The sequence below is a fragment of the Coregonus clupeaformis genome, chromosome 27, assembly GCF_020615455.1.
Source record: "Coregonus clupeaformis isolate EN_2021a chromosome 27, ASM2061545v1, whole genome shotgun sequence".
Classification (NCBI taxonomy): Eukaryota; Metazoa; Chordata; class Actinopteri; order Salmoniformes; family Salmonidae; genus Coregonus; species Coregonus clupeaformis.
The window spans coordinates 4,560,238-4,848,595 of NC_059218.1; the positions used below are offsets into that span (position 1 = coordinate 4,560,238).

At 43.4% G+C, this 288,358-nt stretch overlaps 4 protein-coding genes across 8 annotated transcripts; 3 read left to right on the forward strand and 1 right to left on the reverse strand.

Moving 5' to 3' along the window:
* The first annotated feature begins 2,914 nt into the window (after positions 1 to 2,914).
* On the forward strand, positions 2,915 to 18,896 carry LOC121541416 (TBC1 domain family member 13). The gene is made up of 12 exons (XM_041850406.1): positions 2,915 to 3,040; positions 4,994 to 5,067; positions 5,153 to 5,193; positions 8,318 to 8,379; positions 9,216 to 9,315; positions 11,024 to 11,106; positions 11,361 to 11,520; positions 13,974 to 14,184; positions 16,137 to 16,300; positions 16,549 to 16,709; positions 16,933 to 16,990; positions 17,102 to 18,896. Exons 1-12 carry the CDS (start codon positions 3,018 to 3,020, stop codon positions 17,165 to 17,167), a joined length of 1,203 nt encoding a protein of 400 aa, XP_041706340.1. The 5' UTR covers positions 2,915 to 3,017; the 3' UTR covers positions 17,168 to 18,896.
* A 24,281-nt stretch (positions 18,897 to 43,177) lies between these two features.
* LOC121541417 (ral guanine nucleotide dissociation stimulator-like) lies at positions 43,178 to 167,740 on the forward strand. Of its 3 annotated transcripts, none has more exons than XM_041850409.2 (17): positions 43,178 to 44,902; positions 137,669 to 138,009; positions 138,245 to 138,319; positions 141,110 to 141,303; positions 141,705 to 141,817; positions 144,542 to 144,757; positions 145,022 to 145,210; positions 152,313 to 152,390; positions 155,452 to 155,538; positions 155,652 to 155,684; positions 155,778 to 155,899; positions 156,118 to 156,210; positions 163,967 to 164,192; positions 164,518 to 164,592; positions 165,236 to 165,493; positions 165,610 to 165,724; positions 166,031 to 167,740. In XM_041850409.2, the coding sequence occupies exons 1-17, from the start codon at positions 44,882 to 44,884 to the stop codon at positions 166,204 to 166,206; spliced, it is 2,412 nt and encodes an 803-aa protein (XP_041706343.1). In that variant the 5' UTR covers positions 43,178 to 44,881; the 3' UTR covers positions 166,207 to 167,740. The 3 variants fall into 3 exon arrangements, with proteins under 3 accessions (XP_041706343.1, XP_041706341.1, XP_041706342.1); XM_041850407.2 differs by lacking the exon at positions 43,178 to 44,902 and adding an exon at positions 93,453 to 93,810; XM_041850408.2 differs by lacking the exon at positions 43,178 to 44,902 and adding an exon at positions 93,453 to 93,810 and having other exon boundaries at positions 141,110 to 141,297.
* A 34,536-nt stretch (positions 167,741 to 202,276) lies between these two features.
* On the forward strand, positions 202,277 to 217,032 carry LOC121541418 (SWI/SNF-related matrix-associated actin-dependent regulator of chromatin subfamily B member 1). 3 transcript variants are annotated; one of them, XR_005995753.1, is made up of 11 exons: positions 202,277 to 202,433; positions 204,207 to 204,318; positions 204,451 to 204,559; positions 204,952 to 205,089; positions 210,056 to 210,183; positions 210,580 to 210,746; positions 210,908 to 211,098; positions 213,832 to 213,843; positions 214,881 to 215,012; positions 215,672 to 215,835; positions 215,983 to 217,032. XR_005995753.1 is itself a non-coding variant. In XM_041850410.1 (10 exons), the coding sequence occupies exons 1-10, from the start codon at positions 202,350 to 202,352 to the stop codon at positions 215,709 to 215,711; spliced, it is 1,113 nt and encodes a 370-aa protein (XP_041706344.1). In that variant the 5' UTR covers positions 202,277 to 202,349; the 3' UTR covers positions 215,712 to 215,921. The 3 variants fall into 3 exon arrangements, 2 of the variants coding, with proteins under 2 accessions (XP_041706344.1, XP_041706345.1); XM_041850410.1 differs by lacking the exon at positions 215,983 to 217,032 and having other exon boundaries at positions 215,672 to 215,921; XM_041850411.1 differs by lacking the exons at positions 213,832 to 213,843; positions 215,983 to 217,032 and having other exon boundaries at positions 215,672 to 215,921.
* A 10,999-nt stretch (positions 217,033 to 228,031) lies between these two features.
* Positions 228,032 to 284,374, reverse strand: LOC121541419 (stromelysin-3-like). Its single transcript, XM_045208004.1, has 8 exons — positions 284,062 to 284,374; positions 251,180 to 251,484; positions 241,064 to 241,207; positions 235,098 to 235,231; positions 234,429 to 234,643; positions 233,780 to 233,984; positions 232,462 to 232,722; positions 228,032 to 230,051 (listed from the first exon to the last, which is right to left on the reverse strand). The coding sequence occupies exons 1-8, from the start codon at positions 284,287 to 284,289 to the stop codon at positions 229,867 to 229,869; spliced, it is 1,677 nt and encodes a 558-aa protein (XP_045063939.1). The 5' UTR covers positions 284,290 to 284,374; the 3' UTR covers positions 228,032 to 229,866.
* Between the last annotated feature and the right edge of the window lie 3,984 nt (positions 284,375 to 288,358).

Sequence of the window (288,358 nt, forward strand, 5' to 3'; positions counted from 1 at the left end):
TGCCAGTGTTGCGCTACTACGACATCACGAAGCCTGTCACAATCCAGAGCGACTCTAGCCAAAGGGGGACTTGGATGCTGCCTTATGCAGGAAGGCCAGCCCGTTGCGTTTGCCTCGAGAGCGCTCACCCCCACCGAACAAAACTATGCACAAATTGAGAAAGAGTGCCTCAGCATCGTCTTCTCCTGCCAGCGATTCCATCACTACTTATATGGTCGAGAGCTGGTCACCGCTGAAACTGACCACAAACCACTCATTGCCATATTCAGTAAACCTCTCCTCAACGCGCCCAAGAGGCTTCAAAGTATGCTCCTGACTCTGCAAAACTACAGCCTGAAGGTCATTTACAAGCCAGGACCTGAGATGTACATCAGCGACACACTGAGCAGGGCAACAGCACAATGTACAGGTAGAGGCACTGCCTATCAGCGGCAGGCCATCTGCTCGCTACAGCAGGAACAACAAGATGTTCAACAGATCAATCAGGCAGACTACTTAAACGTGACAGATCACCGCCTAGCCCAGATCAGGCAACATACTGACAAGGACGAACACCTACAGTCACTGAAGTCCATGGCTCTAGCAGGTTGGCCATATCTGAAAGAGGAGACACCTTTCACAGTGAGAGAATACTGGACCTTTCGAGATGAGATCAGTGTGCAAAATGGCGTCTTGTTCAGAGGTCAGAAGGTCATTATTCCCAAATCACTACGTCCAGAGATGCTTACCCGCATACACTCCAGTCACGTCGGAGGTGACGCATGCTACCGCCAGGCTCGTGAAACATTATACTGGCCAAACATGCAAGCAGAAATTAAAGACTTTGTCAGCAACTGTACCACATGCAACGAGTACGCTCATGAACAGCAAAAGGAAACCATGATGTCACACGAACTGCCCACAAGGGCCTGGCAAATCATCAGCATGGACTTATTCAGCCACAGACAAAAGGACTATCTTCTCCTCGTTGATCATTACTCTGACTTTTGGGAAATTGAACTGCTCCCTGACTTGTCCGCAGAGACGGTCATAAAGCGCTGCAAGGCGCAGTTTGCAAGGCAAGGTCAGCCTGACAAGGTAATCACGGACAATGGCCCACAATTCACTGCACAGTTCAAGCGTTTCGCCTCAGAATGGGAGTTTGACCACGTGACCTCCTCTCCAAGACACCCAAAAGCAAATGGCAAGGCAGAATCAGCTGTCAAGATTGCAAAAAACCTGTTAAGCAGGGCCTTGCGCGACAGCAACGACCCATGGAAAGCGATCTTACAGTGGAGGAACACACCCACCGAAAACATGGACAGCAGCCCAGCACAACGCCTTCTGTCCAGACGTCTGAAGACTACTATCCCCGTAGCTAACAAGCTACTTGAGCCCTGCGTCATGGTTGGCGTCACGGACAAACTGCGTCACAGAAAGCAGCTCGCTAAGTGCTTCTACGACCGGACTGCTCGAGACCTACCAGAGCTGGAGGTGGGTGAAACTATAAGGATGAAACCGCTGCCGGGGAGACCACACAGGACTTTGGAGGCTGGGCACATGCCTACAGAGAGTTGCACCACGTTCTTACCTGGTGGATGTTGGTGGCTCCCTCTATCGTCGCAATCGGGTGGATCTGCGCGTAGCAGAGCAGACAAACCAGAACATGCCATACACTCACTTAGATGAGCTGGATCACAGTCCAGGCCTAAGGGTAAGGGGTGCAGAATTGAGACATGAGCCAACTGAAGGTGAAGCTTCTACCCCACCAAACTCTCCAGCTCGTGGCCCTAATCCTACCCCTGTCAGAGCCAATACTTACTCACGGGTGGGTCGGCTGTGCAAGCCACCGGACAGGCTTACTCTGTAAGCAAGAGACTTAACTTGTTGTCTGTTAATTTAAAAAGGAAGATGACAGCTGAAGTAAAAAGAAAATGTCATGCTTTTCAATTGTTATGACTTGACTGTTAAGAACGCAATGTTATGCCGTTATGTTTGCACTTTCTATTGAAAAGGATGATGTTACGGAGTCTAGTTGATAGGTAATCGACTAGTTGGACTGTTCCCCAGACTCCACGCGTAGGGATTTGTACAAGGCTTAACAAGGCTATTGAACTGAACATTGGTGTCTGTCTTTATTCCTTAATCCAACATATCATACAGAAACAGTACCGTCTGGACTTTCCACCGTGGTTGCACCTTCGGAAACACCTAGACACCTACCCTCACACTCTTGCGTGAGAGACTGATCAACAACCACAGGAAGCATTTGGTGGCACAACCAGTTATTGAGTGTAAGGGGGCAATTACTTTTTCACACAGGGGAATTGGGTGTTGCATAACTTTGTTTATGAAATAAATGAAATAAATATGTAATTATTGTGTTATTTGTTCACTTATGTTCCCTTTATCTAATATTAGGTTTTGGTTGAAGATCTGTTAACATTCAGTATCACAAACATGCAAAAGTAGAGAAAATTAGAAAGGTGGCAAATACTTTTTCATAGCACTGTATGTTTCAGTAAGATTGGGTTTTTAGCGTTTATAGCAATGGTTATTAATTGTTCTGCAGGGATGGAACGCAAATCGAAGAAAATTGAGGTTGTGGTGGCAGCTGCAGAGAGATATTTGGGTGTGCGAGACCTGACAGCAGAAGAGTTACAGGGAGTGTTAAGTAGTGATGTCCCATCATTTCAGGTTGAGGGCGTGAGGTAGGAGTGAGTATATTTAAATAGTGGAGAAGGGTGGGGTTAATTATTATTAGTAGGTTTGTAGTTGTGAGTGTAGTGTTAGATGGTAGGATATTTATTTGCTTTGTTTTATTTTATTTTTCAAGAATAGATAAGGGAGTTGTACTCCAGTATAGTAGGTGGCGGTAATGCAACAAATTGGATGCCAACCGCCGTTAAACCTCATTGAAGAAAAAGATCTGAACACAAACAGCAAAGTAATCTTTCCCAAGTGTCGTCGTGGATGTTTCACCATCGGAGTATTTTTCTTGTGGCACGCAGCAGGTCTTGCTTTTGGATTCTTCCAACATGTCGAGCTCGTACCGAAGCAGGTGAGATGTAGATTTTATTTATAAATGGACAGTAGGCCATACTACCACATTCGATTACGTGTCATATAGCTATGTTTGTCTATCGTAAATCTCATGTGGTGCGTTCACTGTAATTGATCGTGGATTATGTGGTGGGACTCTGAAAGCCCTGTAGGCTAACGTTATTAACTAGCTAGCTCTGCCGGGTTGCGTTGTCTCGAGGAAATGGGAAAACATCTGCTAGCAACATCGATGACAATGCCCGCTTCTTTGTACTGTACTACACTGCAGACAATGTTTTTAAATTCCAGTCTGCTTGAATGGAAAACATTTTTCCTAACTGTCTATCTGCTGTAGCTAGCTAGCTCATAGGCTCTCAAGCTGTCCACCGACACAACTATCTTATGTCTTTCCAGGTACTGTAACGTTTAAATTTAAACATTTAAACTGAATGACTCCCTAAAGGACCATTTAATTCGAGGTTTTAATGAACTAGGTAGTGGCAAACATTAGGAAGGACTGGGTAAGGAAGGACTGGGCTAGCTACCTAATTCGTCAAATACAATTATGCAACTAAGCAAGGTTGCTAACATCATGCACACATTCTCCACTGATCAAATTATCAAAACAAAATTGAGACCCTTTTAAACGAGACAGTCAAACCTGTGCGTTGTATTTGACTTCATGTTAGTTATAAGCCCCAAAGACAGGGAGAAGTACAAGCTAATCTACTCAAGATGCAATGTTGGTATATAGCCTATTGCATAACATTTGGCCTATGCAATGCACATACTAACAGGACATCCTTTTAAATTCTTGTGAGACAAGGGCAGTTCAAAGCAGGACACAATAATTCACTTGATTTAAATCTATTTACACTCCCGCTATTTGGCAGTATCAAAGAGTAGCCAAGAAAATACAGACTCTTTGTAAATAAAACGGTTCAAATGCCTACTACAGTAACCTATTTTCTTTGATGGCTGAAATTTTGCTGCAAGGCTTAGTTGCAAGAAAAGTTGAAGGTTTCTCATTATTAAGCTTCCCTAGCGTTTAGGCTACTATTCACTCTTGCTTCTAGACTTAATTGTTCCAGGAAAATAATGGATCCAATGTTATGAAGGGCAATCAAAGTTAGGGTTTAACTGTGACAGCAAAGCACTTTTGCCTGGTGTTCGTTAATGATCTGAGGTCAGGGCTGGTGTCTCGTGAGCACTGGTGCTTGATAAAAAACAGATGAACTGTTTTCCCTTTGAATAGCCCCAAGCCGAGTAACTTTGCTGATCATCTGCAGTTTTCGATAGATCCATGACAAACAGGATCTAGCCGCTGGTGAAGTCAAGGAAAGAGAAGAGGAAAGAGAGAAATTGCTATTACAGGAAAAAGGCATACTAGATTGAAATCAAATAACTTTTTCTTTGGTTCTGTTCAGTATGTTAGAAAAAAATCAGAATATCACAGATATAGTTTATGAAAAATGGATGTTGAATAGCTGAATAGGCCCTCCTGTAGCTCAGTTGGTAGAGCATGGCGCTTGCAACGCCAGGGTTGTGGGTTCGATTCCCACGGGGGGCCATTATGAAAGATGTATGCATTCACTAACTGTAAGTCGCTCTGGATAAGAGCGTCTGCTAAATGACTAAAATGTAAATGTAAAATGTAATAGCCAATCATGTTAGTTCTACACACACTTCTTTCTATAAGACTGAGCATCCAGTCTCTCTGCTGCATGTGTATAATCTGAATGAGGCGTTATAGGAATGTAACATTTACATTTTAGTCATTTAGCAGACGCTCTTATCCAGAGCGACTTACAGTTAGTGAGTGCATAAATTTTTTCATACTACCTTCCTCTTTCTTGATGCGAGGCATTAAGACGTGCTTATTTTATGATCTACATGAATGCAACAAACAATATGCCTCTAACAACACAACCTACTTTGAGATGTTATTTCTTCCTTTCTTGTGCAAATTAAGGATCCAGGATTTCAAGGTGGCCTTGAGTGAAGAGAAGCTAGACTTAAAGGCGCTTCGGGAACTTTGCTTCAGCGGTAAGAATTTTACTTTCACCACCAAAAATGTATTTTCCCCCCATATTTTATTAACACATTTTCATGTTTCCTATCTCTCTCTCAGGTATCCCATTTGAAGGAGGCATCCGTGCACTTTGCTGGAAAGTGAGTTGCTCCAGCCCTTTAATAGACATACAGTGCATTTGGAAAGTATTCAGACCCCTTGACTTTATCCACATTTTGTTACGTTACAGTCTTATTCTAAAATTGATTAAATAGTTTTCATCCCCTCATCAATCTACAAACAATACCCCATAATGACAAAGCAAAAACAGGTTTTTAGAAATACCACTTTTTTATTTTTGTTTATTTAACCTTTATTTAACTAGACAAGTCAGTTAAGAACAAATTCTTATTTACAATGACGGCCTACCCCGGCCAAACCCGGACGACGCTGGGCCAATTCTGTGCCGCCCTATGGGACTCCCAATCACGGCCGGATTGTGATACAGCCTGGTATCGAACCAGGGTCTATAGTGACGCCTCTAAAACTGAGATGCAGTGCATTAGACCGTTGCGCCACTCGGGAGCACATTTACAGTGCCTTGCAAAAGCATTCATCCCCCTTGGCGTTTTTCCTATTTTGTTGCATTATAACCTGTAATTTAAATAGATTTTTATTTGGATTTCATGTAATAGACATACACAAAATAGTCCAAATTGTTGAAGTGAAATGAAAAAAATAACTTGTTTCAAAGTATTAAAAAAAAATTAATAATGGAAAAGTGGTGCGTGCATATGTATTCTCCCCCTTTGCTATGAAGCCCCTAAATAAGATCTGGTGCAACCAATTACCTTCAGAAATCACATAATTAGTTAAATAAAGTCCACCTGTGTGCAATCTAAGTGTCACATGATCCTGTAGCTCAGTCGGTAGAGCATGGTGCTTGCAACGCCAGGGTTGTGGGTTCGATTCCCATGGGGGGCCAGTATGAAAAATGTATGCACTCACTAACTGTAAGTCGCTCTGGATAAGAGCGTCTGCTAAATGACTAAAATCTAAAATGTATATATACACCTGTTCTGAAAGGCCTCAGAGTCTGCAACACCACTAAGCAAGGGGCACCACCAACCAAGCGGTACCATGAAGACCAAGGAGCTCTCCAAACAGGTCAGGGACAAAGTTGTGGAGAAGTACAGATCAGGGTTGGGTTATAAAAAAATATCAGAAACTTTGAACATTCCACGGAGCACCATTAAATCCATTATTAAAAAATTGAAAGAATATGTACATAAGTATTCAGACCCTTTACACAGTACTTTATTGAAGCACCTTTGGAAGTGATTACAGCCTTGAGTCTACTTGGGTAATATGCTACAAGCTTGGCACACCTGTATTTGGGGAGTTTCTCTGGGCTCTGGCTGGACCACTCAAGGACATTCAGAGACTTGTCCCGAAGCCACTCCTTTGTTGTCTTGGCTGTGTGCTTAGGGTCGTTGTCCTGTTGGAAGGTGAACCTTCGCCCAAGTCCGTGGTCCTGAGCACACTGGAGCAGGTTTTCATCAAGGATCTCTGTACTTTGCTCCGTTCATCTTTCCCTCGATCCTGACTAGTCTCCCAGTCCCTGCCGCTGAAAAACATCCCCACAGCAGGATGATGCCATCACCATGCATTACCGTAGGGATGGTGCCAGGTTTCCTCCAGACGTGACGCTTGGCATTCAGCCCAAATAGTTCAATCTTGGTTTCATCAGACCAAATAATCTTGTTTCTCATGGTCTGAGAGTCCTTTAGTTGCCTTTTGTCAAACTCCAAGCAGATCTATGTAGCCTACAGGATGCTGTATATAGCATTTTACCATATTAAAACAAATGAAGAGATAAATCATATTTGTCCAGCCTTTGCTGCTATGCTTGCAGATGTGCATAATATGCTGCCACCCTAATCGACAAGTATGTAATAACTCCATATAACAAAAACGTAGTTAGGCTGTTGTAACATTTAAACTTAAAACATGTTTTAAAATCTTGAGACACATCCTCCGAGAGCAACTTCTCCCAACCATCCAAGAACAGTTTGGTGACGACCAGTGCAAGAACAGTTTGGTGACGACCAATGCCTTTTCCAGCATGATGGAGCACCTTGCCATAAGGCAAAAGTGATAACTAAGTGGCTCGGGGAACAAAACATCGACATTTTGGGTCTATGGCCAGGAAACTCCCCAGACCTTAATCCCATTGAGAACCACGATCCTCAAGAGGTGGGTGGACAAACAAAAACCCACAAATTCTGACAAACTCCAAGCATTGATTATGCAAGAATGGACTGCCATCAGTCAGGATGTGGCCCTGAAGTTAATTGACAGCATGCCAGGGCGGATTGCAGAGGTCTTGAAAAAGAAGGGTCAACACTGCAAATATTGACTCTTTGCATAAACTTAATGTCATTGTCAATAAACGCCTTTGACACTTATGGAATGGTTGTAATTATACTTCAGTATACCATAGTAACATCTGACCAAAAATATCTCATAACACTGAAGCAGCGAACTTTGTGAAGACCAATACTTGTGTCATTCTCAAAACCTTTGACCACGACTGTACATGTTTCTCCTTTGCATGGTGTTTTGTTGCAAGTTTAGTTTTTTGGTTATTCATTGTCAAGCTTTAAAAACCAATGCCAGACTGCAACATTTTAGTAGCCTAGGACTGTGGCATGTGTCTGTACGGTGTATGTACACTTTCCCTCCGCTGCACGCTGTAAACGGGACACACGAAAGTAGCGCAATTGACATTGAATTCACTGATGCGAGCTCATCAGGCTGTAATTTCATAAAGTAGATGACTCAACTGTTGACTCATTTATACTCGCTTGTGTGGCCTATTGTCCTTTAGTAGTAAGTTATACCTGCGTGTGAATTCTTTATTTTATAACTTTTTTTAGGTCAGTGCCATTAGTGGTGATATGATACAGTGCACTGGCTTGTGTGTGGATCTGGGATGAGGAGTGTCTGTGGCAATGCACTGCCTTTTGGCGTGCAGCACGTTGGCAGTGCAGCGCATCGGGGTTGGTATGGAGGTGGGCCAAAATGAATTGACAACCCAAATCATTGCGCGGGCCGGATAGAATTGTCACGGGCCGGATTCGGCCCGCGGGCCTTGTGTTTGACACGTGATCTACAGTATGTATAATTAGCCTTAGTTTTAGTATTACATTAAGCCTGTTGTTCTAATCTTATCTGTGAATGATTGGGATTCTTATTTCTGATAACTTCCTTCCATGTTTCCAGGTCCTGCTCAATTACCTGCCTCTGGACCAGATGATATGGGACTCCTTCCTCAAAAAGCAGAGGTAAAAACGTCTCCAACAGTGCTGGTGGACATCAATTCTTTATCAACAGGAGGAGATTTAATGGACATTTTCAGAATAAGAAATGTGTGCACTTGCAAGGAGGGTTTGATTGTTTAAAATGAAATTGAAGCCATCTCTAAATGTATTCATTTTTAACTCAGCCCTATTTTGGACACTCAGTATATAGTGCATGAAAACATCTACTGCTCAAGACTTAGCCACTACGTGTATCCTTCCATCTCTGCCTGAGTTATACCTTGGTAACTAACCAGTTCTTAGTCAAGTATATCCCTCCTGTCCCACTGGAGTTTACTTTGGAATCCTTCAGATTTTACCAAGCGTTTCTAGACAAACAGCTGAGTCATAATGGAACCTGACCTATTAAAATCTCACACTAAAACACAACACACCCAGCACAGGACAGCTATATCGGGTCTGCTCGGCCCGGGAGACAGTGATGGTGATGATGATGATGAGTCATGCTTGTCTGCTGCTTCTATTGGCTCTCTCCTCACATTATTGAAATCCTTCAAATCCTTCAAGTGTTTGATTGATCCTGCCTGAAGTGCCTTGAATGACCCTGTCAATAAACAATGCCTCGCCCCTAGTCAATTCATGTAAACCAGAGAGAATTGGGTCAGTATAAGAAATATGTTGGTATCTCCATGATGTCATGGCTGTATCTTTGAGGGCATTTCCCCCTTAGTGAAAATCAAGTCAAATGTAACTCCTTAAAGTAAACTACTAGGCGTAGCTGACCTAAGATGGTCCCTGTCTCTTGCGGTTACCCACAGGCATAGAGATACAATAATGTTGTATTTGTTTGTGGCCCACAGGGAGGTGTATTCCCAGTTCCTAAAGGAGATGATCATCCAGCCAGGCATCATTAAGGCCAATCTGGGACTTTCCAGAGAGGATGTGACGATGGAGGACCACGTGAGTTCCCCCTCTCTTCTCCCTATTTTTTTACCCACAAAATAGAAACATTTCCTACTCTGATACACACTGCTGGACTGTCTCAGCTAATGCATACAGTGGGGAGAACAAGTATTTGATACACTGCCGATTTTGCAGGTTTTCCTACTTACACAGCATGTAGAGGTCTGTCATCTTTATCATAGGTACACTTCAGCTGTGAGAGACGGAATCTAAAACAAAAATCCAGAAAATCACATTGTATGATTTTTAAGTAATTAATTTGCATTTTATTGCATGACATAAGTATTTGATCACCTACCAACCAGTAAGAACTCCGGCTCTCACAGACCTGTTAGTTTTTCTTTAAGAAGCCCTCCTGTTCTCCACTCATTACCTGTATTAACTGCACCTGTTTGAACTCGTTACCTGTATAAAAGACACCTGTCCACACACTCAATCAAACAGACTCCAACCTCTCCACAATGGCCAAGACCAGAGAGCTGTTTAAGGACATCAGGGATAAAATTGTAGACCTGCACAAGGCTGGGATGGGCTACAGGACAATAGGCAAGCAGCTTGGTGAGAAGGCAACAACTGTTGGCGCAAATATGAGAAAATGGAAGAAGTTCGAGATGACGGTCAATCACTATCGGTCTGGGGCTCCATGCAAGATCTCACCTCGTGGGTCATCAATGATCATGAGGAAGGTGAGGGATCAGCCCAGAACTACACGGCAGGACCTGGTCAATGACCTGAAGAGAGCTGGGACCACAGTCTCAAAGAAAACCATTAGTAACACACTACGCCGTCATGGATTAAAATCCTGCAGCGCACGCAAGGTCCCCCTGCTCAAGCCAGCGCATGTCCAGGCCCGTCTGAAGTTTGCCAATGACCATCTGGATGATCCAGAGGAGGAATGGGAGAAGGTCATGTGGTCTGATGAGACAAAAATAGAGCTTTTTGTTCTAAACTCCACTCGCCGTGTTTGGAGGAAGAAGAAGGATGAGTACAACCCCAAGAACACCATCCCAACCATGAAGCTTTTCTGCAAAGGGGACAGGACGACTGCACCGTATTGAGGGGAGGATGGATGGGGCCATGTATCGCAAGATCTTGGCCAACAACCTCCTTCCCTTAGTAAGAGCATTGAAGATGGGTCGTGGCTGGGTCTTCCAGCATGATAACGACCCGAAACACACAGCCAGGGCAACTAAGGAGTGGCTCCGTAAGAAGCATCTCAAGGTCCTGGAGTGGCCTAGCCAGTCTCCAGACCTGAACCCAATAGAAAATCTTTGGAGGGAGCTGAAAGTCCGTATTGCCCAGCGACAGCCCCGAATCATGAAGGATCTGGAGACGGTCTGTATGGAGGAGTGGGCCAAAATCCCTGCTGCAGTGTGTGCAAACCTGGTCAAGACCTACAGGAAACGTATGATCTCTGTAATTGCAAACAAAGGTTTCTGTACCAAATATTAAGTTCTGCTTTTCTGATGTATCAAATACTTATGTCATGCAATAAAATGCAAATTAATTACTTTAAAATTATACAATGTGATTTTCTTGATTTTTGTTTTAGATTCCGTCTCTCACAGTTGAAGTGTACCTATGATTAAAAAAAAACCCTGCAAAATCGGCAGTGTATCAAATACTTGTTCTCCCCACTGTATATGATTTCTCTTTCTTTCTCCCATATATTCATTTTCACGGCCTCTTTCTTTCTCTCTCTCAGCCTCTCAACCCCAACCCAGACAGCAAGTGGAACAACTACTTCAGAGACAACGAGGTGCTGCTGCAGATTGATAAAGATGTCCGGTAGGTCTGACTGCCTGGGCAACAAGCTAGGTACTTCTTTGGCTGACTGTGAAGTGCATCTCCATGCATTTTAAGTCACTCATCCTTTAGTGGGGCGAGCAACTTGACTGAATAATAAAGACTATTAATGTATTCCAGTAGCCGGTCATGTAATACCATCTCCAAAAAGGCTGAAAATTGACAACAGTGGCTCTCTCGTGGAAGCCTTATGTTCCACATAGGAATACACTAACTAGTGTATTTTATGATGGCAGGCGCTTGTACCCCGACATGGCGTTCTTCCAGTGGCCCACAGACTATCCCTGCCAGCTGATCCTGGATCCCCAGAACGACTACGAGACACTCAGGCGCCGCGTGGAACAGACCACCCTCAAGGCCCAGACTGTGGACCGCAACCGCAGCGGGGTCACCAATGTGAGAGAGAGCGAGAGAGAGAGAGAGAGAGGGGGAGAGGAGGGGGGGTCGTGTGTGTTTGTTGTTTATGTGTAAAAACAGACATTGGTCTGTCAATGTGAATGCCTCCACTTCCGGAGGCAGCAGGGCGACCTTCTTTCGGTAATGCTAGGGGAAACACTATTCAGATCTGCTGACTCTACCACCCTGTGTTATGTTCAATCCCCCTCCCCCTTTCCTGCTTTAAGCAATGCAGTCATTATGTGCACACAGTGGTGAGTATGTACTGTAAGGTCCAGGCGAGTGTATTGGCTTAATGGTGATGGGTCGATAACCTTATTTGACTTATGGGTGTTTTCAGTTTGTGTCCATTTCCATCCCATAACGATTGACTTGATGCCCCTCTCCAATGGTCTTCTATGGCCGAGAGCTGTAATGCTTCAACTACTTTAAGAACTCTCGAGTGGCTTAAATCTGTTTTGTCACCCTAAGCAATATGGTAATAGATCCACGTTGCCCTCTGATTAGCCTCTGCTGAGTCCCCAACAACCGGATATTAAGTTTTTCATGCGAAATGGAAAGAGAGCCTGTGACACGACATCCGCTTTTGGACTTTAACAAAGCGACACTCCATCTTAACTCCTCCTCTACGTTTACTGGGTTGGTTGAACAGTGCAGAAGAGAACCTCCCCCGACCAGTATGTAGGGGATCTAGTTTCAGGCGTTTATTTTAGAAATTGGTAGAAATTTGGCCATATTGTGTACAGTGAGGGGGAAAAAAGTATTTGATCCCCTGCTGATTTTGTACGTTTGCCCACTGACAAAGAAATGATCAGTCTATAATTTTAATGGTAGGTTTATTTGAACAGTGAGAGACAGAATAACAACAACAAAATCCAGAAAAAGGCATGTCAAAAATGTTATAAATTGATTTGCATTTTAATGAGGGAAATAAGTATTTGACCCCCTCTCAATCAGAAAGATTTCTGGCTCCCAGGTGTCTTTTTATACAGGTAACGAGCTGAGATTAGGAGCACACTCTTAAAGGGAGTGCTCCTAATCTCAGTTTGTTACCTGTATAAAAGACACCTGTCCACAGAAGCAATCAATCAATCAGATTCCAAACTCTCCACCATGGCCAATACCAAAGAGCTCTCCAAGGATGTCAGGGACAAGATTGTAGACCTACACAAGGCTGGAATGGGCTACAAGACCATCACCAAGCAGCTTGGTGAGAAGGTGACAACAATTGGTGCGATTATTCGCAAATGGAAGAAACACAAAAGAACTGTCAATCTCCCTCGGCCTGGGGCTCCATGCAAGATCTCACCTCGTGGAGTTGCAATGATCATGAGAACGGTGAGGAATCAGCCCAGAACTACACGGGAGGATCTTGTCAATGATCTCAAGGCAGCTGGGACCATAGTCACCAAGAAAACAATTGGTAACACACTACGCCGTGAAGGACTGAAATCCTGCAGCGCCCGCAAGGTCCCCCTGCTCAAGAAAGCACATATACATGTCCGTCTGAAGTTTGCCAATGAACATCTGAATGATTCAGAGGAGAACTGGGTGAAAGTGTTGTGGTCAGATGAGACCAAAATCGAGCTCTTTGGCATCAACTCAACTCGCCGTGTTTGGAGGAGGAGGAATGCTGCCTATGACCCCAAGAACACCATCCCCACCGTCAAACATGGAAGTGGAAACATTACGCTTTGGGGGTGTTTTTCTGCTAAGGGGACAGGACAACTTCACCGCATCAAAGGGACAATGGACGGGCCATGTACCGTCAAATCTTGGGTGAGAACCTCCTTCCCTCAGCCAGGGCATTGAAAATGGGTCGTAGATGGGTATTCCAGCATGACAATGACCCAAAACACACGGCCAAGGCAACAAAGGAGTGTCTCAAGAAGAAGCACATTAAGGTCCTGGAGTGGCCTAGCCAGTCTCCAGACCTTAATCCCATAGAAAATCTGTGGAGGGAGCTGAAGGTTCGAGTTGCCAAACGTCAGCCTCGAAACCTTAATGACTTGGAGAAGATCTGCAAAGAGGAGTGGAACAAAATCCCTCCTGAGATGTGTGCAAACCTGGTGGCCAACTACAAGAAACGTCTGACCTCTGTGATTGCCAACAAGGGTTTTTGCCACCAAGTACTAAGTCATGTTTTGCAGATGGATCAAATACTTATTTCCCTCATTAAAATGCAAATCAATTTATAACATTTTTGACATGCGTTTTTCTGGATTTATTTGTTGTTATTCTGTCTCTCACTGTTCAAATAAACCTACCGTTAAAATTATAGACTGATCATTTCTTTGTCAGTGGGCAAACGTACAAAATCAGCAGGGGATCAAATACATTTTTCCCTCACTGTATACCTATCCAATCCTTTCAGATCTACACAAGCACATAACTAGGGGTTGTTTCTCATCCGGTCCTAATTCTTTGCTCTCTCCTCCGCTCCCCATCTCCAGGTGAGCTCCCCGGGCAAGGCCCTTAACCTCTACCCGTCCAACGAGTACGAGGTGCTGCCCAGCGGCTGCGAGGCCCACTGGGAGGTGGTGGAGCGCATCCTGTTCATCTACGCCAAGCTCAACCCGGGCATTGCCTACGTGCAGGGCATGAACGAGGTGGTGGGCCCCATTTACTACACCTTTGCCATCGACCCCAACAACGAGTGGAAAGGTGGGTGCAGGAGGGGACGTACACTACCGTTCAAAAGAAAAGCAAATTTTTTTGTCCATTGAAATAACATCAAATTGATCAGAAATACAGTGTAGACATTGTTAATGTTGTAAATGGCTATTGTAGCTGGAAACGGCTGATATTTAATGGAATATCTATATAGGTGTACAGAGGCCCATTATCAGCAACCATCAGTCCTGTGTTCCAATGGCACGTTGTGTTTGCTAATCCAGGTTTTTCATTTTAAAAGGCTAATTGATCATTAGAAAACCCTTTTGCAATTATGTTAGCACAGCTGAAAACGGTTGTGCTGATTAAATAAGCAATAAAACTGGCCTTCTTGAGACTAGTTGAGTATCTGGAGCATCAGCAATTATGGGTTCAATTACAGGCTCAAATGGCCAGAAACAAATAACTTTCTTCTGAAACTCGTCAGTCTATTCTTGTTCTGAGAAATTAAGGCTATTCCATGTGAGAAATCGCCATGAACCTGAAGATCTCGTACAACGCTGTGTACTACTCCCTTCACAGAACAGCGCAAACTGGCTCTAACCAGAATAGAAAGAGGAGTGGGAGGCCCCGGTGCACAACTGAGCAAGAGGACAAATACATTAGGTGTCTAGTTTGAGAAACCGACGCCTCACAGGTCCTCAACTGGCAGCTTCATTAAATAGATACCCGTAAAACACCAGTCTCAACGTCAATAGTGAAGAGGCGACTCCGGGATGCTGACCTTCTAGGCAGAGTTGCAAAGGAAAAGCCATATCTCAGACTGGCCAATAAAAAGAAAAGATTAAGATGGGCAGTCTGAGATATGGCTTTTTCTTTGCAACTCTGAACGGTAGTGTATGTGTGTGCATGCATGTTTTGGGAGCATAGCAGAAGACACATTTTCGTCTCTAGTGTAGATGGACAAATAAAGTACTATTCTATTGTATTAATCGCAAACATCAGCTCATTCTGCTGCTGCCTGCTGCTACTTTCCACTGGTCTCTGCATCAGAGTGCTAATGTTCTGTGATGGAATGGATCAAGCTGAGTCAGCACTGCCACCTAGAGGAGAAATTAGGGATGACCCACATTTCATATTCTTCCATCTCATCTTCAGATTTTTATTGTGCCACCTCTAAAGAAGTATTTTACTAGCTAGGTTTCCATCCAATTTGCGACATATTTTCATGCAAATATTATAAAAAAAGGCTGTGCGTGATGACATATAGCACATAAAAACCAATTTTGCGCTAAAGTTCTCATGCCACGAATAAAAAACATCCGTTCAATGTGTTTCCATTGCATTTTCCACTCTTATCTATGGTTTTGTCACTCAAACTGTTGTGATAAATGGCAAACTTGCCCAATCTTCTCTCTAGACAACAGTTCGCTGATAAAGTGGACAGGTTAGGTTGTATGATGAGATGGATAAGATCATTCTTATTTGTTAATTGGCAGCTAAGCACTGATCACCATGTCACCAACATACAAATTAAGACCCTCGATATTTATTGGAAAGGAGCATCAATCTCATCACTGTGCACTTTCACCGCCCTATGAAGTTTATTTAATCTGTAGCCTAATAAACGGTGCATTCTTTTTCAAGTCGTAGTTGGACCACCACACAACATAGCATCGCGTGACTGCAAATCTACCTCGACATGATAGTTATTCAATCAACAATTGCGCAAGAAATCGTTTCCACCCCAATAATTCATTTTACCGACACAAAAAGATCCCACCATGTCTTACGAACAAATTGTCTGTCAACATTTTTGAAATTGTACTGACACTTTCTATTTCCATCACAGCTGTCTTGATTTGTTTTTATATGGTAACATGGTTACTGTTTATAATATATTGATTGACTGGCAGTCGTTGAACAGACAGACAGACACAATTGACACTAGGGAGGGCACGATTGATCGACTGATTGATTGATTTGCCTGTCCAACCAATCAGAGCACGCCGAGGCGGACACCTTCTTCTGTTTCACCAACCTGATGTCAGAGAACCGGGACATGTTCATCAAGAGCCTGGACGACTCGCAGTGCGGCATCACCTACAAGATGGAGAGCGTCTACTCCATGCTCAAAGAGAAGGACATGGACCTCTATATGAAATTGGTGAGCAAAGGCCTCCTGGGCCCAGTCCCAAAGCCATCCCTAGGCCCTTGTTGACTCCCCTTCACGGCTCTGAAAGGATAGAAGTTTGTAGGGGTAGTGGAGGGGGGTGGGTTTGGTAGGAGTACACATCATGCAATTACAAAAATTGTGTTGGATTTAGTGGGCTAATGTTATGTTTGTAGTAATGATGGAGGCTAGTTCAATCTTTCAACTTCTCTCACTTTCCCTCCCTCCCTTCTCTCTAACAGCAGGAGCAGAACATCAAGCCGCAGTACTTCACCTTCCGCTGGCTGACCCTGCTGCTGTCCCAGGAGTTCCTCCTGCCCGACGTCATCCGCATCTGGGACACACTCTTCTCCGACCAGGACCGCTTCGACTTCCTCATCCTGGTCTGCTGCGCCATGCTCGTGTGAGTTCCCCCTTCTGTCCTGCCCAGAAATGAAGCACAACCCCCTGGACGAACCAGCGTCCATAACCCCAGATTGACCCCATAGCCAATTCCCCAAGTCTGTAGATTATTTTAGGAATGCAATGCAATTCCTGAATTGACTTGAATTTGGATGGAATTGGATATGATTTGGATCTTACCATATAATGTTTTATGTTTGTTATTTCTATTTGTGTGGTTTCAGACTGATTCGAGATCAGTTGCTGGCAGGAGACTTCACGGTCAACATGAGACTGCTGCAGGTAAGACCATCTAAAAGGGTCTATCCAAATAGTGGGGCCAATGTAGGTCATGCTTGGGCAACTAAGGTGGTTTTATTTGACATTTGACTGATTGTCCATGTTCTTCTTCAGGACTACCCCATCTCAGATGTCCACACCATCCTGGCCAAAGCCAAGGAGCTTCAAGATGGCTCATAGCCACCCCTCCCCCTTCTATCTCCCTCTCCTGGTTGGGGGGGAGGCACCAATGAAACTGGTAACCCTAGGTGACAATGAGTCCCCATTGCACCCTGGAAGGAAGAGGAAGCCACCTGGTGCCAGGGTGGTACACAAGGGTGGTGCACAGTTTGTCGAAGAAACCAAACTCAATACTTAGACTTCTCGTCTCACTCTCACGGCCTGACAGTATTTCCACTCTCTCAGAGAGGGGTGTGTGGGCTCAAGCTATTTATTTTTGCACTGAACACTTGAGAAAACGACAATCTACATGTATGAAGCAGAGAAACCACTTACCCATACAGCAGCGTCATTATAAAGTTTGTCAGTGCTATTATAACACTCCTAGGTTTTTTAAATACTACAGGTTTTTTTTTCAATTTTTTTAGTGTGGTGGGAATTACCTTTTTTTACTTTATAAGTGAACATGGTTATTTTTTATTGTGGAGCTCATACGAAAGACGACATATAATACTGCTGTGGAAAGTCTATCCACAACAAAAAATGTCCAGAGCCAAAAATGCTGCCACACAGAGCGCATAGGATTTAGTTTAAGAGTATAGATTGTTACTAGGATCATATGCCTTTGGTAATGGGCCCTTTGAAATGTGAAGGTCCTCTCTCTGTTTGTATAAACTGGCCAGTTTATAGCCAGCCAGTTGTAACCTCTCTCTTGAATCTCCAATATTAATGTATGTTTGCAAATGTTGCTATGAAACCAATGGGGTGTGAAACCTGTACCTTACTCACTAACATATAGTGCATTCTTATACGTTAGCCCAAATGCTAGTGACGCAACAGGCAGGCAGGAAGGAAACGGTAAATTAACCCTTGATTGTCTTAATTTCAGCCTTAGGGGGAAATTGATACAGTGATGATTATAAGGTCTATTTTGATGTAAGGGCATTACTTTTCAAACAAAACCATCAAATTGAATTGGGCATTCAGGTTTTTAATAATATATTTTGAGTCATATCTTAATATATTTTGAGTTATTTCTGGTCGCATTAAAAAAAGTGGTTCACATGTAAAGCATAAGTTTTAAGTGAAGCATAACACAATTTTTGCTCTGCATACTGTTAGACTATTACAGAGAACAAATTATTGACAATCATAACTAAATATGCATCATGGATAATTTAATGACATTGAAATGCTATGATGATAACATTTCTGTACTCAGATAATGGAATTGACAGATAACAGAGTTGATGACTGAAAATCACTATGATTGAATGTTATAGATTTTTTATCTCAAAAGCGCTAACAGTTACCACAAAGTTAATACACCATTGAAATGTACCTTTTCAAACTGTAGGATCTATATAATAATGTGATACTTCATTAAGTACACAGAGAATGGCTTGCTTTGTATTGATAATTTAATCATTATTGTGAGAATGATACAGCTCACAAAACAGTTACCTTTTTGCGTTTCAGTTTTATTGGGACTCCCTAGAACTTCCAGGTATCGCCGTCCATGTCTGTCTACATTCTAACACTATTTCAGGGGCAAGATGGTATCCTCCAACTGACAAATTGGAGGATACCTTGGCAGGAATTTGTACAAATTGACAGTCTGTGACTAGCTATGGTTCAATGTAGCATTATTGTACTAAAGTGAGGTACTAACGGATACTACATTACCAAAAGTATGTGGACACCTGGTCGTCGAACATCTCATTCCAAAATCATGGGCATTAATATGGAGTTGGTCCCCCCTTTGCTGCTATAACAGCCTCCACTCTTCTGGGAAGGCTTTCCACTAGATGTTGGAACATTGCTACGGGGACTTGCTTCCATTCAGCCACGAGCATTAGTGAGGCAATTAGGCCTGGCTCGCAGTCGGCGTTCCAATTAATCCCAAAGGTGTTCGATGGGGTTGGACCTCGCTTTGTGCACGGGGGCATTGTCATGCTGAAACAGGAAATGACCTTCCCCAAACTGTTGCCACAAAGTTGGAAACACAGAATCGTCTAGAATGTCATTGTATGCTGTAGCGTTAAGATTTCCCTTCACTTAAACTATGGGGCCTAGCCCGAACCATGATAAACAGCCCCAGACCATTATTCCTCCTCCACCAAACTTTACAGTTGGCACTATGCATTGGGGAAGGTAGCATTCTACTGGCATCCGTCAAACCCAGATTTGTCCGTCGGATGCGTTTCCACTGCTCCAGAGTACAATGGCGGCGAACTTTACACCACTCCAGCCAACGCTTGGCATTGCGTATGGTAATCTTAAGCTTGTGTGTGGCTGCTCGGCCATGGAAACCCATTTCATGAAGCTCCTTAGTTTGCTGACGTTGCTTCCGGAGGCAGTTTGGATCTCGGTAGTGAGTGTTGCAACCGAGGACAGACAATTTGTACGTGCTTCAGCACTCGGCGGTCCCATTCTGTGAGCTTGTGTTGCATACGACTTCACGGCTGAGCCGTTGTTGCTCCTAGACATTTCCACTTCACAATAACAGCACTTATAGTTGACCAGGGCAGAAATTTGACGAGTTGACTTGTTGTAATGGTGGTATCCCATGATGGTGCCACGTTGAATGTCACAGCTCTTCAGTAAAGACACTCTAATGCCAATGTTTATCTATGGAGATTGCATGGCTGTGTGCTCAATTTTATACACCTGTCAGCAACGGGTGTGGCTGAAATAGCCGAATCCACTAATTTGAAAGGGTGTCCACATACTTTTGTATATATCGTGTATGTTGAGTATTTGAACACACTGAATGAAATGGGAGCACTCCTAGTTAAAACAACTTGGATTGGTCGATCAGTGTGACTATTATCATGTCTTGATCATAATGTGTGCCTTCGGAAAGTATTCACACCCCATGACTCTTTCCACATTTTGTTGTGTTACGAAGTGGAATTAAAATGGATTTAATTGTAATTTTTGGTCAACGATCTAAACAAAATACTCAGTCAAAGTAGAAGAAAAATGCTAACATTTATAAAAACATTAATGAAGGCAATACATGTTAGAAACTCCTTTGGCAGGGATTACATATGTGAGTCTTTTTCAGTAAGTCTCTCAGAACTTTGCACACCTGGATTGTACAATATTTGCCCTTTTTTCTTTTTTAAGCTCTGTCAAATTGGTTGTTGATCATTGCTAAAAAGCCATTTTCAAGTCTTGCCACAGATTTTCAAGCCGATTTTAAGTCAACTGTAACTAGGCCACTCAGGAACATTCAATGTCGTGTTGGTACGCAACTCCAGTGTAGATTTGGCCTTGTGTTTTAGGTTATTGTCCTGCTGAAAGGTGAATTAATCTCCCAGTGGAAAGCAGACTGAACCATGTTTTCCTCTAGGATTTGGCCTGTGCTTAGCTCTATTCTGTATCTTTTTATCCTAAAAAACTCCCTAGTCCTTGCCGATGACAAGCATATCCATAACATGATGCAGCCACCACCATGCTTGAAAATAGGAAGAGTGGTATTCATTGATGTTGGATTTGCCTCTTTGTATTCAGAACAAAAAGTTAATTTCTTTGCCATATTTATTGCAGTATTATTCAAGTGCCTTGTTGCAAACAGGATGCATGTTTTGGAATATTTTTATTCTGTACAGGCTTCGTTCTTTTCACTCTGTCTATTAGGTTAGTATTGTTGAGTAACTAAAATTTTGTTGATCCATCCTCAGTTTTCTCCTATCACAACCATTAAACTCTGTAACTGTTTTAAAATCACAATTGGCCTCATGGTGAAGTCCCTGAGCCGTTTCCTTCCTCTCCGGCAACTGAGTTAGGAAGGACGCCTGTATCTTTGTAGTGACTGGGTGTATTGATACACCATCCAAAGCTTAATTAATAACTTCACCATGCTCAAAGGGAAATTCAGCATCTGTTTATTTATTTTTTCTAACAATCGGAGCCCTTCTTTGCGAGGCATTGAAAAACCTCCCCGGTCTCTGTGCTTGAATCTGTGCTTGAAATTCACTACTCGATTGAGGGACCTTACAGGCAATTGTGTGTGTGTGGGGGGTACAGAGATGGGGTAGTCATTCAAAAATCACGTTAACCACTATTATTGAACACAGAATGAGTCCATGCTACTTATTATGTGATTTGTTAAGCACATTATTACTCCTGAACTTAATTAGGCTTGACTCAAGACATTTCAGCTTTTCATTTTCTATTAATTTCTAAAATGTTCTATTAACAAATTCCAGTTTGAAATTATGCGTTATTGTGTGTAGATCAGTAACAAATCTAAATTTAATCCATTTTAGATTCAGGCTGTAACACAACAAAATGTGGAAAAAGTAAAGGGGTGTGAATACTTTCTGAAGGCATTGTATATAAACAGTGACACATTCCCTCTTGGAGGTTCACCAATGACAACAAAGGATAGTCTCGTCTTCCTGTGATTCACAAATGGCTGTTGTCAACGATGAATGATTTATCGTTCTCCATCTTTTTCTCATTGTTATCTTGCGCCATTGTGATTTTTTCCTTTCCTTTTTTCCCCCTTCTTTCTTCATTCCCTTGGCTCTCACCTTTCTCCCACCTCTTCCCCCCTTCCTTGACCTGTGATATTGAGGTCTTGTCCAGGATAGGGCTAGCAGTAAGCCCCATGCCATAGTCATCCTGCCAACTGCAATGCACTACCATCCAGCAGACATTCCATTTTAGGACTACAAACAATCAGTTTTATAGCAATATGAAGACTGTTTCAGAAAGCAGCTCGCGGCCTCTGGTCTCATCTCTGCCAACTATTTGATGGGAGCCAGTATAGCCTATATGTTTAAAAAAGTTACTATAATTGTGGAATTAGAGGAGAGTACGCATAGTCGATACAAAGTATAATAATATATTTTGTAACCCTGTATGTCGACAGCCTTTTCTGTAATGCTTTTCCTCCTTTGAGTTTAACATGGCAGAACAGTCTTTTGTCTTCATCTGGTAGTTTTTTGTTACTTGCATCACAATGACCTTGGTGTCAGGCGAATGTTTGCCATGACACTGCTACACAGGGCAACAATGTAAATTGTACTGTCTTGTTGTGCTCTGATTTGACCAACCCAATCCTCCATTGTCTTAAAAATCCATAACGTCTGTGACTATAGGGAAGGACAATAGCATTGTTACTGTTGGCGATTATACACTGCTCAAAAAAATAAAGGGAACACTTAAACAACACAATGTAACTCCAAGTCAATCACACTTCTGTGAAATCAAACTGTCCACTTAGGAAGCAACACTGATTGACAATACATTTCACATGCTGTTGTGCAAATGGAATAGACAACAGGTGGAAATTATAGGCAATTAGCAAGACACCCCCCAATAAAGGACTGGTTTTGCAGGTGGTGACCACAGACCACTTCTCAGTTCCTATGCTTCCTGGCTGATGTTTTGGTCACTTTTGAATGCTGGTGGTGCTTTCACTCTAGTGGTAGCATGAGACAGAGTTTACAACCCACACAAGTGGCTCAGGTAGTGCAGCTCATCCAGGATGGCACATCAATGCGAGCTGTGGCAAGAAGGTTTGCTGTGTCTGTCAGCGTAGTGTCCAGAGCATGGAGGCGCTACCAGGAGACAGGCCAGTACATCAGGAGACGTGGAGGAGGCCGTAGGAGGGCAACAACCCAGCAGCAGGACTGCTACCTCCGCCTTTGTGCAAGGAGCAGGAGGAGCACTGCCAGAGCCCTGCAAAATGACCTCCAGCAGGCCACAAATGTGCATGTGTCTGCTCAAACGGTCAGAAATGAGGGTGGTATGAGGGCCCGACGTCCACAGGTGGGGGTTGTGCTTACAGCCCAACACCGTGCAGGACGTTTGGCATTTGCCAGAGAACACCAAGATTGGCAAATTCGCCACTGGCGCCCTGTGCTCTTCACAGATGAAAGCAGGTTCACACTGAGCACATGTGACAGATGTGACAGAGTCTGGAGACGCCGTGGAGAACGTTCTGCTGCCTGCAACATCCTCCAGCATGACCGGTTTGGCGGTGGGTCAGTCATGGTGTGGGGTGGCATTTTTTTGGGGGGCCGCACAGCCCTCCATGTGCTCGCCAGAGGTAGCCTGACTGCCATTAGGTACCGAGATGAGATCCTCAGACCCCTTGTGAGACCATATGCTGGTGCGGTTGGCCCTGGGTTCCTCCTAATGCAAGACAATGCTAGACCTCATGTGGCTGGAGTGTCAGCACATCTGGGACATCATGTCTCGCTCCATCCACCAATGCCACGTTGCACCACAGACTGTCAGGAGCATGCCCAGCCGTTGTAGGGAGGTCATACAGGCACGTGGAGGCCACACACACTACTGAGCCTCATTTTGACTTGTTTTAAGGACATTACATCAAAGTTGGATCAGCCTGTAGTGTGGTTTTCCACTTTAATTTTGAGGGTGACTCCAAATCCAGACCTCCATGGGTTGATAAATTTGATTTCCATTGATCATTTTTGTGTGATTGTGTTGTCAGCACATTCAACTATGTAAAGAAAAAAGTATTTAATAAGATTATTTCATTCATTCAGATCTAGGATGTGTTATTTTACTGTTCCCTTAATTTTTTTGAGCAGTGTATAAGTCTGTATACGTGTAGCTGTATTCTCTTTAAGGGTTCGTCTTTGTGTATTTTCAGGCAATTCAAATAGACGCCAAGGGCACAACAAATACAGTTTTCTCTTTTCACCCTGTCCCCATTGCTTTCTTCATCTTACAATTGTCTTCCTCCTCTCTTTCACCCTCTTTCACCTTCTGTCCAGCTCTCTCTCCCTCCCTCCTTCCCTCTCATCTCCACTCTCACGTCCCCCCCCAGTACTGTTGCGTAATGTAAGGCCACAGAGCCCCAGCAGTGTGTGATTAGTAACACATGGGGGTGTACACGGTGTACCATGTGTTTCCTACATCCGTATTGGTTTAGTGAGGTGGCCTTGCATCTGATGAAAAGGGAGCGCAAGCGCACTGGCAGTAGAAACGTGTGGGGGCGTGGAGCAGCATAGGATGGGAGAGAATGGGACATGGGCTCTTCGCTTCAGAGCTCTAAAGTCTGTAGGCTAGGCCAGGAAGAAAAACAATGTTTTGAAAAGCATTAAAAGATGTATGAGGTTTACAGTATATCGGCTACGCCCACCACAAAGATGGTGTCGTTGTTTAGCAGACAAGTGGGTTAGGTAAAGCAGAACAATAGTGGTTAAACCATTTTCGAAGTTGGTTTTGCTTTTGGAAGTAATTTGCTTTGACAATGAATGAATAAATAAACAAATAAAAAAAGCCATGTGAACTTGGTAATGGGCATCATAACTTCATGACATTATTGGCCATTTGCAGACAACTGACAGCAACTGACAGGTCAGAGAAAGTCCATCTGCTCTCCTGCTAACTTTTAAATCCTTTACATGAGAGAAGTGCTACCAGACAAAAGGGTGTCCAGTGAAAAACTGTAGAAACCTTATTTTTGTTTACAGTCATGATAATTCTGATTGGTTGACTGACTGGGTGATGCAGACAAAATGGCCACTCCTCTCGCCCAACAACCAGATTTACCAGAGTGCATTGTGGGTAGTTGGTGACCATGGTGGAAAGCAGCATGGCGTTGTGTCATGTGTCCACTTGCCTGGCACAACAATGTTTCTGTACCAATGTTTCTGATACGAACGGCATCCTCCCACTCCTTCCGTTTAATAGCTTGTGAAATAGGAGAGACGGGAGAAGAGAGAGACGTCATGTTTAGATTGATCATTTGTGCTTGAAGTGCTCTTAGCTAAGGGAGACTTAATCCCAGCTGCGTCTTCCCTGGCGAACTGGAGGGAATGGCTTGGTTCCAATGTGTTTAAATCCCTTCCTTGCCATGTGATGTCTCCTTTCCTTATAATGATTGGTGAACATACCGGATAGGTTTCCACACTATTGCTTCCTTCTAAGAAGTCCTCTCATCAGTGTGCATGAAGGAAATGAGATAAAGAAAGGAAGCAACTGAATAAAGGTAGCGGTTTAAGACCCTCAAATTGTCGTAGAGGAATTTATTGAAGGGCAAAGCAAGTCAAGTCATTACGTTTGGTTCAGCATTGTTTTTTTCCTGTCCTTAGCTCCTACCTCATCTGTGTTCACAGAGCTGAAGAACAAAACCATGCATTTCAATTCACTCAATTCAAAAACATATGAAGGATCTTGTAAACTTGTAGCGGTACTTTTTTGTTGCTTCTTTTTTGGGGGGCGCTCATCTCACATGTGCCTGAACAAAAAGTGCGAGAGAATCAGAGAGTGGGCATATTATTGTGGCCCTGGTGGCACAAAATAATCAAAGGTCTGACTGCACAGAGATGCTTGGGAAAAATGGTTACATCGGGGGACCAGAGTGTTTGTGTCTCAGGGGAAGAGGGTGGATCTGATCTCCATCACGTAGGACTTGACATAGGTTAATCAAATCTCAAATTCTTGTCAATTTCTGCTCAATCTTGCATGCTTTCTCAAACAGCTGTAACTGTATATGCATTCGTAAATCAGATCCTTGAGTTGGGCTCTGGGATGTAACATCCGTTGAGCATCTGAGCTTATGGTTGATTGTGGAGGAAAGGAGTTGAGTGTGTTAGAGTATGTGTGTGTGTGTTTACAGATGTGTATCCCACATCTCTTGCAAGGGGGTAAGGATGTTAGGGAGAATATAGGATGAACCACAATAATTGTTTGCTAAAGTAATAATTGCTTGACAAAAATGTAATGTAATACAATGGCAATCCGGGTTATAGGTAACAATCCTTTGCATGAACTGCCGACATTATTACGCATATTAATTGATAATGATGGAAATTAAGATATGCAAGATATTTGAATAGATATTTTTAATAGCTGTATATATATTGAGGTGAAAGCATTGGAAATGCTTTTGGCGGTTGACCTGCTTCTGTTTTGTGGGTGGCACTGTGTGCTGTTTTCGAAGGATGGGTCCTGGCCTCTCGAGGGGCCTAGGGAGGTATGCTGAACACTGGGATGACAACCCAACTTGGGATGGGGAGGGTCTTTAGTGGGGGGAATAGTGGAGAACAATTGGAGGGTTACTTAGTAGCAATGCAAATATCATGGTACAGCTGTATGGACACTCAATCACTATGGTATTTTTTATTGGTAAATTTACAAACATATATTATGATAAATAGATTTGAAACTTGTATCTCATTATGGTAAGTGGTGAAATAAGTATAGCCAGTTATTATTGTAATGGCTTAGCAGATAATAACAAAAGAAGAACAATATTTACATGGCTCAAAGAGAAGGAATATAATATCTATTGTTTACAGGAAACTTATTCAACAATTGTAGATGAAGTTGTGTGGAAAAAGGACTGGGGGGCCAAATATACTTCTTCCATGGGCAAAGAAACTCAAAAGGGGTGATGATATTAATTAACAGTAATTTCGATCTGAATGTGCAAATTGTCCAAACAGATCCGCAAGGTACAGTGAGGGAAAAAAGTATTTGATCCCCTGCTGATTTTGTACGTTTGCCCACTGACAAAGACATGATCAGTCTATAATTTTAATGGTAGGTTTATTTGAACAGTGAGAGACAGAATAACAACAAAAAAATCCAGAAAAACGCATGTCAAAAATTTTATAAATTGAATTGCATTTTAATGAAGGAAATAAGTATTTGACCCCTCTGCAAAACATGACTTAGTACTTGGTGGCAAAACCCTTGTTGGCAATCACAGAGGTCAGATGTTTCTTGTAGTTGGCCACCAGGTTTGAACACATCTCAGGAGGGATTTTGTCCCACTCCTCTTGGCAGATCTTCTCCAAGTCATTAAGGTTTCGAGCCTGACGTTTGGCAACTCGAACCTTCAGCTCCCTCCACAGATTTTCTATGGGATTAAGGTCTGGAGACTGGCTATGCCACTCCAGGACCTTAATGTGCTTCTTCTTGAGCCATTCCTTTGTTGCCTTGGCCGTGTGTTTTGGGTCATTGTCATGCTGGAATACCCATCCACGACCAATTTCCAATGCCCTGGTTGAGGGAAGGAGGTTCTCACCCAAGATTTGACGGTACATGGCCCCGTCCATCGTCCCTTTGATGCTGTGAAGTTGTCCTGTCCCCTTAGCAGAAAAACACCCCCAAAGCATAATGTTTCCACCTCCATGTTTGACAGTGGGGATGGTGTTCTTGGGGTCATAGGCAGCATTCCTCCTCCTCCAAACACGGCGAGTTGAGTTGATGCCAAAGAGCTCGATTTTGGTCTCATCTAACCACAACACTTTCACCCAGTTCTCCTCTGAATCATTCAGATGTTCATTGGCAAACTTCAGACGGGCCTGTATATGTGCTTTCTTGAGCAAGGGGGACCTTGCGGGCGCTGCAGGATTTCAGTCCTTCACAGCGTAGTGTGTTACCAATTGTTTTCTTGGTGACTATGGTCCCAGCTGCCTTGAGATCATTGACAAGATCCTCCCGTGTAGTTCTGGGCTGATTACTCACCGTTCTCATGATCATTGCAACTCCACGAGGTGAGATCTTGCATGGAGCCCCAGGCCGAGGGAGATTGACAGTTCTTTTGTGTTTCTTCCATTTGCGAATAATCGCACCAACTGTTGTCACCTTCTCACCAAGGTGCTTGGCGATGGTCTTGTAGCCCATTCCAGCCTTGTGTAGGTCTACAATCTTGTCCCTGACATCCTTGGAGAGCTCTTTGATCTTGGCCATGGTGGAGAGTTTGGAATCTGATTGATTGATTGCTTCTGTGGACAGGTGTCTTTTATACAGGTAACAAACTGAGATTAGGAGCACTCCCTTTAAGAGTGTGCTCCTAATCTCAGCTCGTTACCTGTATAAAAGACACCTTGGAGCCAGAAATCTTTCTGATTGAGAGGGGGTCAAATACTTATTTCCCTCATTAAAATGCAAATCGATTTATAACATTTTTGACATGCGTATTTCTTGATTTTTTTGTTGTTATTCTGTCTCTCACTGTTCAAATAAACCTACCATTAAAATGATAAACTGATCATTTCTTTGTCAGTGGGCAAACTTACAAAATCAGCAGGGGATCAAATACTTTTTTCCCTCACTGTAGATGGATGATTTTAAATATGTTATTGGACCATAAACAGATATGGCTCATTAACCTTTACGGACCAAATAATGATGATCCACACTTCTTTGACAATATATATAATAAATGATCAACCCTGCAAGCAATACAAGACTCTATTATTATGGTGGGAGATTATAATACTGTTAGAAATAGCTCAATGGACCGTAAAGGAAATCACACTACAAACTATCTCCCTCATGCTCTTAAGGAAATCATGAATGTCATGGATACATTAGAACTAGTAGATACAGTGGGGAAAAAAAGTATTTAGTCAGCCACCAATTGTGCAAGTTCTCCCACTTAAAAAGATGAGAGAGGCCTGTAATTTTCATCATAGGTACACGTCAACTATGACAGACAAATTGAGGAAAAAAAATCCAGAAAATCACATTGTAGGATTTTTAATGAATTTATTTGCAAATGATGGTGGAAAATAAGTATTTGGTCACCTACAAACAAGCAAGATTTCTGGCTCTCACAGACCTGTAACTTCTTCTTTAAGAGGCTCCTCTGTCCTCCACTCATTACCTGTATTAATGGCACCTGTTTGAACTTGTTATCAGTATAAAAGACACCTGTCCACAACCTCAAACAGTCACACTCCAAACTCCACTATGGCCAAGACCAAAGAGCTGTGAAAGGACACCAGAAACAAAATTGTAGACCTGCACCAGGCTGGGAAGACTGAATCTGCAATAGGTAAGCAGCTTGGTTTGAAGAAATCAACTGTGGGAGCAATTATTAGGAAATGGAAGACATACAAGACCACTGATAATCTCCCTCGATCTGGGGCTCCATGCAAGATCTCACCCCGTGGGGTCAAAATGATCACAAGAACGGTGAGCAAAAATCCCAGAACCACACGGGGGGACCTAGTGAATGACCTGCAGAGAGCTGGGACCAAAGTAACAAAGCCTACCATCAGTAACACACTACGCCGCCAGGGACTCAAATCATGCAGTGCCAGACGTGTCCCCCTGCTTAAGCCAGTACATGTCCAGGCCCGTTTGAAGTTTGCTAGAGTGCATTTGGATGATCCAGAAGAGGATTGGGAGAATGTCATATGGTCAGATGAAACCAAAATAGAACTTTTTGGTAAAAACTCAACTCTTCGTGTTTGGAGGACAAAGAATGCTGAGTTGCATCCAAAGAACACCATACCTACTGTGAAGCATGGGGGTGGAAACATCATGCTTTGGGGCTGTTTTTCTGCAAAGGGACCAGGACGACTGATCCGTGTAAAGGAAAGAATGAATGGGGCCATGTATCATGAGATTTTGAGTGAAAACCTCCTTCCATCAGCAAGGGCATTGAAGATGAAACGTGTCTGGGTCTTTCAGCATGACAATGATCCCAAACACACCGCCCGGGCAACGAAGGAGTGGCTTCGTAATAAGCATTTCAAGGTCCTGGAGTGGCCTAGCCAGTCTCCACATCTCAACCCCATAGAAAATCTTTGGAGGGAGTTGAAAGTCCGTGTTGCCCAGCGACAGCCCCAAAACATCACTGCTCTAGAGGAGATCTGCATGGAGGAATGGGTCAAAATACCAGCAACAGTGTGTGAAAACCTTGTGAACACTTACAGAAAATGTTTGACCTGTGTCATTGCCAACAAAGGGTATATAACAAAGTATTGAGAAACTTTTGTTATTGACCAAATACTTATTTTCCACCATAATTTGCAAATAAATTCATTAAAAATCCTACAATGTGATTTTCTGGATTTTTTTTTCTCATTTTGTCTGTCATAGTTGACATGTACCTATGATGAAAATTACAGGCCTCTCTCATCTTTTTAAGTGGTAGAACTTGCACAATTGGTGGCTGACTAAATACTTTTTTTCCCCACTGTATATGGAGGCTTAAATATCCTGACCTAGTGAGATATACAGTGGGGGAAAAAAGTATTTAGTCAGCCACCAATTGTGCAAGGTCTCCCACTTAAAAAGATGAGAGAGGCCTGTAATTTTCATCATAGGTACACGTCAACTATGACAGACAAAATGAAGAAAAAAAATTCCAGAAAATCAAATTGTAGGATTTTTTTATGAATTTATTTGCAATTTCAATTTAATCCTCCAGAAACGATAGAACAAATAATGCAACAAATATTGTGGTTAAACTAAAATATAGTAATTGATAAAAATAAAAATAAAAATTGATTTTTTTTAAATAAAAGGTATAATATTCGTAAATTATATCATAGGTAGGACTGGTGGAGTTATGTCGCACATGCAGCCAAAAAAAACATATGGAAATGTCTGCTCTACTCAAAATTACAACCAAATAATTGCAGCATTACCACAAAAATGGAAGAGGAAATTGTAAGGGGGAAAAAGTAAGGAACTTGTCTGTCGGCCCTGCATTAAAGAACATAATTGGTTAAAGAAAATTGTGATAAGTAAAAAAGTATACCAGTTTCATTTAAGGACCAAAGGATTGACAGCCGTCCCATATAGATTGCAAAATAGTTGGGAAGAGATTTTTGACGTACCGATTCCATGGCATAGTGTTTATGAACTGATACGCAAAACGACGCCGGATTCAAAATGTTGGATTTTTCCATTCACATTATTATACAAAATTCTTGCTACCAATAGAATGTTATTTATATGGGGGATACAATCTTCCCTGCTCTGCAGATTTTGCTGCAAAGAGACAGAATCATTAGATCACTTGTTTTGGTACTGTCCATTTGTAGCTTGTTTTTGGTCACAGGTCCAGGAATGGCTGAAGGATTGCAATATTTACCTGGAGCTAACCCTGCAGATAGCACTACTGGGTGATCTGAAAGGTCATAGTCAATCGATCAATAATATAATAATACTTTTAGCAAAAATCTTTATTTTCAATTTACAATCTGTAGAAACAATGAGAATAGAAGGGTTCAGAACTTTTGTGAAACATCACAGTACAGTTGAGAAATATATGGCAAATAGAAATCCAATATGGATGGTGTTAAGAGATAGGTGGGAGGTGTTGAATGGAGCTGAAGGATGGGACTAATAACAACTAACAACAACAAGATAACTAATGTAAAGCATACTGTGTCCATAATAAGTATATAGGTTATAGGTTGAGAGCTTTTGTGAAAGAGCACAGTTAGAAAGATATGGCATATAGAAGGAGTAAAAACAAACGAAATATAATTATTGTAAAATTGACTGTGTCCATAAAATGTACAGTTGAAGTCGGAAGTTTACACTTAGGTTGGAGTCATTAAAACTTGTTTTTCAACCACTGCACAAGTTTCTTGTTAACAAACTATAGTTTTGGCAAGTCGTTTAGGACATCTACTTTGTGCATGACACAAGTAATTTTTCCAACAATTGTTGACAGACAGATTATTTCACTTATAATTCACTGGATCACAATTCCAGTGGGTCAGAAGTTTACATACACTAAGTTGACTGTGCCTTTAAACAGCTTGGAAAATTCCAGAAAATCATGGCTTTAGAAGCTTCTGATAGGCTAAATGACATCATTTGAGTCAATTGGAGGTGTACCTGTGGATGTATTTAAAGGCCTACCTTCGAACTCAGTGCCTCTTTACTTGACATCATGGGAAAATCAAAAGAAATCAGCCAAGACCTCAGAAAAAAAGTAAAACGAGACCTATATTGACATAACCTGAAAGGCCTCTCAGCAAGGAAGAAGCCACTGCTCCAAAACCGCCATAAAAAAGCCAGACTACGGTTTGCAACTGCACATGGGGACGAAGATCGTACTTTTTGGAGAAATGTCCTCTGGTCTGATGAAACAATAATAGAACTGTTTGGTCATAATGACCATCGTTATGTTTGGAGGAGAAAGGGGGTTCTTGCAAGCCAAAGAACACCATCCCAACCGTGAAGCACGGTGGTGGCAGCATCATGCTGTTGGGGTGCTTTGCTGCAGGAGGGACTTGTGCACTTCACAAAATAGATGGCATCATGAGGAAGGAAAATGATGTGGATATATTGAAGCAACATCTCAAGACATCAGTCAGGAAGTTAAAGCTTGGTCGCCAATGGGTCTTCCAAATGGACAATGACCCCAAGCATACTTCCAAAGTTGTGGCAAAATGGCTTAAGGACAACAAAGTCAAGGAATTGGAGTGGCCATCACAAAGCCCTGACCTCAATCCTGTAGAACATTTGTGGGCAGAACTGAAAAAGCGTGTACGAGCAAGGAGGCCTACAAACCTGCTCAGTTACACCAGCTCTGTCAGGAGGAATGGGCCAAAATTCACCCAACGTATTGTGGGAAGCTTGTGGAAGGCTACCCGAAACGTTTGACCCAAGTTAAACAATTTAAAGGCAATGCTACCAAATACTAATTGAGTGTATGTAAACTTCTGACCCACTGGGAAGGTGATGAAAGAAATAAAAGCTGAAATAAATCATTCTCTCTACTATTATTCTGACATTTCACATTCTTAAAATAAAGTGGTAATCCTAACTGACCTAAAACAGGGAATTTTTACTAGGATTAAATGTCAGGAATTGTGAAAAACTGAGTTTAAATGTACAGTGGGGAAAAAAAGTATTTAGTCAGTCACCAATTGTGCAAGTTCTCCCACTTAAAAAGATGAGAGAGGCCTGTAATTTTCATCATAGGTACACGTCAACTATGACAGACAAAATGAGGAAAAAAAATCCAGAAAATCACATTGTAGGATTTTTTATGAATTTATTTGCAAATTATGGTGGAAAATAAGTATTTGGTCAATAATAAAAGTTTCTCAATACTTTGTTATATACCCTTTGTTGGCAATGACACAGGTCAAACGTTTTCTGTAAGTCTTCACAAGGTTTTCACACACTGTTGCTGGTATTTTGGCCCATTCCTCCGTGCAGATCTCCTCTAGAGCAGTGATGTTTTAGGGCTGTCGCTGGGCAACACGGACTTTCAACTCCCTCCAAAGATTTTCTATGGGGTTGAGATCTGGAGACTGGCTAGGCCACTCCAGGACCTTGAAATGCTTCTTACGAAGCCACTCCTTCGTTGCCCGGGTGGTGTGTTTGGGATCACTGTTATGCTGAAAGACCCAGCCACGTTTCATCTTCAATGCCCTTGCTGATGGAAGGAGGTTTTCACTCAAAATCTCACGATACATTGCCCTATTCATTCTTTCCTTAACACGGATCAGTTGTCCTGGTCCCTTTGCAGAAAAAACAGCCCCAAAGCATTATGTTTCCACCCCCATGCTTCACAGTAGGTATGGTGTTCTTTGGATGCAACTCAGCATTCTTTGTCCTCCAAACACGACGAGTTGAGTTTTTACCAAAAAGTTATATTTTGGTTTCATCTGACCATATGACATTCTCCCAATCCTCTTCTGGATCATCCAAATGCACTCTAGCAAACTTCAGACGGGCCTGGACATGTACTGGCTTAAGCAGGGGGACTCGTCTTGCACTGCAGGATTTGAGTCCCTGGCGGCGTAGTGTGTTACTGATGGTAGGCTTTGTAACTTTGGTCCCAGCTCTCTGCAGGTCATTCACTAGGTCCCCCCGTGTGGTTCTGGGATTTTTGCTCACCGTTCTTGTGATCATTTTGACCCCACGGGGTGAGATCTTGCGTGGAGCCCCAGATCGAGGGAGATTATCAGTGGTCTTGTATGTCTTCCATTTCCTAATAATTGCTCCCACAGTTGATTTCTTCAAACCAAGCTGCTTACCTATTGCAGATTCAGTCTTCCCAGCCTGGTGCAGGTCTACAATTTTGTTTCTGGTGTCCTTTGACAGCTCTTTGGTCTTGGCCATAGTGGAGTTTGGAGTGTGACTGTTTGAGGTTGTGGACAGGTGTCTTTTATACTGATAACAAGTTCAAACAGGTGCCATTAATACAGGTAACGAGTGGAGGACAGAGGAGCCTCTTAAAGAAGAAGTTACAGGTCTGTGAGAGACAGAAATCTTGCTTGTTTGTAGGTGACCAAATACTTATTTTCCACCATAATTTGCAAATAAATTCATTAAAAATCCTACAATGTGATTTTCTGGATTTTTTTTTCTCAATTTGTCTGTCATAGTTGACGTGTACCTATGATGAAAATGACAGGCCTCTCTCATCTTTTTAAGTGGGAGAACTTGCACAATTGGTGGCTGACTAAATACTTTTTTTCCCCACTGTATTTGGCTAAGGTGTATGTAAACTTCCACCTTCAACTGTGTATAGTATGTATAAGATGGAGGTAGAGGCCTAAGCATTGTTGTTCACTAGTTTATTCAAATTGGGGAAGGGGTTGTGGGGTTGAAAAGTAATAAAGGGAAATATATATTTTTAAAGGATATGTATGTGTATGTGTATGTGTGTGTATATGTGTATATATACACTGCTCAAAAAAATAAAGGGAACACTAAAATAACACATCCTAGATCTGAATGAATGAAATAATCTTATTAAATATTTTTTTCTTTACATAGTTGAATGTGCTGACAACAAAATCACACAAAAATTATCAATGGAAATCAAATGTATCAACCCATGGAGGTCTGGATTTGGAGTCACCCTCAAAATTAAAGTGGAAAACCACACTACAGGCTGATCCAACTTTGATGTAATGTCCTTAAAACAAGTCAAAATGAGGCTCAGTAGTGTGTGTGGCCTCCACGTGCCTGTATGACCTCCCTACAACGCCTGGGCATGCTCCTGATGAGGTGGCGGATGGTCTCCTGAGGGATCTCCTCCCAGACCTGGACTAAAGCATCCGCCAACTCCTGGACAGTCTGTGGTGCAACGTGGCGTTGGTGGATGGAGCGAGACATGATGTCCCAGATGTGCTCAATTGGATTCAGATCTGGGGAACGGGCGGGCCAGTCCATAGCATCAATGCCTTCCTCTTGCAGGAACTGCTGACACACTCCAGCCACATGAGGTCTAGCATTGTCTTGCATTAGGAGGAACCCAGGGCCAACCGCACCAGCATATGGTCTCACAAGGGGTCTGAGGATCTCATCTCGGTACCTAATGGCAGTCAGGCTACCTCTGGCGAGCACATGGAGGGCTGTGCGGCCCCCCAAAGAAATGCCACCCCACACCATGACTGACCCACCGCCAAACCGGTCATGCTGGAGGATGTTGCAGGCAGCAGAACGTTCCAGGCATCTCCAGACTCTGTCACATGTGCTCAGTGTGAACCTGCTTTCATCTGTGAAGAGCACAGGGCGCCAGTGGCGAATTTGCCAATCTTGGTGTTCTCTGGCAAATGCCAAACGTCCTGCACGGTGTTGGGCTGTAAGCACAACCCCCACCTGTGGACGTCGGGCCCTCATACCACCCTCATGGAGTCTGTTTCTGACCGTTTGAGCAGACACATGCACATTTGTGGCCTGCTGGAGGTCATTTTGCAGGGCTCTGGCAGTGCTCCTCCTGCTCCTTCTTGCACAAAGGCGGAGGTAGCGGTCCTGCTGCTGGGTTGTTGCCCTCCTACGGCCTCCTCCATGTCTCCTGATGTACTGGCCTGTCTCCTGGTAGCGCCTCCATGCTCTGGACACTACACTGACAGACACAGCAAACCTTCTTGCCACAGCTCACATTGATGTGCCATCCTGGATGAGCTGCACTACCTGAGCCACTTGTGTGGGTTGTAGACTCCGTCTCATGCTACCACTAGAGTGAAAGCACCGCCAGCATTCAAAAGTGACCAAAACATCAGCCAGGAAGCATAGGAACTGAGAAGTGGTCTGTGGTCACCACCTGCAAAACCATTTGGAAGACACATTTGCGACCAAGCTTTAAGTTCCTGTCTGATGTCTTGAGATGTTGCTTCAATATATCCACATAATTTTCCTTCCTCATGATGCCATCTATTTTGTGAAGTGCACCAGTACCTCCAGCAGCAAAGCACCCCCACAGCATGATGCTGCCACCCCCGTGCTTCACGGTTGGGATGTTCTTTGACTTGCAAGCACCCCCTTTTTCCTCCAAACATAATGATGGTCATTATGGCCAAACAGTTCTATTTTTGTTTCATCAGACCAGAGGACATTTCTCCAAAAAGTACAATCTTCGGCCCCATGTGCAGTTGCAAACCGTAGTCTGGCTTTTTTATGGCAGTTTTAGAGCAGGTCCTTTGCTGTTGTTCTGGGATTGATTTGCACTTTTCGCACCAAAGTACGTTCATCTCTAGGAGACAGAACACGTCTCCTTCCTGAGAAAAACCACAGCTTTCTGTCCCGAGCTCACTGGCGCAGGAACCTCTGAGAGCCCGGAATAGGTTGATACTGTCACGACTTCCTCCGAAGCTGCCTCCTCTCCTTGTTCGGGCAGGCTTCGGCGTTCGTCGTCACCGTCCTTCTAGCCACTGCCACTCCTCATCTCATCATTCATTTTGTTTTGTCTTGTTTATTACACACACCTGGTTCATATCCCCTCATCAGTACCTGTATAAGTGTTCCCTCTGCCCCCTTGTGATTGTGTGTGATTGTTTATTGTGGAGGTTAGTTTAGCTCGGTGGAGCTCCTTGTATTTTGTGTCACCGGGATATTTCCCTGTGTGCCTTGTTGTTTCCCCGTGCGCCTGTTTTACGCACTGGAGTATTTTACGCATTGCTGCGTACCGCTGTGTCTTCGGAATAAACCCTTTTATTCTGTGATTTACCCTCCTGTGCCTGACTCCTTCAAAATCACTCACCACAGAATCACACACCAAGACATGGAGTCAGCAGGAGAAGAGCACATGCCTGGAGTCGTGGCGAGGGTCCGGGAGCATTCTACGATGCTAGCCAGCTTGGGAGAAGCGTTGGATCGGGTTCTCCAGGTCGTCCAACGCCTGGAGAGGAGAGGACCCGACTCTTCGGGACCAGCTGAGCGACCGGACCCAGCCACCCACTCCCCAGCACCCAGAGAGATTCATCTATCCCGACCTAGGGATTCCTTCTGCAACTGGACCTATACTTCTCTACCATCAGCCCGGCTCCATCGGAGTGGGAGAATGTGTCCGCCCTCGTCTCCTGCCTCTCGGGGAAAGCCCTGGAATGGGCCAACGCGGTCTGGAGTGAAGGAGGAGCCGCGTTGGACAACTACGGGAAGTTTGTCCGCCTCTTCCGGGCCGTCTTCGATCACCCGCCCAAAGGTAGAGAGGCGGGCGAGCGGCTGGTCCACCTGAGGCAGGGGACAAGGACCACGCAGGACTTTGCCCTGGAGTTTCATACTCTAGCGGCTGGGTACGGGTGGAACGAGCGGGCCCTCATCGACAACTTCCGGTGCACCTGCGAGAGGACGTCCGAAGGGAGCTAGCCTTCCGGGATATCATGTTGACTTTCGGCCAGCTGGTGGACATGGCCATCTGGTTGGACAACCTGCTAGCTGCAAGAGGACGTCCTGGAAGGGGCCTACACGTTTCGGCTCCCCTCAACCCAGATTCAGTTCCGATGGAGCTGGGTGGTGCAGCGATCCGGAGGAACGGAGGATGACAGCTCCAGTGTCACTCTTGTGGCAGGAGAGGACATTCTGCTGCATGCTGTCGTCAGGGTTCTTCCGGGTCTGGAGGCGGCAGGCAGGGCACTCTCGCATCACCCCAGGTAGCACAAACCCACACTCATTCAGAGCCCTCTGCTGCGCACTGCACCATATATGTCACCTTCCCTGATTACACAGTAGTTTCCCAGTGTAAGGCGCTGGTCCATTCAAGCGAAGCTGGGAACTTTATGGACAGGTCATTAGCTGATAGTCTAGGTATTACTTTGGTTCCCCTATCCATTCCACTACCCATCAAAGCACTTGACAGTCGACCATTAGGGTCCGGGTTCGTTAGGGAAGTTATAGCACCAGTCACAATGGTTACACACGAGACCCATAGAGAGCAAGTCACCTTCTTTATTATTGAGTCTCCTGATTTCCCTGTTGTGTTGGGTCTTCCCTGGTTAGCACTACACAACCCCACCTTTTCATGGCCGCAGAGGGTTCTCACGGGGTGGTTGTGAGAGTGTCAGGGTAGGTGTCTGGCTGTTTCCGTTGGTGCAACCACAGTGGAAAGTCCAGACACTACCTCCACCGTGCGCATTCCCCCCGTATACCTCGATTTGGCGCACGCGTTTTCCAAAACTTAGGGGACCAAATTACCACCTCATCGGGCGGGGGATTGTGCGATAAACCTCCGGGTAGACGCTGTGCCTCCCAGGAGTCATGTATATACCCTGTCGCAGGCTGAAACGGAGGCGATGGAGACATGTCCGAGACCCTGTGCCAGGGGTTCATACGTCCCTCCACTTCACCCACCTCCTCGAGTTTCTTTTTTGTGAAGAAGAAAGACGGAGGTCTGCGCTCTTGCATTGATTACTGTGCACTGAACAAGGGGACAATAAGTTATAGTTATTCTCTACCCCTCATTCCATCTGTAATCGAGTCAATATATGGGGCACGCTTCTTCACAAAATTAGATCTCTGGAGTGCATACAACCTGGTGCGTGTCCGAGAAGGGGACGAATGGAAGACCGCATTCAGCACAACCACGGGGCATTACGTATACCTGGTGATGCCATACAGTTTGATTAATGCTCCATCCGTCTTCCAGTCCTTTGTGAACGAGGTGTTTCGGGACATGCTTGGTCGCGGCGTAGTGGTCTACATCAATGACATTCTGGGTTATTCCGCTACGCGCGCCGATCATGTGTCCCTGGTTTGCAGAGTGCTGGGCCGACTGTTGGAACATGACCTTTATGCCAAGGCAGAGAAGTGTCTGTTTTCCCTACAGTCCGTCTCCTTCCTCGGATACCGCATTACCACCTCAGGTGTGGAGATGGAGGGAGATCGCATTTCAGCCAATGCGTAATTGGCCGACTCCAAACACGGTAAAGGAGGTGCAGCGCTTTATTGGCTTTGCCAACTACTATCGGAGGTTTATCCAGGGCTTTGGCAAGGTCGCAGCTCCCATCACCTCTCTGTTGAAGGGTGGGCTGTCCCGGCTCCGCTGGTCTGCTGAGGCTGACAGGGCCTTCAGTAACCTGAGGGTTCTGTTAACCTCATCCCCGGTACTGGCCCATCCCGATCCATCAATACCATTTTGTAGTGGAGGTGGATGCGTCCGAGGTAGGGATAGACGCTGTCCTATCTCAACGCTCGGGCACGCCACCCACGCTCTGCCCCTGTGCCTTCTTCTCCAAGAAGCTCATCCCGGCGGACCAGAACTACGACGTTGGTGATCAGGAGCTGTTGGCTGTTGTCAGAGCCCTAATCGTGTGGAGGCACTGGCTCGAAGGGGCGAAACATCCTTTCCTAATCTGGACGGACCACCGTAACCTGGAGTACATCCGGGCAGCGAGGAGGCTGAACCCTCGCCAGGCCAGGTGGGCCCTATTCTTCACCCAGTTTGATTTTACACTGTCTTATATCCCGAGTACGAAGAATGTGAAGGCAGATTTACTGTCACGGCTGTACGACACAGAGGAGAGGCCAATAGACAACACCCCCATACTCCCGGCCTCCTGCATTGTGGCGCCGGTGGTGTGGGCGATGGACGCGGACATAGAGCGGGCGTTACGCACAGAGCCCTCTCCACCTCAGTGCCCAGCTGGGCTGCAGTACGTGCCGTCTCTTGTCCGTGACCGTCTGATCTATTGGGCACACATGTCCCCCTCCTCTGGTCACCCAGGTATCGGCTGTACAGTGCGCTGCCTGACCGGGAAGTACTGGTGGTCTACCTTGGCTAAGGATGTGAGGGTGTGTGTCTCCTCCTGCTCAGTGTGCGCCCAGAGTAAGGCACCTAGGCACCACCCAGCGGGTTAGTTACATCCCTTACCAGTTCCACAACGGCCATGGTCCCACTTGTGTATTGGCTTTCTTACTGATCTTCCCCTCTCCAAGGGTAACACCAACATCCTGGTCGTTGTGGAACGGGGGGGGGGTACTGTCACGACTTCCTCTGAAGCTGCCTCCTTTCCTTGTTCGGGTAGGCTTCGGCGTTCGTCCTCCCCCGGCCTTCTCCTTGTTCGGGTAGGCTTCGGCGTTCGTCCTCCCCCGGCCTTCAAGCCATTGTCTCTCATCATCTCATCATTCCATTTGTTTTGTCTTGTTTATTACACACACCTTGTTCATATCCCCTCATCAGTACCTGTATAAGTGTTCCCTCTGCCCCCTTGTGATTGTGTGTGATTGTTTATTGTGGAGGTTAGTTTAGCTCAGTGGAGCTCCTTGTATTTTGTATCGTGGGGATATTTCCCTGTGTGCCTGTTTTACACACTGGAGTATTTGATGCATTGCTGCGTACCGCTGTGTCTTCGGAATAAACCCTTTTATTCTGTGATTTACCCTCCTGCGCCTGACTCCTTCAAAATCACTCACCACAGATTCAATGTTGCAAGTTTGCTAAATACAGCTTCAGGCTGGACCAAGTGATGATTTGATAGAATGTTGCACTTCAGTAGCAATAGCTCAAGTCGAGACAGATAGAAAGTGAGGCAGACAGGCAGAGTAGAGGGATTAATGTGATTGAAAGAACCCTTATTTTCATCACGATATGTTTTTATTTGTCGGCTTTAGGCCTATGTATTTTACTTAGTTGACAATGGAAGTTATAGGCCTACTGCTGCATCTCTGAGTTCTATGCTCTTATTTATTTCGCTGCCAATGGATCACAGTGGATTAATTTGTCCATTTGGCAGAGGCTAGTGCTGTTGCCATAGTTGAATTTTAACTTTTAGATTTCTATCATTTTACATCAGATTTTTATGATTAACCACGTGACAATGATTTTGAGAAACAAAAACGTTATTATTGAAATTAAACTGTTCCACGACAATGCGCATATAAAAACAATAATAACTGGCACGTAGAAAGGTAGAAATGGTCGGATAAATTGTAAGCTTCCTTAAACTTGAAACTCACGAGCTGCCTATGATCTTTAGGCTACTATTACAGCCATTAAAACTATTGTGAACTGGGCTAGCACATGCACACATAGGAGGTCCCGTGAAAAAACGTGCCCCCCTTTGGAAATCAAAGGCCTGTCCAACTGATTCGTTTTGGCGCGGTGTCTGAACCCCTCCCTCACTTGCACCATAGCAGGAGAGGAAGAGAAGAAGCGAGAGGATAACGGCCCCAAAATCTGTCTTCTCCAGCAGGTGGTTTTTTTCACTTACCAAGCGAGGAGTTTTTGTATGGAGGTCAATCAGTGTCGAATTTGGTTATCATGTAATGCCTTATTTGCTACGTGTGGCTTATTTGATCAAATAGAAGTTTCGCAATGATTAGGTTGTTACGAGTGTACTAATATAAGTATGACACGTGACATCCCGGCAACTTTGAGAAAAAACACTAAATCGGAGTTGTGCCTGGTCTTCACTAGCTAGCCACAAAGTCATAAACCCTGCCTATTTTTACAGTTTATCTTCTTAAAATTTGATTTGAAACCGGGTGTATGTGGTGAGTTAACCCTAACCTTAAATTAAAACCAAAAATAACATTTTTGTTTTCATTCATTGTTTTACTATATAGCCAATGTTGACTTTGTGGCTGTGATAACTAGCCCGCTCATTGGCTAGAATGGTCCCACCTGATCTTGCCTCCTCCCGACTGCCAGCGCCTTTTATTTTTGAAGCCACTAGAGTATCTGGTCAATATAATGGTTAATATGTTACCTTATGCTGTGTTTAAAACAACTGGGCACTCTGAAAAAATATGAGGTCAAATCATGACGTCAGTGATCTTCAGGTCGGAAAGTCTGAGCTCTAGGAAGATGCCCGAGTTCCGGAGTTGGAATTCCGAGTTGGATGACCGTTCAAATCGAGTTTTCCTAGTCTGAGTTTTTTTTTTTCGGTCATCCAACTCGGAATTTGAACGGTCATCCAACTCGGAATTCCAAGTTTGAAACTCTGGCATCTTTCTAGAGCTCCTCCGACTTTCCTAAGATCACTGACATCATGATTTGACTAGTTTTTTCCCGAGTTCCCAATTATCTTGAAAGCACCATAAGTGCTGCTCCAGGTCAAATCCAGTACATTTTTACGTTCTGGAACGTTAATTTGAACGGAAACTATGTTGTACTGAATGACCAGTTGAAAAACGGGAAGGGGGTGGGTTGTGGAACGATGTCAGCATGGCCACTGCCCATTAAAAACGTCACTCATTGCTCCAATAACACCTCGCCACACTCACCAAACGGGAACAAACGTACCTAAAAGTGTGTTCAAGGACGTACAAGTATGTTTTGGGGAAACGTGTCGTTCAGTAGGCTACAAACCGTTCCGCAATGTAGCAAACGTTCAAGCGAACTGAGTGCACCTCAGGAGTAGGCCCATGTTGAATTTGATCTTTTTGTAAAATTGGTAATCTTATGTTTTGACTTGGGCAAGCAGAAGTCTTAGTGTGTTACGAGAAATCGTGTCGCATCTACGAGAGGAGGCGTCACTGGAACTGCGCGCGCAATGGGCGCATCTGTCACCTTTCCCAAAGCGCGGGGACTCCTGATTTCCACCCAGGTGTATAGGTATAAAGCGCACCAATTATCCTGCCGTTGCTGCGCCTCCAGACCTACAAACCTACATCTAGCCTAACGATGCACCTCTGAGGACGTGTGTCAATGATAGTAAAGCCCTGTGTGAGCTGAATGTGAAATTAGGCTAGTCTTTCCACCTTTGCTACACTGCCCAGCGTGCCCATTCCAGAGCCTATTATACACGTCTCACGCACGACCGAACAGCTCTAAAGAGAGGAATACCAAAATGTCTAATTTCCCTAAAATGAATTCGTTATTTTGACTATGGTTCAATGTGTGGCTCAGTGTGTTATTTTACTAAATAGGCTACGTTTGATCTACAATACAATTACCAGTCCAGCCGATCAAGGCCTTATAATTACTAGGCTATGTGATCACATTTGTTTTTAATACCGGCTTTGAGCTTTTGGTGACAGCTACAGTAGACTAAACCAGGCACCCAATATAGATTATATTCATGTCTGTAATGTAGCAATTTCACATTGAGGTTAACTCTGCACTGGCTCGCTGCGCACGCAGAATTCAGCCCGAGCGCGTCGTGTGGTCTGGCGGTATTCCCTCTCTTCTTCACCTCCTCGGTAACCGGCTGGTGAGAGCGACTGATTATGGTTTATGCCCCGACCGGGAATACACCAAGGAACAACACGGGGACATCTTTGAGAATGAATGGATTATATGCCTGTTTCCGGGTAAGAAATGACCATCTGCTCGCGGAGGTGCGCGCTGTAGGTTCAGGTTCAGGTTCAGGTTGATGTAGACTAAAGCTTAAAGCACTGGCATCCCAGCCTCGTCAATATCAGCTCGTCCGTATGGAAGCATTCCAATTTCATTTTCTAACATCGTGCATTGAGGATATCAGTTATTTTTGTCGTTTATTTGGACATTTGCCCCCTTCTTGTTCTGCATTTAAATGCGTCCATTTAAATGCGTCGGCTGGGACAGGACTCGCTTCATGCTATTTATGGGATTTGTATTTTATTCTCCACGTAACGACCAACAGCTCAGAGGCATATGAAAGAGACGTGACACGGATTCCACACACCCCGAAGGAGAAGCTGCTCAGAGAAGAATATGAAAAAGCAAGAAATTGGAGAGACCATCCATTTTGTGGCTAGAGAAGATGTTGAGGAAGGGGACACTGGGATAGGCATAATTATAGAAACAGGAGCCTCTGAATATACATTCATCGACATGGGAGAACCCAGCTGTGAAAAAACATGTTGGGCCTATTAATTCTATGATTACAATGACTAGGCCTATAGGATAATGGTTGGATCATATCCAATAAAACATCATTACATTTGATGCCATCTTGTCGGGAAAAACACAATAGGAAAAGATGACCCAGAAATCGTGAAGGCACTGTCATCCATCAGTGCCTTCAGCATCATGTTATGATGTGGAGTGGCTACGAGAGAATATAAACGGAATTGTACATGAATATCGCTGATTTGTAGGCCTATGCGATTTTTTTCATAGCGTAGGCCTATTTCATAATGTAACAACCTCCTTTTACATATTTCTTTCAAGGCAAACGTTTAATTTTTGTCTATTGGGAGCGAATCCACACCACTTGGTCTCCAAGTTTCAAATGAAATGAATATTGACATTGGAATTTAACATTTAAAGGGAGCAACCTCGATATAATCGAGACTCATGTTTCGAACCAAAGAAACATCCCATGGCACACAGAAAATACGTAGACCTATATCTGTCATACGAATATATGGCCTCTCCATGCTAAAGTGAAGTGATGGTCTGTTGTTTTGTATTCTAGTATTTGGCCACTGTGATCAATTTGTCTTTATTCTCAATGTTATTTGTCCACCCTCCTCCACTAATTTCTGGATTCAAAATGTATTACCCTGAATGGAAACCATATGTGGCACACTTGATTTGAAACAAGTGTTTGTTTTTTCATTGCTGAGCATGTTTTTCTAACGCGGACAATAGTCTTACTGTCAAGTGCGAGAAGCTTTTTTGATGCTTACAGTCTGATTTTTTGTGAGCGACATAAACAGAGGTGGAATTGATGACACAGAACTGGACACCGCTGTTGTACTCCGAGGATATTGCACTGTACAAGCCAGGAGCACTACTAGAGTCACTGGAAATTCGACACGCTTCAAGTGCAAGTTCATGTTTTTGGCAGTTTCGCTCAAAATGTGAAGAGTTTTATTGTAGGAGTGCCTCACGACGGAAAAAGAACAGGAAAGGGATATGAATCCGAGAAGGTGATGATGATGCTGGATACACAGGTAACAAAATAATTATAGTTTGCATTACGTTATTGATGACAAAGGTGATTGTGTTTTCATCTGCAGATCTAGGCTACCTGGCCAGACATTAAACAAAAAATAGCATTTGTCACCAAAACACATCAATGTATGGTCCGATTTGCTATTGAATCATTATTTAGTTTATCATGGTAAATGCAAAAATTGCATTCAGAGTACAAACGAAGATAAACAACCTGGATGTAGTTGCTAGAATGTTTTGGAATGGATTACCATAACAATTCACTATTCAAATAACTGCCCCAGGCGGGGGGATCATCTTTGTATATAAATGGTCATTTATGGATATTAACTGAAAAAATGATCATATGTAGTTTCTTGCAATAACCCTCTCTGTGACTTTAAATAATATTTATCCCAAAACTGTGATTCCTAAAAGATGTGTCTGGAGATTTGGCCAACTCCATCATGGTCAGCTATACCATAAGGACTCCTTGTTCATGTCCTCACGACATGTAGTGCAACAAGACCAGGGGTTGGAAGCAAAATAATTTCCCAATCAGTATGCTGCTACTCTCTGTTTATTATCTATGCATAGTCACTTTAACTCTGCCTACATGTACATATTACCTCAATTACCTCGACTAACCGGTGCAGCCGCACATTGACTCAGTACCGGTACCCCCTGTATATCGCCTCCCTATTGTTCTTTTTACTGCTGCTCTTTAATTATTTGTAACTTTTATTTCGTATTATTTTATATTGTATTTTTTTGTGTGATCTTTTTTTTTTTTTTGGGGGGGGGTTATTCTTTCTTAAAACTGCATTGTTAGTTAAGGGCTTGTAAGTAAGCATTTCACTGTAAGGTCTACACCTGTTGTATACGGCGCATGTGACAAATACATTTGATTTGATTTGATGCCAGTGAAACTGAATTACATGTACTCAGAAATGTCATTCCTCTGCTGGAGGTGTAAAACACAGAACGGGAACATTTGCATATGTTATGGTCTTGTGAAGGCTGGCTGAATTCTGGCAAAGAGCATGTTCTTTTATCTCAGCCGCTAAGAAATTATTTATAGCGGCTAAGAAATTCATTGCCATTAATTGAAGGAAAACGCCGCACACTTCTGCTCATGCTCCCAGGTGATATCCATTTATAACAACGTTTCGACCCTTAGGTCTTCATCAGGCTGGATGTCAAGTTATGTATCACTAGATTTGATTTATTACAAGATTAAGGGTATACTGGGCAACATTCATAAGGTCTGGATGCCTTATATGGAATACAGTACGACTAAAGGAGTCTCTATTGAAAACATGCCCACGTCAGAGAGATCCCTATTTAGTCAATCCCTAGCTGCTGGGCTGCTCAGTCCTGGCCCTGGGGGTCTGTTGTCCTGTGGGTTGTCACTCAGGCCTTGGCCTAACATACCCAAAACCAATAAATGAATGTTTCACTAAGATACTAAAGCTGAGTGGGGTGTGTTGGGTTGGGGACCTGCAGGGTGGTGGACCCCTAGGGACAGGACGGGGCGACCCAGCTACAGTGAGGGAAAAAAGTATTTGATCCCCTGCTGATTTTGTACGTTTGCTCACTGACAAAGAAATGATCAGTCTATAATTTTAATGGTAGGTGTCATAGGGTGCTGAAGGTGTGTGTGGTGTGTGAATCAGGCGCAGGACGCAGAGGCTCAGTCCAAAGGCTTTAGTGCAATATCCACACAAAACAAAAGCACAATAAGCCTGAAGGCGAATACAAGGCGCACACAGGCGACAAAATAAACGGTGCACAAAACATGTGCAAAGTAACCACTCCAAAACACTGGAGGGAAATAGTAGCTCCAACACGTAACAGAAGCGCAATCACACACAAACACAGACACACACAACGAGAACTAAATATAACACTAACGAGGACTAACTAGACACAGGTGTACAACATTAAGACCAAACCAAACGAACATGAAACATAGATCGGTGGCAGCTAGTACTCCGGGGGACGACGACCGCCGAAGCCTGCCCGAACCAGGAGGAGGAGCAGCCTCGGCCGAAACCGTGACAGTACCCCCCCTTGACGCGCGGCTCCAGCCGTGCGCCGACCCCGGCCTCGGGACGACCAGGAGGACGCGGAGCAGGGGCGCGCGGGATGGTCCCGGTGGAACTCCGACAGGAGAGATGGGTCTAGGATGTCCCTCCGCGGCACCCAGCACCGCTCCTCCGGGCCGTACCCCTCCCACTCCACGAGATACTGGAGACCCCCCATCCGGTGTCTGGAGTCCAAGATGGACCGAACGGTGTACGCCGGAGCCCCCTCGATGTCCAATGGGGGCGGAGGAGTCTCTCCTATCTCATTGTCCTGGAGTGGACCAGCTACCACCGGCCTGAGAAGAGACACATGGAACAAGGGGTTAATATTCTTATATTCAACAGGTAGATGTAACTTATAACACACCTCGTTCAATCTTCTCAGGACTTTAAAGGGCCCCATAAACCGCCGACCCAGGTCCGGCAGGGCAGGCGGAGGGGTAGGTTTCTGGTAGAGAGCCAGACTCGATCTCCAGGTGCGTACACCGGCCCCTCACTGCGGTGGAGATCGGCGCTCGCCTTGTGACGACGGACGGCCCGCTGCAGGTGGACGTGGGCAGCGTTCCACGTCTCTTCCGAGCGCCTCATCCAATCATCCACCGCAGGGGCCTCGATCTGGCTCTGCTGCCACGGTGCCAGAACCGGCTGGTAACCTAATACACATTGGAAAGGGGTTAGGTTGGTAGAGGAGTGGCGGAGAGAATTCTGGGCCATCTCGGCCCAGGGAATGTAACGCGCCCACTCCTCAGGCCGGTCCTGGCAATACGACCTCAGAAACCTACCCACATCCTGGTTGACACGTTCTACCTGCCCGTTACTCTCCGGGTGGTACCCCGAGGTAAGGCTAACCGAGACCCCCAAACGCTCCATAAACGCTCTCCACACCCGAGAGGTAAACTGGGGGCCTCGATCAGACACTATATCCTCGGGGACCCCGTAATGCCGGAAGACGTGGGTAAATAGGGCCTCAGCAGTCTGTAGGGCAGTAGGAAGACCCGACATAGGGAGAAGACGACAGGCCTTAGAGAACCGGTCCACAACGACCAGGATGGTGGTATTCCCCTGAGAGAGGGGAAGGTCTGTTACAAAATCCACCGAGAGGTGGGACCATGGTCGTTGTGGAACGGGTAGGGGCTGTAACTTACCCCTGGGCAGATGTCGGGGCGCCTTACACTGGGCGCACACCGAGCAGGAGGAGACATAAACCCTCACATCCCTAGCCAAAGTGGGCCACCAGTATTTAGTGCTAAGGCAATGCACTGTCCGGCCGATACCCGGATGTCCAGAGGAGGGTGACGTGTGAGCCCAGTAAATGAGTCGATCCCGAATCTCGAGCGGAACATACCTCCGACCCTCAGGACACTGTGGAGGGCTGGGGTCGGTACGCAACGCTCGCTCGATTTCGGCATCGACCTCCCACACCACCGGTGCCACAAGGAAAGACTCCGGTAGTATGGGAGTGGGCTCAACGGACCTCTCCTCAGTGTCATACCGCCGGGACAGCGCATCTGCCTTACCATTCTGGGACCCAGGGATGTACGTGATTTTAAATACGAACCTGGTGAGAAACATACTCCATCGAGCCTGGTGAGGGTTCAGTCTCCTCGCTGCCCGGATGTACTCCAGGTTCCGATGGTCAGTCAAAATGAGGAAAGGGTGTTGAGCCCCCTCAAGCCAATGCCTCCACACCTTAAGGGCTTGAACTACAGCTAACAGCTCCCTGTCCCCAACGTCATAGTTACGCTCCGCCGGGCTGAGCTTCTTAGAGTAAAAAGCACAGGGGCGGAGTTTAGGTGGCGTGCCGGACCGTTGAGAGAGAACGGCCCCTATACCAGCCTCAGACGCGTCTACCTCAACCTGAAAGGGTAATGCGGGATCCGGATGCGCCAGCACCGGAGCCGATGTAAACAGGTCCTTCAGTCTCCTAAAGGCCCTGTCCGCATCGGCTGACCACTGCAGTCGCACCGGACCCCCTTTCAGAAGGGACGTGATGGGAGCTGCCACCTGTCCAAAACCCCGGATAAACCTCCGGTAGTAATTCGCAAAGCCCAAAAACTGCTGCACCTCTTTTACAGTAGTTGGGGTTTGCCAATTACGCACAGCGGACACACGATCCACCTCCATTCTCACCCCTGACGCGGACAACCGATAACCCAAAAAGGAGACCGACTCCTGGAAAAACAGACATTTCTCTGTCTTGACATATAGGTCGTGTTCCAACAGCCTCCTCAATACACGACGCACCAGGGTTATATGCTCGGCTCGGGTAGACGAGTACACCAGAATGTCATCAATGTACACGACCACCCCTTGTCCCTGCATATCCCGGAAAATGTCATCTACGAAGGATTGGAAGACTGATGGAGCATTCATCAACCCATATGGCATGACGAGATATTCGAAATGACCTGACGTGGTACTAAACGCTGTCTTCCATTCTTCACCCTCCCTAATGCGCACCAAGTTATACGCGCTCCTGAGATCCAGTTTTGTGAAAAACCGCGCTCCATGCAATGACTCCGTCATGGTCGCAATCAGAGGGAGTGGATAACTGTATTTCACAGTAATCTGATTGAGACCACGGTAATCAATGCACGGGCGCAACCCTCCATCTTTCTTTTTCACAAAAAAGAAGCTCGAGGAGGCGGGAGAAGTGGAGGGCCGAATGTATCCCTGTCTCAAAGATTCGGCTATGTAAGTCTCCATAGCTTTTCTCTCCTCTTGAGACAAAGGATACACATGGCTCCGTGGGAGCGCTGCTCCTGCCTGGAGATCAATCGCACAATCCCCCTGTCTATGAGGAGGCAACTGCGTCGCCCTAGTTTTGCTAAACACGAGAGCTAAATCCCCATATTCAGGCGGAATGTGCAGTGCGGGCACTTGGTTTGGACTCTCCACCGAAGTCGCCCCCCACGGAAACACCCAGACATCGCCCCTCGCACTGAGCAGACCACCCATCGAGAGCCCTCTGTTGCCACGAAATAGCAGGGTTGTGGGTGCTTAACCAGGGAATCCCCAGCACCACTGGGTACGCAGGAGAGTCGATCAGATACAGCTGTATAGTCTCCTCATGACCCCCCTGCGCACACATCCGAAGTGGCGCTGTGATCTCCCCTGATCAACCCCCGACCCCAACAGGCGGCTATCTAAGGCATGAACGGGAAAAGGTTTGTCAACAGGTAGGAGAGGGATCCCTAACTCAAAACAAAACTTCCGATCAACAAAATTCCCAGCTGCGCCTGAATCTACGAGCGCCTTATGCTGGGAATGAGGTGCAACCTGTGGAAAACAAACAGGTATACAAAAGTGCGCAACAGAAAGCTCTGGGTAAGTGGGACGTCTACTCACCTGGGAGGCCCCCCCAGTGCGTGGCCTGTTGTCTTCTCCCCCGGAGAACCCTCCCCAGCACCTGGCCGCAGTGTGCCCTCCACGACCGCACTTGGTGCAGGAGACAGGCCCCCTCGGGCTCCTCCTACTCCGTTCTCTAGCGCCGGCACCCCCGAGCTCCATAGGGCTCGGCTCGGAGGCGCCGGAGGGCGGAATGGACGGACTCCCCTCGGGACGTCCACGGGTGGCCAGCAGGGTGTCCAGACGGATGGACATATCGACCAACTGGTCGAAGGTAAGATGGGTATCCCTGCAGGCCAACTCACGTTGAACGTCCTCTCGTAGGCTACATCGAAAATGGTCGATGAGAGCCCGTTCATTCCACCCTGCATCCGCCGCTAGAGTCCGGTACTCTAGAGCGAACGCCTGCGCGCTCCTCCTCCCCTGTCTCAAATGGACTAGACGCTCCCCCGCCGCTTTGCCCTCAGGTGGATGGTCGAACACGGGCTTGAAGCGGCGGGAGAACTCTGCGTAGGTAATGGTGTTGGCGTCCATTCTCCTCCACTCGGCGTTAGCCCACTCCAACGCCTTGCCCGTGAGACAGGAGATGAGGGCGGAAACGCTCTCGTGTCCCGAGGGCACCGGGTGTACAGTGGCCAGGTAGAGCTCCACCTGCAGGAGGAACCCCTGACACCCGGCAGCTGTTCCGTCATACGCCCTCGGGAGCGAGAGCCGAATCCCCCTGGGTTCCGAACCTAGGACTGGTGGACCGATCGATGGGGTGGGTTTGATTTGATGGTACATGGCGACGTCCATCGTCCCTTTGATGCGGTGAAGTTGTCCTGTCCCCTTAGCAGAAAAACACCCCCAAAGCATAATGTTTCCACCTCCATGTTTGACGGTGGGGATGGTGTTCTTGGGATCATAGGCAGCATTCCTCCTCCTCCAAACACGGCGAGTTGAGTTGATGCCAAAGATCTCGATTTTGGTCTCATCTGACCACAACACTTTCACCCAGTTCTCCTCTGAATCATTCAGATGTTCATTGGCAAACTTCAGACGGGCCTAATATATGTGCTTTCTTGAGCAGGGGGACCTTGCGGGCGCTGCAGGATTTCAGTCCTTCACGGCGTAGTGTGTTACCAATTGTTTTCTTGGTGACTATGGACCCAGCTGCCTTGAGATCATTGACAAGATCCTCCCATGTAGTTCTGGGCTGATTCCTCACCGATCTCATGATCATTGCAACTCCACGAGGTGAGATCTTGCATGGAGCCCCAGGCCGAGGGAGATTGACAGTTATTTTGTGTTTCTTCCATTTGCGAATAATCGCACCAACTGTTGTCACCTTCTCACCAAGCTGCTTGGCGATGGTCTTGTAGCCCATTCCAGCCTTGTGTAGGTCTACAATCTTGTCCCTGACATCCTTGGAGAGCTCTTTGGTTTTGGCCATGGTGGAGAGTTCCTTGCTTGGACCTTGCAGGGTGTCCCCGTGAAACTGTGGTACGCCACTGGCCAGAAAGGCTTGTTATACAATAGCCTACAGTACTGTGTGTGTGTGTGTGTCTGAGAGTGAGAGAGAGAGCGAGAGTGAGCGAGAGAGAGAGAGTGTGTGTTTCCCTCACATACTATGTCCTAAAAAAACATTTAAAACTGAGATGCTCTAAAACGTTGATGTGGTCTTTTCCTGTGCTTCACCAGAATTCATCCTGTTGCAGGCAGTTGGCATCTTAACAAAAGCCAATGAGTGAGGTATTGAGGGTATTAAGGATATCCACCACTTTCCCTCTACACTGACAAAGAACCAATAGAAAGGGCCACCAAGCCAAGACCCTCTGCTATTGAAATTACACCCTGTCATGATGGCATCCCACAAAACATTTACAAGAATGACTCAATCCAATGGCAACTCATGTAGGAGATGAGGAGAGGAAGTCACATAAGAGCATTGGGACCATTCTCATCCCCATCCTCTCTTACTCCATCCATGTCATGTGACCTGTTGGTCACAAAGCCGTCCTGTTCCATTTCTCCTAAATCCTTTGAGATTCCGCCTCCGGAAGCTCCGTTTGTTGCACGTGTTTGAGGGCCGAAGGGGTGAGCACTGGGGGGACATGGGGGACAGTTGTTGTTTGTTGGTTTGTTTGTCCAACTCTGGAGGTCGCAGAAGGAGTGGGTGGTTGTGCTGTTCCCCTGGGTCTTGCCTCTACTGCAGAGTTCTCTAACTCCAGTCCTGGAGAGCTACTGCCAGTCCTGGAGAGCTACTACCGCACCAGTTTGACCGGTTTGGTGATATGTAACTGTAACAACATTTACCTACAATGTATTTTTTTTAGTTGCACTACCAACCTATGTAATTACTGTATTATCAAGTAAATACAAGGTTTTGGTCCATAATATAAAGTTATATCCATCTCTTCATAAGAGATTTTGTTCCTGTGAGATTGTCAGCATATTCTTTTTTTTTTTTTTTACTGCCGGTAGTAGACTTTGGACTCACTGAACTCTCCCAGGTCTCACTCTCACTTACTCACTCCCTCTCTCTCTGTTTCGCCTAGTTACAGTGTATCCCTCTATTAGTTATTTACTATTCTTAATGCATTAAACATTGGTCCGATTACTTTGGAGATCCTCAAATGCATTTTGCTCCGAGCTTCCTTTCACTTTTATCTGGAAGACTTGTAGTTTATGGTCACAAGACATTAGCGGGTGCAGCACTGTGACATTGGATATACCCACATCTTGAGGCCTCAGTCAGTATGGTCAGGTGCATGTGTCTCCATAGCAAGACCCTTAATCTTAGCTTATGGTGCTAATGCTAGGCTAACATAGTGTGGGAACTGGGAAGCAATTTCAGTTTAGGTCTCTTTCTCTGGCAGTCTGAAATAGAGTGGATGGTCTGGAGAGAGATGGAGATGAGAGATTGTGAAGTTTTACTGGGCTTGAGCCAGGTCAATAAATAATAGATAAGAGAGTAGAGAGACAGATGCCAGGTTGGAATGTATCCTGGAGAGATCGATAGACATACACGTTATACATTTTTTGAAACTTCATGTCCTCGATTAGCTACACTTCCAATCTCTGTTTCTCACTGTTCTTTTGGTCTTTAAAGTCACACTCTACAAGTCTCCTATGACAACAAAAACATAAATGCAGTAATAGTGTAGGTCCTTCGTTTTTTGAATATGATACAATAAGACAGCTATACTAATCAGATTATTAAGGTATTTAGAAGTCATATTCTTCCAAATCAAGGGGTGTATTTAATTAGTTTAAATGAGTGGAAAACGTACAGACTGTGGCTCTTCCTGTTTCTCTTCCCTTTAATATGATTTGTCTGATTGGAGATCAGTCTTATTGGGCGACCAAGCATGCCCATCTGCCGAAGCCAGATCAGTCTCCCTCTGTGCAGCAAAAGTATTGTTGTGTGAGTGTGTGCGTGTGTTTGTGTGTGCGTATGTGTATTTGTGTGTGTTACAGGAAGCACTGAAGGACCACCACTTATAATGTGCTTGTAATTTGACACAGGAAATGGAGATGACCCTGATGTTTGTGACCCTTTGTAAACTTTTGGTCATGAGAATAAGTGTTCTCACAAATAGATACAGTATGTATGTTTGTATTTGTTAGTGTTTCTCTGATGTACAGTACCAGTCAAATGTTTGGACACACCTACTCATTCAAGGGTTTTTCTTTATTTTGACTATTTTCTACATTGTAGAATAATAGTGAAGACATCAAAACTATGAAATAACACATATGGAATCATGTAGTAACCAAGAAAGTGTTAAACAAATCAAAATATATTTTAGATTTTAGATTCTTCAAAGTAGCCACCCTTTGCCTTGATGACAGCTTTGCACACTCTTGGCATTCTCTCAACCAGCTTTATGAGGAATGCTTTTCCAACAGTCTTGAAAGAGTTCCCACAAATGCTGAGCACTTGTTGGCTGCTTTTCCTTCACTCTGCGGTCCAACTCATCCCAAGCCATCTCAATTGGGTTGAGGTCGGGTGATTGTGGAGGCCAGGTCATCTGATGCAGCACTCCATCACTCTCCTTCTTGGTCAAATAGCCCTTACACAGCCTGGAGTAGTGTTGGGTCATTGTCCTGTTGTAAAACAAATGATAGTCCAACTAAGTGCAAACCAGATGGGATGGTGTATCACTGCAGAATGCCATGCTGGTTAAGTGTGCCTTGAATTCTAAATAAATCACTGACAGTGTCACCAGCAAAGCACCCCCACACCATCACACCTCCTCCTCCATGCTTCACGGTGGGAACCACACATGCAGAGATCAATTTCTGAGGCTGGTAACGCTAATGAACTTATCCTCTGCAGCAGAGGTAACTCTGGGTCTTCCTTTCCTTTGGTGGTCCTCATGAGAGCCAGTTTCATCATAGCGCTTGATGGTTTTTGCGACTGCACTTGAAGAAACTTTCAAAGTTCTTGAAATGTTCTGGTTTGACTGACCTTCATGTCTTAAAGTAATGATGGACTGTTGTTTCTCTTTGCTTATTTGAGCTGTTCTTGCCATAATATGGACTTGGTCTTTTACCAAATAGGGCTATCTTCTGCATACCACCCCTACCTTGTCAAAACACTGATTGGCTCAAAAGCATTAAGAAGGAAATAAATTCCACAAATTAACCTTTAACAAGGCACACCTGTTAATTGAAATGCATTCCAGGTGACTACCTCATGAAGCTGGTTGAGAGAATGCCAAGAGTGTGCAAAGCTGTCGTCAAGGCAAAGGGTGGCTACTTTGAAGAATCTCAAATATAAAATGTATTTTGATTTGTTTAACACTTTTTGGTTATTACATGATTCCATATGTGTGATTTCATAAACTCAGCAAAAAAAGAAACGTCCACTGTCAACTGCATTTATTTTCAGCAAACTTAACATGTGTAAATATTTGTATGAACATAATAAGATTCAACAACTGAGACATAAACTGAACAAGTTCCACAGACATGTGACTAACAGAAATTGAATAATGTGTCCCTGAACAAAGGGGGGGTCAAAATCAAAAGTAACAGTCAGTATCTGGTGTGGCCACCAGCTGCATTAAGTACTGCAGTGCATCTCCTCCTCATGGACTGCACCAGATTTGCCAGTTCTTGCTGTGAGATGTTACCCCACTCTTCCACCAAGGCACCTGCAAGTTCCTGGACATTTCTGGGGGGGAATGGCCCTAGCCCTCACCCTCCGATCCAACAGGTCCCAGACGTGCTCAATGGGATTGAGATCCAGGCTCTTCGCTGGCCATGGCAGAACACTGTCTTGCAGGAAATCACGTACAGACGAGCAGTATGGCTGGTGGCATTGCCTAGCGTCTGTAAGCTGTTAGTGTCTTAACGACCGTTCCACAGGTGCATGTTCATTAATTGTTTATGGTTCATTGAACAAGCAATGTTTAAACCCTTAACTTCACAGATCTTCATTGTCATTTGGATTTTTACAAATTATATTTGAAAGACAGGGTCCTGAAAAAGGGACCTTTCTTTTTTTTGCTGAGTTTAATTTGATGTCTTCACTATTATTCTACAATGTAGAAAATAGTAAAAATAAAGAAAAACCCTTGAATGAGGAGGTGTGTCCAAACTTTTGACTGGTACTGTATATATGGGTCTATCCCTAAAAGAGCGTTCAGCTGACTTTCGGAATGGCAGCCTATATACCGTATAGTGTGACCATAAACTTTAGAGTAGCCACTATAAAACAGATCACACTCATCTCTGTGTCCTCTTTGGCCCCCTTGCGAGAGCGTTGCTATGCTAACAGGTTAGACAGCCAAGCCTGTGGACCTAAGCCTCCATTGGCAAACAGCCCAGCTCGGACCCCTGTGGGAAAATGGGGAGTCCTCCAATTCACTTAGCTAGAACTCTACTCCCTGCCACTGCACTGCTCATACTAGTTCTTTATAGGAGAAGACCTGAATTGAGAGCAAAAACCGTCACCAACAGCTATAGGGTGGCAGGTAGCCTAGTGGTTAGAACATTGGGCCAGCAACCAAAAGGTTGCTGTTTCAAATACCCGAGCTGTCGACCTGCCATTGCTTCAGAGTTGCCATACTACTATGGCTGACCCTGTAAAACAACCCATTTCACTGCACCTATCCGGTGTACGTGACAATAAAACACATATATAATATATACTGAACAAAAATATATAATTACAACAATTTCAAAGATTTTACTGAGCTATGGTTCATATAAGGAAATCAGTCAATTGAAATAAATTCATTAGGCCCTAATCTATGGATTTCACATGACTGGGAATACAGATATGCATTTGACTGGGAATACAGATATGCATTTGTTGGTCAAAAATAAAAATAAGTAGGGGCGTGGATCAGAAAAACAGTCAGTACCTGGTGTGACCACCATTTGCCTCATGCAGCGCGACACATCTCGTTCGCACAGAATTGATCAGATTGTTGATTGTGGCCTGTGGAATGTTGTCCCACTCCTCTTCAAAGGCTGTGCAAAGTTGCTGGATATTGGCAGGAACTGGAACACGCTGTCGTACACAACGATCCAGTGGATCCCAAACATGCTCAATGGGTGACATGTCTGGTCAGTATGCAGGCCATGGAAGAACTGGGACATTTTCAACTTCCAGGAATTGTGTACAGATCCTTGCGACATGAGGCTGTGCATTATCATGCTGAAACATGAGGTGATGGCCGTGGATGAATGGCACGACAATGGGCCTCAGGATCTCGTCACATTATCTCTGTGCATTCAAACTGCCATCGATAAAATACAATTGTGTTCGTTGTCCGTAGCTTAAGCCTGCCCATACCATAAAGCCACCGTCACCATGGGGCACTCTGTTCACAACGTTGACATCAGCAAACCGCTCGCCCACATGACACCATACACGTGGTCTGCAGTTGTGAGGCCGGTTGGACGTACTGCCAAATTCTCTAAAACAATGTTGGAGGCGGCTTATGGTAGAGAAATTAACATTAAATTATATGGGAACAGCTCTGGTGGACATTCCTGTAGTCAGCATGCCAATTGCATCTGTGGCATTGTGTTGTGTGAGAAAACTGCACATTTTAGAGTGGCCTTTTATTGTCCTCAGCACAAGGTGCACCTATGTAATGATCATGCCGTTTAATCAGCTTCTTTATATGCCACACCTGTCAGGTGGATGGATTATCTTGGCAAAGCAGAAATTCTCACTAACAGGGATGTAAACAAATTGAGAGAAATAAGCTTTTTGTGCTTGTGGAACATTTCTGGGATCTTTTATTTCAGCTTATGAAACATGGGACCAACATGAGTTTATATTTTTGTTCAGTATATGTTTTTATATAGCATTCTTAGGGTTTCACAAATGTCGTTTTTAGTTTGTAGGTTATGTGAACATCACAACTTAGATAGGTCCTAAGCATAATTTCTAGAAGTTAACCATATCCATATTTTCTATTGTGTTGGTATACATGAGGAAGAAGATGCTTCAGGTGAAAATGTATGCACTAACTGTAAGTCGCTCTGGATAAGAGCGTCTGCTAAATGACTAAAATTGAAATGTAAATGTTTTGTGAGTTGGACAATGCATTGGAACCAGCTGAGATAGAGATCTGTGTTACCCAACGTGTCCAGTAGGTGTCTCTGTCACTCCTGTGAATTGTTGGCCGGCCCAGCTGTTTACAGTGCGAGCAGGTCATTTCCAGATGTTTTTGCTCTCTGCGCTGGGCCTTGTATTCAGGGTTCTGTTGAAAGCTCTGGAAAGGAACGTTACAGATGTAGGATCTTAATTTGATCACCCTGTTGCAGGAGAACTTTCCTGCAATGCAGGAAATTTAAAACTTCTAGTGTATTTGAGGTTTAAAAAGGCTTCTGAAGTTAGTAATTTCCACCTTTAAATTTCAGACTTGATTTTCATTTACCAAAAATGTATCAACCCCTACAAAAATGTCCATTAATTATAATCCACGTAATATTTCACATTTCCTTTTGCTGCAGGATAATTTTCCTGCTGTAGCTTACTCAAATGAAGGTCCTACCTCTGTACATAAAGGCTGAAAAAAAGTTGAATTCCTTTTTTTGTGCAATGCCATGTGTTCACAGGACATGAAACCTCTACATTTCTGCATTCCCTTGCAATGGTCACAGAGAACACACCACATTTTCAATTCTAACGCATAGAAAACAGCTTATTTGATCAATGTGCACCCAATTGTTATACGCATCAATTAACCAAACATTCCAAAGGGAACAGCCAATATGGCCACCAAACCACCAGGTAAATGCCACTTCCTTTTGCAAGGGGACAATATGAGGGGTTGAATGGAGTCTCTCTCTCTCAGTTTGGCTCTGGCCTCTGGTCACCAGACTAAGGTCACTCTGTCATAATGTGAGGGGACACTAGTCTTTGTTTGTGCCTGGGTGTTGTGCCTGGTGTGTGAGGGACAGAAGGTGTTGTGTCATCACCGTATAGGCTAGTAGCGAGAGCAGCCTAAAGCTGAAATGGTTGTTGTTTTGTAGCCCTCCATAGAGGTAAGGCTAGTTTTGGCCTAGTCAATATCAATGTCATAATGGGCTAATGAACAAATGCAAACATTAGTAGAGAGAGAATTTCCCTGTTGAGATCCCCACTTCAGATCTGTGAGCTGTGAAGCTTCACATCTCTTACTATTACTTCCTGCCATTAACCCAAACCTTTATCCCACTAAGTGTTTCATTTTACTTCCTGTTCTCAAGCCCCTAACCTTGGTTCACCTGGTCTTGTCGTTCTTCAGTTTACCTGACCTAACATAAGACTATTTAGTTAGTAGTTAGTACTTCATTTGAGGTGACTATACCTGCAGTGCTAGAGCCCACTTCTCACACCAACTGTTACGTTATTAGATATATGGAAGAGGCAAAGAGACGGGAGTCAAGATAACATGTTTACTGAGAAGATAATGTGCCAACTACAGCTTACTATTACTATCCAAGATAGTAAGCCCCTCATCCCATTCTCTAAGAACATGTACATTGAGTTCATTGAAACGCCTCTAGCCATAAAGACAGATTCGTCCTGATAGATCTATCATCAAAGATGCACCGGAGATTGGTGAGACTGTGCCAAACCTGGCAATAAGGCTCAAGTCTTTGAGCACGAACCAGAGTCAAGTATCAAGCATTTGAGGATGAGTCAGAGTCAAGCCTCAAGTCATCGAGCACGACTCTGAGTTGAGTCTCAAGTCATTGAGCATGAATCAAGTCAAGTCTCAAGTCTTTGAAGATGAGTCAAGTCTCAAGTCTTTGAGGACAAGTCCGAGTCGGCTCTCAAGTCTCATCATCTTTGTTGCTACAAGCTGTCCGTTCGGCCTCTGTTATGACCCCAGACCTTTGGCCTCCACAGTGCTGGGACAGCTTGTTAGAATGTTCTGGAGTCAGTGGGGATCAGGTAGCTGAGGAGATATTTAGCTGCTGACAGTTGTTTTTCACTCTGCCAATCAGACGTGCCGCTCGTTATTACTGAAAGCCTCTCAACGGGGATGAGATTTTGTGCTTAGGCGGCTGGGAGAACAGCCGAGTTGGCTTCCCTGAGACAAAACACATGAATGCGTGTCATATAGGCCCAGAAATATTCCTACCGTGTCTTAAGAGGTCTTCAAAAGTGTAAAGAGTTCAGTGTAGCATCACATCTAGTTTTTTTGACCAAGTGAAAGGGCACTTCCTGTTTTTACGGAGGGGGGGGGGGGCAGAAAATGGTCACTGTGTTGCCATGGCAGCTGGCCAGTCAGGGACAGTATGTAAACAAAGGAGGTGGTGTGTGTAGCCTGTCGCTTGATCTGTGTCATCGTAGGACCCTGGTTTAGCTGCTCTTTGACACAGTAACCCGTTCCTCCTTCCCGTTGAGTAGACTGGGTCAAACCTCTCTGTCGTCTGTCAGAGAGAGGAAGGAGGCTGCTCCCTCCCTCCATCATCTGGGCTTCCCTGGAGGAAGCTGCTGTCTCACTGTGATGATGTACATTTGGATTGAGTTGTGAAGCATATAGCATGTCCTCGTGATTAAATATGATCACCTCCTGGCCACTGGCCAGCACACCTAGGAAGTGAAATTAAGATACATATGATGATGGATATGTGACTGACCACCATCATCATCACACCTCCATATGTGTAGGTGGAGCCAAAGAGCTTCAGATAATTATGGAACCAAGCATCTCCGCCTTGGCATATGACCCAAAGGAAGTGGAGTTGACTTATCATCCAGTGAACAGACCCCAGATCCTCCACACTTCCTGTTGCATGACATGGGAGCCCAAACACTTTGGTTTTCCTGGCCCTTGGTACTGGTTTTACTGTAGACTTACGTTATATGCCAGAATGTTAGTTGTGCTACAGGTTATAGAGGTAAAAAAACTGTTCTCAGCGTTTGTTTTTGGTTCCCTTGACTCTCCAGGAGCATTTTCTTTTGGTCCAGTGAGCATTTCCTCCTAGTCAGGTTCAAAATGTTCAAGACAAGAGGGGTGGCTACCTGCCTGAAAGGTTTTGGACATGTTTTAAAGCAGGATTAGACATTTACCGTTTTGAACGTGTCCGTCTTGAAGGAGTGCCTTGGTGTCTTGGCTGGCTGTCAGAACTCACACGGGCAGGAGCGGTAGTGCGCAGGAGTGCTCGGCTGTCTCCATAGCAACGGAAGCTCCACAGCGTCAGCTGAGTTTGGCTTCTGCATCTTTAATATGGGTTCTTCTGCTGCTTCCTCAAATACCAGGTGCTCAGATTCAGTCTTACCCCCAAGCTCTTTGTTTCTACCCTTGGTTTGTAATTAGTTTATCTGCGTTCCCGTCCATCCTTTGTGTGCACTTTATTTACTGTCAGTTTAGGCATATCACCTCCAGTGTCTGATCACTTCCACATATATCCCCCCTTCCCTATCTCTCTATTGTCCACCCATGACTATTTCTGTCCATATTCACTTAATTCTTTAACCTTTTCATCTCAACTATCCATTTACTTCACTCACACCATCATAATTGCAGTTTTTCTCTTGACCCCATGCTCCTTGGCACGGACTCTCTGATGTAAAACCTTGTTTTGCTTCGTACTGCCACCTTACGCTCTGATGAAAGGTGATAAACTCAAACCCTGACAATCAGCTTTTCATCGGATTTGATAGTTATCATACAGCGAGTAAATCTGACATTTGTTGTGTGACAAGAAAGCGCGTGTGGTCTCTGTGTGATACCGCATCCACCTTAATGCTGTAATTACCCCCCAAAGCAGGATATCAGACTGATAATCATTAGAAGCGTCTGGCAGAGGCACATTTTCAAAAGAGCAAAGCGTTTAGATGGAGCTTCCTTTATTATCAGGTTCCATGGTAAATCTGTGAGACATAGCTTGAATAGCACAATGTGGAGTTAGCTGCTAGTTCCCACCCCTGTACATTTTCTGTAATACATGTCCTGGATCGACATCCCGGATGAACTCCCATATTTCGTTCTACCCTGGACGAGCCCCCATATTTTACAAGATTTCTCATTGTTGTGGCTCTGTTATGCTTTTGTACCATTCAAAATCAAAGCATATACAAATGTTTTAAGAGCAGGTGAAACGTGTATCCATGTACTTATTTGGGAATTTCCGCGGCATTTTGTCTTGTATTATTATCACATCCTATATGATAGCACCATTTTGATCGCAAACAGTGACTTCCGAATTCAGTGGCTGTGTGGTTTTATGGTTCAGGCATGTCATCATGCAACTACATTTTAACCTTAAATGTGAGATAGACTGGCATGAGATGGGAAAAACAGCTAAAGAATGGTTTTCAGCCGTGTTAGAGTGCTCTTTTTGTGCTATGGGCATGTGCAGTGGAAAGAGCCTGCCGACCTATATTCCATGCTCATGCATACATTGAGCAATGCAGTGCTCTTAAACGGGTCAGCCATGGCCCTCAGCACTGTAAATAGACACGAACACACGATTGCTGCCCTATGTACATAGTCATGAAACACTGGTCACTTTAATAATGGAACGCTGGTCACTTTAAATAATGTTTACATACTGTTTTACCCACTTCATATGTATGTACTGTATTATAGTCAAGGACTAACCTAGTTAACTATTGCTGTACATATACAGCTGAAGTCGGAAGTTTACATACACTTAGGTTGGAGTCATTAAAACTTGTTTTTCAACCACTCCACAAATGTCTTGTTAACAAACTATAGTTTTGGCAAGTCGGTTAGGACATCTACTTTGTGCATGACACAAGTAATTTTTCCAACAATTGTTTACAAACAGATTATTTCACTTGTAATTCACTGTATCACAATTCCAGTGGGTCAGAAGTTTACATACACTAAGTTGACTGTGCCTTTACACAGCTTGGAAAATTGCAGAAAATGATGTCATGGCTTTAGAAGCTTCTGATAGAGCTTCTAATTGACATAATTTGAGTCAATTGGAGGTGTAGCTGTGAATGTATTTGAAGGCCTACCTTCAAACTCAGTGACTCTTTGCTTGACATCATGGGAAAATCAAAAGAAATCAGCCAAGACCTCAGAAAAAGAATTGTAGACCTCCACAAGTCTGGTTCATCCTTGGGAGAAATTTCCAAATGCCTGAAGGTACCACGTTCATCTGTACAAACAATAGTACGCAAGTATAAACACCATGGGACCATGCAGCCATCATACCGCTCAGGAAGGAGACGCGTTCTATCTCCTAGAGATTAACGTACTTTCGTGCGAAAAGTGCAAATCAATCCCAGAACAACAGCAAAGGACTTTGTGAAGATGCTGGAGGAAACAGGTACAAAAGTATCTATATCCGCAGTAAAACGAGTCCTATATCGACATAACCTGAAAGGCCGCTCAGCAAGGAAGAAGCCACTGCTCCAAAACCGCCATAAAAAAGCCAGACTACGGTTTGCAACTGCACATGGGGACAAAGATCATTACTTTTTGGAGAAATGTCCTCTGGTCTGATGAAACAAAAATAGAACTGTTTGGCCATAATGACCATCGTTATATTTGGAGGAAAAAGGGGGTTCTTGCAAGCCGAAGAACACCATCCCAACCGTGAAGCACGGGGGTGGCAGCATCGTGCTGTGGGGGTGCTTTGCTGCAGGAGGGACTTGTGCACTTCACAAAATAGATGGCATCATGAGGAAAGAAAATTATGTGCATATATTGATATACATCTCAAGACATCAGTCAGGAAGTTAAAGCTTGGTCGCAAATGGGTCTTCCAAATGTACAATTACCCCAAGCATACTTCCAAAGTTGTGGCAAAATGGCTTAAGGACAACAAAGTCAAGGAATTGGAGTGGCCATCACAAAGCCCTGACCTCAATCCTATAAGAAATGTGTGGGCAGAACTGAAAGAGCGTGTGCGAGCAAGGAGGCCTACAAACCTGACTCAGTTACACCAGCTCTGTCAGGAGGAATGGGCCAAAATTCACCCAACTTATTGTGGGAAGCTTGTGGAAGGCTACCCAAAACGTTTGACCCAAGTTAAACAATTTAAAGGCAATGCTACCAAATACTAATTGAGTGTATGTAAACTTCTGACCCACTGGGAATGTGATGAAAGAAATAAAAGCTGAAATAAATCATTCTCTCTACTATTATTCTGACATTTCACATTCTTAAAATAAAGTGGTGATCCTAACTGACCTAAGACAGGGAATTTTTACTAGGATTAAATGTCAGGAATTGTGAAAAACAGAGTTTAAATGTATTTGGCTAAGGTGTATGTAAACTTCCGACTTCAACTGTACTATTCTTCAGAAATACTACATATTCTATCCATATACTGTCCATATTGTCTATACATCCCGTCACATACAGTGCCTTCGGAAAGTATGTAGACCCCTTGACTTAATTTTTGTTACGTTACAGCCTTATTCTAAAATGGATTAAATTGTTTTTTTTCCCCTCACCAATCTAAACACAATACCCCATAATGACAACGTTTTTAGGACATTTTTGCAAATGTATTACAAATAAAAAACTGAAATGGTACATTTACATAAGTATTCAGACCCTTTACTCAGTACTTTGTTGAAGCACCTTTGTCAGCGATTACAGCCTCGAGTCTTCTTGGGTATGACGTACAAGCTTGGCACACCTGTATTTGGGGAGTTTCTCCCATTCTTCTCTGTAGATCCCCTCAAGCTTTGTCGGGTTGGATGGGGAGCGTCGCTGCACAGCTATTTTCAGGTCTCTCCAGAGATGTTCGATCGGGTTCAAGTCCGGGCTCTGGCTGGAAGGTTCTCCCATCTCCACAGAAGAACTCTGGAGCTCTATCAGAGTGACCATCGGGTTCTTGGTCACCTCCCTGACCAAGGCCCTTCTCCCCCGATTGCTCAGTTTGGCCGGGCGGCCAGCTCTAGGAAGAGGCTTGGTGTTTGCAAACTTCTTCCATTTAAGAACGATGGAGGTCACTGTGTTCTTGGGGACCTTCAATGCTGCAGAAATTTTTTGGTACCCTGATCCTCGACACAATCCTGTCTCGGTGCTCTACAGAAAATCCTTCGACCTCATGACTTGGTTTTTGCTCTGACATGCACTGTCAACTGTGTGACCTTATGTAGACAGGTGTGTGCCTTTCCCAATCATTCCCAATCAATTGAATTTACCACAGGTGGACTCCAATCAAGTTGTAGAAACATCTCAAGGATGATCAATGGAACCAAGATGCACCTGAGCTCAATTTCGAATCTCATAGCAAAGGGTCTGAATACTTATGTAAATAAGGTATTTCTGTTTTAGTTTTTTTAAATAAATTTGCCAAAATGTATAAATATCTGTTTTCGCTTTCTCATTATAGGGTATTGTGTGTAGACTGATGAGGGGAAAAAATAGTTTAATCCATTTTAGAATAAGGCTGAAACGTAACAGAATGTGGAAAAAGAGAAGGGGTCTGAATACTTTCCGAATGCACTGTATCTGTTTTCTAAATGTATATAGTATTTACATTTGTTTTCCTAGGCATTACTAATCAAGCTCCACACAAACAGATATCAATGGAGCACACAGATGATCATATCACATTCACGTGAATTATTAGAATTTGACTTTTCTGTATTAATATCAGTGATGTAATGGTAAAAAAGGGTGGGTAGTGTTTAGTACTAGTATTTATTGAGATCCCCAATTAGCTGCTGCCAATGGGTAATGGGTAAACTATAAACTCCGGCTTTAGAAGTACTCCCTGAACTTACTGTATGTTTCTTTGGAATGGAAATTTTATCATGGCCACCTCTCCCATCATCTGATGATCACCAGTGCTCTTAGCTACAGATTGTTACACCAGATATTGTGATTTAACCAAAGATTTTTGGTATCCATTACTGGGAGTTACAGGATAGGTACTGTTTGGTGTAACACAGAGAATTTTCGACCAACCTTAGCAATGCCGTCTTCGTCCTCGATTCGGGGAAACAGGAGTTTCATAAAATGTCAGTGTCCAGTTGCAGGGGGTCAGTTTACATTTAGAAAATGCTCCGTTATTAAAATAAATAATTTTTTTTGCTCCATAAAGTAATCCAACAATATGTGCGCCGCCATCGTGACTATTTCAAGTCTTCTCACTTATTGATGTCATCATGGCATGCAGCACTTTGGGGTGGACACCCACCTGTCTCTATCAATGCAATTTAAATATACAAGATGTCAGCAAAAATCTTTGGGTAAATCACATTATCTGGTGTAAATCTGTAGCTACAGACACATTTCGAAGATTGATTGAAAATATCCATATTTATTTTAGGGTGGTTCTACATCAGGGCTCTCCAACCCTGTTCCTGGAGAGTTACCGTCCTGTAGGTTTTCACTCCAACCCTAATCTAGCACACCTGATTCTAAAAATTAGCTGGTTGATAATCTGCACCAGGTTAGTTACAACTGGGGTTGGAGCGAAAACCTACAGGAGGGTAGCTCTCCAGGAACAGGGTTGGAGACCACTGTTCTACATGGTCTTATGCTGGGCCACAGTGGCTGCGTTTACATAGGCAGCCCAATTCTGTAATTTCTTCCACTAATTGGTCTTAATCACATCAGATCCTTTTCAGAACTGATCTGATTGGTCAAAATTATTGAAAAAATAATCTGAATTGGGCTGCCTGTGTAAACGCAGCCTTAGTCCTTTATCCAGTTTCAGTACACTGGCAATGTTGTTCGGCATGGTGGGCTGGGGAAGCTGAGACTCTTTGTGCTTATGGCAATGGGCTTGTCCTGTCTGCGGTGCACGGCCAGCTGGATAAGACTGCCGAAAGTGGTGTAGGGCTTCTTAACCACCAAGTGTTTGGTCCTCTTGCAGAAGATCTGCTGGTACTGCACGTGTCCTGGAAAGACATGGTTGTGGTGTTAGCATTTTACACTTTTTGTGGAAGGGACGAAGGGCAACACGCCTTTGTTGGTAAAAGTGTCAACTGAATGGGACCGGCTAGCATATTGTTTAGGGATCAATGAGGGGACATTGGGAGCTGCTTTTGAGAGGAAAGATCAGTCAACAATGTGAATGGGCTGGGGGGCTAAAGTAGGTGTGAAAGGTCTTAGGAAGGCAGTTCTTACACAGTGTGAATTGTTGTGAATGGGAGATTGAGGAGAAATGTCACCTAAATCACTCTCATACACAACAATACATTTACTGTCTAAGCACAACCCTACACAACCAAACCCCCTTCCTCATCTCAAAGTACAGTCTGTAAACCTCCCCCAGCCCATTGACTTTGACAGATCATTCTTGTAAAGTAGCCCTTTGCAGGGGAATTTTGTAGACATGTCTTTGTTGTGTTTTGAGAATATGCAGAGGGAAGAATGAGGTGGTTGTGTCTTGATTTTATACCTTTCAGTGTCTGTTACTGGTTTCTGTCCCACAATCTTGTCGTGCTCCATAAACGCAAGGTGTGTCGCTCCCTCATGCTTGTGTACCCATAATTGCCTCGCTTTGGGGTATTTTTCAGGGTATTTTTCAGCAGGGCACTGTGGAATGACTCCAGATAACCTGAGTTTTACAAAGAGAAAAGGTAAAAAGAGAAGAGGGGAGGACTAAATTGATGACATGGTCTGGAAGGTTCTCTGTGGTCCTCAGGCTACATCTAACCACATGTAACCCCATTACACAAACAATACAAACACTACCCAATTCATGTTTCTACCATACTTACTGTAAATTGAGCTATCTTAGCCGTCAGCATGTACATATTTTGGCCAACTTACCTTCGCCTTGTGCAGAGCTAGGGGTTGGAATCAGATTCTGTACCACCTACAACAAAATACACAGATATACACAATTTAACCACCCCACTAATTGTATTGATCTCCATTAGACTGGCTAACTAAGCATACCTAACATGAACATTTCAATATTGTCAAATTGCTGTTAGATAACTAGTGTCACTAAATTGGCAGCAAGATTGCTAGCCAGCTGAGACTAGCAGAGAACCAGCTAACCAACCATAGATGATTTATACATATTCATCATTCCTACCAACACACACACAGAGTTAGTTTGCTATATCGACAATTCTCATTTTAGTAACTGAGTGTTTTCCATACAAGGGTGGAATAGATAGCTACCAAATGGAGATACTCTTATTTGGTAACATTAGTTAGCTTACGTTAGATAATGTCATTCAAAGATAGAACGAACAAACAAACATGTTTGCTCTGATAAAGGTACCTAGCTACCAGTCTAGCAGTGACTACCATGACATAAGTGAAATTGATTGACTCAGGTATGCAACAAGTCAAAAGTTTGGACACACCTACTCAGGACAACCCTCTCTGCAGCACTCCACCAATCAGGCCTTTATGGTAGAGTGGCCAGACGGAAGCCACTCCTCCGTAAAAGGCACTTGCCAAAAGGCACCTAAAGGACTCTCAGACCATGAGAAACAAGATTGTCTGGTCTGATAAAACCAAGATTTAACTATTTGGTCTGAATGCCAAGCGTCACATCTGTAGGAAACCTGGCACCATCCCTACGGTGAAGCATGGTGGTGGCAGCATCATGATGTGGGGATGTTTCTCAGTGGCACGGACTGGGAGACTAGTCAGGATCGAGGGAAAGATGAACGGACAGATCCTTGATGAAAACCTGCTCCAGAGCGCTCAGGACCTCAGACTGGGGTGAAGGTTCACCTTCCAACGGGACAACGACCCTAAACATGAAGCCAAGACAACACAGGAGTGGCTTAGGGACAAGTCTCAATGTCCTTGATAGGGCCAGCCAGAGCCCAGACTTGAACCTGATCGAACATCTCTGGAGAGACCTGAAAATAGCTGTGCAGCGACGCTCCCCATCCAACCTGACAGAGCTTGAGAGGATCTGCAGAGAAGAATGGGAGAAACTCCCCAAATACAGGTGTGCCAAGCTTGTAGCGTCATACCCAAGAAGACTCGAGGCTGTAATCGCTGCCAAAGGTGCTTCAACAAAGTACTGAGTAAAGGGTCTGAATACTTATGTAAATGTGATATTTCCGGGGGGGTTAAATATAAATTTGCAAAAATCTTTACAAAAACTGTTTTTGATTCTTGATTATTGGGTATTGTGTGTAGATTGATGAGGAAAAAAACAGATTAAGGCTGTAACGTAACAAATGTGGAAAATGACATGTGGTCTGAATACTTTCCGAATGCACTGTATGTGGTGCCTTCAGAAAGTATTCATAGACTTGACTTATTCCACATTTTGTTGTGTTACAGACTGAATTCAAAATAATGAAATATACTTTTTTTTCACCTATAATGAAAAAGTGAAAACTAGTCTTTAGACATTTTTGCCAATTTATTGAAAATGAAATGCATAAATATCTTATTTACATAAGAATTCACACCCCTGAGTCAATACTTTATAGAAGCACCTTTTCCAGCGATTACGGCTTTGAGTCTTTTTGGGTAAGCTTTCCACACCTGGATTGTGCAACATTTGCCCATTATTCTTTTCAAAATCCTTCAAGCTCTGTCAAATTGGTTGTTGATCATTGCTTGACAACCATTTTCAGGTCTTGCCATAGATTTCCAAGTAGATTTATGTCAAAACTGTAACTCGGCCACTCAGAAACATTCACTGTCTTCTTGGTAAGCAACACCAGTGTAGATTTGGCCTTGTGTTTTAGGTTATTGTCCTGCTGAAAGGTCAATTCATCTCCAAGTGTCTGGTGGAAAGCAGACTGAACATTTACATTTACATTTTAGTCATTTAGCAGACGCTCTTATCCAGAGTGACTTACAGTTAGTGAGTACATACATTTTCATACCAGGTTTTCCTCTAGGATTTTGCCTGTGCTTAGCTCCATTACGTTTATTTTTTATCCTGTAAAACTCCCCAGTCCTTAACGGTTACAAGCATACCCATAACATGATGCAGCCATCACTATGCTTGAAAATATGGAGAGTCATACTCAGTAATGTGTTGTATTGGATTTGCCCCAAACATAGCACTTGGTATTCAGGACAAAAGGTGAATTGCTTTGCCACATTGTTTGCAGTATTACTTTAGTGCCTTGTTGCAAACTAGATGCATATTTTTGAATTTTTGTATATTCTGTACAAGCTTCCTTCTTTTCACTCTGTCAATTAGGTTAGTATTGTGGAGTAATAACAATTATGTTGATCCATCCTCAGTTTTCTCCTATCACAGCCATTAAACTATGTAACTGTTTTAAAGTCACCTTTGGCCTCATGATGTAATCCCTGAGCGGTTTCCTTCCTCTCCGGCAACAGAGTTAGTAAGGATACCTGTATCTTTGTAGTGACTGGGTGTATATCCAAAGTGTAGTCAATAACTACCCCTAAAAAATATATATTAAAAATGTTTTACTTCACCATGCTCAATGGAATATTCAATGTCTGCTTTTCTTTTTAGCCCATCTACCAATGCAAGGCATTGGAAAACCTCCCTGTTTTTTGTGGTTGAATCTGTGTTTGAAATTCACTGCTCAGCTAAGGGACCTTACAGATAATTGTATGTGTGGGGTACAGAGATGAGGTAGTCATTCAAAAATCATGTTAAACACTATTATTGCACACAGAGTGAGTCCATGCACCTTATTATGTGACTTTTTAAGCACAGTTTTACTCCTGAACTTATTTAGGCTTGCCATAACAAAAGGGTTGAATACTTATTGACTCACAACATTCCATCTTTTCATTTTTTAATAATTTGTATACATTTCGACAAACATAATTCTACTTTGACATTATGGGGTATTGTGTGTAGGCCAGTGACAAAAAAACGTAATTGAATCCATTTTAAATTCAGGCTGTAACACAACTAAATGTGGAAAAAGTCAAGGGGTGTGAATACTTTCTGAAGGCCCTACTATATATATATATATATGTTACTTGAACTCTGTGAAGCATTTATTTGGCTTGTAACTCTAATGAACTTATCCTCTGCAGCAGAGGTAACTCTGGCTCTTCTATTCCTGTGGCGGTCCTCATGAGAGCCAGTTTCATCATAGCGCTTGATGGTTTTTGCAACTGCGCTTGAAGAAAATGTCAAAGTTCTTGAAATGTTCTGTATTGACTGACCTTTATGTCTTAAAGTAATGATGGACTGATTGGCTCAAACGTATTATGAAGGAAAGAAATTCCACAAATTAACTTTTAAGAAGGCACACCTGTTAATTGAAATGCATTCCAGGTGACTACCTCATGAAGCTAGTTGAGAGAATGCCAAGAGTGTGCAAAGCTGTCATCAAGGCAAAGGGTGGCTATTTGAAGAATCTCAAATATAAAATATTTTTTGATTTGTTTAACACTTTTTTGGTTACTACATGATTCCATATGTGTTATTTCATAGTTTTGATGTCTTCACTATTATTCTACAATGTAGAAAATAGTAAAAATAAAGAAAAACCCTTGAATGAGTATGTGTTCTAAAACTTTCGACCGGTAGTGTATATATGATATATTTATAATTATTCAAATTTTTATTTTTGTATTTGTATTTTTTATTAGAAAACATTACGAGGTCCAGACCTCAGTGTCCTTATGTGTAGGTATTGGTAAGGAAAAAATTGCTATTTTGTATGTGTGTGTGTGTGTGACCCCTTACAGCTTTCTGTAATATAATGCACTGTATTAGGGTCAGCCACCCCCTTCACACACATACAGTTGAAGTTGGAAGTTTACATACACTTAGGTTGGAGTCATTAAAACTCGTTTTTCAACCACTCCACACATTTCTTGTTAACAAACTATAGTTTTGGCAAGTCGGTTAGGACATCTACTTTGTGCATGACACAAGTAATTTTTCCAACAATTGTTTACAGACAGATTATTTCAGTTATAATTCACTGCATCACAATTCCAGTGGGTCAGAAGTTTACATACACTAAGTTGACTGTGCCTTTAAACAGCTTGGAAAATTGCAGAAAATGATGTCATGGCTTTAGAAGCTTCTGATAGGCTAATTTACATCATTTGAGTCAATTGGAGGTGTACCTGTGGATTTATTTCAAGGCCTACCTTCAAACTCAGTTCCTCTTTGCTTGACATCATGGGAAAATCAAAAGAAATCAGCCAAGACCTCAGAACAGAAAAAACATTGTAGACATCCACAAGTTGTGGTTCATCCTTGGGAGCAATTTCCAAATGCCTGAAGGTACCACGTTCATCTCTACAAACAATAGTACGCAAGTATAAACACCATGGGACGACGCAGCCGTCATACCGCTCAGGAAGGAGACGCGTTCTGTCTCCTAGAGATGAACGTACTTTTGTGCGAAAAGTGCAAATCAATCCCAGAACAACAGCAAAGGACCTTGTGAAGATGCTGGAGGAAACAGGTACAAAAGTATCTATATCCACAGTAAAACGAGTCCTATATCGACATAACCTGAAAGGCCGCTCTGCAAGGAAGAAGCCACTGCTCCAAAACCGCCATAAAAAAAAGCCAGACTACGGTTTGCAACTGCACATGGGGACAAAGATCTTACTTTTTGGAGAAATGTCCTCTGCTCTGACGAAACAAAAATAGAACTGTTTGGCCATAATGACCATCGTTATGTTTGGAGGAAAAAGGGGGAACTTGCAAGCCAAAGAACACCATCCCAACCGTGAACCACAGGGGTGGCAGCATCATGCTGTGGGGGTACTTTGCTGTAGGAGGGACTGGTGCACTTCACAAAATAGATGGCATCATGAGGAAGGAAAATTATGTGGATATATTGAAGCAACATCTCAAGACATCAGTCAGGAAGTTAAAGCTTGGTCGCAAATGGGTCTTCCAAATGAACAATGACCCCAAGCATACTTCCAAAGTTGTGGCAAAATGGCTTAAGGACAACAAAGTCAAGGAATTGGAGTGGCCATCACAAAGCCCTGACCTCAATCCTATATAAAATGTGTGGGCATAACTGAAAAATAGTGTGCGAGCAAGGAGGCCTACAAACCTGACACAGTTACACCAGCTCTGTCAGGAGGAATGGGCCAAAATTCACCCAACTTATTGTGGGAAGCTTGTGGAAGTCTACCCGAAACGTTTGACCCAAGTTAAACAATTTAAAGGCAATGCTACTAAATACTAATTGAGTGTATGTAAACTTCAGACCCACTGGGAATGTGATGAAAGAAATAAAAGCTGAAATAAATAATTCTCTCTACTATTATTCTGACATTTCACATTCTTAAAATAAAGTGGTGATCCTAACTGACCTAAGACAGGGAATTTTTACTAGGATTAAATGTCAGGAATTGTGAAAAACAGAGTTTAAATGTATTTGGCTAAGGTGTATGTAAACTTCCGACTTCAACTGTACACACACACATACACATTACACACACTGCACATTGACCTGACCTATCATCACATGACTAAGTCATCGTTGGGTATTCTAGAAGTCACATGACTTTCTAGCAACGACTTCATATGCTCTTCAGCATATCATGGGATGTGTGTGTGCATGTGTGCCCAAGTCCTACCACTATGCCTTCATGTACAGTAATAACCTGTATACCCCAGTGCTGTGAAAATGGTTAACACAGCAATGTATCAATGATTGGGTGTCTTTTTATAGGCAGATCAAGAGATCCGTCCCTCTTTTTCCACTATCACTTTCACTTTTAACTTGGTATTTCTGATTTGACGCAACACTCATTTTACCAAAAGTTCGGGAAATCACTAGACCATTTCCCATCTTATTTTGGCTAATTTTCCAGTAGTTACTTTTTTCTCAGAAAAACAGGCTTTTGCCAGAATTCCTCTGCATTTCCTAGTCCAAAAGCCCCTCCGGCTCAGCTAAAGTACCAGCCAGGCTCTGTTCCTGGATGTGGTGTCCCAGAGATAAGAGGTTGGAATGGTGGTCTGGATTGTTGTCTTCCCAGTGTGGAGTCCTTATCAGCTCCAGTGTCATTACTCTGAAGTCTGTAGTCTATCTCCAGTATCTCCTTTACTGATCAGCACCTTTCTAATGAGGACTTATTTATACTTCTACTCAACCGGGAGGAGGGGAGAGAGGGAGTGGAGGGGGATGTCTGCCACATCTTTAATGAAGACCTCTGCTTTTCTGTAGGTTCTTGCTTTGAACGCTCAGATATTGGTGTGTGTGTGTGTGTGAGAGAGAGAGAGTGAGAGTGAGAGAGAGAAATAGAGGGGAAAAGAGGGAAATCGAAAGAGAGGGATGCATGTATTGGATGCACCTGTGTGACTTAGTGAGCGTATTTTACAGTGTTGAACTTGAGTTCCAAAAGATCATGAGTTTTTGTGTATGTGAATAAGGATGTTGTAATGAATGTGTGTGAGATGGTGTATGTGTGTGGGACTGTGAGGATGTGTCTTTGTCCTCACACGGAGAGATATAGCCTACATTAGATATACTGTACTGTGGCATACAATTACGCTAAAAACAGAACTCTCAAGACACCCCATCAATTGAAGTCCGGAGTGCAGAGCCGCATTTCTGTCATGACTCATTTCAAGCCTATTACTGTAGCAACTCCACTTTATGTTATACAACAGTGAAGAATATTACTGTACCTCTGTCCCTATGCTTCAAAGTGTAGCCTAGATCTAATTTGATAATTATAGAGGCAATGCATCTGATTGTATCTACAAAGGGACTGGTGAATATGAGGGTCGCCTGGTAAATTGGCTGTCCTGTATTACCTTGTTTGACCTGTATTTATATGAGTTATTATCGTCCATCCTGTTAAGAGAGAGAGCAAGGGAGAGAGAGCGAGAGAGAGAGAGAGAGGTAAATGGCAGTGGACATGGGGTGGTTTGGGCACCTACACTCTTAGAAAAAGGGGTTCTTTGGCTGTCTCAATAGGAGAACCCTTTTTAGTTCCAGGGAGAACCCTTTTTGGATCCACGTAAAACCCCTTTGGGTTCCTTGTAGAACCCTCTGTGGAAAGGGTCCTACATGGAACCCAAAAGGGTTCTCCCTGCAACTAAAAAGGGTTCTTCAAAGGTTTCTCATATGGGAACAGCTGAAGAACCCTTTTAGGTTCTAAATAGCACCTTTCTTTCTAAGAGAGTACAATAGTGGGGAAGGGAACAGTTTAGGCCAGTGCATGAAGCAGGCTGAATGCTTTGCATTTCAAAACGTGAACTATGCCTGGATTCCGTTCTATTTGAGTAGCTGTGTAGTAATTAGAAAAGAGACATGACACGGGGAAAAATGCTCTTCCACTACCATTTCCTACACTATACAACTATGTCTGTACTCTTTGGTAAGGTTTCCCGGATGAAAATGAAGAATCTCCATTGAAAGTGCTTTTTAGTTCAGGAATTGGCTTAATCTGCATCCAGGAATCCGTTTTTTTTCAAATCAATTTCGCTCATCTGTAAACGCAACACTGATGTCTGACGAGCAAAAAATAAGAAGAAATCTCTGCAGTGCTTTGTCCATCGGTGATGACAGAGGTTGATAGCCCCCGGCCCACACTACTATATAACATGCTTGAGAATCTTTGGTTAAAAGCTACCCTGAAGTAGCACACAAGCTACTTCTGCTCCAATGAGAATTGTATATTCTGGGATCACAAAAAAGCCAGGCCAACTAATAAAATGGCATCCCATAATTATTTTTTGAACCTCATCTGCAGGTTACCGTCAATACTGCCGAACGGGTCAAAATATAGCCCATAATAAGCCTCCACAGAGCAACAGCGAAGAGCCTCTATGCTCTGTCATTACAGTTACATAATGACAGGATTGAGAACAACACTGGTGTTAAAGCATAATCATGGGCCATGGCCACGATCACCCCCCATTGCAGTGCTACAGGGGCTGATTGCTAACAGTGTGTGAAAGGCTAGCCAATCAGAGCGCATGTTGTTTTAATGTGAGCGGCCTTGTCTGACACTAAGCCCTCCAAGGGATGGATGGGAAGAGTCTACTTAGTAGCAGATTACTTTTTGAACTTCAATCGGAAATTGGATAGTGGAAGAACCTATCATAGTTTAAGCTGAAGATGTGCTGAAGACGTGTATACCATTAAAGAGTGAGCCACCAACAGAAAAGTACAGCACCAGTCGAAAGTTTTAGAACACCTACTCATTCAAGGGTTTTTCTTTATTTGTACTATTTTCTAAATTGTAGAATTTCGAAGATTTTACTGAGTTACAGTTCATATGAGGAAATCAGTCAATTGAAATAAATTAATTACGCCCTAATCTATGGATTTCACATGACTGGGAATACAGATATGCATCTGTTGGTCACAGATACAGTACCAGTCAAAAGTTTGGACACACCTACTCATTCAAGGGTTTTTCTTTATTTTTACTATTTTCTACATTGTAGAATAATAGTGAAGACATCATAAATATGAAATAACACATATGGAATCATGTAGTAACCAAAAAAGTGTTAAACAAATCAAAATATATTTTAGGTTTCAGATTCTTCAAAGTAGCCACCCTTTGCATTGATGACAGATTTGCACACTCTTGGCATAGTAAAGGAGGAGTGATGTGATACTAAGCTGATGAGGTTACATTATGACACTACCCTATAAATACCTGCTATGCTGACGAGGTAACATTATAACCACTACCATATAAATATACTATGATGGTACGTAGAACCCAACCACACAACTACTTTTATGATTTCTTCATTGGCAAGAATAGCAAACATAGGCATGACATGCCAGCAACAAACGCTGACACTACACATCCAAGTACAGTGGGGAGAACAAGTATTTGATACACAACCGATTTTGCAGGTTTTCCTACTTACAAAGCATGTAGAGGTCTGTAATTTTTATCATAGGTACACTTCAACTGTGAGAGACGGAATCTAAAACAAAAATCCAGAAAATCACATTGTATGATTTTTAAGTAATTAATTTGCATTTAATTGCATGACATAAGTATTTGATCACCTACCAACCAGTAAGAATTCCGGCTCTCACAGACCTGTTAGTTTTTCTTTAAGAAGCCCTCCTGTTCTCTACTCATTACCTGTATTAACTGCACCTGTTTGAACTCGTTACCTGTATAAAAGACACCTGTCCACACACTCAATCAAACAGACTCCAACCTCTCCACAATGGCCAAGACCAGAGAGCTGTGTAAGGACATCAGGGATAAAATTGTAGACCTGCACAATGCTGGGATGGGCTACAGGACAATAGGCAAGCAGCTTGGTGAGAAGGCAACAACTGTTGGCACAATTATTAGAAAATGGAAGAAGTTCAAGATGACGGTCAATCACCCTCGGTCTGGGGCTCCATGCAAGATCTCACCTCGTGGGGCATCAATGATCATGAGGAAGGTGAGGGATCAGCCCAGAACTACACGGCAGGACCTGGTCAATGACCTGAAGAGAGATGGGACCACAGTCTCAAAGAAAACCATTAGTAACACACTACGCCGTCATGGATTAAAATCCTGCAGCGCACGCAAGGTCCCCCTGCTCAAGCCAGCGCATGTCCAGGCCTGTCTGAAGTTTGCCAATGACCATCTGGATGATCCAGAGGAGGAATGGGAGAAGGTCATGTGGTCTGATGAGACAAAAATAGAGCTTTTTGGTCTAAACTCCACTCGCCGTGTTTGGAGGAGGAAGAAGGATGAGTACAACCCCAAGAACACCATCCCAACCATGAAGCATGGAGGTGGAAACATCATTCTTTGGGGATGCTTTTCTGCAAAGGGGACAGGTCGACTGCACCGTATTGAGGGGAGGATGGATGGGGCCATGTATTGCTAGATCTTGGCCAACAACCTCCTTCCCTCAGTAAGAGCATTGAAGATGGCTGGGTCTTCCAGCATGACAACGACCCGAAAAACACAGCCAGGGCAACTAAGGAGTGGCTCCGTAAGAAGCATCTCAAGGTCCTGGAGTGGCCTAGCCAGTCTCCAGACCTGAACCCAATAGAAAATCTTTGGAGGGAGCTGAAAGTTCGTATTGCCCAGCGACAGCCCCGAAACCTGAAGGATCTGGAGAAGGTCTGTATGGAGGAGTGGGCCGAAATCCCTGCTGCAGTATGTGCAAACCTGGTCAAGACCTACAGGAAACGTATGAACTCTGTAATTGCAAACAAAGGTTTCTGTACCAAATATTAAGTTCTGCTTTTCTGATGTATCAAATACGTATGTCATGCAATAAAATGCAAATTAATTACTTAAAAATCATACAATGTGATTTTCTGCATTTTTGTTTTAGATTCCGTCTCTCACAGTTGAAGTGTACCTATGTTAAAAATTACAGACCTCTACATGCTTTGTAAGTAGGAAAACCCGCAAAATTGGCAGTGTATCAAATACTTGTTCTCCCCACTGTATATCTGACCAAATTATGAAAGACAAGCATTGTAATTTTGAATTCCGTAAAGTAAGTGTGGAAGAGGTGAAAAAAGTATTGTTGTCTACAGACTTTCAGCACACTTATAGGGAAGGACATTTAACAATCACAGCACTTACACAAATTACTGATGATTGGCTGAGAGAAATTGATGATAAAACGATTGTGGGGGTTGTTTTGTTAGTCTTCAATGCAGCTTTTGACATTATCGATCATAGTCTATTGCTGGAAAAACGTATGTGTTATGGCTTTACACCCCCTGCTATATTGTGGATAAAGAGCTACCTGTCTAACAGAACACAGAGGATGTTCTTAAATGGAAGCCTCTCCAACAAAATCCAGGTAGAATCAGGAATTCCGCAGGGCAGCTGTCTAGGCCCCTTACTTTTTTCAATCTTTACTAATGACATACTAACGACAGGCTTTGAGTAAAGCCAGTGTGTCCATGTATGCGGATGACTCAACACTATACACGTCAGCTACAACAGTGACTGAAATGACACCAACACTTAACAAAGAGCTGCAGTTCGTTTCAGAATGGGTGGCAAGGAATAAGTTAGTCCTAAATATTTCTAAAACTAAAAGCATTGTACAGTGGGGGAAAAAAGTATTTAGTCAGCCACCAATTGTGCAAGTTCTCCCACTTAAAAAGATGAGAGAGGCCTGTAATTTTCATCATAGGTACACGTCAACTATGACAGACAAAATGAGGAAAAAAAATCCAGAAAATCACATTGTAGGATTTTTTATGAATTTATTTGCAAATTATGGTGGAAAATAAGTATTTGGTCAATAACAAAAGTTTCTCAATACTTTGTTATATACCCTTTGTTGGCAATGACACAGGTCAAACGTTTTCTGTAAGTCTTCACAAGGTTTTCACACACTGTTGCTGGTATTTTGGCCCATTCCTCCATGCAGATCTCCTCTAGAGCAGTGATGTTTTGGGGCTGTCGCTGGGCAACACGGACTTTCAACTCCCTCCAAAGATTTTCTATGGGGTTGAGATCTGGAGACTGGCTAGGCCACTCCAGGACCTTGAAATGCTTCTTACGAAGCCACTCCTTCGTTGCCCGGGCGGTGTGTTTGGGATCATTGTCATGCTGAAAGACCCAGCCACGTTTCATCTTCAATGCCCTTGCTGATGGAAGGAGGTTTTCACTCAAAATCTCACGATACATGGCCCCATTCATTCTTTCCTTTACACGGATCAGTCGTCCTGGTCCCTTTGCAGAAAAACAGCCCCAAAGTATGATGTTTCCACCCCCATGCTTCCCAGTAGGTATGGTGTTCTTTGGATGCAACTCAGCAGTCTTTGTCCTCCAAACACGACGAGTTGAGTTTTTACCAAAAAGTTCTATTTTGATTTCATCTGACCATATGACATTCTCCCAATCCTCTTCTGGATCATCCATATGCACTCTAGCAAACTTCAGACGGGCCTGGTCATGTACTGGCTTAAGCAGGGGGACACGTCTGGCACTGCAGGATTTGAGACCCTGGCGGCGTAGTGTGTTACTGATGGTAGGCTTTGTTACTTTGGTCCCAGCTCTCTGCAGGTCATTCACTAGGTCCCCCCATATGGTTCTGGGATTTTTGCTCACCGTTCTTGTGATCATTTTGACCCCACGGGGTGAGATCTTGCGTGGAGCCCCAGATCGAGGGAGATTATCAGTGGTCTTGTATGTCTTCCATTTCCTAATAATTGCTCCCACAGTTGATTTCTTCAAACCAAGCTGCTTACCTATTGCAGATTCAGTCTTCCCAGCCTGGTGCAGGTCTACAATTTTGTTTCTGGTGTCCTTTGACAGCTCTTTGGTCTTGGCCATAGTGGAGTTTGGAGTGTGACTGTTTGAGGTTGTGGACAGGTGTCTTTTATACTGATAACAAGTTCAAACAGGTGCCATTAATACAGGTAACGAGTGGAGGACAGAGGAGCCTCTTAAAGAAGAAGTTACAGGTCTGTGAGAGCCAGAAATCTTGCTTGTTTGTAGGTGACCAAATACTTATTTTCCACCATAATTTGCAAATAAATTCATAAAAAATCCTACAATGTGATTTTCTGGATTTTTTTCTCTCTCAATTTGTCTGTCATAGTTGACGTGTACCTATGATGGAAATTACAGGCCTCTCTCATATTTTTAAGTGGGAGAACTTGCACAATTGGTGGCTGACTGAATAGTTTTTTTCTCCACTGTATTTAGGACAAATCATTCATTAAACCCTAAACCTCAACGAAATATTCTAATGAATAATGTGGAAATTAAGCAAGTTGAGGAGACTAAACTGCTTGAAGTAACCCTGGATTGTAAACTGTCATGGTCAAAACATATTGATACAACATTAGCTAGGATGGGAAGAAGTTTGTCTATAATAAAGCACTGCTCTGCATTCTTAACAGCACTATCAACAAGGCAGGTCCAACAGGCACTAGTTTTGTCGCACCTGGACTACTGTTCAGTCGTGTGGTCAGGTGCCACAAAGAGGGATTTAGGAAAATTGCAATTGGCTCAGAACAGGGCAGCACGGCTGGCCCTTGGATGTACACAGAGAGGTAACAATGAAATGCATGTCAATCTCTCCTGGCTCCTGAGTGGTGCAGCGGTCTAAGGCACTGCATCTCAGTGCTTGAGGTGTCACTACAGACCCCTGGTTCGATTCCAGGCTGTATCACAACCGGCCGTGATTGGGAGTCCCATAGGGCAGCGCACAATTGGCCCAGCGTCGTCCGGGTTTGGCCGGTGTAGGCCGTCGTTGTAAATAAGAATTTGTTCTTAACTGACTTGCCTAGTTAAATAAAGGTTCAATAAAAATAAAAAATAAAAAAGAGATTGACTTCATCACTACTTGTATTTGTGAGAGGTATTGACATGTTGAATGCACCGAGCTGTCTGTTTGTACTGCTGGCACACAGCTCAGACACCCATGCATACCCCACAAGACATGCCACCAGAGGTCTCTTCACAGTCCCCAAATCCAGAACAGGCTATGGGAGGCGCACAGTACTACATAGAGCCATGACTACATGGAACTCTATTCCACATCAAGTAACTTGTGCTAGCAGTAAAACTTGATTTAAAAAACAAATAAAAATACACCTTATGGAACAGCGGGGACTGTGAAGCAACACAAACATAGACACATGCATGAAAACACACAATAATGTACACATGGATTTTGTGTTATAGATAAGTGGTAGTAGAGTAGAGGCCTGAGGGCACACACTTAATATGTTGTGAAATATGTTATGAATGTATTGAAATGTTTTAAAAATGTATAACTGCCTTAATTTTGCTGGACCCTTGGCAGCAGCAAATGGGGATCCATAATAAATACAAATACATGCTGTAATGCGATTTGTATAAATACCTGCTATGCTGATGAGTGAGATAGGAAGCGATGTTAATTATATGAGTTTACTAAATGAATGAAAAGTGACGATCCCATTCAGACCAGCCTTACTGATTTAACTTTCGTAAACTACATTTAAATCGAGTACAGGCTTAACTGAATGACAACAGAGACAGAATACAAAATTGAATTTTATGGAATTGTTTGGGGTCGGCCTCGTCTCTGAGGAGTCAGATGCTGATGACAAGTTGCCCTATGCTGGGCAGCTGGCATCGAAACCCCCCCAATATAAATAAGTTACTCACCAGGGAGAAGAGACACAGCAGAGCAATGGTTGGATCTAAAGTAAATACAAGATAAAAAATATGTAAAAGAGATGCATGCGAAGAATGGAACAAAAGTAGTTGAAATGAGACGTCTGTGTGTACGTCTACCCAGCCACACATGCTGTAAGAGATATGCATGATACATGAAACGCTAGCCGAGCGTTAGACCCAACAGTGCACGCCTAAATGCGGGAAGATACGGGCACCTGCCCAAGGCCCAATGCTGACCTGCTGAATAGCTAGCATCGTTACGCTCGTGTGTTTAGAAGACATGTTAGGTATGATGGTACGTAAACCCAACGACACATGCTGTAATGTGATTTGTAAAATATGAGAAGTGTGCGGCTTCGAACCCAGTTGTGCATGCGGTAAACGAGCGATAGGGACACATGCCAAAGAGTGTCTGACCCAAAAGACGGGTGTAATATGAATGACCGCCACATGCATGCCTCATTAGAAAATCGCCAACTAAAGTAGCTATTGATAGCTATGGTAAGGAGCCAGAGAAGATGTCAAATAGATTGGGCCTAACGTGAGGTGTAGTAGGGCATAACCAGCGACCTAGTTGCTGGAGAGCATTGGTGGAATTATACCTAATGTAGCTGCGGTGGTTACTGCTCCAGTTCTGAACAAAAGACCAGTGTAGCGTAGAGGGGAAAGATAGCACCTTTATATTACTTGAGAAAGAGAAGAGGAGTGAAACAGCGGAGGGTTGAAGAGGAGGGATGAAAAGAGAATGATGAGGAGCAGAGCCTGAATAAATTAATCCTACAGACAAAGAACCATATATGTCCATATTTCCCATTTTCAGATAATTAACTATTTGTATTTTTTGGACTGTATACACTGAGTGTACAAAACATTAAAACACCTTCCTAATATTGAGTTGCACGCTGGATGTCCTTTGAGTGGTGGACCATTATTGATATACATTGGAAACTGTTGAGTGTGAAAAACCCAGCAGTGTTGCAGTTCTTGACACAAACCGGTGTGCCTGGCTAGGGCTGTTACATGACCATATTACCGCCACACCCGTGGTCACGAGTCATGATGGCAGTCAAATTCCACTTGAACGTTTAGTCACGGTAATTAGGCTTCTCCAAGCTCTGATGCTGCTGATACTAGCCTACCAAACATGCTAACTGCCTGGTACTCAGCACTCTATTGTCCCTCTAATCACTCTAGCGTCAATACAAATGTGAAAAAAATTACAAAATCTAATCAAACATTTAATGAGAGCCCATGAGCTCATGTTCTGCAACAATTCTATAGGTAGGCTATGCAATTGCGTGAGAAAACAGAGTTTTGATGGCCTTTATTAAAAAGAGGAAGATCCCATCAGCTTTCTATAGGCTAGGCCTACTATATTTATTTATCAACTGTCCTAATATTAAGCACATTGCTTCACTTTACAACAGGAGTATAGCCGACCTGGCTGGCATGAAAATTAACCACGGGAAAAGTGTCCTCCATAAGCTATTTATGTCTTTTTTGTCTCCCATGCCCCTGTTCCGAGACAGGTGCATGATAACGGTCCATTCTAAATCATAACTAATTTCACAAACATATTATTTAGTATATGTAAAGACAACATTAAATTAAGGGGTCTGATTGGTGACAGTATTAACCTATCACTTGTGAATTATGTATTATCACGTGTGAATGATGCCCAGCTTGTGCAGAAAGGCAAGAAACAGCTTGCCTTTTTTTTGCGACTTTTTCAAATCATAGTCGCACACCTCATGTAGCCTAGCCCATAGGCCTATATGTTTTGATAATTAAGCGGCCAAATAACTTCTTAAAATTAAGCACCTTAGTCCGCTTTATAACCGGTGTAGAGCCTAACTGGCATACATAGGGTGTGCGTGAGTTTCAAGTTTGGGGAAGATAAAATGCACCTTTATAATAAATCATTAAATGCATAATCACATTTGTCTTTACTTTTGAGAACAGAGCAAAAGCAATCGAAAATCACATCAAACACATAATCAAAACAGCCTATCATACTTTTAAAACCCACCTCACTGTGATGATCGATTTGAAGAAAGAAGTTCAACAGTAGGTTGAAACAGTGTAAATGAAATGGACAGCACTTTCTAAGGTGATGATTAATTCAAAACACCTTCATATGCATATTAACGTTTATGCATATTAAAAAACCTTAATTTAAATGATGATTGTGCCATTATACAATACATAGCCTACCGCATATTACGCATGGCAGAAAAACACAAAACAAAACTGATTTAAGATGTCTTTGATACATAATTGGTCTAGCATTTGAGTGTGGACTATTATTATGCATACTGGATGGACTTATGCTTCGCTCCAAAATGTATATCCATGAGTCTGGGAGAGAACGTACAGCCCCAGGCGATGCTGTTGGTTCATTGATTGTGCAGGGCAGCTTACAGTTAGCCTGCAATTAGTGAATTTGTATTTGATTTTTAAATGTAGATGTTCCAAAGGCTCACATCAGCGGCTTGTATGTGTGGAGGCCTACAGATGCTAAACGTGTTTATGTTAATTGACGGTCAATTACTGTGAGACCAGCAGGCTTTTGCATGACAATAACCGGCTGACAAAATGTCATAACCGCCACAGCCCTACGCCTGACACCTACTACCATACCCCATTCAAAGGCACTTCAATATTTTGTCTTGCCCATTCACCCTCTGAATGGCACACATACACAATTCTCTCAAAGCTTGAAAATTCTTCTTTAGCCTGTCTCCTCCCCTTCAGCTACACTAATTGAAGTGGATTTAACAAGTGACATCAATAAGGATCATAGATTTCACCTGGATTGACCTGGTCAGTCTGTCATGGAAAGAGCAGGTGTCCTTAATGTTTTGTACACTCAGTGTATATCACATAAGTATATATTTTTCTGCAAGATACACTAAATATACTTCTCTATTCTACTTTTTCTTTTTTTATGCTGTTGTGTTTCTTATTTCTATGGCAATTTCAATTCATGGAATGTGGAAGAACAGTATATTGTCTGGTGACCATTGGAATTTGTGGAAGAACAGTACAGTCGTGGTCAAAAGTTTTGAGAATGACACAAATATTACTTTTCACGAAGTCTGCTGCCTCAGTTTTTATGATGGCAATTTGCATATACTCCAGAATGTTATGAAGAGTGATCAGATGAATTGCAATTAATTGCAAAGTCCCTCTTTGCAATGAAAATGAACTTAATCCCCCAAAAAACATTTCCACTGCATTTCAGCCCTGCCACAAAAGGACCAGCTGACATCATGTCAGTGATTCTCTCGTTAACACAGGTGAGAGTGTTGACGAGGACAAGGCTGGAGATCAATCTGTCATGCTGATTGAGTTAGAATAACAGACTGGAAGCTTTAAAAGGAGGGTGGTGCTTGAAATCATTGTTCTTCCTCTGTTAACCATGGTTACGTGCAAGGAAACACGTGCCGTCATCATTGCTTTGCACAAAAAGGGCTTCACAGGCAAGGATATTGCTGCTAGTAAGATTGCACCTAAATCAACCATTTATCGGATCATCAAGAACTTCAAAGAGAGAGGTTCAATTGTTGTGAAGAAGGCTTCAGGGCGCCCAAGAAAGTCCAGCAAGCGCCAGGACCATCTCCTAAAGTTAAATTTCAGCTGCGGGATCGGGGCACCACCAGTGCAGAGCTTGCTCAGGAATGGCTGCAGGCAGGTGTGAGTGCATCTGCACGCACAGTGAGGCAAAGACTTTTGGAGGATGGCCTGGTGTCAAGAAGGGCAGCGAGGAAGCCACTTCTCTCCAGGAAAAACATCAGGGACAGACTGATATTCTGCAAAAGGTACAGGGATTGGACTGCTGAGGACTGGGGTAAAGTCATTTTCTCTGATGAATCCCCTTTCCGATTGTTTGGGGCATCATGAAAAAAGCATGTCCGGACAAGACAAGGTGAGTCCTGTGTCATGCCAACGGTAAAGCATCCTGAGACCATTAATGTGTGTGGTTGCTTCTCAGCCAAGGGAGTGGGCTCACTCACAATTTTGCCTAAGAACACAGCCATGAATAAAGACTGGTACCAACACATCCTCCGAGAACAACTTCTCCCAACCATCCAAGAACAGTTTGGTGACGAACAATGCCATTTCCAGCATGATGGAGCACCTTGCCATAAGGCAAAAGCGATAACTAAGTGGCTCGGGGAACAAAACATCGAAATCTTGGGTCCATGGCCAGGAAACTCCCCATTGAGAACTTGTGGTCAATCCTCAAGAGGCGGGTGGACAAACAAAAACCCACAAATTCTGACAAACTCCAAGCATTGATTATGCAAGAATGGGCTGCCATCAGTCAGGATGTGGCCCAGAAGTTAATTGACATAATGCCAGGGCGGATTGCAGAGGTCTTGAAAAAGGTCAACACTGCAAATATTGACTCTTTGCATAAACTTTATGTAATTGTCAATAAAAGCCTTTGACACTTATGGAATGCTTGTAATTATACTTCAGTATACCATAGTAACATCTGACAAAAATATCTCATAACACTGAAGCAGCAAACTTTGTGAAGACCAATACTTGTGTCATTCTCAAAACTTTTGACCACGACTATATATGTCCCATACAGTAGAGCAGTTTTAAAGTTTTACATTCTGAGCCCCATTATGCTTCCTAAAATGATTTGTGTATCAGTTATAAAAATTAAGTACTTTTCATTACATTTTGACAGTAATTACATACAATTATTCAGTAATAGATTCTACAATAACACTTGGGTATTATCTGCCATATTGTATCGCTTCAATGTATCTTGGAATTAGGGACAAATTAGGGTAGAAACAAACAGTATCACAATCTGTAAGGGTTGGTGTGAGGTGTGACCCAGGTGCGGTGCAGGATAGACCGTAGGCAGTAAGAAAGGATGGTGAAACAAGGATCTTTACTAGTGGTCCCAAAACCAGGATACATAATAACGGTCTCCAAAAACCGGCTGTCAGCAAACATACGAAATTCTAACCACGACTGAAAACAACAATGAAACAGGGAGAACACTTCTCAAGTACCTGCACATACAGTTGAAGTCGGAAGTTTACATACACCTTAGCCAAATACATTTAAACTCCGTTTTTTACAATTCCTGACATTTAATCCTAGTAAAAATTCCCTGTTTTAGGTCAGTTAGGATCACCACTTTATTTTAAGAATGTGAAATGTCAGAACAATAGAATGATTTATTTCAGCTTTTATTTCTTTCATCACATTCCCAGTGGGTCAGAAGTTTACATACACTCAATTAGTATTTGGTAGCATTGCCTTTAAATTGCTCCCAAAGATTAACCAGACTTGTGGAGATCTACAATATTTTTTCTGAGGTCTTGGCTGATTTCTTTTGATATTCCCATGATGTCAAGCAAAGAGGCACTGAGTTTGAAGGTAGGCCTTGAAATACATCCACAGGTACACCTCCAATTGACTAAAATTATGTCAATTAGAAGCTCTATCAGAAGCTTCTAAAGCCATGGCATCATTTTCTGGAATTTTCCAAGCTGTTTAAAGGCACAGTCAACTTAGTGTATGTAAACTTCTGAGCCACTGGAATTGTGATACAGTGAATTATAAGTGAAATAATCTGTCTGTAAACAATTGTTGGAAAAATTACTTGTGTCATGCACAAAGTAGATGTCCTAACAGACTTGCCAAAACTATAGTTTGTTAACAAGAAATGTGTGGAGTGGTTGAAAAACGAGTTTTAATGACTCCAACCTAAGTGTATGTAAACTTCCGACTTCGACTGTAAAAACTCCCCTAGATTCATGCCCATTGGTTGAAAGAAAGGAAAGTGATTATTGCATGAGTGAGTCCATAGGTTAATCAGCAACCATGGTGGAATTTAATAGGTGAATGACATTCCGCACGCTTGCTAATAGTAAAGGAGGAGGAGAAACGTGACGTTAAGTGATGAGGTAACATTATGACACTAACATACAGTACCTGTCAAAAGTTTGGACACACCTACTCATTCCAGGGTTTTTCTTTATTTGTACTATTTTCTACATTGTAGAATAATAGTGAAGACATCAAAACTATGAAATAACACATATGGAATCATGTAGTAACCAAAAAAGATATTTGAGATTCTTCAAAGTAGCCACCCTTTGCCTTGATGACAGCTTTGCACACTCTTGGCATTCCCTCAACCAGCTTCATGAGGTAGTCACGTGGAATGCATTTCAATTAACAGGTGTGCCTTGATAAATGTTAATTTGTGGAATTTCTTTCCTTCTTAATGCGTTTGAGCCAATCAGTTGTGTTGTGACAAGGTCAGGGTGGTATACAGAATATAGCCCTATTTGGTAAAAGACCAAGTCCATATTATGGCAAGAACAGCTCAAATAGGCAAAGAGAAGTGACAGTCCATCATTACTTTAAGACATGAAGGTCAGTCAATCCGTAAGAGTTCAAGAACTTTGAAAGTTTCTTCAAGTGCAGTCGCAAAAACCATCAAGCGCTATGATGAAACTGGCTCTCATGAGGACCGCCACAGGAAAGGAAGACCCAGAGTTACCTCTGCTGCAGAGGATAAGAGTTAACTGCACCTCAGATTGCAGCCCAAATAAATGCTTCACAGAGTTCAAGTAACAGACACATCTCAACATCAACTGTTCAGAGGAGACTGCGTGAATCAGGCCTTCATGGTTGAATTGCTGCAAAGAAACCACTACTAAAGGACACCAATAATAAGAAGAGACCTGCTTGGGCCAAGAAACACAAGCAATTTACATTAGACCGGTGGAAATCTGTCCTTTGGTCTGATTAGTCCAAATTTGAGATTGTTGGTTCCAACCGCCGTGTCTTTTTGAGACGCAGAGTAGGTGAACGGATGATCTCCGCATGTGTGGTTCCCACCGTGAAGCATGGAGGAGGAGGTGTGATGGTGTGTGGGTGCTTTGCTGGTGACACTGTCTGTGATTCTTTTTCTAAGAATATCCACTGTTCCATGCACTCCACACATAAGCACAGCAGCGTATAGCCTAGGCTACTAAGCAAAGACTAGTAACATAATAAAATGTAAAATATGCTATTCGGTTTTAGCGCCATTATTCTTCTTAAGTCTTGCCAAAACAAGATTATAATGGATTTCTTCTATGGATTTAACACTTGAATTGCATTGTTTTAGTCGTTTTTAATTTTTACAGATAGCCTACAGTAACTAATGAAAATGCTATTCTTTGAAATATATATTTTTTCGTATTGTAATGTTACCCAAGACCTTCATAAACACAACCAAGGATTGTTTTTGCAATAGCATATATGACATTTATTCAAACTCTAAGAATGTTGTCTCAGAACGGGATGGCTCGAGGCCAGGCTTTTCTAGTGTTAATCCACACATAAAAGGGGAAACCTAGTTAGTTTTTAGTTAGTTAATCTCTCCTCGTTCATCTTTCAAGCACCCACGTGGGTTTGTATGCTCGTGATTACCAATTAGTAAATGGGAGAGGCGGGACTTGCAGCACATCGAGCAACTCAAATAGAATCAAGTTCTATTTTAGCGCTCGGCTACGCAGACGCGCGCAAGTGTAACGGGGATCAGTGTGCTTCTTAAAAGCTACGCTTCCTCCACTATCCAACTGCCCCCCATACTGGGCTCGAACAAGTGATCCTATTATTTCATAATTTGAAATGACTGGAAATCATGCAGATTGTGCCTTTAAAGCAAAAATGAACAAGATGCCAGACATGTTGGCCATAGATGCTGTGCTTGATCTTGTACAGTCAATAAGAAAATGGCCTGAGAGACATAATTTGTAGCTTTCTTAGAAGGCTGCCTTGTGGTTTGGGACTGCTGACACTCTATTTCTGCATCTCTGATTAGTCGACTCTCTTGAACGTCCCTCAGCGTTGGTCTCTTTCTGAAGATTCAGTGATATATGGGTCCTTCTTCGCTCTGTCTGCCCCATCTCTTCCCTCCGGTGGTGGAAAAAGTACCCAATTGTCATACTTGAGTAAAAGTAAAGATACCTTAATAACAAATGACTCAAGTAAAAGTGAAAGTCACCCAGTAAAATACTACTTGAGTAAAAGTCTAAAAGTATTTGGTTTTAAATATACTGAAGTATCAAAAGTAAATGTAATTGCTAAAATATACTTATGTATCAAAAGAAAAACGTAAAACAACCAATCATTTCAAATTCCTTATATTAAGCAAACCAGATGGCACCATTTTCTTGTTTTTTTTTAATTTACGGAAAGCCAGGGGCACGTTCCAACACTCAGACATAATTTACAAACGAAGCATGTGTGTTTAGTGAGTCCGCCAGATCAGAGGCAGTATGCATGACCAGGGATGTTCTCTTGATAAGTGCCAGAATTGGACCCTTTTCCTGTCCTGCTGAGCATTCAAAATGTAACGAGTACTTTTGGGTATCAGGGAAGATGTATGGAGTAAAAAGTACATTATTTTCTTTAGGAATGTTTTACTTAAGTACTTTGCTTCCCTCCCCTCGTTTTCATCTCTCTGTCTGGCCTCTCTCTTCGTCCCCTAGTTTTCGGTCCATTTGACCAATGATCAAAGGTTGGCCGGTGTTATGGGGAACCATCCCGAGAAACAAAACAAGGAAGTTATATACTGGATACTGGGTTGGCACTTAGTGCAGTGGCTGAGTTGACATGACTTAAGGGATCGGAAGGGCAGTGTGCCATCGCACCACTTATCACTCATGTAAGGGGGCAGGGGGCTGTGGGCTACACACCTGTGATTTGATGATATTAAAGTCATCACCCTGCCAATAGCAAACTTAAGTCTACAGCAAAAAATGTCTACAGTGATTACCTATTGGAATAAGCAGGGAAACAACAAAAGGAGTGTAAACGCTTTTTCCCAGGCGTGTGTGCACATACGCACACACACACACACACACACACACACACACACACACACACACACACACACACACAGACACTCACAAACACACACAAACACACACACACTCACAAACACACAATAAATACATACAGTGCATTCGGAAAGTATTCAGACCCCTTGACTTTTCCCACATTTTGTTACGTTACAGCAGGGGCGCAACTTTAGTTTTAGAAGTGGGGGGGACATAGTTATTATAATAATACTTTTTTTCAGTCGGATAAACACTCCAAACAGCCTACCCGACCGCTCGGAGGCATCCGCATGGTCCAAAAGCACACCGTTGCCTCGTTTTCTATCACATTCCAATGATAAAACTGAGGGGGACAAAAATGCAATTTCAGAATGACACATGTCCCCCGTCCCCGTCCCCCCCGTCCCCAGTAGGAGTTGCGCCCCTGCTTTACAGCCTTATTCTAAAATGGATAAAAAAAATAAAAACGTCAATATCACATTTGCATAAGTAATCAGACCCTTTGCTATGAGACTCAAAATTGAGCTTAGGTGCATCCTGTTTCCATTGATCATCCTTGAGATGTTTCTACAACTTGATTGGAGTCCACCTGTTGTAAATTCAATTGATTGGACATGATTTGGAAAGGCATACACCACAGTTGACAGTGCATGTCAGAGCAAAAACCAAGCCTTGAGGTCAAAGGAATTGTCCGTATTACATGTTTCATTACAATAAGATATTCACATTTCTGCAAAAGTACAATCTCATACTCACTTCGAAACCCACCCATGACCTCAGTTTATCACTGTAGACAGCAGGACCCCAACATCGTCAGTCACCAAACCCTCTTTCCCCCTCTGTTCTTCTCCCTTCTCTCTCGTCGCATTCCTCAGCCTCTCTAAATTTATTTTCAGCAGTGTTGGGAAGCTACTCTGAAAAGATAGTTTACCAAGCTACCAATTACTTCACACTGAAAGAAGTTAACCTACACTAAAGCTACCCTTACGAAAAATATAGTTTACTTAACTAAAGTTACTTTGAAAATGTAGTTCACTACATCCAAACTACTTAGTGAAGAATTATAATAAGTAAATCTGAAATGTCATATTCTACAAATTGCAAGAACAGATCACTTTGGGGTTAAATGTTAACAGAATGTGTAATTTAGCCTAGTAAACACAAAAATGATGTTTAAAGTGAAATTAGGCAGGTCTGATTCTGTAATAGAAAGGAAAATATAGCCTACTTCACCCATATTTTCTGTTATTTTTGCAAAAACGTAGTGTGTACTTCCAGTAATTAGCTACACCGCTACATGGCAAAAAAAGTAATTAACTACTGAAAACACTGCCTAGATTTGAATTTAGTTCAATTACCACCAAGCTTCTGCAAAATTTAGTTAAATTACTAGTTGAACTACATATAGTTCATTACTCCCCAACCCTGGTTTTCAGCCTGTGCTTACTGGCAGTGTCGGCCTGCTCAGTCCACGCATAACGCAAAACAGATGTAGAAAGTGGAGCAGCCAAGATGTTGCTATGGATATGTGTGGGGGCAGCTCAGACTACCTTTTTACTACCCTGTACTGTACTCAATAAAACAAATGAGTTTGTTTCTGTCTCCGTTTTGTATTTCACTTTCGCAGCGTAATTCTAGACTGTGAAAGACGGTTTTTTCAAACATTGCCTTTAAGCAGGCCCAGATTAAATATGCTTCAATGCTATAGAAGGGTTGGTTGTTTAGCAACAAAACCGATGGTTGCACAACTATGGGGCAAAACAGACGGGGTTGGCTTAGATTGTTGATAACTTGTAAACTATATTTCTCCATTGTTTATTGAAAACAAGTAAAGTTGCACAATGAACACTCAAATACATTGTTACAATTGTTGGTTAGCTAGCTCGCTTGCACATTTTTTGCCATATTTGCATAGACGTGACATCAGTCAAAACACCTCAAAACAAGACATGCTATCAAGAACGAGCCACTTACGGTTCCCCACATGGCAGTTTCTTGTCATTGTTGCTAGCTATCTGGCCATACAGAACCATAACAACATACGTCATTCTACCCCTTTGAAGCCTGCACATCGTGTTCGTGACGTTGTCAGCTAACCTGTCTATAATGTAATACAATATTATGTCCGTTTTTATATCACTTTAAGGTGGAAGACAGTGACAATTTAGGCTATAATGTAGGCCTAATAGATTTGTTAGAAAATAGAATTAACAGATCGTTTTGGGAAGAGCACCACCCTTACAAATCCCAATTTATTCTCTGGCATGCATACTGTACAGTAGAGCTATAGACACTATTATAAACTGGGTGGTTCGAGCCCTGAATGCTGATAAAATCAAATCAAATCAAATTGTATTTGTCACATGCGCGAATATATGACTGTAAGTCGCTTTGGATAAAAGTGTCTGCTAAATGGCATATTATTATTATTATACAACAGGTGTAGACCTTACAGTGAAATGCTTACTTACAAGCCCTTAACCAACAATGCAGTTTTAAGAAAGATAAGTGTTAAGTAAACAATAGATAAGTAAAAAATAAAAGCAGTAATTGGTTGACTTCCATGGTATATCAGACCATATACCACGGGTATGACATGAGACATTTTGCCCAGTTGTTTACATTTATTTTGGTGGCCACCTTATGCCTATCTTCTTGAAGTGCATGAATACAGCATTGGATAGTTAACATGAGGGTGTGAATCGTGGTAAGAGCAGTATAGTTTACTACCTATGTCCTACAGAACGACTTTCTCCCCTCATCACTTTGCTGCGAAAATGACATCAGCTTCTCAAGAGGGGGCAGGCGTTTCTGCGTCCGGGGAGGATCTGTGGAGGACCTTTCCAAGCTAACCCCGTCCCCGCTTCCCGGTGCAGACATACTGTACGCACACACAAATCGGTCAGTAGCCTACATTCACCCGAGTCTTCTGCTTGCTTTTGTGAGAAAAAAGACCGTGTCGCCGTTTTTAACCGCATGACATGGGGGAAGACTACCGCGGTGTTGGCTTCGTATGACATTGTTGCTGTTGTAGCGATACAGACGGACGACGCCAATGGTTTATCTGACGGTAGCTCAGTGCGAGGGGCGCAGCATCAAGCTGGGTTCCTCTGATGTGATGTTCGATGCCAGCACCTGGAGGATTCGCAACATCTGGGACGGGGTGAAACTAGAGGTCGCCGGGGATGTGAGCCCCGTTGTCCTGCATAGCTTCACCCAATTGGACCCCGACCTTCCGCAGTTGGAGGTAAGGAAATCACCAGTAATTTCTTCACTGAGCACTGGGCGCACTGTACTACACTCTAGCCATTTGTGCGGTTCATTCAATGCGTCTGGTGACTGGTTTGCTGTCGAAGCTGCGACACCTGATCGATAAGCAAGAATAGCCTGTGATTTTTAGAGGATAAAATGTGTGTTCTGTTGTGTTTTGTTGTTTCCTTCTGCCTTAGTGTCAATGACACAGTTACTCAAGTCCAATACATTTAAGTGCGCATGTCCTTTTGAAACTCAGCAACATAGTTTTAGTAGCCCATTTCTTTCCAAAATGTTTAAACACACGTTGTGAAATCTATATGCTTTATTGCTGAAGAATAAACATGAAACCAGTTTCATAATATAGGCAGTTTGTATTTTATTTTACTTTTACTTTTGCAGTGAGTCAACATTGAGACACAGGTCCCTTTTGCAAGTGAGCCCTGCAAACAACATGTTGGACAAGTAATGTTTTAGTACAAGTAATTTGATGAAACTATAATAGTCCATGATAGATAGACACTCAACAAGAAAACTGTTATAATCACTGCAAATAACATTACTAAAATATGCTCAACAAGTGAATGCTATGATTAATAAATTGCATTAACCAGTCATAATAATCATCCATGGACAAGGTGACATGGTGACATGAGTTTGAGCCATCATCAATTTGATTTGAATAAAACAATTATTATAATAATTTGACATTATTTATTATATGGAACAGACACCAGTCACTATTTATTTTCCCCTCCAAATGGCACGAGACAGCTTTTAAAACTGAGCCAGTGAACCAGTAGCAGTAATTGATTCAATTGGATTCCAATGGGTCACGGTGTTGACCGCTGTCCAAGCAGTGTGTGTTCTACTTACCAAATAACACACTACCTCATTGGAGATGCCATAGGTTATAGGCTATGTCATAGGGTATCTTTGGTCCTGAGACTTTGTCTGTCTCTGTTTGAGAAAGTGACAAGGGTTCCTTCTGTCTCGTCTATTACAGCCAGTAGACACAAGATTTTTTGGGGTCAGTATCAACTCATCTTTATTTATGTTTGTTGCTGCCATGTGTGGGGATAATAGTTTTAGTGTCAAATCAAATGAAATCAAATTGTATTTGTCACATGCGCAGAATACAACAGGTGTACACTTATTTACCTTCCGGAGACATTTGAAACCCCACCTCTTTAAGGAATACCTGGGATAGGATAAAGTAATCCTTCTACCCCCCCAAAAAAAAATAATAAATAAATAAATAAATAAATAAATTGTAAAGTGGTTATCCCACTGGCTATAGGGTGAATGCATCAATTTGTGAGTCGCTCTGGACTAGAGCGTCTGCTAAATGACGTAAATGTGCCCTTGAGCAAGGCACTTAACCCTAATTGCTCCTGTAAGTCGCTCTGGATAAGAGCGTCTGCTAAATGACTAAAATGTAAATGTAAATATATTTACAAGCCCTTAACCAACAATGCAGTTTTAAGAAAAATAAGTGTTAAGTAGAAAATAGATAACTAAAAAATACAACTAAAAAATAATTAAAGAACAGCAGTAAAATAACAGTAGTGTGGCTATATACAGGGGGTACCGGTACAGAGTCAATGTGCGGGGGTACAGGTTAGTCGTGGTAATTGAGGGAAATGTGTGACACATTTTGTGTGAGTTTTTAAGTGTGTTAGGCTTGTGTGTATTGTAGTGGGCATATGAAGGTTTGTGAATGTCATGGGTACCCACATGAAAAAATACTATAGTATACTATGGTATAAATACTGTAGTATTACTATATTTATATACTATAGTATTCACTGTAGTATTCACTGTAGTGTTTTTGCGGTCATGACTGTAGCATACTGTAGTATTTATTGTAGTGTTTTTGCAGATATTACTGTAGTATTTACTATAGTGTTTTTGTTTTATTATCTTTGACATAGAAGTGGGGGCTTTGTCCTTGAGGAAACCTACTAGACAAATATTAAAACAGCACATTTTCCGTAACCTGTAAGTGGGTAGGACTGGGGTCTGAAGGGATATCAGACCTCCTCCCCTGTTCTATAAACTGTAGTAAGTGAAGTAACAGAGATAACCTGTAGGGGACACAATAACGTATATGGTCTATACTTTTCACTCATGGGTGCCACCTCTGGTCTCTTGGCCCTCCCACCCCTACGGGAGGGCAGCTCCCTCTCAGCCCAGTCCAAGCTCTTCTCTGACCTGGCACCCCAATGGTGGAACCAGCTTCCCCCTGAAGCTAGGACAAAGAGTATATTAAATAATCTCACAGCACCCTTTTCCTGAACTAGCACTCGCACTTTACTTTCTTTTTCTTACTAGCTCTGACCTGCTGATAGCTACTTTATTGAGGATAATGTACTTACTATGACTTTGATATGTGGTTGTCCCACCTAGCTATCTTAAGATGAATGCACTAACTGTAAGTTGCTCTGGATAAGAGTGTCTGCAAAATGACTAAAATGTACATGTAAATTATATGGAGGAGGGGAATAGGCCGGGTGTATGCAAATCTAAATATTAGCATATCAATCCAGTGTGTACAGTCGTGGTCAAAAGTTTTGAGAATGACACAAATATTAATTTTCACGAAGTCTGCTGCCTCAGTTTTGATGATGGCAATTAGCATATACTCCAGAATGTCATGAAGAGTGATCAGATTAATTGCAATTAATTGCAATGTCCCTCTTTGCCATGAAAATGAACTTAATCCCCCCAAAAAACATTTCCACTGCATTTCAGCCCTGCCACAAAAGGTCCAGCTGCCATCATGTCAGTGATTCTCTCGTTAACACAGGTGAGAGTGTTGACGAGGACAAGGCTGGAGATCACTCTGTCATGCTGATTGAGTTAGAATAAAAGAGCTTTAAAAGGAGGGTGGTGCTTGAAATCATTGTTCTTCCTCTGTTAACCATGGTTACGTGCAAGGAAACACGTGCCGTCATCATTGCTTTGCACAAAAAGGGCTTCACAGGCAAGGATATTGCTGCTAGTAAGATTACACCTAAATCAACCATTTATCGGACAATCAAGAACTTCAAGGATAGAGGTTCAATTGTTGTGAAGAAGGCGTCAGGGCGCCCAAGAAAGTCCAGCAAGCGCCAGGACCATCTCCTAAAGTTGATTCAGCTGCGGGATCGGGGCACCACCAGTGCAGAGCTTGCTCAGGAATGGCAGCAGGCAGGTGTGAGTGCATTTACACGCACAGTGAAGCAAATACTTTTGGAGGATGGCCTGGTGTCAAGAAGGGCAGCAAAGAAGCCACTTCTCTCCAGGAAAAACATCAGGGACAGACTGATATTCTGCAAAAGGTACAGGGATTGGACTGCTGAGGACTGGGGTAAAGTCATTTTCTCTGATGAATCCCCTTTCCAATTGTTTGGGGCATCCGGAAAACACCTTGTCCGTAGAAGACAAGGTGAGCGTTACCATCAGTCCTGTGTCATGCCAACAGTAAAGCATCCTGAGACCATTCATGTGTGGGGTTGCTTCTCAGCCAAGGGAGTGGGCTCACTCACAATTTTGCCTAAGAACACAGCCATGAATAAAGAATGGTACCAACACATCCTCCGAGAGCAACTTCTCCCAACCATCCAAGAACAGTTTGGTGACGACCAATGTCTTTTCCAGCATGATGGAGCACCTTGTCATAAGGCAAAAGCGATAACTAAGTGGCTCGGGGAACAAAACATCGAAATTTTGGGTCCATGGCCAGGAAACTCCCCAGACCTTAATCCCATTGAGAACTTGTGGTCGATACTCAAGAGGCGGGCGGACAAACAAAAACCCACAAATTCTGACAAACTCCATGCATTGATTATGCAAGAATGGGCTGCCATCAATAAGGATGTGGCCCAGAAGTTAATTGACAGCATGCCAGGGCGGATTGCAGAGGACTTGAAAAAGAATGGTCAACACTGCAAATATGGACTCTTTGCATAAACTTAATGTAATTGTCAATAAAAGCCTTTGACACTTTTGGAATGCTTGTAATTATACTTCAGTATACCGTAGTAACATCTGACAAAAATATCTCATAACACTGAAGCAGCGAACTTTGTGAAGACCAATACTTGTGTCATTCTCAAAACGTTTGACCACGACTGTAGTATAGTATTCTACAGTACACTACAGTTTACTAACGTGTACTATAAAATTATATACAGTGAGGGAAAAAAGTATTTGATTCCCTGCTGATTTTGTACGTTTGCCCACTGACAAAGAAATGATCAGTCTATAATTTTAATGGTAGGTTTATTTGAACAGTGAGAAACAGAATAACAACAAAAAAATCCAGAAAAATGCCAAGACCAAAGAGCTCTCCAAGGATGTCAGGGACAAGATTGTAGACCTACACAAGGCTGGAATGGGCTACAAGACCATCGCCAAGCAGCTTGGTGAGAAGGTGACAACAGTTGATGCGATTATTCACAAATGGAAGAAACACAAAAGAACTGTCAATCTCCCTCGGCCTGGGGCTCCATGCAAGATCTCACCTCGTGGAGTTGTAATGATCATGAGAACGGTCAGGAATCAGCCCAGAACTACACGGGAGGATCTTGTCAATGATCTCAAGGCAGCTGGGACCATAGTCACCAAGAAAACAATTGGTAACACACTATGCCGTGAAGGACTGAAATCCTACAGCGCCCGCAAGGTCCCCCTGCTCAAGAAAGCACATATACAGGGCCGTCTGAAGTTTGCCAATGAACATCTGAATGATTCAGAGGAGAATTGGGTGAAAGTGTTGTGGTCAGATGAGACCAAAATTGAGCTCTTTGGCATCAACTCAACTCGCCGTGTTTGGAGGAGGAGAAATGCTGCCTATGACCCCAAGCACACCATCCCCACCGACAAACATGGAGGTGGAAACATTATGCTTTGGGGGTGTTTTTCTGCTAAGGGGACAGGACAACTTCACCGCATCAAAGGGACAATGGACGGGGCCATGTAACGTCAAATCTTGTGTGAGAAACCTCCTTCCCTCAGCCAGGGCATTGAAAATGGGTCGTGGATGGGTATTCCAGCATGACAATGACCCAAAACACACGGCCAAGGCAACAAAGGAGTGGCTCAAGAAGAAGCACATTAAGGTCCTGGAGTGGCCTAGCCAGTCTCCAGACCTTATCCCACAGAAAATCTGTGGAGGGAGCTGAAGGTTCGAGTTGCCAAACGTCAGCCTCGAAACCTTTTTTTATTTATTTTTTTTATTTATTTTTATTTCACCTTTATTTAACCAGGTAAGCCAGTTGAGAACAGGTTCTCATTTACAACTGCGACCTGGCCAAGATAAAGCAAAGTAGTGCAATAAAAACAACACAGAGTTACATATGGGGTAAAAAAAACATAAAGTCAGAAATACAACAGAAAATATATATACAGTGTGTGCAAATGTAGCAAGTTATGGAGGTAAGGCAATAAATAGGCTATAGTGCAGAATAATTACAATAGTATTAACACTGGAATGCTAGATGTGCAAGAGATGATGTGCAAATAGAGATACTGGGGTGCAAAAGAGCAAAATAAATAACAATATAGGGATGAGGTAGTTGGGTGGGCTAATTTCAGATGGGCTGTGTACAGGTGCAGTGATCGGTAAGGTGCTCTGACAACTGATGCTTAAAGTTATTGAGGGAGATAAGAGTCTCCAGCTTCAGAGATTTTTGCAATTCGTTCCAGTCATTGGCAGCAGAGAACTAGAAGGAATGGCGGCCAAAGGAGGTGTTGGCTTTGGGAATGACCAGTGAGATATACCTGCTGGAGCGCAGACTACGGGTGGGTGCTGCTATGGTGACCAATGAGCTAAGATAAGGCGGGGATTTGCCTAGCAGTGATTTATAGATGGCCTGGAGCCAGTGGGTTTGACGACGAACACGTACAGGTCACAGTGGTGGGTAGTGTATGGGGCTTTGGAGACAAAACGGATGGCACTGTGATAGACTACATCCAATTTGCTGAGTAGAGTGTTGGAGGCTATTTTGTAAATGACATCGCCGAAGTCAAGGATCGGTAGGATAGTCAGTTTTACGAGGGCATGTTTGGCAACATGAGTGAAGGAGGCTTTGTTGCGAAATAGGAAGCCGATTCTAGATTTAACTTTGGATTGGAGATTCTTTATGTGAGTCTGGAAGTTGAGTTTACAGTCTAACCAGACACCTAGATATTTGTAGTTGTCCACATACTCTAGGTCAGACCCGTCGAGAGTGGTGATTCTAGTCGGGTGGGCGGGTGCTAGCAGCGTTCGATTGAAAAGCATGCATTTAGTTTTACTAGTGTTTAAGAGCAGTTGAAGGCTACTGAAGGATTGTTGTATGGCATTGAAGCTCGTTTGGAGGTTTGTTAACACAGTGTCCAATGAAGGGCCAGATATATACAAACCTTAATGACTTGGAGAAGATCTGCAAAGAGGAGTGGGACAAAATCCCTCCTGAGATGTGTGCAAACCTGGTGGCCAACTACAATAAACGTCTGACCTCTGTGATTGCCAACAAGGGTTTTGCCACCAAGTACTAAGTCATGTTTTGCAGAGGGGTCAAATACTTATTTCCCTCATTAAAATGCAAATCAATTTATAACATTTTTGACATGTGTTTTTCTGGATTTTGTTGTTGTTATTCTGTCTCTCACTGTTCAAATAAACCTACCATAAAAATTATAGACTGATCATGTCTTTGTCAGTGGGCAAACGTACAAAATCAGCAGGAGATCAAATACTTTTTTCCTTCACTGTAGTAAGTACTGTAGTATTCTATAGTAAACTATAGTATTTTTTCATGTGGGTTTGAGGGTATTAACCATGATTTCTTCCATAAATAAAATGTTCTTATTCATGGCATGATTTCAAACTTTCCACCATGATACATTAAATGTTTCAATGGCTACATATTTACAGTACAACATATTAATTATGTACATGATTGTCATTGCACAGTAGAGTAATATGGATAAACAAATGACATTATTTACAAAGCTATCATAGTACATTTATTTGTTGGCCTACCATAGTACGCACCACAGTATACTATGGTAAACTATAGTACGTACTATAGTACACTATGGTACAATGTCTTATGGGACAGTCTTTTGCAATGTAGTACAAAATTCTATAGTAAGTGCTTTTAAAGTTTTTCTCAATCGCGTACAAGCATTTTTTTGGAACAATGTTGTCGATTTACAAAATAGGGTCTACAAGATAAAGAACTCTGTGCAAAACAGTAAATGTGTTTTCAAAAATACATTCATCAAAAATATATTATACTGTCAAAATTGCAAATACATTCATCAAAAGAACACAACTGCCTGCAAAAAGATTAACACAACCATACTCTCTTGAGTCCAAGCAGACAAAACAGAAAGTAAGTCTGTGTTTAAAAAATCCAAGTAGATCAACACATTTTCTTTGCAGTCAATAAATCATGATGATCAAAATCGGAAGTACAACTATCCAAAGGTGCAGCATTATGGGCAATGACTGCTTTTATGCATATTTCACCAAACAATTTCATACACATTAAATCAAATATTATTCCTGATAAATAAAATTAGAAAATAAGCACATTGTGTGCAGGTTTCATTCATTCATCGGTATCATCACAATCCAATTCCATGTATTCAATACAAAGGTTGATTTGCTCATAGTTTTGTAGACTTTGCATTGGCGCAGAGAAATACAATCCACAATAGAAATAAGGAAAGCTGAATACAATGGAGGAACACTAATATGAATGTATAGGCCTAAATCCACACCAAAGCAAAGCTCTTTAATGGAAGGTCACAATGTTGGAGATGATGACTTAGGAGTAACCCAAAGTTACGTAGAAGTAACCCAACTTCATTCTCTGCATGTCCGCAATATTGTAACAATTAGACAATCTCCATTGCCTAGATTGTTCCATATATTGTACATGGTATGACACTGATGGGATGATTTAGAATTTTGTGCAGTAGTATTTACTGATTGCCGGAAACAGTGAACACAATTGCACACATTTCTCTTCTGATGAAAACAATGTGTTAATATTCTGTGAACAAAATACTTAACAGTGATTTTTTCATTTAATGTTTTGCAAAAGGTGGTCTTAGATATGCAAGGTAATAAGGCAAGACAATAATCAGAAGTTCTGTAAATGTATTTGAGTATTTGATCATTGCTGTTCTGCTATAAATACTGTACGTTTCAACACAAATCCGAAAATTGCTTGCACGTGATTGAGAAAAGCTGTAATGACTGAAAGGTACTACAGTGTCTAGTGTATTCTACAGTATACTACAACATTATATAGCAAGTATTACACGATTGAGGGATACAACAGTGTGTAGTAAAACATTCTATACTATACTACAAAATTATATAGTAAGCCCTACACGATCAAGGAATAACCCAGCAAACGGGACGTCCTGAGGACATTTGGCAACGTTCCCATTAGGTCACTTAACCCTTTGACACGTACCAACAAATGGGTGTGATCATTCTACAGTGGTTGCTGCAGTGCACACTCAAACCGGTGTGATTAGAACGCTTATTTGGAACATCCAGTTTCGATTGACACAACAGTCAGCGTTTGAGCTGGCCACACTGTTTTCTCACAGAAACATTTTGCACAAACACAGTCCTTACAAAGTTATGTCCTGAAAGTGACCAGTTTATATTTAGATGCAATGTTCAGACATTCACAGAAATAGCAACAGCATAACACAATCATCCAAACCAGAAAATGTAGGCTACATTAGTCCTAGCACTAACTGAGGAAAGATTGACATAACATAAGCGGTCATATTTAGCTAACTCTCGGCTGATAGAAACCACAATATGAATTAGCTAATAGCAATTACCATTTACAATTCATCACATCATGGGATAGCTCACCATTGATCGAAATAATTGAGTAAAACACTTTCTAAAAATCAAAAGTAATCCAACGATGGGTAGTTTGTGCACGCCACCCTGTTTGTTTTTTCGCATCAACCAAAGATAATAAGAGGAGACAAGATGAGTTTGGTCTGTTTGCAGTATGCATGTTGAAGGGGGTGTGTCATCTATGATCATTCACTTCCCTTCATTAACTTCCGGAAGTTTACTCGTAGGTTGAGTGAACCATTCCTTCACCTCATTTTGTTATAGCATCTTTGGTCTGACAGACGTTTACGTGACACCCAGAATGCATTGTATAATGTGAACATACATGGCGCCACACATAGCTGGAAAATTACTTAGCATTAGCTCATCATAATCAGTACAACCTTCAAAAAAGTATTTTACACACATCATATGTGTCCATTACAATCTATGCAATAATCGGAATTCATGATTTGTCACCAGTACTTGAAAATGTTAATAAAACTGTTAATACATTATGCTCCATCCATACATCCATAAATCCATACATACATACATGTAATGGCACGATGTGTTTCCAAGTTTATCATTTTAAAAGGCTAATTGATCATTAGAAAACCCTTTTGCAATTATGTTAGCACAGCTGAAAACTGATGAAGCAATAAAACTGGCCTTCTTGAGACTAGTTGATTATCTGGAGCATCAGCAATTGTAGGTTCGATTACAGGCTCAAAATGGCCAGAAACAAAGAACTTTCTTCTGAAACTCGTCAGTCTATTCTTGTTCTGAGAAATGAAGGCTATTCCATGCGAGAAATTGCCAAGTAACTGAAGATCTCGTACAACGCTGTGTACTAATCCCTTCACAGAACAGCGCAAACTGGCTCTAACCAGAATAGAAAGAGGAGTGGGAGGCCCCGGTGCACAACTGAGCAAGAGGACAAATACATTAGAGTGTCTAGTTTGAGAGACAGGTCCTCAACTGGCAGCTTCATTAAATAGTACCCGCAAAACACAAGTCTCAACGTCAACAGTGAAGAGGCGACTCCGGGATGCTGACCTTCTAGGCAGAGTTGCAAAGAAAAAGCCATATCTCAGACTGGCCAATAAAAAGAAAAGATTAAGATGGGCAGTCTGAGATATGGCTTTTTCTTTTCAACTCTGTCTAGAAGGTCAGCATCCCGGAGTTGCCTCTTCACTTTTCTTTCGAAAACAAGGACATTTCTAAGTGATCCCAAACTTTTGAACGGAAGTGTATTTCCTGAGCTTTCTTATATCTCCTAGATATAGGACAGACACTTCAAAACCTTATTCCTTATGATTTATTTTTTGACTGTCTTTTTTGCCATTTATGAATGTGTTATTCAATGTTTTTCTATGGGCTATAGTAGTAAAGGCCAAATTAAATATTTTTTGGGCATACCTAAAGGAGTCCTAAAGTTCTAAATCAAATAGCTAAATGATCCATGGTATGATCTTCTTAAAACAATTCCGTATGTCAGCTTAGAACCCCCCCGTACACTAAATACCTTTTGTGAGTGGAGGGTGACTGTGAAGCGTTTCATCCATCCATGAATCTTCGACATCTTTGTTAGAATATTTTTTTTAATTCAATGATTTTCCCTCATGTAGTTCTGGAGGGAGGAGAAGTGTTGGCTTACTGGCTAACTCAAAACAGCTTAATTTCACATCTGCTGTTTCATTAAGCAACTCTGCTTTCTTCCACCCATACTGTACTGTACAAAAGCAGAGGAGGCTTGAGCGAGAGCAACTGGTGTCCATTTCTAGCCAGGCACTTAGATATAGTGTGCAGGAATAAGGAAAGAGGGCATATTGTGGTTATTGACACACTTTCCATATCTTATGGCCATAAATCACTAGCAAAACTTGGTAAAAGAGAAGAATTTAAAGCAACCTGTGCTGTCTACGCTCTGCTTTTAGTCTGCGCATTGCGAAGCGAATGGAAGTAGTTTTAACTGAATATTACCTAAATGATAGGGACAAGCCTAGTAGGGGCTGAATTAAATTGTAACTTGCTTACAGTATTTATTCAGTAGTAGTTACGCAGTAGTGAGCAGTAGATATGAACATACAGTTGTTTTCCATGGTCAGATAAACTCACAGAACGGTTTTGAGTACTCTAAATTCCACATGGACTCCCCTAACAAACATTTCAGAATTGCTCAAGAATACGACAGGTGTGTTTGTGCTGCGGCTATTGTAAACAAAGATACTAAATACACATTGCTAATGCAGATTGTATTGGATTTGATTGTAGTTTCCACTATAGAATAATAATAGTATAATATTATTATATAGATCATAGAGATCTTCACAGTAGAATCCAGCATTTTCCCACATGGACAGTGGGACGTATGCCACAGTCTCAACCAGCTGACACATTCTTTCCATGGCCAACTTTCCCTCCAATAAACGTAAATAGACCCAAACGAGACGGAAATATAATTGACCAGCCAGTCACTCTACTTTAGCTATATATCTTTTAAACCTACTTTTCAGTGCTTCTCAGTCTGCAAGAGATATAGGCCTAGACTGTATTGTATACATTGTTTGCTTCTGCCTATCAAGTACATTTTACTAGTGCATTGAAGATAAAGTGTTAACGCACATCCAGTGCTGGACAAACAACAACATCCATGTCTGTCAGGTGCTAGCTGTATACCATTATAGGGCTCAATTCCCGTTCAACACCAGTCAGTTAAAGACAGAAATCCAATACGTCAGTTGAAGATTGTCCATTTTGCTATGAGGATTGGCATTGACCCCAACTTCCTACAGACTCAGCTAACCTGACACAAAGGCGTTAACATCTGACCAACACACAGTCCTCCCTTTGTGAATCTCGGGACAAGCTTGGTCAACAATAGCTATTTATAGCCCAACCAGTAAACCGTAATTTGCTTATCCAGAGCGACTTACAGTTAGTGAGTACATACATTTTCATACTGGCTCCCCGTGGGAAACGAACCCACAACCCTGGCGTTGCAAGCGCCATGCTCTACCAACTGAGCTACAGGGGACCTGGCTTAAAGCCAGGTTCTGAAGCATGGAAATCTGCTCTGATCAGGTGGATTCATACTGTGAAGGCTGCTTCCCGTTTTTTCCCAGCAGCATCATAGAATATTATCTGCCAATTTTGTATAAGGCCATGGGAAGGAGTGGAACATCTCTTGCATTAGGCCCTTCGGCCAAAACAAGGGAGCAATTGATCTCCCCTGCGGATGACCAGATAGTTAAAGATCCGTGTTGCCAGAATTTGACGAGACACCTTTTGTTGGCCATGGTCCTGTTACTCATTAACTGAGCACTGCTGCTACAGGATGCTGGTTTCACTGGAGTTGTTGCATAAGACCATGTAATAGCTAATTATGTGTCCTAACTTGTTTTGAAAACGGCAAGTTGTAATGCTCAAATTATTTTAGGGTCATTTCGTAAAGGGACTGCCCACTGTCAACTGTATCACACATAGAAGAGGTCCTTGAGCCCTTGACGTTATTTTGAGAATAAATAATATAATTTTAGCCATGGCTGGGTCCCTTTTCCTTAAATACCCCACTTACAGTAAACATAAAGTGCCTTCGGAAAGTATTCAGACCCCTTGACTTTTTCCAAGTTTTGTTACGTTACAGCCTTATTCTAAAATGAATTAAATAAAACAATTCCTCAGCAATCTACACACAATACCCCATAATGACAAAGCGAAAACAGGTTTGTAGACATTTTTGCACATAAAAAAACGGAAATACCTTATTTCTTTGAGGCTCAAAATTGAGCTCAGGTGCATCCTGTTTTCATTGATCATCCTTGAGATGTTTCTACAACTTGATTGGAGTCCACCTGTGGTAAATTAATCTTCCTAGAGCTGGCTGCCCGACCAAACTGAGCAATCGGGGGAGAAGGGCCTTGGACAGGCACCTAAAGACTCTCAGACCATGAGAAACAAGATTCTATGGTCTGATGAAACCAATATTGAACTCTTTGGCCTGAATGCCAAGCGTCACATCTGGAGGAAACCTGGCACCATCCCTATGGGGAAGCGTGGTGGTGGCAGCATCATGCTGTGGGGATGTCCCCGATCGAGGGAAAGATGAACGGAGCAAAGTACAGAGAGATTCTTGATGAAAACCTGCTCCAGAGCGCTCAGGACCTCAGACTGGGGCGAAGGTTCACCTTCCAACAGAACAACGACCCTAAGCACACAGCCAAGACAAGGCAGGAGTGGCTTCGGGACAAGTCTCTTAATGTCCTTGAGTGGCCCAGCCAGAGCCCGGACTTGAACCCGATCGAACATCTCTGGAGAGACCTGAAAATAGCTGTGCAGCAACGCTCCCCATCCAACCTGACAGAGCTTGAGAGGATCTGCAGAGAAGAATGGGAGAAACTCCCCAAATACAGGTGTGCCAAGCTTGTAGCGTTATACCCAAGAAGACTCGAGGCTGTAATCGCTGCGAAAGGTGCTTCAACAAAGTACTGAGTAAAGGGTCTGATTACTTATGTAAATGTAATATTTCCGGGTTTTTTTTCTAGTTTTTGCTTTGTCATTATGGGTATTGTGTGTAGATTGATGAGGTAAAAAAACTATTTAATCAATTTTAGAAAGTAACAAAATGTGGAAAAAGTTAAGGGGTCTGAATACTTTCCGAATGCACTGTACATCTTCATCTAAATGCGCTGGATGCCACGAGGCTATCGAACAAGCGTGGTGTTTGTCTCATGGTTCCAGTTGATCACAGCACAGAGTGGCACATTTTCCCCAAAAAGCGCCTTTTTGTGAATCTGCGTGTGTATCGCCAATGCTGGTCACGAGCCTAGAGAGTGGCGGTACTGTGTCTCCATCTAATCCTCCCACTCTTAATCCTGTTAGTTGATTAGGCTAATCGTTCTTCTCACTCAAGGGCTCTCGCCACATACACACGCCCCTGCAAACCAACTCCATCAATAACCATTAAGGTTCTTCTGGGTGGCTTTTTGATGTTAGTATTTTATTAAATGTTTTGGTCATGCGAATTGACTGTGAGCTTGAGGCCAGAATTGCAGGCCGTTCATCTAATTTCTGTAAAATAGAGCAGACATTTTCAAAGAACGGTTTTTATCTTGACGCATGCCTGTTTTATTTTTTGTTTGGTCCCCTAAAAAGCGCAGAATGTTACATTATGGCATTTCTGTCATATTTAATGTCTCCCAACACCCACTTTATAGACCCTACTCTGCCTTTTCACTAGACGTGTCAATCCGTTCTGTGACCTCTGACCTGCAGTGAAAGCGAAGGCCCTCCTGTTCCTTCCTATCAAATATAGACACACACACTCTCTCTGCCTTTCCTGAGGCCATAGAAGCAGATGGTGTTCAAATTCGGACCCAGTTGTACCCCTGGAGACGTATAGATCCTCGACTATGTATCCAGTGTCTCCTGGAAACTCAATACCTTCCTTCTTCCATCTGATAGTGTGTGGGGGGTTGTATAATGGTTGGATATCGAGCTGGTCTGTGTCTGAAAGATGCTTCCCCAACATCCTGTAAACAAACTGTCTCCATGCGTCAGTTTCGTTCTACCAACATTCACCTTCTATCCCTGTTCTTTCTCTTTCTTCCCTCTCTTTCCCCATCTCCCTCCCTCTTCCTGCCCTTCCTTTAGCTTTCCACTATGAAATTCAATTAAGATGCTTCCAGATGCTTCCAGTTAAGGCTATCATATCAATTCCACTCGTTTACAGTTGATGATGTCATGCATCCAGCACTACCTCTTAATTCCTTGTTATCCTCTGGCCATAAACTATATCGTCATGTTCTTCTCTTCTCTTCACACACATACAGCTTATGTAGCTAGATTTTCTGTAAAACTGACACCATATAATACACATCATAGATTGCTTCAGCTGGATAAAAGTATGTCTTTGGTAGTTGAAGAAGTCTACATATTGTGAAGTATAGGGAGAGAGAGATGCTCACACACATACAGTTTATGCCGCTAGGTCTACTACTGTACAACTCACACACATATCATGCATATCAATGTATTTAGGCATGATCATTGGTCATACTGACCTGAAGTATTGGTTAGCATCTTTTTTTTGCACATCACAGTCACTGAAAAGATAAAGGGACAGGGTAGGCTAGGCTCAGTTCATTTGATCTTGTTCCTCTACATCACACGTGTCAAAGTCATTCCACGGAGGGCCGAGTGTCTGCGGGTTTCCGCTCCTCCCTTGTACTTGATTGATGAATTAAGGTCACTAACTAGTAAGGAACTCCCCTCACCTGATTGTCTAGGGCTTAATTGAAAGGAAAAACCAGAACCCGCAGACACTCTTGATCTAAACGCAAATCATTCATCGCAGTGATTGACAGTATACAGGTATTATTGCATGTTGACTAACCAATCGCAGTGAAGTCATGATCAGTTTCATATATTTCATTCTGGGTAAGTTTAGTAGATTGGCTTAATAGCTGCATTGACGTTGTTGGTTGGCCAGCAAGCAAAACCTGACGTTACACATCGTTCCAAAACTGGTCCAGCCACTTAGTAGCTAGCTATCATTAGTTCAAATAAAGCAAAATGATGTACTACTATGAAAATGCAATTGTAAACTATAAAGTATAAACCCACCATAGTGATGTCGATGAAGAAGTTGTGAGGTCCCAGGTGGAGGGTTCTCGGTTGAACGTGGATGCGCATTGGACAGTCATTGTACTTTGAAACTCACACCCATCGTGATGTATAGAAATGGCGTGAAAAGAGTGTGTCCAATTTTGTCAATGAAGCCCATTTATCTACTTCCTCAGAGTCAGATGAACTCATGGATATCATTTTTATGTCTCTGCATCCAGTATGAAGGAAGTTAGAGGTAGTTTCGCAAGCCAATGCTAACTAGCATTAGGGCAATGACTGGAAGTCTATGGTAACAGCTAGCATTTGCGCTAACACTAGTTAGCATCTTCTTTCAAACTGCACGCAGAGACATTCAAATGGTATCAAAGAGTTCATCTGACTCTGGGGAAGTAGATAAAGGGCTTCATTGCCAAAATACCAAAGTATCCCTTTAACTGTTCAAAACAAAACACAGGCTGAGATTAGTCTGCTGTTGGGTTAGAACAGTTCAAAAAGGTTTTGAATACCTCAAAGTAGTTTAGGATTTAGCTTCAGAAATATTCAAATAGTTTTTGAATGACTTTCAAGGTTCTGCTTTTGTTTTCGATTGACGTAGCATTTTTTTATGGTCAGGTCAGCTTGTTGTCATTTCTGTCTTGTTTTGGTCTTTTTAATTTGAAGCTCCTCCGTTAGCTCTTGCAGATTAGTTAAATAACACTGTTGTTAAGCCTGTTCTAGTATGTTCTAATGGTCATGCTACAGTATAAGAACCCAAACAGCTGAATGTAGTTGATACCTTAAACTTATGCCTTAAACAAGTAATAGGAACCAGGTTTTATTGGATTGCATAACACAACACATGTTGACAGGACTACATATTGTTCTAGGTCATATAAAGGAAGGAAAACAGAGAGGGTTGTCTTTAATTTCTGCCAAACATTTCTCCAAGGCTGACTTTTTCTGTTTTCCTTCTTCCTATCGTTCTCTGTTACACAATGGTGGGCTCATCTCTTGTTCATTAATTTGGCTTTGTGTGTATTCATTGTTGAACTCTCCGGTCAGAAGCCAAGAGTTCAGCCATAACAAACCAAAGCAAAGGCACAGAGGCAGATAGAGACAGGACTCCTTTTGTTGTCGTCACATCCATTGCTGTTATTATCGATTGAGAGAACACTGAACAGCAGAGGATGACAAAAAGGGGTTGACAATAGAAGGGACAGTGATTTGGAGTTGAGAGAGAGAAAGAGAGAGGGGGGCGGATTGATCTAGGGCAGTGAAAGGGAGTGAAAAGGAGAGCTGTGGTAGAAGAGAGGAGATAAGAGAGAGGAGGCTTGAAAGAGGCACAGAATAGCGGAGGGAATTGGATGGAGGCCATTTTGTGGTGACATGCCTCTCTAAAGGAAGACTGGGGCCTGAGCAGTACAGTACTACAGCTACACACCTGGACCCCATCAGGCCTACCTCTTTATTTCCCTATTTTCCCACAAAGCTCTGGCAGCCAGAGCTAGGTATTGATATAGGGCCACTGAGAGAAGATAATCATTTCAAAAACAAGTTTACTTTACGTTACGTTCGTTCTGATTATCGGACGGCAAAAGATTACAGTTAAGTCTGGGGGTATTTACAGAACAGGGACGAAAGATATGCTAGCAATATTAAAATTAAAATAAAGATTGGTCTCAGAATTCACCCTTGTGGTCAAATCAAATCAAATCAGGTGCTTCCAGTCCTCATTTCTCTCCTCCATGTTTTCATAGCAAAGCGCAAGGGTGTTATTCTTTCGGATTCCTGCACACAGGAGGCAGATTGAGAGAAACAGACCAAAAAGTCTGCAGTGAATTAACAAGGAAGAGAAGCGTGAATGCGGCCCCTCCCCTCTCCCCCTCGCTGTGTGTGACCCAAAACAGAGGACGCAGGCTATCACGTAGTGTTGTCACCAGTATTATCCTATTATCTTACACGTTCCGAGTCATAGCCACAGCAATGAACGATCTTGACCTTCTTCACTACAACCAAACAAAGGAGGGTGTAACACGAGGACACAACCTTGGACTTGCTCCGGTTAGATATTCTATGGCCACTTCGTGTTGCTTTGTAGGGAGTTCACTACTAGTGATAGCGTTACTCCTCTATGCTTACGCGGGGTAAATACATTGTTTTTGCGTGGGTGTCTTTCAGACAGACTCACTCCTTTGGTCAGCTACAGATTGACAGTATCAATCCTTTTAATCCTAACTCCCACCTCTAAGACAACTGATAATGCCTTTTGGCATGAAATAAATATTGAGAGGATATTCTCAGACAGCCCAACTTTTCATTGCTCTGCAAGCACATGGGCACTAACACCCTCTTTCATTTAGATAGCCAGTATAGGAGTTTTGGGTGCCAAATCATTTTACGTAGCCTACACTTCCCCACAGCAGGATATAAATTAAGACAACACAAGAATTGTCATAATACCACTCAAATTGAATAAGCCCAGGTCAGCTTTGCTTTGCTCAGTCCGCTTGCACTCTTCCCTCCCACTTTTGGTTTGCGTAGGTGTCCGCCTGATGTTTCATGTGCTGACTCTCACCACTCTATTAAAACAAGCAGCACGGTGCCAGAACAGACCAGGCCAAATATCCTGCTCCAACTCGGACCAAAGCACACATTTATTTCATCGGAGGGTATTCATTTCCAAAGGAGATGAAGGGCTAGTTTGTGAGATGGAAAATGAAAAGAAAGTTCAACCTTGTGATCCTTTGTTACCGTAGTACAGGATACAGGGGCTCAGTATGTTCTCTCACAAAATAACCATTTATAATTGTGTTAGGGGAAGTCGAAAGCATACAGGACAGGAGGTTTAATATGGTATTGAAGGACAAAAGGAAATGGGATTCGATGATCTTCAGTTTCAAAAGGATACACCAGGATGTGCATGTGTGTGGCTCATTTGGATGTGTGTGTGTGTGCATGCGTGTGTGTATATTTGAAAGCTAAATCAACCCATAACACTCCATGGAACACTCCGTGGTGAAACTGATCCAACTGCTTCGCTGGGGCACCAGGCGGGCTTCCTCACTCTCTCCCCTCGGCCCCAGACTGTTATGCTTGTCCCTGGGGACAGCCCAGAGAGGGCAGTGAGGCTTCTGTCAGCCAGCAGCATCCTGCCTTGGTGGTTGTGGCACAGTGGGACCAGAGAGTATGCACACGGAGCCTGCCGGGGATCGATGACTGACTCACTGGCTCGTGAGGGAGGGAGGGAGGACAGAGTGGGGACGTTAAAGCTATTAGCCTAGCGTCCTCACGGCAGTTCAGACCACTTTAGAGAATATCACGGCAGACGTCACCAGCATTAGCCCTTTGCCAAATAACTTCCCCTCTCTTTCTTTGTCTTTACTCTCTCTCTCTGGGCTTCTCCTCCACCTTGTCTGTATGTCTATCCTCTGTAGCTTACTCTAAAACCAAAAATGTATTCCATTAAAGAGATTCTCCAGTACTGTTGTATACTTTTTAGCCAGTAGTTCTGAAAGTAGTAGTGCTCACGAGCCAAAAGTGGTCCCCGAAAATGGTGCACTACATCACATATGTGCAGATATGGGCACCACATCATTGCTGTCTCTCTCGCTCTGTTGTGTGTGCATGAATGAACAACACATTGACACATCCAGACCAAAATGGTAGGTAAAAAAAATACAAAGTTCCGGAGCATGTCTTTAATGATACTTTGCACACACAATACTGTACATGCTACACCTACCTGGATGGATAGTGCAAGGAGTTTCCTTATTATAGCCACATATTATAGCAACCATGAAAGTCAGCCTGAGAGACGTGACTGAAGTAGAAGGAGAGGAGAGAGAAGGAGAGAGAGAAGGAGGGATGAGGGAGTGAGGAAATGTGGCAGCAGTGGAGGGACTAAAAGTGAGATGTAAACAATTGGCCCGGACCGGAGATCTAAGTCGCACATGATCTTATCGCTTCAAGGGCCATCGTTGTTTTGCGGAATGGTAAGGGGTGGAGGAGGGGGATAGAGAGTGATTGTTGCCCGCCTAGACATCACTCAAGTCAAATGTTATTCGTCACATGCTTTGTAAACAACAGGTGTAGACTAACAGTGAAATGCTTACTTATGGGCCCTTCCCAACAATGCAGAGAGAAAGAAAATAGAGAAATAATAAAAAAGTTATAAAACGTAATAATAAAAGTAATAATAAATGCACAACGATAACTTGGCTATATACACAAGGTACCAGTACCGAGTCGTTATGCAGGGGTACAAGGTAATTCAGGTAGATACAGTATGTACATATAACTAGGAATAAAGTGACTAGGCAACAGGATAAATAATAAACAGCAGCAGCATCAAATGTGATGAGTCAAAAAAAGTTAGTGCAAAAAAGGTCAGTGCAGATAGTCCGGGTAGCTATTTGGTTAACTATTCAACAAACTATTTAGCAGTCTTATGGCTTGGGGGTAGAAGCTGTTCAGGGTCCTGTTGGTTCCAGACTTGGTGGATCGGTACCGTTTGCAGTTAGCAGAGAGAACAGTCTATGACTTGGGTGGCTGGAGTCTTTGACAATTTTTAGGGCCTTTCTCTGACACCACTTGGTATAGAGGTCCTGGATGGCAGGGAGCTGCTGGGCCGTACGCACTACCCTCTGTAGCGCCTTGCGGTCGGATGCCAAGAAGTTGCCATACCAAGCGGTGATGCAGCCAGTCAGGATGCTCTCAATGGTGCAGCTGTAGAACTTTTGAAGATCTGAGGGTCCATGCCAAATCTTTTCAGCCTCTTGAGGGGAAAGAGGTATGGTTGTGCCCTCTTCACAACTGTGTTGGTGTGTGTGGACCATTATAAATACTTAGTAACGTGGACACCAAGGAACTTGAAGCTCTCGACCCGCTCCACTACAGCCCCATCGATGTTAATGGTGGCGTGCTCTGCCCTCAGTTTCCTGTAGTCTACGATCAGCTCGTTTGTCTTGCTGACGTTGAGGGAGAGGTTGTCCTGGCACCACACTGACAGGTCTCTGACCTCCTCCCTATAGGTTAGCTCATTGTCGTCTGTGATCAGGCCTACCACCATTGTGTCGTTAGCAAACGTAATGATGGTGTTGGAGTCTGCATGGCTACACAGTCGTGAGTGAACAGGGATTGCAGGAGGGGACTAAGCATGCACCCCTGAGGGGCCCCCGTGTTGAGGGTCAGCATGGCGGATGAGTTGTTGCCTACCCTTACATTTACATTTTAGTCATTTAGCAGACGCTCTTATCCAAAGCGACTTACAGTTAGTGAGTGCATACATTTTCATACTGACCCCCGTGGTAAACGAACCCTCAACCCTGGCGTTGCAAGCGCCATGCTCTACCAACTGAGCTACAGGGGACCTCTTACCACCTGGGGGCGGCCCATCAGGAAGCTGAGGATCCAGTTGCAGAGGGAGGTGTTCAGTCCCAGGGTCCTTAGCTTAGTGATGAGCTTGGAGGGCACTATGGTGTTGAATGCTGAGCTGTAGTCAATGAACAGCATTCTCACATAGGTGTTCCTCTTGTCCAGGTGGGAGAGGGCAGTGTGGAGTGCAATAGAGATAGCATCATCTGTGGATCTGTAGGGGCGGTATGTGAATTGGAGTGGGTCTAGGGTGTCTGGGATGATGGTGTTGATGTGAGTCATGACCAGCCTTTCAAATCATTTAATGGCTACAGATGTGAGTGCTGTGGGGCGATAGTCATTTAGACAGGTTACCTTGGTGTTCTTGGGCACAGGGATGGTCTGCTTGAAACATGTATGTATTACAGACTGGGTCAGGGAAAGGTTGAAAATGTCAGTGAAGACTGTCTGCCCTGCGGCCTTGTGAATGTTAACCTGTTTAAAGGTCTTACTCACATCGGCTACGGAGAGTGTGATCACACAGTCATCCAGAACAGCTGGTGCTCTCATGCATGGTTCAGTGTTGCTTGACTCAAAGTAAGCATAGAAGGCGTTTAGCTTGTCTGGTATGCTCACTTCACTGGGCAGCTCATGGCTGGGTTTCCCTTTGTAATCTGTGAGATAAGGAAGACGTGAGAAAATGCCAGAGATGTTAAGAGTGAGAGAGGTGAAGAGACGTTCACTAGTTCATTCTTAACCTCTCCACTGCCTCTTGCTTACCCTTGTAGAGTAGTGTGTCCAATTATTACTATAAATTGTTAAATCAGGGCACCAGTCCGTTATTGGACAAAATTGGTCTTATAAGAAGAACAATAACTACATTATAGACAGGTTAGCTGACAAAGTCACGGAAATTATGCACGTGCTACAAAGGGGCAGTTGTTATGGTTCTGTATGGCCAGATAGCTAGCAACAATGACAAGAAACTGCCATGTGGTGAATCGTAAGTGGCTCGTTTCAGCTCGTTTGATCTTGTTCTTGATACCATGTCTTGTTTTGAGGTGTTTTGACTAATGTCACGTCTCTGCTAATATGGCTCAAATTTGCTAGCCAGCTAGCTAACCAACAACTGTAACAATGTATTTGAGTGACAAATGTTTTCAATAAACATTGGAGACGAAATATACAGTAGCAGTCAAAAGTTTGGGCACACCTACTCATTCAAGGGTCTTTCTTTATTTTTACATTAAAGAATAATAGTGAAGACATCACAACTATGAAATAACACATATGGAATCATGTAGTAACCAAAAAAGTGCTAAACAAATCAAAATATATTTTATATTTGAGATTCTTCAAATAGCCACCCTTTGCCTTGATGACAGCTTTGCATTCTCTCAACCAACTTCATGAGGTAGTCACCTGGAATTCATTTCAATTAATAGGTGTGTCTTCTAAAAAGTTAATTTGTGGAATTTCTTAATGCATTTGAGCCAATCAGTTGTGTTGTGACAAGGTAGGTGGGGTATACAGAAGATAGCCCTATTTGGTAAAATACCAAGTCCATATTATGGCAAGAACAACTAAAATAAGCAAAGAGAAATGACAGCCCATCATTACTTTAAGACGTGAAGGTCAGTCAATACGGAACATTTCAAGAACTTTGAAAGCTTCTTCAAGTGCAGTCGCAAAAACCATCATGCGCTATGATGATACTGGCTCTCATGAGGACCGCCACAGGAATGGAAGACCCAGAGTTACCTCTGCTGCAGAGGATAAGTTCATTACAGTTACCAGCCTCAGAAATTGCAGCCCAAATAAATGCTTCACAGAGTTCAAGTCACAGACGCATCTCAACGTCAACTGTTCAGAGGGGACTGTGTGAATCTTCATGGTTGAATTGCTGCGAAGAAACCACTACTAAAGGACACCAATAAGAAGAAGAGACTTGCTTGGGCCAAGAAACACGAGCAATGGACATTAGACCGGTGGAAACTCGTCCTTTGGTCTGGAGTCCAAATTGGAGATTTTTGGTTCCAACCACCGTGTCTTTGTGAGGCGCGGTGTGGGTGAATGGATGATCTCTGCATGTGTAGTTCCCACCATAAAGCATGGAGGAGGAGGTGTGATGGTGTGGGGGTGCTTTGCTGGTGACACTGTCAGTGATTTATGTAAAAAAAAAAAAAATATATATATATATATACACATATACATACATACATACATACACACACACACATACATACACAAAAATAAAAATAAAATATCACAGCATACTATCCCTTCCCTCCCACACTCTCTCATATCCCCTGTTGGCCAAAATTCTTACTCCTATTGATCATTTTTTACATTTACATTTTAGTCATTTAGCAGACGCTCTTATCCAGAGCGACTTACAGTTAGTGAATACATATTTTTTTATACTGGCCCCCCGTGGGAATCGAACCCACAACCCTGGCGTTGCAAACGCCATGCTCTATCAACTGAGCTACATCCCTGCCGGCCATTCCCTCCCCTACCCTGGACGACGCTGGGCCAATTGTGCGCCGCCCATGAGTCTCCCGGTCGCGGCCGGCTGCAACAGAGCCTGGATTCGAACCAGGATCTAGTGGCACAGTTAGCACTGCGATGCAGTGCCTTAGACCACTGCGCCACTCAGGAGTCAATGTAGAGCGATCAGAAGGCAACTGTTCAAAAAAGGAAATTAAAGGCTACCATCTCAAAAAAACGTTATCGGTACAACCTCTCAAAGTGTATTAAATTTTTTCTAAGTGTAGAAAAGACATCTTTCAACCAGGCTGATACAGTGGGAGGTTTGGAGGATTTCAAATTAAGCAAGATCTGCCGGTGGGCTATGAGGGAAGCAAACACTACACCGTTTGCTTTACTTTTAGTGAGACTAGGTAGCAAAGATGGAACTCCAAATATAGCTATCAAAGGACAAGGCTGCAGGTTAATATCCAGAATTTTAGAAAGAGTATTAAAGAAGGATGACCAATACTCAGTCAGCTTAGAACATTAATAAAACATATGGGTGTGGTCTGCCGGAGTGATTGAACATCTATCACTTGTCATTTATGTCTGGGAGGAATTTACTAAGTTTGTCTTTGGTGTAGTGAATTCTGTGTAAGACCTGGAACTGAATTAAACTTAACCGAGCACATGAGCATGTGGAGTTAACCCTAAGAAGGGCCTCCTCCCACCAGTCATCTGTAAGGTCAAGTTCAAGTTCACTACCCCAGTCGGTCTTGATTTAGTTTATTGGAGAGGGTTCAGAGGAAAGCATAATGTCATACGATCTAGAACGGCAGGGACAAAATCTCTTCTAGGACATCTTGGGAGGTAGTTGAGGAAAGGTGGGAAAATGAGAGCGAACAAAGTTACGGGCTTGAAAATAGCGGAAAATATTAGAATGAGCCAGATTACATTTAGCTACGAGATCATTAAAACTGGCAAACTTCCCATCTAAAAATAAATCTTTGTAACATACCAAACCTCTCTCTCACCACAAAACAAAAGCCTGGTCGAGTTTGGAGGGTAAAAATAGGTTGTTGTTACAAATAGGGCTTAGAAGAGAATGGGCAGAAAGTCTACAATGTTGAAGAAATTGTCTCCAGATCTTCAATGTAGAGCGCACAATGGGGTTTCCAGTACAGTGCCTTGCAAAAGTATTCATCCCCCTTGGCATTTTCCCTATTTTGTTGCATTACAACTTGTCATTTAAATTGATTTGTATTTGTATTTCATGTAATGGACATACAGAAAATAGTCAATTGGTGAAGTGAAATGAAAACAATAACTTTTTTCAAATAATTATACAAAAAAAATAACGGAAAAGTGGTGCGTATTCACCCCCTTTGCTATGAAGCCCCTAAATTAGATCTGGTGCAACCAATTATCTTCAGAAGTCACATAATTAGTTAAATAAAGTCCATCTGTGTGCAATCTAAGTGTCAACATGATCTGCCACATGATCTCAGTATATATATACCTGTTCTGAAAAGCCCCAGAGTCTGCAACACCCCTAAGCAAGGGGCACCACCAAGCAAGCGGCACCATGAAGACCAAAGAGCTCTCCAAACAGGTCAGGGACAAAGTTGTGGAGAAGTACAGATCAGGATTGGGTTATAAAAAAATATCAGAAACTTTGAACATCCCACTGAGCACCATTAAATCCATTATTAAAAAATTTAAAGAATATGGCACCACAACAAACCTGCCAAGAGAGGGCCGCCCACCAGGCAAGGAGGGCATTAATCATAGAGGCAACAAAGAGACCAAAGATAACCGTGAAGGAGCTGCAAAGTTCAATAGCAGAGATTGAAGTATCTGTCCATAGGACCACTTTAAGCCGTACACTCCACAGAGCTGGGCTTTACGGAAGAATGGCCAGAAAAAAAGCTGTTGCTTAAAGAAAAAAGTAAGCAAACACGTTTGGTGTTTGCCAAAAGCCATGTGGGAGACTCCCCAAACATATGGAAGAAGGTACTCTTGTCAGATGAGACTAAAATTGAGCTTTTTGGCCATCAAGGAAAACGCTATGTCTGGCGCAAACCGAACACCTCTCATAACCCCAAGAACACCATCCCCACAGTGAAGCATGGTGGTGGCAGCATCATGCTGTGGGGATGTTTTTCATCGGGACTGGGAAACTGGTCAGAATTGAAGGAATGATGGATGGCGCTAAATACAGGGAAATTCTTGAGGGAAACCTGTTTCAGTATTCCAGAGATTTGAGACTGGGACGGAGGTTCACCTTCCAGCAGGACAATGACCCTAAGCATACTGCTAAAGCAACACTCGAGTGGTTTAAGGGGAAACATTTAAATGTCTTGGAATGGCCTAGTCAAAGCCCAGACCTCAATCCAATTGAGAATCTGTGGTATGACTTAAAGATTGCTGTACACCAGCGGAACCCATCCAACCTGAAGGAGCTGGTGCAGTTTTGCCTTGAAGAATGGGCAACAATCCCAGTGGCTAGATGTGCCAAGCTTATAAATCAAATCAAATCAAATCAAATTTTATTGGTCACATGCGCCGAATACAACAGGTGCAGACATTACAGTGAAATGCTTACTTACAGCCCTTAACCAACAGTGCATTTATTTTAAACAAAAAAAGTAAGAATAAAACAACAACAAAAAAAGTGTTGAGAAAAAAAGAGCAGAAGTAAAATAAAGTGACAGTAGGGAGGCTATATATACAGGGGGGTACCGTTGCAGAGTCAATGTGCGGGGGCACCGGCTAGTTGAGGTAGTTGAGCGGCGGTCTGTGTATATTTGTAAACAACAGCTGGTGCACAAAATCAAATACTAAGGAAGTCTCGTGGTTTTGCTCGCCTGAGGTAGAGTATCTTATGATAAGCTGTAGACCACACTATTTACCAAGATAGTTTTCATCTATATTTTTTCATAGCTGTCTATTTACCACCACAAACCAATGCTGGCATTAAGATTGCTCTGAATGAGTTGTACAAGGCCATTAATCAACAGGAAAACGCTCATCCAGATGCAGCGCTCCTAGTGGCCGGGGACTTTAATGCAGGGAAACTTAAATCCGTTCTACCTAATTTCTACCAGCATGTTAAATGTGCAACCAGAGGGAAAAAAACTCTAGACCACCTTTACTCCACACACAGAGACGCATACAAAGCTCTCCCTCGCCCTCCATTTGGCAAATCTGACCATAACTCTATCCTCCTGATTCCTGCTTATAAGCAAAAACTGAAGCAGGAAGCACCAGTGATTCGGTTAATAAAAAAGTGGTCAGATGACGCAGATGCTAAGCTACAGGACTGTTTTGCTAGCACAGACTGGAACATGTTCCGGGATTCTTCAGACAGCATTGAGGAGTACACCACATCAGTCACTGGCTTCATCAATAAGTGCATCGATGATGTCGTCCCCCACAGTGACCGTACGTACATACCCCAACCAGAAGCCATGGATTACAGGAAACATCCGCACTGAGCTAAAGGGTAGAGCTGCCGCTTTCAAGGAACGGGACTCTAACCCGGACGCTTATAAGAAATCCCGCTATGACCTCCGACGAACCATCAAACAGGCAAAGAGTCAATACAGGTCTAAGATTGAATCATACTACACTGGCTCTGACGCTCGTCGGATGTGGCAGGGCTTGAAAACTATTACAGACTACAAAGGGAAGCACAGCCGCGAGCTGCCCAGTGACACAAGCCTACCAGACGAGCTAAACCACTTCTATGCTCGCTCGAGGCAAGCAACACTGAAGCATGCATGAGAGCACCAGCTGTTCCGGATGACTATGTGATCACGCTCTCCGTAGCCGATGTGAGTAAGACTTTTAAGCAGGTCAACATTCACAAGGCCGCAGGGCCAGACGGATTACCAGGACGTGTACTCCGAGCATGTGCTGACCAACTGGCAAGTGTCTTCACTGACATTTTCAACATGTCCCTGACTGAGTCTGTAATACCAACATGTTTCAAGCAGACCACCATAGTCCCCGTGCCCAAGAACTCTAAGATAACCTGCCTAAATGACTACCGACCCGTAGCACTGACGTCTGTAGCCATGAAGTGCTTTGAAAGACTGGTCATGGCTCACATCAACAGCATAATCCCAGAAACCCTAGACCCACTCCAATTTGCACACCGCCCCAACAGATCCACAGATAATGCAATCTCTATTGCACTCCACACTGCCCTTTCCCACCTGGACAAGAGGAACACCTACGTGAGAATGCTATTCATTGACTACAGCTCAGCATTCAACACCATAGTGCCCTCTAAGCTCATCACTAAGCTAAGGATCCTGGGACTAAACACTTCCCTCTGCAACTGGATCCTGGACTTCCTGACGGGCCGCCCCCAGGTGGTAAGGGTAGGTAACAACATCAACACGGGGGCCTCTCAGGGGTGCGTGCTCAGTCCCCTCCTGTACTCTCTGTTCACCCATGACTGCATGGCCAGGCACGACTCCAACACCATCATTAAGTTTGCCGACGACACAACAGTGGTAGGCCTGATCACCGACAACGATGAGACAGCCTATAGGGAGGAGGTCAGAGATCTGGCCGTGTGGTGCCAGGACAACAACCTCTCCCTCAACGTGACCAAGACAAAGGAGATGATTGTGGACTACAGGAAAAAAAAGAGGACTGAGCACGCCCCCATTCTCATCGACGGGGCTGTAGTGGAACAGGTTGAGAGCTTCAAGTTCCTTGGTGTCCACATCACCAACGAACTATCATGGTCCAAACACACCAAGACAGTCGTGAAGAGGGCACGACAAAGCCTATTCCCCCTCAGGAGACTAAAAAGATTTGGCATGGGTCCTCAGATCCTCAAAAAATTCTACAGCTGCACCATCGAGAGCATCCTGACTGGTTGCATCACCGCCTGGTATGGCAACTGCTTGGCCTCTGACCGCAAGGCACTACAGAGGGTAGTGCGTACGGCCCAGTACATCACTGGGGCAAAGCTCCCTGCCATTCAGGACCTCTATACCAGGCGGTGTCAGAGGAAGGCCCTCAAAATTGTCAAAGACTCCAGCCACCCTAGTCATAGACTGTTCTCTCTGCTACCGCACGGCAAGTCCCGTTCCTTGAAAGCGGCAGCTCTACCCTTTAGCTCAGTGCGGATGTTTCCTGTAATCCATGGCTTCTGGTTGGGGTATGTACGTACGGTCACTGTGGGGACGACATCATCGATGCACTTATTGATGAAGCCAGTGACTGATGTGGTGTACTCCTCAATGCTGTCTGAAGAATCCCGGAACATGTTCCAGTCTGTGCTAGCAAAACAGTCCTGTAGCTTAGCATCTGCGTCATCTGACCACTTTTTTATTAACCGAGTCACTGGTGCTTCCTGCTTTAGTTTTTGCTTATAAGCAGGAATCAGGAGGATAGAGTTATGGTCAGATTTGCCAAATGGAGGGCGAGGGAGAGCTTTGTATGCGTCTCTGTGTGTGGAGTAAAGGTGGTCACTAGGAGCGCTGCATCTGGATGAGCGTTTTCCTGTTGATTAATGGCCTTGTACAACTCATTCAGTGCAATCTTAATGCCAGCATTGGTTTGTGGTGGTAAATAGACAGCTATGAAAAATATAGATGAAAACTCTCTTGGTAAATAGTGTGGTCTACAGCTTATCATAAAATACTCTACCTCAGGTGAGCAAAACCTCGAGACTTCCTTAGTATTTGATTTTGTGCACCAGCTGTTGTTTACAAATATACACAGACCGCCACAGACCGCCACCCCTTGTCTTACCGGAGTCAGCCGTTCTGTCCTGCCGATGTAGCGTATAGCCTGCTAGCTGAATGTTATCATTGTTGTCGTTCAGCCACGACTCCGTGAAACATAAGATATTACAGTTTTTAATGTCCCGTTGGTAGGATAACCGTAATCTTAAATCGTCCATTTTATTTTCAAAAGATTGAACGTTGGCTAATAGGATTGATGGAAGAGGCAGTTTACTCAGCTCGCCGTCGGATCCTTACAAGGCACCCCGATCTGCGTCCCGCGATATCTCCGTCTCTTCCTCACGCGAATGACGGGGATTTGGGCCTTGTCGGGTGTCTGTATGATATCCTTCGCGGCCGCCTCGTTGAAGAAAAAATCTTCGTCCAATACGAGGTGAGTAATCGCTGTCCTGATATCCAGAAGCTCTTTTTGGTTATAAGAGACGATGGCAGAAACATTATGTACAAAATAAATTACAAATAACGCGGAAAAACACACATAATAGTACAATTGGTTAGAGGGCTGTAAAACTGTAGCCATCTTCTCCGGCGCTGTTCTTATGTTATAGAGACATACCCCAAGAGAACTGCAGCTGTAATTGCTGCAAAAGGTGGCTGCAAAAGGTGGCTCTACAAAGTATTGACTTTGGGGGGGGTTGAATAGTTATGCAGCTCAAGTTTTCTGGTTTTTTTTGTCTTATTTCTTGTGGGGCACAAGTAAGGGCAGAAAGGGAGGATGATTGTCAGGAGTGTGCTTCTATTGAGCACCAGTTGGTACTTGGAGCATTACACCAGACCATAATCTTTTGAATATTGGCTGCCCATTAGTAAAGCAGTAAATTTGGAAGTGCCAATCCTCCATCTTGTCTCCTTTTTTGAAGTATTGCTCTACGTATCCTAGGTGATTTGCCTGCCCAGATAAAATGACTGATGAGCCTATCCAACATGTTAAAAAATGATTTCGGCAGAAAGATCGGAAGACATTGAAAAAGGTATAGTCGTCTCAAATAAAACTGTGAAGGACCTCGGCGTTACTCTTGACCCTGATCTCTCTTTTGACGAACATATCAAGACTGTTTCAAGGACAGCTTTTTTCCATCTACGTAACATTGCAAAAATCAGAAATTTTCTGTCCAAAATGATGGCAGAAAAATTAATCCATGCATTTGTTACTTCTAGGTTAGACTACTGCAATGCTCTACTTTCCGGCTACCGGATAAAGCACTAAATAAACTTCAGTTAGTGCTAAATACGGCTGCTAGAATCCTGACTAGAACCAAGAAATTTGATCATATTACTCCAGTGCTAGCTTCCCTACACTGGCTTCCTGTTAAGGCAAGGGCTGATTTCAAGGTTTTACTGTTAACCTATAAAGCGTTACATGGGCTTGCTCCTACCTATCTTTCCGAGTTGGTCCTGCCGTACATACCAATACGTACGCTACGGTCACAAGACGCATGGCCTCCTAATTGTCCCTAGAATTTCTAAGCAAACAGCGGGAGGCAGGGCTTTCTCCTATAGATCTCCATTTTTATGGAACAGTTTGCCTACCCATGTGAGAGACGCAGACTCGGTCTCAACCTTTAAGTCTTTACTGAAGACTTATCTCTTCAGTAGGTCATATGATTGAGTGTAGTCTGGCCCAGGAGTGTGAAGGTGAACGGAAAGGCTCTGGAGCAACGAACAGCCCTTGCTGTCTCTGCCAGGCCGGTTCCCCTCTCTCCACTGGGGTTCTCTGCCTCTAACCCTGTTACAGGGGCTGAGTCACTGGCTTGCTGGTGCTCTTTCATGCCGTCCCTAGGAGGGGTGCGTCACTTGAGTGGGTTGAGTTACTGACGTGATCTTCCTGTCTGGGTTGGCGCCCCCCTTGGTTTGTGCTGTGGTGGAGACCTCTGTGGGCTATACTCGGCCTTGTCTCAGGATTGTAAGTTGGTGGTTGAGGATATCCCTCTGGTGGTGCGGGGGCTGTGCTTTGGCAGAGTGGGTGGGGTTATATCCTTCCTGTTTGGCCCTGTCCGGGGTTTCTTCGGATGGGGCCACAGTGTCTCCGGACCGCTCCTGTCTCAGCCTCCAGTATTTATGCTGCAGTAGTTTATGTGTCGGGGGGCTGGGGTTAGTTGGTTATACCTGGAGTACTTCTCCTGTCTTATCCAGTGTCCTGTGTGAATTTAAGTATGCTCTCTCTAATTCTCTCGTTCTCTCTTTCTCTCTGAGAACCTGAGCCCCTAGGACCATACGTCAGGACTACCGGGCATGCTGACACCTTGCTGTCCCCAGTCCGCCTGGCCTTGCTGCTATTCCAGTTTCAACTGTTCTGCCTGCGGTTACGAAACCCCTACCTGTCCCAGACCTGCTGTTTTCAACTCTTAATGATCGGCTATGAAAAGCCAACTGAGAGACCTGAGCCCTAGGACCATACGTCGGGACTACCGGCCGTGGTGACTCCTTGCTGTCCCCAGTCCGCCTGGCCTTGCTGCTATTCAAGTTTCAACTGTTCTGCCTGCGGTTATGGAACCCCTACCTGTCCCAGACCTGCTGTTTTCAACTCTTAATGATCGGCTATGAAAAGCCAACTGAGATTTATTCCTGATTATTATTTGACCATGCTTGTCACTTATGAACATTTTTGAACATCTTGGCATGGTTCTGTTATAATCTCCACCCGGCACAGCCAGAAGAGGACTGGCCACCCCTCATAGCCTGGTTCCTCTCTAGGTTTCTTCCTAGGTTTTGGCCTTTCTAGGGAGTTTTTCCTAGCCACCGTGCTTCTACACCTGCATTACTAGCTGTTTGGGGTTTTAGGCTGGGTTTCTGTACAGCACTTCGAGATATTAGCTGATGTAAGAAGGGCTATATAAAATAAAATTGATTGATTGATATAGAAACCTAGGCAAAATGTTCATTTTAACAGATTGGATTCTGCCAGCTAAGGAGAGAAGCAGACTATCCCAGCATTGTATATCTGCTTTAACTCGTGTGACTAGACTTGCAAAGTTAGTTTTATGGAGGGTAGCCAGAGAATGTGTTATATTCACACCTAAATAGGGAAAACCAGAGGGCGACAGACGGAATGGCAGGGCTCCAGGTGGAATTTGCTTGGCAGCGGGGTTGATCGGAAAACATTCACTTTTCTGAATGTTCAATTTGTAACCTGAGAATGATCCAAATGTGGTTAAAATATGCAGTATGTTATCGACAGAGTTCACAGGGTTAGTGATATATAATAGTAGATAATCTGCATACAATGACACTTTGTGTTCTACACCAGCTCGGTGGATTCCAGTGAATGATGATGATAATTTTAAGGCCAAGGAAAGTGGTTCTATCACAAGTGCAAAAAGGAGCGGAGACATAGGGCACCCTTTACGGGTCCCTCTGGAGAGGGGGAAGTATTTTTAATGTTGAGAGTTGGTGTGTAAGCTAGCCGTAGGAGCAGAATAGAGCAGATGTATCCATGAGATGAAATTGGACCCAAAACCAAATCTTCACAAAATCTTAAATAAATAATCCCACTCCACCCAGTCGAAAGCCTTCTCCGCATCAAGAGAAACAACAATTTCGGAGTTTGGAGAGACAGAAGGAGAGAGAATAATGTTCAAAAGACGGCGTACATTGGAAAACAGTTGTCGCCGTTTGATGAAACCCGTTTGATCATCAGATATGACATCATGAAGGCAGGGTTCCAACCGGCATGCTAGAACCTTAGCTAATAGTTTAACATCAGCGTTCAAAAGTGAAATGGGCCAATATCCACCACATTCTGCTGGATCTTTATCTTTCTTGAGTATAAGTGAGATGGAGGCTTGAGTTTGCGTCGGGGGGAGAGAGCCCTGTGATAACGAGTCAGGGAACATATCTAATAGTAGTGGGGCGAGTTGATCTGAGAATATTTTATACAAATCGACGGGGAAGCCATCAGGGCCTGGGGCCTTGCCACTTTGCATTAACTTTAGACCCTTTGTAATCTCATCTAGATGCAGAGGGTTGGCCAGAACGTTAGTCATGTCCATATCAATGAATGGAATATCCAAGTTATCTAAAAAGTTGTCCATTTGTAGCTTGTTTTTGGACACAGGTCCAGGAATGGCTAAAGGATTGCAATATTTACCTGGAGCTAACCCTGCAGATAGCACTACTGGGTGATCTGAAAAGTCATAGTCAATTGATCAATAATATAATAATACTTTTAGCAAAAATGTTTATTTTCAATTTACGATCTGTAGAAACAATGAGAATAGAAAGGTTCAGAACTTTTGTAAAACATCACAGTACATTTGAAAAATACAGTGGGGAGAACAAGTATTTGATACACTGCCGATTTTGCAGGTTTTCCTACTTACAAAGCATGTAGAGGTCTGTAATTTTTATCATAGGTACACTTCAACTGTGAGAGATGGAATCTAAAACAAAAATCCAGAAAATCACATTGTATGATTTTTAAGTAATTCATTTGCATTTTATTGTATGACATAAGTATTTGATACATCAGAAAAGCAGAACTTAATATTTGGTACAGAAACCTTTGTTTGCAATTACAGAGATCATACGTTTCCTGTAGGTCTTGACCAGGTTTGCACACACTGCAGCAGGGATTTCGGCCCACTCCTCCATACAGATCTTCTCCAGATCCTTCAGGTTTCGGGGCTGTCGCTGGGCAATACGGACTTTCAGGTCCCTCCAAAGATTTTCTATTGGGTTCAGGTCTGGAGACTGGCTAGGCCACTCCAGGACCTTGAGATGCTTCTTACGGAGCCACTCCTTAGTTGCCCTGGCTGTGTGTTTCAGGTCGTTGTCATGCTGGAAGACCCAGCCACGACCCATCTTCAATGCTCTTACTGAGGGAAGGAGGTTGTTGGCCAAGATCTTTGTTAGACAATAGGGCCGTGTTATATCTCCAATTCAACAGTTTTTTTGCGTTCAGAGTAAAAGCTAAGTCCTGAATGTGGGGGGGAATGGTCCGAAATTACTATAGCAGAATATTCTGTAGTTTTAACTGATGGGAGAAGGGCTCTATCTAAAAATAAAAATAAAAGTAGTCTATGCGCGAGTAGGCTTGATGAACATGAGAAAAGTAGGATAAGTCCTTTGTGACCGGGTGGAGGAAGCGCCATGGATCAACACAACCCATTTGGGTCATGAATGTAGAAAGAGCTTTTGCCATCCCGGAAGGAGTAAGTGTTCTGGGATTAGGCCGGTCGAGTCTTGGTTCAATAACACAGTTAAGGTCCCTGCCGAAGATGAGGCGGTGAGTGTCAAGATTAGGGAGAGAGGCTAAAAGATATGTCATAAATCTAGTGTCATCCCAGTTAGGGGCGTAAACATTCGCAAGTACTACAGGGGTCTGGAAGAGGGTGCCACTAACTATTGTATAACGACCTACAGGATCTGAAATGATCGGTGAGGGCGAAAACTGTAAATCACTATTGCTGTTCCCCTGGCTTTGCCGTTAGAATTAGAACTAAAAACCTGTCCAACCCATGCTTTACGCAATCTAGTATGGTCGTTAACAAGTAGGTGCGTTTCTTGAAGAAATGCGATATCAGTAGTCAGGCTCTTCAGATGTGAAAATACTCTGGAGCGCTTAATTTGCCCCCCACAACCGCGAATGTTCCATGTCACCAGTCTGACTGGAAGCCCCAAAATACCATCCTAACTTGTTGTTGAACTAGACATTAATCCTTATAAGAGGAGAAGTCAAATGAAAAAGAGAGGAAAAGAGAGCAGCAGCATGAAAGTAACATCTGAAAAAAATAATATCTAAACCTTTAGAGAAACAGAGCACAATAATTATTGGATAATTCCAACATAACCCCCCAACATACACAAAAATAAAATAAAAGTGATAGTACAATGCCATTCAAAGAAAATCAAAGGAAAAAATAAAAATCCTGAACTCGTCATTATGAACGAGCAGCAGGAATTCTCTCTTACTCAGCATCAGTTGATTAAACCGACACAGGAAAGAAGTTACATACAACTTTGAATTAAAAAATAAATTAAAAAATATGGTAGTAGGCAAGTGCACAATTTGAGTTTCGGTCACACTTTAAACAAAGTGTATAACCTTCAGCTTCAGTTATTAAAATGTTTTAACAGCCGTCGGTGGCATTTCAATGGCCATAATATGAATGTAGTCCACTAGGTGTCGCCACAGAGCTGAGTAATGAGAAATATTCTAAATTAACCAGTAGCCTGTGAAAAGGGTCACTCCTGTCTTGGTAAATTGTTACAAACGTCCTTAGGGGGAAACAATTAAATAACAGTATACAAACGGACAACTAGCATTTTGGATATGTACAATTAAGCAAACGAACAGTGTGTCTAAACTCTTCAGCTAGTGGAACAATTAAACAAGAGTAAAATTGGAAAAGAAGAGTGATAGCGCCAGAGGGAGGGAATAGGAGTAAGCGTGACAGTACCCCGCCCCTGATGCACGGCTCCAGCCGCAAGACGACCCTGGCCAGAAGGCGGCCCTGAGGGCGAAGAGCGGGTCGGTCCGGACGGCGGAGATGGAAATCCCGGTTGATGTTGGGGTCCAGAATGTCCGCCACCGGGATCAAAGAGTGCTCCTAAGAACTGTACCGCTCCCAGTCCACTAGGTACTGGAGCCAACCCCCACGACGTCGGGAGTCCAGGAGGGACCTAACAGCATAGGCGGGGGTCCTCTCGATGTCCAGGGGAGGCGGAGGGGTGTCATGGGGACCTGGAACCACTGGCCTGAGGAGGGAAACATGAAAGGAGGGTGAGATCCGGTAGTTGGTGGGGAGTTTGAGATGATAGGTTACCTCATTGACCCTCTGGAGGACCTTGAAGGGCCCCACAAACCGGGGGCTCAGCTTCCGGCAGGGCAGGCGGAGCGGGAGGTTCCTGGTGGAGAGCCAGACAAGATCACCAGGATGGAACGCGGTCCGCCTGATCCTTCTGACGGCGGACGGCACCACTTGTCCACTGCAGGAGCCTTGGTCTGGCTCGGAGTCCACGGAGCCAGGGCAGGCTGATATCCCAGGATGCACTGGAAGGGAGTCAGCCCAGTGGAGGAGTGTCGAAGTGAGTTCTGGGCGTATTCCGCCCATGGAAGGAACCGGACCCACTCCCCCTGCCAGTCCTGGCAGTGGCTCCTAAGGAACCTCCCCAGCTCCCTCTCCACCTGCCCGTTGGACTGAGGCCGGTACCCGGATGTGAGGCTGACCGCGACCCCCAGCTTCTCCATAAAGGCTTTCCAGACCTGCGTCGTGAACTGGGGACCACGGCCGGAAACGATGTCCTCCGGAAGGCCATAGTGCCTCAGCAAACTGCAGAGTGGTAGGTAGACCAGAGAGAGGGATTAAACAGCAGGATTTAGAGAATCTGTCAACAACAACCATAATAGTGGTAAAACCATCAGAAAGGGGGAGATCAGTTACAAAGCCTATGGACAGATGTGACCAAGGCCGCTGAGGCAAGGGAAGGGGAATTAGTTTCCCTGCTGGAGCATGCTGGCATCCTGGTCCCCAGGACATTTCTGCAGCATTGAAAGTCCCCAAGAATCTTAAATGGAAGTTTGGAACCACCAAGACTGAGCAATCGGGGGAGAAGGGCCTTGGTCAGGGAGGTGACCAAGAACCCGATGGTCACTCTGACAGAGCTCTAGAGTTCATCTGTGGAGATGGGAGAACCTTTCAGAAGGACAACCATCTCTACAGCAGTTCACCAATCAGGCCTTTATGGTAGAGTGGCCAGATGGAAGCCACTCGTCAGTGAAAGGCACATGACAGCCCGCTTGGAGTTTGCCAAAAGTCACCCAAAGGACTCTCAGAGCATGAGAAACAAGATTCTCTGGTCTGATGAAACCAAGATTGAACTCTTTGGCCTGAATGCCAAGCGTCACGTCTGGAGGAAACCTGGCACCATCCCTACGGTGAAGCATGGTGGTGGCAGCATCATACTGTGGGAAATGTTTTTCAGTGGCAGGGACTGGGCGACTAGTCAAGATCGAGGGAAAGATGAACGGAGCAAAATACAAAGAGATCCTTGATGAAAACCTGCTCCAGAGCGCTCAGAACCTCAGACTAGGGCGAAGGTTCACCTTCCAACAGGACAACGACCCTAAGCACACAGCCAAGACAACGCAGGGGTGGCTTCGGGTCAAGTCTCTTAATGTCCTTGAGTGTCCCAGCCAGAGCCCGGACTTGAACCCGATCGAACATCTCTGGAGAGACCTGGAAATAGCTGTGCAGCGACGCGCCCATCCAACCTGACAGAGCTTGAGATGATCTGCAGAGAAGAATTGGAGAAACTCCCCAAATATAGGTGTGCCAAGCTTGTAGCATCATACCCAAGAAGACTCGAGGCTGTAATCGCTGCCAAAGGTGCTTCAACAAAGTACTGAGTAAAGGGTCTGAATACTTATGTAAATGTGATATTTCTGTTTTTATTTGTAATACATTTGCAAAAATGTCTATAAAACCTGTTTTGTCATTATGGGGTATTGTGTGTAGATTGATGAGGGAAAAAAACAATTTAATACATTTTTGAATAAGGCTGTAACGTAAAAAAAATGTGTCTGAATACTTTCCGAATGCACTGTATGTTTATCACAGTTTCGTTCCGTTTGCTTCCGTTTAAGAAACGTTTTTTAACAGAATCGGCGGAATGAATACACCCCTGATCACCCACAAACAGTTCACTTTCATAGCATGATCACTTTGCTCGTTGTATAATTCCTTCTCGCATCTACGCGCTTTCCTCCTCTCAACTTTTCCGTTAGCTTGTGGACTTCAGTGCACAACACAACAGCTATCTGTGACCAGGCGAAAAAACCTTTCCAAGCCAAACCTTCATACCATAACCGCTACACACAGCCTACATCATTGTCACCATATTAGCTACCGTCATAGTCAACATAGCTACTAGGACGAACCTGTTAGTAAACCTGTTACAATCATGCAGTACAGTGTACAGCAAGCAGTTTAGCAGTTACACCGGCAGGCCCCAGTTACAATAAATTAATAAAACCAAAAGCTTACCGTGACTTGGAAGAGTTCCAGTGTTGGATAGCCATAGCAAACTAGCTAACATAGTATCCTTCTCTGTTTGAGCTGAGATAATAGTTGAACAGTTTTGAAAAAAATTATTTCTTCAAAAACGGAGAAGCAAGAGAGAGAGCTAGCTATATTTTGTTGTTATTTTCACTTTCACTTACTTAGCTAGTGAATGCAGCTCGCTAGTTTATCCTACTCAAACACAAGGAGAGTGATGGAGTGCTGCATCAGATGACCTGGCCTCCACAATCACCCGACTTCAACCCAATTGAGATGGTTTGGGATGAGTTGGACCGCAGAGTGAAGGAAAAGCAGCCAACGAGCGCTCAGCATATGTGGGAACTCCTTCAAGAGTGTTGGAAAAGCATTCCTCATTAAGCTGGTTGAGAGAATGCCAAGAGTGTGCATGGCCAGGAAACTCCCCAGACCTTAATCCCATTGAGAACTTGTGGTCGATACTCAAAAGGCCGGGGGACAAACAAAAACCCACAAATTCTGACAAACTCCAAGCATTGATTATGCAAGAGTGGGCTGCCATCAGTCAGGATGTGGCCCAGAAGTTAATTGACAGCATACCAGGGCGGATTGCAGAGGTCAGAAAAAGAAGGGTCAACACTGCAAATATTGACTCTTTGCATAAACTTAATGTAATTGTCAATAAAAGCCTTTGACACTTATGGAATGCTTGTAATTATACTTCAGTATACCATAGTAACATCTGAAAAATATCTCATAACACTGAAGCAGCAAACTTTGTGAAGACCAATACTAGTGTCATTCTCAAAACTTTTGACCACGACTGTAGGTGTGTCCAAACTTTTGACTGGTACTGTATAGTGTAGCTCACAGAGTCCAAAGGTTTGATTATGTGAGTGGGCTTGCTTATTCCATAGCACATTGTGGCACTACTAAGCATCAACATAACCACCTCTTTGTACTTTGTAATTTGTAATTTGTACAGTTGAAGTCTGAAGTTTACATACACTTAGGTCAGAGTCATTAAAACTAGTGTTTAACCAATCCACACGTTTCTTGTTAACAAACTATAGTTTTGGCAAGTCGGTTAGGACATCTACTTTGTGCATGACACAAGTAATTTTTCCAACAATTGTTTACAGACAGATTATTTCACTTATATTTCACTGTATCACAATTTCAGTGGGTCAGAAGTTTACATACACTAAGTTGACTGTGCCTTTAAACAGCTTGGAAAATTCCAGAAAATGATGTCTTTAGAAGCTTCTGATAGGCTAATTTACATAATTTGAGTCAATTGGAGGTGTACCTGTGGATGTATTTCAAGGCCTACCTTCAAACTCAGTGCCTCTTTGCTTGAGATCATGGGAAAATCAAAAGAAATCAGCCAAGACCTCAGACAGAAAATGGTAGACCTCCACAAGTCTGGTTCATCCTTGGGAGCAATTTCCAAACACCTGAAGGTACCACGTTCATCTGTACAAACAATAGTACGCAAGTATAAACACCATGGGTCCACGCAGCCGTCATACCGCTCAGGTAGGAGATGCGTTCTGTCTCCTAGAGATGAACGTACTTTGGCGCGAAAACTGCAAATCAATACCAGAACAACAGCAAAGGACCTTGTGAAGATGCTGGAGGAAACAGGTACAAAAGTATCTATATCCACAATAAAACGAGTCCTACAGTGGGGAGAACAAGTATTTGATACACTGCCGATTTTGCAGGTTTTCCTACTTACAAAGCATGTAGAAGTCTGTAATTTTTATCATAGGTACACTTCAACTGTGAGAGACGGAATCTAAAACAAAAATCCAGAAAATCACATTGTATGATTTTTAAGTAATTCATTTGCATTTTATTGCATGACATAAGTATTTGATCACCTACCAACCAGTAAGAATTCCGGCTCTCACAGACCTGTTAGTTCTTCATTAAGAAGTCCTCCTGTTCTCCACCGATTCCCTGTATTAACTGCACCTGTTTGAACTCGTTACCTGTATAAAAGACACCTGTCCACACACTCAATCAAACAGACTCCAACCTCTCCACAATGGCCAAGACCAGAGAACTGTGTAAGGACATCAGGGATAAAATTGTAGACCTGCACAAGGCTGGGATGGGCTACAGGTAATAGGCAAGCAGCTTGGTGAGAAGGCAACAACTGTTGGCGCAATTATTAGAAAATGGAAGAAGTTCAAGATGACGGTCAATCACCCTCGGTCTGGGGCTCCATGCAAGATCTCACCTCGTGGGGCATCAATGATCATGAGGAAGGTGAGGGATCAGCCCAGAACTACACGGCAGGACCTGGTCAATGACCTGAAGAGAGCTGGGACCACAGTCTCAAAGAAAACCATTAGTAACACACTACGCCGTCATGGATTAAAATCCTACAGCGCTCGCAAGGTCCCCCTGCTCAAGCCAGCGCATGTCCAGGCCCGTCTGAAGTTTGCCAATGACCATCTGGATGATCCAGAGGAGGAATGGGAGAAGGTCATGTGGTCTGATTCCAGAGGAAGGATGTCATACCTTTCTCTTGTCCAATAAAGGACACACACACACACACAGTTGTCTAGGAAGTGTCTGTCAGTATGTCCTTTTCCTATTTTAGTAACTGCCTTTTCTCTATTTTCCCTAGGAAGAACTAGTAGTTAGTTCAATGTCCCACACACACACAAACCCACCACTTGGCAGTGCTGCGCCATGTGTATGTCAGACGAAGTAGACAAATACAGGCAGACATAAGTGCTCCTCATAACTAGAGCCAGGAGTGTACGTGCAGTGTGTATGTGTGAGGTCCCTTCTTCTCATCTTCCCATCTCCCTTCCATCTCCTCCCCCTCTCTCCACCGAGAGGAGAGAAGTGCCCAAACTTCAAGGCTCCTCTTGTAACCCCCCTCTGAAGTCTATGACTAAGCGTCCGTGTGCTGTGTGTTTGAAGTTTTCCCAGAATAGGCCACAATAACCCCTCTCACAGCAGCACGGCTTTGTCTTAGTACCACACACACACACACACACACACACCGAACACGCACACACACATGAACACACACACACAGACACACATACACACTGATTATACACATGCACAAACGTCCCTCTCCCCCTCACTTTCTTTCTCTCCTTTTGTCTCTCTCTTTCTTTCTTTCTGTCATCCCTCTTTCCTTTTTATCTTCTATGTCTGAATCTCCCCCCCGTCTCTCAATCGATGGCGGCAGGGTGAGAGTGCCTGTGGAGCGCCAGTGGAATGTCTGTAATAATTATAATATTGAGAGGAACCACACAAAAGAGAGAGCTAGAGGGAGAGATGGAGAAAGGTAGAGATGAGGGGAAGCCGAGGAATTTAAGCTTGTGGTAGTCAGAGCGCCTGCCAGAAGGGGGACAGGGATGTGTGTGTGTGTGACAGGATTTTAAGACCCTGAGTCACTTCGAGGGGAAACTGAACCGGACCTGGCTGGACTGACACTTTAAGATTGTCAAAGTAATCCAAAGGCTTTCAGTGCTCTCAGTTTGTTGTACATACTATGAAAAGTCAGTTGGTCATTGTGAATGGTGCTGGGTTCTGTGTGTGTGTGCGAATATGTGTGCCTGTGATTTTGTGTGTGTGCGCATGTGGGTGCGTAAGCCAACTGTGGGGTCCTAGCTATCTGGTGACTCACCAATTGGAGCCTGTTGATTGACAACCCCTTCCTAATGTGCCTTTCAGCACATCTAGTGTGTGTGTGTGCGTGTGCGTCCGTGTGTGTGATCTCCCTCCCGTTGTCATAGCAACACCATAAACAGACCATACATGTGTCTATTTTAGTGTAACTGTACCTAGCTGTAGGTATATCCTCACTACATAAATGCTACTATATTAAAAGCAGACATTTTGGGGAGTTCTATAGCAGTTGAAACTCTTGACATACACACTCTCACGAATACTCACACACAGGGTCAGATCTGATGTACTGTACACACACTGCACGCACGCGTGTGCACACACACACACACACACACAGTACACACATACAATACAAACAAACTGGAACTGACATAACTCTCTTTGGAGCCATGGTTATCTGGAGTGTGTTGGATGACATACCAGAACAGCCAGACAATGCCGGAGCCAGACTAAAAGGCAGATAGATTGACAGACAGACAGACAGGCAGGCAGGCAGGCAGGCAGGCAGGCAGGCAGGCAGGCAGGCAGGCAGGCAGGCAGGCAGGCAGGCAGGCAGGCAGGCAGAAAAAACAACAACAATGCAGCATCTGTGTCCGCTCTCCTTGAGCGATTACATTCCCTCACCCTGCCAAACCCTTCTATGTTTTCTTCTTATCCCCCTCATGTAGAAGAGGCGCTCTCTCTCTCTTTTTCGTTCTTGAAGTTAGCTAAAACATATACTGTTCGTATACTGTATGTGCGTTCTGGATGTAGGTGCAGGCCTTCGTTCCAACCAAGCACTAACACATCCGATTCTCCTAATGAAAGTCTTGAATGAAAACTATGAGTAGTTTATTAGTAGAATTCACCATGTTACTGGTAGGCCAGAACAAAAGATTGCTGTAGCATGTACAATATATTCTGACCTATAATAGCTTAACGAACGTATCAGTCATGAGACTGAGTGTTTATATAGTCGTAAACATCACAGCATAACTGTTCTCAGATTAGCTTTCTTGGCACAGACTGACACTGATACTGCATATGCGACACTGCACATGCTCACGTTCAGTCCAGCTCAAAACTTCCTCAGCACGTCACAGAAAGGCTGTCTGCCTTCAACGTTGACCCATCTGATGCATGGGTGTCCCCTATCTACGGTTTAACTTGGCAGTGGCATTCGACATTGTGGTCAAAACTTTGCATTGTGAATCAATCAATGCAATCCCAGATAGATGCAATCACAACAAATTGTTTTATTCCAAACCTTTTTGAAACAAGTGCAGTGCTAAAAAGCCTAAAGCAATAGCAGTTGCTTTAAAAACTGGGGGGGGGTTGTATTTATTTTATACCGTCAACATATCGCCCAATGTGTCTGCATGCAAGCCTGAGCCCATAATATCCATCCTCTACCACCACAGCTGTTCAGTCCTCACTCTATTTATGAACATCCGCTTCTGCTATCAGCCCTTATCCACATCCTGTATGCCAACTGATAAGAAGGCATGCTCTGTGCTGGACCCTGTTCTGTACCCTTTTCTGTACCCTGTTCTGTACCCTGTTCTGTACCCTGTTCTGTGCCCTGTTCTGTGCCCTGTTCTGTGTCGTTCCCTGTGCTGTGTCGTGCTGGTGAGCAGCTGGCTGGGGAACCAAAAACTACAGGGAACAGCTTGTGGCAAAACATCGAGTCGAGTGCCATAATTGGTTTTGGCCCGAGGCTAGGGGTTAGTTCAATTGTGAGGTATTGAGTTGGACTCTGATAGAACAATAATCCATATTGAACAAATGGTCACAGGATGGTGGAGTGAATATTGTTTGGCCAGAGTGATATGAGTGTTAGCCCAACAAATCAACAGAGGGAGAGAGGCCAAAAGCGTTGTGATGTCTGTCACTGGATAATGGGACTATAGCCTAGACCAGAGGCAAATAAAATCACTTCCTTCTAAAATTGTCACGCAATAATACCAATAATGTGTGAAAGGGAATACTCCAATAATTTATTTCACAGCAATATACATGTAGTCTATTAATCAATGGTTATATGTAATGCATGGTTCGATGTGTAACTAATGAAAAACCAGCACTTACCTCAGGCTTCATTTTGTTTTCACATGTGTGTTATAATAAAAAAGAAAGAAGATCTAAACCTTTCTCTAACTCTCACTTTTTCCCTCTGTCTTCCAGAATGCGACCCAGGAGATTGGCGAGGAGGTGGAGGACGGGGCGGTATACACCATCACCCTGCGGAAGGTGCAGATGCTCCACCACCACCACCACCCTGGCCACCACGGTGGCGGCAGCGGGGCCATTAAGGGCCAACGCTGGCTAGGTGTGGAGACAGACGCAGCCCTCAGCCTGTACGAGACGTGCAAGGTGCGCACCATCAAGGCAGGCACGCTGGAGAAGCTGGTGGAGTACATGGTGGCGGCGTTCCGGGGCAACGACTCCACCTACGTTACCATCTTCCTCTGCACCTACCGCTCCTTCGCCTCCACCAAGCAGGTCCTGGACCTACTGCTCAACAGGTGAGTAGAGGGGGAGAGAGGGAGGGATACATTGGTGCATAAATGGATGAATTTACGGATGTATGCATGGGTGGATCCATCGGTTGATTGGTGGAAGAATTATAGATGGAAGGAAAAGGTGGGTGGATGGAGTGATGCATGATGAATAGAGGGTGGAGGAATGAATGTCTTGATACAGGAATGGATATATGAATGGATGGATAGACGACTAACAAACTGATGAATCTGTGTTCAGGTATGCCAAGCTCCAGCACCTGCCTGGCTCAGAGGGCCACATACTGACTCACGATGATCGCACAGAGCTGAGGAAGTAAGTCTCTGTCTGATTCAGACACACATTGTAGCCTCCTTTTCAACACATACTGTACAGTGACAGAAAATAGAGACACTTGCATAATTTTCAGATTTTGTTGCAAGGAATGTGTAATATTTACACCTATAAGACATTCTTCTAAGACATAAAAAAGGAAGCCACTTAATCCGTCCTACAAGCTAGTATAGATGTAGGATCACGTGGTCCCGTGTAGCTCAGTTGGTAGAGCATGGCGTTTGCAACGCCAGGGTTGTGGGTTCGTTTCCCACGGGGGACCAGTATGAAAAAATAATAATTATGCACTCACTAACTGTAAGTCGCTCTGGATAAGTGCGTCTGCTAAATGACTAAAATGTCAAATGGATCTTAATTTAATCACAATTTTGTTGCAGATAATTTTTCTGCGCCGCAGGAAATGCAGATGAGCTTCGTGATTTACATGAACTCACCAAAAACCTGCACTAACACACGGTTATATTAACAGTATTCCACTTTTCATGTAGCCTCAATTTGACCAGCTAATAGCCTACCCAATGATCAAGCAACATTATGGACTAAACACAGGTCAAATTAAAATCCTACATCTGTGTACCTCTTTTTTCTCCTTGCCACCAGCGCTATTCTGCTGGCGTACGCAGTTTTGCCATTATGAACATTGGATATGTTTCTATTGTGTTCATATAGGTGTTGGACCACGGTTACAAATATTGTCATCATTGTCCTATATTTTGTGATACATATCCTCATGGCAATTTGTTTTATATATACACTACCAGTCAAAAGTTTGGACACATTGTCACGCCCTGACTCAGGGGACTCTTATATGTTGAGTCAGGATGTGGTGTTCTATGTTGTGTTTTCTATGTTGTCATTCTAGTATGTGTAGATCTATGTTGGCCGGGTGTGATTCCCAATCAGAGGCAGCTGTCGCTCGTTGTCTCTGATTGGGGATCATACTTAGGCAGCCTGTTGGCACTAGTTAGTTGTGGGATCTTGTTCCGTGAGTAGGCTTGTTTTGTGTGTAGCCTTAGGACTTCACGTTTCGTTGGTTTGTTGTTTTGTCGTGTGTTTATCATTTAAATAAACATGTACGCATTTCACGCTGCGCCTTTGTCTGACCCGTCCTTGAACGAACGTGACACACATCTACTCATTCAAGGGTTTTTCTTTATTTTTACTATTTTATTTACATTGGAGAATAATAGTGAAGACATCAAAACTATGAAATAACACATATGGAATCATGTAGTAACCAAAAAACTGTTAAACAAATCAAAATATATTTTATATTTGAGATTCTTCAAATAGCCACCCTTTGCCTTGATGACAGCTTTGCACACTCTTGGCATTCTCTCAACCAGCTTCATGAGGTAGTCACCTGGAATGCATTTCAATTAACAGGTGTGCCTTCTTAAAAGTTCATTTGTGGTTTTCTTTCCTTCTTAATGCGTTTCAGCCAATCAGTTGTGTGGTGACAAGGTAGGGGGGGTATACAGAAGATAGCCCTATTTGGTAAAAGTCCATATTATGGCAAGAACAACTCAAATAAGCAAAGAGAAACGACAGTCCATCATTATTTTAAGACAGGAAGGTCAGTCAATACGGACAATTTCAAGAACTTTGAACGTTTCTTCAAGTGCAGTCGCAAAAACCATCAAGCGCTATGATGAAACTGGCTCTCATGAGGACCACCACAGGAATGGAAGACCCAGAGTTACCTCTGCTGCAGAGGATAAGTTCATTAGAGTTACCAGCCTCAGAAATTGCAGACCAAATAAATGCTTCACAGAGTTCAAGCCACAGACACATCTCAACATCAACTGTTCATAGGGGACTGTGTGAATCAGGCCTTCATGGTCGAATTGCTGCAAAGAAACCACTACTAAAGGACACCAATAATAAGAAGAGACCTGCTTGGGCCAAGAAACACGAGCAATGGACATTAGACCTTTGGAAATGTGTCCTTTGGTCTGAAGTCCAAATTTGAGATTTTTGGTTCCAACTGCCGTGTCTTTGTGAGACGCGGTGTGGGTGAACGGATGATCTCTGTATGTATATTTCCCACCGTAAAGCATGGAGGAGGAGATGTTATGGTGTGGGGGTGCTTTGCTGGTGACACTGTCTGTGATTTATGTAGAATTCAAGGCACACTTTACCAGCATGGCTACCACAGCATTCTGCAGTGATACGCCATTCCATCTGGTTTGGGCTTAGTGGGACTATCATTTGTTTTACAACAGGACAATGACCCAACATACCTTCAGGCTGTGCAAGGGCTATTTTACCAAGAAGGAGAGTGATGATGGAGTGCTGCATCAGATAACCTGGCCAGATGGTTTAGGATGAGTCGAACGGCAGAGTGAAGGAAAAGCAGCCGTTTGTTTAACGCTGTTTTGGTTACTACATGATTCCATATGTGTTATTTCATAGTTTTGATGTCTTCACTATTATTCAACAATGTAGAAAATAGTAAAAATAAAGAAAAACCCTTGAATGAGTAGTTGTCCAAACTTTTGACTGGTACTGTATATCTCTTTCCTGTCCTGTGACTTTAATGTAGCTAGTCCCTTTATTTTTCCACTCTCCCTTCCTTATCCTTAACTTGATACACCCCTCTCTCTATGTACTTTATCTTTCCTATCTCTCCACTCCATTTCCCTCTCTTTTTTTATCATTATTAAAGGTAGACTCAGCTATTTGCTTTCTCTCTCTCTCGCTCTCTCTCTCTCTCTCTCTCTCTCTCTCTCTCTCTCTCTCTCTCTCTCTCTCTCTCTCTCTCTCTCTCAGCACGATATCCTCAATCTTGGGGGCATGGCTTGACCACTACTCTGAGGACTTCTGGAAGCCTCCGGAGTACAGCTGCCTGCGACGGCTCATTTCCTACCTGCATCTCAACTTCTCGGGATCGGACCTGGAACGCCGTGCCTGCAACCTCCTGGCCCACTTCCACCGCCGGCAGCTCCAAGAGCCCGAGCGTGAGTGTAAGACACTCACTTAACCCCCAACTAAACTTATGCACTTTGAACCCTGACCCCAGCTCCTAAAGATAGTCATGGAGAGTCCATATAATTAGTATTAGTGGAAGGCCAGAGATGTTTTGGGTGGTATTCCAAATAAGAGAACACTGTTGTTTGTGAATCCCTTGTTGTGTGACGTGGTCGTGGGTGTCATGCAGTAAAGTAGGACCAGCACAGTCAGATGCACTATTAGTCTAACACACACCTGTATTAGCTTACAACATTTCGATCCACATCTTCAACGAAAGTTATATCTGAGTGTGGTAGCCCTCACTTCACTACATTAAGGACTTTACTAACCCCAGCCGCTCATCAAATGTGGTGAAAGTGTGTTTGACGTAATGAGTTGTGATGTCATCCCTCAGTGCTGGACCATCCTTTCACCTTATTGGAGGAGAATGGCTACGAGGTTGACCGACTGGACTTCCTGAACTTTGACCCGGTGGTGGTGGCCGAGCAGTTCACCCTCATGGACGCGGTAAGATGCCAAAACATCACTAAAACTCAGAACACTTTGATCCGATTCCCAACAGCACATACATTGCCTTACAAAAGTATTCATCCCCCTTGGCGTTTGTGCTATTTTATTGCATTACAACCTGTAATTTAAATGGATTTTTATGTGGATTATAAAAAAATATTAGAAACTTTGAACATCCCATGGAGCACCATTAAATCCATTATTCAAAAATGGAAAGAATATGGCACCACAACAAACCTGCCAAGAGAGGGCTGCACACCAAAACTCACGGACCAGGCAAGGAGGGCATCAGTCAGAGGCAACAAAGAGACCAAAGATAACCCTGAAGGAGCTGCAAAGCTCCACAGCGGAGATTGGAGTATCTGTCCATAGGAGCTGGGCTTTACGGAAGAGTGGCCAGAAAAAAGCCATTGCTTAAAGAAAAAAATATGGAAGAAGGTACTCTGGTCAGATGAGACTAAAATTGAGCTTTTTGGCCATCAAGAAAAGCGCTATGTCTGGCACAAACCCAACACCTCTCATCGCCCCGAGAACACCATCCCCACAGTGAAGCATGGTGGTGGCAGCATCATGCTGTGGGGATGTTTTTCATCGGCAAGGACTGGGAATCTGGTCAGAATTGAAGGAATGATGGATGGCGCTAAATACAGGGAAATTCTTGAGGGAAACCTGTTTCAGTCTTCCAGAGATTTGAGACTGGGACGGAGGTTCACCTTCCAGCAGGACAATGACCCTAAGCATACTGCTAAAGCAACACTCGAGTGGTTTAAGGGGAAACATTTAAATGTCTTGGAATGGCCTAGTCAAAGCCCAGACCTCAATCCAATTGAGAGTCTGTGGTATGACTTAAAGATTGCTGTACACCAGCGGAACCCATCCAATTTGAAGGACCTGGTGCAGTTTTGCCTTGAAGAATGGGCAAAAATCCCAGTGGCTAGATGTGCCAAGCTTATAGAGACATTCCCCAAGAGACTTGCAGCTGTAATTGCTGCAAAAGGTGGCTCTACAAACATTTTAGTCATTTAGCAGACGCTCTTATCCAGAGCGACTTACATGAGCAATTAGGGTTAAGTGCCTTGCTCAAGGGCACATCTTTCACCTAGTCGGCTCGGGGATTAGAACCAGCGACCTTTCGGTTACTGGCACAACGCTCTTAACCACTACGCTACCTGCCGCCCTAAGTATTGACTCTGGGTGGGTGAATAGTTATGCACGCTCAAGTTCTGTTTTCTTGTCTTATTTCTTGTATGTTTCACCCCAAAAAATGTTTTGCATCTTCAAAGTGGTAGGCATGTTGTGTAAATCAAATGATACAAACTCCCCAAAAATCGTATCCTCTTGCGAGCATTGGAGCCGAGGTAGAGTCCTGCACGGGCCAGTTTTTTGGAGCCGCACCTGCCCCACTCCAGCCACATCAATTCTGAGCCCCACCTGATAATAAACAGGACAATTTATTTAATAGTTTTTATGACTCCAAAGTAGTAGGCTTTTAGGCTATTCCCATTCTCATGAATTAACTTGTTTGGATAAAAGGAAAACATGCCTATCTTCTCATTTTTACAATGCGATGCGGCATATTGACAACTTCTTCTTCCTCTTACCTAATGAAAGCCTAATAGCCGACATAACAAAACAATACCTTTACAATCAATATCGTTTAGATAATCAAATAGTTTAATTGAAACTTAAATAAACAGTTCCAAGAATCAAATAGGCTATATGCTGCAAAAATTGCCTGGGCTACATTTATTTAGGAGGCTATTGGCTACTCAAACTTTTACCAGCCTCACAGGTTTAAACTTTATATGGCCTGTGTATGGTCTAAATGAACGAAATCCTGAATTAAAATAATAATTAACTAAATTATTGTAAACAAATACCTGCTTGCACTTTTGCATCCATCCACTCGCGCAGCACGTTTCCATGATGGTGTAGCCATCATAACCTTTCTTTTTATTTCTCCTGTTACGTTAGCCATTTTCGCGTGAGCTAGGAGTCAGGGAAATAAACTTGGCAACATATTGTCGCGTGGCGGAAGGCAATATATAAGCTCTGCACGTGGACAAATTAGGAATGTTTCAGCACCACACAAATAATGGACAGTTCCCTGCTCCACTCTCTCGCTGCATGGCTGGTAACCTAGGTCTAGGCTATGTCTGCCTCACCGCTCACCTAGCCTAATGGAATTCACAACACAATTCCTCACAACAAGCTCCTGTGTTTGTAAAAAATATATTATCTTGATTTAAAACGTTTTCGAGAATGATTTCAATCCACCCACCAGCTGATTTTTTTGCGGGTCAACTTCAGGGAACCATGGGTATGCGACCCAATGCAGGACTATAAGCCAAGGGGCTTCCTTGGCTGGTCTTCAGGTCCTGTTAGTTAACTCAGGAAGTGAGGAGAGACAGAAAAAGTGAGGAGAGACAGAAGACACAGAGGGCTTTATGCCCACTCCGCTGTTGAGTTACCACTCATAAACAAATGTCACTCCAAAGGCTTTCCTACCGACGTTTTTTAGGAGACTGGAGTGCAGCAGACACCTTGAAGCCTTCTAAAGTATCTGCTTGCCTCTCTTTTCTCTCTCTCTTCTCCATGGGAGTGAAAACATGTTAAACTCATCTAAAATACATCACTGGTTGTGACAAGAGACCAAGCCTCCATTTTGTTTTCTTGTTTTTCTCTAAACCCTCTCTTTCTTACTCCCCTTTTTCCTCATAGGAGCTCTTTAAGAAGGTGGTCCCCTACCACTGTCTAGGGAGTATCTGGTCGCAACGGGACAAGAAGGGCAAGGAGCATCTGGCACCCACCATTCGTGCCACTGTCACGCAGTTCAACTGCGTCACCAACTGTGTCATCGCCACCTGCCTGAGCGAGCGTTCACTCAAACCCATCCAGCGCGCCAAGCTGGTGGAGCGCTGGATCGAAGTGGCCAGGGTGAGGAGCTGTTGTTAGCAGGAGTTCTTGTTGTTGTTGTTGGCATGGGATTCTGAGGTGTCCTCAGCTTCAGTCCTGCAGAGGCACAGTGTGTGTTGTGTAGCATGATGACTACAGTACCCATAATGCTATGTTCAAAAGACTTGGTTTTCTTTTAGTAAAAAAAGTTCTGAAGCTTCCGTCTCCTTAATAATACATTGGATTGATTTGCCCCCGGCGCTTAATTGAGTTCATTAATATTCATACTGTCTTTTTTCCCTTCAGGAGTGTCGAATCCTGAAGAACTTTTCTTCGCTGCGGGCCATCCTTTCTGCTCTGCAGTGCAACCCGGTCCACCGGCTGAAGAGGACATGGGACGAGGTGTCCAGGGAGAACTTCCGCATCTTCCACGAGTTGTCAGAAATCTTCTCAGACGAAAATAACCATTCGCTCAGCAGAGAGCTGCTCATCAAGGTAGGATATGTGTGTGTGTGTGTGTGTGTGTATACGTCAGGGTTTCCGTTAGCCTGTGTTACAGGAGTGGGTCGCTGTTCCGGAGCGACCCACTAGGTGTCATCCTCCGACAACCATAGGCACCTCCTCACTCACAGTCGGTACTAATTATCTGCCTATTGGTGTCACCTGTGGCTATCTGATTCACCTGTGTATTTATGCCCTCACTTCCCTGTGTTCCCTTGCTCAGTTTTCTGTGCTAGTTCCTTGATGTCAAGCAGTACATATCAGTGTCGGATCACGTGACGGAGTTACAGGTACTCGAGAAGTGTTCTTCTTGTGTCATTGTGTTTTTCCAGTCAGAGTTAGTATTTCGTATTGTCTGTTGTCAGCCTGTTTTTTTTTTAGACCTATGTGCTCCTCATTTGTTTTCGTGTGTAGTCCGTTGTTTTGTATCCTGGTTTTGGGACCACCAGTAAAGATCCTTGTTTCACCATCCTTGCCTACTGCCTACTGTCTATCCTGCACCGCACCTGGGTCACACCTCACACCAACCCTTACAGAAAACTGAGCCAATATGGACCCAGCGGAGGCAGCACAGTATCATAGCGCATTGGCAGCGCAGGGAGCCATGCTGGAGCTCTTTGTTAAGTGTTGCAGTCATTTCAGTCGCTGTGGTAGCTGACGTGTATATTGTTGAGTCATCCGCATACATACATTTACATTTTAGTCATTTAGCAGACGCTCTTATCCAGAGCGACTTACAGTTAGTGAATACATTATTTATTTTTTATACTGGCCCCCCGTGGGAATCGAACCCACAACCCTGGCATTGCAAACGCCATGCTCTATCAACTGAGCTACATCCCTGCCAGCCATTCCCTCCCCTACCCTGGACGACGCTGGGCCAATTGTGCACCGCCCATGAGTCTCCCGGTCGCGGCCGGCTGCGACAGAGCCTGGATTCGAACCAGGATCTCTAGTGGCACAGTTAGCACTACATAGACACACTGGCTTTACTCAAAGCCAGTGGCATGTTGTTAGTAAAGATTGAAAAAAGTAAGGGGCCTAGACAGCTGCCCTGGGGAATTCCTGATTCTATCTGGATTTTGTTGAAGAGGCTTCCATTAAAGAACACCCTCTGTGTTCTGTTAGACAGGTAACTCTTTATCCAGAAAGCCATAACACATACGTTTTTCCAGCAATAGACTATGATCAATAATGTCAAAAGCCGCACTGAAGTCTAACAAAACAGCCCCAACAATCTTTTTATCATCGATTTCTCTCAGCCAATTATCAGTCATTTGTGTAAGTGCTGTGCTTGTTGAATGTCCTTCCCTATAAGTGTGCTGAAAGTCTTGTCAATTCGTTTACTGTAAAATAACATTGTATCTGGTCAAACACAATTGTTTCCAAAAGTTTACAAAGGGTTGGTAACAGGCTGATTGGTCAGCTATTTGAGCCAGTAAAGGGGGCTTTACTATACTTAGGTAGGGGAATAACTTTTGCTTCCCTCCAGGCCTGAGGGCACACACTTTCTAGTAGGCTTAAATTGAAGATATGGCAAATAGGAGTGGCAATATCATCCGCTATTATCCTCAGTAATTTTCCATCCAAGTTGTCAGACCCCGGTGGCTTGTCATTGTTGATAGACAACAATAATATTTTCACCTCTTCCACACTTACTTTACGGAATTCAAAATTACAATGCTTATCTTTCATAATTTTGTCAGATGTACTTGGATGTGTAGTGTCAGGGTTTGTTGCTGGCATGTCATGCCTAAGTTTGCTAATCTTGCCAATGAAAAAATGATGATTGTGGACTACAGGAAAAAAAAGTGGACTGAGCACACCCCCATTCTAATCGACGGGGCTGTAGTGGAACAGGTTGAGAGCTTCAAGTTCCTTGGTGTCCACATCACCAACGAACTATCATGGTCCAAACACACCAAGACAGTCGTGAAGAGGGCACGACAAAGCCTATTCCCGCTCAGGAGACTGAAAAGATTTGGCATGGGTCCTCAGATCCTCAAAAGGTTCTACAGCTGCACCATCGAGAGCATCCTGACTGGTTGCATCACCACCTGGTATGGCAACTGCTCGGCCTCCGACCGCAAGGCACTACAGAGGGTAGTGCATACGGCCCAGTACATCACTGGGGCCAAGCTTCCTACCATCCAGGACCTCTATACCAGGCAGAGGAAGGCCCTCAAAATTGTCAAAGACTCCAGCCACCCTAGTCATAGACTGTTCTCTCTGCTACGGCACGGCAAGCGGTACCAGAGCGCCAAGTCTAGCTCCAAAAAGGCTTCTCAACAGCTTCTACCCCCAAGCCATAAGACTCCTGAACAGCTAATCATGGCTACCCGGACTACTTGCACTGCCCCCCCACTCCCACCCCATCTTTTTACGCTGCTGCTACTCTGTTAATTATTTATGCATAGTCACTTTAACTCTACCCACATGTACATATTACCTAAACTACCTCAACTAGCCGGTACCCCCCCTGTATATAGCCTCCCTACTGTTATTTTATTTTACTTCTGCTCTTTTTTTCTCAACACTTTTTTGTTGTTGTTGTTTTATTTTACTTTTTTATTAAATAATAAATGCATTGTTGGTTAAGGGCTGTAAGTAAGCATTTCACGGTAATGTCTACACCTGTTGTATTCCTTGCATGTGGCAAATAACATTTGATTTGATTTGATTTGAATGAGCCATCTGATTCAATGAATGATGGAGTGGAGTTTGCCCTTTTTCCCAATATTTCATTTAAGGTGCTGCAAAGCTTTTTACTATCATTCTTTATGTCATTTATCTTTGTTTCATAGTGTTGTTTCTTTTTTTTTTCTTCAGTTTCATCACATGATTTCTCAATTTGCAGTACGTTTGCCAATCGGTTGTACAGCCAGACAATTTTTCAATTCCTCATCAGTTTTTCAGTAACAGTTTACAGTCATTTTCTTAAATGGGTGCATGCTTATTAGTAACTGGGATAAGCTATTTCATAAATGTGTCAAGTGCAGCATCTGGTTGCTCCTCATTACACACCATAGACCAACAAATATTCTTTACATCAACAACATAGGAATCGCTACAAAACTTATTGTATGACCTCTTATACACTATATTAGGCCCAGCCTTTGAAACTTTGGTTTTCCTAGATATGGCTAATACATTGTGATCACTACATCCAATGGATTTGGATACTGCTTTGTAAGGGTTGGTGTGAGGTGTGACCCAGGTGCGGTGCAGGATAGACAGTAGGCAGTAGGCAGATATGGTGCAAGGATCTTTACTGGTGGTCCCGAAGCCAGGATACAAAACAACGGACTTAACACGATAAAAGAAAGGTGGAGCAAATAAGTCCCAAAAAACAGGCTTACAGCCAAAATACGAAATAGTAACTATGACTGAAATAATAAAGAAACCGGTTGAACACTTCTCCGATCAGACACTGATTAGTACTGCTGAGCATAGAGAAACTAGCAGAGAAAGCTGAGCAAGGGAACACAGAGACGTGAGGGCATAAATACACAGGTGAACAGGTAGACACAGGTGACACCAATAGCACAATGATTAGTCCAGACTGTGAGTGAGGAGGTGCCTAAGGTTGTCGGAGGATGACACCTAGTGGGTCGCTCCGGAACTGCGACCCCCTCCTGTAACACTGCTTGAAAGCACATTTCTGCAGCATTAGTAAAGATGTGATCAATACATGTTGATGATTTCATTCCTATGCTGTTTGTAACTACCCTGGTAGGTTGATTGATAACCTGAACCAGGTTGCAGGCACTAGTTACAGTTTGAAGCTTTCTCTTGAGTGAGCAGCCTGATGAAAGCCAGTCAATATTTAAAATACCCAGAAAATATACCTCTCTATTGATATCACATACATTATCAAGCATTTTACACGTTATCCAGATACTGACTGTTAGCACTTGGTGGTCTACAGAGCCTATTCTGAGGATACAGAGCCTATTTTGAGTGGGATTTCTCCGGCAGCTCCTCAGCTGGTTGATGCTGGAGTAAAACATGTGCTTTTATAAGCACATTCATTGCCCAACAATTCTAAATGCAATCGCCTGTTAAAAACTGTTTCTATGCATGCTCAGGCGTGCACTCCCTCAACATTATCAGGACAGAGAAACCATACACATGCTCATTGCTCACATGGAAAAACTCCTAACAAAAGACAAATGACAAATCTCGTAAATGATGGTTGTTTAATCAACCAAAACGTGTTTCTCACAAGTGTAGCAGCTTGTGAACTCTGCAAAAAACGTTTCCACTCCAAGAATGAGAATGGTAAATTACTGTAATTAATACATGCATTAACAGAAATTAATGTATCCAAATGACCGGGATTAACGGAACATTTACTACTGGTGACATGTGTAATGGGGAATACATTTGTTTTCATCAAAGGGCAAACAATTCACAAAATGAAACAATGAATGCGCAAGAATTGGAGGGAGACAGTTCAGCCATTCTGGAGAGCGACTCGCCTATATCGCCACACATCCCTCCCCTTCTTGTCTCAACATTTTAAATTGCACTCAAGACACATTATCTTCACACATATTTTAGATGCTTTTCACTGATAGCCGCAACTCAATAATCAGCTAGGCCTATTGTCACGCACGCTGCCCAAATTGTGGGCTTCCCAAATAGGCATAGGCCTACAGCTATTTTTTTAAAGAAGTGAATGATCCTTGATTCCTCTGTGGCTAAGTAATGCTTCTGGTGAAGTATTTTGAATGATTTTATGTATAGACACGATTCTATGTATAGACAGGAGTAATTATATAATTTTGCCAAATGTATTTCCATTTACTTCCCTATTGGACCCACCGCTATCCCATTTCTCTCCTGTTCTATTGGTTTTCATATCAACTTTCTTTTGTTGTCCAGAAGCCAAAGGAACAATCCCAGTCATATTAGCAACCCATTCTAGTTGTTGCATCTTTAGATTCCCCCTCTTTCTAAGTTTCTAACAGAGATTCTTATCTGTGCAAAGCTGTCATCAAAGCAAAGGGTGGCTATTTGAAGAATCTCAAATATAAAATATATTTTGATTTGTTTAACACTTTTTTGGTTACTACATGATTCCATATGTGTTATTTCATATTGTTGATGTCTTCACTGTTATTCTACAATGTAGGAAATAGTACAAATAAAGAAAAACCCTTGAATGAGTTGGTGTTCTAAAACTTTTGACCGGTAGTGTACAACTCATGTAATGAAGCAGCCAATAAAATTTGCCATATGGCAATTCACGGGAAAATACCATTCTAAACAGCGCACCTGGTCCTTGCACACTCTTGGCAATCCAGAAAAACGCATGTCAAAAATGTTATAAATTGATTTGCATTTTAATGACGGAAATAAGTATTTGACCCCCTCTCAATCAGAAAGATTTCTGGCTCCCAGGTGTCTTTTATACAGGTAACGAGCTGAGATTAGGAGCACACTCTTAAAGGGAGTGCTCCTAATCTCAGTTTGTTACCTTTATAAAAGACACCTGTCCACAGAAGCAATCAATCATATTCCAAAGTCTTCACCATGGCCAAGACCAAAGAGCTCTCCAAGGATGTCAGGGACAAGATTGTAGACCTACACAAGGCTGGAATGGGCTACAAGACCATCGCCAAGCAGCTTGGTGAGAAGGTGACAACAGTTGGTGCGATTATTCGCAAATGGAAGAAACACAAAATAACTGTCAATCTCCTGCAGCGCCCGCAAGGTCCCCCTGCTCAAGAAAGCACATATACAGGCCCGTCTGAAGTTTGCCAATGAACATCTGAATGATTCAGAGGAGAATTGGGTGAAAGTGTTGTGGTCAGATGAGACCAAAATGGAGCTCTTTGGCATCAACTCAACTCGCCGTGTTTGGAGGAGGAGGAATGCTGCCTATGACCCCAAGAACACCATCCCCACCGTCAAACATGGAGGTGGAAACATTATGCTTTGGGGGTGTTTTTCTGCTAAGGGGACAGGACAACTTCACCGCATCAAAGGGACGATGGACGGGGCCATGTACCATCAAATCTTGGGTGAGAACCTCCTTCCCTCAGCCAGGGCATTGAAAATGGGTCGTGGATGGGGTATTCCAGCATGACAATGACCCAAAACACACGTCCAAGGCAACAAAGGAGTGGCTCAAGAAGAAGCACATTAAGGTCCAGGAGTGGCCTAGCCAGTCTCCAGACCTTAATCCCATAGAAAATCTGTGGAGGGAGCTGAAGGTTCGAGTTGCCAAACGTCAGCCTCGAAACCTTAATGACTTGGAGAAGATCTGCAAAGAGGAGTGGGACAAAATCTCTCCTGAGATGTGTGCAAACCTGGTGGCCAACTACAAGAAACGTCTGACCTCTGTGATTGCCAACAAGGGTTTTGCCACCAAGTACTAAGTCATGTTTTGCAGAGGGGTCAAATACTTATTTCCCTCATTAAAAAGCAAATCAATTTATAACATTTCTGACATGCGTTTTTCTGGATTTTTTTGTTGTTATTCTGTCTCTCACTGTTCAAATAAACCTACCATTAAAATTATAGACTGATCATGTCTTTGTCAGTGGGCAAACGTACAAAATCAGCAGGGGCTCAAATAATTTTTTCCCTCACTGTAAAGGGCTGGTCATGGGTGGTTGGTCTTTACTTGGACGTGGGGGTGTGTTGGTTTGGAGGGATAGCAACTAAGCCCTCTTATGCACACATAGACCTCAAACCCTAACATTCCCCAAATTCCAGAGCACACACACACAGACATTAGGGCATCTAGAGGTAGCCGTTATGTGTGAATTATGGATAGGTAGGTGTGTTTTTGGGGGGTGGGTGAAGGGGAATCCCCCAGTGACATCATAGCATGGTGGTAGGCTGTGCCATTTGGGGATATCCCTACTCTGCCTGTTCCTCTACAGTAGAATGTGGGGGTCTGTATGTTTGCCTTTTGATAGCTTGATAAAGGACAGGACGCATTCCAGGAAAAAGTGTGTATTTTTTCATTTAATGAACCATGTTTTATCAAACAAAAACAGAAACCGGTGTTATTTGATCTCTGAAATAGGGGCTTAGGCCTTTGATCTCACTGTGTTTTTGTTGTCTGTTCTTCTCTGTCTAGGAGGGCACGTCCAAATTTGCCACCTTGGAAATAAACCCCAAACGAGCCCAGAAGAGACAGCAGCAACCCCGAGACCTGGTAAGGACATTAAGAGACAGGGAATGCAATAAAGGAGGGGGAGATGGACTGGGCAGAGAGAGAGATAAAGGACTAAAAAGATTGATGAGGAAGATAGAAAAAGTGGCTTTAGGGAAATGGAGGATGACATAAAAAGCAGGGAGGGAGCGAAGAGAGAAATTAAATGACCTGGTAGACAGATTTAAAGAGAGAAGAGGGCAGGAGGAGAGATAAAGTGAAAGCGTGACAGTCAGAGAGATAAAGAGAGAGAGGGATGGACAGAGAGGGAAAGAGAGAAGGGAGAGAGATAGAGAGATAGAGAAATACGTTTCAAGAGACGGATGGGGAGAGAGAGGAGGTGACAGATGTAATGAAAGCGCTCCCATCTTTTTTTTAAGCCGTGTCAAGAAGCGCTCCAGCGGGTAAGACACCATCGAACAGAAAAAAAGCAGCCCCTCTCTCTGTCCTCGCTGAACTCTGCAGACACATTCACTTTAACACACACACACAGACACACAGCGTACTATCACACAAATATATAGGTGTGCATAGTCATTCAGAGACACACACATACAGTGGCTTGTGAAAGTATTCACCTCCCTTGGCATTTTTCCTATTTTGTTGCTTAACAACCTGGAATTAACATGGATTTTGGGGGGGTTTGTATCATTTCATTTACCCAACATGCTTACCACTTTGAAGATGCAAAATATTTTTTGGGGTGAAACAAACAAGAAATAAGACAAAAAAAACAGACAACTTGAGTATGCATAACTATTCACCCCCCCAGAGTCAATACTTTGTAGAGCCACCTTTTGCAGCAATTACAGCTGCAAGTCTCTTGGGGAATGTCTCTATAAGCTTGGCACATCTAGCCACTGGGATATTTGCCCATTCTTCAAGGCAAAACTGCTCCAGCTCCTTCAAGTTGGATGGTTCAAGTTGGATGGTTCCGCTGGTGTACAGCAATCTTTAAGTCATACCACAGATTCTCATTTGGATTGAGGTCTGGGCTTTGTTTCCCCTTAAACCACTCAAGTGTTGCTTTAGCAGTATGCTTAGGGTCATTGTCCTGCTGGAAGGTGAACCTCTGTCCCAGTCTCAAATCTCTGGAAGACTGAAACAGGTTTCCCTCAAGAATTTCCCTGTATTTAGCGCCATCCATCATTCCTTCAATTCTGACCAGTTTCCCAGTCCCTGCCGATGGAAAAACATCAACACAGCATGATGCTGCCACCACCATGCTTCACTGTGGTATGGTCTTCTCGGGGTGATGAGAGCTGTTGGGTTTGCGCCAGACATAGCGTTTTCCTTGATGGCCAAAAAGCTCAATTTTTGTCTCATCTGACAAGAGTACCTTCTTCCATATGTTTGGGGAGTCTCCCACATGCCTTTTGGCGAACACCAAACATGTTTGCTTATTTTTTTCTTTAAGCAATGGCTTTTTTCTGGCCACTCTTCTGTAAAGCCCAGCTCTGTGGAGTGTACTGCTTAAAGTGGTCCTATGGACAGATACTCCAATCTCCGCTGTGGAGCGTTGCAGCTCCTTCAGGGTTATCTTTGGTCTCTTTGTTGCCTCTCTGATTAATATCCTCCTTGCCTGGTCCGTGAGATTTGGTGGGCGGCCCTCTCTTGGCAGGTTTGTTATGGTGCCATATTCTTTCCATTTTTTAATAATGGATTTAATGGTGCTCTGTGGGATGTTCAAAGTTTCTGATATTTTTTTATAACCCAACCCTGATCTGTACTTCTCCACAACTTTGTCCCTGACCTGTTTGGAGAGCTCCTTGGTCTTCATGGTGCCGCTTGCTTGGTGGTGCCCCTTGCTTAGTGGTGTTGCAGACTCTGGGGCCTTTCAGAACAGGTGTATATATACTGAGATCATGTGACAGATAATATGACACTTAAATAAAGTCCACCTGTGTGCAATCTAACTAATTATGTGACTTCTGAAGGTAATTGGTTGCACCAGATTTTATTTAGGGGCTTCATAGCAAAGGAGGTGAATACATATGCACGCATCACTTTTCTGTTATTTTTTTTTTTTTGAAACAAGTAGTTTTTTTCATTTCACTTCACCAATTTGTACTATTTTGTGTATGTCCATTACATGAAATCCAAATAAAAATCAATTTAAATGACAGGTTGTAATGCAACAAAATAGGAAAAACACCACGGGGGATGAATACTTTTGCAAGGCACTGTACACACAAACAAAACTCTTTCCCTTTGCCCTTTCACTCTCACTCGTCTTCTCCACTTTAAAATCGCTGTCTTTGAAATTGGCCCACTTTGTAGCAAATGACTATCATGAATGCATCTAATGTAAATAGTTTAGAGGAGCAGTATTTTGCTTTTCAAAATCAAGGGGTTCATAGTTCATTGTTCTCTCTCTGTGGTGGATAGAAGGGACACACACCACTCTAGTGGTTATTTATGGGATCACTCTGACTCGCAAAATGCTCACAGCTCACTCTAGTGGTTATTTATGGAATCACTCTGACTCGTAAAATGCTCACAGCTCACTCTAGTGGTTATTTATGGAATCACTCTGACTCGCAAAATGCTCACAGCTCACTCTAGTGGTTATTTATGGAATCACTCTGACTCGCAAAATGCTCACAGCTCACTCTAGTGGTTATTTATGGAATCACTCTGACTCGCAAAATGCTCACAGCTCACTCTAGTGGTTATTTATGGAATCACTCTGACTCGCAAAATGCTCACAGCTCACTCTAGTGGTTATTTATGGAATCACTCTGACTCGCAAAATGCTCACAGCTCACTCTAGTAGTGATATGCAACTTTACAGTTTCATTTAACTGTAATTACAGTGTAATCATATGATAATTTGTGCAATTATTAAACTGGCAATAACAGCCAACTGTAGATAGATCATTAATATAATCATTGTACACAGAGGGAGATGCAGATTGTTTTTATTTTGGTTTTCATCTACATGTGTCCTCAGCGGGGAAAAAGTCTGTAATGCATTATTTCATCACTAGCAAAGTCACACATGCTCGCACACACACACACACACTAACCCCAGTCTCTGTCTGCCTGTGTGTGTGTATTTCAGAGTGTGATGCAGGGGACCATTCCCTACCTGGGTACTTTCCTCACAGACCTAGTCATGATGGATACTGCCATGAAGGACTACCTGGACGTGAGAGTCACACACACACACACACACACACGCATGAACACACACCTTCTTTCCTCAAAATTACACACTAAACAATTTCTGTTCTAAAGAACATTATATTGTCTTGCTTACAGGGAGGGCTGATACATTTTGAGAAGAGGAGGAAGGTAAGAAATGCAACATGTATGTAATATGTGATGATGATGAAGATGAAGATGTGACACTGCATACTTACCCTCATCTTTCCTCTGGTCTTATAGGAGTTTGAGGTGATTGCCCAGATCAAGCTTCTGCAGCTGGCCTGCAACAATTATAACTTCACCCGCAACAAGCGTTTCCGAGAGTGGTTCTCCAGTGTGGACAAACTCACTGAGGCTGAGAGGTAAGAGAGGGAACAGAGAGTATTCTGTTAGAAATACATGAAAGAGTATTTTCATATTACACCAGAAATAGATTGTGACGAACAGTAGGTATTAGAATGGAAGGGCGGGAGAGAGGAGAGGATTATGAGAGGGACAGTGGAAGAGAGGGAAGGGGAGGACTAGAGACTTGACAAGACAGGAACACACACACATACTCTTCTTTGTGTGTTTTCCACAGCTACAGTCAGTCGTGTGAGATCGAGCCGCTGTCGGAGTCAGCCTCCAATACTCTGAAAAAGAAGAACACAGGAATCATCAAACGCTGGAGCGAGTGAGTCAAGAAATAAATCCTCCCAAAATTATTGTAGAAAGTATTTCCATTCAACAGGTGCAATATGGGTCCGATTCAGACTCAGGAAATGTAGCCTTTTAGACTTACCTTATTCAGTCGCGTAACGTGCTCCTGCAGGTGTGGCTACCTTGCGCGCTCTGAATAAATGTTATTAAACTGCTGAAAACCCTCCCACTTGTTGGCCGACAGATTTTCTCGTGGAGTTTTCATACAATAGGGTTTTCAGTACATTTACAGTATCATAAGCCATCCCTTTAAATACGGTGTACCTATTTAGTTAGAATTTTGTCAACAGACTCACTAGAATATATCGAGAGAACAGGTTCACAATATTAGGGATCAATTAAAGAAAGCCATCTAAATATATGCATATTCGTCTCTGTTTCAGCACCAATTGGTAGATTTAAAAAGACTCTGATCTTGTAGATTATTTAGGTTTAGGAAAGTATTTATGAATCATAGAAAACAGATTTGGAGAGCCTTTATGGACAAAATAAAAATTAATTCTGAAAATTGCCACATTCGGTTCTTCAACCCATTGTAATGTTGGAAGATTAGTGTACATATATTTATAATAGGGAGAATAGTGTACCATAGTAGGCTATACCCTCGTCTATTGCCTGCACTAACTATGGAACTGTGTGATGACACGGCCAAGTATTGCGCCATGCGTTGGGTTCAAACTGTTACGGCTTGGTCTGTGCTCCATAATGATTTAATTAGTTTTTTTATTTTTATGATCAACTGTTACTAATGATCCTCAGCAACAACCACACGGCCGTGACAGTGTTTACAAAGGAGGCAAATGAAGGTAAAGGAAACAATGTAATTAAATGATAATGTAGGCTATACCAACTGAAGGGAACTAACAGTAAATTTGCAGTTGAATATGTGTGGTTATTAGGCCTACTGATGTTCGATACTGATAGTGGCTAATATTTAACATGATAGAAATAGTAAACAGAGAATGTCGGGGTAGCCTATAATTAAGACATTCGAGAGTGCCCACTTTACTGTGGGAAAGTTGATATGTTGATATGCTTCAGTTTGTTGCCATATGACTGGTTTCACATTTGTCTCCAGTGATTATAAGGTAAAATAGATCTAAAACAAGTGTCATTTATATTTGCAATTCCCTTATCCAAACGGATTACTCAGTTACTTAGCTCTTATCAATAGCTCTTGTAAGTTGTTATTTCTATTGAAAAAAATAAAGTAGATGCTTTTCCCACTTGGAACCAGCAGGTTCTCTCGACCTTATTCATGGTTCCGTCGAGCGTAAAGGTGGTGGAATTGTTAGGGAATTAGTCAAGGTCAGAATACGGTGTATCTGTAGACACACCTCCGCCACACCTTCATGTTTCCAAGTTTTAATGTCACATGCACAAGTACAGTGAAATGCCTTTCTTGCAAACTCAAAACCCAACAATGCAATAATCAATAACAATGTATTACTAGAAGAAGAAAAAAAACACACAAGAAATAAGAATAAGAAATATTAAATACACAATAAAGTAATTAAGTAAGCATACTATATACAGGAAATATAATACCATATTTACAATGTGCAGGGATACTGGAGTGATGGAGCTAGATAAGTATAGGGGTAAAGGGACAAGGCAACAGGATATAAGATAAACAGAGTGCCAGCAGTTTGTATGTGAGTGGGTGTGCGGGTGTGTAGAGTCAGTATAAATGTATGTGCATATTATGTGTGAGTGAGCAAATGATGGAGTGAGTGTTTGTGTGTGTGTTCATTTATTCGATCTCCACCTCAACCCAATAGCCGGTGAATAGCATGCTATTCTCATGCTTAAGTTCAAGGTCAGAATACGTTTAGAGAGAAATGTGCATAAAAAGGGAATTACTGTCAGAAGAACCGATGTGGATGTGGTGGAGGAGTCAAGCGCAGGACACAGAGGTTTCGTCCAACAGACTTTACTAGTCCAAAGTGCAAAAGTACAATACACGACCTCGAACAAAAACAGAGGCGAGGGAATTACGCAAAACATGCGTAAACACTAAACAAAACAAACAGAGCGCAAACACGCAGCTCCGAACGACACGCAGACAACAACACACAATCTAACCAATACAAAACAGGGAACTTATAGGACACGTAATCAGAACACAAACAGACACAGGTGTACAAGACAGACCAAAGCAATCACACCACGAAACATTCAACGGTGGCAGCTAGTACTCCGGGGACGGCGAACGCCGAAGCCTGCCCGAACCAGGAGGAGGAGCAGTCTCGGCCGAAACCGTGACAGTACCCCCCCCCCTTGACGCGCGGCTCCAGCTGTGCGCCGACCCCGGCCTCGGGGGCGGCCAGGAGGACGCGGACCCGGGCGCGTGGGATGCCCACGGTGGAACTCAGTCAGGAGGGATGGATCGAGGATGTCCCTCCTAGGCACCCAGCACCGTTCCCCTGGACCGTACCCCTCCCACTCCACGAGATACTGGAGACCACTCATCCAGCGCCTCGAGTCCAAGATGGTCCGGACCCTGTACGCCGGGGCCCCCTCGATGTCCAAAGGGGGCGGAGGGGTCTCTCCTATCTCATCTTCTTGGAGTGGGCCAGCTACCACCGGCCTGAGAAGAGACACATGGAACGAGGGGTTAATATTTTTGAACTCAATAGGCAGTTGTAACCTGTAACACACCTCGTTCAATCTTCTCAGGACTTTGAAGGGCCCCACAAACCGCCGACCCAGCTTCCGGCAGGGCAGGCGGAGGGGCAGGTTTCGAGTCGAGAGCCAGACTCGATCTCCCGGTGCGTACACCGGTCCCTCACTGCGGTGGCGATCGGCGCTCGCCTTTTGTTGGCGGATGGCCCGCTGCAGATGGACATGGGCAGCGTCCCACGTCTCCTCCGAGCGCCAAATCCACTCGTCCACCGCAGGGGCCTCGATCTGGCTCTCGTGCCACGGTGCCAGGACCGGCTGATACCCTAAAACACACTAGAAAGGTGTTAAATTGGTGGAGGAGTGGCGGAGAGAGTTCTGGGCCATCTCTGCCCAGGGGATATACCTAGACCACTCCTCTGGCCGGTCCCGGCAATAGGACCTCAGAAACCTACCCACATCCTGGTTGACTCGTTCAACCTGCCCATTGCTCTCTGGGTGGTACCCCGAGGTAAGGCTCACCGAGACCCCCAAGCGTTCCATGAACGCCCCCAGACTCTGGAGGTGAACTGGGGACCTCGGTCAGACACAATATCCTCGGGGACCCCATAGTGCCGGAACACGTGGGTAAATAGGGCCTCGGCGGTCTGTAGGGCAGTAGGGAGACCCGGCATTGGGAGGAGACGACAGGCCTTGGAAAACCGATCCACAACGACCAAAATGGTGGTATTCCCCTGGGAAGGGGGTAGGTCGGTCACAAAATCCACCGAGAGGTGGGACCATGGTCGTTGTGGAACGGGTAGGGGATGTAACTTACCCCTGGGCAAATGTCTAGGCGCCTTACACTGGGCGCACACCGAGCAGGAGGAGACATAAACCCTCACATCCTTAGCTAACGTTGGCCACCAGTATTTCACGCTAAGGCAGTGCACTGTCCGGCCAATACCTGGATGTCCAGAGGAGGGTGATGTATGAGCCCAATAAATAAGATGATCACGAACCTCGAGCGGAACGTACGTCCGCCCCACAGGACACTCGGGGGGAGTAGGGTCGGTACGCAGTGCCCGCTCGATTTCCGTATCGACCTCCCATACCACCGGAGCCACCAGACAAAACTCCGGCAGTATGGAAGTAGGCTCAATGGACCTCTCCTCTGTGTCATACCGCCGGGACAGGGCTTCTGTCTTACCGTTCTGGGACCCTGGGATGTATGTGATCTTAAAAACAAACCGGGTCAGGAACATGTTCCACCTAGCCTGACGAGGGTTCAATCTCCTAGCTGCCCGGATGTACTCCAGGTTACAGTGATCAGTCAGAATGAGGAAAGGGTGTTGAGCCCCCACAAGCCAGTGCCTCCACACCTTTAGGGCCTGGACTACAGCTAACAGCTCCCTGTCCCCAACGTCATAATTGCGCTCCGCCGAGCTGAGCTTCTTGGAGTAGAACGCACAGGGGCGGAGCTTAGGTGGCGTGCCGGACCGTTGTGACAGGACCGCCCCAATACCGGTCTCGGACGCGTCTACCTCAACTTGGAATGGTAAAGAGGGATCCGGATGCGCCAGCACCGGGGCCGAGGTGAACAGGTTCTTCAGTTTGACAAATGCCCTGTCCGCCTCAGCTGACCACTGCAAACGAACCGGACCCCCCTTTAGTAGGGACGTAATGGGAGCTGCAACCTGTCCAAAGCCCCGGATAAACCTCCGGTAGTAATTAGCAAAACCCAAGAACTGCTGCACCTCTTTTACAGTGGTTGGAGTTTGCCAATTACGCACGGCCGACACACGGTCTACCTCTATCTCCACACCAGACGCGGACAACCGATAACCCAAAAAGGAGACGGACTCCTGGAAGAACAGGCATTTCTCTGCCTTGACATACAAGTCATGCTCCAACAGTCTTCTCAACACTCGGCGCACCAGGGCTACATGCTCGGCTCGTGTAGAAGAGTACACTAGGATGTCATCGATGTACACTACCACACCCTGCCCATGCATGTCCCGGAAAATCTCGTCAACAAAGGATTGGAAGACTGAAGGAGCATTCATTAGCCCGTATGGCATGACGAGATACTCGTAATGACCCGAGGTGGTGCTAAATGCTGTCTTCCATTCATCCCCCTCCCTAGAGGAAGGCCCTCAAAATTGTCAAAGACTCCAGTCACCCTAGTCATAGACTGTTCTCTCTGCTACCGCACGGCAAGCGGTACCGGAGTGCCAAGTCTAGGTCCAAAAGACTTCTCAACAGCTTTCTACCCCCAAGCCATAAGACTCCTGAACAGCTAATCATGGCTACCCGGACTATTTGCACTGCCCCCCCACCCCATACTTTTTACGCTGCTGCTACTCTGTTAAGTATTTATGCATAGTCACTTTAACTCTACCCACATGTACATATTACCTCAACTACCTCAACTAGCCGGTGCCCCCGCACATTGACTATGCAACGGTACCCCCTGTATATATAGCCTCCCTACTGTCACTTTATTCTATTATAGCCCCCTACTGTCACTTTATTTTTACTTCTGCTCTTTTTTTCTCAACACTTTTTTGTTGTTGTTTTATTCTTACTTTTTTTGTTTAAAATAAATGCACTGTTGGTTAAGGGCTGTAAGTAAGCATTTCACTGTAATGTCTGCACCTGTTGTATTCGGCGCATGTGACCAATAAAATTTGATTTGATTTGATTTGATAATGCGCACCAGATTGTACGCGCTCCTGAGATCCAACCTTGTGAAGAACTGCGCTCCGCGTAATGATTCCGTCATAGTCGCAATCAGTGGAAGCGGGTAACTATACTTAACCGTGATCTGATTGAGACTACGGTAATCAATACACGGGCGCAAACCCCCGTCCTTCTTCTTCACAAAGAAGAAACTCGAGGAAACCGGGGAAGTGGAGGACCGTATGTATCCCTGTGCCAAGGACTCGGCTATGTAAGTCTCCATAGGCGCTGTCTCCTCTTGAGACAAGGGATACACACGGCTCCGCGGAAGAGCCGCTCCTGTTTGGAGATTTATCGCACAGTCCCCCTGTCTATGAGGTGGTAGCCGTGTTGCCCTCGTTTTGCTGAACACAAGTGCTAAGTCCTCATATTCGGGGGGAATGCGCATTGCGGGCACTTGGTTCGGACTCTCTACCGAGGTCGCCCCTAAGGAAACACCTAAACATCTCCCTACACACTGGGCAGACCACTCCATAAGAGCCCTCTGTTGCCACGCAATGGTAGGATCATGGGCGCTTAACCAGGGAAGCCCCAGCACCACGGGGTACGCAGGAGAGTCAATCAGATAAAACTGAATGATCTCCTCATGACCCCCCTGCGTCGTCATCTTAAGTGGTGCTGTGACTTCTCTGATCAGCCCCGACCCCAACGGCCGGCTGTCTAAGGCGTGGACAGGAAAGGGGGCTTCTACCGGCCGAAGGGGAATTCCTAGCCTATAACAAAATGCCCGATCAATAAAATTCCCAGCTGCGCCTGAATCTACTAGCGCCTTATGCTGGGAATGAGGTGCCACCTGTGGAAATCTCACAGGAATACTCATGTGACCAACAGAGAGCTCTGGGTAAGTGGGGCGCCTACTTACCTGAAATGACTCCCCAGTGCGTGACCTGTTGTCCCCTCTCCCAGGAGACCCTCCCCAGCACCTGGCCGCGGTGTGTCCTCCACGGCCACAGTTGGTGCAGGGGGTGGCCCCCCTCGGGTTCTCTCTCCTCCTCTCTCTAGCGCCAGCACCCCCGAGCTCCATGGGAATCGGCTCGGAGGTGCTGGAGGGTGGAATGGATGACCCCATGACTCGGGACGTCCGCGGGTAGCCAGCAGGGTGTCGAGACGGATGGAGATGTCCACCAACTGGTCGAAGGATAGGTTGGTGTCCCTGCAGGCCAGCTCACGACAAACGTCCTCTCGTAGGCTACACCGGTAATGGTCGATGAGGGCCCTCTCATTCCACCCCGCATCCGCCGCTAGCGTCCGGAACTCCAGTGCGAACTCCTGTGCGCTCCTCTTCCCCCTGTCGGAGGTGGAACAGACGCTCCCCGCCGCCTTCCCTTCAGGTGGGTGATCGAAGACAGCCCTGAAGCGGCGGGAGAACTCCGCGTAGGTGATGGTAGCGGCGTCTATTCCCCTCCATTCGGCGTTGGCCCACTCCAACGCCTTGCCGGATAGACAGGAGATGAGGGCGGAGACGCTCTCGTATCCCGAGGGCGCTGGGTGTATAGTAGCCAGGTAGAGTTCCACCTGCAGGAGGAACCCCTGACACCCGGCTGCAGAACCGTCATATGCCCTCGGGAGCGAGAGCCGAATGCCACTGGGTTCCGGTGCTGAGAGAGGAGGACTGGCCGTTGGTGATGGGATGGTGTAAGAAGGCGTGGGCACCTCTCCAGTAACCAACCGGCGCAGATTGTTGGACACCTCGTCCATGGCGGCCCCAAGTTGCCGGATCATGGTGTCCTGATAGCTGATCCGTTCTTCCAGCGACTTGGGTGCCGCCACTGCTCCTGCTGACTCCATAGTTGTCAGAAGAACCGATGTGGATGTGGTGGAGGAGTCAAGCGCAGGACACAGAGGTTTCGTCCAACAGACTTTACTAGTCCAAAGTGCAAAAGTACAATACACGACCTCGAACAAAAACAGAGGCGAGGGAATTACGCAAAACATGCGTAAACACTAAACAAAACAAACAGAGCGCAAACACGCAGCTCCGAACGACACGCAGACAACAACACACAATCTAACCAATACAAAACAGGGAACTTATAGGACACGTAATCAGAACACAAACAGACACAGGTGTACAAGACAGACCAAAGCAATCACACCACGAAACATTCAACGGTGGCAGCTAGTACTCCGGGGACGGCGAACGCCGAAGCCTGCCCGAACCAGGAGGAGGAGCAGTCTCGGCCGAAACCGTGACAATTACATTCCAATTACGCGTGCTTAACTCGGGTCGGAATTCCCCGCTATATGATTTACAGTCTATTTGTGTCAATGTTATTTTTTAAACTCATTCTTCTTTTTCTTACTCTTCCTCTCATTTTGCACTTTCATTCCCATCTCTCCCTCCTCCCTCCCTCTCTCCCTCCCATTCCCTTCACTCCCTCTTTCAGTCGCCAGCCGGCCAGCTCAGAGCCAGGCTGCAGCAGTGCGGGCAGCTCTCACTCCAAATCCTTTGACCAGCTGCGCTACGCCCCCTGCATGGGGGTCTCGGGTGGAGGTGGAAGGGGTGACGGAGCAGACTCCTTGAGCATCACCTCGGGCGGCTCCAGCAGCTCCGACGTCGAGGACATAAATATCAGCTTAATCTCTGACTCACCCGACGCCCACGAGCGAAAGGTGAGAGAGAGATATGTTTTATTTTTCTATTTAACCTTCATTTATACAGGAAAGTAAATTAAGAATACACTCCTATTTACAATGACAACCTGTCAGAGGACTGTGTGCTATTGAATTCTGTCATTGTTGATATCTGTAAACAGGAAGTTGCCCCACTGTGTATGATGATGATGTCATATCATTGAGTCTACCTTTAAAGACCATGATACCAGTATGATCACTATAGCGGCACTACTGTCGTAGCATATTATAACTCTTCCAGCCCACAAGAAACAGCCCATGTGAGGCCCACTGGTGACTGTAGCTCTTAATTCCTTTTCTGTAGACCTCCACACCTTCCGTAAAACATTCCAATTCCATGTTAGGGAAGTGCGGCCCCTTGCCTGACCTGGCACCCACGGTACTCTTTACTACTTCCTGTACTATATTTCTGTTTCACCTACGCTAGCCTGTGGCACAGCCATTTCACACTATCATCAGAGGAGTGTGCTGTTTGGACTGTTTCTATCTGTGTGACATCACCATTACATCATCCCTGTAGCCATTTTTGGGGGCGAGAATGGCGTGTGCGTGTTAAGTAGTTTTCGAATGTGTACAGGTGTCGAAATGATTTCTGCGTCTGCTCCCTTTGATAATCACCGCACCTTGACCTTTTTGTTTTGACTGGTTCCATTTGTTGTGTCTTTGTTTGGGGTGAAGAGTTCACCTTGTATCCATACTACTCATAACAACTCAATAGAAGTAGCATTGTGGGTTTCACCTGGTTGCAAATTCTTCTCTCCACATTTTTCATTGTGTTTTCTACATGCATGTCATGTTAGTGGTATGTGCAATTCATGCAAGCACTCTTGGGATTGTCCCATTACTCATAATGTAAAACAACACCAGTCTCAATTCCAGTGTTCCCAAGTGTTTGTCAAAATACACTGGAATCCATTCAACAGTTTCCAAACATGTTAAGATGCATTGCTTTCCTTGATTGCATCTCAATATTCTTAAGTGGCACTGTGGTCTAACCTGTGCTGTCCCCCTTCTCTCTCCAGTTCTGGGAGTCCACCTCTCTGTCCTCCCTGGATGCCTCTGGTCTGGGCTCTGGCTCGGGCTCCAGCAGCACCTCCTCCTCCTCCATGTCCTCCACGCCCGTGTCGGGGGCCGGCTCCCGCTCGCACAAGCGCTCCGTGTCGGGTGTGTCCAACTATTCGTCGCTGTCACTGCCCCTCTACAACCAGCAGGTGGACGACTGCTGCATCATCCGGGTCAGCCTGGACGTGGACAACGGCAACATGTACAAGAGCATCATGGTGAGCTGCTGCGTTGGTGACGATTAGGGAGAAATTCCCAGCCAATGTGTTTAGTGGTTGTGGGGTCTGGTTGAGCCAATCCCAATGTCTTAATGTGGTCATCATGTGATCTCCAGGTGACCAGTCAGGACAAGACGCCGGCGGTGATCAGGAAGGCCATGGTGAAACACAACCTGGACCGGGAGAGACCGGAGGACTATGAACTGCTGCAGAAGATCTCTGAGGAGAAAGGTCAGTCAGCTGTCTGTCATGCTCACCTCAGGACTTACAGTAAAACTACAAAGATACAAACCTCAGAGTTGATGCATTTTGAACTACATTTCAAAGTTACAAACATTTCAGTGTTCCTAACCCATTGCGAATTTGTTCGTATCTCTGGTCCTACTGTACTTTTTAGAAATATCTCCACACTGTACGCCTTGTCTAACAATCTCTCTGTCCAACTTCTCAACCAGATTTTAACATTCCCTCTTGCCTGTTGGTTCAATGTGTCTTTTAACCATACCATGTTTCTTTTGCACCCCCTTCCCTCTACAGAGCTGAAGATTCCAGACAATGCCAACGTTTTCTATGCCATGAACTCCTCGGCCAACTACGACTTTGTCCTGAAGAAACGTGGCTTCCCCAAGGTGGGCCGGACCAAGCACGTAGCCAGCTCCACCCTGCCGCGCATGAAGCAGAAAGGCCTGAAAATCGCCAAGGGCATCTTCTGAGGGGCCACACCATGTCCTCGCCCACCTCCCCGCTTCCTGCTGGGCTCTCTGGGTGCCATCTTTTAGTGCCACCCTTTCTGTGCCATGGTAGAGGAGCCTGTCGCCAGCTCTGTCGTGTGTTCGGCGTCTGAGCGTCAAAGCCTCAGAGGACTAATAAAGCTGAGTGGTATGGACAGCCCTATAGGCCAATGAACTTGCACTGGACTCCATTTTGCGAGGTAGCCGACTGCACTTGTGGAAGCAGTGACTCTGTGTGGATGCTGGGTATGCTTACATACCCACATCTGACCCCTCTCCCAGGTGTTTCCTAACCAGGCCACAACCCATGTTCCACAAAGGCCAGGTCACTTCCTATGAGCCCAAATCCCTTCCTGTTAGCTTCAGCTCTCTGTGGATGTCCTAATCGAGAGCGAGCACTCAAGAGGGAAAACCTGAGGGAAAGTGGTAACAATGTCATCCAGGTGCGTCTGAAAATGCCTTCCCTCTAAAGGAGTTACACTCCCTATTATTTCTACAGAACTCTCCCTCAGCGGATGCAGCATGTTTCTCTGGATGTTACTCCTTTTTTACACTCCTTTCTACACTACCAACAACTGCATCTGTTTCTACGACGTTCCGCGACACACGGACTGAGACAGATGGACAGTTGAACAGATGCTCAGTACTGCCAGCTTGCGGAGGGAGACCACTACAAGGAATTTGGGAGAGAAAGGCCCCTACTGGGTGTCTACATCTGGTTGTTGACCAATCACCAGAGACTTTACTCCTTTTAACTCCTTTCTTATAATGGGAACATGTCCAGTTTGTTAAACTAACACTATTCACACAAATGAGGCATTATTATTACTACAGGCATTCAATAATACCTACTTTTGTCACTGCTTTGATGCGGCAGCGCTCTGCATTGATTGTGCTTTGCGTCTTATTACGCCAAGTGGTGCTAACGGACAATGAAATGCTACAACCAACCCGCTCCCTCCCTCCCCTTTGCTTTCATGCCTGATGTCTTCAGTTTCACACTAGCGTTTGAGAGAGAGGCTCTCTCCTGACAGCTGGGCCAACGAGAAGGAGTAGGTGGCCATGAGGGCTTTATGACGATGGTTCATGGAAATAGTGCAACTGAGGCATCAAGCATCCATTTTGGTTCAGTATTTGCAGTTTTAATGTGGGCATTTCTGTAATACCCCAAAAAACATGGGGCCAATTAGAGTACCTGAAATGGTAGCTTGAAATGCACAATGCCGGGCGGCCATGCAGCTCAAACATGGCTTTTCCTGGGTTGGCAATGCCTTAGAGAGCAGAACTGCCTACATGTGAGCCGAGTGGCACAAAATGACTGTTGTTGGCATGGTGACCACTCCCTCAGTAGGCAGTTAGCTCCAAGCCATTTGATGGACCCCATGTGTGATAGACCCTCTTGTCAATGACTTGCAGAAGGAGAGAAGCTTATGTAAAAGGACACTGTGCTCCCTTTGTGTGTGTGTGTGTGTGTGTGTGTGTGTGTGTGTGTGTGTGTGTGTGTGTGTGTGTGTGTGTGTGTGTGTGTGTGTGTGTGTGTGTGTGTGTGTGTGTGTGTGTGTGTGTGTGTGTGTGTGTGTGTGTGTGTGTGTGTAAAGTACTCAAGCACTCAGAGAAAGAGCAAGAGCGAGAGAGAGAGAGATGGACAGAGATGGAAACATGAATGTTGTATTGTGAAATGAACCGTGGTCTTTAAATGTCTGGTCTTTTTGTTCCCTGTAGTGTAAAGAAAAAAAGAAGAATGAAAGGACTGTTCTTCTTGTCTGCTCCCTCCTTTCTTTCTCTCTTTCACTGAGGCCTTTCTTCCTTGTGTACCAGGGTTGGGGTCAACTTCCTTTCAATTCAGTTCATTCAGGAGATAAATGAAAGAGAGGAAAAGAGCAACTCAAGTTAAAACATACTAGTCCACTCCACGTGTGCCAAAGAACAGAGAAGACTGGACTATGAGATAGGATCATAGCCTGTTTTTGAGAGCATAGAGATTGCAGTGGGGGAGTGAGTTTGCTTGCTGTTGAGAGACTCCTTGCACAGATGTGTGATTCTTTGTCAATGACTTTGATTGAAGATAATCTGATAACGAGTCCTTGGTTTGTAGTACCCCATGTCAATCCATTTCTTACAGTATTGCAGCACTTAGGATCAAACCCAATGTCCCTAATTATCAGCAGCCATTTTTGTCAGTGGTATTGTGGATTACAGTGTTAAAGTCTGTGTTCATGCTCAAAGGGTTTCCTGAAATTAGGGACTTTTTGACTGTGACCGTGTCACACTGTGTCCTGTGCATGACAATAAACATTCTAATAGGGACACAGGATTGGGTCTCTATCAGAGAGCAAGCTATATGTAGGCTGGCTATACTTTACTTCTATAGCCTTTTTACATATTATACCAACCTGAACCGTAGTGTGCTGGCTGGCTCTGATATTTTATTTCAACATGGTGCTTTCCAGCACAGTTCCAGCAACTATGGTTGATGCATAACTAGGCCAGCGCAGTACAGCTTGGCCCAGCTCAGTACAGTAGTGTAAAAAGGGTATGTCAACTGCCACATAAATCCTATAACATGCCACAACAGTTCGAAACATTGAATTTACATTTCACAACACATCCTTGATGTGCCTAATAGTAAAGCCATGGAAATGTTTTCAGGTGCTATAATAATAGTTTTTCATATGTCAGTTATCATAAAGATGGGTGGTCATAGGGGAGGGGCTATATGGACACTCCTGGTGCCCAAATTGATGATGTTTGTCGCGCAGTGAGAGTCTAGTGGTGACGAACGGATTCGGTTCAGTCAGTTCAGTTCAGACGGAACTTGAAACTTGTCGGCCGAAGTTGGGACTTGGGAGTGTTCAGAATCATTCTGTTTTTGTCTGAGTAATTGTTATTTCTTTTACAAAAATGTAACATTAGAGGTTAATGTCGGAGTAGTACATTTTTCGGAGTAAATCACTATTGGCTACACTATCTATCTACTTCCCTCCCCTTAGTGCGGCAAACGGGATTGAAGGACACGGTGCTAGGTGTTGTTGTGCTGTTGGCTTGCAGTGCAAACTCTCCCCATTGGGCAGTGTAGACTGTATAACGGTGACGTCCATCCAGATGGTTACTACCAACATTCCAAGTTATTTTTTCGTGTAGGCTGCTATCCTACTCAAAATAAAATCAAATGGGATGGAACAAATTGGAGATGGTGACCAAATCCAGATGATGACCAATACTGCAAGTTATTTCTCCCTCGGCCATCACTTTCTTTTACAAGTTTTAACTAGCGCCATTCTGCTGCTGTTGCCATCTAGCCAGCATAAACTAGCTGGGAAGGGCCTATCAGGACGACTGACTGAACCAAATCCACACTCGACTCTCAGCTGCGCGACATACGTCATCCATTTGGGCACCAGGCGTGTCCGTATAGCCTCTCCCTAGTCATAGATATAGCATGTAAGTACTGCGTTATGAATGCATTCAACTGTGCTGGTTGGTGACAGTGATGGTGTTGATAAGGATGCTGTATGTTTGTGAATATTGGGGTCCGGGAGTCTACTGCCCTTACGTGATTCGCTGGACTTCATATCGGTGGTGTTGATGGAAGTTGCCCCTAAGCCCTGATTCAAGGTCAGCTTCTATTCCTACCTCCTATGACCAAGGTTAGGATTGAGGTTAGGAACGCTAAACCTAGATCTGTGGTTAAAGACAACTTATGTGTTTGGTCAATGAATGAGGGATGGATCCTTTAACTGGAGATCCATCTGCACATCTCAAACTTTTGTGTAAGTCCCGAGTTAATGCGTGGGTGTAAGTGAGAGTTCATCTTAGGAATATGTGCCTATTCTTTCTCTTTTTTTTGCTAATGTCTTTGTGTCCCCTCCCCAGCTACCCAGAATATCTATATATCAGAGAGGTTGGAGATGGGGATCTGTCAAAAAGATGTCAACATTTCAGGTTTCACAAATGTTAGTCTGTGTGTTAGTATGTGAAAGAGACTCTCTTCTGTGTCTATGTGTTGTTTTTGGTAAAAGCAAGGGCCAAAGACTGCACCGATCAATCTAAGTTAGTCCCTCTCAGAAACACTGTTTGATCAGGAATATGTCCCCATGCCTCATCGCTCTCCATCACTGTCAAAGACTCAGAACTTTCTACCGATTACCTGTTCAATGTTTTTTCTATATTATTTTTGTATTTTTTGTATTATAAAAGACTCAATGTCCTTTGTACTTTAGATTTTGTGTGTGTGTTGGCTTTATTTATTAACCTGTAAATACTTTTTTGTAGCATTGTACATTTTGTTTCTTTTCCCATGCAATTACAAATTAATATATATGTAAATATAAATATATATAAGACGTTTATACCACTGTATTTGCAGGTCCACTTGTCTCCATATCCCTTTGACTTTGGTTGCTTTACGTCAATCCTCTGTCTTTTTTGTATAATGGTCAGTTTTTATATTGCTTTCCCCCTTATTGCGCTGTTTGTAATGTTGGAGAAAAACCCACCTAATAAACACCTACCATGTGTCAAATCTTTTGCATTTGTCTCTGCTGTACTACACTGTATAGTAAAGTATATTAGGATACCCCACTGAAAAACACTTTACTTGAATGGGTATACATAGGCATTCATAACACCTTTTATGAGGTTTCTTCAGGTCATGACACAGTTGCAGTATGGTTCAAAAAATCTTTATTTATTCAACATCCATGGAGTGACGTTTTCAAAATAAAAGTCGCTTTCAATACAATGGAACAAAACATAGTAAAAAACTGGGATATCAAAAGAGATGTGAAATATCATTAAACAATATATTCTACATAAAATCAAAAGCAAGCTCTGTGTACAGATACAATACATCAGTTCAAATGTCCTGTTGAACAAATGAGCAGTGACTACTGTTGCTCAGAAACTCACTTACTGCTCTTTGTTAAACACTAAGGGCTCGATTCAATCAGTATCGCAGAAGATCCGTGGTATAGTGCAATTGAAATTTAAAGGTAATTTCCGATTGAGCCAACATATGCAGCATTTACCGTGAATTTAGTCACGCGAACCCTAGAACATTGCCTTTAAATTTAAATTGTGCTATACCGCGGATCTTCCGTGATACAGATTGAATCGAGCTCTTACAGAGGCCTGCATGTTCAAAAACGAAGGCCTCGATTCCACCTGAACCGCGGTATAGTGCGCTTGACATTTAAAGTTAATTTCCAATTGAGCTGACAGCTCAGTCTTATTCAGTCATGTCTTATTCAACCAAGAGCAGTATCCATAGGGGTATCTCCTCTCACAGGTTGTAGTTACAATGTTAATCTCAGTCTACTGTCTGATGCCCTCTCCCCACACAAGGCACTGCCACTTAGCCTATTCCCTCTGATTTGCACTCCTTTTAAATACAATACACCTGTTGTAAAATCCAGTTTTTGTCTCTGCTATTTCTTATTTCATTGGATGACCATGGTGATGTGGTAATATGTTCTTGTACTTGAGTAACTAGTTCTTTGACAAAATACTATTTTGCACTCTCATGTAGTTTTTAGAGGGGCTACTTTTACTTCTTCTTGGGTGATGGTGCCTTTGTAAGGACTTCTTTGTATTTAAGCATTTGCTGCAACCATAGCACCTAAATGGTTTTTATTCAGTTTTCGGTGTGACTTTTTTTATGTGCACCTAATGCAATTGATGAAATAAAGCTTTTTCTACACATATACACTCAGTATCCAGTTTATTAGGTACACCCATCTAGTACTGGGTCGGACGCCCTGTAGCCATGAAGGGATGCACCTGGTCAGCAACAGATTTCAGATACACTGTGGCATTCAAACATTGCTCAATTGGTGTCAAGGGACCTAACGTGTACCAGGTGAAGCTGGTTGAGACAATTCCAGGTGAAGCTGGTTGAGAGAATGTCAAGAGTGTGCAAAGCTCTTATCAAGGTAAAGGGTGGCTATTTGAAGAATCTCAAATATAATATATATTTTGATTTGTTTAACACTTTTTTGGTTACTACATGATTCCATGTGTGTTATTTTAGAAAATTGTAAAAATAAAGAAAAACCCTGGAATGAGTAGGTTTCAAAACTTTTGACTGGTACTATATATATATATATATATATATATATATATATATATATATATATACAGTGGGGAAAAAAGTATTTAGTCAGCCACCAATTGTGCAAGTTCTCCCACTTAAAACGATGAGAGAGGCCTGTAATTTTTATCATAGGTACACGTCAACTATGACAGACAAAATGAGAAAAAATATCCAGAAAATCACATTGTAGGATTTTTAATGAATTTATTTGCAAATTATGGTGGAAAATAAGTATGTCCACATTCAGGCTGGTCGACCCATCGGACCCTCCTGTGGATTCTCTCTGTCCCTGCTTAGACCCAATATCCCTAAGCATCCACGAAATAAACAAAAACATCTGAGATCCCCACATGTACCCAACAACAGAAAACATCATTCTTCAAAAATTAATACAGAAAGAATATGACACAAATTATGTATTACACATGCAAATATGTCTATATATCATTGCAGACACTGGAATGTAGTCCACTACACTGCATCTCCTCAGCAGTGTCGACTTTCAATGAAACGTCGATGATGGAATCTGAACATTTCCACACCTTCCTTGTTCCACTTCCTCCAGTCCATTCATATTGTCCATGTTTGAGTATTTGAATCCCCTCTACACATTCCCCCATATGCTTCTGGAAGAAAAGAAAACACCAACCAGTATCTTTTGCAAAACAACACATGCAAATTAAAACATCAATATCAACAATAATATAAAAATGATATATAAAATGAATCACATTCCACTTCCCCCCTTTGATTCATAACAAAATACTAAATATCACAATAATATGTAAAAACATGTGGAAAATGATCGGATATTCAAAATGGATATCTATCCATCAATACTCCATCCAGTCCCACTTGTTCATCTCCATCTAGATCAGTAACAGTTAACAACGGCATCTGAGTGTTGTCTCCAGGCATCACAACTCCAACCCATCTCAATATCATAGCCTTCGCAAAAGTCAATAACAAAGTACAAAAGCAAAACATCACACACAGCGCTATAAGAGCTGCCACTAAAATCTGAACTATCACTGCTCCCACTGGGCCTAACTGATCTTGCAACCAAGCCTTCGCTGACCATCCTTCAGATCTACCAAACGCATCCCTTATATTCTTCAATGCATCTATAACACTAGTGATATTATCGGAACTATCGGGGATCAAAGTATAACAATCATCCCCCGTCAAGTTCATAGCCAAACATAAACCACCTTGTTTTGCTAAAATATAGTCAAGAGCCATGTCATGTTTCAACAGCGTCAGTCTGTGACTTCTTTGAGTATTTGACAGAAGGTTAAACCCTCTTATCGTTTCATTTGCAAAACCCTGCAAAGTATAGGTAATATTATCAATGTGATCTGCCAAAAATGTTACACCATACCATGGAAAAAGTCCAAGTCCCCACTTCTCTCCTAGACTTATCCTCCAATGGTAGGCTTCCAGACTATGAAATTTCGCCATGTCCCTTTTCACCCTATTTCCAAACCTAGAATCAGATTTATCTGTGTCCGGTGCTTCCCCTCTTTTAATGGTAAAAACCTCATATGGAAGCTTCAACGTCGACATGTAACAACATCCTGTCCATCCATAGGGTAAGAATATATATGCTTTATCACCACAAACCCACCAAATATCTCTAAAATTCCCAATAGTCACATTGCCAGGCAAAAGCTGATCTTTCACCATCAAAGTCCTGCTCTTCTTACTAACTGGAACATAAAAAGTTACATTATATTTCTCATTACTAACCTTACGTTCATGCTTACCCAAAGTCATCATATAATCATCACAATCTGATATTCTCATTAACATACCCTGTCCATCATATGTTTTATTTGAACAAAAACAGCTTTTAGCCCTCACGGGTTTCACCTCCAATGCTTCAGAAATCGCTGTTAACTGATTTTCCTTCCGATCTAACAAATTCACATAGGGTAATTAATTTAACCAAGAACACTTAAACCTAGGCCTAAACAAATGCTTCGACAACGACATTATTATATCTGTTAATGATTGTTGCTGATACAACAGCCATGATAAAGCATAAGATTGACACGTACTTGATAGAGGTTGAGCCACCGTCTCTAAGATTGAACCCCATGTGCCTGGTGCTGGAATTCTCACCAGACATGGACCCTCAAGATTCCTCACTGATCTTACAGAATGAGTTAACTGCTGGAACCATAGATTCCTACCTGCCCATCCATCTTTAATTTGCAAAACAGAAGAATCAAATCTATATGCCTTCCATTTAGTTTCTCTCTTCCCTAACGAGCGGTATTGATCAGATATATCTTCTGGTCTTCCATCAAAGTTAAAGAACTCATCCTCTACCTCCAGGATAGTATTCTGCACTATTTCAGATGAATCTACATTATTCTCTACTACCCTCTGCTCTCCTATTTCAACACTATCCCTACTACCATTCACGGCACTCTCCATCCGTATCATAAACTTCTGAGTCACTCTTACTACATCCTTTAGTTTCAGAAAAGTTGTTGTTGGTGTCTGTGTCACATTTCCGAAATTTGTTATTTTGCCGTCTTAACATTAATCTCTTTCAAAGTTACTGTTAAAATAGTTGCTTTAGTTGATGTATTAACACTCTTAATTATTTCCAGTGGGAAAGTGACAGATGTCCTCTGTGTATTATTTACTGTTGGAGTGGCTACTGTAATATACTGCTCCTGAACTCCTTTGGTGACTGTGGAAACTTCAACAGACTTTAAATCTTCCATCACCTTACGAGTTACATAGCCTTTTAACCAATAATACTTTAGACTATGTAGCTTATGTTTCCCTCCCTTTTATTTTATTTTTTATTAATCAATATATTTATTTATTTTTATTAATTTATTAATTAATTTATTTTTATTGTATTTTATTTTACCAAATTATTGATTAGTGGCAATCTTACCACATCCGATCAGGAAAAGTAAAGGAAAGTAGTCAACTTCAGAGCAATCCAAAAAAAGAAAGACCTGTAATCCAACAACACTACAGCACTCACAAACCAATTACTTAATAATCACCCAATTACCTTAATTTTACAGAATAATGTCAGTGCTGGATTTCCAACACAACTCTAATCAAACCCACTCATGCACAAAAAACTCCAATATGCAATTCTTAATTACATCAATTGATCAGTCTGTTGCCAAGTCCCTGTCAAATTGTCACAACATGAAATATGCTAGGCACACACAATATCCTGTATGGGAAGGTACGTTTTGTGAACAGAACAGTACTGGCCTTGATTGGACTTGATCCGTGGCAGCACACACTGTCGCGTGACGCACTGGTCAGCACCTCCTCTCTCTCTCTGTCTCCTCCTTCTCATCTCTCATATGACAGAAGAACAAAGGAACAGACAAGAATTTAGTATTTTATGCACTCACTGGGTTATTTCAACCATGCAATACCCTTTTAGACATACCTATGTTCACACTCGCGCTAAGAAATAAGCAAACAGCTTAACTCAGGAATATTATAAATAGCTCAATAACATTTTATTTTATTTATTTTTCATCCGTCAACATATCTCTCATTTATAAATTCAATAGATCTCAATCAAATAGTTTCATCGTTAAGCAACAGCCGATTTAACAAACAGAATACTTTATTCGTGTGTAAGTCTCCCCCTCCTTCTCTGTCTGCATGTCACAGCAGCTCAGTGCAGGCAGGGGAGTGGCATATTTGCTCTACGTAACTCTAAACTCATAAAATCCCACACATGCGCAGTTCATTCACCAGTGCGATTTCAGAGTGAGAAGAGCTCCCCCAAGCAGCTCTCTCCAAGCTAAACAACAGAAAGTAGACAGACCAGCTGTCCCTCCGTTATTTCCCCAACACAGACAAACAGTAACACTTAACAGATCTCACAAACCAACACAAAACATAGAACACAAATCCTACTTTGAAGTTTCTTAACTTCACTTATTCTAATCTGCAGATTTATAATTATTTTCTTATCCATTACAAAACATCTCTATACACTTAAAAATCCTCCCTGTAGGCTCATAATCTTTTAACAGTTATTAAACGTTCTCTTTTTATAGAGACTCATAAGATTTTAACCTTAACGTCCTCCCAGGGGGCTCATATATAGTTAACAATTATTAACGTTCTCGCTAACGGAGACTTTTAACCTTAACTAACATAAACTAACTAAAACCCTTGTTCTCAACCAAAACATATATATGTATATATCTCTAACATAAATCTTATCCTAACATGAGTCGACACACAGCTGAAACACAACAGAGACGTCTTTATTTTATTATTATTTTTTCCCCCCCACACACACAATTCAAGAGGAATGCATCCGTTCCTACAGTCCTCTAAAGCATGCTACCGTCGTTCCTTATTTCTCATAGTTCCTTCCTAAATTTTGCCGTCTTAACATTAATCTCTTTCAAAGTTACTGTTCTTCTGTAGTCCTCTGTAGCTCAGCTGGTAGAGCGCGGCACTTGTAACGCCATGGTAGTGGGTTCGATCCCCGGGACCACCCATACACCAAAAAAAAATGTATGCACGCATGACTGTAAGTCGCTTTGGATAAAAGCGTCTGCTAAATATTATATTTTATTATTATACCACGAGTTTGCAGATATTCAATGAGAGGTTACATCGAACATATACCTCGTCAACTATAAGTCGAGGGGTAACTTGCAACCGAATGTATCTACCACAAAGTCCAGTTCCCGGAACTGACCTTAAAAATCAACCTAGTGAGTTTTCAGGATTTTCGGCCCATCCTAATGATCGCCTCGTTTGAGGGCTTCCATAGATCAACGACGTCCTAATTAGTATACATTTTTCCTTAGTTCCTGGCCTTATTCCTTCATTCTATTCTTTTTCAATTTTATTCAAGCCAAATATCCCTGTGCCCAGTGTTATCAATTCCTATAGACACTCCCCCCTGTTTGCGTTGTTTTTAACGCAAACAAATTTAGATCGGATTCTTATCCCACAGCAAATAACAGCAAAGTGCACACATAAGTCTTTCAAACGGTAAATCTCCTCAGCGCACACACCCACATAAGCAAACGAACCGACCAGCGCCCAAAATTGTGAGAAATCTCACCTTATGTGCCGGCGTCTTGAGCGGGAGTCACTTCGTAGCTCATGAATGGAACGCTGGAGAGACGCAACACGTCCCAAAGTTCCTCGTCGCCATTCTGTGGTATCGAAATAACGATGCTAATTATGCTGTGAGGACAAGAAATCCGCTGACACTGTCCTTGATTATAATAGTTTATTACACCAAAGATTTCAGCGTCGATTTACAGACTCCTGCAGACATCTGGAGAACAACTGACCCAATCTCTAATATGTTGTTCCTCCTCGTCCTTTGTTCCAACCATGGTATTTATAATCTGTAACATGATATGGGTGGTTTTCCCATAAACCAATCCCAGGACGCCACATAACAGACTTCCTCTGTTTTAGGGGGCCCCTATAGTAATGCTTTCCAGATGCTTCCGCAAGCTGAGTCAACTTCCTCTAACACACCATTTGCAAACGTCAGCAAAGTCAGAAACTGTTTAGACACTACACTACCCGAAATGTTTGACCCAAGTTAAACAATTTAAAGGCAATGCTACCAAATACTAATTGAGTGTATGTAAACTTCTGACCCACTGGGTGTCACGGTTTCTGCCGAGGCTGCTCCTTCCCCTTGTTCGGGCAGGCTTCGGCGGTCGTCGTCCCCGGAGTACTAGCTGCCACCGTTCGTTGTTTCTGTGTTCGTTTGGTTTGGTCTGTTTTGTACACCTGTTTCTCATTTTGTCTTGATTATGTGTCCTTTAAGTTCTCGTTGTTTCTGTCTTATGGTTGTGTGTAGTTGTTCGTTGTCAGCAGGTGTTTCTATGTCGAGTTTGTGCTCATTTTGCTAGTGAGAGTCCGCACTATTGTGCGTGTTTGTTATTACGCTTAGTGCGTTAATTTTCTTGTGCCTCCGGCTCTGTTTATAGCCGTTCATTCTGTGGACTCTATTAAAGTATTTTGGACTACTTCTGCATCCTGCATCTGATTCCCACACCACCCCTACGCCAGCTCTGACAGAACTACACACCAACTCATGGAATCAGCAGGAGCAGCAGCAGCGACCGAGTCATGGGAGGAGCGCGTCCGCGGACAGGATGACAGGATAGCTCAAATCACCAACGCTCTTCAGGGAGTAATGAATACCCTGCATCGCCTGGAGACCAGTTGGGCACCCACGCCTCCTCCCACATTACCACCAGCACCGGTCAGTCCATTAGTCCACGCTCCGGAACCCAGTGGGATTCGGCTCTCGCTCCCGAGGGCGTATGATGGTACCGCTGCCGGGTGTCAAGGTTTCCTCCTACAAGTTGAACTCTACCTCGCCACCGTACACCCGGTGCCCTCGGGACACGAGAGCGTTTCCGCCCTCATCTCCTGTCTCACCGGCAAGGCGTTGGAGTGGGCCAACGCCGAATGGAGGAGAATAGACCCCGCGACGATCACCTATGCGGAGTTCTCCCGTCGCTTCAGGGCTGTATTCGACCATCCACCTGAGGGGAAGGCGGCGGGAGAACATCTATTCTACCTCCGACAGGGGAAGAGGAGCACCCAGGAGTTTGCACTGGAGTTCCGGACTCTAGCGGCAGACGCAGGGTGGAATGAGTGGGCCCTCATAGACCACTTCCGCTGCAGCCTACGGGAGGACGTCCGTCGTGAGTTGGCCTGCAGGGACACCACCCTCACGTTTGACCAGTTGGTGGATATGGCCATTCGCCAAGACACCCTGCTGGCCACCCGCGGACGTCCTGAGTGGGGGTCGTCCATTCCACCCTCCAGCACCTCCGAGCCTAGTCCTATGGAGCTCGGGGGTGCTGGCGCTAGAGAGGAGAGGAGAAGGAGCCCCAGGGGGACCAACCCCTGTACCAACTGTGGCCGTGGAGGACACACTGCGGCCAGGTGCTGGGGGGTCTCCTAGGGGACGAGACGGCAGGCCACGCACTGGGGAGTCCTTCCAGGTGAGTAGGCGCCCCACTTACCCAGAGCTCTCTGTTGTGCACCTAACCATACCTGTTTGCTTCCCACAGGTTGAACCTCGTTCCCAGCATAAGGCGCTAGTAGATTCAGGCGCAGCTGGGAATTTTATAGATCGGAGATTTTGTGCAGAGTTAGGGATTCCCCTCCTTCCTGTCAACAATCCTTTCCCTGTACATGCTCTAGATAGCCGTCCGTTGGGATCGGGGTTGATTAGGGAGGTCACAGCTCCACTTAGGAAGGGGACGCAGGAGGGTCATGAGGAGACTATACAGCTATATCTTATTGACTCTCCTGCGTATCCGGTGGTGCTGGGGCTTCCCTGGTTGATTACCCATAATCCCTCTATTTCGTGGCAACAGAGGGCTCTTAAGGAGTGGTCTGCTCAGTGCGTAGGGCGATGTCTGGGCGTTTCCGTAAGGGGCGACCTCGGTGGAGAGTCCAACCAAGTGGCCCGCATTGCACATTCCCCCGAGTATGAGGATTTAGCACTTGTGTTTAGTAAGGCGAAGGCGACGCAATTGCCACCACATAGACAGGGGGATTGTGCGATAGACCTCCAGGTAGGAGCTGCGCTTCCGCGGAGCCATGTGTATCCTTTGTCTCAAGAAGAGAAGAGAGCTATGGAGACTTACATAGCCGAGTCTCTGAGACAGGGATACATACGGCCCTCCATTTCCCCTGCGTCCTCGAGTTTCTTTTTTGTGAAGAAAAAGGATGGAGGTTTGCGCCCGTGTATTGATTACCGCAGTCTCAATCAGATTACTGTAAAATACAGTTATCCACTCCCTCTGATTGCGACTATGACGGAGTCTTTACACGGGGCGCGGTTCTTCACAAAATTGGACCTCAGGAGCGCATACAACTTGGTGCGTATTAGGGAGGGAGACGAATGGAAGACAGCATTTAGTACCACCTCGGGTCATTACGAGTATCTCGTCATGCCATACGGGTTAATGAATGCTCCTTCAGTCTTCCAATCCTTCGTAGATGAGATCTTCCGGGATATGCAGGGGCAAGGAGTGGTTGTGTACATTGACGACATTCTGGTGTATTCTTCTACCCGAGCCGAGCATGTAGCCCTGGTGCGCCGAGTGTTGAGGAGATTGTTGGAGCATGACCTATATGTCAAGGCAGAGAAATGTCTGTTTTTCCAGGAGTCTGTCTCCTTTTTTGGGTTATCAGTTGTCTGCGTCAGGGGTAAAGATGGAGGTTGACCGTGTGTCGGCCGTGCGTAATTGGCAAACTCCAACCACTGTTAAAGAGGTGCAGCGGTTCTTGGGCTTTGCGAATTACTACAGGAGGTTTATCCGGGGTTTTGGACAGGTGGCAGCTCCCATAACGTCTCTTCTAAAGGGGAGGTCCGGTGCGCTTGCAGTGGTCTGCTGAGGCTGATAGGGCTTTTGGGAGACTGAAGGACCTGTTTACCTCGGCGCCGGTGCTGGCGCATCCGGATCCCGCGCTACCATTCCAGGTCGAGGTAGACGCTTCTGAAGCCGGTATAGGGGCCGTGCTCTGCAACGGTCTGGCACGCCACGAAACTCCGCCCCTGTGCTTTTACTCTAAAAAGCTCAGTCCGGCGGAGCGAAATTATGACGTGGGGGACAGGGAGTTGCTAGCCGTGGTCCAGGCCCTAAAGGTGTGGAGGCATTGGCTTGAGGGGGCTCAACACCCTTTCCTCATTTTGACTGACCACCGAAACCTGGAGTACATCCGGGCAGCTAGGAGACTGAACCTCGCCAGGCTAGGTGGAACATGTTTCTAACCCGGTTCGTTTTTAAGATCACGTACATCCCTGGGTCCCAGAACGGTAAGGCAGATGCCCTGTCCCGGCGGTATGACACGGAGGAGAGGTCCGTTGAGCCCACGCCCATACTCCCGCCGTCTTGCCTGGTGGCACCGGTGGTGTGGGAGGTCGATTCCGAAATCGAGCGGGCGTTGCGTGCCCGATCCTAGCCCTCCACAGTGTCCTGCGGGTCGGACGTACGTTCCGCTCGAGGTTCGGGATCGACTTATATATTGGGCTCACACGTCACCCTCCTCTGGACATCCAGGGATTGGCCGGACGGTGCACTGCCTTAGCACTAAGTACTGGTGGCCAACGTTAGCCAGGGATGTGAGGGTTTATGTTTCCTCCTGCTCGGTGTGTGACCAGTGTAAGGCATCCAGACACCTGCCCCGGGGTAAGCTACAACCCCTGCCCGTTCCACAACGACCCTGGTCTCACCTCTCGGTGGATTTCGTTACTGACCTTCCCCCCTCCCAGGGAAATACCACCATCCTGGTCGTTGTGGATCGGTTCTCGAAGGCCTGTCGTCTCCTTCCCATGCCGGGTCTCCCCACTGCCCTACAGACCGCTGAGGCACTATTTACTCACGTCTTCCGGCATTACGGGGTCCCCGAGGATATAGTGTCTGATCGAGGCCCCCAGTTTACCTCTCGAGTCTGGAGAGCGTTCATGGAGCGCTTGGGGGTCTCGGTGAGCCTTACCTCGGGGTACCACCCGGAGAGCAATGGGCATGTTGAACGGGTAAACCAGGATGTGGGTAGGTTTCTGAGGTCGTATTGCCAGGGCCGGCCGGAGGAGTGGGCGAGGTATGTTCCCTGGGCCGAGATGGCTCAGAACTCCCTTCGCCACTCCTCCACCAGACTCACTCCTTTCCAATGTGTACTAGGGTACCAGCCGGCTCTGGCACCTTGGCATCAGAGCCAGATCGATGCTCCTGCGGTGGATGAGTGGGTGCGGCGCTCGGAGGAGACATGGAACGCTGCTCACGTACATCTGCAGCGGGCCATCCGTCGACACAAGGCGAGCGCCGATCTCCACCGCAGTGAGGGACCGGTGTACGCACCGGGAGATCGAGTCTGGCTCTCGACCAGAAACCTGCCCCTCCGCCTGCCCTGCCGGAAGCTGGGTCGGCAGTTTGTGGGGCCTTTTAAAGTCCTGAGGAGGTTGAACGAGGTGTGTTACAGATTACAACTTCCTATTGATTATAAGAATATTAACCCCTCGTTCCATGTGTCTCTCCTCAGGCCGGTGGTAGCTGGTCCACTCCAGGACTGTGAGATAGCAGAGACTCCTCCGCCCCCGCTGGACATCGAGGGGGCCCCAGCGTACACAGTTCGGTCCATCCTGGATTCGAGACGCCGGATGGGGGGTCTCCAATATCTCGTGGAGTGGGAGGGGTACGGTCCGGAGGAGCGGTGCTGGGTGCCGAGGAAGATATCTTAGACCCGTCTCTTCTGACTGAGTTCCATCGGGGTCATCCCACGCGCCCTGCTCCGCGTCCTCCTGGTCGTCCCCGAGGCCGGGGTCGGCGCACGGCTGGAGCCGCGCGTCAAGGGGGGGGGTACTGTCACGGTTTCTGCCGAGGCTGCTCCTTCTCCTTGTTCGGGCAGGCTTCGGCGGTCGTCGTCCCCGGAGTACTAGCTGCCACCGTTCGTTGTTTCTGTGTTCGTTTGGTTTGGTCTGTTTTGTACACCTGTTTCTCATTTTGTCTTGATTAAGTGTCCTTTAAGTTCTCGTTGTTTCTGTCTTATGGTTGTGTGTAGTTGTTCGTTGTCAGCAGGTGTTTCTATGTCGAGTTTGTGCTCATTTTGCTAGTGAGAGTCCGCACTATTGTGCGTGTTTGTTATTACGCTTAGTGCGTTAATTTTCTTGTGCCTCCGGCTCTGTTTATAGCCGTTCATTCTGTGGACTCTATTAAAGTATTTTGGACTACTTCTGCATCCTGCATCTGATTCCCACACCACCCCTACGCCAGCTCTGAAACTGGGAATGTGATGAAATAAATAAAAGCTGAAACAAATCATTCTCTCTACTATTATTCTGACATTTCACATTCTTAAAATAAAGTGGTGATCCTAACTGACCTAAAACAGGGGATTTTTACTAGGATTAAATGTCAGGAATTGTGAAAAACTGAGTTTAAATGTATTTGGCTAATGTGTATGTAAACTTCCGACTTCTGCTGTATATATAATTACAAAAAAATATATGGGGGATGTGAAATGATGCAGAAAAATACATCAATCTACAAACAATAACCCATAATGACAAAGCAAAAACAGGTACTTAGAAATGTTAGCAAATTTATTAAAAATAGAAAACGGAAATATCACATTTACATAAGTATTCAGACCCTTTAATCAGTACTTTATTGAAGCACCTTTGGCAGTGATTACAGCCTCGAGTCTTCTTGTGTATGACTCTACAAGCTTGGCACACCTGTATTTGGGGAGTTTCTCCCATTCTTCTCTGCAGATCCTTCTCAAGCTTTGTCAGGTTGGATGGGGAGCGTTGCTGCACAGCTATTTTCAGGTCTCCCCAGAGATGTTCGATTGGGTTCAAATCTGGGCTCTGGCTGGGCCACTCAATTACATTCAGAGACTTGTCCCAAAGCCACACCTGCGTTGTCTTGGCTGTGTGCTTAGGGTCTTTGTCCTGTTGGAAGGTGAACCTTCGCCCCAGTCTGAGCTCCTGAGCGCTCTGGAGAAGGTTTTCATCAACGATCTCTCTGTACTTTGCTCCATTCATCTTTGCCTCAATCCTGACTAGTCTCCCAGTCCCTGCCACTGAAAAACACCCCACAGCATGATGCTGCCACCACCATGCTTCACCGTAGGGATGGTGCCAGGTTTCCTCCAGATGTGACGCTTGGCATTCAGACCAAAGAGTTTCATCTTGGTTTCATCAGACCAGAGAATATTGTTTCTCATGGTCTGAGAGTCTTTAGGTGCCTTTTGGCAATCTCCAAGCGGGCTGTCATGTGCCTTTTACTGATGTGTGGCTTCTGTCTGGTCACTCTACCATAAAGGCCTGATTGGTGGAGTGCTGCAGAGATGTTGTTCTTCTGGAAGGTTCTCCAACATCGACAGAGGAAATCTAACTCTCTGTCAGAGTGACCATCGGATTCTTGGTCACCTCCCTGACCAAGGCCCTTCTACCCCAATTGCTCAGTTTGGCCAGGCGGCCAGCTCTAGGAAGAGTCTTGTTGGTTCCAAACTTCTTCCATTTAAGAATGATGGAGGCCACTGTGTTCTTGGGGACCTTCAATGCTGCAGATTTTTTTTCTACCCTTCCCCAGATCTGTGCTTCGACACAAAAAAAAACAATTGTAAATTGGTTATGCCACTGGCTATAAGGTGAATGCACCAATTTGTAAGTCGCTCTGGATAAGAGCGTCTGCTAAATGACGTAAATGTAAATGTAAAAATAGACAGGTGTGTTCCATTCCAAATTATGTCCAATCAATTTACCTCAAGTGGAATCCAATCAAGTTGTAGAAACATCTCAAGGATGATCAATTAATCACTATTCAAAGGTACAGTATAACATACCACATATCACCATATGGATGGTGTGATTGGTAAGATGATTTCTACCTTTTAATGGGGTGATTGTAGTCTAATCGGGTGCATGGAATTACCAAAATAAGGATGGACTGGAGTTGCCTGAGTAATTTCCAGGGTGCAACATATTTTGTGTTTCCACCCAGTTCAAAACAAAAAACAAAACGTGAACGGTCGCTACAAGAAGACTGCAGCGGGAAGGAAAATGGCTATCGTGGGAGAAAGTTAGGCTAATGTTGGCAATAAAAAGCTAGCTAGCATAATCTGTGGTGGATTTGTCCGTAGAAAAGTAAAAATGTGCATGGAGGAGAGAGAGACTACCAACTGTGAATTGATCTGCTTTTGCTCTCTAGCTGTGAACAGTCCAAGTAAAGGACAAAAATGTAATCTGAATGGGAAAATGATGGAGTCGAAATTGAGAAGAAATTGACTGCATGGTCATTGGGTGAGCTGAAAGAAATATGTGAGAATCTGAAACTGGAAGTTAGTGAGGACACTGCAAATTCATCTTGTTTGTTGAGGAGAGCTATCATTCAGTACTTGGAGGGAGATTAAGTTACTCAATTGAAAGATCAGGGACATGCAGTGCTTTTGGCAGTAAATGATCAGATTGACAGCTTGGGGAATGTAGGTGACGTTGTTGAAGGTGAGGAAGAGGATCACGGGCAGCCCGGTGTGATTTACGAGCGCCCTCTTGTGGTGGGTGAGTCATGCAAGTGTACATCCCATGAACAGAAAATAGTTCCGAATTGTTGGTCAGATTGGTGAAGTTGGCCAGAACGATACATTTAACTTCAACAGTCTTGAGAGGCAGATTGAGAGAGCTATGAAAAAAGGCTATGATGACAGTGAAATTGTTGAAGCTGTCATTCAGTCAATCGCTCCAGAGGTTAAACTGAAAAGCTACCTAGAAAGCAGAACTGAGTTGACATGGAGCTCATCGAAACAAATACGGAGAACTCACTACATTGAAAAATATAATTGTATCATTCATTGACCAGTGCAGTTCAAGAACCCAAAGAAATCCCAATTCAGTTCTTAGTGCTTGCAATGGACATTACACAGAAAGTAATCTTTGCATCAGAAAGAGCTAAAGCTGGATTAAAGTACAACGCATAAATTATCCGAACACAGTTCTTGCAGACAGTGATGGCAGGTCTCCAAGATGACGTCATATGTGGAGATCTCAAGCCTTTCTTACAGGATCCAAATGTGAGGGACGAGACATTACTGGAGAAAATAAATACTGCCTACAGCCTGGAAATGGAAAAGAAAAACAAGCGGTCAGCCATATTGAAGAACAGAGGAACTAAAGTAGCTGTGGTTCAGGAAGAGGAGAAAGATGACACAGAACAGGTCAGTGGTTCCAGGAAGGGGAAAGGGTACACACCGAAACCAAATACCCTGGTTGAGAAGCTTGACGGTGGAAATAAAGCCATATGTGATGCTCTTCAAAACCTCACCACACAGATAGCCAGCCTCACTCAGACAAATAGGGCAAAGACAGAGAAGTACACACGCCAGCCATGTACAGTGCCTTCAGAAAGTATTCACACCCTTGACTTTTTCAAAATGTTGTTGTGTTACAGCCTGAATTTAAAATTGATCAAATTTAGATTTTGTGTCACTGGCCTACACCCAATACCCAATAATGTCAAAGTCAAATATTTTTTTTCAAATTAATTAAATATGAAAAGCTGAAATAAATTAATTGCGTCAATAAGTATTCAACCCCTTTGTTATGGCAAGCCTAAATAATTTCAGGAGTAAAAATGTGTTTAACAAGTCACATAAATTGCATGGACTCACTCTTTTGAATAACTACCTCATCTCTGTACCCACACATACAATGATCTGTAAGATCCCTCAGTCAAGCAGTGAATTTCAAACATATTCAACCACAAAGACTAGGGACCTTTTCCAATGCCTCGCAAAGAAGGGCACCTATTGGTAGATAGGTTAAAAAATAGACATTGATATTCCTTTGAGCATGGTGAAGTTAGGGACGGATCGAAATTGGTGCTGGTACAACCCAATGTGTCATAACAAAATAAAATAAAAAACTCCCCAACATTAAAAATATTTTCAAATGACCCCCCCTTGTACTGTAAAATAAATTGAACACCCTCCCCACTCATATAATTAACTCAAAATAATGTTTAAGACCATAAATAACAATAACTGTAGCGACCCTGTGTTTATAAATGTGGATATCTACTTCGCTTTTGTGACACAGTCGATGCAACGCAGGGCTATGGGCCAGAAGGTTGAGGGTTCGCCCACCACCACAGAGGTGCTCACTCTCCCTGCCTGTTTCATTGCTTCACGATCAGAGCCGGTTGCAGACAATGATCAGCTAGGAGGAAATCAGATTTTTGACATTTTGATGACATATTTATAATTATATAAAATATATGCAACGAATGATTCACCAACAGGTTTCTGTGCCAATGCACCACACAACCAATAAACAAAACATACTGACTTCGGCCACTTCATGGTTTGCGTTTTCAACACCACAATAAATAGACTATGTCAATCTCGACAAACAGAAAACACATCCCTTGTAGGTTTACCCAGTATCGAAGGCTTGGCAATCTCTGAATGTCATAAAACTTTTTTTGTGTTTTGTAACAGATGTCTCTTTCCATTCATCAAATTGCCGCTGCACAGTTTGGATTGATTGATTGATTTTATTTGTCAGTAAAAAAATACATACATACACAAATAATTGCAAAAGTGACCGGGATTACACAATAAAGTGCAATTGTGGTACCTACATTTGCTACAGCATATGCTACAGTAATGTAAGGACTGAATGTCTCCATCTCCATCTGGCTTTCGGGGTCACCTTATTTTTTAACATAGCTACATCTATGGCCTTTTATGTTTTTATGTCATGCCTAATGTGCGGTAGCCTATATCATAGGCTATGTATTGGATAATGGTACAATCATTTGGGCTTTTTTGGGCTCATAAAATGTCTTTAATGTATGGCTCATCAGGCTCAGGTACTATCAGACTTTAAATTTTCATGCCGATCAAAGCTCTAATCAAATCCAGACATTGATATGCTTTATATGCTTTAGAATGACACTTCAGGTTTGGGCGGGAAATACCGGGATAGAACATTTGTAAAATACCGGGAAAATGTTTGTGGCTGCTGGAAACATGATGTGCATGCATAATCAAAGTCAAAGTGACACTCGACTAGGCAATTGCCAGAGTCTTTAGGGTGTTTATATGTTTCAATCCAATGGCAACAGATTTTCATGTGAATATTCAAAAATCTGTATAAAAACACATTTCAGGATTTCCTTTAGGAAAATTTGGCGCCGGACAACGTGACCAGGAAGATGTAATTTACCGGACATTAGAGAAATTTCCCCCAACATCCATATGCATTCAGATTCGACCTGTTTTCGCTTTGTCATTATGGGGTGTTGTGTGTAGATTGATGAGGAAAACAATTTATTCAATCAATTTTATAAGGCTGTAAGGTAACAAAATGTGGGAAATGGAAAGGGGTCGGACTACTTTCCAAATGCACTATATAAAAGGAAGAGAAGCTTAGGCCTAGCCACATAGAGATAGAGAGAGAGATAAAGATATGCCAGCGGCATTCTACGACATGACATGCATTTCTTTGTCAGATGCCTACTGGCTCTGCTATACAGATATAGATGTACAGAAGGAGGGTAATTTGTACATTTTGTATATATCGTTAGATTATAGGAGTAACTCTGGTAGGCCTGAAACGTTCTTCCTCACCTCAAGTTCAACTGTAGGAGTCAGTTGGAGCACCGGGGCGCAATGCCTTCATATCATAGGCCTGCAGTAGCTAAAGCTTAATAATAGCCACACCAAACCTTCCCAAAAGTTTCAAAACTTTATTTGGGTAATATCAAAAGTAAGGCAAACCACTGTTTATAGGGAAAATATGAGCAGGCCATTATATTGCGCCAAACACAGCATTACAGTTGGAACTTTATTTGGCCAAAGAAAATGGCTCAACAGAAAGAAACAAAACACTTGTGAATTGGTTTAAACCTTCACAAAAGTTTTGAACAGGCTATATACAGTTGAAGTCGGAAGTTTACATACACCTTAGCCAAATACATTTAAACTCAGTTTTACACAATTCCTGACATTTAATCCTATAAAAAATTCCCTGTCTTAGGTCAGGTAGGATCACCACTTTAAGTTCCAAAATTGCATCCTACCAGAATACGGAGTTGCACAATAGCCTGCATTCTTCTCATCTTAGTCCACTACAACAAGGCTTTTCACTATAGGCATACTCTTTTTTCTTATAACTTTTGTTTTACTTGAATGAAAAAGGCATCCATCTTCGCAATCAACAGTAGCCTAGGCTAAGACTCCTCTGTCACTCAATTCAATTCAATTCAATTCAATTCAAGGGCTTTATTGGCATGGGAAATGTATGTTAACATTGCCAAAGCAAGTGAAGTAGATAGTAAACAAAAGTGAAATAAACAATAAATATTAACAGTAAACATTCTCAGAAGTTCCAAAAGAATAAAGACATTTCAAATGTCATATTATGTATATAGACAGTGTTGTAACAATGTACAGATAGTTAAAGTACAAATGGGAAAATACATCAACAGAAATATGGGTTGTATTTACAATGTTGTTTGTTCTTCACTGGTTGCCCTTTTCTTGTGGCAACATGTCACAAACCTTGCTTCTGTGATGGCACACTGTGGTTTTTCACCCAATAGATAAGGGAGTTTATCAAAATTGGGTTTGTTTTCAAATTCTTTGTGGATCTCTGTAATCTGAGGGAAATATATGTCTCTAATATGGTCATACATTTGGCAGGAGGTTAGGAATTGCAGCTCAGTTTCCACCTCATTTTGTGGGCAGTGTGCACATAGCCTGTCTTCTATTGAGAGCCAGGTCTGCCTATGGATGCCTTTCTCAATAGCAAGGCTATGCTCACTGAGTCTGTACAAAGTCAAAGCTTTCCTTAAGTTTGGGTCAGTCACAGTGGTCAGGTATTCTGCCACTGTGTACTCTCTGTTTTGGGCCAAATAGCATTCTAGTTTGCACAGTTTTTTTGTTCATTCTTTCCAATGTGTCAAGTAATTATATTTTTGTTTTCTCATGATTTGGTTGGGTCTAAAAAAAACTAACACATACACCTCAAATATACATTAACACACAGAATCAGCAAATCCTCCATATAATTCATCTCATTGGACTATTAGTACTGTAGAGCTGTTTTTACTTGCACACAATATAGCTGGGTCGCCCCGTCCTGTCCCTAGGGGTCCACCACCCTGCAGGTCCCCAACCCAACACACCCCACTCAGCTTTAGTATCTTAGTGAAACATTAATTTATTGGTGTTGGGTGTGTTAGGCCAAGGCCTGAGTGACAACCCACAGGACAACAGACCCCCAGGGCCAGGACTGAGCAGCCCAGCAGTTAGGGATTGCCTAAATAGGTATCTCCCATGACGTGGGCATGTTTTCAATACAGACTCCTTTAGTCATACTGTATTCCATATAAGGAATCCAGACCATATGAAAGTTGCCCAGTACACCCTTAATCTTGTAATAAATCAAATCTAGTGATACATACAGTACCAGTCAAAGGTTTGGACAGACCTACTCATTAAAGGGTTTTTCTTTATTTTTACTATTTTCTACATCGTAGAATAATAGTGAAGACATCAAAACTATGAAATAACACATATGGAATCATGTAGTAACCAAAAAAGTGTTAAAGCTTTGCACACTCTTGGCATTCTCTCAACCAGCTTCACCTGGAATGCTTTTCAACAGTCTTGAAGGAGTTCCCACATATGCTGAGCACTTATTGGCTGCTTTTCCTTCACTATGCCGTCCGACTAATCCTAAACCATCTCAATTGGGTTGAGGTCGGGGGATTGTGGAGGCCAGGTCATCTGATGCAGCACTCCATCACTCTCCTTCCTGGTCAAAAAACAAATGATAGTCCCACTAAGCCCAAACCAGATGGGATGGCGTATCGCTACAGAATGCTGTGGTAGCCATGCTGGTTAAGTGTACCTTGAATTCTAAATATATCACAGACAGTGTCCCCAGCAAAGCACCCCCACACCATAACACATCCTCCTCCATGCTTTACGGTGGGAAATATACATACGGAGATCATCCGTTCACCCACACCGCGTTTCACAAAGACACGGCAGCTGGAACCAAAAATCTCCAATTTGGACTCCAGATCAAAGGACAAATTTCCACTGGTCTAATCTCCATTGCTCGTGTTTCTTGGCCCAAGCAGGTCTCTTCTTATTATTGGTGTCCTTTAGTAGTGGTTTCTTTGCAGCAATTCGACCATGAAGGCCTGATTCACGCAGTTACCTCTGAACAGTTGATGTTGAGATGTGTCTGTGACCTAAACTCTGTGAAGCATTTCTTTGGGCTGTAGTTTCTGAGGCTGGTACTCTAATGAACTTATCCTCTGCAGCAGAGGTAACTCTGGGTCTTCCTTTCCTGTGGCGGTCCCATGAGAGCCAGTTTCATCATAGCGCTTGATGGTTTTTGCGACTGCACTTGAAGAAACATTCAAAATTCTTGAAATTTTCCGTATTGACTGACCGTCATGTCTTAAAAGTAATGGACTGTCGTTTCTCTTTGCTTATTTGAGCTGTTCCTGCCATAATAGGGACTTGGTCTTTTACCAAATAGGGCTATCTTCTGTATACCACCCCTACATTGTCACAACACAACTGATTGGCTCAAACGCATTAAGAATGAAAGAATTTCCACAAATTAACTTATAACAAGGCACACCTGTTAATTGAAATGCATTCCAGGTGACTACCTCATGAAGCTGGTTGAGAGAATGCCAAGAGTGCGCAAAGCTGTCATCAAGGCAAAGGGTGGCTATTTGAAGAATCTGAAATATAAAATATATTTTGATTTGTTTAACTCTTTTTGGGTTACTACATGATTCCATATGTGTTAATTCCTATTTTTGTTGTCTTCACTATTATTCTACAATGTAGAAAATAGTAAAAATAAAGAAAAACCCTTGAATGAGTAGGTGTGTCCAAACCTTTGACTGGTAGTGTACAGTGAGGGAAAAAAGTATTTGATCCCCTGCTGATTTTGTACATTTGCCCACTGACAAAGACATGATCAGTATATAATTTTAATGGTAGGTTTATTTGAACAGTGACAGACAGAATAACAACAAAAAAATCCAGAAAAACACATGTCAAAAATGTTATAAATTGATTTGCATTTTAATGAGGGAAATAAGTATTTGACCCCTCTGCAAAACATGACTTAGTACTTGGTGGCAAAACCCTTGTTGGCAATCACAGAGGTCAGACGTTTCTTGTAGTTGGCCACCAGGTTTGCACACATCTCAGGAGGGATTTTGTCCCACTCCTCTTTGCAGATCTTCTCCAATTAAGGTTTCGAGGCTGACGTTTGGCAACTCGAACCTTCAGCTCCCTCCACAGATTTTCTATGGGATTAAGGTCTGGAGACTGGCTAGGCCACTCCAGGACCTTAATGTGCTTCTTCTTGAGCCATTCCTTTGTTGCCTTGGCCGTGTGTTTTGGGTCATTGTCATGCTGGAATACCCATCCACGACCCATTTTCAATGCCCTGGCTGAGAGAAGGAGGTTCTCACCCAAGATTTGACGGTACATGGCCCTGTCCATCGTCCCTTTGATGCGGTGAAGTTGTTCTGTCCCCTTAGCAGAAAAACACCCCCAAAGCATAATGTTTCCACCTCCATGTTTGACGGTGGGGATGGTGTTCTTGGGGTCATAGGCAGCATTCCTCCTCCTCCAAACACAGCGAGTTGAGTTGATGCCAAGAAGCTCGATTTTGGTCTCATCTGACCACAACACTTTCACCCAGTTCTCCTCTGAATCATTCAGATATTCATTGGCAAACTTCAGACGGCCCTGTATATGTGCTTTCTTGAGCAGGGGGACCTTGCGGGCGCTGCAGGATTTCAGTCCTGCATGGCGTAGTGTGTTACCAATTGTTTTCTTGGTGACTATGGTCTCAGCTGCCGTGAGATCATTGACAATATCCTCCCGTGTAGTTCTGGGCTGATTCCTCACTGTTCTCATGATCATTGCAACTCCACGAGGTGAGATCTTGCATGGAGCCCCAGGCCGAGGGAGATTGACAGTTATTTTGTGTTTCTTCCGTTTGCGAATAATCGCACCAACTGTTGTCACCTTCTCACCAAGCTGCTTGGCGATGGTCTTGTAGCCCATTCCAGCCTTGTGTAGGCCTACAATCTTGTCCCTGACATCCTTGGAGAGCTCTTTGGTCTTGGCCATGGTGGAGAGTTTGGAATCTGATTGATTGATTGCTTCTGTGGACAGGTGTCTTTTATACAGGTAACAAGCTGAGATTAGGAGCACTCCCTTTAAGAGTGTGCTCCTAATCTCAGCTCGTTACCTATATAAAAGACACCTGGGAGCCAGAAATCTTTCTGATTGAGAGGGGGTCAAATACTTATTTCCCTCATTAAAATGCAAATCAATTTATAACATTTTTGACATGCGTTTTTTCTGGATTTCTTTGTTGTTATTCTGTCTCTCACTGTTCAAATAAACCTACCATTAAAATTATAGACTGATCATTTCTTTGTCAGTGGGCAAACGTACCAAATCAGCAGGGGATCAAATACTTTTTTCCCTCACTGTAACTTGACATTGTGGGAGGGTAACCAACCTTCCAATTAATGGCAATGCATTTCTTAGCCGCTATAAATGCTTGGTTACTTGGTTACACAGTTCTTCAGATACATTTCCAGTATCAACAAACAAAAACAGGGAGACGGGAGAATCTGTAGACATGCTGAGATAAAATAACATACTCTTTGCCAGAATTCAGCCAGCCTTCACAAGACCATAACATATGCACATATGTCCTCTTTTGTGTTTTACACCTCCAGCAGAGGAATGACATTTCTGAGTGCATGTAATTCAGTTTCACTGGCATATAGTACGTTATATGGATGGTCTTAAACTGCAGTAATGTATGTCTGAGATGATATGAACATGACTGGGCATTCAAACATATCTGAATCCATTCATCATCATCAAAAGCTTCTACCAGATATTCATCAAATTTTTGTTTTATATGTTTTGTGTAATTGGGAAAAGCCTCTATCAACCCTTGATACAGTTTGGAAATCATCTTTGGAGGTTTGTCAGACTGCGTTAAAATAGCATCTGGCTTGTCCAGTGTTTGCTGGACAGATAGAATAAAGTGTTGTATCTGCAAACATTCATCTCACCTCCATCACAGACTGGTCTTCCCTGGCTGCCTAACCCCACTGAGACCCCTGTCACCATCTGAACCTCCTAAAATGAGTCATGACAAAGAATTACCTTTGTGTACATTTATACATGATATTATCCAAGAATAGAATCAATGGTTCAATAATTGAAATAAGCTTCTGTCCTGTAGCTACTGTAGGTCTACCCATCATCTCAAGACACACACTCAGAATTCGTTGCTTCAACTTCAGTAGCCTACCTCTCCTGGTTGGGCGTGAGAGTTCAAGTGCGTCTAGTATGTGTGTTCTCATTGAAATAGAGTAGGCTGCCTACATGGGCAGAGAATCACGTGGCAGTAAAACAATTGTTTTATTTTATTTTATTTCTTTACCCCTTTTTCTCCGCAATTTCGTGATATCCAATTGTGACCGACCGGCTTGATTCGGTCTTATGTAGCAAAATTTGAAAGTGTGTTTTTTACATTGGTTAAAGTAGAAACTCAGAGCTAGAAAATTGTATATCATACACTACAGTTGAGGAACCATGGGAAAGTAATTCTGCTTTGAAAGTTTATAAACTTGTAACCTCACTTTTGAGAAAATAGTCCTTGAATGTTTTGGTACCTACTGGAGAGCTCTTCTTTGTCTACAGCCATTCAGCATCATTCACACCCTTTTAAGCTTTAGCCCCACCCATCTCTTAAAGGATTCACATGAGGCTATGTACTAAACAACCAAAGATTTCAAGACTAAAGGCTAGTTTATACGACGGGTGTGTTCGTAAATGTAATCTCGAGTGCCAGAGTGTGCTCTGGGCGTTCGTACACTCAGAGCATTGTCAGATTGGCCACTCGTAAATTCAGAGCGTTTCGCTCTCAGAGCATTCAGAGCGCACACTGGACGATCTGGCCGAAAAGTAGGGTTGATCCGAGCGTTCTGACCTAACAACAGCAGTCAAGCACCCAAGCTAACCGGCTAACGTCGGCTAGCTTGCTAGCTACTTCCAAACACAAATGAGAGAACAGCTCACTCTGACAATTTTACTCACCCTAGCAGAGCTGGTTAGACTGTTTTTATGTTATCTAGAGATTTGGTGACTGCAACTGTGCTGCTGGCAACAATTTAATTAGGCCTTTTTGCCAATGTTTACTGACACCGGCCATATTCAACGGGTGTTGAGCGCTCGTAAATTCTGGCGAGGGTTCAGCCACCTCGCTGCCCGGATGTACTCCAGGTTACGGTGGTCAGTCCAGACGAGGAAAGGTTGTTACGCCCCCTCGAGCCAGTGCCTCCACACGGTCAGGGCTCGGACAACAGCCAACAGCTCCCGATCACCAACGTCGTATTTCTGCTTCACCGGACTGAGCTCCTTGGAGAAGAAGGCACATGGGCGGAGCTTGGGTGGCATGCCCGAGCGTTGATAGGACAGCGCCTATCCCTACCTTGGACGCATCCACCTCCACTACAAACGGTAGTGATGGATCGGGATGGGCCAGTACCGGGGTGAACAGACCCCTCAGGTTACTGAAGGCCCTGTCAGCCTCAGCAGACCAGCAGAGCCGGGACGGCCCACCCTTCAACAGAGAGGTGATGGGAGCTGCGACCTTGTAGTTGGGAGCTGCGACCTCCAATAGTAGTTGGCAAAGCCAATAAAGCGCTGCACCTCCTTTACAGTGGTTGGAGTCGGCCAATTACGCACGGCTGAAATGTGACCTCCCTCCATCTCCACACCTGAGGTGGAAATGCGGTATCCGAGGAAGGAGACGGACTGTTGGAAAAACAGACACTTTTCTGACATGGTATAAAAGTCATGTTCCAACAGTCGGCCCAGCTCTTTACTAACCAGGGACACATGCTCGGCGCGCATAGCGGAATAAACCAGAATGTCATCAATGTAGACCACTACACCGCGACCAAGCATGTCCCAAAACACCTTGTTCACAAAGGACTGGAAAACGGATGGAGCATTCATGAAAACTTACGGCATCACCAGGTATTCGTAATGCCCCGTGGTTGTGCTGAATGCTGTCTTCCACTCGTCCCTCTCTCGGACACGCACCAGGTTGTACGCACTCCGGAGATCTAATTTTGTGAAGAAGCGCGCCCCATGCATTGACTCGATTACAGATGGAATGAGGGGTAGAGGATAACTATAACGTATTGTCCCCTTGTTCAGTGCTCGGTAATCAATGCAAGGGCGCATATCTCCGTCTTTCTTCTTCACAAAAAATAAACTTGAGGAGGTGGGCGAAGTGGAGGGACGTATGAACCCCTGGCGCAGGGACTCGGAGACGTATGTCTCCATCGCCTCCGTTTCAGCCTGCGACAGGGGATACACATGACTCCTAGGAGGGACAGCGTCTACCCGAAGGTTTATCGCGCAATCCCCCGCCCGATGAGGTGGTAATTTGGTCGCCTACATTTTGGAAAACGCGTGCGCCAAATTGAGGTATTCGGGGGGAATGCGCACAGTGGAGGTAGTGTCTGAACTTTGAAATGGGACGTCCTTTAGAAGCCAGCAGGTTGTCCAACCAGATGGCCATGTCCACCAGTTGATTGAAGGACAACGTGGTGTCCCGGCAGACTAGCTCCCTTTGGACGTCCTCTCGCAGGTGGCACAGGAAGTGGTCGATGAGGGCCTGCTCATTCCACCCGGACCCACCCGCTACAGTGCGAAACTCCAGGGCAAAGTCCTGCGCGGTCCTCGTCCCCTGCCTTAGGTCAACCAGCCGCTCACCCGCGGGGTGGGTGATCGAAGACGGCCCAGAAGAGGCGAGCGAACTCCCCGTAGTTGTCCAACGCGGCTCCTCCTTCACTCCAGACCGCATTGGCCCACTCCAGGGCTTTCCTTGAGAGATGGAGATGAGGGCGGACACCTTCTCCTGCTCAGATGGAGCCGGGCTGATGGTCGATAGGTATATATCCAGTTGCAGGAGGAATCCCTGGCAGCGGGCAGCTGTCCCGTCAAAATCCCTTGGTCGGGATATATGAATCCCTCTTGGTGCTGGGGTGTGGGTGGCTGGATCCGGTCGCTCAGCTGGTCCCAAAAGATCAGGTCCTCTCCTCTCCAGGCGTTGGATGACCTGGAGAACCCGATCCATCGCTTCTCCCAAGCTGGCTAGCATTGTAGAATGCTCCCGGACCCGCGCCACGACTCCAGTCATGTGTTCCTCTCCTGCTGACTCCATTTCTTTGTGTGTGATTCTGTGATGAGTGATTTTGAAGGAGTCAGGCGCAGGAGGGTAAATCACAGAATAACAGGATTTATTCCGAAATACAGAGTTACGCAGTAATGCGTCAAAACACTCCAGTGCGCAAAACAGGCGCACTGGAAACAACAAGGCGATACAAAATACAAGGAGCTCCACTGAGCTTCTCTATCCTCCACAATAACCAATCACACACAAAGACAAGGGGGCGGAGGGAACTCTTATACAGGTACTGATGAGGGGATATGAACCAGGTGTGTGTAATAAACAAGACAAAACAAATGGAATGATGAGCGGCAGTGGCTAGAAGCCTGCCCGAACAAGGAAAGGAGGCAGCTTCGGAGGAAGTCGTGACACTGAGATAGGAATAATATTACTACACAGATTATACAGGTAACGTTAGCTAGCCAGCCAGCTAATTCAACTAATAGTCTTGGAAGGATCCTGCTTGATTCTTTAGGTAGAATTGTTTTAACTTGTAAACTGTGTTGGTTCTGTCTGTCTGTCATAGTTAGTAAGCTACCCAGTCTGCTTAAGAAGTGATTGCTAACCATTCACACTGGACGCAGGTCCAGCCACTTCTTTTGTTCTCTGCAGATTACAACTCAATAGGAGGGGGAGTGGCTACACTTGTGCTAGGCAATTAGCTTAGTGTTATTAGCACAACCTCTTTGTTCAGCGGCAGCTGTCTGCGGCAGCTGTCCCCAAAACGAAGACTGTCCCTGAAACAAAGACAGTTCTGCCAAGTTGTTCTACGGGGAGTTAGTCGAGGGAGGCCCCGCTCTCTCGCTTCCCCAGATGTTTAGTTAATTTCATTCCGATCTCTTTTGCATTATTGTAGCCTTTTCTGTAGCCTGTCAACTATGTGTCTGTCTATCCCTGTTCTCTCCTCTCTGCACAGGCCATACAAACGCTTCACACCGCGTGGCTGCTACCACTCTAATCTGGTGGTCCCTGCGCGTACGACCCACGTGGAGTTCCAGGTCTCCAGCAGCCTCTGGAACTGCCGTTCTGCGGCCAACAAGACAGAGTTCATCTCAGCCTATGCTACCCTCCAGTCTCTCGACTTCTTGGCGCTGACGGAAACATGGATTACCACAGAAAACACTGCTACTCCTACTGCTCTTTCCTCGTCTGATCATGTGTTCTCGCATTCCCCGAGAGCATCTGGTCAGCGCAGCGGTGGCACAGGAATCCTCATCTCTCCCAAGTGGACACTCTCTCTTCCCCCGGACCCATCTGTTTATCTCCTCATTTGAATTCCATGCTGTCACAGTCACTAGCCCATTCAAGCTTAACATCCTTGTCATTTATTGCCCTCCAGGTTCCCTTGGAGAGTTCATCAATGAGCTTGACACCTTGATAAGTTCCTTTCCTGAGGATGGCTCACCCCTCACAGTTCTGGGTGACTTTAACCTGCCGACGTCTGCCTTCGACTCATTTTTCTCTGCCTCCTTCTTTCCACTCCTTTCCTCTTTTGACCTCACCCTCTCACCCCCCCTACTCACAAGGCAGGCAATACGCTTGACCTCATCTTTATTAGATGCTGCTCTTCTACTAATCTCACTGCAACTCCCCTCCAAGTCTCCGACCACTACTTTGTATCCTGTTCTCTCTCGCTCTCCTCCAACACTACTCACTCTGCCCCTACTCAGATGGTAATGCGCCGTCGCAACCTTCACTCTCTCTCTCCCGCTACTCTCTCTTCTTCCATCCTATCATCTCTTCCCTCTGCTAAATCCTTCTCCCTCCGGTCTCCTGATTCTGCCTCCTCGACCCTCCTCTCCTCCCTTTCTGCATCTTTTGACTCTCTATGTCCCCTATCCTCCCGGCCGGCTCGGTCCTCCCCTCCTGCTCCGTGGCTTGACGACTCATTACGAGCTCACAGAACAGGGCTCCGGGCAGCCGAGCGGAAATGGAGGAAAACTAGACTCCCTGCGGACCTGTCATCTTTTCACTCCCTCCTCTCTACTTTTTCTTCCTCTGTTTCTGCTGCTAAAGCCACTTTCTACCACTCCAAATGTCAAGCCTCTGCCTCTAACCCTAGGAAGCTCTTTGCCACCTTCTCCTCCCTGCTGAATCCTCCTCCCCCTCCCTCTTCCCTCTCTGTGGATGACTTCGTCAACCATTTTGAAAAGAAGGTTGACGACATCCGATCCTCATTTATTAAGTCAAATGACACCACGGGTCCTGCTCACACGGCCCTACCCTATGCTTTGACTTCTTTCTCCCCTCTCTCTCCAGATGGAATCTTGCGACTTGTGACGGCCCAACAACCTGCCCGCTTGACCCTATTCCCTCATCTCTTCTCCAGACCATTTCCGGAGACCTTCTCCCTTACCTCACCTCGCTCATCAACTCATCCTTGACCGCTGGCTATGTCCCTTCCATCTTCAAGAGGGCGAGAGTTGCACCCCTCCTCAAAAAACCTACACTCGATCCCTCCGATGTCAACAACTACAGACCAGTATCCCTTTCTTTTTTCTCCAAAACTCTTGAGCATCTCTAGCCAACTCTCCTGCTATCTCTCTCAGAATGACATTCTTGATCCTAACCAGTCAGGTTTCAAGACTGGTCATTCAACTGAGACTGCTCTTCTCTGTGTCACGGAGGCTCTCCGCACTGCCAAAGCTACCTCTCTCTCCTCTGCTCTTATCCTTCTAGACCTACCTGCTGCCTTTGATACTGTGAACCATCAGATCCTCCTCTCCACCCTCTCCGAGTTGGGCATCTCCGGTGCTGCTCACTCTTGGATTGCGTCCTACCTGACAGGTCGCTCCTACTAGGTGGCGTGGCGAGAATCTGTCTCCGCACCACGTGCTCTCACCACTGGTGTCCCCCAGGGCTCAGTTCTAGGCCCTCTCCTATTCTCTCTATACACTAAGTCACTTGGCTCTGTCATATCCTCACATGGTCTCTCCTATTGTTGCTACGCAGACGACACACAATTAATTTTCTCCTTTCCCCCTTCTGATAACCAGGTGGCGAATCGCATCTCTGCATGTCTGTGAGACATATCAGTGTGGATGTCGGATCCCCACCTCAAGCTGAACCTCGGCAAGACGGAGCTGCTCTTCCTCCCGGGAAGGACTGCCCGCTCCATGATCTCGCCATCACAGTTGACAACTCCATTGTGTCCTCCTCCCAGAGTGCAAAGAACCTTGGCGTGACCCTGGTTCTCTGTCGTTCTCTGCTAACATCAAAGCGGTGACCCGATCCTGCAGGTTCATGCTCTACAACATTCGCAGAGTACGACCCTACCTTACACAGAAAGCGGCACAGGTCATAATCCAGGCACTTGTCATCTCCCGTCTGGATTACTGCAACTCGCTGTTGGCTGGGCTCCCTGCCTGTGCCATTCAACCCCTGCAACTTATCCAGAACGCCGCAGCCCGTCTGGTGTTCGGCCTTCCCAAGTTCTCTCACGTCACCCCGCTCCTCCGCACACCACTGGCTTCCAGTTGAAGCTCGCATCTACAACAAAACCATGGTGCTTGCCTACGGAGCTGTGAGGGGAACTGCACCTCCTTACCTTCAGGCTCTGATCAGACCCTACACCCAAACGAGGGCACTACGTTCATCCACCTCTGGCCTCTACGGAAGCACAGTTCCAGCTCAGCCCAGTCAAAGCTATTCGCTGCTCTGGCACCCCAATGGTGGAACAAGCTCCCCCACGACGCCAGGACAGCGGAGTCACTGACCATCTTCCGGAGACACTTGAAACCCTACCTCTTTAAGGAATACCTGGAATAGTATAATAGTAATCCTTCTACCCCCCTTTACTACCACTGTCTTTTGTCTAAACTAACACCTGACTTATTTCACCTGCTAGCACTGACTTGTTAAAGAAATGTACTTATTGTCCCTGATTGCACTGACTTAGCTCACAGCTGCTTGTTTGAAGAAGTGTACTTACTATGATCAAGATGTGGTTGTCCCACTGGCTATCCTAAGTTGAATGCACCAATTAGTAAGTCGCTCTGGATAAGAGCATCTACTAAATGACTTAAATGTTAAATGTAAATGGATTAGGACCTGTGCCGCTTTCTGTGTAAGACTATGAATGTCATCTGTTACTAAGAAATTATTGATTTATAATATAATAATATGCCATTTAGCAGACACTTTTATCCAAAGCGACTTACAGTCATGCGTGCATCCATTTCTACGTATGGGTGGTCCCGGGGATCGAACCCACTACCCTGGCGTTACAAGTGCCATGCTCTACCAATTAAGCTACATATGTTAACGTGGGCTATTTTGAGCACTTTTCTTCTAGGATGCTTACTTGTTTTTATTGCTTTACTGGGAAGCTTAGCAGCAGTAGATGTGCTCATGTTATTTATGTTAGTGCAGGATGAGCTGCACACAGTGGACTTCCTCCTAGGGCACACCGGCTCAGTGCTAACAGTATAAATATTTGTATTATTATTATTATAAATCTGGTTCACAGGCACATGATTACTGCATACAATAGCTGTAGCATCAGCAGAGGCATCCAGGGCAGTTAGAGGGACATAAATTAGGTTACTTAAAACCATATAAACTCATTATCTGTGCTCCTGCCCATCCCCCTGTCCCCCTCAACAGACATTTACCCTGCCCACACCCCAATGGACATTTATCATTGTTAGTGTTAATACGTATATATTTTATTTATATTCTTTATTATTACATGTATTTTTTTTTTTTTCACTTTGACCTGCATTGTTGGAGCTCGTGGTTTAAGATGTACACCTTCAATCATGTACATGTGACTATTAAACTTCTAATCTAAAATCTTTGATGATTTTGTTCAGGAGAATTTTACTTTACCTACCTTTTCCCAAGAGTACAGTAGACAGGGAAGACATTTAGTAGTTTATGAGGGGGGAATATGAGGAACATTGATTCAAATAAATTAAATTATTATTGGAGGAATTACTGATATAAGCAAAACTGTCCCAAATTGATAATCGCCCAAAGAGTAAGCTGACACTTTAACAAATGCACAGCTGCACAAGTTGTATTAGACCAACAACAACACTCCACAGAAGTGATACATGATACCGTAAGAAAACGTTTGGCTGAAATTGTATTACACATTTGTGCGCGCAGAAGTGACGCTTTTCAACACGCCCATTTGAGCATGCGTTGTGCAGCTTTGTTACTGTTAGCTACTTAGCTTAGCTATCTATTGTGAAAATGGCGTTAAGCAAAACATTTGGCCAGAAGCCGATTAAATTGCAGCTAGAGCAAGATGGAGACTTTTACATGGTTGGATCAGAGGTGTGTATGAGCTGTATGCTAACGGAAATATTTATCTAGCAATACAGCATTTTGGCCATCAGCCTGCGCCATTGTTGTCTGTCATGAAAGCTAGTTAGCTAACGTTAAATCTCATAGCTAGCAAAACATACCGCTTTGCAGAATGAATAATGTCTAGCTAGTTGTCGAGCACTGTCAAGCTCGCATGCAATTACAGTGTAGTCTAGGATGTCTATTGTTGTAGTAATAAGCACAAAATCAAGTGAGCGTACCATTGACCAATGCAATGCCAATGTGGACAAACTGCTTACTAGTTAACGTTAGCCAAGTCAGTTATTGTTGTGACTTTGTGTGGTCTGGAGTTGTGCGCTGGGTGGTTCTAACAAAAACACATGACAAATATGAAAGGGACGAACACGAGAAAGTAAGTACGCTATACAGAGTCAGTGCCAATACCATATTTACAATGCGCAGGGATACTGGCGTGGGAGAGGTAGACATGTATAGAGGTAAGGTGACTAGGCATCAGGCTATATGATTAGACAGCCGCGAATATGATGATTGTATGTGCGTGTGATAAGTCATTATTAATGTGTGTGATGTGAGCAAATGAAGTGTACGTGAGTCAGTAGAGTCAATAAAATATCCTGATGGCAGGGAGCTCGGCCACAGTGATTTACTGGGCTGTCCGCACCACTCTGTAGAGCCATGCGATTGAGGGCGGTGCAGTTGCCATTACCAAGCAGTGATGCAGCCAGTCAATATGCTCTCAATGGTGCAGTTGTATAACTTTTTGAGGGCCCATGCCAAATCTTCTCAACCTCGTGAGGGGGAAGAGGCGCGATGAAGCTCTCAATCCGATGTGGATGGAGGCGTGCTCACCCCCGTTTCCTGTAGTCCACGATAAGCTCCTTGGTTTTACTGACGTTGAGGGACAGGTTGTTGACCTGGCACCACACTGCCGGGTCACTAACTTCCTCCCTGTAGGCCAAGGGTTCCCAAACTTTTTTTGGCTTACGACCCCGTTTTGATATGACATTTTTTGGGATGACCCCATCATGTGAAAAAAGTTCTGTAATCAATGGCCAACATTTACTTTTGTAATTTGCGCTATGACAGTCTATTACAAATCAGTCTGACAGCATTTTTTTTTTACAGTATTTAAATCTGAAGACAGTATGGTTTGAAGTGACTAAAATGCATCAGAATGGTATTGGGAAGAAAATAAAATGATCGTTGATGATATTCTTGTCCCCCAGTCTGATTTAGTGCCTGGTCTTGTCCACTCGGTTCTAATGGCTTGTGGGCATAGTAGAAGGAAACAGTACATACGTGTTCCTGAGAGTCTTATCTTTCAGTGATGGGGTCATAATACTTTGTAGCTTAAACCTTTCAAAAGATAGAGCCACATTCTGTAGGAAGAAAACAGAAACCGGTCTGTTTATTACAACCGCATCTAGCGGCTACCGGAAGTTACTGACGTAACCCCGGTTCTATGAACCAAGTGCAAATGTTATCTCGTGACCAAGTTTTCTAATCAGGTGACCCCCCACATGGGGTCGCGACCCCTAGTTTGGGAAACCCTGCTGTAGGCTGTCTCATCGTCGCCAGTGAACAGGCCTACCACCGTCGTGTCGTCAGCAAACTTGATGTTGGTGTTGGAGTCGTGCGCGGCCACGCAGTGGTAGGTGAACAGGGAGCTACATGAAGTGTAGGGTCTTGGGGTTGTTTCTGGACTGTCTGGGCCCTATACTCTGTTATCGCAAAAAAAATGACTCTCTTCCTTGCTCTCAGGTTGGAAACTACCTGCGTATGTTCAGGGGCTCTCTGTATAAAAGGTACCCATCACTCTGGAGGAGGTTAGCCTCAGTAGAGGAAAGGAAGAAGATTGTAGCATCATCTCACGGTGAGTGATACTCTTGCCAGACACATTATCTTATGAAAACTGTCTTTTATTGTTTTTCACACAGCCACTTAGCCTATAAGTCCAGACAGCAAGTAGCACTCTAGGATATTATTAACACAACATAACTTTTAGCCACAAGTGTAACTCTGCTGAAGGCGTCCGAATGTGAAGAGATCTTTGAGGGGAATGATGAGAAGTACAAAGCGGTTTCCATAAGCACAGAGCCACCGGCGTACCTCAGGTAATGCCTCCCTCTTATCTCACCATGTAGTCTTCTGCGTAAGGAAAGAACTGAGTGCTGCTAGTGCATGACAATATGATTCATACCAAATTTTGGGAGACTGCATGCCAAAACAGCATTTTCAAGCTACCTACAGGCACCTTAAAGGAAGATTCCACTTAAAAACTATATTTTGGTATTTGTTTCATTATGCCACTGTTGATACAGTCCCAAAATGTTTTGAATATCAGCATCACGTTTTCAAGATATAGAACTTTCAAAGTACAGAAAGTGACACAGTGTGACGCGCTCTGTTTGCGTAGAGCCTTTTAGAGTGTGAACCAAGCCAAATGGGTTTTGTTCGTCATATGTCCTCATGTCAAAAGTCCCTAGTACTTCTCTGTCCATCCCAGGGAGCAGAAGTCAAAGCGGAACAGCCAGTGGGTCCCTACGCTGCCCAACAGCTCCCACCACCTGGATGCTGTGCCATGCTCTACCACCATCAACCGCAACCGCATGGGCCGTGACAAGAAGAGGACCTTCCCCCTGTGGTGAGGAAAGTAAACCCACATTGGCCAGTAGCTGTGTCTGTATTGATACACACACACTGAGTGCGTGTGTGCCATTTATATAGATGGACCTGTGCCGTTTCCTCATAGAACAATACACATGCGTCTTTCTATAAACTAGGGTACCAGTGAGGATTTCCTATGCTGGACAACTTGTTACAGTTGTTGATAAGTCATTGATAATAATAATCTGCCAATTTGTTTAATGTCATTACCTTAAGATATAAGGGGGAACAGATCTATTCCATAAAATTCACGAGTTGATTTAAAACCTATGTTTAACTTTCTCATGGTTGGTGTCTTGACGGATTTGTTCTGAATCCTGTGACTTAAAACATTACTTTTCTGTCCTTGCATTTATGGTAAAGCAAGTTGTCGTTATATAATATATTAACCATTAATCAGTAAATTAGACATTGAACTTGAACCCTGTAAGAATCCTGGATCTAGCTGTCTGACAGTTTTTTTTGTATCTATACTGAACAAAAATATAAACGCAACATGTAAAGTGAGCTGAAATAAAAGATCCCAGAAATGTTCCATATGCACAAAAATCGTATTTCTCTCATTTTGTGCACAAATTTGTCTACATCCCTGTTAGTGAGCGTTTCTCCTTTGCCAAGTTAATCCATCCACCTGACAGGTGTGGCATATCAAGAAGCTGATTCAACAGCATGATTATTACACAGGTGTACTTGTGCTGGGACAATAAAAGGCCACTCTAAAACGTGCAGTTTTGTCACACAACACAATGTCACAGCTGTTTTGAGGGAGCGTGCAATTGGCATGTTGACTGCAGGAATGTCCACCAGAGCTGTTGTCAGATAATGTTTCCAACGTTGTTTTATAGAATTTGGCAATACGTCCAACCGGCCTCACAACCGCAGACCGCGTGTAACCATGCCAGACCTCCACACCTGGCTTCTTCACCTGCGGGATTGTCTGAGACCAGCCACTCGGACAGCTGATGAAACTGGGTTTGCACAACCGAATAATTTCTGCACAAACTGTCAGAAACCATCTCAGGGAAGCTTATCTTGGTGCTCGTTGTCCTTACCAGGGTCTTGACCTGACTGAAGTTCGGCGTCGTAACCGACTTCAGTGGGCAAATAGTCACATTCGATGGCCACTGGCACGCTGGAGAAGTGTTTATGGATGAATCCCGGTTTCAACTGTACCGGGCAGAAGTATGGCGTTGTGTGGGCAAGCGGTTTGCTGATGTCAACGTTGTGAACATAGCGCCCTATGGTGGCGGTCGGGTTATGGTATGGGCAGGCATAAGCTACGGACAACAAACACAATTGCATTTTATCGATGGCAATTTGAATGCACAGAGATACCGTGACGAGATTCTGAGGTCCATTGTTTCAGCATGATAATGCACGGCCCCATGTCGCAAGAATCTACACAATTCCTGGAAGCTGAAAATGTCCCAGTTCTTCCATGGCTTGCATACTCACCAGACATGTCACCCATTGAGCATGTTTGGGATGCTCTGGATTGACGTTTACGACAGTGTGTTCCAGTTCCCGCCAAAATCCAGCAACTTCGCACAGGCATTGAAGAGGAGTGAGACAACAGGCCACAATCAATTTATTTATTTCAATTGACTGATTTCCTTATATGAACTAACTCAGTCAAATCTTAGAAATTGTTGCATGTTGCATTTATATTTCTGTTCAGTGTAGATCTCAGAAATGCAGTGGTACTTCGTAACGTTTCGTGTCTCCTTATGTTACGTGGTGGAAACGGTTTTCATGGGCACACACATCTGCCCAAAATTTAGCAATTGCAAAATAGAACGCTTCTAACCGAACGTCACCATCCCTTGATACTTAAAACTGAAATTGATACTTTCATTAACGTGGTTCTTCAAGAATTATGTGTAATACTTGTTGGATGCGCATTTGGTGTCAAGCGGTTAATTACACCGTGATAATTTCACACATCATCATCTGATCCAGGAAGGAATTTTCTGAATGACAGTCAAGTGAGGAACAGCTGTTGTGATGGTACATGCGATGCTACAATAGCCTAAGTGCTGAAAAAAAGGTGTTTATGAATATTTTGGTGTCTCATTTGTTACGCCGGTGAAGATAGTTGTGACTGGATCCACATGGGATCTAATATCCCTAGCGAATTTATGTTGATCATCTGTTGTAGTCTGCTTGACTTTACAGCAGGTAATCGTTAGATTTAACAGAAAAAGCATCAAGGTAATGAGTTCATGTTTTCATATGTTTTTTGGTCGCTTTCTCATTATTAAAACAGATGGTGAGGTTAATGCTACTGCTATTCATGGTTTTATTTTGTGATCCTGTGTTGGCCACATAGGCTATAGAAAAATCGGCATGCATCCGATTTATTTAGTCAGGCAAGTCTACATTATTCTCACATTTTGAATATAATAAGAATGTGAAAATCAATGCATTGGCAAGGCCTTAAAAAGGCATTATTCTTAGTGGTAATTGCCATTTATTTTATTTGGTTATGCTTTTTGCATGCTTTTTTTTGGGGGGGGTTTAATTAGGTTTAAGTGCCATGCTCAAGGGCACATCAACAGATTTTTCACCTAGTCGGCTCGGGGATTTGAACCAGCAACCTTTCGGTTACTGGCCCAATGCTCTTAACCGCTGGGCTACCTGCCTCACAATTGTATAACATTGAGGTCCTTGACAATTACAATTAAGTACTTGAAAAAGTCCCTGAAAGTTCTTGAATTTGACTTGCCAATGTCTGTATCAACCCTGCTTAAAGGATGTATAGTCCAAGGCCTATGTTGTTGTAAGTGGAGTTATGGGCCAATTTGCATATATTCCTCTAAGTACACGTGGAACTGCATAAAAAAATGAATTCAAATAGTTTCAAACCATTTTGAAATGTTGATCCCAATGTCACACATTGGCCCCATTTATTTATAGAAAGAACTACATTGAGAATAATCGCTGCAGTTTTCAGGCTGGGTTAGAAGGGCCATTTTGATGACTTGTGCAAAAGTGGCTTTGTACTCTTTTTCTCATTGAACGCTTTGAGGTACTTGCTACGTTTCCCTTGTGAAAAGGAGCCTTTAGAAAAGGCCCGAGATGTCCACATTAGCGGATGAATCTCAGCTCTGCTCATCATAATGGCTCTCATCAGTGAATGGATGACTGCATCCTTAGTGTGGGGGAAATGAAGGAATGGTTCAGTCGCAGTCTGTTTCACCCTCCCGCTCACAAGCTATTTGGGGGTCAGGAGATGCAGCTTGAGACAGAGGTCATCCAGGGTCACTGGGACTCCCTCCTCTGGTTTTTAAATTGGTAGTTTCTCATTCATCATCAAGTGCTTTTCTGATGGTCTTCCAGAAAGCAAGCACTGTCTCCTGACATGACCGTTTATGAGAACATCCTTCCCTTTCTCCCCCTTCCCACAGCCCACTTGTCTAGATAACAAAAGCATTTAATTGTGTCGCTGGAACATATCAAAACAGATCCGCCTACTCGGGCACTTTTTGCTGACCTTGAAAGATGAGGCTTTTATTAAGAGCCGTTGCCATGTTTTCAACAGTCACGGTCTCTGACCATAGCTCTTGTTTTCATGCCATCTTTGTTTAGTTGCGGTGTGTGTTTGTAACTAAGCTCCCTAGATGGTTTACGGTTGAGATAATAAAGTATAGTACTTACTAAATGATGTTAGGATCTTGTTTATCTATCTAATGGTGGAAAAGTTAGTTTAGCAATAGGACACCCTTGACTTGTGAAAAATGTAGGCCTAAATAACTGTCAATTATTTGAAGAAACAAAGAGCGATGCAAACTGTGGGTGAATGCACCGTGATGCCTTTTTACCTTGTATAGCCTAAGATGCTATCATGCTAGTAAGGGTGATTGAATGATAGAGAATACAGGTTGTTGGAGACGGCATTAGTGTAGTGTTCCCGAGATGCTGGCTTTGTTAGGGCTTGGATGGAAGGCTCCAGGGTAAATATTTTTTTTTAAATGTACGCACTCACTAACTCTGGATAAGAGCGTCTGCTAAATGACTAAACTGTAATAATAAACAACACTTGTTTACCCCTGAGGTCTACCTCTGTTCTGTGGGTTGGAATCCTCCTCACCAGGTCCAAAACAAATGTTACTCTTATCACTTTCCCAGCCAGGCAGTCAACAGTGTAATTGTCTCAAAGGCCCACACAAGTCAGCATGTCTGGCTCAAAGCATTGCTCTTTTTGCTGTGGTTTTGGCAGAGGACCCATCGTGTGAGGACTCTAGTGAACATCTCTGCTTTCTCTGGCGCAGATGTGATCTGTTGAACAGCGCATGTTGTGAATGCTGATCTCTGAATGCTAGTGTTGATGGACATTTAGTCCAGAAGATATCTTATAAATCAGTAGAGTGGACAGATGACTGAATCTTTCACTGTACACCCAATTTAGTTGAATTTGAATTATATTAGGATGCCCATTAGCTGAGGTCATGCCGTCCAATCTTCCTGGGGTCTAACACAGAACTAAAAATACTTTACTAAGAATGTGTAGGATACCAACCTGGTCCCATTCTGTATGTGCGGAGCCAACTCTTCTATCGTTGTCAAGCCGTACATATGTTGGCATAAGAAATGAATGAACACAGAAAGCAGTTCGCTAAAGTACAAACAGCCTGGACCACCAGGCTAGTAGAATGCTGAGAGAGAGAGACAGAATTCCCCTGTGATAAACATACAATTCATCATACATTCCAATTGGTGGCCACCGGTGTACAATGACGCTGATTGGATTCATCTTTTGTTAGCAATGTCCAGCTGAAGACGAGTATAAGCTAAATTAGGGGTAGATGTTACAGCCTGGTATTCACGACAAGTGTCTTTAAATGTCTCCAATAATGATGGGAAGACAACAAATGACGAACTACTTTTCGTAGGTTGTAGCGTAATCTAATACCTTGTCTTCTCCCCCTTTTCCCTCTGTGAAGCTTTGACGACCACGACCCGGCGGTGATCCATGAGAATGCGTCTCAGGCCGAGGTGCTGGTTCCCATTCGTCTGGACATGGAGATTGACGGGCAGAAGCTCCGAGATGCCTTCACCTGGAACATGAACGGTACGGCTCCACTTTCCATTCCCCTAGGCTGGAAGACTGCTTTGGAGTTACAAACTCTAGTTTGGGATGTTATTCTGAAGATGACCTATAAGGTTATATAATCGTTCCCCAGCAACAGCTTCAACAGCTGCACTTTGAGCCATATCTCAATAGGCTAAAGTGGCTTCCTTCCTATCCTAGTCTCATCTGCTTCATCTGCACTGATCTGAAAATACACTGGTTAGATGGAAGCAAAGTGATGGATGCCTACTAAGGAAAAATCCTGCTCTCAACAGCCTTGTTCTTTCACATCAGTGTGATTGTAGGAAAGTACACAAGGATAGGAAGCCACTGAAACTATTGAGATTCACCCCCATTCATTCTGCCTCCACTCACCGTCCTATCATGTCCCTCCAGAGAAGCTGATGACCCCGGAGATGTTTGCTGAGATCCTGTGTGACGACCTGGACCTGAACCCCCTGGCCTTTGTCCCGGCCATCGCCTCAGCTATACGCCAGCAGATAGAGTCCTACCCCACAGACAGCATCCTGGATGAACAGACAGACCAGAGGGTCATCATCAAGGTGGGCACACACAGTAACACTTCACTGCTGCAATGGGAGCACAGGCCAAAGGCTGCATCTCAATAGTAAAATCAAGGGTCTGCGTCTGGCCTGCGGCCCACCAGTTTGTCATAACATCACTCCTATACATACTGTATTTCTTAATTGGGTTTGTGTCTCAGCTGAACATCCACGTGGGGAACATCTCCCTGGTGGACCAGTTTGAGTGGGACATGTCGGAGAGGGAGAACTCTCCGGAGTCGTTTGCCCTGATGTTGTGCTCCGAGCTGGGCCTGGGAGGAGAGTTTGTTACCACCATTGCCTACAGCATTCGCGGCCAGCTCAGCTGGCACCAGAGGACGTACGCCTTCAGGTAACACAGATGCTCAATACATGCATATAAATGCAATATATGCATTTGCACAGACACAAACACACACACCCAAACAAACAAAAACAACACTAAATACACACGTATGGACACACAGACCAGATGACTCCCTCACACACTTAATGACGCTGATGGACTCAGCCAGAACCTTCACAGTTCACACACACGCTCCTATGCGTTGCCCAGTGTACTGTCAAAATGGAAAGTTGGAGAGTTAGAAATAACCGCACACGCATATTTTGCAACTCTTTGATCGGAAGGTCTTCGTCATGACACATACACATTTTCAGCCTAAATGCAGCATTCCCCATTCTGTTTTGTAGAATAGATATTTTAAACACTCAAGATGTAAGGTCGCCTGCATCATGGATAATTGCTGGATTAAGGCCAGAACACATTTAGTTCCCGCAATTAAAAATGTCAGTGTGATGTATTTTACTATGTTACATACCCCTTGACTTATTCCACATTTTGTTGTTACAGCCTGAATTCAATATGGATTAAATATATATTTTTTCTCACCCATCTACACACAATACCCCATAATGTTGGCAAATGTATTGAAAATGAAATACAGAAATATCTCATTTACATAAGTATTCACACCCCTGAGACAATACTTTGTAGAAGCACCTTTGGCAGCGATTACAGCTGTGAGTCTTTCTGGGTAAGTCTCTAAGAGCTTTCCACACCTGGATTGTGCAACATTTGCCCATTATTCTTTCCCAAATTCTTCAAGCTCTGTCAAATTGGTTTCATAGCTAGACAACCATTTTCAGGTCTTGCCGTAGATTTAAGTCAAAACTATAACACGGCCATTCAGGAACATTCACTGTCTTCTTACTAAGCAACTCCAGTGTAGATTTGGCCTTGTGTTTTAGGTTATTGTCCTGCTGAAAGCTGAATTAATCTCCCAGTATCTGGTGGAAAGCAGACTGAACCAGGTTTTCCTCTAGGATTTTGCCTGTGCTTAGCTCCATTCCATTTCTTTTTTATCCTGAAAAACTCCCCTGTCCTTAATTACAAGCATATACCCATAACATGATGCAGCCACCACTATGCTTGAAAACATGGAGAGTGGTACTCCGTAATGTAATGCGTTGTATTGAATTTTTCATAAACATAACCCTTTGTATTGAGGACAAAAAATGAATTGCTTTGCCACATTTTTTGCAGTATTACTTTAGTGCGTTGTTGCAAACAGGATGCATGTTTTGGAATATTTGTATTCTGTACAGGCTTCCTTTTTTTCGACTGTCAGTTAGATTAGTATTGAGGAATATCTACAATGTTGTTGATCCATCCTCAGTTTTCTCCTATCAAAGCCATTCAACTCTGTAACTGTTTTAAAGTCATCATTGGCCTCATGGTGAAATCCCTGCGCGATTTCCTTCCTCTCCGGCAACTGAGTTAGGAAGGACACCCGTATCTATATAGTGACTGGGTGTATTGATACACCATCCAAAGTGTAATTAGTAACTTCACCATGCTCATAGGCATATTCAATGTCTGCTTTTTCAATGTTTACCCATCTACCAATAGGTGCACTTTGCGAGCCATTGGAAAACTTCTCTGGTCTTTGTGGTTGAATCTGTTTGAAATTCACTGCTTGACTGAGGGACTTTACAGATAATTGTATGTGTGGGGTACAGAAAATCAAAAATCATGTTAAACACAATTATTGCACACAGTGTCAGTCCATGCAACTTATTATGTGACTTGTTCAGCACATTTTTACTCCTGAACTTATTTAGGCTTGCCATAACAAAGGGGTTGAATACTTATTGACTCAAGACATTCATTTGTATTAATTTGTAAGGATTGTAAAAACATAATTCCACTTTGACATTATGGGGTATTGTGTGTAAGCCAGTGACAAGAACAATCTAAATTTAATCCATTTTAAATTCAGGCTGTAACACAACAAAATGTGGAAAAAGTCAAGGGGTGTGAATACTTTCTGACGGCACTGTATGTGTTCTGTAAGATGAACTATATCTCACAGTGACATGAACATGGGGTCAGGTTGAGGCATTTGTATTTGTTGTGTGGTGTCTTAAGAGAGTGTATGGGGAGGGGTTTAAAAGTTGGCTGCCTGCCTATGACTCACAAATTGGGGTCTGTTAAGGATTTCAATTTCAAACACAGACAGCTTGCATCATGTTTACACAACAGAGTACATACACACACACCCTTTAGCCTTCATCCATTATTCACAAGCACGGGTACCATATGTTTTTCCACCAAAACAAAGACCTCATCCATAGGGAGTTTCCAGCCAACTAAACCCTAAAACGGTTCCTTTAGCGTATAATGGCGATCATTTTACATATTGAAATGTCTTAACATTGTACAGATTTTCCCCGACAGTGACACAGACATACAGCCCGTTTGTTTGTATTTGTTTCTCATCACATCAGCTTGGCTCTGTTAATTTGGGACGTTTTGTTCACTTGGGCTGTTCCATTGTGTGTCACCTGCTTATCAAACAGTTGTGCTCAATTCCATTTCACCAATAAACATTTTCATGAAATGAACTGAAATCGCAAATGGAGAAATTTGTAATCGATTGCCAACCCTGATGCCAATGCTTTTGAGTCATTTTCAAGTCATTGATTGTGCGTAAATGAGGACTGAGGCGTTTTTCTAACATCATCAACATGCCTTTTTAATTATCTTTTCTACTCTCTCCCCCCACTTGTCTGTTTTTTATAGGTCTGATTTAAGGTCAATATGCTTTTGAATTACTTGAACTACTCCCCCTCTCCCCTCAAGCTAAACCCTCTACCACCCACGTTCTCTCACGATCTGCCCTGGGAAGCTGAGTACATTTACACTTTATCTCTCTCTCATCTGTTGACTTGACTTTGCAGGGCTCGTCCCCCCCCCCAAAGTAAAACCCCCAAAGGCAACCCTATTTACTTGTTTTATGAATAAAAAAGCCTATGTTGTATGATATTCTGTTTCTGCCAAGTCAGGGAAACTATGTAGTTATCACTGTTGGTTGGTCTACAAACTGCACTCCACACAAGTTTCAAGTTTGATTAGTTATATGTACAGGGTACACATGGTATACACCGTCCAACAAAATGCTTACTTGCAGGTTCTTTCTAGACAATGCAACAATGATAAGAAATAATAAAAGATAAGAGGACAAACATAAAGTAAATGGCTCAGTAGAACACACAGAGAATGGAAGGGACAGTCAAGAACTGTGTGGCTTATTGTAACTATGTAAAATGGTTCCATTGGTGCCTTTATCTACTCTCCCAGTTCTTCATTTGTCAAACTGAAATTGCATGTTAGTTTAGAATCCCTCATACCATGGGATAAAAAAAAGTGTAGGCATTTTGACTACAGGTATGTAAAATGCCGTAGTGGTTCGAGCAGTGTTTGCTTGATGGATGCTGTATGACTGTTTCATTGCTTTGGCTGAGTGTGCTAGTGGTGAATCTGTGCTTTTACTTATCAAGATGGCATCTTCGGGGGAAAAACACAAAAACATGATCGTCACACAATTTGATTATGGAATTTCCAAAAACCTTTTAAAAAGTTTGAATAAGTCACATCTCTGTCCGTTTGGATCAAGGGTATGTCTATTCCTCATCAAAATGGCACAAACTCACAAGTGTTGTTTTTCTCCTCCAAGATGCCTCTTATTTGCTCTCCCACTTCTTCAACACACCGTGACTGCAGCATGTCCCATCCCATCTGTTCCTTCATTTGCATCTCATTTCCTGTCTCCCTGATGTCATTTTCTGCAGTGAGAACCCCCTGCCAACGGTGGAGATTGCCATCCGCAACACAGGCGACGCTGACACATGGTGCCCACTGCTGGAGACTCTGACAGATGCAGAGATGGAGAAGAAGATCAGGGACCAGGACAGGAACACCAGGTGACAGAGAGACAGACAGCCTGGCATTCAAAACCTAGGTTTTTTCTCAATTCATCTTTCCATTTTTCCTCCATCTTCCCTCAACCTTCTCCCCCAATACGGGTGAGGAGATGGGATGCAAGGAATCACAGAAAGACGAATTGAGATGGAGCCTTACCCTACGACTAGCGCCCTCACCTCGTCTCTATGTCCACTGTTGTAGAATTGTTTAAAGGACTACTACACTCAAACTCTTTTTAGTATTTTGTTCATTAGTCCGCTGTTAATACAATCCCAAATAATTCTGCATGTCATCAGTCAAATTTCTAAGATTTATTCTTTATTGTTCTCTAATGTGAACACTTGACTGCTGATATGCACAATTTTGGGGGGACTGTATTAACAGTGGACTAATGAACAAAATACTTAAAGATTAAATGTTCAGGAAGAGACAACAAGATTCAGGTTTTTCCTTAAAATCAGACACATTTTATTTTGGACTGCACCACTCTGGTCTGTGCAAAACCAGTTATAATTTGGAATAGGGTATTTGGTCAGAAAAGTATGAAAACTACTGTCCTACATCATCAGATTTCCAATCTAAGAATCTTCTCTACTGTGTTGTATTTATGCCAGCCCATCTGCAACATAGGAACCTATTTAATGTGTTTTCCTTTCAGGCGCATGAGACGACTTGCCAACACTGCCCCTGCCTGGTAGAGAGAAGCAGCAATGAGCTACTACAGAGCCTCTAGTCCAGTGGTGTTTTTGGAACCGTGGCACACCTTGATGGGATATAAAATTCTGCGGCACACCAGAAATGTCCCTATTAATTTATTTTGTGGTAATGACCTCCATCTCATCTGATCCATACTGCAAATCATCTATTTTCTGTGACAAATGTTTATTAAATAGGGTTTATTTTAAGTATTTTCATAGTTTTCATTGTTCCTTACTCATGATGGTTCATTTGTGTGTGTACCCCTTTAAGAGCGTCCCGCGAATCTGCGCCAGAAAGAATAAAAGGTATGTATTAGGCAAATAGGTATTTAGTTTTGAACGGTCTGTGCTAGAGGTGCAACCACGGACACAAAGCCAAGCTCCGTTTGTTTCTATGGCAGAGGCTGTGGGATAGCTAAGCTCAGAGCCATATATTAAGAAGTAAATTACTCTGGCTAAGCCTAATCAGACTTACCTGTGCTAATGGTTATCACAGACTAAGTAAAATTATACAAATGACTTTGCTCATGATGCGCGCCCCTCAAATTATACAAATGTAACAGCCTGAGCACACTGGACTTGAAACAATGATACAGATGTAACAATGTACCATTTAATGTATTATCTGACAGGCACAGGTGCTCCCAAGTCAAAATTCCAGGTACATTCCACAGGTTATGTTTCTAAGTGAGTGTTCAAAAAAAATGATCAAGGTTAGGAAACGTTTTGCGGCACACCACTGCTTCTAGTCAACTCCTATGGGCCCTCTGTGGACACACACACAAACGTGACAATAGACATTCCACTGGTCCCTTCTTACAGCCCCCATAATGTTAACTAACTCAATGCTTGATTGTTATACTGATCCAGTATCAATGCCACATCTCTACTCCCATGAATTAGAAAAATTACTTCTGATCCCAGATCAGAGACTTTTCAAGGAGCCTTAACCATTTCTAGTGTTGAATCCCAATCCGTTCCCCTGTAGTGGTTCAAGCCGCTACTAATTTCTGATGAGATGATGCGATGTGGTAAATGAACGGTGCCATGGGTAGAGTGTATGGGTCAGAATGAAATCTAGGCTTTGTCAATTCTATGGATTCACCATCTAAGTGAGCTCTACCTGGTAATACTGCTTTGATGCACTCATATCCCTCATGATAGACAATGCTGACTGACTTGATCATATCTGTTAATAGAAACTCAGACTCAACTCTTGCGAATAATGTAAAGTTATGTATTGTGCTTTCTTTTTGTGAAGGTGCTGATACTTTTAGTACATTTTTAGCTTTTGTTTCCTTTTTTAAATAAAATAACATAAACCAGACATTTGTAATGAAGATTCTATGTTGCTTTACAAAATACTTGTTGAGTCGGCAAGTTGCACAATCACCAGTGGGCTGTTATTCATTGTCACTGTGAGGTACTTCAAGTAGATACAGTGCATTCGGAAAGTATTCAGACCCCTTGACTTTTTTCACATTTTGTTACGTTACAGCCTTATTCTAAAATTGATTAAATCTTTTTTCCCCCTCATCAATCTACTCACAATACCCCATAATGACAAAGTGAAAACCGGTTTTTAGAAATGTTTGCAAATTTATTAAAAAACAGATACCTTATTTACATAAGTATTCAGACCCTTTGCTATGAGACTCGAAATTGAGCTCAGGTGGGTCCTGTTTCCATTGATCATCCTTGATGTTTCTACAACTTGATTGGAGTCCATATGTGGTAAATTCAATTGTATTGGACATGATTTGGAAATGCACACACCTGTCTATATAAGGTCCCACAGTTGACCGTGCATGTCAGAGCAAAAACCAAGCCATGAGGTAGAAGGATCCTTGATGAAACCCTGCTCCAGAGCGCTCAGGACCTCAGACTGGGGCAAAGGTTCACCTTCCAACAGGACAACGACCCTAAGCACACCTGTTTTTGCTTTGTCATAATGGGGTATTGTGTGCAGTGGCGATTGTTTTTGGTGGGGTAAACAAACAAAATAAATGTTAGATGCATGCCAGCAAAGCCACAACATTAAACGATACATTAATTTGACTATAACGGTGACCACAAACTGTTAGGGCCTACATAAAGCTGTCCCAACAGCAGTCCCAACACTTTACCACTGTTACACCTGGCTATCAGCGGAGCCTTGTCTGGCAGCGAAACAGTTCATTCAGCCTCATTTACTGCCTTTAAAAAATATATAGCTGATATGGCTGACTTGCTTAAACAAATGTGGTTTCTACTGACAATTGAGATGTACAAACTATGGCGTAAGGGAACGACGAGCGGAGAAGAGGCAGTCTGTAATTTCGATTTAAGGCATTCATGAGCGAGCTAGGACCGACGTAGTCAATATAATGATTTGTTCAGCACTTTTGAAATGTATAGCGACAGAATTCAGAACATGGGCCGTTCTTACCGTATTCTCCTTGTACACCACGTCAGAACCGTAGGATAAATAAAGGAGGCATATAAGCAGACAATGAAAGTTCTTACAATATTCGATGACCAAATTATTAGGGTGAGGCACATGGGCTACTAACAGCTTACTACACAACATACAGTATACATATCTCCCTGGCATATTACATAATTTATGCAGCAGCATACAATACATTTTTGGACTCCCCTTGTTGTGCTGTGCTCACTTGAACAGGAAGGTGGCACGGCGGTCCTTCGTGGGCAAATTTTGTCATCAGTCTGGCATTCTCTGGATTTATGGTGCTTTCAAGACAACTGGGAACTCTGAAAAAAAACAAGATTGAATCATGACGTTAGTGATCTTCAGGTCGGAGCTCTAAAAGAGGCCAGAGTTCCCGACCTGGAATTCCGAGTTGGATCACTGTTCAAAACGAATTTTCCCAGTCTGAGCTCATTTTTTTCAGAGTTCCCAGTTGTCTTGAACACACTGAAGTCTGAGATTTCCGAGTTTCCAGTTGATTTGAAAGCGGCAGAAGTCATGCTGGATTTGACAGCATGGCCAATGTTGAATGTTTATCCTTTTAAGCTTGGAAAAGAGACCCTTAAACCCAGACTTGGACCACACATCCACTCCACTGAAGAGCAGGCTAGTGATTGCTTTGCAATGCTTGCAGTTAGCCACTGATTCCTTCCATACAGCTCATTGTTGAATTTGCGATTTTCAACTTGTGTAATGTTTATGTCTAATGGCCGATGAGCACCGATACGTTTTATCTATAATTGCTCTTCTTAATTTCTCTGCATATGACCAGGATTGAAAAGGATTTGCCAGTAGATTGTCGACTTGATTCATAATGATGACTGCTAGCTTGCTAGCTAAGATTTTGAAAGTATGTTGACATGATCAGTCCAATCAAAGCTACTGTAGGTATAATGTGATTTGACGTCATTTTATCTGTGGCCAATGACCTTGAGCCTTCTTGGATGGGGCACTTCTAATGTAACTCTATGGCAGCACCCAAGGGGCTTGAATTTTTTTGCTCTCCCTGTAGATTTTGCAGTGTCCCCATGAATGACAGAACACTGAGCCAATCACGGCGCAACTAGAGAACATTACCAACCCCTACGCGCCTTATTTTCCGCTGGCTGCCCCACCACAATAGAAAGCACTGAGCTAGGCTGAAACACCTGCATTTTGGAGCTGCCTTACTCAAGAAAGCAAAAACGAGAGCATGTTTGTATGCGGCTTTATTAACTCAAATATTTATTTACTTTTTACATTGTTTGCAAATTGATATGTGACACGTATTAATGCCAAAATAACATGCAAAACAGGCTCTGCCCTGAATGACGGTTCGCCACTGATTGTGTGTAGATTGATGAGGAAAAATGTTTATTTAATACATTTTTGAATAAGGCTGTAATGTAACAAAATGTGGGAAAAAAGTAAAGGGGTCTGAATACTTTCCGAATGCACTGTATGCTTCATTCTGTGTGACATTTAGGCCAGCAAATGAAGTGTGTTTCTCTTCAGTTCTCTCAAGCTCTTCCTTGTGACATAATCTCCTAGACTGAAGTGGTGAATCTGCTTGGTTCCTTGGTTAAACACACTTTTCGCTCTGGTCCCCATTTAAGCTGATTATACCGGACAATTATGTAAACCCACACTTTTCACGTTTGAGCTATTGTGTTCTCAGGGTAAGATTTTCCATTGTGGCCCTTTGAAATACAAAATGGTGTATCTTCAGCAATTGGAGACTGTTCACACGAAACTGAAAATGGACCCCCATTTACCATGGACTGTAAAAGATAAACGACAAACCACAATCCTTTGGCAACCGATCACATTTATTTCATTGGTGGCAGTGTTAGCAGTGATGAATGAGCTTTAAGGGCTGTTTCAGATCTATGGACGTTCCTGGGTATCATTTGCCACTTTGTAAGTTTCATGCTACAGGACATCACACCAGTATGCACTTGACATACCTCCAAGGGCATTTTAAGTGCATTTGATTATGTCCAGATGAATGTTACATATAAATGTGGAGAAAAACAACTTTACTAGGTGTGCTGTTGAAAGAATAGCTGCTAACACTTAAGGCTGTGGTTATAATGCATTGTAAGACTTGTCATAAGCATTTATGACCCCCTTTCAATGTCTTGTACTGACTAAACAGCCATTTTGAAACAGTTTTGCTACATAGAGAGTGTGGCAGACCAGGGGGTTTGGTCAAGACGTTTACACAGATCAGAAACGGACAGAATTGTATTAGCTCGGTTTAAGGGTGTTTACTTAAATAATAAACAAAGAGAAAATAACAGGTCTCCTCCAGGAGACGACCTCCGGGATACTGTCTTCTGGGCTCCGGGGTCTTGCTGTATCCTGTGGGGATCAAAACCGAGCTCCCTCCGTTATTTCTGGTACTGAGCACGACTATACGGGAGTAACCTCTCTTCCCCACTCCTGTGTGCTGCCCTTCTGGCAGCTTCATAGGACTTGTCCAGCTGGTGAGCAATCAGCCCCTTGATTACTCACCAACCACAATCAGCCCCAATTAGTCCTGGCCGGAGAGCCCGTCGAGACCTGGCACGTCCAGCAGAGGGAGCCATCGCCGCGTGATGTCTGTCACTAGGCCTCGACGAGTCTCCCCATGGTGGCTAACCTGCTGTACACCACGAGACATATTATGAGCATTATAATAAGGCAAATGCTTATAACATGTAATAACTCATACCTGTCCGTTGCATTATACCTGTCCGAATTCTTCATTAGCGTCATACCGGTTTGTGAAGTCAATGAAAAATTAAGTCATTTTTCTGTAACTGCCATTAAAAGCCTCACTCCGCGGCCAAAAACAATTTCTGCTCTGATAGTAGTTAAAATGCTGTATCATAGTGGTCTTTCCCCTATGGGCCCTCCTAATCCAAGCCCTGGAGTTCTTCAATGATGTACCCCCCAACTGACATACCCCACAGACAGGATTTATTTACATTTTACATTTACATCATTTAGCAGACACTCTTATCCAGAGCGACTTACAAATTGGTGCATTCAACTTATGAGACAACCACTTTTTTTTTCTTTTTTTTTTGTGGGGGGGGGTAGAAGGATTACTTTATACTATTCCAGGTATTCCTTAAAGAGGTAGGGTTTCAAGTGTCTCCGGAAGGTGGTCAGTGACTCCGCTGTCCTAGCGTCGTGGGGGAGCTTGTTCCACCATTGGGGTGCCAGAGCATAGCTTTGACTGGGCTGAGCGGGAACTGTGCTTCCGTAGAGGTAGGGGAGCTAGCAGGCCAGAGGTGGATGAACGTAGTGCCCTTGTTTGGGTGTAGGGTCTGATCAGAGCCTGAAGTTAAGGAGGTGCCGTTCCCCTCACAGCTCCGTAGGCAAGCACCATGGTCTTGTAGTAGATGCGAGCCTCAACTGGAAGCCAGTGGAGTGTGCGGAGGAGCGGGGTGACATGAGAGATCTTGGGAAGGCCGAACACCAGACGGGCTGCGGCGTTCTGGATAAGTTGTAGGGGTTTAATGGCACAGGCAGGGAGCCCAGCCAACAGCAAGTTGCAGTAATTCAGACGGGAGATGACAAGTGCCTGGATTAGGACCTGTGCCGCTTTCTGTGTAAGGTAGGGTCGTACTCTGCGAATGTTGTAGAGCATGAACCTGCAGGATCGGGTCACCGCTTTGATGTTAGCGGAGAACGACAGGGTGTTGTCCAGGGTCACGCCAAGGTTCTTTGCACTCTGGGAGGAGGACACAATGGAGTTGTCAACCGTGATGGCGAGATCATGGAGCGGGCAGTACTTCCCCGGGAGGAAGAGCAGCTCCGTCTTGCCAAGGTTCAGCTTGAGGTGGTGATCCGACATCCACACTGATATGTCTGCCAGATATGCAGAGATGCGATTCGCCACCTGGTTATCAGAAGGGGGAAAGGAGAAAATGAATTGTGTGTTGTCTGCGTAGCAATGATAGGAGAGACCATGTGAGGATATGACAGAGCCAAGTGACTTGGTGTATAGAGAGAATAGGAGAGGGTCTAGAACTGAGGCCTGGGGGACACCAGTGGTGAGAGCACGTGGTGCGGAGACAGATTCAATTTCCGCTCGGCTGCCCGGAGCCCTCTTCTGTGAGCTCGCAATGAGTCGTCAAGCCACGGAGCAGGAGGGGAGGACCGAGCCGGCCGGGAGGATAGGGGACATAGAGAGTAAAACGATGCAGAAAGGGAGGACGGTTGAGGAGGCAGAATCAGGAGATCGGAGGGAGAAGGATTTAGCAGAGGGAAGAGATGATAGGATGGAAGAGGAGAGAGTAGCGGGAGAGAGAGAGCGACGGTTGCGACGGCACATTACCATCTGAGTAGGGGCAGAGTGAGTAGTGTTGGAGGAGAGCGAGAGAGAAAAGGATACAAAGTAGTGGTCGGAGACTTGGAGGGGAGTTGCAGTGAGATTAGTAGAAGAACAGCATCTAGTAAAGATGAGGTCAAGCGTATTGCCTGCCTTGTGAGTGTGGGGGGGGGGTCAAAAGAGGAAAGGAGTGGAAGGAAGGAGGCAGAGAGAAATTAGTCAAAGGCAGACGTAGGGAGGTTAAAGTCACCCAGAACTGTGAGGGGTGAGCCATCCTCAGGAAAATAACTTATCAAGGCGTCAAGCTCATTGATGAACTCTCCAAGGGAACCTGGAGGGCGATAAATGACAAGGATGTTAAGCTTGAATGGGCTAGTGACTGTGACAGCATGGAATTCAAATGAGGAGATAGACAGATGGGTCAGGGGAAAAAGAGAGAATGTCCACTTGGGAGAGATCTAATTTATCTTATTAGAACCATCATCATTCAGCATCTGGGGGCTCAGATTCCCACTGTACACTTGATTGGTTGAAGCAGACTACAAAATAGGCTAAATTGCATTAGTGGAAACCAAGACTGTTTTCAGTGCAGGTCTGCTGGTTTTGACTATCAGAAGTGACTTTTTGTAGCAGGTTAGGAGAATTAACGTGGCAGGTTAGGAGAATTAGGTTAACGTTAGGAAAAGTGTTCGCTAAAATGCTTAAATTATCGAGGACGCTACTCAGCCATATCTAGCTACAACCTGCCCTGAGAACAGTCTTGGTTTCCACTAATGCGATGCTGCACAAAAATGACAGATCTACGGTTTGACTTATGCTTGCCTAAGCAGAAGTACAGAGAAAACACCATCAAACTCATTGGAAGTAATCAGAACTTCGTTTGGGTGGAAAAAGTTCTGAAACCATCTGTTTTTCACTCAAAACATTGAAAATGGATGATCAAATTGACACTCATTTTTTGGAACCAGATACATTGTGGTAATTGAAGTATAAAAAAACTCAACTACAAATGTAATCTTGAGGTGCACATTTACATTATAGCAGCTACAAAAAAAGTATATATGTTTTATTGTCACACACCGGATAGGTGCTGTGAAATGTGTTGTTTTACAGTGTTAGCCATAGTAGTACGGCACCCCTGGAGCAAATTAGCAGTGGTGGAAAAAGTACCCAATGGTCATACTTGAGTAAAAGTGAAAGTCACCCAGTAAAACACTACTTGAGTAAAAGTCTAAAAGTATTTGGTTTTAAATATACTTAAGTATCAAAAGTAAATGTAATTGCTAAAATATACATAAGTATCAAAAGTAAAAGTATAAATCATTTCAAATTCCTTATGTTAAGCTAACCAGATGGCACCATTTTCATGTTTTTAACATGTACAGATAGCCAGGGCCACACTCCAGCACTCATAATTTACAAACAAAGCATTTGCGTTTAGTGAGTCCGCCAGATCAGAGCCAGTAGGGATGACCAGGGATGTTCTCTTGATAAGTGTGTGAATTGGACCATGTTCCTGTCCTGCTAAGCATTCAAAATATAACGAGTACTTTTGGGTGTCAGGGAAAATGTATGGAGTAAAAAGTACATTATTTTCTTTAGGAATGTAGTAGAGTAAAAGTAAAAGTTGTCAAAAATATAAATAGTAAAGTAAAGTACAGATACCCCCAAAAGCTACTTTAAAGTATTTTTACACCACTGCAAATTAGGGTTAGGTGTGTTCTGGCCCCTGGAGTTGGGGTTTGAGTTCCTTTAGGCTATTGTGTCATTCCATTGTTGACACTTGGGGTAACTGTCCTGAGTCTGTGTGCTGTTCGTTTAATATGCTAAATCCTGTAGAAGAAGAATTGTTTACATTCCAAAATGGTGAAAGTCACACTGTGGAAATGCAGATGTTATCAAGCTCCATCCTTGCTATCATTTTGTAGAAGCATTGTCTGTAAGTCAAATTAATCATAACACATTTGGCATTCAATTAATGATGATATTTTGCCCTGCAGTAAGACACTGGAAGTTGGCAATTGCATAACAATTTAGTGAACACCATGAGAACTGTGAGAAATACACTCCCCTCCGTATTTATTTGGACAGTGAAGCTAAAACGTTCAATTTAGCTCTATACTCCAGCATTTTGGATTTGAGATCAAATCTTTTATGAAGCGACAGTACAGAATGTCAACTTTTATTTGAGGGTATTTTCATACATATCTGTTTTACCTTTTACAATTGAAAGCACTTTATGTATCTACAGTGCCTTGCAAAACTATTCATCCCCCTTGGCGTTTTTTCTATTTTGTTGCATTACAACCTGTAATTTAAATGGAATTTTATTTGGATTTCATGTAATGGACATACACAAAATAGTCCCAATTAGTGAAGTGAAATGAAAAAGATAACTTGTTTCAAAAAAATAAATAACAGAAAAGTGGTGCTTGCATATGTATTCACCCCCTTTGCTATGAAGCCCCTAAATAAGATCTGGTGCAACCAATTACCTTCAGAAGTCACATAATTAGTTAAATAAAGTCCACCTGTGTGCATTCTAAGTGTCACATGATCTCAGTATATATACACCTGTTCTGAAAGGTCCCAGAGTCTGCCACACCACTAAGCAAGAGGCACCACCAAGCAAGCGGCACCATGAAGACCAACGAGCTCTCCAAACAGGTCAGGGACAAAGTTGTGGAGAAGGACAGATCAGGGTTGGGTTATAAAAAAATATCAGAAACTTTGAACATCCCACAGAGCACCATTAAATCCATTATTTAAAAAATGGAAAGAATATGGCACCACAACAAACCTGCCAAGAGAGGGCCGCCCACAAAAACTCATGGACCAGGCAAGGAGGGCATTAATCAGAGAGGCAACAAAGAGACCAAAGATAACCCTGAAGGAGATGCCAAGCTCCACAGCGGAGATTGGAGTATCTGTCCATAGGACCACTTCTGTGGTCCTCTGTAGCTCATCTGGTAGAGCACGGCGCTTGTAACGCCAAGGTAGTGGGTTCGATCCCCGGGACCACCCATACACAAAAATGTATGCACGCATGACTGTAAGTCGCTTTGGATAAAAGCGTCTGCTAAACGGCATATTATTATTATAAGCCGTACACTCCACAGAGCTGGGCTTTACAGAAAAGTGGCCAGAAAAAAGCCATTGCTTAAAGAAAAAAATAAGCAAACACGTTTGGTGTTCGCCAAAAGCCATGTGGGAGACTCCCCAAACATATGGAAGAAGGTACTCTGGTGAGATGTGACTAAAATTGAGCTTTTTGGCCTTCAAGGAAAACACTATGTCTGGCGCAACCCAACACCTCTCATCACCCCGAGAACACCATCCCCACAGCGAAGCATGGTGGTGGCAGCATCATGCTGTGGGGATGTATTTCATTGGCAGGGACTGGGAAACTGGTCAGAATTGAAGGAATGATGGATGGCGCTAAATACAGGGAAATTCTTGAGGGAAACCTGTTTCAGTATTCCAGAGATTTGAGACTGGGACGGAGGTTCACCTTCCAGCAGGACAATGACCCTAAGCATACTGCTAAAGCAACACTTGAGTGGTTTAAGGGGAACCATTTAAATGTCTTGGAATGGCTTAGTCAAAGCCCAGACCTCAATCCAATTGAGAATCTGTGGTATGATTTAAAGATTGCTGTACACCAGCGGAACCCATCCAACTTGAAGGAGCTGGAGCAGTTTTGCCTTGAAGAATGGGCAAAAATCCCAGTGGCTAGATGTGCCAAGCTTATAGAGAGATACCCCAAGAGAACTGCAGCTGTAATTGCTGCAAAAGGTGGCTCTACCAAGTATTTAATTATTTATTGTTTCAACCCAAAAAATATGTTGCATCTTCAAAGTGGTAGGCATGTTGTGTAAATCAAATGATACAAACCCCCCAAAAATCCATTTTAATTCCAGTTTGTAAGGCAACAAAATAGGAAAAATGCCAAGGGGGGTGAGTACTTTCGCAAGCCACTGTATGCCTCTGTGGTATAAAGCCAATAAAAGAGAAACCTGCACACTGCTCTTGCTCATAACACTTGTTTTATAAGCCCAGAATATCACTTTGTGCTCCCTGCAACAGTCAGCAAGGTTAGTTGGGGAAAATATATGTTCTCTTTCATTCTGTTATATGCCTATTCTTACTATAAAATATATGTGTTGTTGACTGTGATAAAGGCACGGGATCATAGGCAGCGGGTTCAAGTTTAGGAAAACGAATTTTCACTAGAAAAATGCACCTTTATAATAAAACATTCCATGCATCATTGCATTTGCAGACTTATGTAAGATGATACTATTTATTGGTAATGTGATGAGTAGATTTGATAGTCATAATTTAGGCTATTAATATAACTCAATCACTGTTTGCAAAAAAAGACTGTTCAATGCATGGCTGAGCGCGTATAGTGTAGAGTAGGCCTAGGCTACAGGCTATATCAGATAGCCTACCTTTCTTTGCACAGGAAAAAATGTGGCTTTTATAAACACGTCATGCAATTCTACTACACTTTATATGACTGGAGGCAGCAGAATCTTTCTTAATACGATAAATTACGGGTAGCCTACTTTGCTGACACTGACAAATATACACTTTATTATACAAAAGTATGTGGACACCCCTTCAAATTAGTGGATTCGGCTATTTCAGCCACACCCGTTGCTGACAGGTGTATAAAATTGAGCACACCGCCATGCAATCTCCATAGACAAACATTGGCAGTAGAATGGCCCGTACTGAAGAGCTCTTTCAACATGGCACCGTCATAGGATGCCACCTTTCCAACAAGTCAGTTCATCAAATTTCTGACCTGCTAGAGTATCCCAGGTCAACTGTAAGTGCTGTTATTGTGGAGTGGAAACGTTTAGGAGTAACAACGGCTCAGCCACGAAGTGGTATGCCACGCAAGCTCACAGAACGGGACCGCCGAGTGCTGAAGCGCGCAGCATGTACAAATCGTCTGTCCTCGGTTGCAACACTCACTACCGAGTTCCAAACTGCCTCTGGAAGCAACATCAGCACAAGAACTGTTCGTCGGGAGCTTCATGAAATGGGTTTCCATGGCCGAGCAGCCGCAAACAAGCCTAAGATCACCATGTGTAATGCCAAGCGTCGGCTGGAGTGGAGTAAAGCTCGCCGCCATTGGACTCTGGAGCAGTGGAAACGTTCTCTGGAGTGATGAATCACGCAGTCCGACGGATGAATCTGGGTTTGGCGGATGACAGGAGAACGCTAGCTGCCCCAGTGCATAGTGCCATCTGTAAAGTTTAGTGGAGGAGGAATAATGGTCTGGGGCTGTTTTTCATGGTTCGGGCTAGGCCTCTTAGTTCCAGTGAATGGAAATGTTGTACATTCAGTATATATTATGTATTTTATTTGTTGTATTGTTTCCGGTTTGGACCCCAGGAAGAGGGGTCCAAACTGCATTGGCAGCGGCTAATTGGGGATCCCAATAAAATACTAAATACTAAGTGAATATAGTGAAACATTTTATTTGCAAAACAAAATGTAATTTTATTCAAACCAATATATTTTTTATTGGTATCAAAGTATTATACAGCATTTATAAAAAAAGAAATATTTACATAGTATAAAATATATTTACGTAAAAAAAAAAAAATCATAGGAAAGGTGGATGGTTAGATTGATATCTGGGATACTTACATACACATGGTTAAAAAACTGTGTTTGGGAGACATTTCAACAGACAATGCTCTGTAGCCAAAAATAACCCGTGCAAGTGAAGGCTCTTTCACCTCAGCTATGTGAAATAGTTATCTTGCAATCAATGACAGATCACAATGTATCAAAAAAAGTGAGGAAATGGTATCAGTGGCCTGCACTGATACACTGCAGCACCAATTACTTTTTCATTGACGCTAGCTGCATGACAAATGGCTGCACACTACAACATGAATAAAGTTTACAGGACCATCCTGGAGTAGTCAGAGAAGAGCATGAAGGACGTTTTACCTGATGAGGTATCACTGTGACAACTGTTGATATGCAATGCTTGGCTTCCACCACTGTAAAATCATATCAATGTTGTTTTAAAGGGACATTATACTCCAAAATCAAACTTTGTCATACATCTTCAGGCCTCAAAACTAGACTAAAGTCAGGATGAATTCACAACCCTCTAGCTATATGCATCAACCGCAAATAAATGGAAAAGATAAGCTTATCGTTTCCATTCATTTTGGATTGTGGCATATAGCGGGATGTAGAAAACAGATGTCCTAGGTCGTGGATTTACGTTAACAGAACACTACTTTTAAGGTATCAAAACATCTGACAAACGTTGATTTTGGAGTGTAATGTACCTTTAAGTGTTAAAGGCAAAGCACTTTATTTGAGGTACACGTTTACCTTCCTCGTTGAGTCTGTTTGAGCACCTGTGTGTGAAATAGAAAGCTCAATGAGGCTGGAGAGAAAATGTGGGTCCCTGTCAAATAGGTTTACACTGCTACACCTGATAGGTTTTGTCGAAACAATGGCAGAAAAGAAAGCGGGAAAATGCTTGAGACTCATCTGTGGATAAAAAACGTTTGACAACACATAAACAACAATAAATAAGAATGAAGGCTATATATCAAGTAAAATATATATATATATATTCAGCAGAGGCTATAGTTTGTTAAATGTGCATTTCCTGAGAAGAGTATCATTGGCTGTTGATGGGGTGATGAGCACCAATAAGAAACATGGAATTGTCACCTCACTTTTCTAGTACACCGGTTGACGTTTTAAAAGAGAAAAGTACTCATACAGTATTGAAATAATACTCTAACTACTGTTTCTAATGATTTGAAAATGCCACTGTTCAATAGTAGGTTAAAGAGGCTATACAAAACCTTTGTAATAGTCATTGGCCTCTGGTACAGAACAAAGGCAAATACAAGTAAATAAAATAACATTCCACTACTTATTATTCGATGCAATAAGAGGTAAGCATTTGTCTTGAGACAAAAAGCTGGCTATTGATTGATTGCGTTATGATGGTCAATAACTAAAGTGTTGAAGTTACTTATCTTGAATGAAGATGTCCATTTACAGTTACCAGTTGCGTACATAGATTTATTTTCAGTTAGCTGGCCGTGTGCTCTTTAACGTATCTCTGAAAGCCTGTGCATCGATTTTACACCAGCAAATATCATATTGTGGATGGTATACCCAATTCATCCATTGAAATATGACCTCAATTTCTAGTGGTCTTCAGACAGCCACGGACCTCAGACTGGGTTCATAATGAAGGTTTCAACCAAGTCCTCACCTCTAATAGACCAACAGCTGCAGTCAACCTGTTGATGTCACGCAATGATGAAATTATATCAGTCTAAAGTCCCACTGGAACGACATCAGTCTTAAGCACAAACAAATTAATTTGGCCGTGATATTCCATTCACCTCTTGGGGCGATACGGACTCTTCCTGGGCTTTATCGATAATAGGAAGCGGGCAGCCAAAGAAGTCCATGCCGATATAGCGTGGGTATCCTTCCAGAACCTTCATCTCCACCGGGTCAAACTTCCAATACTGTATCCCACTCAGGAAATGAGCATATCCTGTCAAGAGGACAAAGGGTCAACAATCAGTCCACTGCAGTTCAACAGAATTATCATGGCTTGTATACACACACACACACACACACACACACACACACACACACACACACACACACACACACACACACACACACACACACACACACACACACACACACACACACACACACACACACACACACACACACACACACACAAACTCTTTCAATGTCAGTGTCACTTTAAATGCATTCAATGTCAGCAGGACGAACCCTGATGACTCGCTGGCTCGCGACACGTACAAGGCAAGCAGGTACAAGCTGAAGCCTCCGTCCTAGACAAGCTTAACACATTCTATGCTCGCTTCGAGGCAGACAATACCGGGCCATCCAGGAAGGCTCCGGGCAACCAAGTGCTTTCGCTCTCCGAGGCAGACATGAGGAAAACCCTCAAAAGAGTGAATATCCACAAAGCCGCCGGCTCAGATGTCATCCCTGGCCGCATCCTCAGTGTGTCCTGACCAGCTGGTGGGCGTCTTCTCGCACATCTTCAACCTGTCCCTGTCCCAGGCTGTAGTCCCCTCCTGCTTCAAGGAGACCACCATCGTCCCAGTGCCCAATAAAAACAAGGTGACATGCCCAAATGACTTATTGCCCCGTCGCACTCACCCCGGTCATCATGAAGTGCTTCGAGAGAGAGGCTGGTCATGACCCACATCAAGGCCAGCATGCCAGGCACACTGGACCCACTTTACATCGCTACTCACATGACCCTAACACATCTGGACAAGAAGAACACCTATGTGAGAATGCTGTTCATTGACATGCCCCGATCCAAATCAATGGGACTGCAGTAGAGAGTCAGCCGTTTTAAATTCCTTGGCGTCCATGGACCAACAACACCACCACTCTTCCCACTGGGCACACACTGGTTGAATCAATGATTTTGTACGTTTCTATGTGGAATTTTCAATGCAATTTCAACGTATATTGTTTTGATGATTATGTTGAAATTAGATTGTAACAACCTTTTAGTCAGTTTAAGTCAATGTATTGAAGTTTAAGTTTTACCCTAATTTCAATGTTTACAACGCTGGTTGAAATGAAATAAAAACAGTGCTGGTTAATGACTTTTTCAAATCCAATGTATTTTCCATGTTGATTCCACATCACAATACATTCACAAATTATGTTGAAACAACATTGATTCAACCAGTGTGTGCCCAAGTGGGTTGTCAAAAGGGCGCAATAGCGTCTCTACTTTCTAAGGCGGCTGAAGAAATTGGGCATGCCACCACGTGTCCTCTCCAAATGCTACTGCTGCACCATCGAGAGCGTTCTGACCGGTTGCATCACGGCCTGGTAAAGGAATTGCTCCGTCCACGACCACAAGGCCCTCCAGTGGGTGGTGAAGACGGGCCAGTACATCACTGGGACCGTGCTTCCACCCATCCAGGACATCTACTCGAAACGGTGCCTGAGGAAGGCCCCACACCCCAGCCACAAGCTGTTCACTCCCTTACCGTCGAGCAGACGATATCGGAGCTTGAGGTCTGAAACCAACAGGCTCAGAAACAGTTCCCAGCTAGCACATAACGTTCTGAGAATCATATGATTCTTAGAGCTTGGTGAGAGCACAGTTGTCTTATGGTTATTTTGCATACAACTGTGAAGGAAAATGTTATGTTTGTGCTTTTCTAATAACCAATTTGACTGGGTTCATGCAAGTGACTGATTGATATTGTCTGGGAGGAATCCTTACTATAAGTATAAGCAATTTAGCAGTATGCCCAGAATATTGCTGTATGAGAACCGAAAGGGGTATCTCAGTTTGAAGGACTCAGCTTGGAGAGAAGAAGCCTCGTGAGGTATTGGTCAGTCACATGCAGGAACTAAAGTTAATGATGAATAATGAATAATGTAAATCATACTTATATAACTTTGTATAGCCGTATATAAGAGAACTAACGGGACTCCCGACCGACATGTACTATGGTGCTTTAAGTTTGTTGGAACCTCTCCAGCTTGCTGATAATAAATAATTATTCATTTAATATTTACTTCAGTGTCCCTGGTGGTAATTTCCACAACACAACCTTCCCACAACGTTCTGGGAATGGTGCAGGATAGCTGCTTGGCTTTGGAACATTTATGTTCGTATACTTATCTTTTATTATTTCTTATTGTTGTTGCATTGTCGAGAAGGACCCTGCAAGTAAGCATTTCGTTGGGCGGTGTATACCATGTGTATCCTGTACATACAACTAATACAACTTGTAACTTGAAACACACACAATTGAACTGTCAGAAATACACAATTGCTTGCTATCAATTCAACTGGGCACACACAACACCACATGGTGGATCATGGCCAAATATGTACATTATTAACTTATCTTTTCTTCTTATAGTAATGCAAGTACGACTCTCACCATATCGGTCCTGAAAGGCGGCGTCGATGTCCATGGGGATGCCCCTCCAGTCCTGCATGCTGCGCGGGTGGGCTGTCTCCACCCGGTTCTCCAGGGGGCTGAAGCACCAGTAGGTGCCCGACTTGAAGAGGTAAGTCTTCTGGGCCTTGTCCTCGCCCCACATGAGGGCTGCCTGGATGTCCGACACGTGGAGGCCCAGCCGACTCAACGAGTCCGGCCCAGTGATCTTCCTCTCCGCGTCAAACACCCAGTAACTGTCACCTTTTGATGATGTCACACACAGGGGACCCAAATGAGAACACACCATAAATTGCTCGTCTTTTAAGACACAGATCTAGGATCAGATTAGGATTAGTCTACTCCCAATTGTAATGTTAACTTTTTGTGGGATGGAATCATATCAGACCCTGTATCACTTTGTAGGGGCAACTTTTGTGCTAAGCAGACGGTGGGTCACATAAACCACTTCAGATGCACAGGCTGAAACCTGTACCCTGTGTTTCATCTCCCTCCCTACTGCTGCTGTTTGTAGGAGCTGTGGACCTAATTGGCCCACCCAAACACTGGCTAAGCCCTGGTGGGAGGTGGGGAGTTTACATGACCATTAAAACAACACACACATACATGCACACTACACACACTATACACCCTTGCAAGTGTGGACCGTGTTTCTGTCATCTGTCATCACTATGATTGACATTGTTCAAATAAACAAAACCAGAGCATAAGAGTCCTTAAGCCATGGATTGTTTGTGTATGAATTAACTAAAATCACTTGCATTTACCCCCCTGCATATTTTCCCCCTGGTGATCTGCTGTCTAATACTTCCATTTTAGAAGTTTGACCTAACTTGACTTTCAGAAAAATGGCTCTCAAAGCACACACTTTCGGTCCCACTCAGAACTGCTACCAATGTGCCAGAGTCTGGTATAGCAGTCTAAACTCCCAACTCTGGACCACACAAGTCTCACCTTGGGCCTCTCCTGTCTGTACCCTTCCTTTCTTTACCCCTACCATACCTGTCTCCAAATTTGCTTTGAAATGTCCTGTCATAAAATAATTTCTCCTTTAAAATATATATATATATATATAGTTGCAAGCAGCCATGTTTCAAGCCCTATGGCACTACAGCGCCACCATCAGGATAACTTTGACTTATTGCCCTTGGACGAGCTACTTCTTACCATACCTGCCAAATATCAGAGCTCAAAAGCCACTGCTACCAACAGAGCAGTGGAGCCCATAGAAATATACTTACTCAAATGGGTAAAGGCCCCCAGAGTATGGTAGTTATTCTGTTTTTATGGTGGAACCCACCTTGGAAGAACCAGCTGTTTCCAGTCTTGTCTTCATAGGCCGCATCAATGTTATTGGGGATCCCCCTCCAGTGGCGCGTTGCTAGCGCCGGGTACCCAACCTGCAGTCGGCCGTCGCGGATACGCCACACATAGCGGGACTTGAAGAAGAACAGCTCGCCCCTGATCATGGACACTGCGTCAAAGTTAGTCCTGCAGGGGTCCGGCTGTGGCCAAGTCATGGCGAGAGAGACACACAGTGAGCACAGGTTGTCATGCAAAAGCAATATGGCGGAAGCTCAACTCAGCCTATTGGAAGGCTAGACACTTTCTTGAATCTCAACTTTTGTCAACAATATTAATTGGGCCACTGAAATGAGCATTGCGTATAAGCCTACTAATGTTTAAGTTTATTGAGAAAGTATTCACACCCCTTGACTTTCTTTTTGTAAAAATGTTTCTTCCACTTTGACATTACAGAGTATGTTGTGTAGATCGTTGACAAAAAATGACAATTAAATCCATTTTAATCCCACTTTGTAACACAACAAAATGTGGGAAAAGTCAAGGGGTGTGAATACTTTCTGAAGGCACTGTATATGCTCCCAACAATGGATGTGATCACTAATAAGTTGAACTTCTATTAATGTTTTGTCATGTGCTGTCCTCACCACAGTGTTTTCGATCTCATTGGTCTCTGTGATGACAGGCGGGGCTTTCCGCGGTGGGCCGTAGAGGTGTTGGATGCCCTGCTTGTCATCGTCACTCAGACCCAACGGGTATGAGAAGCTGTAGAATGGGGACATGACGGCTCCGTCGACCAGGGAGTGCTGGAGGCCGAGGACGTGGCCAAACTCATGGGCCGCCACCTGCAGGAGGTCTGTGCCTGAGGGACCACCATGGGACATAGGACAAGGGACAGTAACAGAGGGCTTTAACCAAACTTTCCTGAGCAAGATTTAGGCAGTAACCTTGTAGTATCTTTGGCGATGTTTATTCAGTATCTTCCCTTATAAACTACTACGGATGTAGGATCCTAATTTGAGCCATTTTGCTACAGAAAGAAAATAATTCTGCAGCAACAAGAAATGAGACTTATTATGTGGATTATAATTAATGGGCATTTTTGTAGGGGTGATACATTTTTCGTAAGGTAAAATCAAGTAAAAAATTTCAAAGTGGAAATTACAAACTTCAGAACCCTTTTTAAACCTCAAATACACTGCAAGTTTTAAATGTCCTGCATTGCAGGAAAGTTCTCCTGCAACAGGGTGTTCAAATTAAGATCCTACATCTGTACGTATAGGCTCATAAATCGCTTATTTATGCTATTCACTCACCCATGCTGTTGCCAACTGTCCAACTCTCGTCATAGTCAAAGTGGATGTCCCCTGCCCGGTGAGTTCTGGGAAAAAAGGCATGAGCCAGAATGCCTCCAGGACCATCAAAGGGCAGGTTGTCACCATGCCAGTACCTACACAACAAACACAGAGGCACAAGGCAGGGTGGTCACCCATTTTGTTTTAGACAAAGTTCACCTCATGACCACTTCATAAGTCATAACGTCACTTTAGGGGCTCCGTACAAATCTGATTTACGTGTTTGTTATTAAGTTTGTACTTTACATACAAGGGATGTATCCATTTTGAGATGAATTAAGATTCACTTGAAGGGGATATTGACACTGAATATTTGCTGGGTTCTCGGCTCAGATATTCAAGTAGGCTCCATTGGACCTTCTGTACAGTAAATGATCAAAGTAATGCTGTCATCGCAGACAGTATTTAAAATTTATAAAATTTTGATTTTGTGTCCCTGGCCTACACACTATACCCCATAATGTCAAAGTAGAATTACAGTGGGGAAAAATTTTTTTAATCAGCTACCAATTGTGCAAGTTCTCCCACTTAAAAAGATGAGAGAGGCCTGTAATTTTCATCATAGGTACACGTCAACTATGACAGACAAAATGAAGAAAAAAAATCCAGAAAATCACATTGTAGGATTTTTAATGAATTTATTTGCAAATTATGGTGGAAAATAAGTATTTGGTCAATAACAAAAGTTTCTCAATACTTTGTTATATACCCTTTGTTGGCAATGACACAGGTCAAACGTTTTTTGTAAGTCTTCACAAGGTTTTCACACACTGTTGCTGGTATTTTGGCCCATTCCTCCATGCAGATCTCCTCTAGAGCAGTGATGTTTTGGGGCTGTCGCTGGGCAACACGGACTTTCAACTCCCTCCAAAGATTTTCTATGAGGTTGAGATCTGGAGACTGGCTAGGCCACTCCAGGACCTTGAAATGCTTCTTACGAAGCCAGTCCTTCGTTGCCCGGGCGGTGTGTTTGGGATCATTGTCATGCTGAAAGACCCAGCCACGTTTCATCTTCAATGCCCTTGCTGATGGAAGGAGGTTCTCACTCAAAATCTCACAATACATGGCCCCATTCATTCTTTCCTTTACACAGATCAGTCGTCCTGGTCCCTTTGCAGAAAAACAGCCCCAAAGCATGATGTTTCCACCCCCATGCTTCACAGTAGGTATGGTGTTCTTTGGATGCAACTCAGCATTCTTTGTCCTCCAAACACGACGAGTTGAGTTTTTACCAAAAAGTTCTATTTTGGTTTCATCTGACCATATGACATTCTCCCAATCCTCTTCTGGATCATCCAAATGCACTCTATCAAACTTCAGACGGGCCTGGACATGTACTGGCTTAAGCTTAAGATTTGAGTCCCTGGCGGCGTAGTGTGTTACTGATGGTAGGCTTTGTTACTTTGGTCCCAGCTCTCTGCAGGTCATTCACTAGGTCCCCCCGTGTGGTTCTGGGATTTTTGCTCACCGTTCTTGTGATCATTTTGACCCCACGGGGTGAGATCTTGCGTGGAGCCCCAGATCGAGGGAGATTATCAGTGGTCTTGTATGTCTTCCATTTCCTAATAATTGCTCCCACCGTTGATTTCTTCAAACCAAGCTGCTTACCTATTGCAGATTCAGTCTTCCCAGCCTGGTGCATGTCTACAATTTTGTTTCTGGTGTCCTTTGACAGCTCTTTGGTCTTGGCCATAGTGGAGTTTGGAGTGTGACTGTTTGAGGTTGTGGACAGGTGTCTTTTATACTGATAACAAGTTCAAACAGGTGCCATTAATACAGGTAACGAGTGGAGGACAGAAGAGCCTCTTAAAGAAGAAGTTACAGGTCTGTGAGAGCCAGAAATCTTGCTTGTTTGTAGGTGACCAAATACTTATTTTCCACCATAATTTGCAAATAAATTCATTAAAAATCCTACAATGTGATTTTCTGGATTTTTTTTCCTCAATTTGTCTGTCATAGTTGACGTGTACCTATGATGAAAATTACAGGCCTCTCTCATCTTTTTAAGTGGGAGAACTTGCACAGCTGGTGGCTGACTAAATACTTTTTTTCCCCACTGTATGATTATAGAAATGTTCACAAATTAATTAAAAATGAAAAGCTGAAATGTCTTGAGTCAATAAGTATTCAACCTCTTTCTTATGGCAAGCCTAAATAGGAATAAAACTGTGCTTAGCAAGTCACATAACAAGTTGCATGGACTCACTCAATAATAGTGTATAACATGATTTTTAAATGACTACCCCATCTCTGTACCCCACACATACAATTATCTGTAAGGTCCCTCAGTCGAGCAGTTAATTTCAAACACAGATTAAAACAAAGACCAGGGACGTTTTCCAATGCCTCACAAAAATCCAATGCCTCTACCCTATTGGTAGATGGGTAAAAAAAAAAGCAGACATTGAATATCCCTTTGAGCATGGTGAAGTTCTTAATTACACTTTGGATGGTGTATCAATACACCTAGTCACTACAAAGATATAGGCGTCCTTCCTAACTCAGATGCAGGAGAGGAAGGAAACCGTGGGGCCAATGGTGACTTTAAAACAGTTGCAGAGCTTAATGGCTGTGATAGGAGAAAATTTAGAATGGATCGAAAACATTGTAGTTACGCCACAATACCAACCTAAATGACAGAGTGAAAAGAAGGAAGACTGTACAGAATAAAACTATTCCAAAACATGCATCCTGTTTGCAATAAGGCACTAAAGTAAAACTGTAAAAAACAAAGTGTTATGTTTGGGGCAAATCCAACACAACATATCACTGAGTCCCACTCTTCATATATTTAAGCATGGTGGTGGCTGCATCATGTTATGGGTATGCTTGTCAGCAAGGACTATGGTGTTTTTTGGGATAAAAATAAATGGAATAGAGCTGAGTACAGGCAAAATCCTAGAGGAAAACCTGGTTCAGTCTGACACTGGGAGATACATTCACCTTTCAGCAGGACAATAACCTAAAACACAAGGCCAAATATACACTGGAGTTGCTTACCAAGACGACATTGAGTGGCCTAGTTATAGTTTTGCCTTAAATCGGCTTGAAAATCTATGGCAAGATTTGAATGACTTAAAAAATCCAAAACAGAAATACCTTATTTGCATAAGTATTCAGACTCTTTCCTATGAGACTCGAAATTGAGCTCAGGTGCATCCTGTTTCCATTGATCATCCTTGAGATGTTTCTACAACGTGATTGGAGTCCACCTTCGCCCCAGTCTGAGGTCCTGAGCGCTCTGGAGCAGGTTTTCATCAAGGATCTCACTGTACTTTGCTCCATTCGTCTTTCCCTCAATCCTGACTAGTCTCCCAGTCCCTGACACTGAAAAACATCCCCACAGCATAATGCTGCCACCAGCATGCTTCACTGTAGGGATGGTATTGGTCAGGTGATGAGCGGTGCCTGGCTTCCTCCAGACGTGACGCTTGGCATTCAGGCCAAAGAGTTCAATCTTGGTTTAATCAGACCAGAGAATCTTGTTTCTCATGGTCTGAGAGTCCTTTAGGTGCCTTTTGGCAAACTCCAAGAGGGCTGTCATGTGCCTTTTACTGAGGAGTGGCTTCCGTCTGGCCATTCTACCATAAAGGCCTGATTGGTGGAGTGCTGCAGAGATGGTTGTCCTTCTGGAAGGTTTTCCCATCTCCACAGAGGAACTCTGTAGCTCTGTCAGAGTGACCATCGGGTTCTTGGTCACCTCCCTGACAAAGGCCCTTCTCCGCCGATTGCTCAGTTTGGCTGGGCAGCCAGCTCTAGGAAGGGTCTTGGTGGTTCCAAACTTCTTCCATTTAAGAATGATGGAGGCCACTGTGTTATTGGGGACCTTCAATGCTGCAGATATTTTTTGGTACCCTTTCCCAGATCTGTGCCTCGACACAATCCTGTCTCGGAGCTCTACGGACAATTTCTTCGACCTCATGGCTTGGTTTTTGCTCTGACATGCACTGTCAACTGTCGGACCTTATATAGACAGGTGTGTGCCTTTTCAAATCATGTCCAATCAATTGAATATACCACAGGTGAACTCCAATCAAGTTGTAGAAACATCTCAAGGATGATCAATGGAAACAGGATGCACCTGAGCTCAATCTCGAGTCTCATAGCAAAGGGTCTGAATACTTTATGCAAATAAGGTATTTCTGTTTTGTATTTTTTATAAATTAGAATTTTTTTTGAAAAACCTGTTTTCACTTTGTCATTATGAGGTATTGTGTGTAGATTGATGAGGGAAAATTTTAATTTAATCCAATTTAGAATAAGGCTGTAACGTAACAAAATGTGGAAAAAGTCAAGGGGTCTGAATACTTTCCGAAGGCACTGTATGTAAATTCGATATTTATGTATTTCATTTTAAATCAATTTGCAAAAAAATATATATATGTTTCCACTTTGTCATTATGGGGTATTGTGTGTAGATAGATGGGTGAGAAAAATATATATTTAATCAATTTTGCCTGTTGACAACAAACTGTGGAATAAGTCAACTGGTATGAATACATTCTGAAGGCACTGTAGGTCTGGTCTGAAGGTGGATACTGTAAAACTACAGTCATTTACGACAAGGGAATGTAATGCTGTTGTGCTCGTGCCAGAACGAGAAATACGATGAGGTTGGGAAAAGTTTGCCCTGAGGACGTTCATTCACATAAACCGCAGTAAACAAGTCCTGCTTTGTAACATTCAAGCGTGGGTTGGAGAGGGGGGGGAAATCCACCCTGGAGCATGGCTTACAGATGTAGCATGTTAATTTGAGCCAGTTTGCTACAGCAGGAAAATAATCCTGCCGCAACAAGAAATGTGGATTATAATTAATATAAATGTTTTGAAGGGGTTGATACATTTTTCGTTGAGGCATAACAATTCTGACCTTTTAAAGTGGAAATTACAAACTTTAGAAGCCTTTTTAAACCTTGAGCACACTACAAGTCTACATTTCCTGCAGTGCAGGACAATTCTCAGGAACAAAACAGTGATCAAATTAATATCCTACATCTGTATTATAGACATCGGTGAGTGACGGGCAGGGCTGGGGTCAATTCACCTCCGTTTAACTGAGTTGGTGAATTCAGGGTCTGGATTGGAAATTCAGTTCAGGAATTATAGAAACTTTCTTTGAAAATAACTGACCATTCACCAATTCATACATACAGTACATGCATCTCATTTTTGGATTGAGTAAATAGAAATTGCCCCCAAGGTTGGTGATTGGACTGAGATAACTGAACACTGGTGTTGGCCTGTTAGACATTTTACACCTGTACTAGTTGTAACACCCCTCCCTTTATTTCCCATCTTTCCTAAACAGACAACCCCTAACTCACCTTCACATAGCTGTATGAATGTCCAACAGCAGAGCAGATTATCTGTCCAACCATCTCTAATCCCTTAACTCCTTTTAAAAAGTTCCTTGTGATTTTGTCTGATAAAATGACAACTTCACCTGTCTAAGTCAACAAGATGAACCTGATAAAAAAGCACTCTAGACATATGAAATGCAATCTCCTATGTGCTGTCAATAGTTGTTGTAATGGTTGAATGCTTCACAGCTCAGTCAGACATACTGAGTTACATCAGGTAAGTGATATAAGACATACATATACTGTATGGCAGTGCTGATGTGTACTTCACAAATACTGTGATTCATTTCTAGTTGAGTCATGCACAGTTATGCTGGTATATTGAAAGTATATTGAAAAACGGTCATATTAATTGATTGGACATTTTTCTCTTTATTTCCTAAACTTTTTATTGATTTCCTGAAATAAGTGAGTTGAAAAAGAGTTGATCTTGATCCCAAGCCTGGCACTTTGGATGCCTCAGGTTCTCAGAGTGTTAGCCAATACAATGTGTTTTTACCTCTTACTATAATGCACAAAATGCACAAATACAAACTTATAACATCTATCATCTAGTATGATTATTACCTGGTGAAGTCGATGATGATGTCAGCTCTCCCACTGCTGACCTCGGTAAACTTCAGGGGCGTGACGTCACTCCACACACGCAGCGCCTCCTGTAGGATTCGACGCACTTTCTCCTTACACAGCTGCCAGGGGAAGCGCATGATCCTGTGACACACACACACACACACACACACACACTTGTGTCAGGGACCACCCGTGTGATTGGCATCTTTGTGTTCTACCCATAATCCTCTTTTGCAGGGAGCAGAGTGAGTGCCACCCTTCTCTGGTTGCTTTATGGGCCACGGGGTGACCCTGGCCTCGGCCCGGGATAATCTGGCTGTTGTGAGAGAGAGGCTGCAGTAAAGTGGGCGCAATGGCAGATCAACTGACACCATGATGGCATGGTTCATATCCAGCAACATGAACAAAGACTATGATATAGAGGTGCTTGCATACTGACCCAACTAACCAACCAACAACCTTTATTCAGAATCATGTATTCGGATTCATACTTCAGTATTTCAAGGCATAGGTCATGTGCAGTACATAGCAACATAACTTTCACTTGTTCACAGTTGATTACCAGAGAAGGCTGAAGAGAGAGTTGACGGAGGTTGTTTGTGCTTCCAAACAGTAAGACCTGCTTTATTATGACAGGCGTTGACAGACAGAAAGGGCAGCGCTTGTTTTCACCAGGCTACTCCGTATGGAGGACATTTAAACAACCGTGACATGTTTTGTCTCAATCTCCATCTCGTTTTTCATATTATGGGTTACCCAGTCGGTGCCAATGCCATTATCCACCACCTCTTTCATTCGCAATCCGTTGTCCCCCTGCCCTGCAGGCATTTTCTTGATACCAGCCATGGCGGTTACCACTTACATTCTTCATTTTAGATTTCATAATGGCTTGTGTGGGTTGTTGGGGGCGTTAGAGAAATGGATTGTGTCTCATTGTGTGGAGGCCCTACATGCATGCCCAAACAGGAGAGGCCATCCTTGTGCTGTTACTGTTTAACCCCACTCTACCTAAAAAAAAACTCCCTAACCCTGCGAGGGTGATGCATGCCGGGGCCTGATTCCACCTACAGCCCCAGATGCCTGCAGCAGACTCCCATTAAAGTGCAACTGACAGTGTTTAAGCAACATGAAATCTTATTAAAATCATATACAACCCCAGGAACCTTAAAAAAAAAAATCTGACAAGCGAGCGCTTATATATGGTCATTTTTCACATTTTCATAAATGTATGGAATATTTGGGAATGACGTACAGTACCAGTCCAAAAATGTGGACACACCTACTCATTCAAGGGTTTTTCTTTATTTTTACAATTTTCTACATTGTAGAATAATAGTGAAGACATCAAAACTATGAAATAACACATATGGAATCATGTAGTAACCAAAAAAGTTTTAAACAAATCAAAATATATCTTAGATTTTAGATTCTTCAAAGTAGCCACCCTTTGTCTTGATGACTTTGCACACTCTTGGCATTCTCTCAACCAGCTTTACCTGGAATGCTTTTCCAACAGTCTTGAAGGAGTTCCCACATATGCTTAGCACTTGTTGGCTGCTTTTCCTTTTTACTCTGCGGTCCAACTCATCCCAAACCATCTCAATTGGGTTGAGATCGGGTGATTGTGGAGGCCAGGTCATCTGATGCAGCACTCCATCACTCTCCTTCTTGGAGGTGTGTTGGGTCATTGTCCTGTTGAAAAACAAATGATAGTCCCACTAAGCGCAAACCAGATGGGATGGTGTATCGCTGCAGAATGCTGTGGTAGCCATGCTGGTTAAGTGTGCCTTGAATTCTAAATAAATCACAGACAGTGTCACCAGCAAAGCACCATCACACCTCCTCCTCCATGCTTCACAGTGCGAACCACACATGCGGAGATCATCCATTCACCTACTCTGCGTCTCACAAAGACACAGAGGTTGGAACCAAAAATCTCAAATTTGGACTCATCAGACCAAAGAACAGATTTCCACCGGTCTAATGTCCATTGCTTGTGTTTCTTGGCCCAAGCAAGTATCTTCTTCTTCTTTGGTATCCTTTATCAGTGGTTTCTTTGCAGCAATTCGACCATGAAGGCCTGATTCACGCAGTCTCCTCTGAACATTTGATGTTACTTGAACTCTGTGAAACATTTATTTGGGCTGCAATTTCTGAGGCTGGTAACTCTAATGAACTTATCCTCTGCAGCAGAGGTAACTCTGGGTCTTCCTTTCCTGTGGCGGTCCTCATGAGAGCCAGTTTCATCATAGCGCTTGATGGTTTTTGCGACTGCACTTCAAAAAACTATAAAAGTTCTTTAAATGTTCTGGATTGACTGACCTTCATGTCTTAAAGTAATGATGGACTGTCATTTCTCTTTGCTTATTTGAGCTGTTCTTGCCATAATATGGTCTTGATCTTTTACCAAATAGGGATATCTTCTGTATACCACCCCTACCTTGTCACAACACAACTGATTGGCTCAAACGCATTAAGAAGGAAAGAAATTCCACAAATTAACTTTTATCAAGGCACACCTATTAATTGAAATGCATTCTAGGTGACTACCTCATGAAGCTGGTTGAGAGAATGCCAAGAGTGTGCAAAGCTGTCATCAAGGCAACGGGTGGCTACTTTGAAGAATCTCAAATATAAAATATATTTTGATTTGTTTAACGTGCGTTTGGACAATTAATAGACACTACAGTAAATAAAACATCTGTCTTGTCCAAGACCGGAGTCTACGCAGACCGGTGCGCCATAGCCAATCAGAGCTACAATAGGCCTATATGCAAATAAGCCATTTGCCACACGGGCCTGCACTTTGAACTGGAGTGTGTGTTTACAGGCAGCAGCAAATGACACCTGCATCTCTAAATGTAGCCACTGAAAAACCATGAGGGGCAAAAGTCTGTCACTCACCCACTCCTCCAATGACATGACATCCTCCTAGTAGCTAGCTAACGTTAGGCTCCGTGTTTTTAGCGTGCTAAATGAATAATGAATGCAGCATTGCTGTATGGTGCACTCGAAATGTCTTGTAGTTGAGTAGCCAGCATAGGCTACTGTTGAAATGTTGCTGTAATAGGCCTGCATGTTTTTCCTTTGCATGGTGTTTTATTGCAGGTTTAGTTGTTTGGTTATTCATTCACAGTGCTTGCTGTGACTTGTATTGACATTCCCAGCCTTACAGTCGTCCGTTTTTCTTCAAAATATTGAGTCATTGAAACTGAAACGGTGCATCCTGAATGGGTGGAGGCAGCAAACAATGTACCAGGCCAGCTTTGATTTAATAATAATAATAATAATATGCCATTTAGCAGACGCTTTTATCCAAAGCGACTTACAGTCATGCGTGCATACATTTTTGTGTATGGGTGGTCCCGGGGATCGAACCCACTACCTTTGCGTTACAATCGCCGTGCTCTACCAGCTGAGCTACAGAGGACCACCCATACACAAAAAATTTATGCACGCATGACTGTAAGTCGCTTTGGATAAAAGCGTCTGCTAAATGGCATATTATTATTATTATGAATATGAATATAAATAGGCCCGTTTAATTCTACAACCTGATAGCAATTTTTTTGGGACTACCAAGAAATGTATTGTTGAATTATATTAATCATGCATTGAACTGCATCCATCTATTCTGCCAACAATGCCTTATGCTTCGAACACATCGACTGCGTCATTGTGTTTTGGTACACCAGAAGTACATTCATTTCCAATGGAACGCTGCGTTTGCCTTGCAGCATTGCGTTGCAGAGGCAGTTGCAGTGCGTTCTGTGTGGTGCATACGTTGGATTTATCGAACGTATGCGTCAAACTGTATGCGTAAACGGGTTGACAGAAATGGTAGCAGACGTTGAACTTTTGTTGCAAACATGTCTAGATGATGCTGCATACTATTTTGTGCAATAACGCAGTCGGTTTGTTCAAAGCGTCAAACATAACCTATTTTTAAAACCTCTTATAAAGTTGGTTTTGTAGCATAAACTGGGAATTTGATATTTTTTACTGATATTATGATTGTGTTTGTTTCATATCTGCAAAGTAATTAAAACGCTGTCAGTTCCACTTTAAAGTTGTGCTCTGGGAGGAGTAACATACTACTATGGATCAGCCACTGTGTTGATAATGCTACAGTCCATTATTACTATTCAGCTTAATATTGCATATAGATTGTAACTTCCATCAATGTAATTGTCTGCATCACTTCCAATCCCCCATGTTTTATATATATACACACACATATACATACATATATACACACATACATACATATACAGTGAGGGAAAAAAGTATTTGAACCCCTGCTGATTTTGTACGTTTGCCCACTGACAAAGACATGATCAGTCTATAATTTTAATGGTAGGTTTATTTGAACAGTGAGAGACAGAATAACAAAAAAAAAATCCAGAAAAACGCATGTAAAAAATGTTAGAAATTGATTTGCATTTTAATGAGGGAAATAAGTATTTGACCCCTCTGCAAAACATTACTTAGTACTTGGTGGCAAAACCCTTGTTGGCAATCACAGAGGTCAGACGTTTCTTGTAGTTGGCCACCAGGTTTGCACACATCTCAGGAGGGATTTTGTCCCACTCCTCTTTGCAGATCTTCTCCAAGTCATTAAGGTTTCGAGGCTGACGTTTGGCAACTCGAACCTTCAGCTCCCTCCACAGATTTTCTATGGGATTAAGGTCTGGACACTGGCTAGGCCACTCCAGGACCTTAATGTGCAGGACCTCGTGTCTCCAGGACCTCGTGTCTCCCGAGTGGCGCAGTGGTCTAAGGCACTGCATCGCAGTGCTAGCTGTGCCACTAGAGATCCTGGTTCGAATCCAGGCTCTGTCGTAGCCGGCCGTGACCGGGAGACCCATGGGGCGGCGCACAATTGGCCCAGGGTCGTCCAGGGTAGGGGAGGGAATGGCTTGCAGGGTTGTGGGTTTGTTTCCCACGGGGGGGCAGTATGAAAAAATAAAAAAATATATAATGTATGCACTCACTAACTGTGAGTCGCTCTGGATAAGAGCGTCTGCTAAATGACTAAAATGTAAAATGTCTTCTTGAGCCACTCCTTTGTTGCCTTGGCCTTGTGTTTTGGGTCATTGTCATGCTGGAATACCCATCCACGACCCATTTTCAATGCCCTGGCTGAGGGAAAGAGGTTCTCACCCAAGATTTGACGGTACATAACCCCGTCCATCGTCCCTTTGATGCGGTGAAGTTGTCCTATCCCCTTAGCAGAAAAACACCCCCAAAGCATAATGTTTCCACCTCCATGTTTGACGGTGGGGATGGTGTTCTTGGGGTCATAGGCAGCATTCCTCCTCCTCCAAACACAGCGAGTTGAGTTGATGCCAAAGAGCTCGATTTTGGTCTCATCTGACCACAACACTTTCACCCAGTTCTCCTCTGAATCATTTAGATGTTCATTGGCAATCTTCAGACGGGCCTGTATATGTGCTTTCTTGAGCAGGGGGACCTTGTGGGCGCTGCAGGATTTCAGTCCTTCACGGCGTAGCGTGTTACCAATTGTTTTCTTGGTGACTATGGTCCCAGCTGCCTTGAGATCATTGACAAGATCCTCCCATGTAGTTCTGGGCTGATTCTGCACTGTTCTCATGATCATTGCAACTCCACGAGGTGAGGGAGATTGACAGGTCTTTTGTGTTTCTTCCATTTGCGAATAATCGCACCAACTGTTGTCACCTTCTCACCAAGCTGCTGGTCGATGGTCTTGTAGCCCATTCCAGCCTTGTGTAGGTCTACAATCTTGTCCCTGACATCCTTGGAGAGCTCTTTGGTCTTGGCCATGGTGGAGAGTTTGGAATCTGATTGATTGATTGCTTCTGTGGACAGGTGTCTTTTATACAGATAACAAACTGAGATTAGGAGCACTCCCTTTAAGAGTGTGCTCCTAATCTCAGCTCGTTACCTGTATAAAAGACACCTGGGAGCCAGAAATCTTTCTGATTAAGAGGGGGTTAAATACTTATTTCCCTCATTAAAATGCAAATCAATTTATAACATTTTTTACATGCGTTTTTCTGGATTTTTTTGTTGTTATTCTGTCTCTCACTGTTCAAATAAACCTACCATTAAAATTAGAGACTGATCATTTCTTTGTCAGTGGGAAAACGTACAAAATCAGCAGGGGATCAAATACTTTTTTCCCTCACTGTGAATATATATATATATATATACACACAGTGAGGGAAAAAAGTATTTGATCCCCTGCTGATTTTGTACGTTTGCCCACTGACAAAGAAATGATCAGTCTATATATATATATATATATATATATATATATACACACATACATACATACATACATACACACACACACACATACACATCCTTTTAAAAAATATATATATTCCCCTTTATTACTTTCCAACCCCGCCACCCTTTCCCAACTTATAATATAATATGCCTTTTATCCAAAGCGACTTACAGTCATGTGCGCATACATTTTTACGTATGGGTGGTCCCGGGGATCGAACCCACTACCATGGCGTTACAAGCGCCATGCTCTACCAATTGAGCTACAGAGGACCACTTGGAGTAAACTCTTTAACAACAACGCCTAGGCCTCTACTTCCAGCCCATACCCACTATCTACATTTTATGGACACAGTCAATTTTACAGGAATTACATTTAGTTTGTTCTTTCTCCTGAACTTCTTCTACTCTCAACCTCTCCGATCATTTTCATGATGTCCATCCGGTTTGCTTCTATATGCCATATCTTTCTAACTGTGCTCCTCCAGTCCGTTATTATTACAACAACGTCAACACAGGAGTGGAACCAGAGTGGGAACAACAGTTCTGATTGCTGGCTCGAGGGGCAAAATATGTAGGTCCCGCTCTGTGATGTTGTGTGTCTCCTGAGGTAAAAATGTGATCAGCCAGCAGAGTACAATACACACCCTTACTGTGAAAAGAGGCCACTCAGCTGTGTGTGCAGAAATTATTGTGTGTGAGAGGGAGTAAAGGGCACGGGAGGTTCTGTGCCTGTTGACAATCAGAAAAATGACCATTAAGCTATATTTAGGGATACTTAATAAGTGGTTACCTGAAAGGGAACATGAGTAATGATGACTAATGAGGCAATATTTTGGTGTTTGGGGAAGGGTGGTTGATTATACACAGCATTTTTACGTTTGATCAATACATATGGCATTTTTCACATGAAAACATAAGCTCGCTATTCCTACAACAGAATCAATTTATTCTACACCATTATTTCTTTCTTCTTTGTTTTTACATTGTCTCGATTTTTTCTCAAGAGTGACACTTACTGTAGTGTTGAAAAGGAAATTGCTTTCCGCAACAATAAAGACGTATTCTTCTTGGCTCTGCTCTGACAACACGGTCCTGGAAGTAACTATTAGCTTGACCTTTCCCCTCTCCAGCCACCTCCCTGCTGAGCTGTATGGGGCTGCTCTGCTGTGACATGCTTGAGTGCTCCGACTCTCTTGTAAATGGCTGTGTTTTTTCAGGCCATGACCCCCAGACTCCAAATGACGGAGTAAGAGGGTGCCCAATGTCCGGCTAGGCCTGTCTTTTAACTGTAATGGAGAAGGCGAGGCAGTCAAACCACAAGGAGGAGTCCAAACAACCCTGAGGGCACAGGGTTCACCGTGTCAATCAAAAGATGCTTCAAAGGCAAAGAAGTACCAAACTAAATTGAAGTAGTGCCTCTTAGTTTTCTGTTACGTCTGGTTTGAAATTGTATCATAAACATAAACACAGCTAAACACTGAATACACATAGACTGGGCACCCTATTCTTTGAGGTCCTTTGTAGCTCATTTGGTAGAGCATGACGCTTGTAACGCAAGGGTAGTGAGTTTGATTCCCGGGACAACCCATACGTAAAATGTATGCATGTTGAGCAGAGCTTTAGACAGCAGTTGCAAGTCTACAACAAAGTCAATTATCCATCACTGAAATGTATTTTGTTTTTGGCTTAAAGGCCCAGTGCAGTAAAATAAGGGATTTTCCTGTGTTTTATATACAGTGCATTCGGAAAGTATTCAGACCCCTTCACTTTTTCCACATTTTGTTACGTTACAGCCTTATTCTAAAATGGATTAAATTGTTTTTTCCCCCTCATCAATCTACACACAGTACCTCATAATGACAAAGCAAAAACAAGTTTATAGACATTTTTGCAAATGTATACTTAAAAAAAAAGTATTCAGACCCTTTACTCAGTACTTTGTTAAAACACCTTTGGCAGTGATTACAGCCTCATGACGCTACAAGCTTGGCACACCTGTATTTGGGGAGTCTCTCCCATTCTTCTCTGCAGATCCTCTCAAGCTCTGTCAGGTTGGATGGGGAGCGTTGCTGCACAGCTATTTTCAGGTATCTCCAGAGATGTTCGGTTGGGTTCAAGTCCGGGCTCTGGCTGGGCCACTCAAGGACATTCAGAGACTTGTCCCGAAGCCTCCGCTGCGTTGTCTTGACTGTGTGCTTAGGGTCATTGTCCTGTTGGAAGGTGAACCTTCACCCAGTCTGAGGTCCTGGAGTAGGTTTTCATCAAGGATCTCTCATCTTTCCCTCGATCCTGACTAGTCTCCCAGTCCCTGTTGCTGAAAAACATTCCCACAGCATGATGCTGCCACCACCATGCTTCACCGTAGGGATGGTATTGGCCAGGTGATGAGCGGTGCCTGGTTTCCTCCAGACATGACGCTTGGCATTCAGGCCAGAGAATCTTGTTTCTCATGGTCTGAGAGTCCTTTAGGTGCCATTTTGGCAAACTCCAAGCGGGCTGTCGTGCCTTTTACTGAGGAGTGGCTTCCGTCTGGCCACTACCATAAAGGCCTGATTGGTGGAGTGCTGCAGAGATGGTTGTCCTTCTGGAAGGTTCTCCCATCTCCACAAATGAACTCTGGAGCTCTGTCAGAGTGACCATCGGGTTCTTGGTCACCTCCTTGACCAAGGTCCTTCTCCCCCGATTGCTCAGTTTGGCCGGGCGGCCAGCTCTAGGAAGAGTCTTGGTGGTTCCAAAATTCTTCCATTTAAGAATGATGGAGGCCACTGTGTTCTTGGGGACCTTCAATGCTGCGGATATTTTTTGATACCCTTGCCCAGATCTGTGCCTCGACACAATCCTGTCTTGGAGCTCTATGGACAATTCCTTCGACCCCATGGCTTGGTTTTTGCTATGACATGCACTGTCAACTGTAGGACTTTATATAGACAGGTGTGTGCCTTTCCAAATCATGTCCAATCAATTAAATGTACCACAGGTGGACTCCAATCAAGTTGTAGAAACATTTCAAGGATGATCAATGGAAACAGGATGCACCTGAGCTCAATTTCGAGTTTCATAGCAAAGGGTCTAAGTACTTATGTAAATAAGGTATTTCTGTTTTTTTTATATAAATTAGCAAAAATGTCTAAAAACCTGTTTTCACTTTGTCATTATGGGGTATTGTGTGTAGATTGATGAGGGGGAAATGATAATGCCCTTTTAGTGTAAGAGCTGTTTGAAAAGACCGACTGAAATTTCAGCGTTTTGGCCTTTAGAGTTCCAAACCTCTCTGCCAATAACAGCTAGTTTTCTCCTCCCCACTCTGAGCACTCCCAGACAGTCCTAGCAAGATTCTTGCTTGAGAAATTGCCCTTTGCTAAGAAGCTATTTTTGAAAACAATCACAATAACGTACTGAATTGTTACCCAGAATTTATTTGATATTGAGATAAAAAATGGCTGCATTGGACCTTTAAGTGTAAAGGCTCCTCTCTCCTCACAGTAGCTGTAACCTGGGTGGTCTAACCCAAATAATTATTGATTTTGAGCGTATAAAAGAGGTTAGGGTGGGGACCAGCGTGATACATATTTCCCCATCCCCCACCTTTCATTCAGAAGAAAATACCCCCCTGTAGCGGCCTTTGTCAGCCAGTGTACTGTAGGAGTGAACCAGTCTACCTTGACAGGGGTTGACTTTGTATCTCTGTGCATGCTGGCTAAACTACTAAGACATCAGTGACATCTTGAGTGTGCGTGCCACGTATAAAAAGTTCCCCAGAAAACATTTTTAAAAAGCAGACCCCATTGAAAAAGCTATGCATGGGTTTCTAGAGCGACTAAAGAAGAAGACCCTTACTTGTAGGTGAGGTCAGTCTTGTCCCAGCGCCCCCCAAAGAGAACGAATCGCTTCTGACGCTGCTTTCCTCCAAAGGTTTCTCCCTTCCGCATGTGGTAGTCCGAGATGACACCTTGCTTCTGAGTAGGATAGTCTGGAACACCGCAGCGAGGCCGGTTCCAGACCAACTCTGTTCCATTCCCGGGAAGCATAGTCTCTGGATAGACACTTCCTGACGGGCGCGGTCGTTCCTTCAGCGTGTCCTGAGTATGGCCAAACCTGCCCCTCTTCTTTAGGCCATAGTTGTGGGTCTTCTGAGGCCATCCCTGTGAACAGAGGTATATGCAACTAAGTACTGTTCAAAGAAAGTAAATGAGGCTATTGTTTAGACAAAATTGCATACATTTGTATTTGTATTTATTATGAATTCCCATTAGCTGCTGCCAAGGCGTATATAGTGCATATGTTATCATGTCTGTGTATGCATGTGTCTCTGCCTATGTTTGTTTTGCTTCACAGTACCTGCTGTTCCATAAGGTGTATTTTTTTCTTTTTTTTAAATCTAATTTTACTGCTTGCATCAGTTACTTGATGTGGAATTGAGTTCCATGTAGTCATGGCTCTACAGTATGTAGTACTGTGCGCCTCCCATAGTCTGTTCTGGACTGTGAAGAGACCTCTAGTGGCGTGTCTTGTGGGGTATGCATGGGTGTCCGAGCTGTGCGCCAGTAGTTCAAACAGACAGCTCGTGTATTCAACATGTCAATACCTCTCATAAATACAAGAAGTGATGAAGTCAATCTCTCCTACACTTTGAGCCAGGAGAGATTGACATGCATCTTATTAATATTAGCTCTCTGTGTACATCCAAGCCGTGCTGCCCTGTTCTGAGCCAATTGCAATTTTCCTAAGTTCCTATTTGTGGAACCTGACCAGGTGCAACAAAACTAGGGCCTGTAGGACCTGCCTTGTTGATAGTGCTGTTAAGAAGGTAGAGTAGCGCTTTATTATGGACAGACTTCTCCCCATCTTAGCTACTGTTGTATCAATATGTTTTGACCATGACAGTTTACAATCCAGGGTTACTCCAAGCAGTTTAGTCACCTCAACTTGCTCAATCTCCACATTATTTATGACAAGATTTAGTTGAGGTTTAGGGTTTAGTGAATGATGACCCAAATACAATGCTTTTAGTTTTAGAAATATTTAGGACTAATTTATTCCTTGCCACCCACTCTGAAACTAACTGCAGCTCTTTGTTAAGTGTTGCAGTTATTTCAGTCGCTGTAGTAGCTGACATGTATAGTGTTGAGTCATCCGCATACATAGACACATTGGCTTTACTCAAAGCCAGAGGCATGTCATTAGTAAAGATTGAAAAAAGTAAGGGGCCTAGACAGCTGCCCTAGGGAATTCCTGATTCTACCTGGATTATGTTGGAGAGGCTTCCATTAAAGAAAACCCTTTGTGTTCTTTTAGACAGGTAACTCTTTATCCACAATATAGCAAGGGGTGTAAAGCCATAACACATACGTTTTTCCAGCAGCAGACTATGATCGATAATGTCAAAAGCCGCCCTGAAGTCTAACAAAACAACCCCCACAATCGTTTTACCATCAATTTCTCTCAGCCAATCATCAGTCATTTGTGAAAGTGCTGTGCTTGTTGAATGTTCTTCCCTATAAGCATGCTGAAAGTTTGTTGTCAATTTGTTTACTGTAAAATAGCATTGTATCTGGTCAAACAATTTTTTCCAAAAGTTTACAAAAGGTTGGTAACAGGCTGATTGGTCAGCTATTTGAGCCAGTAAAGGGGGCTTTACTATTCTTAGGTAGCGGAATGACTTTTGCTTCCCTCCAAGCCTGGGGGCACACACATTCTAGTAGGCTTAAATTGAAAATATGGCAAATAGGAGTGGCAATATCGTCCGCTATTATCCTCAGTAATTTTCCATCCAAGTTGTCAGACCCCGGTGGCTTGTCATTGTTGATAGATAACAATCATTTTTTCACCTCTCCCACACTCACTTTATGGAATTCAAAATTACAATGCTTATCTTTCATAATTTGGTCAGATATACTTGGATGTGTAGTGTCAGCGTTTGTTGCTGGCATGTCATGCCTAAATTTGCTAATCTTGCCAGTGAAAAAATAATTAAAGTAGTTGGCAATATCAGGCTACAAAAGAGGTTCAGTGAACAAAATGCAATTAAACTAAATACAGAAGGGGCCTCTCATATTATTTGGATTTACAGTTAGGGCTAATAACTTCAAAAGTAGCTGGCATCATAAATGCATTAATGTTTGAATGGTCGTCAATCATCATTAAGTAGGCTATATAGCTGTACCCGGATTATTGAGCTCACAGATTGATACAAGGCAATGTGCAACGAGCAGGCCTAGGCTACACCTTGTTCTTTAAAATAGTCGGACAGTAACAAAATAACATAAATCATGCAAGATCAGGTAGACAGCAGTCTACAACATAAGCAGCAGACACATCCACATCAATTTGCTATTGCTTTCTGTAGGCTAGTCAAGCACAAGGAACTGAATCCCATGTGCCTAAAGGCTATATATAGTTCAACCTAATAATGTAATATATAATAAACCACTTTTGCTTTTAGATGCCATTGAAAAACCAGTTACAGGGAAGAACACTATCGCAAGCCTACTCACCAAACAGATGTGTCATGTCGTGGGGTAAAAGGTAATTCATGTGCAATCATGCAATGGGCTACGTAAAATTGTCAATCCATTTTGAAATGTCCAAGGAACAGGCAGAACCTAATCCAAATCAAATCAAAGTGTATTGGTCGTGTACACAGATTTGCTGATGTTATAGCAGGTGCAGCGAAATGCTTATGTTATAGCTCCAACAGTGCAGTTGAATGCCACGCAATACAATACAAATACACAAATAATCTAAATAATCTAAACAATAAATCAAGAAATGCCAGTCCAATTAACAATCCAGAGTAGATCTATTAATTAGAGTGAGCATGTGTCAGAATATAAATACGTGGTATGTATAGACAGTATATAATTTAGAAAGAAAATGGTACAGTTGAAGTCGGAAGTTTATATACACTTAGGTTGGAGTCATTCAAACTAGTTTTTCAACCACTCCACAAATTTCTTGTTAACAAACTATAGTTTTGGCAAGTCGGTTAGGACATCTACTTTTTCCAACAATTGTTTACAGACAGATTATTTCACTTATAATTCACTGCATCACAATTCCAGTGGGTCAGAGGTTTACATACACTAAGTTGACTGTGCATTTAAACAGCTTGGAAAATTCCAGGAAATTATGTCATGGCTTTAGAAGCTTCTGATAGGCTAATTGACATCATTTGAGTCAATTGGGGGTGTACCTGTGGATGCATTTCAAGGCCTACCTTCAAACTCAGTGTCTCTTTGCTTGACATCATGGGAAAATCAAAAGAAATCAGCCAAGACCTCAGAAAAAAATTGTAGAACTCCACAAGTCTGGTTCATCCTTGGGAGCAATTTCCAAACGCCTGAAGGTACCACGTTCATCTGTGCAAACAATAGTACGCAAGTATAAACACCATGGGACCACGCAGCCGTCATACCGCTCAGGAAGGAGACGCGTTCTGTCTCCTAGAGATTAACGTACTTTGGTGCAAAAAGTGCAAATCAATCCCAGAACAACAGCAAAGGACCTTGTGAAGATGGAGGAAACCACAGTAAAACGAGTCCTATATCGACATAACCTGAAAGGCTGCTCAGCAAGGAAGAAGCCACTGCTCCAAAACCACAATAAAAAAGCCAGACTACGGTTTGCAACTGCACATGGGGACAAAGATCATACTTTTTGGAGAAATGTCCTCTGGTCTGATGAATAGAACTGTTTGGCCATCGTTATGTTTGGAGGAAAAAGGGGTATGCTTGCAAGCCGAAGAACACCATCCCAACCATGAAGCATGGGGGTAGCAGCATCATGCTGTGGAGGTGCTTTGCTGCAGAAGGGACTGGTGCACTTCACAAAATAGATGGCATCATGAGGAAAAATGGCTTAAGGACAACAAAGTCAAGGTATTGGAGTGGCCATCACAAAGGCCTGACCTCAATCCTATAGAAAATGTGCGAGCAAGGAGGCCTACAAAACTGACTCAGTTACACCAGCTCTGTCAGGAGGAATGGGCTAAAATTCATCCAACTTATTGTGGGAAGCTTGTGGAAGGTTACCCAAAACGTTTGACCCAAGTTAAATAATTTAAAAGCAATTCTACCAAATACTAATTGAGTGTATGTAAACTTCTGACTCACTGGGAATGTGATGAAAGAAATAAAAGCTGAAATAAATCATTCTCTCTACTATTATTCTGACATTTCACATTCTTAAAATAAAGTGGTGATCCTAACTGACCTAAGACAGGGAATTTTTACTAGCATTAAATGTCAGGAATTGTGAAAAACTGAGTTTAAATGTATTTGGCTAAGGTGTATGTAAACTTCCGACTTCAACTGTACATACTTGACGCAACTCTTTCAAGCCCCAGGATGAAAGTGCCTCCCTCAGCCCAGCTGCAATTATTTATCCGGTGTTGTCGTCTGGGAAATAAGATGTCTGAAGGCATTGTCTTTGCAGCTTCCAGTTGTCGTCAATGTAATGAATCATGAGGCTAATGTATGGCTCTGTGGTCTGGCTTGACCATAAGTCGGCAGTGGTATAGAAGATGCTGTGTTACGGATTTCGTTGGCAACTCTGTCCCGACATTCTGTGTAGAGTTCTGGCAGAGTTCTGGCAGACATGTTTTGCTGTAGTATTTACAGCTCGGGATCTCGTATCTTGGGTCTAGAGTTCGAATCAACTTTCTGAAACAGTCTTTCTCCACAGTTTGAATTGTTTCCATGTCTTTCACTATGTGATACGTAATTGCACTCATTCCACTTCTTGCTCTTCTTGTCATAGGGAGTACCACTAACGAATGATGCCTTGAGTGATAGCTGAGTGCAGGTCTGGCTTGAGGATGTCTTGGGACTTGCTCCGGGGGTTTGTTGCATTCTGGTAGATTCTTATATTCGCGCACATGCAGGGTTTTCAGGTGGTGAAAAGAATTGCTGGTGTTGCCACCTTTGGCTAGCACAATGCTTCGACACAACTTACACAGTACTGTTTGCCTTTGGCTAGCACAATGCTTCGACACAACTTACACAGTACTGTTTGCCTTTGGCTAGCACAATGCTTCGACACAACTTACACAGTACTGTTTGCCTTTGGCTAGCACAATGCTTCGACACAACTTACACAGTACTGTTTGTTGGTCGAGGTCGGATATCTTAAAGCCAAACCAGTTCCAAACGACAGAGGAGGCCCCCTTTTTTCGAACCAATTCTTCGTTGTCCTGCAAATCAACCTAAATAGCGTTATTTTCCTTGCCTTCAGTCATCCTCAATGCTTGGTTACACTTTTGCGCTTGATTTTAGGACACTTTTGCTAACGAAAGGAGTTTACTTCACTAAATGTTCGCTTACTCTGCTGTTGCGCATGCTTGTTTGTTGACTTTGATTGACAGGCAGATTGCGTGTAACGTCCATGCTTCTAGTTTTTTTCTTTGCTCAAAAAAGGCTGTTTTTAGTAAAATAAACAATTTGAACTAACCCACTAGGCTGTATCACTCGACAGAAATTTTGAACAAAACAAAAATGGCTTATTTCATACATTCATTAATCATGATATGCACGATATGGCAAAATCCATATCATGGCACAACGTCATACCGGTATTCACGTTCATACCGGTATACCGCCCACCCCTACTTGAAAGCACCATAAATCCAGAGAATGCCAGACTTTAATGACAAAGTTTGATGACAAAATTTGCCCACAAAGGACCGCCGCACCACCTTCCTGTTCAATTGAGCACAGCACGACAAGGTGAGTCCAAAAATGTATTGTATGCTGCTGCATAAATGATGTAATATGCCAGGGAGATATGTATACTGTAGCTAAGAAAGTAATACTAAGTGTATGTGGTGTAGTAAGCTGTTAGTAGCCCATGTGCCTCACCCTAATAATTTGGTCCCTTTTTCCCTGATAATTTCGCCTACTGTTTTGACTTGGTGGTGCACACGTAGCCTATAGACTGTTTTAGAGAAATGTAATCAGCGAATATTGTAAGAGCTTTCATTGTCTGATTATATGCCCCCTTTATTTATCCTACGGTTCTGACTTGGTGTACAGGGAGAATACTGTATGAACGGCCCATGTTCTGAATTCTGTCGCTGTACATTTCAAAAGTCCTGAACAAATAGTTATATTGACTATGTCTGTCCTAGCTCGCTCATTGTCTTAATCGAAATTACGGATTGCCTCTTATTCGCTCGTCGACCCCTTATGCCATAGTTTGTACATCTCAACTGTCAGTAGAAACCACATTTGTTTAAGCAAGTCAGCCATATCAGCTATGTTTTTTAAAAAGGTAGTAAATGAGGCTGAATGAATGGTTTTTCTGTCGTGCGTAATGTGTAGTAGCCTATATCATATATGTATTGGATAACGACACAATCATTTGGGCTTTTTTGGGCTTGGGCTCATTAAATGTCGATAATGTAGGTCTCGTGTAGCTCAGTTGGTAGAGCATGGCGTTTGCAATGTCAGGGTTGTGGGTTCGATTCCCACAGGGGGCCAGTATGAATATGTATGCACTAACTAACTGTAAGTCGCTCTGGATAAGAGCGTCTGCTAAATGACTAAAATGTAAATGTAAAATGTCTCATAAAATATATGGCTCATCAGGCTCAGGTAGCATCAGGTTAGAAATGGCATGCTGATCAAAGTTCTAATCAAATCCAGACATATTTATATGCTTTTGAATGACACTTCCGGTTTTGGTGGGAAGTGCTGGGTTACCTGGGAGAAAAGTGATTTATTCTCGGGATGGAACATTTGTAAAATATCGGGAAAATATTCAACCCTAGTGGCCACGCAAGACTCCAACACCATCATTAAGTTTGCCGACAACATGACGGTAGTAGGCCTGATCAGCGACGATGATGAGACCGCCTATAGGGAGGAGGTCAGAGACCTGGCAGTGTAGTGCCAGAACAACCACCTCTCCCTCAACGTCAGCAAGACAAAGGAGCTGATCATGGAATACAGGAAGCAGAGGTCCGAGCATGCCTCCACTCACATCGACGGTGCTGTAGTGGAGCGGGTCGAGAGCTTCAAGATCGTCGGTGTCCACACCACTAAGGGTCAATCATGGTCCACACACACAGAAGAGAGCATGCCAACGCCTCTTCCCCCTCAGGAGGCTGAAAAGATTTGGCATGGGCCTCAGATCCTCAAAAAGTTCTACAGCTGCACCATTGAAAGCATCTTGACTGGCTGCATCACCGCTTGGTATGGCAACTGCTTGGCATCCGACCGCAAGGTGCTCAAGATGGTAGTGCGTACAACCCAGTACATAACTGGGTCCGAGCTCCCTGCCATTCAGGACCTCTATACCAGGCGGTGTCAGAGAAAGTCCCTAAAAATTGTAAAAGACTCCAGCCACCCAAGTCATAGAATGTTCTCTCTGCTACCGCATGGCAAGCAACACTGATGTACCAAGTCTGGAACCAATAGGACCCTGAACAGCTTCTACCCACTAGCCATAAGACTGCTAAATAGTTGTTAAATAGTTCACCAAATAGCTACCCGGACTATCTGCATTGACCCTTTTTGCACTAACTTCTTGGACTCATCACGTACACTGCTGCTACTGTTTATTATCTGTCACTTTATTCCTAGTTATATGTACATATACAATTACCTCATACCCCTGCACATCGACTCGGTTCTGGTATCCCGTGTATATAGCCAAGCTTTTGTTACTCATTGTGTATTTATTATTACTTTTATGTGTTTTACTTTTCTATTATTTCTCTATTTTCTTTCTCTCTGCATTGTTGGGAAGGGCCCATAAGCATTTCACTGTTAGTCTACATCCCTTGTTTACAAAGCATGTGACAAATAAAAATTGATTTGATTTGACAGCCACTGCGCCTCCACCGCTTGACTTGACCCTAGATGGCTCCACATTTTCAGCGATTACTTTTCCCCAATTCACGATTTGTATGTATTTCTTACATGAACTGAGTTGACAGAATAAACCCCAACCCTGGGTGGCTCATCATCATATTGCACACAGATTAGTTGGATGAGCTCAATTGAACTCAGTGGCATCAACGGTAGTCCAGTAGAACTGATTGAGTGACTGGTTTTAGTCAGGCATGTGGTGGCGGGTGTTGGGTTGCATTTCAACAACAGAGGCTTAAAGATTCAAAGTCGAACAACACAGAACCGCAGTGTTTCAGTTCATAATGGGGAATACCCAGGAGAGGAAAGCTGACATGTCCCTACAGAACATCCCTGGATAGCTGTGTCTCATTCACCTTGGCAAACCCTGCATTACCGTGAAACACGATAACAAAATGTGCCCGCCTATAGGCCACGGCCGGGTTTCCCAAAAGCATCTTAAGATGAGCTCAATGGTTTTAATGATGAACTTAGCCTTAAGATGCTTTTGGGAAAAGCAGCCCAGGGCTATGGGTGTTAATCTCTCCAGTAGCGTCTGTTGCTTTAAGGGGCTTTTGTTGATGTCATTCATTCCCTAAAAATCACCACCTTACACCTCCGACTCCCCAACCCCTCCCTCCTACCCGAACACACAGGGCAGCAGGTGTTAGGAAATTCCCTCTCACCCTCATCACACAGACAACATATGGATGTCAGTCTTGTTCACAACAGAGGACTTTGTCATGAAAGTGATTTATGATGCTGTTACCTTACCAACCTGAAAACAATTGGTCTTCAATTGAAATGTAAGGTTTGGTATTACTGTAACCTCTGTAGGTTGCTTTAGATTATAAGGTGGAAAAAGTTTATGGAAAAACTGCTTTGTCCAACCAAGACGGCTACAGGCTCCTGCTGAGGTACAGTGCCATCAGAAAGTATTCACACCCTTTGACTTTTTCCACACTTTGTTGTGTTACAAAGTAGGATTCAAATGGATTTAATTGTCATTTTTTGTCAACGATCTACACAAAATAGTCTGTAATGTCAAAGTGGATAAAAAAAAAATACATTAGTAAAGAAATATATGAAAAATTAAACACTAATATATCTTGATTTGATAAATGTTCAACCCCCTGAGTCAATACATGTTAGAATCGCCATTGCCAGCGATTACAGCTGTGAGTCTTTCTGGATAAGTCTCTAACAGCTTTTCACACCTGGATTGTACAATATTTGCACATTATTCTTTAAAAAATTCTTCAAGCTTTGTCAAGTTGGTTGTTGGTAATTGCTAGACAGCCATTTTCAAGTCTTGCCATAGATTTTCAAGCCGATGTAAGTCAAAACTGTAACTAGACCACTCAGGAACATTCAATGTCGTCTTGGTAAGCAACTCCAGTGAATATTTGGCCTTGTGTTTTAGGTTATTGTCCTCCTGAAAAGTGCATTTATCTCCCAGTGTCTGTTGGAAAGCAGACAACCAGGTTTTTCTCTAGGATTTTGCCTGTGCTTAGCTTTATTCCATTTATTTGTATCATAAAAAACCTAGTCGTTGCCGATGACAAGCATTCCCATAACATGATGCAGCCAACACTATGCTTGAAAATACGAAGAGTGGTACTCAGTGTTGAGCTGGATTTGCCCCAAACATAACGCTTTGTATTCAGGACAAAGTTAATTTCTTTGCAACATGTTTTACATTTTTACTTTAGTGCCTTATTGCAAACAGGATGCATGTTTTGGAATATTTTTATTCTGTACAGCCTTCCTTCTTTTCACTCTGTCAGTTAGGTTAGTATTGTGGATTAACTACAATGTTGTTGATCCATCCTCAATGTTCTCCTATCACAGCCATTAAACTCTGTAACTGTTTTAAAGTCACCATTGGCCTCATGGTGAAATCCCTGAGTGGTTTCCTTCCTCTCTGGCAACTGAGTTAGGAAGGACGCCTGTATCTTTGTAGTGACTGCATTTATTGATACACCATCCAAAGTGTAATTAATAACTTCACCATGCTCAAAGGGATATTCAATTTCTGTCTTTTTATTTTTCCCATCTACCGATAGGTGCCCTTCTTTGCGAGGCATTGAAAAACCTCCCTGGTCTTTGTGGTTGAATCTGTGTTTGAAATTCACTGTGCGACTGAGGGACCTTACAGATAATTGTACGTGTGGGGTAAAGAGATGAGATAGTCATTAAAAAATCATGTTAAACACTATTAATGCACACAAGAGTGAGTCCATGCAACTTATTATGTGACTTGTTAAGCATATTTTTACTCCTGAACTTCATTAGGCTTGCCATAACAAAGGGGTTGAATACTTATTGACTCAAGACATTTTAGTTTTACATTCTTTATTAATTTGTAATAAGTAAAAATAAAACATGACATTATGGGGTATTGTGTGTAGACCAGTGACCAAAACATCTAAATGTAATCTATTTTTAATTCAGGCTGTAACACCACAAAATGTGGAAAAAGTCAAAAGGTGTGAATAGTTTCTGAAGGGCGGTGAATACTTTCCTCCAACTCTCCGAGTTGGGCATCTCCGGCGCGGCTCACTCTTGGATTGCGTCCTACCTGACAGGTCGCTCCTACCAGGTGGCGTGGCGAGAATCTTTCTCTGCACCACGTGCTCTCACCACTGGTGTCCCCCAGGGCTCAGTTCTAGGCCCTCTCCTATTCTCGCTATACACTAAGTCACTTGGCTCTGTCATATCCTCACATGGCCTCTCCTATCATTGCAACACAGACGACACACAACTAATCTTCTCCTTTCCCTCTTTTGATAACCAGGTGGCGAATCGCATCTCTGCATGTCTGGCAGACATATCAGTGTGGATGTCGGATCACCACCTCAAGCTGAACCTCGGCAAGACAAGCTGCTCTTCCTCCCGGGGAAGGACTGCCCGTTCCATGATCTCGCCATCACGGTTGACAACTCCGTTGTGTCCTCCTCCCAGAGTGCAAAGAGCCTTGGCGTGACCCTGGACAACACCCTGTCGTTCTCCGCTAACATCAAGGCGGTGACCCGATCCTGTAGGTTCATGCTCTACAACATTCAGAGAGTACGACCCTGCCTTACACAGGAAGCGTCACAGGTCCTAATCCAGGCATCTCCCGTCTGGATTACTGCAACTCGCTGTTGGCTGGGCTCCCTGCCTGTGCCATTAAACCCCTACAACTCATCCAGAATGCCGCAGCCCGTCTGGTGTTCAACCTTCCCACGTTCTCTCACGTCACCCCGCTCCTCCGCACACTCCACTGGCTTCCAGTTGAAGCTCGCATCTCCTACAAGACCATGGTGCTTGCCTACGGAGCTGTGAGGGGAACGGCACCTCCTTACCTTCAGGCTCTGATCAGTCCCTACACCCAAACGAGGGCATTGCGTTCATCCACCTCTGGCCTGCTGGCCCCCCTACCTCTGCGGAAGCAGAGTTCCCGCTCAGCCCAGTCAAAACGGTTCGCTGCTCTGGCACCCCAATGGTGGAACAAGCTCCCTCACGACGCCAGGACAGCGGAGTCACTCACCACCTTCCAGAGACACTTGAAACCCCACCTCTTTAAGGAATACCTGGGATATGATAAAGTAATCCTTCTATCCCCCCTTACCCCACCCCCAAAAAAAAACATATTGTAAAGTGGTTATCCCACTGGCTATAAGGTGAATGCACCAATTTGTAAGTCACTCTGGATAAGAGCGTCTGCTAAATGACGGAAATGTAAAATACTGCACACAGTACACAGTATATGAGGCTTCAAATAATATGTGATAAGCACTATCCCCACTAACTCAGGCATCCTTTGGCAGATAAAAGTAGGCCACACTTAAGAAAAAGAATGTGCATGCTGGAGGAAATACGTCTAGGATCAATATTTATACACAAAGAGCCCCAGAGATCTGCATTCTGCACACCTTGAGAGGTTGTACACAAACCTAGTGATTACACTGAGAAGAGAAATGGTTTCACAGGCAGAGGATGAAGATGATGGGAGATGAGAGATAGATGCACCACTGTCAATACCTCATTCTAAGCTGCTTTTTAGCGAATAAATAATGAATTGGTTGCCATTCCAAAGATCAGTGCATTTGGTTCTAGCTCGCTTAAGTCTGTGTGGATCAAAGAAAACTTTTGAAAGAATTCAGGTGGGTAACAAGACAAATGTTTTGGAACAAATGCTGTAGTGTAGATTCATCCCATGAGTGAAAGTTCCAACAACTTTAGGGAAAAATCCAATATTTTAACAGCTCTGTGGTAAACTCACAGTTTTGTCTATGTTGCCATACTACTCCAACAAATGGACCAATTTTGGAACTTTGACTTAAGTACTTATCCTGCTGCCAATGGCTTGAATTGTAAACTATATGTAAGTACAGTGGGGGAAAAAAGTATTTAGTCAGCCACCAATTGTGCAAGTTCTCCCACTTAAGAAGATGAGAGAGGCCTGTAATTTTCATCATAGGTACACGTCAACTATGACAGACAAAATTAGAAAAGAAAATCCAGAAAATCACATTGTAGGATTTTTAATGAATTTATTGGCATATGATGGTGGAAAATAAGTATTTGGTCAATAACAAAAGTTTCTCAATACTTTGTTATATACCCTTTGTTGGCAATGACACAGGTCAAACGTTTTCTGTAAGTCTTCACAAGGTTTTCACACACTGTTGCTGGTATTTTGGCCCATTCCTCCATGCATATCTCCTCTAGAGCAGTGATGTTTTGAGGCTGTTGCTGGGCAACACAGACTTTCAACTCCCTCCAAAGATTTTCTATGGGGTTGAGATCTGGAGACTGGCTAGGCCACTCCAGGACCTTGAAATGCTTCTTACGAAGCCACTCCTTCGTTGCCCGGGCGGTGTGTTTGGGATCATTGTCATGCTGAAAGACCCAGCCACGTTTCATCTTCAATGCCCTTGCTGATGGAAGGAGGGTTTCACTCAAAATCTCACGATACATGGCCCCATTCATTCTTTCCTTTACACGGATCAGTCGTCCTGGTCCCTTTGCAGAAAAAACAGCCCCAAAGCATGATGTTTCCAACCCCATGCTTCACAGTAGGTATGGTGTTCTTTGGATGCAACTCAGCATTCTTTGTCCTCCAAACATGACGAGTTGAGTTTTTACCAAAAAGTTATATTTTGGTTTCATCTGACCATATGACATTCTCCCAATCCTCTTCTGGATCATCCAAATGCACTTCAGACGGGCCTGGACATGTACTGGCTTAAGCAGGGGGACACGTCTCGCACTGCAGGATTTGAGTCCCTGGCGGCGTAGTGTGTTACTGATGGTTGGCTTTGTTAGTTTGGTCCCAGCTCTCTGCAGGTCATTCACTAGGTCCCACTGTGTGGTTCTGGAATTTTTGCTCACTGTTCTTGTGATCATTTTGACCCCACGGGGTGAGATCTTGCGTGGAGCCCCAGATCGAGGGAGATTATCAGTGGTCTTGTATGTCTTCCATTTCCTAATAATTGCTCCCACAGTTGATTTCTTCAAACCAAGCTGCTTACCTATTGCAGATTCAGTCTTCCCAGCCTGGTGCAGGTCTACAATTTTGTTTTTGGTGTCCTTTGACAGCTCTTTGGTCTTGGCCATTGTGAAGTTTGGAGTGTGACTGTTTGAGGTTGTGGACAGGTGTCTATTATACTGATAACAAGTTCAAACAGGTGCCATTAATACAGGTAACGAGTGGAGGACAGAGGAGCCTCTTAAAGAAGAAGTTACAGGTCTGTGAGAGCCAGAAATCTTGCTTGTGTGTAGGTGACCAAATACTTATTTTCCACCATAATTTGCAAATAAATTCATTAAAAATCCTACAATGGGATTTTCTGGATTTTTTTTTCTCAATTTGTCTGTCATCGTTGACGTGTACCTATGATGAAAATTACAGGCCTCTCTCATCTTTTTAAGTGGGAGAACTTGCACAATTGGTGGCTGACTAAATACTTTTTTTCCCCACTGTATATCTTAACATACCTTAAGCTTTAAGGTTCAGAATCTCCCTAATAAGTCTGTTGAAATATGGAGATCTCTTATCTCTGAAGATTTATGGTATAAGAATGTAGACTTGTCTCCAAGTGCCAAGCTCCAGTAAAGCTCCTCTTGAGCTTTAATTATCTGCACAAGCATCTACATGTTCAGATATCACTGATGATCACTAGATAACGCTCAGTAGCATCTCTCAAAGTGGAGCTGCCAGCGTTGCTTTAAACCATATTTCTTTCTCAATTTACAGGTTTTTTAAGGAGCATCGGCATGCTCCCCTTTAGATATACAGTATGTCTGTGGCTGCCCTCTGACCGTTAATCTATGCTTTACCATGGTAACTCGTCTGTTTATCATTCAGTTAAAGTCAGCAAAGTCATTTGAAAAGAAAGTGCCGACTCAGTTTCTGTAGCATGCCAGTTGTTGAGAGGAGATGTCCTGATGAAGACTTGTGAAAACTAGAGTGGGAAAGATAAGTGACTGAAAGTAAACAAGGAAGATGCGGGAAATATATCAATTGCACCTGGGAGAGTGAGATGTCATTCAATGAGAAACAAGAATTGAAGATTCCACTGCAGTGGATAGCAGCCGTCTTACAGGCTCCTGACCAATTCTGCTATTTTATATGTTTTTTTTATGGTGATCTTAACTGCCATCATTTCCTATGACCGAAAACAGCTTCTGGACATCAGAACAGCGATCACTAACCTCGATTTGGATGGAAATGTCTACTTCAACGAAACGGCAGCTCTGGATGTTCTGCTTACTCCAGACCAGGCCCTAACCCCCGGGACTCGAAAGAGGAAGCAGCGGTGAAAGAGAAGCAGACAAGGCGGCATCCTGACAAGACTATGTCGGCGAACAAATAGACTGCCAAATCAAATCACATTTTATTGATGTACACGTATTGACGTTTACATACACCTTAGCCAAATACAATTAAACTCAGTTTTTCACAATTCCTGACATTTAATCCTAGTAAAAATTCCCTGTTTTAGGTCAGTTAGGATCACCACTTTTATGTTAACAATGTGAAATGTCAGAATAATAGTAGAGAGAATGATTTATTTCAGCTTTTATTTCTTTCATCATATTCCCAGTGGGTCAGAACTTAGTATTTGGTAGCATTGCCTTTAAATTGTTTAACTTGGGTCAAACGTTTCGGGTAGCCTTCCACAAGCTTCCCACAATAAGTTGGGTGAATTTTGGCCAATTCCTCCTGACAGAGCTTGTGTAACTGAGTCAGGTATGTAGGCCTCCTTGCTCGCACACGCTTTTTCATTTCTGCCCACACATTTTCTATAGGATTGAGGTCAGAGCTTTGTGATGGCCACTCCAATACCTTGACTTTGTTGTTCTTAAGCCATTTTGCCACAACTTTGGAAGTATGCTTGGGGTCATTGTCCATTTGGAAGACCCATTTGCGACCAAGCTTTAACTTCCTGACTGATGTCTTGAGATGTTGCTTCAATATATCCACATAATTTTCCTTCCTCATAATGCCATCTATTTTGTGAAGTGCACCAGTCCCTCCTGCAGCAAAGCACCCCCACAGCATGATGCTGCCACCCCTGTGCTTCACGGTTGGGATGGTGTTCGTCGGCTTGCAAGTACCCCCTTTTTCCTCCAAACATAATGATGGTCATTATGGCCAAATAGTTCTATTTTTGTTTCATCAGACCAGAGGACATTTCTCCAAAAAGTAATATCTTTGTCCCCATGTGCAGTTGCAAACCGTAGTCTGGCTTTTTTATGGCGGTTTTGGAGCAGTGGCTTCTTCCTTGCCGAGCGGCCTTTCAGGTTATGTCGATATAGGACTCGTTTTACTGTGGATATTGATACTTTTGTACCTGTTTCCTCCAGCATCTTCACAAGGTCCTTTGCTGTTGTTATGCGATTGATTTGCACTTTTCGCACCAAAGTACGTTCATCTCTAGAAGACAGAACGCGTCTCCTTCCTGAGCGGTATGACGGCTGCGTGGTCCCATGGTGTTTATACTTGCGTACTATTGTTTGTACAGATGAACGTGGTACCTTCAGGCGTTTGGAAATTGCTCCCAAGGATGAACCAGACTTGTGGAGAGCTACAATTTTTTTTCTGAGGTCTTGGCTGATTTCTTTTGATTTTCCCATGATGTCAAGCAAAGAGACACTGAGTTTGAAGGTAGGCCTTGAAATGCATCCACAGGTACACCTCAAATGATGTCAATTAGCCTACCAGAAGCTGTTTAAAGGCACAGTCAACTTAGTGTATGTAAACTTCTGACCCACTGGAATTGTAATACAGTGAATAATAAGTGAAATAATCTGTCTGTAAACAATTGTTGGAAAATGTACTTGTGTCATGCACAAAGTAGATGTCCTAACCGACTTGCCAAAACTATAATTTGTTAACAAGAAATTTGTGGAGTGGTTGAAAAACAAGTTTTAATGACTCCAATCTAAGTGTATGTAAACTTCCGACTTCAACTGTATGAATATTAGAATGAGCAATGTCGGAGTGGCATTGACTAGAATACAGTAGAATACAGTATATACAGTGCATTCGGAAAGTATTCAGACCCTTTGACTTTTTCCACATTTTGTTACATTACAGCCTTATTCTAAAATGGATTAAATTAATGTTTTTCCTCATAAATCTACACACAATACCCCATAATGACAAAGCGAAATCAGATTTTTTGCTAATTTAAAATGAAATAAATACCTTATTTGCATAAGTATTCAGACCCTTTGCTATGAGACTCGAAAATGAGCTCAGGTGCAGCCTGTTTCCATTGATCACCCTTGAGATAGTTATACAACTTGATTGGAGTCCACCTTTGGTAAATTAAATTCATTGGACATGATTTGGAAAGGCACACACCTGTCTATATAAGGTCCCACAGTTGACAGTGCATGTCAGAGCAAAAACCAAGCCATGAGGTCAAAGGAATTGTCCGTAGAGATCCGAGACAGGATTGTGTCGAGGTACAGATCTGGGGAAATGTACGAAAACATTTCTGCAGCATTTAAGGTCCCTAAGAACACAGTGGCCTCCATTATTCTTAAATGGAAGAAGTTTGGAACCACCAAGACTCTTCCTAGAGCTGGCCGCGCGGCCAAACTGAGCAATTGGCGGAGAAGGGCCTTGGTCAGGGAGGTGACCAAGAACCCAATGGTCACTCTGACAGAGCTCCAGAGTTCCTCTGTGGAGATGGGAGAACCTCCCAGAAGGACAATCATCTCTGCAGCACGCCACCAATCAGGTATTTATGGTAGAGTGGCCAGACGAAAGCCACCCCTCAGTAAAAGGCACGACAGCCCGCTTGGAGTTTGCCAAAAGGCACCTAAAGGACTCTCAGACCATGAGAAACATGATTCTCTGGTCTGATGAAACCTAGATTGAACTCTTTGGCCTGAATGCCAAGCGTCACATCTGGAGGAAACCTGGCACCATCCCTACGGTGAAGCATGGTGGTGGCAGCATCATGCTGTGGGGATGTTTTTCAGTGGCAGGGGAAAGATGAACGGAGCAATGAAAACCTGCTCCAGAGCACTCAGGACCTCAGACTGGGGCGAAGGTTCACCTTCCAACAGGACAACGACCCTAAGCACACAGCCAATACAACGCAGGAGTGGCTTCGGGACAAGTCTCTGAATGTCCTTGAGTGGCCCAGCCAGAGCCTGGACTTGGGCCTGAATATTTGTGTTTTTTTATTAATTAGCAAAAATATCTACAAACCTGTTTTTGCTTTGTTATTATGATGTATTGTGTGTAGATTGATGAGGATTTAGGCTGTAACGTAACAAAATATGGAAAAAGTCAAGGGGTCTGAATACTCTCCGAAGGCACTGTACATATGAAATAAGTGTGTAAACATTATTAAAGTGACTAGTGTTCCATTATTAAAGTGACGAGTGATTCAATGTCTATGTATATAGAGCAGCAGCCTCTATGGTGCAGGGTTGAGTAACCGGGTGGTAGCCAGCTAGTGATGGCTATTTAACATTCTGATGGCCTTGAGATAGAAGCTGTTTTTCAGTACTGACCTCGCCTTCTGGATGATTATATTTTTATCCTTCCTGTGACATCCGGTGCTGTAGGTGTGCTGGAGGGTAGGCAGCATGCCCCCCGGTGATACGTTGGGCAGACCGCACCACCCTCTGGAGAGCCCTGCGGTTGTGGGCGGTGCAGTTGCCGTACCAGGCAGTGATACAGCCTGACAGGATGCTCTCAATTATGCATCTGTAAAAGTTTGTGAGGGTCTTTAGGGCCAAACCGGATTTCTTCAGCCTCCTGACAAGTGCTCCCTCTGTTGTCTCCTTAAGTCCAGGTTCAGCTCCTTCGTTTTGTTGACGTTGAGCGAGGGGTTATTTTCCTGCCACCACTCCGCCTGGGCCCTCACCTCCTCCCTGTAGGCTGTCTCGTCATTGTTGGTAATCAGGCCTACTACTGTTGTGTCGTCTGCAAACTTGATGATTGAGTTGGAGGCGTGCTTGGCCCCGCAGTCATTGTTTCCTACCTTCACCACCCGGGGGCGGCCTGTCAGGAAGTCCAGGACTCAGTTGCACAGGGCGGTGTTCAGACCAAGGTGGTGAGCTTGCTTAATGGTGAGCTTGGAGGGTACTATGGTGTTGAAGGCTGAGCTATAGTCAATGAACAGCATTCTTACATAGGTATTCATCTTGTCCAGATGGGAAAGGGCAATGTGCAGTGTGATGGCAATTGCATCGTCTGTGGATCTATTGGGGTGGTATGCAAATTGAAGTGGGTATAGGGTGTCAGGTAAGGTGGAGGTGATATGATCCTTAACTAGCCTCTCAAAGCACATCATGATGAAAGAAGTGAGTGCTACGGGGCGATAGTCATTTAGTTCAGTTACCTTTGCTTTTTGGGTACAGGAGCAATGGTGGACATCTTGAAGCAAGTGGGGACAGCAGACTGGGATAGGGAGAGATTGAATATGTCCGTAAACACTCCAGCCAGCTGGTCTGCGCATGCTCTGAGGACGCGGCTAGGGATGCCGTCTGGGCCGGCAGCCTTGCGAGGGATAACACGCTTAAATGTCTTACTCACGTCGGCCACGGCCACAGAGATTATACAAAAGATTTTGCTGTGACTCATATGTGGATGATGTAAAACATATTTGTTGGTCTGATGTGATTAATAAGGAGCATCCAGATGCTGCACTTGATGAATTTATGAAATTGCTTCTTCCAATTATTGATAAACATGCACCTGTTAGGAAACTGACTGTTAGAACTGTTAAGGCTCCATGGATTGATGAGGAATTGAAAAACTGTATGGTTGAAAGAGATGGGGAAAAAGGAGTGGCTAATAAGTCTGGCTGCATATCTGACTGGTTGACTTACTGCAAATTGAGAATTATGTGACTAAACTCAACAAAAAGAAGAAGAAACTGTATTATGAAGCCAAGATCAATGATATAAAGAATGATGGAAAAAAACCTTTGGAGTACTTTAAATGAAATTATGGGTAGATTGAATCAGATGGCTTATTCATCACAAAACCATTTGATGTTGCCAATTATTTTAATGATTATTTCATTGGCAAAGTGGGCAAACTTAGGCAGGAAATGCCAACAATGAACAGTGAGCCATCGTATTCATGCAAAAAAAAACAAATAATGAAAGAAAAGCATTGCAAGTTAGAATTTTGTAGTGTGAGAGAGGTGGGAAAATTATTGTTATCGATCAATAATGACAAACCTCCTGGCATTGACAACTTGGATGTAAAGCTACTGAGGATGGTAGCTGACTCTATAGCCACTGCTATCTGTCATATCTTTAATCTGAGCCTAGAGGAAAGTCTTTGTCCTCAGGCCTGGAGGGAAGGCAAAGTAATTCCGCTACCCAAGAATGGTAAAGCGGCCTTTACTGGTTCTAACAGTAGACCTATAAGCTTGCTGCCAGCTCTTAGCAAACTGTTGGAAAAAAATGGTGTTTGACCAAATACAATGCTATTTCTCTGTAAACAAATTAACAACAGACTTTCAACATGCTTATAGGGAAGGGCACTCAACATGTACTGCACTGACACAAATGACTGATGATTGGTTGAAAGAAATTGATAATAAGAAAATTGTGGGAGCTGTACTGTTAGATTTCAGTGCAGCCTTTGATATTATTGACCATAACCTGTTGTTGAAAAAAACGTATGTGTTATGGCTTTTCAACCTCTGCCATATCGTGGATTCAGAGCTATCTATCTAATAGAACTCAAAGAGTTTTCTTTAATGGAAGCTTCTCTAATGTCAAACATGTAAAGTGTGGTGTACCACAGGGCAGCTCTTTAGGCCCTCTACTCTTTTCTATTTTTACCACTGGCATTAAACAAAGCATGTGTGTCCATGTATGCTGATGACTCAACCAAATACGCATCAGCAACCACAGCTAATGAAGTCACCGAAACCCTTAACAAAGAGTTGCAGTCTGTTTTGGAATGGGTGGCCACTAATAAACTGGCCCTGAACATCTCTAAAACTAAGAGCATTGTATTTGGTACAAATCATTCCCTAAGTTCTAGACCTCAGCTGAATCTGGTAATGAATGGTGTGGCTGTTGAACAAGTTGAGGATACTACATTACTTGCTGTTACCTTAGATTGTAAACCCTCATGGTCAAAACATATAGATTCAATGGTTGTAAAGATGGAGAGAGGTCTGTCCGTATTAAAGAGATGCTCCGTTTTTTTGACACCACACTCCAAAAAGCAAGTTCTACAGGCTCTAGTTTTGTCTTATCTTGATTATTGTCCAGTCGTGTGGTCCAGTGCTGCAAGGAAAGACCTAGTAAAGCTGCAGCTGGCCCAAAACAGAACGGCACGTCTTGCTCTTCATTGTAATCAGAGGGCTGATTTAAATACTATGCATGCCAGTCTCTCTTGGCTAAGAGTTGAGGAGAGACTGACTGCATCACTTCTTCTTTTTATACGAAACATGAATGTGTTGAAAATCCTGAATTGTTTGCATAGTCATCTTACACACAGCTCTGACACACACACTTACCCAACCAGACATGCAACCAGCGGTCTTTTCACAGTCCCCAAATCCAGAACAAATTCAAGAAAGCGTACAGTATTATATAGATCCATTATTGCATGGAACTCAGTTCCATCTCATATTGTTCAAAATGAACAGCAAACCTGGTTTTAAAAAACAGATAAAGCAACACCTCACGGCACAACGCCTCTCCCCTATTTGACCTAGATAGTTTGTGTGTATGTTTTGATATGTAAGCAACGTGTGCCTTTAAAAAAAATGTTTTATGTAGTTCTGTCCTTGAGCTGTTCTTGTCTATTAATGTTCTGTATTATGTCATGTTTCATGTTTTGTTTGGACCCCAGGAAGAGTAGCTGCTGCTTTTGCAACAGCTAATGGGGATCCTAATAATAGACCAAATACCAAACAAAGGTCGAGAGTTTTTGAAGCGCGAGTACTATAGGCAATATGTTGATAGAACTTCGGTTGCGTTTTCCTCAAATTTGCTTTGTTAAAATCCCCAGCTACAATAAATGCGGACTCAGGATATGTGGTTTCCAGTTTGCACAAAGTCCAGTGTAGTTCCTTGTGGGCCATCGTGGTATCGGCTTGAGGGGGAATATACACGGCTGTGACTATAACCAAAGAGAATTATCTTGGGAGGTAATACGGTCAGCATTTGATTGTGAGGTATTTTAGGTTGGTTGAACAAAAGGACTTCAGTTCCTGTACGTTATCACAATCACACCATGAGTAGTTAATCATGAAACATACACCTCTGCCTTTCTTCTTCCCGGAGAGTTCTTTATTCCTGTCTGCGCGATGTACTGAGAACCCAGCTGGCTGTATGGACGGGGACAGTATATCCGGAGAGAGCCATGATTCCGTGAAACAGAGTATGTTACAGTCCCTGATGTCACTCTGGAAGGAGATACTCGCCCTGAGCTCATCTACTTATTGTCCAGGGACTGAACATTAGCGAGTAATATACTCAGAAGCGGTAGATGGTGTGCACGCCTCCTGAGTTGGACTAGAAGTCCACTCCGAATACTTCTTCTCCGCCGGCGGTGTCTTGGAGCCTCTGGGATAAGTTAAATTGCCTTGGGGGGTACGAACAAAGGATCCAATTCGGGAAAGTTGTATTTCTGGTCGTAATGCTGGTGAGTTACCCCGCTTTGATATCCAAAAGTTATTTCCCGACTGTATGTAATAACACAAAAAGACTTTCTGGGCTAATAATGTCAGAAATAACACACACAAAAAATACTGCAAAGTTGCTTAGGAACAAGAAGCAGAGCTGCCATGTCTGTCGGCACCATCTTCTTCACCATTGCCCTCTGTTCTGTTGGTGAATATGCAGTCACTGGAGAACAAACTGGATTCGAGACTGTAATATTCATCTTGCTGGTTTTTCTATGCATCATCAAGACCAGACCGCAGACTCGGGTAAGACGAAGAGAGGAGGGGTGTGTCTCTTTGTTAACAACAGCTGATGCACGATCTCTAATGTAAGTCTCTCGTTTTTGCTCGCCTGAGTAAGAATACCTCATGATAAGCTGCAGACTATACTATTTGCCAAGTTTTCATCTACATTTTTCATAGCTGTCTATTTACCACCACAAACCGATGCTGGCACTAAGACCACACTCAATGAGCTGTAAAGGGCCATAAGCTAACAATAAAATGCAAATGATGGACTGTCGTTTCTCTTTGCTTATTTGAGCTGTTCTTGACATAATATGGACTTGGTCTTATGTCAAATAGGGCTATCTTCTGTATAACCACCAACCTTATCACAACACAACTGACTGGCTCAAACTCATTAAGAAGGAAAGAAATTCCACAAATTAACATTTAAGGCGGCACACCTGTTAATTGAAATGTATTCCAGGTGACTATCTCATGAAGCTGGTTGAGAGAATGCCAAGAGTGTGCAAAGCTGTCATCAAGGCAAAGGGTGGCTACTTTGAAGAATCTCAAATATAAAATATATTTAGATTTGTTTAACACTTTTTTGGTTACTACATGATTCCATATGTGCTATTTCATAGTTTTGTCGTCTTCACTATTATTCTATAATGTAGAAAATAGTAAAAATAAAGAAAAACTCTGGAATGAATAGGTGCGTCCAAACTTTCTAATGTGAATAGTCTAATTCAGTTGCTATATCAGATATGAAAATAATACAGTAGAATTATAGTACAGTGGCTTGTCAATAGAAATGTTATAAAACTCCACTCTGGCTATATCTAAAGGTACAGTTGGGGTGGGGACAAGATGGCCGAGTGAGTGGTCATATTAAACTGAACTCCTGAACTTTAAATTGAATTCAAGCCCTAATTTGAGTTTGACGACGAACACAGTTAAAGTTAAATTTCTTACTGTATTTAGTTCTTTAAAATAGTTTGGTGGTTTATCGAACATCACTTTTCCACTTTGTTATACTTCAAGCAAGTTCAGTCAAGACTACCTAGCAAGAAAACAGTGTTAGCTAGCTAGCTAGTAACATTAGCTGAGATGGAATCTAGCTTCGAGGTAACCGAGGTGGATACTGTCGACTATATGGAGGATTTTGACACTCCTCCAGAAGAAACAGTACCGAGGTCGGAGGAATTTGTCTTCGGTACAGGTGTCCAAATAACCCCTTCGAAACCCCCCAACCTGAAGAGACTACGAGAAAGTGATGCCAGGCAGACTCAACCACCCCTGCCTATCACCAATGAAGCCATCTTTGCGGCAATCCAGGGTTTAAACGATACATTTGATGAGCAAGCTATTCGACTGAATGGATTTGATGAGAGGACTCATAAAGTCCCTCCTATAGCTCAGTTGGTAGAGCATGGCGCTTGCAATGCCAGGGTTGTGGGTTCGATTCCCACGGGGGGCCAGCATGAAAAATGTATGCACTCACTAACTGTAAGTCGCTCTGGATAAGAGCGTCTGCTAAATGACTAAAATGTAAATAAAAATACCCTCTCGATTGCAAACGTTTCCAAAACTACAGAGTTTAATGCAGCAGGCATTAAGAATATCATGAAGATATTGATGTGAAACTGTTGAAAAACAAAGTTGATCCCCTGACAAAAGAAAACAAGCCAGTGCTAAACAGGACCGATACAAGCGCCGATGGGGGCTGAGACTGAACGGGCTGCCTGAAACTGATGATGAGAATATCAGAGGGATTGTGACTGACATTATTGGGAAGATTGTTCCATGCTACCCTGAACATCGCGGTAGATGTTGTAAACCGTCTCAGAGACAAGAGAAAGGAGACCTGTTTGTGTTGAGGAACGTGAGAGATGTGGAGAGCTGCGAAGTTGGCGCCGATCTGTAGGGAGAAAGGCATTCGCTTTGCAGAAGATTTAAGCAAGCGCAACAGGGTTGCCCGTGCGAAGCTGTGGCCGCAAGACGCAGGGGGAAAAAGCCTTCTTTCGCGAGGGGTTTGCTGTTATTGACGGCCGCACGGTGGAGCTAGGTAACTGACTGATTGATGCTTTACGAGTTGGCAATATTCTATTAGCAAAGTCTTAACTGAGTTGAAAAATAAATATTCAACAGATACAGTGGCTTGCGAAAGTATTCACCCCCCTTGGCATTTTTCGTATTTTGTTGCCTTACAACCTGGAATTAAAATGGATTTTTTGGGGGTTTGTATCATTTGATTTACACAACATGCCTACCACTTTGAAGATGCAAAATATGTTTTATTGTGAAACAAACAAGAAATAAGACAAAAAACTTGAGCGTGCATAACTATTCACCCCCCCAAAGTCAATACTTTGTAGAGCCGCCACCTTTTGAAGCAATTACAGCTGCAAGTATCTTGGGGTATGTCTCTATAAGCTTGGCACATCTATCCACTGGGATTTTTGCCCATTCTTCAAGGCAAAACTGCTCCAGCTCCTTCAAATTGGATGGGTTCCGCTGGTGTACAGCAATCTTTAAGTCATTCCACAGATTCTCAATTGGATTGAGGTCTGGGCTTGGGCTAGGCCATTCCAAGACATGTAAATGTTTCCCCTTAAACCACTAGAGTGTTGCTTTAGCAGTATGCGTAGGGTCATTGTCCTGCTGGAAGGCGAACCTCCGTCCCAGTCTCAAATCTCTGGAAGACTGAAACAGGTTTCCCTCAAGAATTTCCCTGTATTTAGCACCACCTATCATTCCTTCAATTCTGACCAGTTTCCCAGTCCCTGCTGATGAAATACATCCCCACAGCATGATGCTGCCACCACCATGCTTCACTGTGGGGATGGTGTTCTCGGGGTGATGAGAGGTGTTGGGTTTGCGCCAGACATAGTGTGTTCCTTGATGGCCAAAAAGCTCAATTTTAGTCTCATCTGACCAGAGTACCTTCTTCCATATGTTTGGGGAGTCTCCCACATGGCTTTTGGCGAACACCAAACGTGTTTGCTTATTTTTTCTTTAAGCAATGGCTTTTTTCTGGCCACTCTTCCGTAAAGCCCAGCTCTGTGGAGTGTACGGCTTAAAGTGGTCCTATGGACAGATACTCCAATCTCCGCTGTGGAGCTTTGCAGCTCCTTCAGGGTTATCTTTGGTCTCTTTGTTGCCTCTCTGATTAATGCCCTCCTTGCCTGGTCCGTGAGTTTTGGTGGGCGGCCCTCTCTTGGCAGGTTTGTTGTGGTGCCATATTCTTTCAATTTTTTAATAATGGATTTAATGGTGCTCCGTGGGATGTTCAAAGTTTCTGATATTTTTTTTATAACCCAACCCTGATCCGTACTTCTCCACAACTTTGTCCCTGACCTGTTTGGAGAGCTCCTTGGTCTTCATGGTGCCGCTTGCTTGGTGGTGCCCTTTGCTTAGTGGTGTGACTCTGGGGCCTTTCAGAACAGGTGTATATATACTGAGATCATGTGACACTTAGATTGCACACAGGTGGACTTTATTTAACTAATTTTGTGACTTCTGAAGGTAATGTTAAAATGTTTTTAAACAAGTTATTATTATTACAAATTTGGACTATTTTACATGAAATCCAAATAAAATCCATTTAAATGACAGGTTGTAATGCAACAAAATAGGAAAAACGCCAAGGGGGATGAATACTTTTGCAAGGCACTGTAACATTATTGTTGGAGGTTATTATTATGTTGCTCCTGATGACTGGATAGATAGGTATCCCACCAGGCTCCAACTTTCAAATATTTGGCGTTCTCAGAATCCAGCTTTAAAACAATTTTCTTGGTTTAACTCTACAACTAGCGACAGACAATTCAAATATAGAATTGATTATTGGTTGGTACAGTGGGGAAAAAAAGTATTTAGTCAGCCACCAATTGTGCAAGTTCTCCCACTTAAAAAGATGAGAGAGGCCTGTAATTTTCATCATAGGTACACGTCAACTATGACAGACGAAATGAGAATTTTTTTTCCAGAAAATCACATTGTAGGATTTTTTATGAATTTATTTGCAAATTATGGTGGAAAATAAGTATTTGGTCAATAACAAAAGTTTCTCAAAACTTTGTTATATACCCTTTGTTGACAATGACACAGGTCAAACGTTTTCTGTAAGTCTTCACAAGGTTTTCACACACTGTTGCTGGTATTTTGGCCCATTCCTCCATGCAGATCTCCTCTAGAGCAGTGATGTTTTGGGGCTGTCGCTGGGCAACACAGACTTTCAACTCCCTCCAAAGATTTTCTATGGGGTTGAGATCTGGAGACTGGCTAGGCCACTCCAGGACCTTGAAATGCTTCTTACGAAGCCACTCCTTCGTTGCCCGGGCGTTGTGTTTGGGATCATTGTCATGCTGAAAGACCCAGCCACGTTTCATCTTCAATACCCTTGCTGATGGAAGGAGATTTTCACTCAAAATCTCATGATACATGGCCCCATTCATTATTTCCTTTACACGGATCAGTCGTCCTGGTCCCTTTGCAGAAAAACAGCCCCAAAGCATGATGTTTCCATCCCCATGCTTCACAGTAGGTATGGTGTTCTTTGGATGCAACTCAACATTCTTTGTCCTCCAAACACGACGAGTTGAGTTTTTACCAAAAAGTTATATTTTGGTTTCATCTGACCATATGACATTCTCCCAATCCTCTTCTGGATCATCCAAATGCACTCTAGCAAACTTCAGACGGGCCTGGACATGTACTGGCTTAAGCAGGGGGACACGTCTTGCACTGCAGGATTTGAGTCCCTGGCGACGTAGTGTGTTACTGATGGTAGGCTTTGTTACTTTGGTCCCAGCTCTCTGCAGGTCATTCACTAGGTCCCCCCGTGTGGTTCTGGGATTTTTGCTCACCGTTCTTGTGATCATTTTGACCCCACGGGGTGAGATCTTGCGTGGAGCCCCAGATCGAGGGAGATTATCAGTGGTCTTGTATGTCTTCAATTTCCTAATAATTGCTCCCACAGTTGATTTCTTCAAACCAAGCTGCTTACCTATTGCAGATTCAGTCTTCCCAGCCTGGTGCAGGTCTACAATTTTGTTTCTGGTGTCCTTTGACAGCTCTTTGGTCTTGGCCATAGTGGAGTTTGGAGTGTGACTGTTTGAGGTTGTGGACAGGTGTTTTTTATACTGATAACAAGTTCAAACAGGTGCCATTAATACAGGTAACGAGTGGAGGACAGAGGAGCCTCTTAAAGAAGAAGTTACAGGTCTGTGAGAGCCAGAAATCTTGCTTGTTTGTAGGTGACCAAATACTTATTTTCCACCATAATTTGCAAATAAATTCATTAAAAATCCTACAATGTGATTTTCTGGATTTTTTTTCCTCAATTTGTCTGTCATAGTTGACGTGTACCTATGATGAAAATTACAGGCCTCTCTTATCTTTTTAAGTGGGACAACTTGCACAATTGGTGGCTGACTAAATACTTTTTTTCCCCACTGTATCTTCCAATCTTCTGAATCTTGTCAGTGAATGTAGTATTTCCTTAGTTCCTCTGACAGACCATTGTTCCATCATTCTTTCTTTTTGTTTTGATAATGACAAGAAATGTTCTAAAGCATACTGGAAATGCAACTATTTTCTTTTAAAGAATGGAGTATTTCTGTTTACAGTCTAAAGCTCTTATCAGAGAGACCTGTCTCGATTCTGCTCTTTCTGCTACTAACAAATAAGAAATGATTAAATTCAGAATTCGAAAAATAGCTCGAAGAATATTCTCCAAGCAGATGGATATTATTGTTGATATTAACAGGCTGAGCAATAAACTTGATTTAAATGACATTGAAAAAGCAGAGCTTGCTAAATGCCAAAGTGAACTGGATGACATATACAATGATAAGGCACAGGGTGCCTTCATCCGCTCAAGGCCAAATGGATTGAGAAAGGTGAAAAAAACACATCTTCTTTCTTTATTTTGGAGAAAAGTAGGCAGACTAGGAATAGTATTTCATCCATTTATGTTAATGACATTATATCTGATGATCTTGAAGTGATTAATAAGGAAATACACTCTTTCGGAAGGCGACTTGGATTCCTTTAATAACTCTGTTAAGCCTATAGAAGAAAGGTTTAAGAAACTCTGTGATTATAATATAGATACTACTGAGTTGGACCAAGCCATTAAACAAATGCCTATAGATAAATCTCCTGGACCGGATGGCCTGACTGCTGAATTCTATTGACATTTTTGGCCTGATATTAGAGAGTTATTGCTTTTGGTCTACATAGAAGGTATAGCTAATTCTAGCTTACCTCCTTCTTTGAGACAGGGACTAATAGTTATTATATCCAAACCAAAGAAGAACTCTCTTTACTTGGACAATTGGACACCAATCACTTTGTTGGCAACTGACTACAAGTTACTAGCCCATGTCTATACTAATAGGCTGAAAAAAGGCCTTGATGATATAATCTGTGAAACTCAATCAGCCTTCATTAAAGGAAGGAGTATTCATAACCATATACGATTGGTATTAGATATTTTACATTACAGTGAGTTCATAGAAGATGGCTTTATATTGTTTTTAGATTGACACTTTTTATTTAGAACTCTCTACTTTTGGGTTAGGGGAGATTTTCTGTAAAGTGATTATGTTAATAGCCAAGGGAATAGCCACCCTATCCTTTAGGAAAAGGGCAGTATCATCTGCAAATTTACTGATATTTATATTTTTACCAAAAATACGGATCCCTTTTAAATTCTCAGATTTGTTAAGAAATACGGCTAATAAATTATACTAGCAGTTCGGTGGCTATGAGTAATGGAACATCCCCTTGTTTCTCTTACATTTTAGTCATTTAGCAGACGCTCTTATCCAGAGTGAATACATATATTATTATTTTTATACTGGCCCCCCGTGGGAATCGAACCCACAACCCTGGCGTTGCAAACGCCATGCTCTATCAACTGAGCTACATCCCTGCCGGCCATTCCCTCCCCTACCCTGGGCCAATTGTGCACCGCCCATGAGTCTCCCAGTCGCGGCCGGCTGCGACAGAGCCTGGATTCGAACCAGGATCTCTAGTGGCACAGTTAGCACTGCGATGCAGTGCCTTAGACCACTGCGCCACTCAGGAGTAATTTCTCTATTGCTAGAGGAATTAGACAGGATTGTGACAACCTCCACTCTTTTATTGATTTTAGCCACAGATTTATTAGCCGTATTTCTTAACAAATCTGAGAATTTAAAAGGGATCCGTATTTTTGGTAAAAATATAAATATCAGTACATTTGCAGATGATACTGCCCTTTTCCTAAAGGATAGGGTGGCTATTCCCTTGGCTATTAACATAATCTAGAAATCTTCTATGGCCTCTGGCTTGACTCTCAACCTTAACAAATGTGATCTCATGACAATTCATTGCTGTGACACCGTCAACATTGCCTCCATACCTGTTAAAATGGAAGTTAAAAATTTAGGAATTGTTATCACTAAAAACACATTTCAGATAGAGAATCTTTAAACATTGATAGTAGAATTAACTCCATGAGAGTTTCTTTAAGACAGTTGCTGCAATGCGATATCTCAATTTTGGGTCGTATTCTTTTGTCCAAGACTGATGGTTTATCCAGAAAGTCAGTCCCTTTTTCTTTCTTCTAATAACATCCAAAAAGTCAATTCTGGCCTCCTGAGTGGCGCAGCGGTCTAAGGCACTGCATCGCTTGAGGCTTCACTACAGACCTGGGTTCGATCCCAGACTGTGTCACAGCTGGCCATGATCAGGAGACCCATGAGGTGGCGCACAATTGGCCCAGTGTCTTCTGGGTTAGGGGAGGGATTGGCTGTCCCATGCATCCCCAATACATTTGTAGTTCAGTTTCAATCCTGTAATGTTAGTATATTGGTCTATCAACCCTCGATGAATGAAGAGAGACTATAACTGATCAAGGATTTGTAGGAAACCAAACACGGTCGTTCTCCCAGCCTGTCGTATTAATTGTATTTTGTACACACACCCAGATACTCAGCTCATTTGTGTGGTGACTTTTTTAGGGATGGGAGACATTCTCTGAAAATTCAGTTGTACGGTTGTGGACAGGTCGTTGTTATAGGGACAGTATTATGCCCTGTCTTAAATCCTTTGATAACAAATGTAGGCTGTAATGATGAGAGTCAGAGTATACAACTATTGACTATAAAAGTGTGCTGTTTTCTGTTGATTTATACAGCTTGTGTCGTCATAAGGGGAGGCAGGTTTGATTCATTTGCATACAGGGAGGGACCAGGGAATCTGGTGACAATGCGGACGCAATGGACGGATAAGAGACACATTTTATTACGATGTGTAGACGCAACAAATTGCGATCAGATTGTGATCGGATCATCTTGATCAGATGACGACAACCACATCTTTAATGCAAGGTGTAACCACGGCTCGTGATTCCAACCAACTGCACTCAGCGTTATACTTTTTCTGCTTTGGGGGTGACATTTTTGGCAGCACAAATAGCAGTTACGAAGACCCGACGGAGGAAAGCCGGGTCTCTCACGAAGCAGCTATCTTGTCTGTGTCAGCAGAGGGGTTTGTTATCCTGCACCAGATGCCAGATGACTTGCCTCTGCCTGCATCATTTCCCTCTCTCTCGCTTTGTCAACAGCAGGGAATAAATTGACTGAAAGCACCACTCTTGGCATCAATCAAGTCGCATAGGACTTGGGAGGAGTGATTTCTTCTTTAGAGGGGTCTGTCATTGAAATGTAAACAGCAACAACCCCCCTCCACACACACACACAGACTAGACGTTTATTTGTTGTGCACAGCTAGTCTAAGAGCTACGCTAAGAGCTTTGTTGGGTATCTCGTGTATTGAGATTGAACCATGCACAGCTGTGGCCATACTCTTTCACTGCCTTCACATTTCCTCTATAGGAAATAGGAGAAGTGACATGTTATCTCCAATTGCCTACAACATATAAATGTCATACTGCTGGTGACCCCTCCTCATGTTGGGCTCATGCTGAGACACTCTTAACTCTTGCCCCATGAGTAGCAGTTTCCATTCAGGTTTGACTTCTTCCCCCACATCCCACTTTTTTTCTACAGGAAGCAACTCTCTCAATCTATCATTGGGTGAAATGCACCTTGTCTATATCTTGCGCTAAGTCACACAATCTGGTCACATACACTGAGTGTACAAAATATTGAATTGCACCCCCTTTTGCCTTCAGAACAGCCTCAATTTGTCGGGACATGGACTCTACAAGGTGTCGGAAACGTTCCACAGGGATGCTGGCCCGTGATGACTCCAATGCGTCCCACAGTTGTGTCAAGTTGACTGGTTTGTCCTTTGGGTGGTGGACCATTCTTGATATACACCGGAAACTGTTGAGCTTGAAAAACCCAGCAGCGTTTTAGTTCTTAACACACTCAAATCGGTGCACCTGGCCCCTACTACCATACCCCGTTCAAAGGCACTTAAAACTTTTGTCTTGCCCATTCACCCTCTGAATGGCACACATATACAATCTATGTCTCAATTGAAGTGGATTTAACAAGTGACATCAATAAGAGATCATAGCTTTCACCTGGATTCACCAGGTCAGTCTACTGTATGTCATTGAAAGAGCAGGAAAGAGTGTTTCTAATATTTCGTACACTCAGTGTATTTAGTCACCTCCTACAATAGCCAAGCATTAAATTAAACGGAATAAGAAAACCGTGTATCTTCAGAGTTCAGACCTAAGTATTTTTCACCTGATTGGCCTGAAGCATTCCAAACCACCCCCACACTCCTTCTGTATGAAAAATTCAGAGTCCTTATGTTGTCTCTCTCTCAGCAAAGGGCCACTTCATGCTGTCATTAACTGTACACAAAGCCCAGCTCCAATGTGAAATCTGAGAGGCAAGCATTGTGTCTAGGGCTTCTCCTTTGTCATGTCTGCCCACCAATTGAAAAGATTGAGGGCTGTCATGGTAGAAAGGCTTGACCTAGTTTGTTACCATGTCATCAGTGTGACACTAATGGTCTGTTAAAGATCACAGGGAAAATAGGTTGGATCCTTAATTATTCATACATTGGCATACAATCTCTGTCAACATTCCACCCAGGTCACCCTCAGCCTTCCAACACATGCACACACACAGTTTTTAGAGAAAATCACACCTGCTCTCCTGAATATCTAAACCAAGCAGTGTAAGTTGAAACCCATGTTTCAAGAGCACATGCATGGGCTTTGCATACTAGGGTATTTCAGCACCAGTTGATTGACATGTAGCCTATAGCAGCCAATAATTAGAATAAAAAAACATTGCGCAACAAAGTTACTGATTTAATAAAGACTTTCTCAAGAAAACGGTGCGCGTATTGTCCACATTTAAGCATGTGCTCTCTCTCTCTCCCTCCCGCTCAAAAAACACACAGAGTGATTCTGGATCCACATACTGACTCCATAATGTCGACTCATAAAAATGCTCTACAAAATGTTACGAATTCCACATCATCTGCATTTATATCGTAATCCACTCACCGGCACCGCTTTGTACCTGTTGCTGGCTCTCCCCTCCGGTACTGGCAGAGAATGAATGCAGAGCAAGAGGTGATATGCAAAGACGCTACAGTAAACCAAAGGAAGCAGCATCATCTTTTGATTCGGAGCAGACTCGCAGTTTGACCGGGCTGGAACACAGCTTGGGGGATAGCGGGCAGAAGAAATGGACGGAGAAGTGTCTCGCAGGGGGATTTTATACTCGCTCATTTCTTTGTTCTCTTTCTTCAAATTACACTTTTTTATGGGCCTCAGTGATAAGTTCACAGGCGCACACGTGATTTAACCCCTTGCCAGCTGCATCCATGTCCTCAAGCGCCTTGTGAACCTTCTCTTTTAAAAGACCTTCGGCATAAACTCAGTGGGCTAATGTGGTCTTTAGGCGAACAGACCACTAGAGTTCAACCTGGTCTCAGAGCATTTCATATTATTCTGTACGTAAATCCGAGACACTCCATTTAGTATGATATGTTAGGTTTCGTATGGTATGTATTAATTTGTGATTACAATTTGTATGATATGTTATGAATTTGCAAAATGTGCAATATGTTACGAATTCCGATTTGTTGTTGCTAATGTTAGCTAGGTGGCTAACTTTAGCTAGCTGACTAACGTTTGCTAGGCTAGGGGTTAGGGTTAAAGTTAAGGTTAGGAGTTAGGAGTTAGGTTAGAGGGTTAGGGGAAGGGTTAGCTAAAAGGGTTAAGGGAAGAGTTAGGTAACATGCTAAGTAGTTGCAAAGTAGCTAAAAAGTAGTAAGTAGTTGCAAAGTTGCTAATTAGCTTAGATGTTAAAGTTGTTTGTGAGGAGATTCAAACATGCAACCTTTGGGTTGCTAGACGTTCACATTATACATCTACCCATCCACCCTGACCAACCACCCTCCTTTTGTTTTTGCCTTAAGTAACCGTCTTAAGTAACCATAACAAACGTAACATATCATACAAATTTGAGTGTCCCAGATTTACATTTTACGTTATGTTTAGTCTATGAGACCAAGTTGTAGAGTTTGATAGGTTGGACACATGTTATTAATAACATGTTTATTACCCTTGATTTATATGCTACTTTGATGGAGATTTGTTTTTATAACTCAAGATGTTTACTTGCAAAGTTACTTTTTCCAGTTTTTGGGGTAGCCTATTAAAAGGTCCAATGCAGCCGTTTTTATCTCAATATTAAATCATTTCTGGGTAACAATGAAGTACAGTACCTTACTGTGATTGAAAACAATCAAAATGGTCAAAAATTGCTTCTTAGCAAAGAGCAATTTCTCAAGCAAGAATTTTGCTAGGACTGTCTGGAAGTGGTCTGAGTCAGGAGAGGGAAACTGAAAACGAGTTGTTATTGGTAGAGAGGTTTGGGACCCTCTTTCTTATTGGTCTATGAACTGTTTGGTGATGTCACCAAGCAGGCCAAAACTCCATCCCACCAAAACAGGCAGAAATTTCAGGCAGTCTTTTAATACGCAAAACAAGCTTATTTCTCTCAAAGCTTGGGCACAAACTTGTTTACATCCCTGTTAGTGAGCATTTCTCCTTTGCCAAGATAATCCTTCCACCTGACAGGTCTGGCATATCAAGAAGTTGGTTAAACAGCATGATCATTACACAGGTGCACCTTGTGCTGGGGACAATAAAAGGCCACTCTAAAATGTGCAGTGTTGTCATGCAAAACAATGCCACAGATGTCTCAAGTTTTGAGTGAGTGTGCAATTGGCATGCTGACTGCAGGAATGCCCACCAGAGCTGTTGCCAGAGAGTTTTATTTTCTTTCTCTACCATAAGCCGCCTCCAACGTTGTTTTAGAGAATTTAGCAGTATGTCCTACCGGCCTTACAACCCCAGACCATGTGTAACCACACCAGCCCAGGACCGCAACATCTGGCATCTTCACCTGCGGGATCATCTTAGACCAGCCACCTGGACAGCTGATGAAACTGTGTGTTTGCAAAACCAAAGAGTTTCTGCACAAACTGTCAGAAGCCGTCTCAGGGAAGATCATCTACGTGCTCGTCATCCTCACTAGGGTCTTGACCTGACTGCAGTTCGGCGGCGTCAGTGGGCAAATGCTCACCTTCGATGGCCACTGGCACGCTGGAGAAGTGTGCTCTTCACGTATGAATCCTGGTTTCAACTGTACCGGGCAGATGGCAGACAACGTGTATGGCATCGTGTGGGCGAGCGGTTTGCTGATATCAACATTGTGGACAGAGTGCCCCATGGTGACGGTGGGGTTATGGTATGGGCAGGCATAAGCTACGGACAACGAACACAATGACATTTTATCGATGGCAATTTGAATGCACAGAGATACTGTGACGAGATCCTGAGGCCCATTGTCGTGCCATTCATCCGCCTCCATCACCTCATGTTTCAGCATGCTAATGCACGGCCCCATGTCACAAGGATCTGTACACAATTCCTGGAAGCTGAAAATGTCCCAGTTCTTCCATGGCCTGCATACTCACCAGACATGTCACCTATTGAGCATGTTTGGGATGCTCTGGATCGACATGTACGACAACATTCCACAGGCCAAAATCAACAGCCTGATCAACTCTATGCAAAGGAGATGTGTCGCGCTGCATGAGCAAAATGGTGGTCACACCAGATACTGACTGGTTTTCTGATCCATGCCCCTACTTTTTTTTAACGGTATCTGTGACCAACAGATGCATATCTGTATTTCCAGTCATGTGAAATCCATAGATTAGGGCCTAATGAATTTTTCAATTTGACTGATTTCCTTTTATGAACTGCAACTAAATAATATATTTTAAATTGTTGCATGTTAAGTTTATATTTTTATTCAGAGTATATAAAACACTGGAAAATCATGTTTTTGACTGCACTGGGCCATTAAGTATTTTCGAATAAGATCAATGTTGATGTAGCCTATCTTTGCCCATCCATGGGTGCAGGTATTTATTTAGAACTGGAAATCTTAGAGAATAAAATAAATAAAGGTTATCCACAGATCTGCCCCGAGGACTGATTTGCCCTAGAACAAAGTTGACCCCAAAAAAGAGTGCTAATGTCAACAGTATGCATGTCAGTCTCTCAAAGTAGAGGAGAGATTGATTGCATCAATTCTTGCTTTTGTGAGAAATATTAATGTGTTGAAAATTGTCTGTATAATCAACTTACATATAAGTCTGACAGACATACTTACCCCACCAGGGATCTCTTCACAGTCCGCAGGTCCAGAACAAATTCAATAAAATGTACAGTATTATATAGAGCCATGGAACTCCCTTTCATCTCATATAGCGAAAGTGAACAGCAAACCTGGTTTAAAAAAACTAATAAAGCAACACCTCACGGCACAACACCTCTCCCCCATGTGACCCCATTTCTGTGTGTATTTACTGGCGTGTACACTGAGTGTACAAAACATTAGGAACACCTGGTCTTTCCATGACATAGACTGACCAGTTGAATCCAGGTGAAAGCTATGATCCCTTATTGATGTCACCTTTTAAATCCACTTCAATCAATCAGTGTAGATGAAGGGGAGAAGACAGATTAAAGAAGGATTTTTAAGCCGTTGCAACAATTGAGACATGGATTGTGTATGTGTGCTATTCAGAGGGTGTCTGGGAAAGACAAAATATTTAAGTGCCTTTGAACGGGGTGTGGTAGTATGTGCCAGGCGCACCGGTTTGAGTGTCAAGAACTGCAACGCTGCTGGGTTATTCAAGCTCAACAGATTCCCGTGTGTATCAAGAACGGTCCATTGGAATCAACATGGGCTAGCATCCCTGTGGAACGCTTGACACCTTGTAGAGTCCATGCCCGACGAATTGAGGCTGTTCTGAGGGCAAAAGGGTGTGCAACTCAATATTAGGAAGGTTTTCCTAATGGTTTCTACACTCAGTGTAGGTGTAACTGATAGATAAACACACACTCAACACACACCCACTCATTTTTATTCTTTAGTGGTGTTGTTCCTTTTATATTTTATTTGTGTTTAGTTTAGTTTTATATTAATGGCTATGTTAAAGTTTTAACGTGGAACTGACAGCATTTAGCAACATGAAATCTTATTTAAATATGTTCATACACACCCCCAGGAAGATTATGATACCTTTTTTACATTCTGACAAGTGAGCACATAGATACAGTGAGGGAAAAAAGTATTTGATCCCCTGCTGATTTTGTACGTTTGCCCACTAACAAAGACATGATCAGTCTTATAATTTTAATGGTAGGTTTATTTAAACAGTGAGAGACAGAATAACAACAAAAAAATCCAGAAAAACGCATGTCAAAAATGTTA

Coding starts and splice junctions, on each gene's coding strand:
- LOC121541416 (XM_041850406.1), top strand. CDS start 3,018: ATGTCGAGCTCGTACCGAAGCAG. Junction 5,068..5,152: donor TCGGGAACTTTGCTTCAGCG/GTAAGAATTTTA, acceptor TCTCTCTCTCAG/GTATCCCATTTGAAGGAGGC. Junction 16,301..16,548: donor TGGACCTCTATATGAAATTG/GTGAGCAAAGGC, acceptor TCTCTCTAACAG/CAGGAGCAGAACATCAAGCC.
- LOC121541417 (XM_041850407.2), top strand. CDS start 93,619: ATGGTTTATCTGACGGTAGCTCAGTGCGAGGGGCGCAGCATCAAGCTG. Junction 93,811..137,668: donor CCGACCTTCCGCAGTTGGAG/GTAAGGAAATCA, acceptor TCTGTCTTCCAG/AATGCGACCCAGGAGATTGG. Junction 141,304..141,704: donor CCAAGAGCCCGAGCGTGAGT/GTAAGACACTCA, acceptor GTCATCCCTCAG/TGCTGGACCATCCTTTCACC.
- LOC121541418 (XM_041850410.1), top strand. CDS start 202,350: ATGGCGTTAAGCAAAACATTTGGCCAGAAGCCGATTAAATTGCAGCTA. Junction 202,434..204,206: donor TTTACATGGTTGGATCAGAG/GTGTGTATGAGC, acceptor CCTTGCTCTCAG/GTTGGAAACTACCTGCGTAT. Junction 204,319..204,450: donor GATTGTAGCATCATCTCACG/GTGAGTGATACT, acceptor CATAACTTTTAG/CCACAAGTGTAACTCTGCTG.
- LOC121541419 (XM_045208004.1), bottom strand. CDS start 284,289: ATGAGCGAGTATAAAATCCCCCTGCGAGACACTTCTCCGTCCATTTCT. Junction 241,208..251,179: donor AAGACTGACCTCACCTACAA/GTAAGGGTCTTC, acceptor TGTGTGTCACAG/GATCATGCGCTTCCCCTGGC. Junction 235,232..241,063: donor ATCATCATCGACTTCACCAG/GTAATAATCATA, acceptor TTTGTTGTGTAG/GTACTGGCATGGTGACAACC.